We start from the raw sequence: 278,107 nt of genomic DNA, 5'->3' as shown, positions 1-278,107 counted from the left end.
GTTTGTTTTGTCCTGTCGTGTGTCCTGTGATAGAAATCAAATGTAACTGCTATCTTCCAACAATACTCACCTTCTCAGCTTGTGCTTCTAAGGCATTTCTACCGATTTCAGTTCATGCATAGTAAGACACCGTTCATGTGCGCAACCTTTAGCTGTTTCTTTTTCCTGCACCTCTGCCATCAATGGCAATCGATTTCTGGTCATACAATGCAGAACAGGAGGAGGCAGGAAAAGAAGTGGAATGGTGACTAAAAATACCGTAACAGGGTATGAGTAGTGCAGTGTTTAGTGTTAAATTAATTCAAGTGTGGGGGGGCTTTATGTGTGTTGTCACGTTGATGCACATTAGTTAGGAAACAGCGACCTCTAGTGTTGGTGGGAAAAAAATCATTCAAAAGTGACGTAATTTTCCAGCTTTTTATTTTTTTTTATTTTACTTAGATAAACCAGCAACATATGTACACAATTGTCCATTTGAAGAAATAACAAAAATAAAAAAGTGCATACATGATAATAAAAAGAGAAATAAATTAACACAGAAGACTTGAGTGATGTTTAAAATGACGTTTTTTTTCATTGATTCATATGAAAGTATAAACAAAAAAACAGCCTTACAAAACCTGCCGGGATTTTCTTAGGTTTGAAAAAAATTCCGACACTCTTGGTGAGGGGAAGGGGAATTATGGCAGATTGCAAGGCTGTCCGTAATAAACTAGCAGGACAAAATAAAAATGCTAAAAACTGGATTGTACAATCTATTAATAAAGTGAGTAAAACTTACAGACGTGCTGTGCTTTCATTCAGCATTTTAGTGTCCTTAATTAAAGTCAGTTTATTATTTAAAAAAAAAAAACAATAATAAAAACAAGGAAAATGTATTCCAGTTGACGGAAACAAAATGACATTCAATTACTTCTACAGCTCCTTATTTTCTCCCAAATAAGGCTTCTCAGAACATTCAGTATATTTGATACTTTTCCAAGGCTTTCGATATATAATATATACTATATAAGCACTGCAAGTTTAAAAAGAAAAAAAGAGCGTTATCAATTTCTTTATTTATTACCAGCAGGTCTTTTGTCATTCAGTGTGTGAAATACGGTCATACGTCCATCATTTCCACACGGTTGAATGTCATACTATAGTACAAAACTAGAAATGTATTACTGTCGTTATTGCATTTCGCTGCATAAACTACTAATGAACTATTGATTGCGTCACATGAATACACAATGCTCGTTAGGGGGTGGTCAACATTTTTAGAAACAAAACATCAGAGCCGCAGTGTTGCTGGTGTACAACTGTCATTTTTTTTGTTTTTTAATTTTAAGTATCGGAGCACCCGGAGAGCACAAAGTAAACAATGTGATGATATAGAATGACGATAATGTGCGTGACGTGTGCAAATGAAGCTGTGTGATATTCTGAGACATGCTCGAGCACGAGAGACTTGCATAGTTGATGACGAGCATGCTTGAGCGTTTACTGTACATGCGTCCCTTCCGTACATCGCTACGAATCGCAACTATTATTACTAGCGATGCAATTTGTTACGATGCTACTTGAAGACGACCGAAAGGCAAATTTATTGCAGTTTTGAAAGAGCCATACGTTGACGAGGACGGAGGAAGAGTCACGTAAAATAGTTGATGTGAATTTGCGATATGATACGGACACACGTCACAGTCTAAAAGTAGCAAATATGTGATGAGAACACTTTGGATACATTTTCAGGCAGATGAAGATTTCAAAAGTACATAAAGATCGAGGTACGACAGGTTAGGAAATCTGCTGCAGACGAGGCGCTACCGCGTTCTGCTTTTACTTCGATCAGTCCGATTGGAGCGGCGTCCCGTTATCAGCACCAGGTGTGGAGGGCCGTCGAGCCGCGCGACACGGAAGTACCCTTTTATTCTAGTCGCAAGTCGAAGGCATGAAAGTACACAATGCTGGGAAGACGCGCAAAAAGCTTACGATGTATACGTTTCTAGTGTTATCGCTACGTGAGTTACTGGAGGAGAGGAAACTAGTCATCTACTCAAAGTGCAGAACAATACAACATGACTACTCCGTGATGCATACAGTAGTAGACTAGTTTGCGTTATGAGTGTTGAAAAGGCGCTTAAGATCATTTTCCATTTGGAAAGACATAAAAACACGACTACTTTTTATACAGACGCATTTGTTTTTTTGTTTTTTTTAAGGGTGTCGTTCCAAAACTCATCTTCTTTTAAGGAAAAAAAAAATCTTATAAAAGACAGTTCCATCATAAAATTTCAACAAAAATAGCTGTTAGGTATTTGAAATTTAATTTTACGTTGGATTTTCATGTTTTTTTTTTTTTTTCAAAGCACTTTTCTTCCAGATTTTCGCACGAAGGTTCATTTTGATTGGTTACTCAATTCATGAGGGAAAAAAAAGCGGCTCGGGATGAAACGCTTTTTTTTGTGAATGTTTGAGATGTGGTGGAGGAGAGAGACATTCATTAAGTCTGGGTTTACACCGCATGCTTCAAGAGCGGCCTAGCGAACCGTTTGCCCAAAACGTGAGCCGCGTTGAGCACGGTACATTTGGGGCAAACGGTGCTGCCAGGATAACAATATCAAATGAAGCAGAAGATCCTCAATTGACTTAATCTTAGTTCCTTGCAGCCAAGATGGGCGCGAAGCAATCTATGTGTTGGGACTTGAGCACATGACCTGCAGTGTAAATCCAGACTTGAGGATGATTTGAATTCCTCTAAAGGGTCAAATGTTTTTTTTGGTGTGTGAATGTGTTAAGTTTGAATATTTATCGCTATGAGTAGAAGGTAGGCACAAAGAATGTACAGTAGCTGCATTTAGGGAGAGGATTACGTACGTTAGCTGCGTCACTTAGGCCGCTGCGTAGCCCGCACGGGCGACTGCGTGCCCAACGACAGCTTCCGGGAAGACGTCTTCCTTTCGAGGGGCTTCTTGCCATGAGCGGGAGACTTGAGACTCACATCGGCGGCGGAAGACTTGGACTTGCCGACGTGCAGCAGGGAGCGACCGAGTGAGCCCGCGGGCTTGATGGGCTCCGATTTTGGAACGTCTGCGGGCGGCGGGAAAGCCGCAGTGTCCGCCGCTTTGGCTTGTTCCACGCCAGCCTCCTTGGCGCGTCCGTTCTGCTTGCACGTCCTCTCCGAGGCCTTTTTGAAGAGCAGCGTGCTCTTGCCCAAGTCGGCCGACCGGCGGCTTTCCCGTTGTCGCAGGGCGCTTTTGAAGAAGGACAAGCCTTTCTCCTCTGACTTAGTGGCGCGCTGCGGGTCTCTGCTGGAGACGCTAGGCGAGCGCAGGCTGGTGACGGAGGAGCTGCTGCTGGAGCTGCGCACGGACCGCCGCTCTAGCCGGCTGCCGTCCGTCGTCTTGGGGACGGAAGAGCGCGTCGTGACGCTTCCTCGCTGAGCGCTGGCCACGGAATCCCGACTGTAGCTCCTCTCCACCTGACGCTTACGAGCGTTCTCTGGGTTTTTCGCATGGAGGCCGAGGTTCTTCTTGGCGGTCGGAGAGGGCGACGCTGACGATTGAGGCGTGGAGCGCATGCACGGCCGATGTTGCGGCGTGGAGCCCGTGGGCGCGAGCGACTCCTTGGTTTTGGAAGGTGTCCCGCTGGGAGTGGACGTGCTTTTCTTGTCACTCTTCTCTTTAGCGGCGCTCGTCTTTTTGCCTTTCACAGGTGTGCTAGCGGGCGTCTCGGAAGGCGACGGCTTGTGGGTGGAGCACAGGCGCTTCTTGGAGGTTTTTGCTGGCTCCGCTTTGGTGGTTTTGGAGGCGCCGGCGCTTTCTGCCTTGGACGCAAAACCGCCAACGCTGCTTTTCCGCTTCTGATCTTTCGAGGGAGCATTTTGAATGTTTTGGTCTACGGCTGTAATCTGGTTGTTGTTTTCCGTCGTCTTCTCCACGGGCGTGGGAGCGCGGCAGTACATCATGTCCAGGAATCTTTTGTTGTTGTCCTGCTCGTCGTAGTTGCTCTCCACCGACGACAGCGGCGTCCTGCTGCCGAAGTAGCGCTCATGCCGGCTGTAGCTGCCGAAGCAGGAAGTGGACACGCGGTCGTCGCAGGACTCGCCGATTCTCTCAAGGGGCGGCGAGCAACGCGAGTCCAGGGAGAAGCGCGAGGGCGAGTTGGAGCGCATTTGGAGCTTGGCCGAGAGTGACCACGAGGGTTTGACGCCGCTGTCGCTGAACGCTAACGGGCTGGCTACGGACGACCTGGAGGTCACGCTCTGCCGCTGGATGCTCCTCACGAAGGGTCGAACGGAGAAACCACCTACAAAGCAAAAAATACTTTTTAAGGGCTCGCTTACAAATAGTTGGGCCTGCCCGCCCATTTCCATTAAATGTAAACAACTAAGAAAATCTTTACAACAATAGGAGGTTAATTTACGTAGCACTTAGGATTTCCCCACCTATGACATGATTAGAAAGGCTGGTTGAAGATCCCGAGCCACTTTCAAGCGCTGGTGTGTCTCATATGAAAGGACTTGACCTTTTGGCCAAGTTTCGAGTCCCGCAATGGACAAATGTGAATTGTTGGTAAATGCTAGACAGCTTTTGAGGTGCCCTTGAGCAAGGCACTCCCCCCCCCCAGCCCTTTATTCAACAGCACTCATTGCACAACCGCCTCACTCAGATGTTGCTCCTAGCATGTCTGCGTGTGTGTGTTTGTTCTTTGTGTGCAACAGAGACAATGTCAGAAAGACAAGAAATGAGATACTTCGATAGCGATTTTAAATATATGAGAAAATAATAGCTACATACAGCACAGCCCTGAATGGACGGCGTCAGCATGTTCCAGCTCATATATCTGCGTCAAAAACTAGAACGGCAGTAAGCGTGTTGCCAAACACGGGTAATAGTAAATGACATAAGGTTGTGTGTGCGCTGGCCACACGTTCCCGGGAAGGACATATGCTGAGGCAGCAGTCTGCAGCGCGAGCCCCTCATTATGTGAGCCGCAAACAGCAAGCCCTGCTCACATCTGTTTCAGTTTGACACGGCAGCAGAGTTTTGCCAGAGCGGAGAACCACATCGCGTTGCCCTTCATTGCAGTCCATCATGACACAGGATATTGCTTTGTTTTTGTCTTTAGACCAAAAGAAAATGATAAAAATGCAATCCAAAGGTAATGAGAAAGACTTAATACGGTTGAGATGACTGTTTCTTTTGATTCTTACAGCAATGTTGGTATTGGAAGAGACCACGTTCATGAAATATGACGCGTTATAAAAAAAAAGTGTATCTTGACACGAGTTGAAGTCCAAAACTAGTGTTTTGGACGCTCGCTTTAGAATCGATCCCGTGTCTGAAGAACATGTCTTTGACATTCTTTTGTGAAAATACCCCAAGGATCAAGAAATACAGAAACTCAACAAAGGGAAACCGAGCTTGACCTCACCGTCGTCTTCACTACGCTCTCCAGTGAACTCCACCGACTCCGCCAGCGAAGCCAGTGAGGTGCGTCTCGATGAGGCGCCGGACGCTAGACTAGCTGGTCTGCTTCCGGGTAGCCTGTTGATCCAGTGGTCGCACAAAGAAGAACTGGTAGAGCCTGTCAGACGGATCATCAAGAGTCACTTTGTCAAAGTCAAAGCTCAGTGCATCCAGGGAAGGATTCACCGCGCATTATTGAACAGATTAATTCTAAAATGGATGAATCAAGTGCTGTGAATACTTTGCGAACGCTCTCCCCAACAAATAATCTGCCACAGACTGACCTGCAACGGAGCTGTTGGCCGACCAAGAGGGAATGGCGGTCCTGCGTTGGTAGAAGAGTATGTAAGCCGTCTGCTGACACACGTCGTCGTCGGCCACCGGTGCGACCTCGCTGTCATCAAAGCAGTACCACTGACCGTCAACGGAGTTCTTGCAGTAGGCTGCGAGCGCACCCAAGAAATGTTTTTTAAAAAAAAAGAAAGACATGATGTCGACCATCCGGTTGTCGGACTCCCAGGCTGCGATGTCAGCGTTACCCGTGTAGTGGCCTCCGTGCATGCTCCCGTGATGGTTACACACGGCGTAGAGGTCATACAGGAAGTCGTCGGGGTTCCTCCCCAGGCCGTAAGGTCGTCGCCACGGTGACCAATGCGAGGGGAGGCTCCAGCTGCTCTGGCTTCTCTTCACCACGTGAGGCGCCATGTCCATGCCCATGAGAGGGAATCTCACCATGTTCTGCATCTTCACCCTGCGCTCGCCCTCCTACGAGCAAACGAAGCGAGAGAGGTGAGGATGCGCTGCAAAATCGATGAGGACAAAAGCGCACTGGTGTGATCTAGTAAAGTGTGAAGCTCCTGAGATCAGGAGAATTCTGTAAATAAGCGTACAGTCCAAAGTTCACCTGTCTGAACCTCTTGAGGTGCAATATGAGCACATCAGGCAGCGTCCACAGGCTGAGCTTGATGCGGCCCTGTTGCAGCTCTTTGCAATGAGGGCAGCGCCAGGCGTCGTCCGGGGCCAGCTGAAACACACAAGAACTCGAGCGTCAGCCATCAAGGACGAGCTGGTTTAAAAAAAAAAATTGCTGGCCTTTTCTCTCTTTCTAACCCCGCTGCATTCCTTTCGAGCAGCGGCGAGTGAAGCCACAATGTTTATGTCGGTCGTCGCTTCTCGTGTCTACGTTCGTCCTAACGTGCTATTAGGAGTCAAATTGTTATTATTGTCACAATGAGCAGCGAGATAAACATGGAGAAAATCTCCCCGTTGGCGTGCTCCGATCTAAAGAGCCATAGGAACTGTATTCCATTGGATAACTTTATAACACAACACAAAGTATTTCTCATTATGAAGTATTTCCAAGTAAATTATTCTCAGGATTACTCCGACTTGTTCAAATTCAAGGCATACAAGCAGATAAGACTGTGGTGGTAAAGCTTCCAACTAAAGAAATGTCACAAACTAACGTCAAATTCCAGCTAAATGTATGCCTCCAAAGGGGCACCCGCCGCTGTGGCGAACAAACGTTCCGTTTATTTGTCGTCGGTGTTGCGCAGAATTGTCAAAGGTACGAAAAGCCGTCACTTCGTCGTTAATAATGTTCTCACATGAAAACTTGGGCTGTCTTCCTGCTAACTTTCGATTGCCACAAAGTTCTGGTCAATGCTTGAGTGATCGCATTTGGCCTCATCCAAGTGCCAACGAATGATTTATTGCGCCTATCCTGAGGCTTTACCTGCTCCTCTTTAGTGTAGAGCTGGAAACACTGAGCCAGCGTGCAGGCCTGCGGCTGGTGGTGCTGTTCTCGGTGCAGGTACACGCTCTCGGCGTCAGGGATGTACTCCTCCTCCGTGTGTCCGAACAGACTGCGGTTAAAAAAAAATAAATAATCAATTTGCTCGTGGTCTTCTGTGTTTAATTAAGTTTAAATATGACAAAAGCTGGCCGAGGCCAATTCATCTTTGCTTGATTCCAAGGCCGCTTTCCGCCAAAGATAAATGTCCTTTCGTTATGCCAGTCTGTTAACATATTCAAATGTCTCAGAGTAGCGGACATATTTGACCTCTTGGCCGCAATTTTTTAGTGTGCACTTATCAAAGTAGCTCCGGGAAAATGTTCTCTTATTGTGTTAGTTGTAACTTTCATCATGTGGATGACAAAACAAGACTCCACTTACTAGTCTTTGGTCTCTTTGTCCCACTCCACCACAATCTTGACGTGGGGCGGCCCACCCTGTCCACAGGATTTGTACGCTCTGAAACCCCCACCAACAAAACAACACCACTAATTAATGGATGGTTAAATGATTTAAGTGTGTGCAAAGCCGTGCGTTTGACGAAGCAACAGAGGCATGTGTTCAAAGTTCACGGAATTTATCATGACATCTCCCCTCAGGACAAATATTCAACGATGCTTTTGACTGCTGCATATTTGCGCTTGAGTTGTGTTTTAGCTTGCTTTAGTGCAGGAAGAAAAAAAAAAACTGGTTAAACTGGGATTTCAACAGGCACGCTCGGGCATGCCACTGAACCGTGATGCGAGACGAGAACTTTTTTTTTTTTGCGGGAGTGATTGATGATATGAGTGTTTTCCTTGACGTGAAATTGGAGACGGCAAATTGTAGAACTCACCTGTCCACTGTGGGGTGACAAAGCGGTCGCTCGTCTTGAGGGAGGAGGTATGTGATCCCGACCACACCGACCACACGGAGACTGAAAGGCCCCACCTGTGTGTGGAGATTGTTTCACAAAGCTCCGCAATGCATCCAATCCACAAAAAAAAAAAAAATAATTCATTTCCTACTTGAATGAAGACCCCAGGTCGCAAAAGATGTCGCATTTTCTCCAGAATCTCCTTCTGCAAGGTGTCCCAGGTGGCTGTCCGCTCCATGTACAGTACAAAAGGCAAACCAAATCTGAAGCAACAAAAATCAACATCATCAGCCGTTAGTGATGCCGTAACTCTTCATCCTAAGATATCGTAGTTCTCGGTCAAGCGTTATTTGGATACTTTTAAACCCAAAATCGAGTAAAAAAAACAAAACAAACAAAAAACGACACTTCTTTTGTCAAGGTTGCGTCACAGCACAGATGCTCGGTTTACCTTTTTGCTTGGTGGCCGGTGCAGGCTCTGTTGCACACCAGGAGGATCATTTTCTCCGGAGCCAACTTCTTATTTGGGGACGCTAAAGGAGTCAAGGCCCCCTGCATGAAAGACGGCGTGCGACCGTTTTCCACGCCGTACTTCAGGTTATTGTGATTCAGGTTGGCCAGAAGACTTCCTGTAGAAAGTCAATTGTAGGTTTTTTTTTCTGCCGCCGTGACGCATATCGGAAGAAAAAGTCAAAATGGTTTCACTTGAAACATGCAATATGAATGAACCCAAGTGTTGATCTGTGTGAGATAAGAAAAGAAAAAAAAAAGGAGTTGCCTCTTTTTGTGCGTAGGTTCTCCAATTTAAATGTCTCCGGCGTCTCGAAGGCAAAGATGGAGTCGCTTTCTTGGATGATGTCCAGGTCGTCGTCGTCGTCGCAAAAGGAACGATGAAAGCCGTCGTAGTACATCTCGGTCAGAATGAACTACAACAAGCGAGCAAGTAAGTGTGCGCGCGAGTCCAAGCCGGCCGGTCACATTTGGCGGTCGGGAAGCAGAAGTCACACCTGGTCCATTGGCATCTTGGTCTCACGCGACACGGCATCTCGGAGGCGGTACACGGTACTGTTGAGGGGCACGGCCACTCCGATCCGCAGACAGTGAGAGTACTTCCCCTGGTAGACCACTGTGACGTAGAGCGGCCTGGAAAACAAAACGGGTTCATTTATTTTAAGGGGGTTCTGTTCCGACGACATAAGCCCTAATTTGTACGAAAGTCTGAACACACCATCGTCACGCTTCACAAACCTCGCGCAATAGTAAAGTTAGAATTACAGTAAGCCACTCGTTGCCAACACTATTCACTATTTAGCATTTTCAGAAAGTGAACCATATGCAGCAGTGGTATTTAAAATATCAAATATGGTCCACAGAAAGATTGATGCCATTTTGGCCACTTTGGTTTTCCTGTATCGGAGCAAAACGTCGTGGGATATTTTGCTTGCCAAGCGACTATTGTCACTATTTTTCCCAAGATGTATTGTGGGGTCCACAACTTTCCCACCTGCATTTGTATACTTACCGCGTGTGTGGCAGTGGGATGGGCAAGGAGATGCACAGGAAGGGGTCAAATGTATTACTCTGTTTTTGGCAATGGGGGCAGGTGAGGGAAGACCTTAAAAAAAACAAAAACAAAAAAAAACAAGTCAACTCACATTGTAGACGCATGACGAGGAACGTGACCGACATTTTACCTGTACTGAGCCTGGAAGAGCTCCTGCACAAAGGAGCCAGCGGAAAGAGGCGGGGAGGGTCCTTCCGTGGTTTGGTCATCTTCGTCGATGGGTGGCTGAACAAGCACAAGCGTGTTTTCGATGAGGGCAAAACCGAAAGTCATAAATACCGCAGGCGTGGCAGGCAAACATTCTCGTATGTCCCATTCAAGTTTCTTTTGGGCTGTTGTACTGACATGAATGGACACGGTATATTACCGTGTCATAACCTCACCCTCAATGTTGGCCTGCCGATGGGATTGACGGTGTTGAGGTCCTCGTGCACTCGGTCCAGCAGCCAAAGCAGGAACTCTTGGGCATCGTGCTGAGCATTCCCTTTAAACTGCGTGGCGTTCTTGGACACTGCGTTCTGCAACAGACGTTTGGGGTGCGTTTAGTCTTGTTTGGATTCACACTGCTCAGTGTACCCAAAAATATGAGGAACAATACAAAAAAAAATACAGATGACTGGCAAAAAAAAATCTAATTTCATATCAGATGGAAGAAAGTAAGGATCAGATTATTTTAGCATCTGATATGTATTCACTCAATTTACATTATTTATTACATTGATTGACAAGTTTATAAATGTTGATCATTTAAAATAAATCAGCCAATTGGCTAATTTCAACCTTACCTTAAAGTCTCGACTGTGCTGGGGTGTGTACTCAAAAGTCCATAAAGCCCGAACAAGTCCAGACAATTGCTCCGTCACTTCCCCCTTGGTCGTGGGACTTTTCTTCTGCAGATGGACGCCATTTGTCTTTGGTTTGTCCTCCTGGTTCGCTTCGTCTTCCCTGTAGTGCTCCAGGACCAGATACTCGGCAAACAGCTCGGTGTTGCTGAGGCACTGCAGAATAGCATTCATGAAGCAGGTATTGCCGTGGTTCTTCAGGCCGGCCACGCCAGGTATCCTGTCGCCGGAGAGGTACAGCCCGAGGTCCCCGTCGTCCAAGGGTGCGTCTTTAAGTCCGGAGTGAAAGGCGGAGAAGCCTCCGTCATCCTTGTCGTCGTCGGTTTGCACTTCGGATCCAAAGTGGGACAAGGCTGTGAGTGTCCTCAGGACTCTGCTCATAAAACTGCCCACGGAGCGCACCGAGCCTCGCCTGAACAGCTTCTTGCCGAAGCTCGTCTTCTTGTCCTTGGTGGCGGCTTTACACGACATGATTGTCCCCTCACCTTCGCCCCCTAGCCCGAGTCAAGGGAGAACTTCAGCGGCGCTCCATCGCTCGATCAACCCCTAGCGGAATTAACTAACCCATCACCAGGCATAATAACATTGTTACTACGGTTTCTCGCTACACTTTTGAAATAACATACCGAGAACTATGAGACCCTTCTGGGGATTTTTAAAACAACGGGCACGCTCACTCGGTCCGTCTTGGGTGGCGACTGTGTTCTCCGTCCGGAGTCGGCTCACTTTGCGCTCGAATGCCGCATAGCGACGCACCAACTCCGGCTTGCCTTTCGGTCACAGAGCGCTGGTGTTAGCCGAGGTGGCTAACGCTAGCTACATAAACAGGAGCCGAAAAAAGGGCGCCGGTCGTGTTCAGCCGAGACGTCCAGGTCCAAAAAGGAACGATAGTCCGCCATGGCGAGCGCGGGGTGACATTCCATGTAGAGAGCGTGTCAAATGTGCAATTATTTGAACATTGTTGGCATATTTGGAAGGCACGTTCGTAGATGGGTGCCAAATAGCAGAATGCCTTCTGATTCTTCTTCTCGTTGTTTGTTTTGTGAGACGAGTGGTAAGGAATTAGACGGCAAAGTATCGCCCCTTATTGCTCGGGGGGAAAAATACCAGCGACAGAAAATTCAATTTTGTAGTTCGCTTTTATGCCTGTGGGTGGCGCAACAACCACACACGTTAAAAACTATATATCGGCCACCTTTTTGAGAAGTATTGGCCTTAGGTACGAGAGCAATTATCTAATTGCAAGCCAATCACTGAGCTAATAGTATATACTAAAATACCTTCACAATTACTATTTATACATTAAACAAAACAAAACAATTGTTTCTCAGCTCCAACCTTCTGGGAGTCAATAGTGAATGTATTACGTCCATATGGCTCTGAATAAAGATAGAAAGAAAAAAATAAATAAATAAATATGCCAACTTTTGTGCATTTCATTACTGACATTACAATGCTTCTTCTACAAGTCTTACCCCAAAAGTAGAGATTTTCCAATCAACTTCATATTTATTGTTTTAAGTCGATGTCCGTAGGTGTGACTGTGAGTGTGAATGGTTGCTTGTTTGTATGAGCTATGCGATTGGTTCGCATAAAGTCAGCTAAAATAGGCTCCAACTCACCCTATTGATGATAGGCTGTATAAGAATGGATGCGTAGTGTTGGATCGTTACACCATTGCGAAAATGGTACCGAGTCATTATATGGTGACATAATGGTGCAGCATCCATCAGGTTGCTATCAATCAAACCGTAACGGATTAATAAATTAATTAGTGGTGAGCAATTAAAGAGCGTGCACATGAGAACAGGTCATATAAATAACCTCTTCACTTGCTATTCAAGCAGGCAGAAGGAGCCAGCTGGGGAACTTCTCTCATGACGTGTCCATGGAAACAAGGCAGGGGTGGGGGGGAGTCCAGGGGGGGTTGTGGTTTTTATTTTGCCTGGGATAATGTCAAAATGGGACAACATTAAAATGGAAAGTCAATCGTTTTGTTTTCCAGCTAAATGAGTCCTCGGGTGGTTCTACCCCGAAGGGGCTGCTTGTCAGTCCGAGCTCAGGCTGGCTTTGCCATGGCTTGGAAGTGCCGTATGGTCGAGGAGGTCCTTAAACACAACATGCAACCAATGATGGTTTTTGGTTTCATTAAATGAGGTGACTGGGGGTGAATTCATTTGAAATTGTCAACAGGCCCCATTATCCCCTTGACTGTGCACTGAACACTCTTATATTGTTTTGTCCGTCACATGCAGGTGTCCAGTACATTAATGCTGTTGATAGTTATTTTCAGGAATTTCATTATTTTAGATTTTAAAGTACATGTAGTGCCAGACAATTCGTTGTGTCATCATGGCAACTTTCAGTTTTTCTGGTTGACCCCCGCACATATTTCACGAGGAAAGGAAGGATTGACCAATCAGATTGCGCTAATCTGATGCCCAATCCTGCCCAAATTTGCATGGCATCCGGGGTTGCTATGATGTATTAGCAAGCATGTTCTCGTGTCAATAAAATAGCTCCGCGCGTCACGCTTTTTTTTTTAAACTGCAATGAAAGAGCATGTGAGGAATGATATTTTGTGCAAGAAGAGAGACATCTCTTGCCTACTGGCATATAATTACATCGCTGTATCTATTTAAAGCTTTTCCGCACAAGCTTGTGTGTTTTTATACGCAGCAAGGTGATAAATGTGCCTTGTATGTTCCGTTATGCGTGTGCACGCCATCTGCTTTGCTGGATTGGCATATGCTGTGCAGTCACATTGACACAAGATTTGCTACAAAAAAAGGCAAAGTTAACATGACAAAGTTCTATCATAATTACTTCAAGATGGCTTCACAGAGTACAAATGTCAAGTTCTTCAAGGCCGAGCAGAGACCTGACTTCTTTTTTAGTCCTAATTAGACTCCTGGCAAAAAAAAAAGAGTATTTTTATGCCTAAAGTGGTTGGAAGAGTTAAGGGACAGAAGAAAGTTAAAGCACATGAAAGCCACTGTGACTGATGTCCAAGACCTGCACTTGCTGTCTTCTGTGAGGAGAAAAATCCTCTCAGAGCATCCCTCAGCAACAGCCGAGAGATGTGTTCAAGTGCAAGATGTTGGTGGCGTAATTTAGGGTTTTAATCGAGTGATTGTTTTTTTTTGTTGTTGTTGTTTTGTTTCTTTGCCCATCACATTTGCACGCAACACAGAAATCACATCTTGTGATAATTTGAGAAAGAAAATCAAATTGAAACAAACAAACAAACAAACAAAAAAATCAGTGTGTATAAAGCCAAAAACAGAATGGCAACGTTTGAATATGTGGTTTAAAACATATACACAAACATGTTAAAAACTGTTTATTTGACTATAGTTTTTCAACAGTAGTTTTTATAAATCTTATTTTACGGATCGATTAGAATTGTGATATTTCCCACACTCTTTGAGTGACCTAAACACACCACGTCGCTTCCTTTGCCCATATTTGGTCGCTCATCTGGGGAAAACGTGAGCTTGCCAAAGCGTCTCGAAGGTCTAAAAATGATCTTTTCTCTGTTGCCTGTCACAAGAAAAACAGCCAAATCTTCACTGGCAAGTTGAACACACGCCAGAACCGAGTCGTGGTTCCGCGGAGAGCAACTCTGAGCCGCGGCGACAAAACATTTGAGAGAGGACAACTGCCCGGAGGAGACACACAGGTAAGTCGAGCTGGACGTCTCGTTTCGTCTTTAATTAAGAGCACTATCAAATGCTTTCCTTAGCATTTATGCCAAAACATTTGTTAAAATATGTTTTTTCTCTTCTTCTGACTAACATGACTATCACTTACGAGCTTTTTCAATTGACACCTGTTGAGCTATTTCAAATTAACATCCATGAATTAAAAGGGGGATAAAGTTCAGATTATGGCAACATATGAATGCATATGTTTGACAAGAGAAAGAAAGTTCAAACCTTACTACTGGGAATATATACATATTTTTTACACGTTAATATTTATTTCAATTTAGACAGTCTGAGATGATAGTGGAAAAGCTGCCATGATTTATTTTTTGCTGTTTTATCAAAACAGGAGTACAATCTTTATCTGCATGTATGGCCTTCATGTATTCAGATTTGAGCAATATAAAGCCGTATTCCACAGTCATTATATTTTTAGAATTTAGATACAGGTGCATATTATATGATCCAAGTTGCCATGGGAGACGTGATATTATTTAGTCAAGGGAGGTCTGAGCAGCTTTTTTTTCCTGACACAAAACCTGCAACAGTGTGGCCAATAATTACAGAATACAGGTTGAAATCATGTGATGTCAGATGCGTTGATAGGCTCAAAGCGAGCCTCAGAGTGAGTGGAAGCAACGGTTCAGAGCAACGTATGTGCAAACGTCTGAAATCTCCATACCTAAAAATATCCTCCTATGTGTAACTTTGTCCTCTTTCTTCAGAAGCCGGCTGACTCCGCTTTAGACTCATCTCCACGCAGCATTTAGTTGTGAATTAATCACCGTCGACCTTTTTATCATATTGTGCATCAGTGTCATTTATACTGGCGGATAGTGTTTTTTTCTCGCTGGCACTCAAAGCGGCAACATAACATTGCTCATACGCCTTTAATTACAGCATGCGTGATTGCCTTTGTCTCCTTTTCTTGGAATGCAAAACGCTGAGTTATTTCTAAAGTGTTTGGAGTGAGCGAGTGTGTGAGGTGAACTAAGGCCTTGTTGCACAAGCGAGAGGATGTCTGCCTGCTCGGCGAAGATGCAGCCATGGCATGTAAAAGCTCTCAATTCCACTGGATTTTCCGCGCCGGATCAATGGCCAGGGCAAATCGGCTTTTAGGTGCTTTGACAACAGCCACCAGGTGCTTTTGGGAATAGAGTGACTGACTGACTTTCTCTTTTTTCTCCTGCTCAAATCTTAAAGGGGAAGTCAAGTCCAAAATTCTCTTAAAATGTTCAATGAGTAATTATGCGTGTGGTCTCGGAAATTTTGACAAATCATTACGATTTGCTGATTTCTACAGGGACAAGCTTTTTATGTGTGTGCGAGTCTTATTTACTTGTCACAAGTTCTCCACTTTGCATGAAAGGGGAATTCGGCAGAGGCCCTTTTTTTTTTTTTTTTTTTACAGATGTAGAAACCTCAAGCTCTGTCTTGCTGTTAGCGAATCTCGACAAAGGTTGGCCCCGTGAGTGTCCCTAAGCATCCAAGTTAGGGTTGTCGTTGGTGATGATTTTTTTCTGCTGAATTCGGATGAAATATGGACTACTGACTGGACAATTTTAGTGTACGATTTGTGAATGGGAATCTCCAGAGACCGGATGTTGACCCACTGGAGTGGTCGCCTGTCAATCGCAGGAAAACTGCGAATGAGTCAGTGACTGAGTCTTTATCCAATTTGAACCACTGCACTATTGATGGCTCCTTCAAAAGTGTTTAGCATCTACTTGAAACTACCCAGGCATAAAAAAGTATCCTCCGTGGGTCTCTCTTCTTGTATCGCTTTCATCTTCCAAAGCGTCAAGAGGGCAGCCACATGTCCAGCTGGGTGTACGTTGAGTTGCGTTACGGCGAGCCCATTAGGACATCAAAGCTCCTCTGCCGGCCTTTTGTTAAATTCCATTTACCTGTATTTACTCGCTCCCTTCCCTCTGCCGTTACCATAGAGACACTCAGCAAGGCGCCTTTGGCTGCCGGGCTCGTTGGACACTGGTGAGCGAGCGTTTCCCTGGCATGCCGTCGCCACCGATTTCGGGAGAAAGGCATTTACTTGGCCTTGACTGCGTTTCTCCGGCAGCTGCTTGAACGCCCCCCTCACCCCCTCGCCCCCACGTAACACCCCACCCCTCTCCACTCTTCCCGATCGTGACCAGTGAGACCCGTTTTGTCACCACAGAGTGAAATGCTGTTGGCGAGAGGTCCACGGCTGTAATTGAAATGAGTTCACCTGGGAGGCAGCTGCTTGCCGCTGTTGCCTGTCAACACGGGCCACGCTGCAAATGACGTGCCGCTTCCCGCAGGAGTGTGCGACCCCACCCTCGGCGCAGCCGAGAAAACATTTTCACTTGCAACGATTCGCTTCGGGAGGTCTCTGGGAAATGCCGTCAAGGGAGCTGCCGATCACGACGTAGGCGCAGCGGAGCATTAAGACATCTCATCATTTTTCACTCGGAGTGGCAGCAAATGGACTTGCACTTGGATGCCGCATTACTCACAAACTCAAATGTTTAAATTGTTGCTGTGAGCAAAATGTTTTCATACTACCAACCTGTAAACGACACTAATTAAAAATAATTTCCCCGTACAATGCCGTAACATTTCTGAAGAGTTTAAATTCTATCACTTTTCACCAGAACCGTAGGAATTCTTCACCACTTTTCCTCAGCGGGATTCATTTGAAATGACCCATTGATGATATGTGGCAGAGGAGACAAGACACTTGAGGCTAATGGAGTGGATGCTCCGCGAGGGTGCCGGATGTCAGCGTCACGGATCGATAAGGCCGCGGCCGTCGAGGCAACTCGCACTTCCTCACGTCTGACTTGGTCCAAGACGGGGAGTTAATTCGACTGGAGCGCAAACAATCTGTGTGTATTGTGGGGCACTTCATCATCGCAAAATATAACAATTAAATGAATAAATAAATTCCGGAATCCTCCGTAAGTTTGAGCCTAGCAAGTTGCAATTCCTTAAATTGATGACTGGATTCTGACTCCTCATGTGAATCGAGGCCGCCGACTCTGGTCATGACGAATGTCAATTGCGTTTGTCTCTGTCGCCTTTTGAGTTGGAGAATGACTTCCATTTAATCCGAATCGGATGAAAGCGATCTGGTTAATGATATTAATTCAAAACGCCGTCCACTCAGACTCCCATTCCGCTAATTGTCCTTGATTATTCTTTGGCTAATAGCAGCCGCCATTGTTCTGCTTGAAGCGCCCCCGCCCGAGGCCCCTCCGCCTCAGCAAGCTGTCAACTTTTTAAAAGCGTGTTCGACCGAGTCGGGCCGACTGTGTGGAACGACGTCTCCATCAATCACTGGCGCTCTCTTGTGCATCTTGTCAGCCGTCTTTTGTGAGCCGGCTCTTCCTCACCTCTCTCGATTTGCAACCTCACACAAAGGGCTTCGCGAGATGTGCGGGTGTAGCAAAAACGCACTTGAGCCGGATTTACACCGCAGGGCCTAACGCCCAATTCCCATTCCAAATTTTTTTTTCTGAATGTCTATTTAAATGTGACATTTATTCAATATTGCGATTGTGATTTATCGTAATTGTTGATTTTATTTTTATTTGCAAAGTCTTCATCTGCTGTACTTTTTTAACAAACGCTAGCCCTAAATGAATCTGTATGACAATGAACACAATGTAACCAAGCGTAAATCAGTAAAAAATGAGATTACCACAATAACTGCACTACTTAAGCACCAAAGCTCTTCTGGGCAATATTAAAAATAATTTAGTCCAAAATTTTTGAAAGGTGTTTTTTTTTTTTTTTTCAACATTGCAACCATTGCAATTTGAAAATTACATTCTACTCTGAATATACATTGCCATTTGATTCATTGTTCCCCCCTCGTTTGAGTGTAACCACATCACTCCACTGGCTGCCATCAGAATAATTTTTGTTTTTCTTATTTGATAATCAAGTCATCTGAAGTTGCATCTTATTTACATCCTCCAATCTTTCCAGTAAGTGTAACTCGACATGGTGTATTGACGGCCATGCTTTTCCAATTTTAGCATTTCCGCTGCAGCACACACATTGACAGAAAACCGATTTTTATTGGAGGACGCGTGTTACAGAACGCGTCGCCCCCCCCGCCCCCCTCTCCTCCCCTTTGTGCTGCCATGACTCACTTCTCAATTGTACAACTTGAAAGCAATATTAAAAAAAAAAAAAATGTAACCACAAATGTGGCACTTGCAAACTTGTGATGTAAATCCAGCTTTGGAAAGACTGAAATAAATTCCTGTGATATTTACAGTAGATTATTATTAATGGATTTATGACAAATGAATTGAATGAATGAACGAAGCAAATGTGAGCATTCGTTACAGTAAATGTGAACATTTATCAGCTCCGTTGCCGAAAGTGGGATGTACGCTGCCGGTATTTATAGACCCCCAACCTTCTGTTGAGATCAAAATGATCAAATGGTAATAAAATGAGGATCTGCTTGGATCATTCCATAAAGTAGCCCCGGGATTATACATTATCATTTATGGTAAACGGAAAAGGTTTTGACTTGGGCCAATGAGAGCTGATTTATGAAATATCATTTGTTGATATTGCAAGGAAACGCTGCCCCGCGCTCGCCGTCTTGCGCCGCTCGGCTTCATTAAATCCATCTGACTTTATTTGAATCTTCTCTGCAGAGAGCTGTCATGTTATGAAGGTTACGTAACTCTGTTAGTCTTGAAAGACAACCTGAAAGTGGAAATGAAAATGAAGGATGTGACGAGTGACTGGCATCAACCTCTGCCTTTTGTAAGTTACGTGTATGTTATCTCCGGGATCAAGAAAAGAGGAAAAAAAAAAGGAGGCGTATTTTCACACATGGCGGCAGTACTTCATCCCCAAGGCGTCGAATTTACACGAGCCAATTTATGGCACAGGCTCGCTCACAGGCGCATTTTCAGCCCCAAATGAGTTTCTTGGTTGTTTCCTTTCCCACTTGATAGGTGGGCAGCTCACTCCAGAGACTCGACTGTTTGTATACAAGCAATTAAAAAGTCACTTTGCTCTGAAATGTCTCATTTTAAATTCACACTCACTTTACAAGAAAGTCGACTGTGACAGAAAGTTAACTGTTAAGTTTGTGTCCTGTCCCACGTGACTGCGAGTTTGACGGTCCTGTACTTTGGAGTAGTTGCTGTGCCTCCAAAATCTTTTTGTTGTCACTCGTGTGGATTTAAATTGAGCAAAAGTCAAGAATGTTTCAGCGACCTGTCGCGCCTCAAGTGTTCTCGTGGGATTGTGTTGAAACTTGTCCCTCCTCCGAGTGTCCCCGAGAAATTTATTTCAGCGATAACCTAAATGAGCATGAATATCAATCAAGCGCTCGGCCAACGCCTCCGACGGACGTTCACGGTCTGACGTGGGATCTTGCAAAGAGGGAAGCGGTTCAACCGCAGTTGCAGGTTGCCATGGCAATCACAACTGACTAATGAGACACATTGGCCATTTTTTTCACGCCTTGCTGGCCTATATGTTTGCCACTTAAGCTGTTGAAGTGGTCCCACAAATTTGTCGTTTTCCAAGGTGGTATCGAGAGGCGGAACGGACCGTCACTGCCCGTGGCCCTTTTGTTTTGAAAGCACGACGGCGCTTATAATGTGCGTCAATCTTGTGTGTTGAGAGTCGCCAGGTTCTCAAAGCTCAAGAATGAATCATTGCAAAGTTAGGGAAGCTAAATAAAAAAATAAAAATAAAAAAAGACCAACCCGCTGAATCTCATGACCTATTCCTTTTCTTTTGGGGCCCGACAGCAAAGAGCCATGACGACGCTGCTGGACCTGAAGAGTAGCGTCTTGCGGCAGGTGCAAAGGAGCCAGTCGTTGAGGAGCCGCAGGGAGTCGCCACCCGCCGCCGGCAGCCCCCTCAGCCACTGCCCGGAGCCCTTAACCCGAAGGTGAGTCAAGAGCGGATGCGCACAAACGCCACTATTTGGGTTGGTTGTTTTCATTCATTTAGTCTGCTTGCAAAATGAAAAAGTTCAAACCTTTCACTCACAGGCACTAAAAAAAAAAAAAATTTTTCCATCTGTGATACTTTGTGCTACTGACAATTTTGTACATATGTGTGTTGGACACAATACAACACAACACAACAATCTTCCTCCGATTTGTTTCCAAACACTTTCTCACATCTTATTCCTTAAGCGCAACTGGTGTTCATTCTGAATCTTCGGACTGGCCGTGCGTTCATCACGCAAAACATCACAATGCAGCGCCGAGCTCCAGCGGCCTCACAAATGCCTTCCTGTACTGTATATCACTTAACGTCATGCGGTTCGGAGGTGGGGCGAGCCCACTGCTGTTTCGAAATATCCTTTGTGTCGATGTGTTGCGCATCAATTTGTGGCTTTCCATTTGGGTGTTGTGTTGCGTCCAGTAACCGTAAACACGATCTGAAATTTGTTAGCGATGACTCACTGTTATCGTTGCCTCCCTTGAATTTGTCACGACACTGATTTGAAGTCTCGGGTTTGATGCAGAAACAAGTCGTACTGAGACAGTAAAATACAAATCGGATGTCTACATTATGAAATACAAATATTGTGTTCTCTGCATCGATGAACGCCTCAACCCTAATTAATGTTGCACCTTAAATAAATGCCGCTTCTCTCCGATGGGTTGCTGTGTCCGGTCGTAGACAAAAGTCCAACATTAGAATTAATATTATAATATTCTCATGAGATTAAAGAAATAGTTTGCTACATTAACGGTTAGTCTGTGCCGTGCCTGTTGCGTTTTGTAAATTCCACACAACATGTCGCAGTTCGTTTGTCTTGCCTTTTTGATTCAATGTAAGTTGGCCATGTGCTTGTCTCGTAGCAACAAAGCAAGCGACACTGGTGAAATCCCCCCCCCTCCCCGAACCGCCCCCCCACATGTCCCCACCACCAGCTCAGTCTTGTTTTGAAGCCTCATCTGCAGCAAAAAAAAAAAAACACAACAACTAATAGTATGAACCTGGGGTTACCATAGCAACCAAAACCCAGGCTTTGCTGTCTCGACGTGAACTTCCTTCGTAATGACGCCCGAGTTTATTTTTAACACGGAGGACGACCTCTGGTGCCGCACCGAACCTGTTTATCTCCTCGTGTATCACGCTGATTAAATATTTTAATAAATGCAAAATCCAATCGTCTCCGTTAGGAATCTTTTTTTGTTGTTGTTGTCGTCGTCTCGTTCCTTTAAATAGTCGTCTGAACTGTCACTACGGTCCATGTCATTCCTCATTTCCCATGCGGGCTCCCTGATGTTTAAGCCCCCCCCCTCCCCTTCCCCCGATGAGCCCCCCCCACCACGCTCGTATGCTGAGAGCTCATCATTAGAGGCAGGCTGTTGATCTCTGTTCGACATTCACGCCACTGAAGACGCACCTGCGCCGTGGCTTTAATTGACAATGGTCCATCATTTCTTTTTGGGAAATTTCGTTTTGTGCGTGTGTGTGTGTGTGTGTGCGTGCGCACTAATTGCATTGGGAGGCGACAATCACTTTCAGACGTGAACTTTGCACTTTGCATTTCTGCTTCGCCGGGATCTCATTAGCGGGTTTGTCGTCTCTGTGTCACTGCTTTTTAAATCAGTGCCCGCACAGAAGACCACCACACTGGGAGCGCGGACCTCCATAGAGGGGAGGAAGCCCCCCCCACCACGCCCCCGACTAAAGCAGTTTAAGATTCAATGCCAAGTTAGTCCTCATTATTTTAGGGGTCATGTCCCGTGTGCACGTCTGACGCTGCCGTGTGTCCACTCCATGGTGGCATTTTGGCTCGCGCCACCATGGGAAAAAAAATAAAAAATAGCGATTCTATCTTGTCGGTGAGCACTGGCTCCTTCTTGCCTAATCAAGAGTGTCGAAATCAGTGGGGGTTGGGTGTTAGTTCTTGTCACGCACATCCTCCAGCGGCGATAAGAGCTGCTGAGCTAATACGACGCAAGTGACAAGCGTGTGACATTCAGATTTCTTAAGCAAAAAAAAAACAAAACAAGCATGGTGTTTGATCGTAAGGCATCACGTGGTCTTTGGGGCCGTCACCGAAAGTGATGCGTGCACGAGTAATTGCTGTGTACGTGCTGCCACATGATGTTGAAGTTTGAAAAGGAGCGGCCGCTTGTCACCTCCACTTTTTCAGTGAGCCGTCTTCATGTTTGGATCTACGCGTCAGGGGCGAGGGTTTTGTAATTGAAGCATTGGAATGAATTCAGGAAAATAGATTTGAGTGAAAACAACATGAGAACCTGTTTCCGAGCAACATCAAGCCGCTTTTCTCATTCTGGTGACGTGGGCAAGACGGATTGTCAAGTGTGTTGTGTTTATTTCATTGTGTTAGATCAGACATCATTTAAAAAAAAAAAAAAAAAAGTACTTTTCCAAAAGCTGAGAACAAAAGATCCGACAATGTTTAGCCAAATCCCTGCGGCAATAAGACTGACAGAAGACTGAAGAGATTTGTGCTCACTACAATGCCCACGACAATTAAGAACGGATGTGGAGGGAATTGAGGGTCTCAAAGCGCAAGGATGCGGATGGAGTGGAGCTTATTTGTATTGCTTGCGCGAAAACAAAACCCTCAAAAAGTGGAATACCGCTCTAGCAATCCTTTTGTAAGACTCAATTGAACTGCACTGGCACAAAACCAGAATCCATTTCTGGCAGTATTTAGATTTCCATGCATCTTAACAGTCAAATATTTCAGCAGGTTTTAGCCCAACAAGTTTTTTTAAGCCAAGCAGTTGGAGCTCAACCATCTCTCCCAGCATGGCTGCCATTAGCCGTCATCAATACCTCAGGGGTTTACCATCTGCTCCCTCGCCGCGGCGAGAATCGGCGGGTGGCGACGTGGATGGGCTGCCACACGCCCGCTGCGATGCGATGACGCCCGTAAAAGAGTGCGTGACGGGGGCCTCGCCGCCGCGTCACGTGACGAAGGAATGGTGAAACGGGTGGGTGGCGAGGGAATTTGGCTAGCGGCTGATCCCCACCGTTCCGCCGCTGCTCACATCAGAGGTGATTTCCATCCAGGTCGGCGGGTGCTGAAAAGCCGCGCGGCTTTGCGAGTGGGATTCCCAAGGTCCGGGGAGCTTCCTACTCAATCCATTTCCCGCACCCCATCAGCACTCTAAACGTCGCCATGACAACCGTGAGGCTGGAGGGACAACGGGAATTCTCGCAAACTGGGAAAAAAAAAAAAAGATTTGCATTTCCGCACACAGCTGTGCTCATTTGTTTGAAATAGATCCCAGAGAACAGCCATGGCGGAGCAAATCAACGGAGTCCATGATAATCGCAGATGACATTTCGTACACTAGATATTTATGAGACCAATACTTTAAACTGTATTGCAATAAATGTAAATAGTTTAACTCGTTTACTGCCATTGATGGCTTAAGACGTCAAAGATCTTTTTTTTTTTTTTTTACTCGGCTGATAGTGAATGTTAAGCAAATTTAGGACTTGATCCAAGTTGCCCAAATCTCTTTTGAAAGTCTTACAAGGCAGTGTTTGTGAACCGAGGCGCTCGGAACCAGTCCTCCGATCATTGCGGGACTTGCTGGCATGCCTGTAAAAATATAATCTTCGTCTTCAGCAGAGATCAAGGCAAAACCAATTAGGCGAGATTGTTGTTTTGCTGTTAGCACTTCACAGGCATACAAAGACTTTGAAGTGCTCAAACCCAAAACAGCACGAGAATTGAACAACGAGCAGCAGACATTGACTGATGCCTGAGTCAAATCAGATGGTTTGACGACATGGCCAATGAAAAAAAACAAACAATTCAGTGGACTAAAATGGACACACGCGCTGAGGAGCATGTCAGGAAGTAAAGTTGAATCCACGCGGATGTCCCGAGTGCACAACTCTAATGTTCAGCCCAATATGCTCAGCCAAAACAATTAACCCAAACTTGAGTAAAAAAAAATCAAGCATCTTGTTTTTTTCCCGTTTTCTTGGCAGGATCTCCGAGGAGAGCATGGAGTTCTTTGAGCGTATGAATAGCATTCTGCAGAAAGAGGAGAACATGCTGCAAGCCGCCCAGGCTGAGGTAACCTCCCACCCGACTCGCAACTTTCCATCTGCTGGCTGGCCCACAACACACAAGCGAGCAAGTTGCGAGTGGGCCGCGCCGCCGTGACGTCCGCGAACAGCGTTTTGTTTTGGAAGTCCATCAATGACGAGCTGGTTCAGTTTCGCCTCCAGTCTTAACAGCGCATTGATGACTTATTCGCATCTTGACAAAGAGTTTGTCATCACCCAAACGTGCTGTCATTGTTGTTGCAGTTCATCCCCAAAAAAATGAAATGGTGACTTTTCATGTCATAGAAAGCCAAATTTGAGACTTGTTTGACTGTTCCCATCGCAGTGCCAAAGAGGCGCCTGCACCGTGCCGCCGCCACAAGAACATGTGGACCAGGCTTTCATCCAGGACAGAATCAGCAGGACGGAGGTTTGTTTGCTCCGCCGTTTCATTACTTGGAAATGCGATGACGGGAAGAATAAAAATGCTACGTACGAATGTGAGTGTCGCCATGGAGAGTTTTCTTTCCTTGCAGCTGGACTCGCTCTATGAGGAGGTCGTGTACACCGTCGTCAACCGAGTGGGGGTGCCTTCATCCGAGCATGTGACGAGCGACGAGGACATTTTTGCCTACCTCCTCAAGGTATCGCAATGAATCACGATGCTTTCGGATTCCTTCGTAATGAAGCCATCGGCACGGTGGTGGACTGGTGAGCACGATGGCCTCACAGCGCAGAGGTCGTGGGTTCGAATCCGGCTCCGTTCTCCCCGTGCCTGCGTGGCTTTTCTCCGGGTATTCCGGTTTCCTCCCACATTCCCAAAAACTTGCACGGCAGCTTGATTGGACACTCGAAATTGCCCCTCGTTGTGAGTGTGAGCGCGGTTGGTTATTCGTCTTTGTGTGATTGGCTGGCGACCAGTTCCGGGTGTACCCGCTTTACTGTTCGAAGACAGCTGGGATAACGGCTGGTTAGATAAACGTAGAAATGTTGGTAGCGACACACTAATAATTCACTCGAAGCATTCATATCAAACTTCTTGTTACGGAAATTTCACCTTAAAGTGTAAAATGTGAAATGAAAGCGGGAAAAACGCCCCGTCGGCTCTGCAGGCGGGTGACGGCAAAAACCCGCCCCCTCTGTTGTGATATGACATCGATTCTCAAGTCACGCCAGCTCGCGCGCGCTTCTTTTGTGCACGTCCGTGAGCGGCTTTCGTCTGTTCCCAGGAGCTCATAAAAAAACATTCTTTTTCTTTATTTTCATCTTGGAAAAAGGTGTTTGATATCTGCGAAGAGGAGCATGACATCATCCTCCAGAAAGTGCAAGAATCCAAGGTGAGTCGGCGCTGGCGTTGATGCGGAATTCCACAAATGTTTGTCCAAAAGAAAAATAATAATAACATACACACACACAAAAAAAAACAACCTTCCTCATGGTTTCAATTATTGCGGCTCTTGTGCGTTTCATCCACAGAGAGCCACTTTTTCCTTGAGAGCTTCTGTCTTGAAAGCCAAGAATCTGCTGGCAAAGGACGCCAATGGTAAGATACTTCAAATACGAAATCACCTCTCTCTGGCCGGAGCTAATATATTCTCCATTATGCCCCTGAAAAGCTTTCGAAGCGCACTTAGCGCAATACTCAAGTTGTTTACCTCTCATTTGCTAATAGCATGTCATTTTCATCAATTGCCTGCTTTTGATTGATTGTGAGCTTTTTATGGGCCGTGGAAATTCTGCTTGTCTGAGTGAGATAAGTTGCGATAAATATTTATCAAATGGGAACAATAAACAAATAGGTTCACAAAGACAAATTTCAGCAGTTTGACGTTATATTCAGTGCGCTGACGTGGGCACTGAAAAGAAAACTCTCGGACCTCCTTGGTAATCTTTCATGTCCAGGCTACAGCGACCCTTACTGCATGTTGGGCATCCTGGAGGGCCAGAGTCCCCGGGAGCCCGAGGAGAAGAAGGAGCGGAAGTTCAGCTTCAGAAAGAGGAAGGACAAGTTGGAGAAACGCTCCAGCACCAAAGAGGCGCTGCCGGCCAGGTGCATCCAAGTGACCGAGGTCAAGCCGGAGACCCTCAATCCGGTCTGGGACGAGCACTTTGTCTTGTGAGTTGGACACTTTTTCTCATGATGATGATTGTGATTTATGATGATTTATCAGTCAAATATTCAAGAGGAGCACACGGTGAGCATTTGTCGTCTGTTTTTGTTTTCACAGTGAAGTGGATGACGTCCACAGTGACTTGCTCCATTTGGACATTTGGTAAGATTAGGGGGCTTACAGGAAGTTAATTCTTTTTAGCTTCATTTTTTTTCCCCTCAAAGTGATCACCGGATGTGCATTGTGAAAATGTGGTGTGATTATTGTTTTTTTTTTTTTAATTGTATTTAATTCAGAGTATAATATGACGGCACTCTCTTTTTCTTCGACAGGGATCACGATGACGACGTCTCGGTCGCTGAGGCCTGCAAAAAACTCAATGAAGTCAGTGGACTTCGAGGAATGGGAAGGTATTTTTAGTAACAATATAGATGGTTTGATTTGGTTGATTTTTTACTTTGAAATAGTACGGCTGGAAAAAAAATGAACGCTGTTCAAATTAACGCTACTGTTACTACAAAAAGGCTACCATGTGGAGAAGCTCACCTGACAATCCTACCGCTCTGTTAGGTATTTTAAGCAAATTGCAAAATCGCTGCGTGCCAACGGGTCGTCGTCATCCGGCTCCGAGGAGAACGCGGACGACTTCTTGGGATGCATCAACATCTCTTTAAACGTGGGAGACGCTCAGATGTTTGATGAAATAAAACGTATTTCCTTCAGACTTTTTTTTTCACTCAGCTGGTCTTTGACAGGAGATTCCCGTGGGCGGCTTCGACACTTGGTTCAAACTGGAGCCTCGCTCGAGTGCCTCCAAAGTGCAGGGAGAATGTCACCTGATACTGCAGCTGTTCACGAGCCAGGTGTGTGACGCGAGCGTCCGCATGTTGGGCCTCCTTTTCTGACAAAGGTGTTCACGCTCTCATTTTGGATTCAGAGAGACACGACGCTGTCGAAGAGAGAATCCAACGTGTCCGTCCACAAAAAACTGCTGAGTCAGATTGTCGAGCATGAGCACGCTCACGTCAAGCGTGAGCCGTACAACTGGAACGGGCAGGTTAGCCCCCCGGCGTGGACGGTGCTCACCCACCATGCCGTGCAGACGGACCTCACCCGTCTCCAACAGGCCATCGTGTGAGCTTCGATTGTTCCGGGGTGAAAATAAAATGGCGGCGACCGTGCTAAAAGCTTGCTTTTCCCGCCTCAGACGCTGGCAGTGCTACAGCGGCCACCATCGAACGCAGCGTGTGTGCTACTCCCTGCTGCTGCGCCTCCTGAGGGCCATCGATGCCGAGTGGGACCCTCCCTGTGTGAGAGGAGACCTGGTAGGCTCTCCAACTGGGGGCCCCTTTGAGGGGAGGTCGGCGGGGGGTCAGGGTCTTCATTTGGAAACGTCCGCTTCATTAGGTTTTTGGTGGAGCCCAAAAATGTCTCCCGGCATAACTCGGGGACGCTTCCTGTGTCCAGGAGAGGCAGCTGTCAGACAGCTTCCGGCTGTACACGGAGCACTGCCTGTGCCTGATGAGGAACATGCGGCAGGTTTTCCCCTGCACCAGCGCCGCCGCCATTACGCGCTACGAGCTCATGCTGAGGTAACGTCGCCGTCGCCGCTGCCGCGCCGCCATCGCAACACATCACATCGCATGGCATGACGTGCCGTGGCGGGAGATGTCTGACATTTTCTCACCGAGACGCCGCCACCCTCCGGCCGGCTTGGCTCGCCTCTGAAACGTGACCCTTATCAAATGAGCCGTCCAACAACCACCAACATTTCCTCAGAATGTTACGTTCAAAATGGCCACCAGCTTCACCCAAATCCAATCTTCATAAAAGTCTGCTGCTTCAAAGCAATTACCGTCTTTTCTGGACGATAAGATGCTACTTAAGTCTAATACTATGTAATAAATGTCGGTCTTCCTCCTCTTCCAGGGGGATCGGCTACATGCAGAATATGCGGGCGTTTAAGACCGTTTGCCCCCTGCGTAACGAGCTGCACTTGGACATCACATCCGCCGTGAAGGTAACCAATCGTGCCTCCGGAGTCCTTCTAATGAGTTTGAGTTTGATTTTAACGACCCGCTACGTTCAATCACTTCACCTTCTCCACAGAAAGGCAACGCCGAGTGGTACGAGAGCCTAATCGCGCAGCACAAGCCGGAGGATGGGGTATGTGCATGCGAAAGGCAAACTTCTCAGCATTATTTTATTATTTCCATTATATCCATTAGGACCTCGAAAATTTCTTTGTGTTTTGGCTGCAGTCGCTGGAGGAGCACCTGAAAAAACTCATTGTGGTGGTGGACGCTGTCTGCGCAGACATGCAGAGAGCTCAGAATATCTACAACAAACTCTTCTACAGGTGCGTCCGAAGGTGGAACTTTTTGCTGATGTTGACTCACATTAATATTCACTTTTTTTTTTTGTCCCTGCAGTGCGGTCAAAGTGGATTTCTTCAGCGTGTCCTACAGGCAGCTGGAGAAGCTGGTAGGTCTCCACAACTGCGGCTCTTTTCAAGGAGACATATGAAGTTAAAATTCTAAACAGGTTGCGCAAAACAATACACAATACAAACTATTTCAAAGTTCCTTTGTATATTTTTTTACAGGTGGCCGATGACGCCAACGTGGCCATGGAGAGGCTTTGCGGCACCCTGGAGCAGGAAAGTTCCAGACTGACGCAGTCGATGGGCGAGACCGTCTTTGAGCTTTTCGTGTCCCTGAAGAGCCTCAAAGGCTTCCGGGAGTTTCTTCCTCTCAAGTCCGTCACAGTCGCAACTCGCATACTTCTTCCCTTGGCCCGTGTCCCAATGCTTTTGTCCGATCGTGAGATGACTCATGCTTTTGTTCGCTTGTCGTGTTCTCTCCGTCATCCTCCTCTGCAGGGATGCAAAGATGTTGGCCTTGGCGGGATTTCACAACTGGTTCAAGTCGTCCATTCACAAGTTCCTGCAGGTTGTTCACGACAGGTCATGTGACAGGATTTGCAAAGCGGTGGAGACGGACAAGGTAAGACGCCCTGGCCCTAATTTGGCGCTTGGGCCTCAAGTGTGGTAACCATGGCGATGCGGCGCCACATCATCTGCTCCATTGGGGTCACATTTAGTGATTGCTTCTCTCTGACCAAGAAATGGACATTTTTTTTTTTTTTTTTCGTTTTCCCTGCTCGTCCAGGAAACAAATTTTCGACTGATTCTTCTGCAAACATGCGGTATTGCCTCACCTCAAAGCAACATCCCAGTTGTTTTTCACAGATATGATATTTGCAGTGATTGAGGTCAAAGGTAAAAAGGAGCACATGATCGGCATAAGTTTATTGAAGTTGTCATATATTTATGTGAAAAGTACAACAATTTCAAGTTGGACTAGATATTGGAAATAATTGGAACTTTCTTTTTTAAATATGTCAATAATTGGGAATTTATTTGATATATTACAACTGTGACAATAAAAATAAATAAAATGTGATATTTAATGGAAAGTTATTTCATATGTTAATAAACAATATTGGAATTTATTCAATATATTTTAAAGCAGAATAATTATACCTATAATTGAAATTAGTGAATGCATGGAAATTACTTTTTTTTAAACTGATGCATATTTAAAAAAATAATTAGGTTAATTACAGCCTTTATTATTATTAGAAATGAATTTACAATACAAATCCCGTTCACCAGATTATGTACGTGGACAGGTCATAGCTAGCTGTAGCATGAATTTAGTAAAAATTTTGTCCGTCTCGTAAAAAAATTAAGAATAGCTTCAGCATTTTCTCTTTTGTAATGTTGACAAAAAGTCATCATCACACTTTTTGAAATGAACAACTTCCTGTAATGCGTCTTTTTGATGATGACACTTCATGTGGATTTCAGATGGAAGCGGTGCAGCAGGCCAAGCACAGCTCTTCGGCGCCGGAAGTGACGTCCTGCTTCCGACAAGTCCGAGACATCTGGCTGCAGCTGGCCTGGCCGGACTCCGCGGGCGCCTTTATCTTTGTCACTCGCTTGACCGACGTAAGTTCCGCGTGCTCCATAACGTGCAGCTTAGCTTTTAGATCTTTTTTAAAAATAGAATTTTTATATAAAATATTTATGTCTCTCAATGAATATGTTACATTTATTTATTTATTTTTTTAATTTCCAATACATTTTCCCCATTCATATTCATGTAAAAAAAAATATTTCAACGATGTTCTTGTCTTAGAACTTTTGCAGTGAGGCTGTGTACTACTCGGAGATGCTGACACGAAAGATTGAGAGGAGCCAGCTGGGCCGGGACCACAAGAGCTTCATAGTTCAGGTAACGCCCGTAGCGAGGCGCATTGACGTGTGCGTTAAATGGCAGCGAGGGCCCCTTGTGCGCCATCCCAGCAGGACGACGAGAGAAAAAAAAAAAAAGCAAGTTTTTGCCTGTCGGTCATTCACAGCGGCACCCTGCCCTCTTTGTAGCCCTGCTTTCAACCTTCTCTGCACCTCGGCCCTATCTCTCTCTCTCTCTCTCTCTCTCTCTGGTTCTCCTTCTCCGCTCCTCCTCCTTGCTTCCCGCTTAGCTGTGCGTGGCCCTCAACGACGTCGAACACGTCCGCGTCTTCCTGGGTCACCTGCCCAGCGACCTGGACTGGTCGGGCGTGGAGCGCGCCATGGAGGAGTCATGCGGCGCCGAGGGCAAGGAGCAGGTGTTCAAGGCCCTCAACGGGCAGCTCTTCAACATGGACCTGGACTTGCAGAGGGAAGCCAAGCGGCTTATCACGCTGCTTACGGACAAGGTACAACTTCAAGCCTTTTGGGAAATGATATTTAGTCAAACGGATTATTGTTTTTTTTCTGCAAATATTCTTTGAATTTGCTGCATGCGGCGCATTCCAGACAGCCTTGGGCTAATCTGAGATGGGCTGACGCAAAGTGTAAAAGTGGGCTGTGGTCTGACGAGCCCACATTTCAAATGTGTGACGGTTAAGTGGTGTATAAGTAAATATGCAAAGAAAACAATCAAGTTGAGCAGTTTGTACATTAAATATCATTTCTTTCTTGCCTTCCTTACGGATTTGTGTGTGTATTATTTAGTATTCACACATTTGGTTGTCGATGCGCAGATGGTGCCTGAGCTTCGACGATATATCCAGCACATCAGCTTGTCTCCGGACTCCATCAACAACGACGACGTAAGGCCTCACGTCACTTTTCTTGCAATGTAAGCACGTGTAACTCGTGTGCGTTGACGTGGTGGCGACCAGGCCGTGGCCCCGCTCATGAAGTACCTGCAGGACACCGTGGTCATCCTCACGGACACGTTGGTGAAGGACAACCTTACCCGGTAATGACTGCCTCTTGCCTCCTCCTTTCTCAAAATATTTTTGTCACAACGGGGACAATGTGTGATTTGCATAACCATTATGATTTATAATTATACCTTCTGCCTAATTGCTTTTCCCCGGTGCGTGTGTGTGGGTGTGTGTGCTGCCAATGATTTGCAAAGGTAGCACTGAATCCTAAAACCGCACGATGAGAATGCAAAATCGGATTTAAAAGAGACATTTTATGCATGTTCTTCATCATTCAATTCAATCTTACTGACATTCTCCTGTCAAATTACACAAAGGGAAAATAATTACAGCAAACTTTCTCCGTTTTGGGTGCGCCTTTGTGTCTTAATGCTAATGTAGACTAGGGCATTCTTTATCTTGATGACTGGGGGCGGAGCTTGAAACCCTTTTTTGGACATTCGTAGCGTTTTGTGCCGTTATTGGATCTCTTCATGTTTTGGACTTTTTAGGGTTCTGCAGAGCTTGTGGGAGCTGCTCGTGCGCATGATCCTGGACTCCGTCACCGAGAACCGAGGCGTTCAGGTGGAGTTCTACAACCGCTTCCAGTACACTGTCGAGGTGACCGCTGCCTCTTGTCGCACACATCGGGAGTTTTCCCGCCAGATGTCTGACGCCTTTTGTGTCCCTCAATTTCTCCTTGTTTTTATGCGTTCGTAGACCTTATTGCAATTCCTCCAAGGAAACGGTCTGTTACTTGAAGATATGAAGAGTGGAGACTACAAGGTCATCCAAGTTTTTTGTTATTGTGGCAAATGTAAACAACAACAAAAAATAAACATTTCCATTGACTGGTAGTCAAGTTAAAATAAACCGAACAAAAATATCATTGTGACAGGATTTTTTTAGCCTCTTTGTCAGTTTTGCCGGTGATTGTAAATAAACAATAATAACGTTTTTCTCCTCCCTCGCCAACATGGCCGCCTCAAGGCACTGGAGGAGGAGCTGAAGATGAACAAGTGTTCCTCTTTCGAGCTGATCGAACAGTACTACCTGGAAAAGATCTCCCTGCAGGTGCGTTCCGCCTCGCCAGACGTTTGTTCTCGTTGCACGCCACTGTGGTTTTGATGTCGTCGTTGGCAAATGGGGAAAAAAAGAAAAAAAAATTGTCGATCCAGATCTTTACGGTGCTTTTCCAAGTAAGCGGTGTATGTTTATAAATAAAACTAAATCTCATACTCAAACTATAAAAAGTCAATGACAATTTTTGCGACTGCGATGCTCTGATGCGGCGCTGAGGCAATGCGTATGTGTGCGTTCCAGAAAACTCTCAAACACACACGCTTCGGTCGGATCAGCGTCAAGTGCTACTATGACGCTCCCGAGCAGAGGCTGACCGTGGAGATCCTGCACGCCGCCGACATCATGGCACTGGATGCCAACGGTAAAAAAAAAAACAGCGTTGTTTTAAGATGGCTACGCACACGGCAACATTCTGTTCAGGTTCAAGAAGATTTTCCGTACGATTATCTTGAGGTTTGCGGTGTGTTCGGAGTCTTTTTTTTTTCCAAACAAGAAGTGCTTTGTGTGGTTTGAATTGTCATTCCTCCCGATCCGGATGTCAGGTCTGAGCGACCCGTTTGTCATCGTGGAGCTGTGCCCCCACCACCTCTTCCCGCTGGCCAAGAGCCAGCGCACGCAGGTGAAGCTGAAGACGCTGCACCCCGTGTTCGACGAGCTCTTCTACTTGTGAGTGCTTGTTTCCGCCGGTGTCATTTAAAGGTCACGCCAGGGCGGCTTATGTGCTTTCCGACTGTTATTGCTTTGCTCTTCGCAAAGGTCGCCCCCGTCCTACGCTTCCACACCGCCTTTTATTAGCAACGTTCCGGCACTCGTTGGATTATGTCGGATTTAACGCAAAAAAAATCAATAATTGAGGAGGAGTTATTTTGAAAGTAATTAAAAACAGAAATCTGCATTGAAGTCATTTTGTCCTGTTATCAGGGACTGCATCAAAAAACATTTGTGATGATAATTCACTTTTGCTGTCTCGTAACAAGTTCCATATGTGAAAAAGTGCCGTTGAATCCATCGCTGAATAAATAATCGCCATCCTTGCGGCACAGCCACGTGAGTCCCGAGCAGTACCGGCACCGATTCGCCTGCTTGACCTTCACCGTGATGGACTACGACTGGCTGTCCACCAACGACTTTGCCGGCGATGCCGTGGCGCCGCTCAGCGACTTCTGCTGGCCGGGGAGGCCCAACGCCACGGCGGCCGGCAAGAGCGTGCAGCCCTTCATCCTCCACCTGTCGCGCAGCAAACCCAGCGGTACTCGTTCCTGCAGTTTCAGTTTGAACACAGAAAGAAGGGGGCACGGCACGATTGTTAACACGGACGGATTATCAGTTTGACATTTGCAAATTTGTCCAATTGTGGATATTTTTTTTTTTTCATCCAATCGTGATTTTCCTTCAAATGTTTTCCTCACTTGTTCAATGTTCCACTTTATAAATTTGCTGTCAAAGGTCGTGATGGGATCATGGATTCATTTTTTTTGCTTCCCGTCCTGCAGAGAAGCCGATCATGCGGATGCTGGACGCTCGGGCGGGCGACAGGGAGGCTCAGGAGTTTGTCCGCAGGCTGAAGGAAATTGAGAAGTCCATGGAGGAGGAGTAAAAAAAACAAAAACGCCCTGGGTCAACGCGTTTCAGTGTCCTCTGACCACGTGTCGCCACCTGTGCTCTTGTACCGGTACCATGTTTACAATTTTTGGGTTGTTGTTGTTGTTGTTAATTTTTATTTATTTATTTTTTCTACAATATTCCAAGTTCTTCGTTCTCCGTTTCGTATCTATACCAAAATGACAAATTACCAGGGAGTCACTGTGCAACCCGATGCTGTCTCAGTTCAACTCCATTTTAGGAAAAATTCCATGTGACTATTTTTTTGTAACGTTCTCTTTGTGGTATATTTGATATGATAGAATTCCAAACTATTTTGTGGAAGTAGCACTCAGTCCAAGTCTGAATCTTTACCTCACGTGTGTTTTTGGTGGGCGTTGGATGGTTTATGGGAGGATGCTCAGGGTACAAAACTTGCGGAAACTCAATTGAATTTTTCAACTTTGAGTCGTATTTGTAGCTCTTCTATTAATTCAAATGGATTGGATTCATTCGTGTACGAAATTGAAAAAGACTTTAATGGATGTCAACAGTCAACTAGTGAAGAGCCTGTTAGGAGAAATTAATGAGAAAAAAAAACAATTTACTCCGTACATTTTTGGCAAATTCTTCATTTTTTTTTTTAATGGATGACTGTTCTGCATTGTATTCTTTATTGGTTAATATTCAATAATTCACACCACATTTGTAAGAAAATGTTGTATTTTTAAGGCTAGCGTATCAGACATAGATGCACTTTCTGCGTTTTGATGTTCAGTATTTAAAAAAAAAAACTAAAAGTGAATTTGTTTACAAAATCATAAAATGTATCTTGTAAATGGCAACTGGACTCGTTATGAGAATTTAGTAGGATTTTGTACCAAAGGTAAGAAATAATTACAAAATAATTTTGTTCATGGGCAAATTTTTTGAATGAAATTATTTGTCAATCTAATCCAAAATTCTTTGAAATCTTTGAAATGTGTCCTCCTTTTGCCATTTTGTGCAATTTTGAAATTGCCGTGACTTGTTGCATATTTTATCGTTCAGTATTTTTCATCATTTCAAGACTTTTATTGCATACTTTTAATGTATTTGATAATGAATATACTATTTACAAAAATACATCAAATAGTTAAAAACAAAAAAAGATTGTACTGCATCAACACATGTTGAGTTTGTATCATTTTAATTTATTTCAAGTTTTACTTGAATGTTTTCACGGGGGTGTCTATGACCAGACAGAATCTCTGTCTTGACTAGTTTTGTGATTATCTTTTTTTTTTTTTTATTTAAGATGGACTTGCTCATTTCATCGTGTCAAACACGGCAAAAAAAAAAGAAAAATAGTGAGTCAAAGTGAATTTTTAATCGGCTGTGTGGAAATAATGATGAGTCACTGCTTCGTGTTGCGCAAGCTGAAAAGAATCAAATTTCACCCTGAATGGCAACATGGGCACAAAAGCCTCATTTAGGAGGAGAAAGCAAGCTAAGTGCAGATAATAAGCGAATGTAATAAGCAAATATTCAGCAAACGTAAAAAAAAAAATATATATTAAATACAGTCATGACTATTTTTCCTTTCTAAAGCTTTCGGAATGCATAGAAAAAGCAAAACGTGTCCAAATCTAGCTTGTGTTGATTCTAAAAGTTGAAGCACCGCATGTCCATCTGGTGACAATTTGTCCCATTTCCTACTAAATTCTCACAATCGCAACTAAAACCTTGCGTAAAAACAATCTGATACCTAAAGGAAAAAAATCCAATAAACTTTTTTTTTTTTTTAATGTTGTGCATGTTCTTGTGAGCATTTTGTGTGCAAAAGTGAGTGGAATCCGATCGATCAGAATCCAAGCTTTGTTTTTTTCCCGAAATCTATCCTGCATTTCTTTGCAATGACGTTGAAGTCAATTGAGGAGCTTCTTTTTTCAGCCACAATTGTGCCAAGAAACTTTTAGGAAGTGAATTCAGGAGCTTCATTTACACACAAAAATGTGAATTTTAGTGCCATCTTGTGGCAACTCTGCACCAAGCGCACAAAAGGAAAAAAAAAAAGATAATTTTACTGCGAGATGGGGCTTACCTTTTGTACAATCTCCTACTAAAAATCATTTCATCATTTTCTATCGGTGAAGGTGCAAAACGCCCCCGGGCACCTTCACCGCAAAACAAATCATGGCCTCGAAAACACACATCAGGTTTCATGCGAATAAATACCAAAAACATTTCTAAAAAGCATTTACAAGATCACCTCACTTACAAGATTAAGGATGTGCAATGAGGAGGACGAGAAGGGAGAGGAAAAGTGTAGCAGGTAAACAAAAACAAAAATTGCACCGACAGCATTTTTGATGGTGTTGTAAACTCTTACAGTAGCTTCTCGTGTAATCTTGCGTCGTTTTTGGGGTTTTTAATTTCTGTGATTGGGGAGGGGGGGGGGGGGGGGTATTTCTGAGGACACCATTTCTAATGGTACAACAAATAACGTGAAGTGGCATTCAGGTGGCTTCGAAGGCGTCTTGTGGGTAAAGCACCTTGTTATCGTTGCAGTGAATTCTTTGTCCTTGAATGTGTAAAAGACGGTGTTGCTGTTTATTAGATAATACAAACATTTGAGATCTGTCAATGGACTGCAAATAAAATGGTGTTTACATTTCAAAGAGTGGTGATGATGTTTTATCTTTCCACAAATTGAAACAGTTCCCATATGTATATATATACACGCGCACACACACACACACACACACATTTATTTTTTAATGAGTTTGAATTTAATTAATTCCGAACACAGTCATTTTTCCATGTGCAAGGGGATGTGTAGACTTTTGCAACCACATTAGCTCACTTTTTTTAAATTTGAACTTAACCTATGTAAAATGTTTCATTTTGCAGCACGCACTGTGACAGCAAATCTGCTGCCTCCATATAGTGACCTTTAATAACGCCCACCGCACCCCTCTTCTTCTCCCCTGCATGGCATCAAATTCTTGCTGTAATGCCACAGCAGCCCCGCAGGAGAGACACACGCACACACACTAAAAGCAAACATGACAACGTGCAAGTCGAGGACCCTGAGAGCCTCAAGACACTTTGGCGTGTCTGCAGGAACCGCCGCCGTCTTCTGGATGCCGCTTGGTGAATTCTTCAAGCAGCTTTTTGTAGGTGCAGTCGCGACTGGCAGGTGTTGCACTATGAGGATCTTGTCATCTCCTCACGAAATGCAGACCAATGGTGTCCTAAGTCCCACCTAGGGGCCATTTGAGGTCCCCGTTGCACATTTATCATCGTGCCACATGTTCAAATAATTCATTCTTTGAAACAGCATCTACATCAATTGCGGTCAACACATTTTTTTTACGGGAATGTGCAGAGGAAAATCTTGGCCAACTCTGGTGTGGTAATTAAGCTGCGGATAAAAAAGAGCACGTTGATTATGGCCAGCAGAGGGCAGCATTGGGTCTCTTTTGGTCACCACTGCAATAATACGACCATTACAAACATCTGTGATTAATCAAAGTGTTTGACACTCTTAATCTCCGACAAAGTGTGTCACTAAAGAGAGAAAGGATAATGCAGTGTATTTAAATATGCGATGCACGTACACACACACACACACACACACACACGCACACGCACACACACTACTAAATACTACTACTACTCCTAAATAGCTGTCTTGTCCTGTGTTGTTTTTGTTGCTAACATGTTCTCTCCGCCCACAGACCATCCTGGTGGAGTAGTGGGCGGAGTCACAGAAGGGAAGCAATTCCAATCACCTGGTGTTAATCGGCAGTCTGTAATATTTTGGTTCAGCAACGAACAAACCAAACGGCCAAAGTATTGCTTTGCATGTGCTCCTGCTGCTTGCCAAATTCTGCGCTTTCTGAAGTTGTCTCAATTTGTCTTCCCGCCAGTCGTAATTTAAGGTTGGTTGAATTAAGTTCTACTTTATTTTTGGTACAAAACTAGCTAGCATACCAAGAGTACTTAATGTGTTATTTTCTTTTAAGTGCTCTTGGACACTTTCTGTTTCGTTTTTGTAAATAGCCTTTTGCATCCCTTAGTTCTCGTCCACAATTCTGTGTTAGTGCAAACTTGTTTTACTCTTGCGACAACGTTTTGCGGTGTTGTAGTTCAAATCAATGGTTTGAATAAAGCCTGTGTCACAGCTCTCAAACACTCGCATCTGCGTGCTGATCCCGTCCATAACAATCGCATTCAGTTAGTTTGCAACGTTTGTCAAATGTGACATTGTTACATTGGTAAATAAATTTTCATCAAAATCACATTTTCATTGCCTTAAAAAGAAATATTCTGTGAGCCTTTAAAGATTAGTCAGAATGATCTAAATTGGCTGATTCTCATTTTATCTCTATCTCTAACTGCAGGCAAGGGCAACAGTTGCATGTATTGCACTCCCTTTTTTTTTTTTTTTCCCCATTGGGCATTTCTGCTTTTATCCAGCAGGTGTCGTCGTAAACTCACTTTAATCCCACAACAATGCGACGTGCCAACTTTAATCACTCCAAAACCGGAAACTTATTTTCGATCGACAGTAGTTGACATTTTTATTTCAAATTGTTTTTTTTCTTTTAAATACAGTAATTAAATATTGACTACCCCGATGTCTTATTTGTTTATTATTCACTTAATTTGGACAAGTCTTTATTTTTTATATGAAGACCTGAAGTAAAAAAAATAAATACCCTGCCTCCCACATATCATCTGTTAATCACTTTGCAGTGCAGGTGTGCCTAATATTTTGACCCAGTACAGTAAACACCTGTAATGAGGCCCCCCGGGGGCCCCCCGAGGGGTGCCCCGACACAGCAGCTCCTTTGTGTCTTGTGCGTGTCCGAGGGAGCGGACAAAATTGGACAGTGTGCATCAGAGGAATGTGAACTGGAATGGCGTTCACTTGCTCCCTCCGCCAGCCTCCCTCTCAGCGCGAGTTTGTATCAGGGCCGCCGTCCCTGAAGCGTCCCGACGACTCCCTACTATCAATCCAGTCATGGGTACACACAGTACACGTTGTGCGGCCTCACAAGAGAGCTCGGAGGCTTGTTTAGCTGTTGCACTGAATGTCCTTAGAATGAAAACAACCTCGTGTTTGTTTTGTGTGATTAGATAGAACCACTATCATGTTCTGGGACAAACAATCAGTTGTGTTGAAAATAGACACATGGCTCGTTGACTTCTTTTGACCTTTAGGACTGGTCATCGTAACAATGAAAAATGACGTCGTTATGGCATGTAATTGAAGAGTTTTCAATACGGGGAAACAAATATATGACACCAAAGAGAAGAATATGATCTTTTTTTTTCTTAATAATATTACGCTAGCAGAGAAGGCCTTGAAGGCCTTGACCGCCCACCACTGAGTAGAGTGAAAGGACGTCGAGCCGCTGATGATTCTGCTCAACAGGTAAGTTTATCAACTCTTTGACTTTTAATTGACTTGACATCTAAAAAAATAAATCACCCAACTGATAACATGTTGCATTGTAGTAACTTTCAACTACAAAAGTCATGCTAGCAATGTAGCATGTGCGCTAATGCTAGCATAGCAATGTTGGAGCTGCATTATTTTTATTTTTTTTTCCCTCTCCAAGCTGAGTATGCTAGTTCACCTCCAAACTGCAAATGAATGTCGCTTGTGAAACGCCCCACTGGTTTTGGGAAGGCTGTTTGTATTTCTGCAAACATGGAAATTCAAGCAGAAATTCAAACAATCCTTTGGCTCGGAGTTTGTGCCAGATGAATGCACTTTTCGTACGATCCCGGAACATTCTAAAACTAATTGGCTAAAGCATACAGTGTGTTTCCTCAAGCAAGGAGAAGTTGAGCTGAATTAAAGGGGGGGGGGGGCTTAAAACCTGAAAATGGCTTTTCATGAAAGATCAAAAAGGCATGAATGTGCGCTGTCATCACGCCGCGCCGGGATAAGATCACTGAGGCGGGGGAAATGGCCTCCTTGTTGTTTAATGTTCAATAGAGCGCTCGAGGTTCGGCTTAGGCTATCTTAACACTATTATATTATGTGAAATGTCATAGATGGGCTAACTGAAATTATAAACATTCAAAAAAGTTGCCTAAGGGGGGGGTGTATTGTAGTTTTAAGTTGCAATATTGCCGTTCACTGCTAGATGGCATACATAACTTGGTTGAGCTTGCACTGAGACTTATACTTCTGTAGATAATTTTTTAATTTTTTTCAGATTTGGAATGACATTGCTGGACAAATACACTACCTCAATAATATTAAAATATTGCGGGAGTTGTTGTTTTTTGTTCAGCAGTTTTGTGCCATACTTGAATGTTTATTTATTTATTTATTTATTTATTTATTTATTTATTTATTGTTTTATGCCCCCCCCCAAAAAAAAAAAAATTCAGCACAGCATGTGTCCATTTTAAAAATGTATTATTTTCCATCGTTTCATTCGACCTAGCAGCCTTCACAGTCCCGGAGGCTTCCGCTGTGACATTTTGACCGGGCCATGTTGTTTATTTTGCGTCACGGTTGCCCTTTTCCAAGGTAATGACTTGCCGGGCCAAAAATCCTTCAAAGTGGCGCTGGTGCCGAAACAAAAAGACCGCCATCATTGTCAGCTCCTCTCTTTGTTGCTAATTGATGGATCCCCTTGCTCGATTGCGAGCCGAGTAATCCACCAAAGTCATTTTGCTGTCTCAGACGACGGCGGGTCGAGTGGTCACTCGATGGAGGAGCTACCGAGCGGTCGCGGTCGGTGCCTTCTTTGAAGTGGAACAAAGACACCTGTAGCCACGGACGCCGGGGTGGCGGGGGGGTGGCAGGATTCCTTGTAAGGTCAGTGCATGTTTCACACGTGTGGCCAACATATTTCGGATCTGTCGTCTTGGCAACGGATGAAATTAGTTTCATGGAGTCCTGTCCTACTCGGTGTGTCTCCTTCAACAAAAATCTTATTTCGTTGTTCAAAACTAATTGGAAGTTCACTTTTCATTATTTATATACAGTGAAAGTATTTAACATTTCCTTATATTTCATATCTCGTACAATATCGAGGCTAGGGTTAAGGTTTGGGCCCTCATTTGTCTCCAAACACTTCAAAATGTCATCTTTGCATAATAGAGCATTTTTCAATTGACCTTTTTTTTTGCTCACCGGACTGTCTAAGTCTGACTTTCCGAGCCAAACTTGGACTTGGACCCTTTCCAGACACTTCACACGGAGGGTCTGGTGCCCCCCCCACCTTTGAGGCGGTGCATTAACGACTCGACGTTTAAGTGGTGCATTGTACAGAACATAATGTGCTTTCTCTTTTCATGCGCGCTTAATGAATGTGAGAGAACATGTTTGCACAAAGTCCCAGCTGAAGTGGGAGGTGCGCACATACTGTATGCAGTTGGCGGGGGGGGGGCTTCCTTTTGACTTTTCAGATTTAGGAATGAGTTCTAGGAATCCCCCACAGTGGGAATAAGAGGCCCTGAAAGTAGATTCGATGGTGAAGACGGCATGTGGGCAAGAGCGGATATTGTTGATTACTGCGCCGAGGATTCAAAATTCTTGGTAATAAAGTTTTATTAAATCTTTCTGGTGGTGATATACATTTGGTCTCCAAATGAAGTTTCGTAAAATTGTAAATTGGGATTATTTTCTTGAAAAATTGTGTAATCTTCTCATAACATTTCCGCTACCTTCTTGAAATATTACAACTTTATTTTGTAATAAATGTATTATTTTTTTGTAATATTAGCACTTTATTCTCAAAATATCAAAATAATTGTAAAAAAGTCTTGGATTACATTTTCCTCATAATATACATTTTTTTCCAAGTAATTTTCTCTAGAAATGATTCCTTCATTTTGGTAATTTGACTATTTTCAATCTAGCAGTAGATTAGAAAAAAATAAAGCCTTTTTTTTTATTGCAGTTCTTGTAATATTGCAACTTTTCCTTGTCATTTTCTCTTTTTTCTTGTCGCTAAAACTCGTTTGCTAAATGATGAGGTCGTCCTTGTTCGGCCCTTCTGCTTCTAATCGGCACGATCTCTCGTTTGGCGAACGCCATCTGCCGAGTGAAACTCAATCCGGATGCCCGCTTGCTTTTTGGCAGCGCCGAGCGAACCGGCGGTCCCGCCTCCGCCCAACGGGGGCTCCGGTGCAACGGAGACGACTCGCCGAGATGATCGCATGGGTGAAACCTGACAAATATTGAATGACGCACGTTGAGATTCCGCACAGACTGAGTCATTTGGATTGCGATTCACTGGGATTTTGCTTTGGGACTCACTGCACCTTAAAGGGGAAGTCAAACCGCCCAAATATTCACAATATGATCTATGCGACTCGCCCGTTTTCTGACGCTGAGCTATGATTGGCTTGGTGGATTGATTGAATGTCGCCTCACTTCATTCCTCGACCGCCGCCCAGTACACCAACGCACGTGTAAGGCAAGACGTCGCGGCTGCTGCATTTCTACCATAACTTATTTATCATGGCGTACCGCCCAAAACGAAATGTTACCGGTTTTGATGTTTGTTTGTTTTTTCTTCTCTTACTGTCGCGTTCCTAAAGAGATGTCAGGGGGCTTGTGCATAGTTTTCTTTGGGAGGATTCAAATTCTTCAAAAAAGAAAGTAAATTCCAAAACTTGTTGCTAATTAACACTTTCAGTCAAAGCACTTTCTGTCCCATTTAATTGCGCCGCATATTTGCTTTGAGCACGTTTACAGATGGCGTTCACGGCCCGAGGGGAGCTCGCCTTGCGTCGATCTAATGATAGCTTTTCTTTCTGCGTGCCCCAGTGGAGATAATCATCTTGCTTTTATTACAGAGCCTCACACTGCCAAATCGTTTGACATCAAAATGTGAGATTACGCAAAAGTAAACACACTTGTGCTCCCCCAAGTCGCACGGGTGGCCTGTTGTATTTATTTTGTCGTCATATACGTCAGATGGGAAATATTGCAGCCATAGGCTCACATCACATCATCGCTGGGTGTGATTTTTTTTTTTTAAAAAATTTTCTGGCAACGAGGGGCTAATAAACATCATTGCTCTTGAACGAAGGCCAACGATACGGTAAGAAAACAAAAGCTCGTGTGTATGAGAACGCCTCTGAAGGAGTTCATACGCCCTCCCTGGACTTTAACGCTTATCTGATCCCTCAAGGCCGAGCGAAGCCCGTTTTCATTTATTCAGTCTTTCTTGGACAAAACATGCAAAATCCCGCTTTTGCAACTCGGCATTGGTCATGGGAGATGATTTTGGAGCAATTTAAGATAAAGTGAATAAAAACGACAACCTGCGTTGACGTCGCGGTACCTTGACTTCAAAGTTTTCTTTGCGTCGTGACCAAGCTCGTAAATCAATTTTCTCCATTGAAATAAATTGAAATCGGTGCGGTTTTAATAAAACTATTCTGGGGATGAACATCAGAACAAAAAGAATGTCAAGAAATAAACTGTTTTTAAAGTATATTTACTGTCGCCTCCGTTTCTTCGCTTTCTGCTTTTTTTATAAAGGGCAAATTTCAAACAAAACGGCTGACTTCCTCACGTGGGTCCTTTTGATTTTTTTTTTTTCCATGCGGGTTTCATTTTTATTTATTTATTTATTTTTTTTACAACATTACAGGTGTCACTAAAGAGTGAAAAAAAAAATAATTAAAATCCAAATGGCTGACTTCCTGTTCAATTTCAGACCTATTTAGGACTCCTAAAATGTATTTATTTTCACCAGGATCCACGTACTTTCATAAATATGCAACATTTCTGGTGTTGACGTTCGTATTTCCAGAGAGCAAGGCCGAAAGATGTTTGTGGTGCGGAAGTCTGGAGCCTGCACAGCTGATAAGAGCGCACAAGAACAATAGAAAGCAGGAGGATTTTGTTCTGGACGGAGGGTTAAAAAAAAAAAAAGGGGGCCCAGAAAGGGGGCGACTGAAAGGCTCCCACAGTGGAGCGGTGGCGGGAGGCGCACCTCCCCGCTTGCGTGCTGACTCGACCACTCTGAAAAGTGCACAACACTTCTTTTGTTTGTGCATCATCCCAACCTGCGTTGAAAAATGCGACGTTGAGCATGCGGTGTCCGAAATTGAACCGAAACCCTGAATGGAGGTCACGTTGGTAGGAAGCAGGTGGTGGAGGACAGGAGAGCGTGCAAGGGGGGGGGGGCAGGTAGGCTGAGAGGTTTCTAGCGAGCGGAGACCAGATGGGAATGATAAAATGTGTGACTTACTGCCAATGGAGACAAACATCAAACTGCAAATGTTTCCAGTGTTGACTGGAATGAGCGTTTTTTTTTTTTTTTTGTTACTTTTAATTACTTTTTAAAAGCAAGTTGATCCCATTTTATTTTTTCTTCCATTTTAGTTGTTCATTGGTTTCAGGATTAGTTTTAGTTTTTTTTTTAATGTTTAGAATATTTGATTTGTGCATAATAAAATAAATAAATTAATTAAAAACAAAACATGCAGAGACGTCCTTCTGTAGCGACGGCGGTAAAGCAATTCTGAAATATTTTTTAAAACCCCAAAAAGATCTTTTTTTTTTTTTTCAATTTTAGTTTAGTTTGTTAGTTTTAGGTGGCTAAATGTGAACTAAATAAGTGCCTATTTTATTTGTTTATTTTTAACATTCAAATTGTATGCTTTATTTCATTTCATTTTGTTTCCCTCTCAAACCTTCATCATCACTCCCCCTGTTCAATCTGTCCTCGGCCAATCAGCTGCCTGCGTTCACTTGTGCACTCCCCACGAAACGTAATCATGTTAATGCATTTACGGTACTTGCAGTCCCTCACAAATTCCTGAAAACGCGATCGGAGCGTCAACGGACCAGCGTGTTACCTTGCACGATATGTGAAACGTGTGCTTGAAACGTTGTGCGCTTTGCCATCTGGATTTGCCTCGCTGGTGAGCTTTGGGTACACCGCAAGGGTGTGGAAAGATAAATCTCGGAGAAAGTGCGGTTCTTAGCCAGATCTGGTGGCACGTCGACAACATGGACCGCGGCCACAAAAAAAAAAAAAAAGGGGCCAATTTTGATCAGCGTACATGTGGGCCGCATATGGAGTGCCGCAAAATCCTATTTTGGTCACGTACGAGATTTATTATCCGAAGAGATTATTAACGTTAATAATATGAGTCATTTGTTTCATATGACCAAATCTCCAGAAACATCTAGTCTTGTTTTTGTGCCGTCTTTACCGTAAAAGGTTCTGAAACACATCAAGTATGGTTAAGTGTTCATCATCACGGCACAAGTTGCGTAGATTTGAAACGTTTCACGCTGCAGTTACCCCCTTGCTCGTTGGTCACCATAAAAGCTTTTTGCGGCGTATTAAGTCGATTGGCTTTATCAGATGTTCTTTTATCTTTATGCAACGGGATCCGAAGCGTTCTGGCAAAAAAGCAGAAGCACACAATCGACTGCTTGGCGAGTGGCTTGCGTTTTTATTCGCTAATAATTGCTGGGGCTTTTTACATTGTTTAAAAAAAAAAAACATTCCAGTAAACATTAAACGTTTTTGGCTTTTTGTTATTTGAGGGGGAGTGTGGGACTTTCTAGCGACATTTCGCATTTTTGACTCAAGAATGGAAGGATGGATGGAGTTTTTCTACACGCACACACGTTTGTGTGTTTTTTTTTCCAAATGTATTTTTGAGAGTAATGTTGTAAAACGAGTTTGTAATGATAGTGAAGTGTTTTGGGATCATAGTTTGCGATATTTTTATATATTTATATAAAATATATATATTTATATATATATTTTTATTGCCCATAAAGATTGTTGTATTAATCGAGTCTTTGTGTGGCTAAATGTTAATCACAATTGTTGTAACCTGATTTTTGACATCCTGGCAGTGGCAGCTCGTGCATTTCATACGTAGGCCTTCAGTGAAGTCTGAGTGTCGGATGACGTCGCTTCTCTTGAAAGGTCTAACTTGAAAATGGCCTCGCAAGTGTATCTGCAATTAAATTCCCTCCTTCGGTCATGATGTAAATGAAGCAAGAATATATTTGAGATTTTCAAGCGGTTGCCAGTTACGACTTTTGGGTGTGTTGATTCCGCAGAGCGCCGCCCCCTCACGAGTGAGTATCCAATCACAAAACGCGTTCATCACCTTCAACGTAAGGCCGGCGAGAAGGCGTTACTGTCATCAACTCGCGATCTGATTGGCTATCGCAACTGTCCATCAAATCTGCAAGTCCATTGACTTTGACAGAACAGACGCCCGCACGATTGTATCTGAAGGGGTCTCGGAAGGAATAGTGTGTGCTACTGGTGTTGGGAAATCTGCCTGGCAACACGAGCTAGCTGAATTCTGATTGGATCAAAACTCTAACCTAAAAATCCATCCATTCAAAAAATGGGGCTGGCGTCTCTTTTTTTTTTTTTTTTTTTTTTTGTTACTTGAAGATGCGGAAGTTGTTCAGCATACTGTATCTAATCTGACAGAGTGCAAGCAAAAAGACTTTTAACGAGATAAAGCTCCGAGTTGGGGTCGGGAAGTGAGTTTCTGTGGAAAGTAACTTTGTGACGTTGATTAAAGACGACGGACGTCATGCAAAAGTAATGAGCTTGTTCGCTACTCCGGCCGTCCTTGAGCGAGCACGTGAGGTTACTTTTAAAAAAAATAATCATATCATCTAATGGAGGAGCTGGAAAACATCACATGACTCAAAGTGTTTGTTGGCCGCTCTCTCCTTTCCGGATCACCTCTGTTTCCAGACTAAACACGTTTTTTTTCGCATTTATATGGAGGCTGCAATAGAAATGCAGGCCAACCTGTACGTACACAAACACACAAACGCTGCTGTGGACTCGCTTGAGCACAGTGCACTGACAGCCAAGCACTTTTTTTTTTTTTTTTTTTTTTTTTTAGGAGGGCGGCCTCAACCGCAACATCAAACAGACTGCAAAGAAAAGAGAGACACACTGTCCAATGTGTGCGCTGCGGGTGTGGGGCTATGAGGCATTTGGAAAGGTTGCACTTTTCTACCAACTCTCAACTTTACTGCCAGGACACAAACTAAGTCAAAAAAAAAAACGAAACTGGACTGTGACATTGTTTTCACCTTTCAATCTAATGAGCGCCATTCAATGGATTGTCTGTGGAGAACACTAAATGGTACACTTCCTTAGATTAGCATCAGATGTCCGCAAGTTGTCTCAAACATGCTTAAAAGCTGAAATGTCAACGGTTCCACATCTTCTGCCACAAAAGTGACAAATGTTCCCAACGTGACGCATGATGGATGAAGCCGCTTTCCAAAGCTCGTGAATCGCGTGATGGCGCTGAGCTCGTGCCAGGCTATTTGATGAATAAAACCTTGGACATTTCCAAGCAGTACTTTAGGGCTTGTTTGGCAGGAAAAGACAATCGGTCACACGCTGAGAACGTTTGACCATGTACAACAAAAAAAAACTTTCAATGTGATAATCCACTGTTGTTAAAATCTCTCTCTAAATATTCTGCAGTCCATTTTCAATGCAATAAAAGACAAAGAAAAGAAAAAAAAAAATAAAGCAAAATGAGCCAAATCTGGAATGGAGTATATTTCTGGAGAAGAAAAAGAGCAAGTAGAAAAACTGACAGGAAAAAAAAAACAAGACGAGACAAGTCCGGCACGGTTGTAGCAGCATGAACAGTATTTATACCCTCTCACCAACTGTAACATTTGGCCCACCTGCGTTATCTCATTGGAGCCATCAAATTCACTCTTGGTAAAGAATGAAAGGATACGAAAAAATGAAAGAATGAAAAAACAAGACCAGACACGTCTGACGGCATAAGTGGCATGCATTTATTCACTCACTCGACTTTGTGAGATGCCTCAAAATCATTGCCACGAGATGCCAAATACAAAATAAAACTCAGTCAAAAAACAAAAAAACATCGAACAGATTTGTTCTGTTATATGTTCCTCATTTCAGGCCCATTCAGGAGTGGAGTCGTGCTCCAAGGCCAGCATGGAGCGGCAGAAGAAAACCGTCCCGCTTCCTGCTGTCTGCAGCCGGCGAGCTTTGTGAACTGTGAGGTCAGTTGGGTGGGGGGGTCCGAGCCAAAGACGGCGCGGGGGGGGGGCAGAGAGGCCGGAGCATTATGAAAGACCCAAGAACACAGCTGTGTATGGACAGCCTCCTGCCGTTCCAGTCCATCCACCAAAACGGCCTGCTAATCCCGCTTAGATCTGCTCGCCGGCACCCGGACGCCATCCATGCGTCGGTCGGGGGGGAACCACACGGCGGAATTATCTTGATTCTTGCCCATTGCAGAATAAGTCTTTGGTAAAGGTAGTAGACACAGAAATGCAGAAGACCACAACGGCAAGCACGCACTGTTGTCGGGCCGTGCAGATCTGGCGGGTCTGGTGAGGACATTTTAAGTCGGAATAATAAAAAAAAAATAATTAAATGAAAAAATTAAAAAATTCATTAAATAAATAAATCAATTTTATTTTTTAAAAAATCCATAAATAAATAAATAAATCAAAAAAATTGAAAAATAATTTAAAAAATAAATTTAAAAAATGGAAAAATACTTTTTCAAAAATTAAAAGAAAATTTAAAAAAACACGTCATAAAATATAGCCTACTTTCTATATCCTAAAAACATTTTCTTGAAGTCATCATTTTAAAGGGGCTATTTTTTGAAAATGTTCTTAATATTGTTTCTATTCTGTCATCATCATCAAGTGTTGGCCTTTAACACATCCCGCAGTCAAGCGGGCCGGGCGCACCCTGGCTTCTTTGAGTAAGACTGTACAACCTGTTGTCGAATCAGACACAAGCTAATTTGTGGCATGAAGGAGAAGCGCAATTGTAGCATCCGTAAGCAGCACCAACCGTTTTCGGTGGTCAAGCTAACTCAATAACAACTGCTTCTTTTAGCCGCAATCTGACACGCCCCCGGGCCAGGCAGTGGACGTCGGTGTCTGGTCCCTAAACGCACCATAATCTCCATCACAGACTTAATGAGCTTACTGCGCATTGCCCCGGCCTCTGAGCTTAAAGGCATGTGCGGTGTGCTGCGTTACTCTGCTTCTTCGTCTTACCCCCTTTCTTATTAAAAGTCACAAGTCGCAAGAATGTGCGTCCGCTGATCTTGTTGGCAACATTCCGTGACTTTCTACTGGAATCGTCTCGGAAGTGCTAATCTGTCAAGTGCATTGTGGTCACAAACACGTCAGTCGAGACACTCGACTCGACTGACGTGTTTGTGACCATCTGGTGCCAAAGTGATTACGCTAACACCTGACGTGCATCCATTTCAATTTGTAAACAAGCGGCGTGTGGTCATTTGGCCGTAAAAGTTTGGTAGTCAATGCCGACGAACGCCGGCCGAGAATTGTTTGGAACTGAAGACTGGAAAAAAAAATCTTTGGGTGGGTGGTCGAGGTGGTTATGTGTTTGAGTCTCTTGTTAGGGGAGAGCAGGTAAAATGTTTACTCTATTGGGTTTAAGTCTGGAGACAATATTTTCCCAAGTGATGCAGCCAAAATCTTTTGAGTATGGCTTCATTATACTGTAAGATGACGGTAAAGCTACATCCATCCATTTTCCATCCCGCTTATCCTCATCACTTTTCCAATAATGATAACGCCGAGTATTCTCCTCCTATCATCGTGAACGAAAGCAAGGTATGTTGATGATGTCATCTCGTCTACTCTTAACAAACTGATGACACAGCGTCACCGAGATAAGCCCTGTAAGTGTCTTGCTCATCACATGAGTGCGGACTGTATGTTTAATCACCGTTCAATGAGTTAACCACCTGGCCGACTTGCGGCGAGTGTCACGCGAGCTTGCGATGAAATCCACGCCGACGCATAATACAGCTCCATTAATCCTCCAGATAAGAAGATTGACGAATGAAAGCTTTAGCATCCTCCTGCCGTCAAAGAAATAGGTTGCGAATGATGACAAGTTTGCTGTTACGAGCGAGGGATCATGAAGATAATCTAGCAGATCTTCACCATCCGCTCGGCACAATGTCGCAGTCCTATTATTTGCTAACGGCAAAAACAACTTATAGGGCCACTGTGCTAATCTCCTTAGTGAGGAGAGCTTCCTTTTTCACAAGCACACTAACTTTAAAAAATATTTTCAACATCTTTCACAATTATGGGCACCAAAAGTGCTGACTTAGTGTGGTCACGCTTACGCAATAGTGCAGAAGAGTGGCGATGTCACCCGTCGTCGCTGTTGTTCAAAAAATTACAAATTATTTTTTTTAAATCTTGTTGATGTAACCACAATGATAGCACGATCATGGATTTTTCTGCAACCGCTGTTTAGTGGGAATGAGACTTTTTATGAGTTGAGCAGATGCCAGCGCTGTGCTCCTTAAGTGTTGCGCCGGCGCCGGCGGCTTATCTCAACGTACAGTAATTAATTTTACTTTATATAACCTGTTTATTTCTTTATAGTCTCTCTCTATTGATCCAGCAGATTTGTGATTGGGTGATTTGTCTCCTTTGAGTAGCTGTTGCAAAAAGATCAGCCTCTTTTAAAGTGAGGTGCGACCCATGTAAATTCTTTTATTACAATGATTTGATTTTTTTTATTAAAAATGTTTGTTGATGTGGCCTTCAACTGTAAAACTGAATTATATAACTTTGCTAATCTAGCAAATTTAAGTTTTGAATTTGAAAAATAAAAGTGTCAAAAATGTTTACACACTGTCCCTTTAAAAATCATTTAATACATTCAATTAAAACAAATTTTGAAATATGAGAAATGAACCCCCTCCATTATTTACTCTTCTCAAACATAAAACAAACCTAAACTAAAAAATTAAGAAAGAAATCCGACAAATACTTAAATCCGCGAATATACGGGGGTCCAATGTATGCGTGTGTCTGCAGTTCCTCCTCAGAACGCTCCGCCCTCTTGGAAGCAACCACCCAATCAGAATCTAGGACGTCCTCCCGTGGCTCGCGAGCGGACATGAGGGGAGGGGGGGGAGAAGGAGGGGCGAGGCGGGGCGGCCTGTGGGGGAGGGTCACGTGTGTACACATTGTAGCTCTCGTAGCGTCTCCAGAGGACCGCCCCTATTTTTTTTATTTTTTTATTTTTTTTTAATAGTCCAAACCTCGTCCCAAAAGTTGATAGTTGAGGGGCCGCGAATGGAGTACAACGCTGCTTGTTGTTGGCTTCTCTGAAGGAATTAAGGAACACAACTTTGGTGTTTTTCGGGACGTGTCTCCTCCAAATGAAGCGATTGAGAAATGCCTGTGGAAATGCGACATCTTGACCCGATGCCTCCGTAGTTTGCGCCGACCGAGAGCCAAGTCTCAAACGACTCTGGTGAGCAACCCCCCCTCCTCCTCTCTTCCCTTTTCCACTTTGTGATATGTTTTGCCTCCAAAGTTCCCACACTTAAAAAAGGCAAATTTATTCCATTTGGGAATGTTTTAAACGCGATAAGCAGTAATTTGGGAACGTTGGAGAAAATGCTGACTAAACCGTGACAGCTAGCAACGATTTGAGCTGAGGCGTCAAGTGCGATGGAGGTCACAACGATGTTCTGTTTTTGTGCCGTGTTTTGTAAAAACGTGCAAAACAGCAATTTTAAAACAACATTTACATGATTTTGAACGACGTGGGTGTTTCTAATGTGAGTAAGTTCGAAGAATTTCATTGTGTGTTGTGAAGCCAGTTTAAAAGAACTGGTCACCGTTTTATTGCATTTGAACTGTCAAATGTAATCCAATAACAGTTTTACACACTAGAAAAAAAAATAACGACAACGCCTTTTAAGCATACATATCTAGTCACAAAATCCAACATGTTATTCAATTCTGATGCTGATGCTCAGTTTTGATTGACACACCAAAACGCTCATCCTACTTCAACTGTTTCTAATTCTTGCACTTATTTAGTTTCAGTCAAATTTTCTTCCATGTCTGTTGCACTAAATGTTGTAGTTTCACGTCTATTACATTCAATTTAAGCATACCATATGTTGTTGGCCAGGACATAAGTCCAGTAAGGTCTTGAGCTGCCAAACCTTGATGTAAAGACAGAAAATATTAGAAATTGCTCTCACTACTCTTTTTACACGAATAATGAAAACACGAAGATGTGTTTGCAATGGCAGAATAGAATGCAGGTGTACCTAATTTTGTGGCCGGTGAATGTATTTTAAGTTCTTCTTCTTCACCCGTGGGGGTGTGAAACAAACTTTACAGATACGCGGCGTTAGACCTTAATCCAATCTCAATTTTTATGATTAACATTTCAGTGTTAACAGTCCGTCAGAAGGTGAACAAGAGTGGTTTCATCTCCCTGCTACTTTGCATCGTCCTCAGGATGTCTCGTTTAGTAATGACGTCGGATTTCTTGACCTGCGTAACATGTGCCCCCGTGCTCAACAACAACGAATATTGACTCCTGTTTTTCTTGAAATTGTCTGTTCTCGTCACCAACCTCTCCTCTTCAAAGCAGATTGTGAAAGACATGACTGGAACTGGGTGACAAGATATCTTTCACTTCTAAATTATTCCCGAATGAGCCTGCGCTACGGTATCCCATAAGTGATTTAAAACAAACTCGCGCACTCACACACAAAATGCCAAGGACAACTATCCATCCATCCATTATCTGTACCGCTTCTCCTCGCTAGGGTCGCGGGGGTCGCGGGGGGGGGCGCTGCAACCTGTCCCAGCTGTCTTCGGGCAGTAGGCGGGGTACACCCTGAACTGGTTGCCAACCAATCGCAGCCTTGGTCAACTACAACAGCAAAAAAGGTGGAGGCCGCAAAATAGTATCAAATGGCCCACGGGCCTCGAGTTTGAGACCGCTGCTGCAACTCAATTCAAATAATTGTCATACATGAACAAACCGCAGCAGTGGAAATGTCGCAAAAGGAAACAGATGAGCGCCATTGAAAGTGAAAGCTGCAGTTTGACCAAATACTTGGGCCGTAATCATCCCGCTCAGAACATTAAACGCCGCCAGAGATTTAAGGCCCCTCGCCACCTGCCTGTCCGGCCTGGCCACGCTTGTCGTCGTCAACTTCATCCACGTGACCAAAGGCGACATGGGGCGTGCGGGGGCCGTGGCTTAAGTGCTCTTAAGCCTGCTTTGTGCTGACCGCTGAACTTTGACTCCAGTTGACGGCCGGAGACGAGTCACTTGAAAGCTGTCAGGGAAACGTGACTGCCGCTTGGTGCCGTGATGGCGTGATTAAAAATTGGGATCATTATCATGTAGCTAAAATCGATATTTGCTTATTCGGAGCTAAACCACAAGTGCAAGACGTTCTGGGTGGCATTAAAGGACCACAGGAAGGCCTTGGATTTCAAGGTTCCCGATTATCGTAAATCCACCTGCAGTCGGTGAGAGACATCACATTGGATATAGTTTCACTCCTCCCACCTTTTTAAAATCCTGTGAGTGGTTGAGGACAGTCACGGCTGCTTAAGAAATTGTAATTACTTTATGGACCAACCCGTAAGAAAAGAAGAATAAAAAAACAGTACGGTGGTAATTGAGCTAGTTTTTAGCGTGCTGTTCATAATCTCAAAACCGCAAATGTCCGGTGTGACGTGCAGCACAGAAATGGTGAACGGGAGGGATGTTATCGGCCAAATGATAGCAGTTGTACTTCCTGACAAGTGACTCATTTTAATCAGCAACACACGATGCAGTATTAGCCTCCAATCATATGCCTCATTATTTCGCTACCAAGAATTATTAGCGGCTTAGCGAGTGGGACGGAGCAGCTTTGGGAACGTTTGAAAAACACAACTTGGGGATTTTTCAGAAGTAGTTTTTGCCGTTCTTTTGCTGTAAATTATGCACCGCGATGAGCGCTGCGTGTCGCCGAGTCTCCCTCGACTCCCGCCACCGCCGTCCAGCCGCAACGTTTGTGAATGTTTTTTGTTTGTTTTGGCTTTTTTTTTTGTGCCTGTGCTTCCAATTTGGGTCGTCGCCCTGCCCCGGTGCACGCATGCAATCATGTGACATAATCCAGTCATTTCTCCGAAGGCGCTACAAATTCCAATAAGCACGTACTGCGGGGCGTGTCACACACGGAGCACATGGGGGTCACTCTGACGACATCATGTTTGGTGGGGGCCCTCGCCATCTGGGAAATATTTCATTCCGCCGCTCCTGACGCAAAGTTGTACAAAAAGTTCCGACCGGGCTGGACTGGCGTTTCGTGCGAGGAGAACCAAAGCAAGATGTTGTTATTGCCAAGACTCGAGAACCGCGTAAGCTTTTCGTGTCAGTCACTACGCAAAGCTTTCGGCACTCGGAGGTCCGAAGCGCAAATGCGCCAATGAAGGAGCAGAAAGGACTTTCGGCGTTTTGAAAGACGCTTCATTCGTTGTTGACTGAAAACATTTAAGATTGTGGAACAGTTTTTGATGACAAATGAAAGCCCTCGCGATTCCGATAATTTCGACGAAGCGATGGCGACGTACGGCATCCAGAAACGAGTGATTTAAGCACAACTGCGGTTTCCAACTTTTCGCTTTGTCTCGTGGTGACACTTTCTGCAAACATTTCCGTGCCAACCACTTGTTCCTCTTTTTGTGTGTGGCAAAAGCGCAAGCTTCCCTAATTGGCCGTCTTTCCGTGTCGCAGTCACGCAGCTTGCGGTGTTGAACACATGCATAAGGATCGCAAATATAGAAGTCGTTTAACATTTATCATTGCAGGCCCGACTGATTAGGGAGGAGGGACAAAAAAACGCTCACGCCGCAGGTAGCGGTCCGACAATCGGCCATTTGCTGACTGTGATCGAAAGAGATGAGTGTCGCGTGCTTGAAAGAAAGTCAAAAATGGTCGCATTCTGTCTTTTTGGTGCGAGTTTTTTTCACGTGTTCGTCTGTGCCTCACTATAAAAACAACACACGCAACAATAAAAGCTGACGAGTTTTATGACAAAACGCCATAGACGGACGTATGAAAATGAGCATGGATGCTGCAGTAATTATAAACCTTAAAAGACTTCGGTGCATGTTAAAGAAGCAAATCAAGAGTTTTAAACGTCCTTTTTAATTTTTGCTAATTCTATTGACCAATTCCCCTTTTTGATTTCGTGTTAAAGGATCCCACTTCCCAATATTTAATACCGTCAATGAACTCAACGGCAATGCCGATGTTGTCCTTATCCACTCGACGACACTTTGCACAACGCAAGTTTGTCCTCGGGGAGCAAACTATTAGCAGGCCTAATTTCTCCGCGAGCGTTCCGCAAGGGAAGTGCTTGTAAATGATTCACCCGGCGGTGTTTGCATGCGGGCCGAGCGGCGCTGCTGCGGGTGAAAACAGACTTTTGTCGGGAGTAACTGGAGACGCTCTTCCTGCTGACCCCGTTTCCAGTCCGACCGCTTTGACTCCCAGTCTCCGCCACCGCCTCATTAGAGCAAGTTGGCGTAGTAAAGAGACGGAGTGACGTCTCCGCCTCAGTCGTGGCTCTTACGCAAGTCCAGGAAGAAGAATGCTTCCCCTTTTTACTGGAAACGAGCGGCTTTCCCGCAGATTAGCGTATGTTTTTGCTTCCGAGTTTATTTACTCATCATCACGGAACGGCGTCTTTGTAAGGAGGCCAAATGAAGCCCAGTGAAAATAAACAAAGCAAACGCTGGCTTGATCCCCGACGCTCCCGGTCCTTTTCCTTGACCTCATCTTGAACTCCCAGATGCTCGGAGTGGCTTCTTCGGCGCAGCCTGCTTCGCATTTCACTCTTTATAAATCTCGTCGTCGCCGTGTGTCAGGAAGAAGATTCAAAAGCTCTTCACGCTCAGTTGCCAAAGATTGCTCGCATATATCAGCCTGTGTTGTCAATGCGGGATTCCTCGCAGTCTTGACTCGCATGTCCGCTTCCAAGACGACTTTCAAAGGACGGGCTTCGGCTGGTGAGTGACTTGGGTGTCAGCAAATTTGCGTATAGAGTTGGCGAGCTGCTAACTTTTGCTTTTGTCCCGCTGCGGTAAATGCACGATGGGAACAATTGCCAGCGGGACTTAGCCGCCATTGTCTCGGGTCGAGCCGTGGGAAAAGCAGCGGGCCTGCGCGTGACCATGTGACAGACGGCGAGGTGGGAAAGAAGCTCGCAGAGGCGTCAAACAATTGAGTTTTGTGTGGCGCCACCGCAACAAGGCCTTCCTGGTTTGTTGCGGCTCGCCTGAGATGTTCATATTCACTCAGTCAGACGAGTGGCGTCAAGTGTGTTACGCCGCGTTTATCGGTAGTTGGTGCCGGCGTGTTTGGCCGCTAGCTCGTTTACTGGATGTCGACACGAAGCGGAAGCTGTCCTTGGAGTAACTGGAATATTTACCAAACGTCTTTTTGGTGATGTACCGTTTGGTGACAATATTTGTATGATACTTTGAGGCTACAATCAGAAAAACCAAGTTTGGCTGTAAATGAGCGACCTTTCTTGTGCTTAGGCAACACAACGTCACCACAAAACATCTTTCTCAAGTTGAATGTGATTGTGATTGCAGTCCAGCATCTCCGGGGTCCCGCCATGTGGATCTGCATGGTTTACAACGAGACGGAAACCAGCGTGGACTTCCGCCTGTGCCAGGACTTTGGCCTGATCCTGTCGGTGCTGTCGCTGGTCTACCTGCTGGTGTGCTTCCCGCTGGGCCTGTGCTACAACATGCTGCTGGTGGCCGTCAACCTCTCCAACAAGGTATCCATGACCATGCCCGACGTCTACTTCGTCAACATGGCCATCGCGGGCCTGGTGCTAAACGCGGTGGCGCCCGCGGAGCTGCTCAGCTCCACCTTCACCCGCTGGCACGCGTGGGAGTACACCAACGAGGTGTACATCACGCTGCTCATCCTCTTCAACATCTCCTCGCTGGTCATCATGTACTCCACCACGCTGCTCAGTCTGGACTACTACATCGAGCGTGCGCTGCCGCGCACCTACATGTCCAGCGTGTACAACACCAAGCACGTTTGCGGCTTCATCTGGGGCGGCGCCGTGCTCACCAGCTTCTCCTCGCTGCTCTTCTACGTCTGCAACCACATCTCCACCAAGATGGTGGAGTGCTCCAAGATGCAGAACAAGGAGGCGGCCGACGCCATCATGATGTTCATCGGCTACGTGGTGCCGGCCGTGGCGGTGCTCTACGCCTTTGCGCTCATCCTGCGCATCCGCAAGGAGTCCACGCCGCTGGACCAGGACTCGGCCCGCTTGGACCCGTCCGTCCACCGGCTGCTGCTGGCCTCCGTGTGCGTGCAGTTTGCGCTGTGGACTCCGTATTACGTGACACTCCTGGTGCACACGGTGGCCGGCGCGCCCGGCTACGTGGGCGGCTCGCGCTACCTGCCCACCTACTACTTCCTGCGCTGCGTGTCCAAGCTGCTGGCGTTCTCCAGCAGCTTCGCCATGCCGCTCATGTACCGGCAGATGAACAAGAACTTCTCCAACAAGCTGCGGCGGCTGCTGACCAGGCTGCACTGCCGCGACCGCTCGTGTCCGCACGAACGCTCCACAGTGCAGCGCGTGGTCACGTGACGCTCCCCCCCCCCCCCCGGCCGCCACGTTGTCCCTCCCCAGCACTTATTTCACGTCCCTCCAGAGCCAGTATCTTGCCGCCGCTTTGGACTGCGTTAAAGCGCGACATAGCAAACTGTGGAATTTCCTGTCCCCTTCCGGAGCGCGAGCCGACGGATCCAAGAAACCACTAAGTGCTGCCATTTTGTGTGTGTGTGTGTGTGTGTGTGTGAGACCAAGGGAAGCTCTCCACTAAGTCACTTTGGCTGCATCCTCAGCTCTTCGCTCCTCCCCATCGCAGTGGTCTGCCATCCTGGCGATGTGATGAACGTGCGAATGTCAGCGTGCAGTCACGAAGCTCTTCCCCGAGGTGCCGCTTGGAGTTCAACAAATGAAATGAAGTCATTGCGCAAGGAGAACATTGGCTCGCTACGTATCACAAAAGACAAGCTGCTCGCCCTTTCAATGAACTCCAACGTCAAGGTCTCATCTCGGATGCCATTTTCTTACTCGGCTGCCAGAATTCCAATTGTTGTGGTGGCAGAACACGGCTATTAACTTTTGGCATCCGAAATAAACGTTGGCATTGGAGAAAAAAAAAAGATGTACAGCATGCGTAGGCCGCTGTACTCTCTTCATAAAGGGTGGAAACGCATCAACACCCTTCTCAATTTCATCTGTATGTCATATTTATAGTCAGCTCGTTGTTTCGTGGATCTTTTTCGACAATGCCAAGAATTGTTGAAATGCCCCCTAATGGCAGTTTTTTGAATTGCGACATTGCAACCTAGAATTTGGTTTGGTTTTAAGGATGCCTTCACCTCCGCACAGCGAACCCGACTTCCTCGTTGTTGTTCGGGATCCACACCTGACCGCTTTACCTCATTAGCCAGCGACTCATCAAATCCAGACCACAAATTTGTTCAGCTCGCAATTTGCTACCAAGGCTGCTAATTTACAAAAGTATACACTTGCTGAAGTTTATTTTCTTTTCTTTTTTTCCCAAGATGAGCACTTTTTTTTTTTTTTGTTTCGTTTCATATCGCATGTCCAGAAATGCAGCGGAACCTGTTTCAAGTAACATTTGACTTAACAACTCACTCTGATTTCGGATTCAGCCGGAATACATTTTAAAAAATGCAAAGACTAAGCGTGACACTTTGAGGTTGGAGAAGACGACTGAAAAAAATGATCTCATTGGAAGCATTTTATATCAGCCGTTGAATATTTATTTATTTATTCCCCCCCTTTTTAAAATGAGAAAAAAATATGACTATTTTCAGTAAATGGTTAAAAGATCAAATCTGAGGAAAAAATACAATTGATATCACAACCTAGAAGTACGTAAAAGTGGAAAACGTAGGCACCGGTCGAGTCGAGCACTCTGCATCATACACATGAATAAGTTAAAGCGCAAAAACTGCACGCAACGGGAACGAGCTAAGGCGTGTTTACGTCCCTAATTTGGAACGTTCAACAAACCTCACAACGTTTTGCGCCCACTGCAGACAATTTCATGTATTGTCTCAACGACATGTCCGTGTTTTTGTGTGCAGAAATGTGCTCTGTGATTTGCAAACATCCAAGACGGCCGTCGCAAATGAATTGAAAAGATCTGATATCGTTTTAGAATTTTTTCCCCTAAAATTAAGAAATGTAGCTTTTGACATGCTTTTCCTTCCTTGCCTTTCTCTGTCATTTTCACCAAAAAAATAGCGTGCTTTTCGGAAGGTTCCACCCTAAGTCAAGAAAGGTTCAAACTTGTTTGAAATTTGATTTGTTTTTAATCCGTCTACCCGCATGGCATCCCGTTTAGAAACTCTCATCGCCTATAAAACACAAATATGTCCCATCCGTTAATCATTAGCTGCTCAAAGTCCATGACGGCTATTCTTAGAGTACACTAAACTGTACATTTTGACTGTGGGATATTTTTTTTAAACATGACCATGAAAAAAAAAAATCCTGCCATATGATCTGACATGATTACGTCATATTGATTGATGAGGTCAACGCCCCTTTCGAATCTTGACCAACTGCTGTCAGTCTGGATGATTTTTTTTTTCTTTGGTTTTCTTTTTCCTCACCGTGTCGCCGCAGCGCCACCTGCTGGACAAATGCTTACTATCATTTGGAATTCTGGCTGCAAGGCTATCGTTTTATTCATCGCAAATAGACTCCAAGTTCTCAGTTATATCATGATGCAATGTTCTTACTCTCAACAGCAAAACCTCATCAGGTCCAAACGAGTCCAGTTATGCCCCCACCCCCCCACCCCCCTGCGTATGAAATGAGTGAATATGATGCAAAAATGAATGTGTATATATTGTGAGCGAGAGATATACTGTACTGTTTGGTGCTCTTTCAACACGTACAGTATTTTATTTTTTTTTGCCAGAGATTTATCTAGATTCTCTAAGTAATCTACTGTCATGTGAGTCAAAGACTGAATAAACCCTAAACTAACTTTGAGCGCCTTTCCTTGTGTAATTTATTCATTCAAAAGTCCTCTCTTGAGAAAGTCAAATTTTGAACAATAACCTTTTTCCCTGTTGAAGAACATCAGGTCATTATTGAAAATATTCAACGTAATGACACGGTATTATATTGAAGCCAGCTTCAGGTCAAGCTTCGTGTCTAACTGGACTGAGCTGTTGCCTAGCAACCGGACAGCCAGCCAAACCGAGCTAATCCTTTTATATTTGGGCCGAGAACCCGTCGATATTCTGGATGACGGATTGTTTTTTATCACAAACCCGAGTGCGTGTGGCAGTTTTGAGGATTTCTCTGCACTGATGTAATCATGTTAATCTATAATGTGACATATTGATCGTTTGTCTTCATTTCCTGTTGCGTTCCAACGAAGTGGCATAAAAGGCACGTTTCCTCTTCAATTTAACCGAGTTTTGAAATCACAAAAAGGTCTTAACAAGCATCAGTCGGGGAAAAGGTGACAATGACATTGCACACGTTGGACTTGTTTTTCTTGATGCTTTTCCCCTCATTAGGACGCTTGTTGCAGAGTTAAAAGTGAGCAGAGGCTCAGAAACATTCACAGAGGTCAGGACCACCTCGTTAGAACATTTGGACCCTGGTTTTAAGTGTTTGGTTTGGCCGGCAAAGTGACTTGACCAAGCTCTTTTAAGTCTTTGAGTCGTCTTGGATAATTTTACCGAAGGCCAAGATTCACAGACTTCTGTTGACGTAAGAAATATTTTTGAGTCTTCAGCAAAAAAAAAAACAAGCGGATGTGCTTTCATTAACATTGAGACGATTAATTCAAATGAAGCTTATTTAGTTTGGTTTTTTTTGTTAACGTCAAACATGATGTGGTCTTTATCGAGCCCAATATAACTTTATTTATACAACAAATGTTTTCGTAAAGGTCAGGCTATTTAAAGTTCAGAAAAACTAGTTTTTCGGAAACATAAAAGATAAAGATTGTCAAGTTATTCATTGGGGAGTCACATTAAATATTTTTCAAGAAAAACTGGCCTATACAATGAATTGTGAGGTTTATTCTTTGCTCATTTCTTTTTTCAAAATTCCACCATCTCATTTGGTTTTGTGCTCCCCTCTCGTGGTCACAAATGGAATTACAACCACAATAAATGCGATTCATAACAGTTTGTCCTACACAAACCCACTTTACCTGTTTTCAAAAGCACTTAAGACAATTAGTCCTTAAAGAAACTCATGCGTGTTTTCATGAACAAAGACTGCAAATGATTGTGACAAGCTCGTTTTTAGCCTTTCGTCCCTTTGCATCACTCATCGCTGAGAGAAGAAAACGCCACCTTCCACACCCTTGTCAATGTTCCTTTGTTGATTTTCCTTGTTGCTAAGGCCACAAGAAACCCAGTTAAGAGATCGACTTTTTTGTGTGTGGTTTGCGGCTCTCAGAGATGTTGAGATGTCATCATTTGCTTCCAGATGCATAAATAGAGGCAGATGAGGCTGGTTGGCCCCTCCCTCGCGGAGACCTCCCACCCTCATCACCACACAACCCTGAATCCCTCAACTCGCCTTCAACTGTCACGTCGAAGCTTATTGCAGTCAGTTTAAACTCATTGGATCATTTATTAGGTGCAGTATAACTGTGGCTAAAGTGATGATATTCAGAGTAGGTTTTACGGGATTAGGATTTTGGAACCAATCACTGATCAGCTTGTTTAGAAATAATAATAAAATAAAATAAAAAAACAATGACGGATCACCGATCCGATCAGAAGATGGACCATTCTTTCAAAATAATTTATTAACTGTAGAATCGACTTCCACTACTCCTCTACCAAAATTCACATATGATTAACAAATAATGAATGCAGTAAAAGGCACAAAGAAACAGTAAAACCAAAATCAAGTCAGGTGTCAAAGAATAAAATTGAGTTTTAAATCGAGTTCACACCACACCACAAAATGAGAAAAGTGCATTAAAAAAGTGTATTAAAAATAAGAAATCATATAAATGTTCAAAGTGTTGTGTATGCAATTTTATGAGAAAATTGTTCTATGCCAACAAAATGTGGTAAAAGTAACACGCTTTGAATGCCTTTTGGGATGTAATGTAAATATTAAAGTGTAGATATGATTTATTTGATTTAATTTTTAACGTTTAGCCACCAACCACAGTCTTAAATACTGTTTATACTAGAGCGCCCTCTCGTGGCTTTCAAGTAGAAGTGCAGTCTGCAGACAACGTGCCTTGACTATTGCATGAACAACCTTCCTTCCTTCCTTTTTTTTCCTTCCTGGCCTGAGGCACGAAAGCAGTCAATCGTCAGGCCCCCAAACCCAGTCAAGGCACCAAATTAGATATCGGCTCATCGCGTTTTCACGTGTGCCTGAAGGCTAACTAGATCACAGAAAGTCTTTAGTGTGATTGCGCCATATCCACCGTCATTGATTAAGGGCCCCCACTGGACTGAAACATGACGTCATTGGAAATCAGACCTGATTTTGGATTTACTGTATATGTGAATGTCTGCCAATGGCTGCCATTCGCTTTTGCGTTGTCACAATTTTGGCCATCTTCATTGGCTTTGTTTACGTCAGCAGGAAGCGCTCTGACGCTAATCACGCAGATGAGGATGACGTCATTGACGTGTCTGGTTACGGTGATGCCAAGTATCCTGAGTGTTTCCGAAAGCCAAATTTCACTTTTGTTTAATTTCCCAACTTCAAACGTTATCCAAATTTGCTCTTTGAATTCACGCAACTTTTTAAAAAAATATTCTTTAAAGTGTCAGTAGGTGTATGGTCAGTTGCATAAATGTATTTAATTTAATTTATTCTAATGGAATTATTCGGATTCAGTCTGCATTCATGTTTCCAGGGGCAAATGTACTGCTCCGTGTCCACCTCATTGAAGTCGACAGGCGTCCAATTATTCGCATGTTATTAAAATCCTTATCTACTGTAAATGTCAGACTCAGTAAATAGTCACAACTGGCTATGACGCAATACGAGTAAATGCATAAAAATAACATCTTTAAAAATGCATCTGAGCTAGATGTTGCCATTTAAAATCAGTCAACTTATTTCACTTTTAAGGGAAAAGAAAAAAATAAAAGGAGGAGGAAGAGTGGTCACGTCAAAAGTCCAAGTGACATCTTCTCCGGCCCGCCCCCTCCCCTCTCCGAAAAGGGGGTGGCGAGGAGGGGGGGGGGGGCACACACAGCAGGTGGCGCGACAGAGGATCACGGACATGCGATTTGATAATCTCCACTTGTCTGACTTGAGCTCAGGATAAGGAGAACCAAATTTGGGGACAAGTAAGTGGACATTTTGGATCCATAATTGAGATTTTTGGGGGGTTGTTTGGAAGGCCCTTGGCACCCAGGGGGTATTTAATTTTGCAATCTATTGAATTCAATGCAAAAGAAAAAACTTTTACCAATTTGTTAGTTTTCATTTCAGATCACTTTTCCCTCCAAATTTGTTGTTCCTGTTTTATTTTTATTTTGTTGATTATTCTATTAGAGCAGATCTCATAATATGCTGATTTTAATGAACTCATCTTAAACTTTTATTTTATTTTTGGGTGATATAACCAAAACGACGTCTTAATATTTGGGGGGTGCATTTGTAAAGTTTCTTTGAGTATCGGGTCATTTTCATGATCTATTTTACTTAATAATGTGTCAATCAAAGTTATGTAATACTTTTCAATTGTGTTGTAACTGTTTTTTTTCCAGACAAACAGGAGTTAGGATTAAAATGTATCATATATAAAATGTATAAAATTTGTATTTGTCAAATTTATGTTTTTTTTTTGCACAAATGTTTACACATAATAATGCGCTTAAGTGTCCTTTTAATAAGGACGCGTTATTTCACTTAGCTCTTAAAACTAAATGTACCCCCCCCCCCAAAAAAAAAAAATGTGTGCGTGCATGGCGCTGCGCTTAACAAGTCAATACTCTTAATAAGAGTGCATTAATTTTGCAGAGCGTTTCCTCTGGTGCAGGGAAAAGCCTGCGAGCTGGGAATGTTTGTTAAAGGTCATGTTGGCCAAACAGATATCAGGAATTCTTCCTCTGGGGAGCATCTGACAAGCAAAGGCAGTTGACGTTAAAGTGCATAATTAAAAAAAAACAGTCATGTAATTATATACGTGGCGCGATGGTGGACTTAATCATCGTGGGATAAACGCCCAAAACGTTTTCAGCTCGCCATATGGACGACGCGACGGCCACAATTGGCCAAAAGGATTTTGAAGGAGGAATTTCAATGCATCTGCTTAAGCCTGCGGCTTGAATTTTAATGATGGCACTTATTTGTCGCCAATGCCGTCAGGACGCAAAAAAACAACAAGGATAGATTTTTTAGAACAACGACTTAAGACTTGGTGAACCTTTGAGTCAAGAACGGAAATGAACTTAATATTTTTTTTTTCCACTTGCGAACAAATTGCCATTTGTGTCGAGTTGGTTCTAATCTTCTCTTCCCTCCTTAGCTCAGGTGTCACATAGGCGTCGTCTCCGGCCGAGGTCCGCTGAATATAGATGGAGCGGCGGGAGGAAAACGGCGGCCAGTGACGCATCAAATCAATCTCAGGTGCGCTCAGCCCAAAGGTGGCATGGAGGTCGTCCTGCGTCGCGTCAGGAGTCGGTCCCCCGCGACGTTGGCTTTCCGACGTCGGCGCCGATGAGCGGGCCCGCCCAGCCGACGGGCTCCGACCATGTAGCGGCGTCAGGTGATCCCAAACGCTCCCACGGCAGCCACCATGGAAGTGCAGACCACCTCGCCGGCGTGGATTTACGTTAACGTCACGCTCAACGCTTCCGAAGAGTTCAACTCCACGGAGAGCTCGGAGAAGTCTTACACCATCGCCCTCTTCCTGTCCTGCCTCTACACCATCCTCCTCTTCCCCATCGGCTTCATCGGCAACATCCTGATCCTGGTGGTCAACCTGAACCACCGCGAGAAAATGTCCATCCCCGACCTGTACTTTGTCAACCTGGCGGTGGCCGACCTGATCCTGGTGGCCGACTCGCTCATCGAGGTGTTCAACCTGAACGACAAGTACTACGACTACGCCGTGCTGTGCACCTTCATGTCGCTCTTCCTGCAGGTCAACATGTACAGCAGCATCTTCTTCCTCACGTGGATGAGCTTCGACCGCTACGTGGCGCTGGCCGGCTCGGTGGGCTGCAGCCCGCTGAGGACCATGCGCCACGCCAAGCTCAGCTGCGGCCTCATCTGGATGGCGTCCATCCTGGCCACGCTTCTGCCGTTCACCATTGTGCAGACGCAGCATCGCGGCGAGCTCCACTTCTGCTTCGCCAACGTCTTTGAGATCCAGTGGCTGGAGGTGACCATCGGCTTCCTGGTGCCCTTCTCCGTCATCGGCCTGTGCTACTCCCTGATCGTGCGGCTCCTCATGCGGGCGCAGAAACACCGCGGTCTGTGGCCGAGGCGGCAGAAGGCGCTGCGCATGATTGTGGTGGTGGTGACGGTCTTCTTCATCTGCTGGCTGCCGGAGAACGTCTTCATCAGCATTCAGCTGCTGCAGGGCACCACCGACCCGGCTCGCAGGACCACCGCCACGCTGTGGCACGACTACCCGCTGGCGGGCCACATCGTCAACCTGGCCGCCTTCTCCAACAGCTGCCTCAACCCCATCATCTACAGCTTTCTGGGGGAGACCTTCCGGGACAAATTGAAGCTCTTTGTCAAGCAGAAGGCCAGCTGGTCGGCCGTCGGCTTCCATTTGGGACCTTCGGTCAGGACTGAGGTGTCGGAAGTTTAAGGACTTTTGCCTCATACCTTCGCTAACCTGCAAACTGTATGAACAAAAAGCCCCAAAGTCAGACTCTGTAACATATTATTACAAACGACAGTAATCCCCCCCGATCTCCATCGTCGGGGATACGTTCCAGAACACCCACTGCATAATCAGCCCCCGAGATGTTCAACAGCCGTTACGTTCGGTAGGCATAAAAAGCAGGATTTGACTTTAGTTATTTTCGGCAAAAATACTTCTTGTTTCCATTCTTCTTTGCAATTTGGTGCGATACTAAATAGTGTGCCACCATCGAGTGGTCAACAGTGGAATTACACCCAAAATAAACGGAAGTCACATCAAAATCGGGTTACAAAAACTCTACGGAAGAGCAAAAGGAGAACCCGGAATCCACGTTGGAGGATTACTGTAGTGTTATTCTTGTATAATCATTCTAGCGTTCAGAGAAAGACTCAAACTTTCCTTGACATGATTTGCTTGCTTGTTCAGACGGTTCGCGCATCTCCTTCACAGCTCAAATCTTCGCTCTGGCCTTCTCGATTGGCGTTTGCATGTTCTCCTTTTGCTTGTGTTGATGTTCTCCTGGTCCTGCCGCTTCCTCGCACATTCCCAAAACAAATCGAAAGACTATCTCGTCCGTCGCTGTGAAATGAAACGCTCAGGCCAGGTTTCCCCCGCTTCTCACGTCCAAAGTCAACGAAGATAAGATCCACCTCAACTGCGACCCAAAACGGATTAGAAAATGGATGAATGGATTTATGAATTTCCTCAAGCCTCTTTTAACACTTCGTCAACAGGACGTCAGGCGAGGAATTTCCGACCGACAGACATAGAAGAGCTGTAACAAAGGTGGAACGAGAACTCAGAGACCTCCTCCAAGGCCAAAACTGTTCATGTTTTTGGGCTTAGGCCCCTTGGGGGGCGCCACGGGGATTCATGCTTTTTTTTTTTCTTGCATGATCTGCTTTGCTTAAGCGCCTTTAACACAGAACGAGGTGCCGATATTCACCCAGCGATTCTCCGCCTCGAAAAGCCGTAATAAAACTGCTTGTTTTTTGGCTTTGCCCCATGGGTGTCGCCAGAATCAGGCTGTTCCTTGCATCCTTCGCTTTGCCTGAGCCGCTTTTGCGCCGCCTGTAAAACAGAATAGGGAAAAGGCGACATCGAGCAAGCCGTCTACCTCCTACAGAGGTAATAATCGGAGCCGTAAGAGAGACAGACGGACGACGCCTGTGTGACAGCCTTCACTTACTTCTCCCGTTTGGAGTGTTGCAAGCAATGTCAGTCAAGTATTCAAAATGTCGCATCAGATGCCACCAAAGCCAACTCCAAAAATGTCGGACTGACTGTTCCGGCTCTGACGTGGCAATTTCGCAGGAGTTTTTGCTATATGACGGATGCTCTCCATGACGCAACTGTAACATTTATCCGAGTTTGGGGTTTTTCCATCGTCTCCTGTGGCTTTCTGTGGCGTGTTCCCATCGTGACACAAAGAAATATTTTGGATCCTCACCAAATTTTTCCCTTGCCTAAACGCCGCAAAAAAAAAAAAATTGAATAAATCTCGTTTCTTTCGCCTAATCATTTTTTCCGCTTTTGATGTTGACCCACATGTTAGCTTAGCTTCTTTTCACGGTTCAAAGGGGAATCTGTCACATAAACAACACAATTTTATGTTTCATGTACCTTTCAAGTGCTTGTAATCCAACTGTCAGCATCACATACACAGTACAGCAATGTGGGGGGGGGGGGGCTACTATGACCCACGGGACACAAAAAAACACATTCGATATTTAATCGAGCCAGTTGCGTTATCGGGAGTCCTCTTCAAAAAAATAAAATATAAGTATAGAATTAGTTAATTTATTGTGGATAATATAAATTAATATGGGTTAAAAAATAGAACATCCACATTAATGATTGATTAATTATTTAGCCAAATAATTTGATTTTCAAAATAATTTACATTATTGAATTGTTGAAATTATTCATTTCCTTTTTTATTTTTTTTTTAACCTCATCATAAATTACTTGGCCCATCTGCCCATGCTAAAAAACAAATTTGACCCTTGAACACTCAAGTTTGCCGAACCTGATGAACTTCAAGACCATTCTGACTCAAAGTGAAATAACGCACATTTTAATTGTAATTTGAATTAACTGCAGTCGAAATGACAAAATATTACGTGACAAAGCGGCCTCATTGTGACTTTTGGTGACAACTTCAACTCTTTTTGTTTTATTTGGGGAAATAAAGACAACTTTTGCACTTTTTCCACATTTTGAAGCATTGTGATGTGTTAAAAAAAAATGACGCGGGACATTCCGACGGTATTAAATGAGAGCATTACCGGCTTGCGGACAGTTCACATGTTTGTATGACAAGCATCCTGAGATGAATGTTTGTGTACAAACCACAAAACTGTTGTTGCAGCTGTAAGCGGACCAGAAGCCCTGGGAAAGTAACGCACAGGGATACTGTTTTTACTCGTTTTCATTAAGAGGGTTGCAAAAAAAAAAAAAAAACATTGATTCTGCTCCTCTACGTAATGTTTTCGTCTTTGCCTAACAGAGCAGAAAAGACATTTTGCAAACACAAAGATGCATTGACAAACTGGGATTATTGGGGAAGGTTAAAAGTTGAGTCAGCATTGAGTCGGGATATTTTCTTTTACTCGCCCGGAGATTTGGTGATTAAAAAGTAGAATTTCGACCAGTAAAAAGCCGGTCCAAGTTGTGGCGCGATACAATTTTGGTAGATTTGATCCAGGCAGAGGCAGACTGCGCTCCGTGGACGTCTGTGGTGAATATTATGGTTAGCAACATTTTTAAACAGGTAGTCATAGCATCAAAGCACTCAACAAAGTTTGCACTGAAAAAAAAACAACAGAGCACAACATTTGTTTGTATTGTCATTTGAAAACGTGAGCGTAATGTGGCTACATGACATAAATGCTTGGCACTATTGCGCAATAATTGGCATGCAAAAAGAAAAGGGAATTTGCAAAAAGCAAAACTTATTCCACATAAGTAACAGAACAACAGAATTCAACATTTTGTGATGTGTGTGTTTGCTGTGGCGGGGGCGGGGCATGCCAAAGCAATTACAGGAGCCGAGTGGTGGTCTGATGCATAATTCCAAGGCGCACCTCAGCGACTGAATAATGGATTCAAAGCATAATTGCATTTGTAAATTTAAATCTCTTATGAGGGCAGGGAAAAGGAAACAAATAGAATTACAGGAAGGGAAAGGAAAAATAAGTCAAGGAAACCGTGTAGTGATGTCAAAGGGAGAAGATGATGATTGAATACATCTTTATGTCTTTTGGTTTTATGATTAACAAGTCCTATTTTTAGGAGAAGAAATTTGTGATCTTATAAGAGTCAAGTTGTAATTTTAGTTTATATGACAAAAGTTTCACCAGGGGGCAATCCATATTTTGCAGAAATTAAATGAAAATATGGGGGGGTCACTGAGTTAATGAGACTAACACGATACAACGTCAAAGCCACAATTTTGAATATTAAGCAGTTGATGTAACTTTGGGATGGTGGGGGGGGTTAGTTGTGCTTGAATAGGGAAGTTATAATTTTCAAAGAATAAAGTCAGCTTTCTAAAATAAAAAGTTGCAAGTACAAATTCGTAAAATAAAACATGTAGCTATAGACTATAAAAAAAATCAAGTACAACACTAAAGTCACAATCACAGGAATAAAGTAAAAATATTTCCCTCCAAATATGATAATAAAATGCAATATGAAGAGAATAAAGTTGGACTATTACAAGAAAAAGCCATATCAGTAAATTAATGTCATAGATTTATCAAATTTATTTCAGAAAAATCCTTAAATGGGGTAGGGGATATTCCATAAAACATAAAAGAATTACTTTGAAAAACAAAAATTTAAAACAATGACCAAAAAACAACCAAACAAAGCCCCCCCTCTCCGCATTTCTTTGAAGTGGATGTATATCTTCTGATCACCACTGGGTGGCGCGCTTCGTCAGGGATATGCATACGCCGTGGTGGAGCAACAGATCCACGCGCATGCGCACATGATTGTTTTGACTGAAAATGCCGTCGGTTTCGAAAACGGCGGCCAATGCGTCTCCTCAAACCGAGAAACCGACCCACTATACGTGAGTACAGCATCGCCGCCGCGTTTCGCCGCCGCGTGCTGCGCGACGTGTTCGTCGCACTCGCTTTGTTCCAACTCTTTGCGTGTGTGCGTCGTTTTACGAATGCTGCTTTGTGACTGGCCCCCAAAAAACTGCGACTCGACAGCTCTTTAATGTTTCCCTGACATGGCGGCCCTTGGCGGGATAGTTTAAGAAAAGAAATAAAAGAAAACACAGTCGACGTGCTCTTTGACGCCGTCAACTTTACAAGCTAATCGTAGTTGAGCCAAAAGCTGCTAGGTCGCTACCCCCCCGTCTGCTTGTCAACAGCTCGGCCTTTATGTTTGTGTTCCCCTCGCTGGCTCGCTTCTCGCTACGTGCTTTAATTGACGTACGCTCACGGAATTCCCGCTTGGGTTGCGTCGGAACACGCGCGCATTCTGCTACGTGAATAGCGGGCTGACGCCTGTGACCCAAAATACAACAAGCGCTCGTCTTTCCCGACATAAATCGAGCCCAGGCTCGCGTTTTACAAAAGAAAAATGTCAAATCAATATGAGTGATGACCAAAGATGCCTTGCCGTTAATTTCTCCTTGATGTCCCTCATACATTAAAACTTTGATGGCTTTGAACTTTTTGAAGCCGTTTTCAAGGCAGATTTTCTCATTTAGAATTTTGTGTAATGCAAAACTGCCTACCAAAAGAATGAAACTTCATGTTTCTATAGAAAAAAAGTTGTTTCAAACTTTTTCTGTTCTTTATTAATCCACAGTAGAATATGGATTCACCCCAAAAGCCAGATGTCGACTACAAAGCGGGAAAAAAAGCTTTCTTGACAATAACAAAGTCAAGCGATACAATAATTTGATTGTGTTCACCATTCATTACATGAGCGCCGCCTGCTTGTCTTCCAATCAAGCTATACATTTTTCGACTACCAACCACAATTTATACTCTGTTCATCCCAAAGTAGTTCACTCTCTTTGAGCGTGAGGTGCCTAAAACTGACCTCCAACGTGTTGGCAATTCTCTCCCTCATAGACAATATGACAAGCTGAGATTCACACTCTTTTATCGCTTACTCTGATCTTCCATCCAAAATGTTGCAACGCTGCCATTTCCTGGCATCTGTTTGTCATTACAGTTACCCAAGAACTTGAATTTCACAAATAAGATGGACACAAATTTTCAGTGGCTACTCTTGAAAAATTTGACAAATATATTCGTCAGTGGCAGTAAACGAGTTGGATTCCAATTGTAAATTTAAATGTCCAGTGCAGCGAGTGAGTTAATAAAAGAAAGCCGAATCCCTCCCGTTGACTTGGCATACTTTCGCTCTCATCAGTCCGCAGGGAGACTTCAGGTTCCTCTGCAGTCCAGTTGAGAACGTGCTTGATTTGATATGCAGAAATCCACAATTTACATATAATTATCATCAGCAAATCAGTTAATTTATTTGTGGCAGACAAAATCGTAATCAAGATTACAATTCCATTTATTCGACTGTCCTCAGTAATCAGACATAAAACTAAATGTTCTGCAGATATTTCATATTTTGTGCAAAATCTGTGATTGATAGTGTGCTGTATACTTTTTTTCTTTCTTCTTTTTCTACCCTTTCAGCTACTTGAAGGAGTTCAGGACCGAGCAGTGCCCGCTGTTCTTGCAGCACAAGTGCACACAGCACAGACCGTTTACGTGCTTCCACTGGCACTTTCTCAACCAGAGGCGGAGGAGACCCATCCGCCGGAGGGACGGCACCTTCAACTACAGCCCCGACGTCTACTGCACCAAATACGACGAGACCACAGGCATCTGCCCCGATGGAGACGAGTAGGTCCACAGTTGGGATGCTCGTTTGCGTGCTGGCGTTACTTTGAAGAAGCATATATAATGTTTTATAATTATCCTGCTGAAAGAAAGTCATTATGAAATGAAATTAATAATTGTAGCAGGCAAAAAAAAATCTATCGTACAGTTTTTCAACCAAAGCTACTGTTTTATATAAAATAACGTTAAAAGTTAAAGACAGTTTGAAAATAATGTGGTAATAGTTTGTTCGTCAAATTTATTCATGAAAGATATTTTTTGTGGGGTTGTAAGTAAAAATGTCTTGCTCACGCCTTTGTCACTGTTCATTCATTCATTCATTCGTGCAGCCATCCTTTCAGTTATTTGTTCACCACTACAACAGATTCAGTGCAGGAGTGTTTCGAAAAAAACAAAAAACAAGCTTTGACCATCACTATGCCGCCCCTGACAATGGCAGCTATTTTTATAACTTACCTGTTGCCATAGCAACTGTTGCTACTCAGGATAGATGGGGAAGTCGGTGCATGCAAGAAGTTAAAAATGCACTATATTTGTTAGTGAGCTCACAGTGGACGTCTTTTATGTCTTTTTTTTCCCATTTTGTGTATTTAAAAAAAAAAAAAAACATGTTTTGTCCCCACCTCCCTCAGTTGTCCTTATTTACACCGGACCACGGGCGACACGGAGCGCAAGTACCACCTCCGCTATTACAAGACGGGCACGTGCATCCACGAGACGGACGCCCGGGGGCACTGCGTGAAGAACGGCCTCCACTGCGCGTTTGCCCACGGCCCGCATGATCTCAGACCGCCCGTCTATGATAGCAGGTGAAAATTATATTGAAATTGTTTTTAGTTTTCAAAATAATTTTTTCAACTGTTTAACTTTTTTATGTCGTACTTTTTATTTTAGAATGGATTTTTTATACTTAATCTTTTTGACTATAGAAAAAATTGCTTTGATTTAAACAAAAAGAATTTCTTAATTTATTGTTTTCCACTTTTTAGACAATTTGTTAGATGTTTTTTCTTTAAATTATAATTTTTAATTATTTTAGTCAATTTCTTTGAGTCATTTTTCTTCATTATTACAACTTGATGTAGTTCACTGCTTGGTTCATTATTTTGAAGTAGACAGGTTTCCCATGGGGTCCTGAATGAGGTGCAATCATGCAAAAAAAAAAATACTGAAATGTGCCAACAGAGAGATCCAAGCACAAGAGGCGCTCCAGAATGGACAGCTGGGCTCCGGCGAAGGTATCCCCGACCTGCAGCCCGGCGTTTTAGCCAGCCAAGCCATGATTGAGAAGACCCTGATGGAGGACCCCAGGTGGCAAGGTGAAAGACGCTACTTCATTTCAAGCAGTTAACTTTGAAATCACATTTAATGAGAACGTAACATGATGCTTTCTTTTTTTTCTTTTGCAGACACCAACTTTGTTTTAGCAAACTACAAAACGGAGCAGTGCACGAAGCCGCCCAGATTGTGCAGACAAGGCTACGCTTGTCCGCACTACCACAACAGTCGAGACCGCAGACGCAATCCACGCAAATACAAGTACCGGTGAGCAATGATTAAGAGACAAAAAAAAAAAAGTACTAAACCTAAACCATGAGGCTTTAGTTGTCGACAAATCCTAACGACTGTGGTTTCGTCATCTTCCCCAAATCTATTTCAAAAGGTCTCAGAGAGTGCGTGATGCAATAAAATGGGCGGCGATGAATGTGAACACCATCTCCTGTATGACGAATACTATTGATTTGTGGGGGGGGATAGACAAATTAGAGTCATCAATAAATCTTTTTGGAATGTGAGAGGAAGCTAGAGAGAAGTTTTCTTTGCAGTAAGATATAGTTGGTGATGATGACATTTCACTGTGTGGTTAATCTGAATTACATTTTTGAGTTTAACTACTGAAATAAATTCAGCTTTGCCTGATATCATTCGAATGCAAACTAGATGTGAAAGGCAATTGTTTTTCTTTGCAATATTACGCAACAGGTCGACTCCGTGCCCAAGCGTGAAACACGGCGACGAATGGGGCGAGCCTTCCAAGTGTGAAAGTGCCGACACTTGCCAGTATTGTCACTCACGCACGGAGCAGCAGTTTCATCCCGAGGTGGATACCAAGTTGATCTTTTATCAACGCGACACACAAGTCTGACGTTAGCATCTGACTTTGCTTCTCTCTCTCCCAACTCATAGATTTACAAATCCACCAAGTGCAACGACATGCGGCAAACCGGCTACTGTCCCCGGGGGCCCTTTTGTGCTTTTGCACACGTCGAAAGTGAGTCATTCAAAACGCTTTTGCAGACAAGTCATACAAGGAGACACATTTTCATCAACTATGATAAAAGTTAGAACAAACAGTTACTGACATGGCACTCAGTTGAGGTCAAAATGTGAACAAAACAAAACAAAATGTTGTTTTTGTCCTTGGGAGCTGTGAGGGAATTCCAGTTTCAGGGAGAATGAGGCGTGAAAATGAAAAATGAAATGAGTGCCCTTTTTTGGGGGCGGGGGCTGAAATTAGCTGGCGACAATCGAGAGAGTTGCCACGCCTTCAGTCGGCTGAGCTCGGGGGCCTGTCTCATTCCGCCGTGTCTCCCCTCAGGAATCCCGTCCGCCGAGGACACGATGAGCTCGTTGCTAACGGCCATACATTCCAGCTCGCATTCGCAGCCGGGCCAGTATTCCGAGTGCCCGGTCGGCGAGTGGACGACGGCCGGCAGTTCCAGCACCAGCAACGGACAAGTGGCGAGTGTATGTACTTTCTATTTGCCAGATCTACATCGGCCGTTGACGTGGAAGTTTAAGTTTTAAGTAAGCTTTATATGTGATGCAATCCATTTACACCAAGGGTGATTATTTTTGTGTAGGTCTGCCTTCAATGAAGTGGGTGTGGAGAATCTATAAAAAATGTCCCGAGAGTGGCGTTCTCATCTTGATCTGATGAAATTTTCAAACTGGTCAATTTAAATTTTCTGCTTTAAAGCTCATTATTCAAGTCTGTGCAATCTTAACAGACGGCAGTGCTCACTTTCGGCGTGAGTGCGGAACTCCAAATGATGGCAGGCAAAGCAATTACATGCACTTGTGTCGGCGTGAACAACAAAATGAAATGCACGGGAGATGAAAACGCGGTCTGTGTGTCCCCCCTCGGCCCCATCCAGACGCAAAACAGCGTCTTCTGCGCCGTCAACCCCCTGGCGTCGAGCTTCACCTCCAGCATCACGTCCAGCTTGGCCTCCAGCATCGGCTCGGACAGCTCCTCCCCGACCACCTTGTCCACCATGAACGCAAAAGCCACGCCCTTCTATCCCGGGAGCAACACGGTGGAGTCGGTCATAGGTATGAGGATGCGCAACATTTATTTATTTATTTAGTATGTTTTAACTCCTTTTAAACATATTTTCCCCCTCACTCAGGATCTGCTCTAGACCTCAACTTCAGTGACATCAACGTTGCGTCGCTTGATAAGGAGTTGGAAGAACAAGACAATAATGTTGGACTTGAAAGTAAGGACGAGGCAATGAAAAAAGTATGAAGCCGCAGACATGACTTGGCTTGGGTAAAACAAATAAATTGGCAAGAATATAAAAATAATACGCACTCAAAAAGCAAAGTAGATGGATGATAAGTTGATGACCGCAAGCTTCATCAGCAGAGGCACAACCTGAAGGACGTCACATTTTGCAGTCACAAATATGCGTGCCGGATCCTTCCTAGACTTCTAACTTGTTCATCGTATTGATGAGACACCCATGAATGTTTATTTAATTTAAAAAAAAAACATTTTTTACCCCCATGTCATGTCTACGACTTACATCAAAATGAGTCGACTCACTCCAAAATGACCACTTAATCGCATCGCACGGCCTCAGGTCAAAGAATACTCGGCGGCTCGGCCCCGGTCAACATCCCCGGCTCGCTGGCGCGCTCGTCCTCCTTCAACTCCTCGTCGTCGCTGTCCACCTCGCCGCTGAGCTCGCTGTCGCAGTCGCAGTCGCTGCTGTCGGGCGTGATGTCGCATCACAACCACACCGCCAGCATGCTGGCCAGGCAGGAGCACGGCCTGCTGGGAACGCCCTCGTCGTCTTCGCAGAACTCTTTAGGTCAGTAGAAATAAAGCAAGTAGGTGTCCGCTTCCAAATGGGATGATGGCGCGTCACCTTCAAGGGGCAGATTGAAGGGAATTTGTGGGGCTCTTGCAACCCAATCAAGCTTGATTTTTCTTCCCTTGGTGAAAAACAAACAAACTTAATTTTCAACTTGGGTTGTTCTTTGTGAGATATTAAAATTGACGAACCGAAACATCGAACGTGTGTTAAAGGGGACGAATTGCTTGTTCACAGCACTTTAGGTTGTGGAAAGGAAATTTGATGAAAGTTGATTATTATTGTAAAGAATGAAAATAAAATGAAGAGATGGTGCTGGAATTTCCCTTGGACTTCATATTTACTCCATAGAATTATCCTGATTCCCATGGATATCAACTGAAGGCTTTCCATATTTTTAACCATTGGGATTATCGAAATCGTGATTGAAAAAACACGCTTGAATGATGTTTGTTGCCCTTTTGGACCCGCTCCAGGCTTGAACGGCGCCAGCAGCATTTGGGACTTTGTGAGCGGCAGCTTCTCGCCGAGTCCGTCTCCGGTCTTCAGCAGCCTGACGACGACGGCGGGCGGCGGCGACGTTTCACGTCTCTTTCGGGAACTGGATGAGGCCAAGAGGAAGATCAAACAGTGGGAGGAGGCCTGGCATCAGGTCAAACAGGTACGCTTGAGAAACCCCATGAAGTACCGCTCGTCATCCAGTGGAAGAATTATCAGTCCGCACTGGTTCTCCAACTGCAGCGTTTTTTGGAGAAATGGAATTTGACCGTTACAATAGCCAGCATCAACATGCTATCAATGTGTGCGTAGGCGTGCGACACATGCCAGAAAGACGCCCACGACGCCAAGGAACAAGCCAAAGCGGCCGAGGCGGAGCGGCAGCTGGCTGAGCAGAAACGGGACGAGGCGGAGCGCAAGCTGAAGGAACTCCGGGGGGACTTTGACGCTCTGTGCCGGGCGCCCGGCATGCCGCTCCTGCGCAGCTACGGCGAGCTGGACCAGCTGCCGCTGTCCAAGTTGCACTCGCTCAAGAACCAGCTGCGCAACGACCTCGACATTATAGACGGGGTAAGAAAAAAAAAAAAAACAACTCCCACTGAAGTGCGGTGGTAACGCACGCATGTCACATGTGTCTCCTTTCCCCCAACAGGTGATATATCTGCTTCAGTCAAAGAAATGTGTAGTTTGCCAAAAGCACGACCGATGCATTGTGCTGCAGCCGTGCCAACATTACGTTCTATGCGAGAGCTGCGCGCCCAGCAAAACCGAATGTCCCTACTGTCGAACAAAAATACTCAAGTGGTGATGCAAGCTCACACGCGAGAGGTACCACCTAGGAAAACTACTATCAAATTTTGGATAGTTCATTCAACAATGACGCGTATAAAAAGTGTTGAATCATGTACCGGAGATTCGGATGTTTAGATTTTGCTCATTTTACGCGGCCAACGTCAGTTAACAAAAATGCACAATTTCACTGACGCGGGAGACCCCATGACGAGATCATCACCATATTTTATTGAGCGTTACTCTGAAAAAAGAAAAAAAAAGAGAAAAAGGACCGCTGCAGCACGAGGAGGCCAAATGAGTGGAAGGAGCAACTTTTCGACATCCCCGTTTCCTTTTTCGTGAAAGAGGAACTTGTCAAACATTCACTTGTATTTTGGGAGAACGTACAAAATTCAACACTATGCAGAGTGAATCATTGACGTGGAACAAAAACAGAACACGTATTTGTATCATCGAGTGTTTTCAGGTATTAGCGCTGAATGTTCCTTTTTGAGTATAAAAAAAAAAAAAGATTTTAGTTGATATGAATGCAGCCAGTCAAGCAATTATTCTGACCAATTTCCGGAAGATTTCTTAATTAAAGCACTTTGTTGACATGGGACTATTAAAAGGGGATGTAGACATTTTGTTAAAGTTGCTTTATAGGTTTTTTTTTTTTTTTTAAACTAGTCCTACTTTTTCTAAATAGACCTATAAACATAAATATATATAAGATAATGCTTTTTTTGTGTGTACTGTGAAACATAAATGGAACATTTCATGTTTCCTGTTGTTAAATCATCGCATGAGTCTACATATTCAGATTTAATAGGAAAATTCAAAGTGTTTAATAGTTTCTACTTTCGTAGTTAGGTTTATGAATAAACGAGGGAAGAAAATCAATCAAATAAGTGCACATTTATGATGCATTTTAGGCATAACCAGCAGCTGTAACATGTGGAAAGCGCACACACACCCACACACACACGCTACACATTGTTCAATCACTTAGTTTCTTTTTTTTTGTAAAGATTTATAAGAAGGAGGAGCATGTATTGTCTTTTTTTTTTGAGTAGGAAACTAGCCTCTAGAACATATCGGCCTCCAGCTCTAAAGTGCCTTAAACTCAAATTGTAGAAGCAGAAAAGCTCGTTTTTGGTGAAATGTGTAAAAAAAAAAAAATGATGAAAACATATATTATATTTGACCTAGTTTCATTCTTATTGTTTTTTTTTAATTGTAACATTACCAGTGCCTGCGTCCTTGTTGTTGGCCGCGGTGCTCTTCCTGTGCAGCTTTGCTCTTTAAGAGATTATCTTTTTTTTTTTTTTTTTCTTCTTTCCTTTCCTGGCTGTATGCAAACAAAGGGCATGTGCATTTGTTCAGAAAAAAAAAAGCTCTTAGGACAATTTCCGTGATGAACGTAATGTAGTCCGTCGTCTAAAATGACCTTCTACTGTGTTAATGAATCGCTCTCGCTTTAAAAAGCCGTAGGAAGTGTGTCTCCAGGTACAAATGATTAAGCTACTTCTTAGTTGACATTCCCCGACGTGACAGTAAAGCAGCGCCGCGGTCAAAATATTGCAAAAGACGTTTGCAGAGTGAAAGAAGCGGCTGTGGCCGAAAGGATTCAATACGGAACAGCAGAAGCGGGGTACACACAAACTCATTTCAACATGTGAAGCCAATTTTTTAATTCATTATTTAGTTATTTTTTTAAACAACGATCATCCCCTGACCACTTGTGATCTGTCGGTCCGTGTGTACCCAGTTGAAGTCGAAGGCCAGCAATCTTGTCGATCACAAATCCCGACAATTGGGACGAGCCACTGCTTTGCAGCCTTCAGGAAAAACTGGGAAGTCGGACATTTTGCAGTTCGAAGGATCTCTCCTTCGCCGCGATGTCGTACTCGTTATTTATCGGGTCGCCGATACACCACGTTTGGTGATATTATTTTCATACGCCGTATCGTGACCCGATTTTGTTTATTTTTCAACAGTACGCTTTGACTTGAAGACCCAAATTAGGCATTGGTATCTTTCCGACTTCCCAGCAGCCTCGAACGCAAAGCTGAATCTTTACCTTCTTTTTTTGTCGAGCCAAATGAAAATGAAAAATAATCATCATAATTTTCTGTAATTGTTTCCAACTGCCGCACTGCATTTTAGTGGACTCCTTTGATGTCGTTAAAAAAAGCTTACTAAAGACTACTCTTAGAAGTATTCACGTGGTTTGTTCACAACTACTTTTTGCTTTTAAATAATTGAAATGACATTTGTAATATTTGCGATTTTTGTAACCGCCCCTGCAATGATGTCGCACACCTGTACTGCTGTAAATTCTCAAAAGTTTTACGTGTTTTTATTCGTTTTTTTTCTTTTTCTTTTTTTTTTTTTACCTTTTAAGTTTGACAGGGTCTTTTAGTCTTCATTATTATGCCTGTAAAATAAAATAAATAACGACGTCTCATGCAAAATTTAGAGAAGAGAACCAAAGTGATGTTTCCGGTTGCTGTCCACATATTCCAAAAGATTTTCCCTTTTTCTAAAACGGAACTCCGCGTGTCGCTGGAGAAAGGCCTGGCGAGACACGGAATTTTCTTTTTTTTTTTTTTTTTGAGGGCCTTTATTATTTCACTGAGCGGCTAAATAACAGGACTTTGCTTCTAACGCACTTGAGCCCGTGTTTGTTGCAGTGTTACCAAAGACCTGTACTGCGTACTCTCCGTTTTAAGTTTTTCTTTTAGTATCAGACGGCTATGGAAAATAATCACCTACTACCTTAAAGAATCCATTTCTGAGTTGACATCAAAATACGGACAAATCCCGGAAAATTGTGTTTTTACGGACGACTAAAGGGTTCCGTTAAGGATGGTGAAGGAATCAAATGTGGCCCCGAAGTGGTCATGCCGGCTTCACGTTTCTGAAGTTTTCTTTCCTCTAAATAGTTTATTAAGTGGACGGTTTATTCGTTTATGTTCTGTTGATGATTCTGTACGGTGCTTTTGATTCAGCGTCCGGAAAGCGAGTTCATCTGTGGCAGATACAGACTTAATTCATCCCAACAAAACCATGCAAAAAGTCCCATTTTTAAGCACAGCAGTTTATTATGACCGGATTTGTTATCCCGAGAGAGAAAATGGTCAAACTTCCCCGAATTAGGATCCAAAAATCGAGTGCCTTACAGGAGCCAAGTGGATGACGATCAGAACTTTTCTTTTTATTTGGGCCAATTATGCAAAAAGTTTGAAAAGTGGCGGATTGTAGACCCTTTTTAAAAGTGGCAGCTCGTAGAGCTTTTTATTGCTTCAATATGAAAACCAACCAGCAGGGGCGCTGTTGATCCGCTCTCCATTAAAGAAGAAAATGACAACTATGGATATGTGTTTTGGGACCGGCTGGCGAACCCTGCTAAGCCCTTACAAAGAAGCGTGCCGAAACAGGTCCTACAACATGAATCTGTTAAAAGCATAAAAACCGAGACTTCTCTTTAACCAGGCTAAGTGTGGGAAGGGTCTATTTTTCCGTCACAGTCTGTATTTTGCCATCCCATTCAAGACAAGAACTTAAAAAGACCGCAATATTCAGTCATTAAGGACACAATTTAAATTCATCCGGCGCCAAATGTTCGAATCAAAACGCACCCAACACGAAGAGTCTTGTAAATGAACTGTACACGGCATACTTTTGAATCTGTTTTACATTCTAGTTGTTGTGTTTGTCGTCCTTTGAAAGATATGAACACGCGAGCCTGAAGATTTATGCAATCTTGTACACATGTAATGACATTGAGTGTGATGTTGGAATTGAAAAAGACTTTACTCGTGTGATTGTTGTAGAAAGTAAAAGAATCTGAATGTGGAACCGGATGTTCCATGTACTGTAGACATGTTGTTGTTATTATTATTATTATTATTATTATTATTATCAACATTTTGAAGCCCTGAAATATTGAATGTATTGTTCTAAATTAGATATTCAATGAAGAGGTCACTGGAAATGATTACTACGGAGCTCAGTCCATTCATTTTGATGTAGCATCAAGTTGTAAACTGCTATTCAATAAAAACAAATGTATTAGCATTAAACTAATGGTATTTTTTCCTGGTTAATGCAGTGCTTGAATGAAAACTGGATTCATTGGGATTATTCCTGTCAGTGGGTTTGAATATTAGAATTTTTTTTTTTCGTGATATGTAGGAAGTCAAGCTGATAATCACAAGAATTTTACTGTCGGTATCTCGGTTCTGTGTTGTGAACACAAACATACCGTATAGGTGCAAGTTTTAGAGTGCTACCAGATTTTCTTTTTATGTTCTTATTTTTTATTTCTACATTAAAGATTGTGTACTGCATATTTTCTATAGTGTATACCTAGTTTGTTAACACTTGTTAAATTGTTACACTACAGTGTTGTAATGGTTTACAGAGTTCACAAGATTATTTTTTATCATCTTGACAAATAAACAAATTTTTCATCTGCTACGTGTGTTTATCTTTATTTCAATTTAATTGAAGTCCTAAATATAGGCCTTCCAAGGGAAATGTAATTATGCAACACACTTTTTAAAATGTGCCTATTGTTGCTCTGCCACAATGATATGATCGTATATATTTAAAAAAAAAAAAAAACAAGTATACCACGTTGCATTTCCGGATTACACAATATAAAGAAATGTTTTAAACTCTTTTCAGTTTGTCACAAATCAGCATTTTGGCGTCCCACCAGATGGCAACCAGTCGTCAATCATGCTTATCGTTGATGTACTTCACTAACCAGTCTTTCACGATGCATTTAAAGACCATCAGAGAAACAATTAGCTTAATCTCATTTTCGAAAATTGGCTTTAATATACATATTTTTGTGTGTATTGTACATTTGTTTTATGTCTTACCTTATCGATGCACTCTGCACAGAAAACTCCAAAGGCGTATTTTAAAGTAACGAGTTCGTTTACAGCGTGACCGACGTCACCTGAATCTTGAAAGGAACAACTCACCGTAAACGCCGCAGTCAGTGTGATTGGAAAAGTCCAGTCGATGTCGAAGAATTGTTTGGTTGAATTTTTTTCCCCTCCAAATTTCTACAATAGTTCGAACTTGAAGCAGACGAACGCGGCCCAGGTAGTCCTCACAAACACAATTTATCTCACTACATTACCCCAGCGAGTTCTGTTTTTTAACTGCCACTTTAATTAGCTTGCCTTGCTATCACCATTGCTTGGGACCGAAAACCAAAGTTGGCGGTGGTCTTAAGACAAAAAAGGGTGAAAGTACAGTTTTTGATGCATTTATTGCACACGCCAGCTCTTACAGCAGAAACAATTTCAAGGTAAACACATTTTCACTCATATCTACATGCCTATGGCATTATTTGTCATCAAACAGCCTTTTTTTTTTTGTCCTCAGGATTGTCATCAAGATGACTAAACAAATGGACTTTTTGTGTTTTGTTTTTCTTTTCAAAGGGATTTGGTTTACTTTTTCGAAGGACGCTTGCTACTTCAATGTACGGCTGCTCTGCACGTTTGGAAGAGTTCAGCGTCAATATCTCGCAGGTCCTGACCTGCTAGACGTGCGGGGCTAGCACACGTTATGTTGTTGTAAATGGTGATGGTGCTGTCGGGCTCTTCGCCCTCGGCGTGCGTCTCGACTCGCCGAGGCACCACGTTCGGATTCCTCAAGATGTAGGTCCTCAGTGAAGTGGCGCCGCAGTCGCATTTCCAGCGGTTTCCAGACAACAGAAGCTTCTCCATGTTCTCTGAAAAATCCGAGATCAGGCTCGTCAAGGCGTTTGCTCTCAGGTCGAGGTAGCGCAGCCTCGGGAGGACATGCTTGGTGCTGTTGTGCGGAAACTGGTGGCATTCGTTGTTGGACAGCAGCAAGTACTCCAGATTCTTAAGACCGGAAAATGTGTAGCTGGTGAGAACGTCTAACTTGTTGAAACTCAAGTCCAATCCCAGCAACCCCGCCAGGTTTGCAAAGCTCTGGCGTTCCACAATGGAAATGTTGTTGTGCTGCAGGAAAAGTCTTCGTAGACTTGAAAGCCCTGTGAATGCTTGACTTGTGATTTTGGTCAGGCAGCCTTTGTCCAGATGAAGGCTGTGCAGCTTTGACAGACCTTTGAAAATCTGATTGGGGAGACTTTGGAAGCAGCTTCCCGACAGGTTGATGACGGCCACGTGGGAGAGTCCCGCAAAGCTACCCGCTTGTGCTTCCTGAACTTGGTTGTGCTCGAGCTCGAGAACCTCCAGATGTCCAAGGCCTTCGAAAATCCTTTCGCCCAGGGCGCGGATTCTGTTGTAGCTGAGACGCAGTTCCTCCAAGAACTGCAGATCACGAAACGTCCTGGGCCTAATTCCGGTGATGGTGTTGTTGGAAAGACGCAGCACAAGAAGATTGTGCAAGCCCAAGAAGGTGTCATCATGGAGGGTGGTCAGCTTGTTGTTTGTGAGGTCCAGCCATCTGAGAGCTCTCATGCCCACAAAGGCTCTCGGCGCCACTGTCACAATCTGATTCCGTGCCAGGTAGAGTTTCCGCAGTTTAACAAGTTTCACAAACACATTCGCCTTGATGACTTTGAGGAAATTTCCTGTTAGATCCAATTCTTTAAGCTCACCCAGATTTTGGAAGAGCTGCGGCTGCAGGTAGGCGAGTCGGTTTCCCGCGAGGACCAATTCTCTCAGACCCTGCAGGTCTTGGAAAATGTTCTCGGGCAAGACCGCTATGGAGTTCCAGCCCAAGTTGAGAAGCCACATGTGCAAGAGTCCGGAAAAGAGTCTCTCCTCGATGCGAGCGAGCTGATTGTTGTGCAGACTGATGGAAGCGAGGTTCGGCGTGCTCTGGAAGACGGTAGCTGGCAACGTGCGCAGGCGGTTGCGCTCGAGGTGAATGTGAGCCAGCGACCGAAGCCCTCGGAAAGCCTGAGCGTCCACGGTCGCTAGCTGGCCGCTCTGCAAATTCAAGAAGTCCAGATTGCTGATATCCTTGAACGAAGCCGCCGGCAACGCGGTGAAAAGGTTGCCATCCAGCCAGAGAGAGTGCGTTGCACGCGGCATGTCCTTCGGGACTTGAGTAAAGTTGCGTGCGCTGCAGTACATGTTGAGTTCCAGACTGTAGTCATCGTAGAGACAGGCGCATCCCTTGGAGCACGGAACGGGTTCTTCTGTTGTCGGGCTGGGGTCCGGCAACACCGCAGATGTCCCCAGTACCCACAAGGAGAACAACGCAAAGGTTTGCATCCCAGCTGTGGACAGAGCGTCTGGTTAACGACACCATGTGGAATCGTTCCTGAAAGGAGTCACAGAAATGGCTTACCTCAAACCTGGAACGTCTCGCTTGCAGGAGCTCGAGCCGCAGTTGGACTCAACCTTATGCAATCGTTTGTATGCTGACTGATTTCAAAGGCAAGCCCCGACCATTTTTTTTTTTTTTTTTTTTTTCAAACGGATGTGTCCAGTTAACCCAATTCCTTCCATCTGGTCTTAGTGACTAACCCCTTCAAAACCACAATCTCCCCTAAAAAAAAAAAAAAGAAGATTCCACCCAATCGGCGGCTTTTGGTGTTTACTAAAGTGCTGTCACTGAGTGCGTTTACTGTTCATTGTTAAGTAGACAAGACATCAGATCATCCCTGTCGCACGACAGTAACTCAAACAACATTGTATCCATTGTCCAGTCACAAAAAAAAAACAACTCTCTGACGTTAATTCATAATGGAGAGCATATTCTTTCTCTTTTTTTTTTTTTCTTTCCACAAGAGACAAGCTGACAGTGGAGGTCCAGAGGTCCATTTCCTAATCTGTGATCCTAATGGCTAACTTTTTGTTTGCTCTTTTCCTCTGTATCTGGGCTTGTTTTAGACAGCCATGAACCGGTGATGCTCTTGAGGACAAGACAACCAAATTTAGATAACGTGCGCGCTTGCGTTTGAGGCACATTAACTCCATTGATTGATTGACACTGCGGGGAATGTCGTCTATGTGAGTTGTGGATGAAACAACGTGCTCAACTTTGTCCAACTCCCTACTCAGTTCTTGATTTTTCCATTCTAGCCTGAAAACAAGCTCGCTATGCCTGCACTCTCTTTTTGTTTGTTTTGCATTTATGAGTTTAGGCTGTTATCCAAGTACATCTTGCTAAGAGCTAAATCACCTTTGAAACCATGCAACATTTCCCCATAGCGTGTAAATACTCTAAACAAACAAGTATTGACGACAAATGCCATGCGCTGATCTTAGTTGTTACCTTTTATCCTTGAAATTTCAAATGATCTAATCCAGTGTTTCCACATATTGAAACTCGGCGTGAAATCTCATCGGGAAAGAAATATTCTCTTATATGAATGGCAACGTGTGGTTCACTGTTTAGTTGCACAATGCGCCATCTAGTGGAAGAACATTTAATTGCACTGCCAGTGAACTGCATGTTTTATTTTTTTTTGTGAACTGTTATTCACCAGCATCACCACTAGGGAGCGCAACTGTACTATTTGTGACTTCATGCACCGATCATGCTCCATTCCTAAGACTATCCCTCATCTCTTTTGTTAGATCTCCGCAAGTGTTCTTCAATCATCATATGACATGCTCGCATTTGGCCGAGAGTTCGGAAATGACCCACTTGTGACAAGTTGCAAGTTGGTCACAAATAAGCAGGTGAGGTAAAAAAAAAAAAAAAAAAAAAGTATGTCATTGGAAGGTGATGAGAATATTATGATGAGTGTTAACAGTCAGTTGCCCAGGGCTCCTGTTCCAAATTGAGGGTAGTGGAGTGAATAAATATAGACGGAAGTGTAGGTCAATAAGAAGGGAGCAAGGGAAGGGGAAAAAAACTCCGCCTTTGGGATGATTGAAATATTTTAGGTCTATTTTTCTGGACAGGGGTTGAAGTACTGCATATAAACAAGGTCTCGGTAGAATTAAACCGACGAGACATCACACACTGGTTGAAAAAGCACTTTTTGGGGGGGCTGGTGGTGTGATGGGGGGACTTTGATTACCATGATTCAGTGGTAGAGCGGGAAAAAAAAAATAAAAAAGCAACCCAATTTTGAGGTTGTTATGTCCAGAGCAACTTCATTTTTGTGGGTTGTTTTAGACAATAACGACCTAATTTTAATGCATTATTTTTCCTGTCGTTTTGTTTTATAAAAACAACAACAAAAATCCAAAAATGTTGGTTAACTTAACTAACTTGACCCAAATTGGGTTATTTATTTATTTATTTGGCAGTAAATCTAGCAAAATAGCTCCCAAAACAAAACGCTCGTATCGACATTACATATAACCCTATCGCAAATATTTTCCGGTTCATGTTTTGTTGTCTGCCTCGTTCATCTCATTACAAAAGTGTGAGCCGATATAAGAACAGCATTCATCTAAGAATATTTTGCGATATTTTCATCTTGCCATCCTGGCACAATGTCAGTCTGTGTGTAAACATAGAAGCGCAAACACTGCCAGTGTCACAGTTCCTTCCATCATCTCAGACAACTCGACTTTTTCTCAGTCTGCCCTTGAACTCGCACTTGGAATTACCCGCGGGCGGCTAAGGTTTCGTTGCGTCTCAGCCTCCACTAACAATTCCCCACAAACATTGACTGGAGACCTTGAGCAACAAATAATGCGCCGGATGCTTGTGTGTATTTTTATATTAATCAAACAATCGAGTACCAGTCAATAAATATTTTTTTTAACGGGAAGTAAAAGTTCAGTTTTCTCTTCTTTTGACAAATGATTTGAGACAGAGCAATTATATTTTGTTTTGCGGAAAACAAATGTTTGGCTGTCTTGTACATAAAATAACAAAAGGCAGTCTGCTATTAATAAAAATATTTTAATAGCAAAACAAATAAAATCATGACTTTTTTGTACATTGAAATACAAAGTCACGCTATACAACTATATGGATGGTGAATTAAAAATATCCCCCACCCCCTTTTTTTTAACAATCCATAATGCCAAATAATTTGAACAGTAATTCCATTTCATAACATGACATGGTGCATATTTGGTCCTTGTTACTGTGAATGAGTGAACTAGCAACCTGTTAAATTATTGAATGAATGAAAACATTTGATTTTAAACGATTTCAAATCGATCATCCAAACGGATGTTTTGCTCGTCTACTAACTTCAAAAGCTCGTTCATTCCTATGTCCAGTCCATATCTTCAAAAGTGAAGTAACGACATCTAAAATCTATAATCGTCCAAAATCAGTATTATGGCGTTTTCCTTACTATCGGCCAACGTGTTATATCATTTTTTTGACTCCAAAACATAGAAATGGAGTTGCGTGAAATAATGGACATTCCTGATATGAAGACAACCAAAAACCAGAAAAGTTTGAATGTGTAGTTCTCCATAATAACAGCAATGTCAACCTCTTTTTGTCCAAGCTAAAAATGTAACGTGTGTACTCACAACATTCAGTGATTGAAATGGTAAAATGTGAACAATGCAAACACTTAGAATTTGATCATTTCACTGGTCGTGCACACAATTGCGTGTCCTTTAGATACGGCTGATCTGTGACTGGGATGCACTAAACATTACAGTCGGTGTCATTTCTGCCCTTTTTTGTTTTTGTTCTTGGAATTTACACGAAACAAAATTTCAGCGGTGCCTTGAGAGTTAGCTTTTGCTTTGACTTTCCGGCAAAAATGGGAGATACGATACGTATTTATTATGATAAATACAGAAGAGCGAGTAAATAATAGTGCGTCGTGTTTGAGTGTATAGGATTTAATGAGCATAATTGTTGTTGGATAACGTTCGTTTGAATTGAAGCTTTTGTCGCGAATGCGAGCGCACGTTGAACAGTCCACAGCCACATTTGGCAGAAGCACTTTCTGTACCTGTTTTTGCCCTCATACGGTCACCTCCGTCTTGCTGTTGGTGACCAAGTAGGGCTGCGGGGGCAGGAAGCGAGCGTTCTGAAGTTCCCTCTCGCCGACGCAGAGTTTGGTCGGGCCGAAGCACTGCCTCAGGCCCAGCACGTCGTTGCTCTCCCAAGGTCTCGGCGTGGCCGGGTTGGAGAAAGAGCCAAAGGACAGCGACTGCGAGCTGTGGCTTCTCGGGTTCTTCAGCTTGCGTGCGTTCTGCACGCTTGACATCTGTCTGGGCGGGCTGTAAGGGTTGCGGGGCTCCGGCTCCGTGTCCACGTGCTCCATTGGAAGGCTGCCCCTCGCCGTTATTCCGCTCAGCGCTTGGCGGCGGTTGGTGTAGAAGCTGTCGTTTGCTTTTTCTGCTGACATATGGACAACGGCGACACTTATGAACCGAGGAGTTCTCAAACTTTCGGCTCCGTCTAATTTTAAATCATTTACTGCCATTGACGGCTAAAGACGTCAAAGATCGTTTTTTTTTTTTTTAACTCTGCTGAGAGTGAACGAGTTAATTGAACTGCCTCACGTGATCGTTTGCATTAAACGGTATCTTTCATTATTCCCGGAGTGCGGAGACGTCAACGATAACGACCAAGAAACCGACACACACCAGAAAGTGGGCTGCCTCCAGTCTTTATGATGTCATTGAAGACTCGTGTGAGTACGCAAATCATTATTAACAGCGGAAGGACTGTTTCAAAATCCAGAATTGTGTTGGGTCATGTCTGAGCTTCCACTGTACCTCCTTTCCAGCAACAAAGTCCAAACACTTTCCACTTGTCAAGCTTGTTACTGTACTGCGCGGCTGTGTTGCGTTTTGAGTTCTCTTGATTGCTTCCTGTCCTCAAGCTCATTAACTAAGATCGGCTCTATTTTTTCATCGTGCCTAATTATCTGTTGGCTTGATGCGCACTTCCGTGGTGTCGGAGGAGCTTCAGCTGCGTAGTCCAAAACCGTCCCCCTGAGAGATTGCTCAAAAAGGCAAGCTGTTGTGCTTCAGGATGTCTATCAATATTGACGTACAGTTTCTTTTTTAGCGCCAGCTGGGGAAGTGCTTCTATTTTTGGTGCGCTTTAAGGTTTTTGTCGAGACAATTGCGTCTTCTATCAAATGATGACTTACGCTGGATCAGTTCCAAAATGATTATTTGAAACGATCAACAAATATATCCTATAAATACCTTTTGCTTCCTGTCCCTACGGACCTTGACGGCCTCTTGATTAAATGTGAGGGAAGGAAGACTTCTAGATATTTGGAGCAACTTTGAAAACTTAAAACTCTCGTTAAAAAAAAAACAAATTTATTGACAAAAACAACAACTTTTTTTTGTTGTGCGAACTCCTTAAAAAAAAAAGACATCATATTTTTACTTTCAAGTTTTCTTTGCGTTCTTACCGATAGCCTTGAGCGTGGCGTATTTGTTGAGGTCCTTGACCGACGTTTGCGGCTCGTAAGGGCTGCTGATCGGCTCTAGCGGCGCGTATGGCTCGGTGAGCAGAGGCGATGCAAGCGTCGCGTTGTTCATCTGGGGGCTGTCTGAAAAAGTGGAAATCGGGTCGGGCAAAAATATAACTAACTGAGCTTCTTGTTTTGTAGCGTTTGGTGTACTCGAGTTAACCGTCGTGTCCTCATGTCAAATAATCTGTCGTAGTACCAAGACGAACCTGTACAGTCGTGCGTCTTTCTTTGGGAAGCTGCTGGAGATTTGTGGCTGCTCTCCAAATCCTACACAAGACATCTGCTTAATTAATGGCTGTGCAGTACATAGCCTGAGCCGCCCCCCCCCCCGCGCTGTGGCCCGGCATAACAGATGTTGGGAAAGTCGCCATTAGATTGGAGCGGCAAAGTAAGGCCTGCTTGATAATTCCGCACGTCTCTTTCCGTATTTTAGATATGAAGGAGAAAATGTAGTGGAAAGTTGTGTCCAAATGATATGGTTTGCCATTATTTCAAGCGTTTCGGGCTATCGGGTTTAAGTTTTCTGGAAAGCTTCACAAGTGTATGGAGGCTTTTTCTTTGGCTTTTTCGTGAGCGTTGCCACCACAAGAGTCGCAGTGTTTGAAATAGGATAGTATGACGATAACGATAGAATTGGAATAATACTTCTTTTTCAGTCTTTTGGTTGCCACATTTTGCCATTGCAGTCATTTCACAGGTCTTAAAAAACGCCTTTTCCTTAACATTCATTCAATGTTTTGTTTTTTATGTGACTATAAAAAAACAAAACAGTCAATTACTTTTCACACTAAGCACTACAATCAGAGGTGTGATGATTAATCGTGATTTAATCAAGCATTTGTTATAATTGACTCATAAGCCTAATCAATCAAGTGTCTCACGTCTTCATGTAAGATTCTGTTTGAGATTTACCGACTTGAGTCGGTCGTTCCTTGCTCTCGGATTTCTGTGGAAAAACAGATCATTAATCCAGAATGAGGTTAATGAGCCTCTTATTCCCCACTGGTCAGCAAGAGACTTTATTACTGTGCTAATTAATGCCGAAGAAGTCTCAAATCGCCGGCACTGTCTCGCCTTATGATGCAGAGGATGCCTTTGACGATTGCTTTTTACTTCAACATGTCGAAACAGCAAAACAATGAGGATTCAGACTACACCTTCCTCAACAAAATGCATATTCCATGATTACATCGAATTGTTTGAATGGTCGCTTACCGTTTTTCCTACGACTGACCAATCACCAGTACGACTAGAATGAATGAATGAATGAATGGATGAAGGAATGGCTCTTTATTGTCATCGCACACAAAACTTAAAACCGGCACAACCAGTCCAAGAAACATGAAAAACAATGACCAACAGAGGGCGACAGAACGGCAAGGCCCTTCGATTCGCAGCGCCTTGAGTGATTACAGTAGATGTGAAAAGGAAAAATAAGTGGGGCACAGCATGAATCTGGGGGAAAAAAAAATCATCACATGTATACACAAAAGTCATTTCGAACAAAAGTCAAGACTTGCACATGGTGGGAGGTGGGGCGGTCGTGAGAAAAACAGGCCTGCAGGCCTTTCAAGACAAAGGAGACCCAGTACATCTATGCTACCGATGATCCGACGCGCATTTTGTCACCTCGATGACCGTTACTCCGGCCCGGGATAAGAGAGGCGCTGGCGATCAAAGTGGCGACCTTCGGCCAATCCCAGGCTGGGCCGTCGTGAGCCGACACAACATTGCTTCGTCAGGCAAATCGCTCCACTTGTTGACCTGCTTCACTTTCATACAATTAAAGCGTAAGTGGGCCAAAGTCATTTTCTGGTTTCTGCTGCCATGCACATGACTTGACTTCTTCTATAAACATTTTTTTTTTTAAGTGTGAGCAACAGCCCACATGATGCTTACTGGTCTTGGAGTGTGCGGTGCACGCCACACATAACGATCTCTTTTGATCACATTTCACACGTACGGTTGTCGGCCATGAGCGTTTTCCAAATCAGTGAGGGAAAACTCTTCAACACCTTCCCGCATCACAAGGGCTTTCATTGACATCCGATACATATTTTCTTTTCCCTCAATTCTGAACGGCACGTCTAGTTGTTTGTCTTCTTTGAATGCGTTGACAGAGTGCTGTCAGAGTTGCAGCTTTCACGTCAAAAAGTAGGCCGCTGCTGCATTGTAAGGTTGATCGACACCTCCAAGGGACGTGGAGTATTTTATTCTCAGGTGAGATAGAGTTACACGGTGCAACTATTTTTGGGCAACTTCATCTAAGCTAACGCTAACAGATATGGAAGCTAAGCTACTATCCGGGCATTGCGTCTGTCATATTCCCGACGAAACTCTCCTCATCTCTGAATGTCTGTACGTCCGAGTCATATTGGCGCACTATTTCATTTTGCGCTTGCCCAAATGTTCCATGGTGAAAAGCCATTTGAACACTTTAGGAAACAATCGTTGCTTCGCACAACTTTAGTAGCAACCGAACCTGACAGATCCACGAGACAAAAATATCGACTTGCTCCGAAAAAACTCCCCAAGACTGTCGCCATGGGAACAAATGCTGTTGTCGGTATAATTAAGCTGCTTTGCTCACCTTCAACCGAATGTTAACCGCGGTAAACATAGATTGAAAATCAGAACCATTGTTTAGCCCCACGTCTGATCAAAGTCAACAATCCTGAGCAATTCTTACGTTCTAATCTGCTCGGAAAAGTATCCATCCTAAAAACTAAATGTTTTCAATATAAATTCTTGTGTGCGGGGTCAATGATTCTGATATGATGGTGATGTCATGGAACTGATGACGCGACGACTGGCTGTTACAACTTCTTTTTCTTTGTCCGTGCCCTGTGGCGTCATGATGCCCCTCACAGGTCAGTCTTGGTACTACAACATCCATGGTTTGCGGGAATATGCTTGTCATTGTTGCTGGAGATATCGTTTTCTCCGGGATGCTACAACCACATACATCTTACCACATTTTTTTTAGTCGTCCTACAGTATTTCATACTATGTCCAAATTATTTTTGAAGTCCGTTTGAGAAGAAGATTAATACGCGCGTTGCTCCTGACACTTACGTAGACTGTTGATTGCGACTCTTGTCTGCATGTTCTCATAGTGCAGGCCCAGGCTCATCTCGTCTGTATGTTCTGAGGCAGGATGACGGGTCACATGTGCCAAAGCTCTGCAAAGACAAAATAAATATGCAAACACATTCGAAAGGATGCAAACGGGAAAATCAAGGCTGTAGTTATTGATTTTTGTTGATTATAATCTGCTTTTTTCTTGGAAAAGACTTTGCTTGGTTTGGTTTGGTTGGCTTAGATGACTCCTCACTTGGGGCAATAGCGCCACCTGTTGCTTTGGTATACACTTCACAGTGCAGGAAGGCATTTTCAATGTGGAGAGAGGTTTTATACTGGGGGAAATTGTGATCATGTGCATATAAAATCCTACTGTTGCATGTTCTCTCGATCGGGCCGCCGCGTCTTCTCCAGGCCGAGCTTGGTGAAAATGCCAATCAGTGCCACGATGGCCACCAGACCGCAGATGACATAGACGATCATGTTGGTCTTGTCCTTGGCCGAGTCCTGCGCCACGTCCACTTTGGACGGCGGTCGGCCGGTCATCATCCACGGCGGCGTGTCGTAATTCTTACAGGTGGTCTGGTCCAGCCGGGAGCGGCGGAAGGCGCAGCAGAACCTGAAGCCGCACGTGCCGCAACAGTACAGGTAGTTGCCCGTCTGACACACGAACGGCGGGTCCCATTGGCCCATCACGTCGTAGTAGCCGCGGCATGTGTCCTCCGTGTGCGGGCTCTCCGTCACGCTGCTCGTCGTGTACTCCGCGGACTCATTGTATCCGCTCACCAGCACCAAGTCGTCCGCCACGCGCTCCCTTTGGCATTCCGCGTGGTGTAGCGTCACTTTGGCCAGGACGTACGCGAGCAGCAGCTCAGCACCGCGCATCTTCGCTCACTTGTTTTTTCTGCGCGTGGATGCGCTCACATCCTCTGCGCGGAGCGCCGTGCGTAAAAGTGGTTTGAGTGCAACTTGCCATGCGCCAATCCAAGGCACCGAGTGTGCAGCGGTATTCCTGTATGCAATGCAATCTGTTAGTTCCAGCTCGCGAGTGACTAAGCAGGATGCAGACGAAGCGGTGGTGAGCTCTTACTTTGGCCTTGCTGGAGGTCGTCAGCCTCCTGCAGGCTTCTTCTCTCCAGCACTGAGTGGCAGACAAGTTGGGTGTGGGAAGATGCAGAGGAGAGAGGTGGAGTCTGTGTGTGTGGGGTGGGGGTGTGTGTGTGTGTGTGTGGGGGGGGGGGGGGGGGTTAGAGAGAGAGAGAGAGAGAGATATTTTTACCAAAAGGCAACCCACACCGTTATCTTAATTAAAGCAAAATTGTTGATACTTCTTTCATATTGGAGCCCGTTTGGTTGTTCAATTTTCTGGATCTTCCTCACAAATAAGATTTTTAGATTAATTCAAAGTTTTTTTTTGTTTGCAGTGGAACGTTAGCGTCGTGCCTGCCCCACAGTTTAGACATGGGTGTGTCCGAAGAGATGTGAGAATTGCCGCACGTTGAAAGTGTGCAAGAAAGGCGATAACGAAATGAATCCTTGAATGCACCATTTGTTGTTTTGATAAAACTATAAAAATATTTAATAGTAGCTGATAAATTGCAAAATGTCACCTTCACTCCTTGTGGTTGCATTTAGTAAAACAATCACGGGATATGTTAGTAACATCTGTCATGTGCTTTCCAATTTATTTATTTTTTTTGGGTGGGGTGCAGCTCAAACAGATTAGCAGATTAATTGCCATTCATTTCCATGGCGGAATATGATTTCATGATGATTGCATCTCGGGGCAGATTTGTATCTCTTGTCAAATACTACTCTCCAAATCTTTGTAGAACTCTCATCTTCTATTGCGTTGCCGAGGATGACGATTCAGGATTGGGAGCGTGTGCATTTTGTCAGTTACACGACTTGATCAAGTCCTATCATGAAACTGACACTTTTGATCAACGGTGACCGTGTGATCTTTAAGAAAAAACGATTCTGACACTTATGTATCTGCTAAAAAAGAAACAACTATTCAGCCGTTTATTTTTAGTTTTTTTTTTCCTGATCGGAGAGAGGATGCTTGCCATCTGCCGCTTGAGAAATCTCTTTTTTGTTTCTGCGTTATTTGAAGTTGAATCATCTTAGCGGTGGGAGGCTACTTTTATTTACAATTGGCCACCGGGGGACTTTTGGCTTGTTTCATCTCGTACGTCTCCTATTAATAGTTTTACTCCCTGAAGGAGGACAACTTTTTGAGTTGCTTTCAAGTGCGAACAGCACGGCTTCAGTTAGGAAGACCGCTCCCGACTGCGAAACGGCCACCTGGTCAATAAAAAAAAATATATAAAAAAAACCTGTGCCACTTATACGTCAAGTCATGCTCAGTATTATTTTTTTTCATTTGATTTGTTATAAAAGTATCGCCTCAATTTTTTTTTTACAAAGTATTTTCTGTAATTATGACTGCTACTGCATTAGCCTTGCGAGTCACTTAGTGAGAAACGACAGCGCGCTCCAACTAACATCCTAATTTGGCTTACATCATCCTGCGCAGTGCTTTTTTTTTTTTTTGTTCTTGTACAATTTCCTTCTCAAATGCCGTGAGAGCATGACAGCTGCGTGAAATGTGCCTGCTGCGACGTCCGTTGCCTTGGGATCAGGTGGGCCGACCGGGGTGCTGTAATTCTTCTGTGACACTGAGAGCGAGAGTGAGCGTAATTAAATGTGTGGAGATTTTCATGCAATGACTTTCCATTGAATGAATCCCACTCGGGCCTCATCTTTGACTCTGCGCAAAAAAAGCGTTACCGCACGTGAACATGGAGCACAGTTCACAACGGTGGAGTAAATTAAGGCTGTATAGACAAGGTAAGGTGCATAATATGAACGTTCAACCTCTGCGCGACACCCCCGGTGTGACACTCTCCGAAAGACTTTGGACATGCGGAATATTCATAACTTTCTGTGATCCACGCTGGAGTCTGCTTCCGTTCAAAGCCGGTCTAATCTAATTCTGCTCATTTGGATCGCTAAATTTATCTCTTCTTTGAAAACGGACACTTTTAATATCGGCGAAGAGAAAAGTTTGACAGGAAGCAGGACTTGAAAAGACTTCATTTACAGAATAGGGTCACAATAGGCACTATTATACACATCCGCTCCCAAAATTACCGCCTGATTCCTTCATGTGTCGAGCACTTACATTCTCACAAACCCCGGAAACATCCATCAACACATTTAGCTATAATGCGAGTCCTAATTAGGGTAGCGGTTTTACGTATTATTTTTAGCACGATGTAAATCAGTCACACAGAGACGATCAACAGGAAATCATTGGACATGGAACATGCGGTGTAAATGGAGTCCGTGAAGATGACTTTTATGTCGTAAGTAAAAGCCACTTCCCATGTACATACCTACATTTCATAAATATTTCATTGAAATTTTTTTTTTTTTTTCTTATTTCTTATTGGGGAGCGATGGTGCAGCGCCCTCTATTGGCCAGCTGCCTCCCTGCTGACTTGGGGTGGAAGGCAATGAGGCACATTCACCAAACAGCCGATCATTGTACAACTTCGAGTCATGAAATGTCTTTGGAACAAACTGGACACAGGAAGGTCAAACCCAGAATTTGAACCACCGACCTCCAAAGTGGGAGGTGAACGTGCTCACCAGTGAGCCGCCGTGCTGCCCCCAAACACTTAGTTGCATTTTGTACAAACTGAATTGATAGCAAATAGTGATGCATTTTTGTGATGCACATTATCGTGTCGACAGCAGGTGTGCTGAGGAAAATTGACTTAATTGGTCCAGAAATGATTATTTAAGATCTTTGTGTGTCTTTCTTCAATTTCAATCTCATCGTTATTTCCATATGTATGCTTTTTTTTTGTTGTTGTCGCAATCGTGTTTAGTGGTGTGCCTTGAGATTTTTCCAGGGTTGAATAAGTGCGTTAGCTCATTAAAAGTTAGGAAACACTGTTCTTTAATATTGAAATTTGTGCAAATGTGGAAACATACGGCACCGATTTGGAGGATCCCATTGAAAGCAAATCCAGTTTTTGAGCAAAATATTCAAAGTGTAATTTCCTGTCTGGAGAGGTCGGTTACGCCGTCGTCACGCCGACACTTCCCTTTTTAAATGTCACTGTCCATTGCGTTGCATCGTGATCCATTATCCTACTTTCAAAGGGTATCTGGGGCGCTTGATGGACAGCTGTTGAGTTACTCAAGCTACTTACTTACATAAAATGTGACGACTTGTTTGTATTTGTTGTTTGTCACAAAAGGACACAATATCTCTCTTTTCTCTCTCACAATTTTAAATAGTTCCCAAGTTTATTAATAATACATACGCAACATAGAGCGCCAGTTAGCTATTCTCTAATGGTCATCTCCTTGAAAACTGCAGCTCTTCTTACCTTTTCGTAACTGGCATGTGGGATTGCTTAAAATGTCAATTAGCCCCAGTGGACACAAGTTCAGGAGGGTTTTCTCAAAGTTGTATTTTCAGAAATGGGCAGATAAAAGATTTACTTGATTGTTAATTTCACTCGCAACTTTTTGTATACAAGCTGTTCCAAATGAAATATCCGCGACATGTGCCCTTTAAAAAGTGAGTACAGATAGATGAGAAGTGAACGTGAAACATGGCGACACTACGCGCGCTGACATTTTTCCCTTTTGTCTTCCTCTTCAGATGGCACGCAATCAAAGAGGCAGTAGAGTGCAGGGGAAACGTCGCCATGGTAACAGAAGAATCAGCCGCGATGACCGCGGGAACCGAGGCGGGCCTGATCCTCCGTGATCTGTTCTCACAGCTGAGCATCATTACGATGAGGTGGACGACTCGCAGAAGGTACGGACCGGTGTGGTTTCAAAGGTCACTGGTGGATTTGCTGGGCGGACGTTTCATTTATCTTTCCTGTCACTAAATTGTCTAACCAGGAGGAAATTTGAACGCATTTCTGTTGTTGATGGGAGATCTTTCAACAAAGTAGGCGCAATGCCGAAATTAAGAATTAGAAAAGACAATTTCCTCTTTTAATTTTTTCCTCTTGAATCTCAAAAATGTGCTACTTTTTATCTTGAAATATACAACTTTTATTCTGAAAAATAAATGTGGACTTTTTACTTAAAAAACAAACATATTTATTCTCGTAGGATTACAATTTTAATCTAAAAAAAATTCAAATATGACTTGAAAATAAAAAAACATTATTCTTATATTACTACAACTGTAATGTAAAAAAACATGTAAAAATATATCTAAAACATTCTCCACAAAACATTTTTATTAATGTTTACTTTTTTGTGAAAATAATTTTTTGCCTTGCAAATAAGATACATTTACAAAAAAAAAAATACTGGCTATGACTTTTTTCTCAACAATTATTGTAGAACACAAGAAAAAAAACCCTGCAAAATGTAGCAAATCAAAGCTAAAGCATCCCAAACAATGCCGATGAAGCGATCGAAATGTGACTTGACCTTGAACGCAGAGGTCTCAAGACTGTGCGATGTAATGTGAAACGCGCCGCTTCGATTAGGCCTATTTTCAGACCACACTTTTTTTTTTCGACTGGAGCAAAGCTGATCTGTCTGACAAGCACAGGAGCGCAATTTTGGCAGCTCCACACACACACACACACGTAGGATGGCTAAATGAGAGCTGGAGGGGGGTAGTCGCAGGTGTTTCCATCATCACCTCCGAATGGAATCGGAAAACATGCAGATGCACAAGCCGCCCAATGAGCACATTTGGAATGAATTAATGAGATTTTCAATCGGGCGCTTGTGCCAAGCACACACACACGCACGCGCACACAAACACACACTGCAAATGAGAAATGAGAACCACATATTGCATTTTACGAGAGAGGGTAAAAAAATCTCACAGGGTGCGTAAAAATTTTAATTTATGTATATGTGTGTGTGTGTGTGTATATATATTATTATTATTTTTTTATTCACAGTACATCTTTTAGATTGTATCAAAAGTGATCATTGGCTTTCTAAGCATTATTTGCTTTCTAAAGTCCGACTTTTGCATAGATTAGATGAGTGCTGATGCTTCCTAATAATTCAATTTCGTATCAACTTTAATGTCCAAGCCTTTTCACGAGTACCGCATATATGAATTTAAATGGAGGCAAACCTTTTTATGGCCTTTTCTAATAACGTGGTTGGAGAATGTAAGAACATCTTGATAGTTTCACGTTTGACAATTGCTGGGTAAAATCAAATTATCTGGCTCTGATGGCTTCATAAAATCTTTTTTATATTTGGGACAGAGAAAAAGTCAACTAAAAAGGCGTCGACTCAGATAGACTTTAACGACACGCACAAGAGAGGAAATAGATGGGCTCGGGTTCTCAAAGTCGTCTTTAGTGTGAAGTGAATGCTGAAGAGCGGTTTTACAAATTCAACCGACTTCTTCCACTTGTCACATCGTGGGAACTTTGTTTTTACTTTCCCAAAAGGAATCTTCAAAGAGTCCACATTTCCAATAGAAAGCGTCCCAAATGAATTTGAACTTTGGCATTTCATACCCATGGAAGTATATAAACCAATTCAAGCCTGCCATACTTCCGCCGCTATCTTGCTGTTTGTTAGCATGCCAACTGTTCCAATGTTAGCTTTTGATCAGTTGAAATCAAAACTAGAATAGAATAGAATAGAAATCCCTTTATTGTCATTGTACTCAAGTGTGCAACGAGATTAGAGGGCTCCCCTCTCCAGTGCAATACAACAATAATACAGACAAATATATAAATTAGATAAATAAATAACACAGTGCAATGCAGGGCCAAATGTAAAATCCTACCCAATCGACCTTTTCGCGGTTTCTTATTTAAGTATTTGCAACAAACTCAGCTGTTAGAATTTTTCCACATCTCTGCAAGAAGATTTCAGTGGCTGAAGATGCTCAGTAGAGGGCAGCAGAGTCCCGTTCTGACTTTGTTATATGAGTGTTGTGAAAAGCAAACTTGGAACCGCTCTTTACTCCGAGAGCCTTTTTATCACTTAATCCTCCACGGTGATGGATGTGTTGTTGGATTTTGGCTTCGTCACATCTCTTATTAGCGCCTCACGCAGCTCCCAAAATAAATGTTCAGGGTTGGAACTAAAGATCCTTTTTTTTTTTTTTTTTGGTTTACATATTCTAAACCACATTAGAAGGGCTTCTGTATGTGTCATATTGATGATGTTTGGGGTTATTTTGCGACGTGGTGATATATTAGCGCCTGGAAACATCACATTGAGGCTTTTTCAAACAAAAATGTTCCCATTACATCCAAAATAGTTTTCAAAGCAACAGTGTTTGCTTTCAAATCTCCAATGTTTCCAATGAAATAATCGGTTCAAGGGTCAAACACTTTTCTTTTTTATTCTTAAATGAAAGCTGTGTTTTAAGTTGTTGTTTTTTGGCGACGAGAACATTCGCCTGGTATGCAAACCTGCTGTAACACCTCAAATTTCCCCATTGTGGGACTAATAAAGGACATCTTTATCTTTATCTTTATCTTTACGTCGCTCAGTTCGCATTTTGAGGCTCATATATTTTCATAATTAAAGAGATATATCTGGATCCGAGGGCTCCCGCACATTTCCCCAACTCGTATGACATAACATACTTGAGTCATCTGAGTGCATCTTGACCAAGCAGAAGAAGAATCATGTTGGGGTTTTTTGTTTTTTTTCTTCTGTGTGTGGACAGGGAGGGAATTCTCCCCCAAGGAAAGCTTGTGGCCTTTGCACGTCGTGATGCAAATGCCATGTGGGTGTGGGATCTGGACTGGGCTCGCTTCGGGCCTGAGTAAATAGCGCAGCCATTCCTGGCATGGCTGCGTATGGCGCAGGAAGGAAATGTCTGTAATCGGGGGAACTTTGACGCTTTCCCATCGCGGGCTCAGGGAGTGGGTTGGCAGCAGAGAGATGACAGCGTATTAAAAGTGGCCAAGTATCGTCCTGAAACATGTTCTATTTCCACTATTCTATTGTCATGGTTAGTTCCCATGTGGGGGTTCGAAACATCTCCCCCCGAGAGCCTAAAGCTGCATTATAGCCTGCCTTTTTTAAAGAGCCAAATTATTTGCCCCAGCATACGCAAATGTGGATTTCTTACGACTAACATGGTCGCCTTGGTCTCCCCCAAAAATGTGCGAATATGCGGCGGGCAGACTGCCAAAAAATATAATCAATGAGAAAGCGTTTTAGCTGAAGAAGAAAAATCACTCCACACAGAATAAGCGGCGTGGAAAATCTTTCAGCGACGTATGACAATGGAGCCATTGCTCAAATTTTTCTTCCGTCCGATTGTTGTTTCGTGTGTACCGAGATTCACATCCTCCCGTTGCGATTATTTGCAATGACTTTCGAATGCATCATTTTGTCGTCAGCTGTTCGTTTGGCTGAGGTGAGACGTGCTCATTTGCCGTTATTACGATGACGGCTCGCCGGATTGACGTTGCTGAGTTAATGCAGTTTTCCATCTCGTAGCGATACCATCTTTTTCCTCTGCCTGAATAGAAATATGGGTTGAAATAACATTTAGCCCCTAATTATACGCTCCAACAGCTTTTTTTACACCATAATTATCTCGCCTTTAAGATTTGTGAGCTTGAAAAATGGATATTTCAAATGGACACTTTGTGTGCTGGCCTGGAAACACTCCTTTATTTATTTTTTCAAACCTCCGCGACTGCAAAACACACACGGTACTTCGAATGAAACATCAGAACCGGCCCTGGCCTTATGTAAACCTTCCTCTTGAGTCAGCACAATTCTATCTTTTACGTCAAGTCCAAAACTGCTCGCTCGTCTATAAAGCTCACTTGGCATTTTATTACGTCCATCTTCTCCTCTCGCTGATTTTCAAGCCGGCGACAAAAACGATGCCAGCTTGCACATGAGGTTATTTATTTGATTGCAAGCCCGTGTTGTGAGTCAGGGCCACTCGAGGGTTAATTAGGGCTGTGGGAAAGATACAGCCTGTTGAAATCCGGGAATGTTGGACAAGTGTGAAGGAGTCACCCGCGCCATCATCGGTTAATTTGCCGACTGATTGCATGGCGGACACGCGCAAAAGCTCGTTTTCTTTTTGTTGTAGCCATGTATCAGCAATTTATTTAATTTTTTTTGCAATGTAGTTTCATTTTGCTAACGGGCAAGAATTTGTGGTTTTCCAGACTGACGTTACTGCAGGCTCACGTAGCAACAGGAGTTCATAAATGTTTGCAAAGTTTGGGATCATTTCACAATGAAAAAAACAACTTGAGCAAGCACATTTATATACTCGCTGCATGTGCACAAGCCATGTGCTTCTTTTGAAGCTGCGCACATTCGAGGTCACAGATAATACAGTGTAGCATATGAGGAGGTCAGAAATAACACCTGCGCCTCACGTGCATATTTTGTGTGGCTATTATGCAGAATAAATGTTGACGTGAGTCGATGAGATGATCGGTACATATTCGAATTCTGAAAATATCCGATAGCCCCAGGCCTGTTACGGAATGGAAAGGGTTAGTAAGAGTGTGCGGGGGGGGGGGGTGATTAAGTCTTAAAATAATTGCCGCTGCTTTGTGGCTATTTAGTCATAGTGTGTGAGTGTTAAAAGGCTCAAGTTCCTCGCTTTTGCCATGATGTCATTTGTTTTTTTTTTATGCCGCAGTAACATTCCACGATGTTGCAAAATGATCGGTTCATGCTAACCCGACTTGACGTCACTTAATAGTGACCTAAAGGACAAAAGATCCAGTGTGTGTTGTCTTGCATCTTGCATTGACCAAAATTGTCAAACTGAAGACATCATTCTTTTTCTTTTCATTCTCTTCTCCACAAAGCCTCCAATGTTGGTTAATGACGACAATTTCATGTTCTTCAAACTTTGTTGACAGATGCGTACTTTGCCGTCCATCTGACGTGGAAACCCCGAAGGCGGCCCTGGCTCCGGTTTTCCCAACAGTAGTTTGAACTTGAGGATCAGGTTGTGCTCGAGCTTCTGTCTGTCAAAGCGGCTCCGCTTTGGCACTTGCGCATCTGGGAAATGAATTTTGGAAGATGACTTCAGCACGCTCAACTTGCCTGTAAGCCACACAAAAAAAAAAGAAAAGAAAACGTCTTGTTTGTTGCCGAGCATGGATTTTTGTTGCGCATCCTGCTAAAGACGCTTCATGAGGAACACTTTGTTTTGCTACTTCAAGTGGCTCTTTGTGTTTAAACTACAGAACGGGGTTAATAGAGTTTGGGAACTTTAATCATAGTAAGTTTTTATTTTGTTTTGAGTTTTATTTTTTTAAATGAAATGTTTTAAAGTTTTAATTCGTTTCAGGGCCGCTTTGATTTTTCGTTGATTTATTTGTTTTAGTTTTTTTCAAAACCATTTTAGTTTTAGTATTAGTCATAATTGACTATTTTTTTTCAGATGATTTCACTGAAAAAATATTATTTGGTACCCTTCACAACGAAACGGAGCCGCACTCGTTTGTACGAAGTGGCTCTTTATAGTGTGAAGTTATGTTATCTCATCTAAACTTGTTGGTAGTAGTGAGATGAACCGCACGCAGCTGCGTGGAACGCCGCTTCAAAGCACGCTGTAGGGCCCATGGGGATTTTCTTTTGGCTTTCCCACCATTTGCACGGGTTTACATGAGATGCAATGGGAGTTGAGTGCGAAGACTCGGCGGCTATAAAAAAAAAAAAAAAAATATGTTGCAGATTCTTTCAAGCCTAAATCTCCCCTCGCGTCCGTTAATAGTCTTTTGGTCGCCTTGTTTGGATATATTTCATCTTTTGTAATGACGAATTCAGTCGGACCTCCAAGGGTGCACACGATCCATTGGAACATTCGGGTCGAACTGAGATACGTCGTCATTCCAAACACTTTCCCCCCTTTGGAAAAATAATGCAAATAGAAAGCCAACAAACAGTCAAAGTTAACTTTGATCAGAAATGATGTATTATTGCCTTAAAATGGAATGTTAGTTTCCACTCGGGCACATTTGGTTCCGTATCTTCAACCCAAATTCCATGCAGGTGCTTTTTGATGCTTCCCATGCCATGGCTCGGACCCAAACATTTTACTACCTGCAGCGATGCATGACATGTTGCATGTTACATGTTTTATGACCCGTCAGTCAGGAAGGCACAAGCCAATCTTAATCTAATATCTCATTTAGCAAATTCAACAACCGCCCAAGACGGATGCTCGCGCTCTTCGAATGTGAATCTTCGGAACCTTCTCAAGGATCCACCTTTGGAATGAACACAGTCAAAATCCAGAAGGAATTTGCCTGTCTGGCTTTTATTTTGAACGTGAGCTTAAGAGTGCCGCGTGGACGGCCTCTTTGATTACGGTGCACCTGTAGACGATTACCGTGTGCCAATCACGAAACGGCGGCTCAAGCTTTTAAATGTTGGCTTTAAGGGCCGGCTGGCCAATGGTGTTTTGGAGCGACGACTTTTAAAGTTCTACTTTAATTTTGTTCTATACTCCTGCGAACCGGCAAGAATTGCTGGCATATTCACGGCGGGCAAGAAAAGATATTGTCGAGTGCGGATAACACGGCAGCTTTGTATGAAATAAGATGCACTTAATACGAATTTGTGAAGTAATTAACGCCCCAACCAATTTCACAGTAGCCTTTCAAACCGTAAGTATTCCATAAAAATCGTACAACATTAAAGATGAATGCTTTAAAGATCGTGAGTCCGAGTCGAGATGCATGACCTTCAAATTCTTCCTTGACACCGATTACGTCTTTCCTGTTAGCCATCTTGTGGCATCCCAGCGCGTAATGCACAAAATAATTGAGTTTTTCACAAAATGAAAACGGGAAAAAAAAAACTGTGCAATAAGCATGCGGATGTTCATATTTCAAGAATATTCATCTTCGCAGCGGTTGTGCTACGTGAGCGTTTGCGCCGCAACTTCCCTTTAGCTGATGTCATGTTTGGCCTTCTCGTAGACGGCTGCTTGTAAATATCTTTGTTTGTTGTGAAACCGCAACGCATCAGCACTGTTGCGCGTCACTGAGTGTTTTCGCTGCCGCAAACGTTGTGCCTTAGTGAAAACAGCTGGCCTGCCGTCATGCGCGTGAATTCAAGAAGCCAAAGCGTGTTGTCATCATCAAACGTTTGACAATGACTTGTTGCAATCGCAGATTAAAAATTCTGTCACGTCACCGTCATCGCAGTGCTTTGTTCCCTCGTTTATTCTTTGGGTCTTAATTCAAGCCAGAGGCGACGATCAAATAATGACTGAGGAAGAAAGTTGGCTTGGCAAAAGCATGACAGAGGTTTGGTTTTTTTTTTGAGGAGGGGGGGGGGGCTCTACAGGTATTCAAAGACAGTCATCGAGTTTTTTGTTCCCCGTGCTGAATAGTAGGACATGTTTTTCCACATTCCTGTTGCCCCCCCCCGCGGCGCTGGGGGTTGTTAACCATTATTTCATGTAAATCGGGAGCGCTCATGCTTCCCCTAATCTCGTTGACTTGCGGGGCCGTGCACGTTTCCTGAAAGCCGACGTCATTTGTCCTGAAGTCGTCGGTCGGCGCTGGCCCGGCATGTGTTGTCCCGTTTTCACACATCACAGGAACAAGCAGCGCACTGCGACTCACCAGGCGAGAATTCTAAATTGAAACCGCTATTTTGATCAAAAATTCTCCTTGACCTCCTCCGTCGAGAATTCTCCGAAAGTTCACATTTTGTTAAGCACGCTTTCCTCTCAGTTCTTTGTGGAGTTTATTTTTCATCTTTATCCCAAACGAAAAAGTGTGTATTTCACAAATTCTCCTATTTCCTGAAATCCTTCCTGCGGTTCGTTATCTAACAAGTGAATCATATCAGCATTTCCTTCTCAGCTGACACTGTCGGTTCTGCACATTCTATGTCACCGTGAAAACGTTTGAGCCTCTTGCCCGAAGTCAGCGAAGGTCTAAAGACGACAAGTGCGATACAAAAAAGTTGGTCGTACCGTTCAGACGGAACAGCGACGACAAAAATGCCATTTTTGTAGCAGCCGGTGAGAAAGTGGCCTTGCAGCCTTCCTGGTTCCTCTCAGATTGTCGGAACTCACGCTAATTAGTTTTTTTTTTTCAATCTTACTTCCTGTTTAGCACCATCATTACCATACCCCCCTCACACTGACCCGTTTGAGTTAACTTCCCTGTGCTGAGTGCTGACAGCAGTTCAATAGCACGAGCCAATAATAAAACATGCGACATAAATTAGCGAGAACATGTTCGAAGATAAGCTTGCGTGTCCCCGAGGGCTTCGTGTCTTTGTTATTTAGGACTCCGTCTAGAGAAAACAAAAGACTTCTCATGGAAAGGACAGCCGTGAACACTTGAATTCATTTTGTGTCCAAGTTTGCAAATGGATTGACTTTGACCGCACAGTTGGTCTGCGTCATTATTACAACAAAAATATATTCCTTAATGAATTGTATATGTAGAAAAATAGGTTTATAAAACTAACTTTAAAGCTTTTAGTGTGTTCATTTTTAGTTTTAGTGTTAGTTTTTTTTACATTACACTCAAAGTCTTCATATATAAAAAAACTAAAAAAGAGAATTTTCTTTGCTCTATAAAAATGATTAAAACTAACTCAATTAAAAAAAACTAAGCATCATGAAAAAATCCCAAAGTATTATTACCCCTTTATTGTTTCATGTTCCTTGAAACTTTTTTCATTTTGCATTTTTATCTAAGTGTCAAGTTCAAGCCCACTCGTGTTTATGTCCTAAAGTTCTGCAAAGCCGCCTTGAGAGGGTTAACACGAGCCACGCTGATCCCGCCCACTGATCTTAACACGCACACACACTGTGAACACACACTTCCACAGCCGAGCCACAGACGAGGGGGGGTCGCCGCGAGCCCCCAGCCGTCCTGGACTCAGCGCTGAGTCTCGACTCTCCCGGACCGCCGGCGCGGTCGCTCCATGGGACTCCAGAGGTGGCCCCCCAGCACAGAACCCTCCATGATGGCCTGCCTCCACGTGGAGACCCCCTCCATCTGCACGGGCAAATTCAAATCAGGTACGTCCTGCTACTTACTTGTTCATATTTGGGCTGACGCGCGGCCGACATCACCGCTGTGGTGGGATGCAAGACAAATGCGATTCTTTATTTGTACGTCCTGTACGCATTCGTCGAAGGTGAGTTTCAGGAACATTTCAGCAGTCCGTGTTCATAAAAGAAAGAAAATAACTTTATTAACCGAACGACTTGGCAACTGGCACACAAGTGTAAAAAGAAGTTAACCCCTTCCCACATAAAATCCATATTGATGATAAAAACCGATGTCTCGTATCGCGGCGTATTCTGCTCCAAAGTCACAAAATCATGTGCGCTAATCTCACCACATCGGCGCCGCATTTCAGTTTCCATTCCAGTTCCTTGATGATACATTTGATGCAAATTTCCATCCATTTTCTGTAATGTTTGTCGTCATTGAGGTCGTGGCTGAGACGGAGCCGAGATAAGAAGCAGAGTACACCCTGGACTGGTCGCCAGCCCATTGCAGGTCCAATGTAGACAAACAATTCGCACTTTTGACATATTCAGTCAAAATGTTTTTGTTTTTGAGACTGGATTCAAACCTGGCCCACACCTGCCAAATCCAAACAGGATTTGAGCAAATCTGTTTTTCTTACGACTAACGTGACGTTCTGCGTGCATGCGCCCTCTAGTGGAACGTGAAAGAATCTCTGGAACATTTCAGTTGTATTTCACTTGACTAGAGAACGCTTTTTATTTTAAACACACGATTGTCTTTTAAGCTTTTAGACATTTTACGTGGATGACATTTTAGGTGAACCATCTGCTTCAGTGCGAGTGTCCGATTGGATTTTTTTCCCGGATTTATGTGTTAATGTTTAAATTGTGCGGAATGTTTTTGTGGCTTACTAGAACAAGAACCTCTGTCTCCTTTTTGACAAAGCGTTAAGCATGCTTCTTTCTTGGATTTTTATTTTGGTCACGCCGGTGACACTTGGCGAGCAAACAATTTTTTTTTTTCGCGGTTGTGCTTTTGAAGGTGGTACTTGGTGTCAATGTTTGAGAATTAGCGCTCCAGACTGCGAGGCCCATGTTCAAACCTGCTGCCGAAATGAAATGGAATTCCGCGTTTCAGGTGCCAAAAAAAACGCCGCTTGACGTCACATCGACCGTTTAAGTGAAGAAAAATGCGTCTGGAATGGCGGCTCGTCTCCATACGGTGCATCTTTGCTCCAATCGGAGTGCATCCAAAGCCATCTTTGGATATTCCCAACCAATAAAGTCAACATAAATCTGCGTCATCCGCCTTTCGAAAGCGCATTGCTCTTTGTCTTGGCAACGACGCGCAAACTTTTTGTTCTGTTCCTCGAAGAATCCAATCAAATGGGAATCAAAACGTGAGCTTTGCCGTGGGACGATTGGAGATGACGTCGCATGCGCAACTTCTGCTTCTGCTTGACATGACGGCGAGGTTAGCCAAAGTTCAGCGCAAACTGTCAGGAGCACCCCAGGGCGCGGATTGTGGCCTCTTACATTCAATGTTTATCGATCGGCACGCATCGGTTTTATCGCTCGACGCATTCTTTCCAGGTCACATCTACTATAAACACTTTCCGAATCTCGCCGTCTGCTCGCTTAATGAGAACGCGGCAACACCTCCGAGTGTCCTTTGACAGCGGCAGCCCTCGTTTGCGCCATTCCCGACTCGATCGGTGGCGTCATTCCGCTGAAAACGGTTCCCAGGCCTCTCGTTCTCACAGCCGCCCCGTTTATTTTTGCTCGCTTGAGTCACGGAGGGCCTGTCGGACGCTTTTCCCGGGAGAGCTGTGCAGGTCTGCCTTGTGTGGATGTGAACGGCAGAGGATTTGTTTCCTGTGTGCCGCTCCGTACTTGTAGTCGAGCGAATGTTACGCCGTTGCCGAGGTGAACATCCGAGCGTCTGCAACGTCGCCGATCGACTTTCAAAACACTCAAAAGTTGCGGCCTTCAATAGACGCAATTAAAAAAATTGACTTCAGTCCATTTTTGTTTTCAATCCGAAAATTCCGATTTTTTTTTTTTTGCCTTTTTCAAGGCACGCCTGTCAGCACATATTGATTGACGAAGCTGTTTTTTAAGTAAGACTGCCGATATTTTGTTTCTGTTTTTCATGGAGGATGTAAGCTATGCGTCTGTCTAATCATTTGACTGTTTCTCCTTTCTAAAAAGCGCTCCAATTAGTTTTGGTTTTTTTTCTTGCTAGGCTTTGCTAGCTTGCGGGCTTACTTTTGACTTCCCGTCTCACATGACCGAGATGAGCGGTTTGACGTCTAAAACAGATGTAAAGTTAAAGTGTGGGCTCACGCAGGACGCCGTTCAAGTTCGGACCAGCGCTCGTTCTGACAATCGGCCGCTGGGCTGCCGTGTTGAGACGCACCTCTCAATAAATCCAACGATTTTTCCTGGAGCAACGGTGACTTTTTATTGCACCAGATGTGATTTCAAAGAACGTATCAGGACACGCCTTTTAATCGAGAGTCGTGCTTGACCTCCTCGGTCCGCCTCCAAGATGATTTTTCATCTGAGGGACAATTGCGGGCTCTCAAATGCGTGGGAAGTTTGGCAAAGTCCGAAAAATGTCAATGATAACAAATTTGGGATGAAGTGAAAAGCGGACATGTCGCCATCTTGTAGAAAGTCTGGCAACTCTTCTTCCATTTTTGCTTGGCCAGGTGTCCCGATACTTTTGTCCGCTGAATCCCGTCCAAAGCGCCGCATGAAGAACTTATGATGCAGACGTGAGTCACGCTGCTCTCGCCGGCGTCCCGTCTGACGGCAGATTTACTCATTAACAAGCTTTCGCCTCGTTCGAATTCTGTTGACTTTGGCCGGCGGGACTTGTTCAGCGCCATCGCCGCTCACGTCCCACGTGCGGTTCCCCCCCCCCCCCCCCCACTTCCTTTATGGCTGAGCACAGGAAGTGAAGTCTACTTCTTTAACCTTCCGTGTTTATTACAAAACATGACAGCGGGCAAAAAAAAATTCTCTTGAGCTGTTTCGCCTTGATGTCTTTTCAATTGAAATTGTTCAACTGGCTTGCGTGTGTGTGTGTGTGTGTGTGTGTGTGCGTGTGTGCACTCCCGCAGCTCTTCAGCTTCTCCTGCAGCACCGACGAAGCCGAGAGCAACTTGTGGAGCAAGGCATCATGCCCCGTGAGTACGCGCCTCACGCTGACTTTGCCACGCTAGGCTAACATTAAGCGACCTTTTTGGTTTTACCACCATTCTAGTCGCTGAGCAAATTTATTTGTTGCTGTCTCTGCGGAGAAGTACAATTCCCCCCCCCACCCCACTGAGCGAGCGAGCGAGCGAGCTCCTCCCTGGCTCCACATCGCTTCATGAGTCACAGGCTGGGCCTTTGCTGGAGGTCACTCACCCCGCTGGACTCAAACAAAACCTCCCCCAGGCCCGTCTCAGCAAGCGCCTAACCCGGCCGGGCTTTGTCGACTTTTTTGCTTTCCTCCTGCCTCACGTGTCCAATAAATCAAACGCCGTCGGGCAGAGCCGAGGTGATTCTGTCATCCGTGAACTCCGACCCAGGCCGCGTGAGAGTCATCTGGCTTGTCACTTTACTTTTCCGATCCTGCAAAAGGGCAAAATTGAGTCAATGAGAAATTGTGCGATTTTATTTATTTTATTGGCATTTTAAAACGGTTATCGTGCAAAGCACCGTGCTCACAGACACGTTTTCGGAAATAAACAATAATCAATGATTGTTTATTTTCACACTTGATGACTCCCGAGGCCCAGCTATTTATAATCCATTTTTAAATATTCCATTTTTTTTTCAGCTCTTAAATCTCCTGCTGCCTTCCACGAGCAGATTTGCAATCTGGACCGAACAAGGGTAAAAAAAAAAAAAAGACCGATTACGTATAAATGCTCTTAATCAGTCCATTTGTCATTCATCTCACCTGCCTGCTATTTTTATTTTTATTTTTTTTTTAATTCTCTTATCAGACGGGGAACTTACTGAAGCACCAGCTTTGCCGCAGACCCGCTCGCTCGGAGCTGGTCCGCATGCACATCCTACAAGGTGCTTAAGCGTCTGTTCTCTCAGTTGGTGTAAAAGAGGCTAACTGACGGCGACTTCCTCACGCAGAAAGCGAGGCCGACGCTCAGCTCAAACTGAAGCGGGCCCGGCTGGCCGACGAGCTCAACCAGAAGATCGCCCGCCGGCCCGGACCCGTGGAGCCGGTGGACAAGAACATCCCGGCCGTGGACGGGGAGCTCCTCGACGACCATGACGGTAGATGCTCGTTTTCATTTCGGGGTGGAAGGTGATCTCAACAAGGCGCAAATCCCAAACCTTTCTCAGCATTTTGTAGAACGCAGTAAGTGTCGTAGTCGAGCTCCAAACAGGAAGTCGCTGTCGAAACAAAAATGATGACTTTTCTCAGCTTGCCGGATAAAAATACATTTTTCACGCATTATTTCATCGGACGGCAACAGCGACGGTGCTTCAACTCTTCTGACCCCAAGTTGCAGAAATACAAAAATAGATGCGCAATACACATTCCTTTTCATTTCTTATCTTTATTGTTATTTTTTTTCTTTTGTTTTTGTTGTACTTCAACCTCAGCGGAGTTTGCAATCTGAGGAAAGCAACCAAAGCAAATTCACATTATTGAAGAAGCAAGCCCGAGAAAAAGCCGTAAGACACAAATATGGGGGGAAAAAGCCCTTTTCAATATAAAACAAGAAGTCGTCCCAGGAAAAAAAAAAAAAATCTGCCGTGTTGTATAATAGAAGGCGACACAGTCTTGAATGTTTCGATTGCAATTTGAATATGTTTGTCGTCCAGGCGAGAAAGTCGATGTGTACACTTTCAGCGAGGACAACAATGACGCTTTGTCACCGCGCACTCGTTGCCAAACGTCTCCAAGCACCGACTCGGTCTCGCCGGCTTCCGTCGAGGCCGCGTCTCTTTCCTGTTCGAGCTCCTCCGCGCAGGTGAGGCCGAATGCCCGAAAAATGGATCCATTGGGAGCGCTTTGAGTGTCTCGAAACTCACCGGAAAAAACCTTGTTGCTCTTCTTCACTCAGCAGCCGTCACCGTCGAACTCGTCATCCGATTTCTCCTCCACCGGCGAGCGACTCGCAGCTTCATCTCAGCCAATCGCTGCTGTGCGTGCAAAGGTGAGCCTCACGTTCTCACATTTAAAGAAAGAAATGATGACATTTTCATCCGGGCAGCGTTTGCGTTCGAGCGGCTGGCAGGTCTGGCTCACGGTTTTTGGGTTTTGGGTTCAAATCCGTTGTTGAGAGGACTTACTTTTACTTCCTTATCATGCTGCCACAATAGAGTAGGAGTACAAATAAATTGGTAACAAAATGTTAACCCGGTAAGCCCACTTGGACTTCATAATCCCAGTTGAACCTGTGACCTTTTAGTCATCCAGCGGGTCCTGTTTTTCAACACTCGTCTGCCGTTTACTTCCTGCAGGTGTTAAAACAATGAGGGTCACGTTTCCACGTCCTTTTTCGTCATCCAGACATTTTCATCAACTGGCATTCCACCAAATGTCTGCTTTCACATTTGCTGTCCTGTGTGCCCGTGCGCGCGCGCGCGCGTGTGCCTTTCAGATTCCACAACAGAGCTCGCCAAAGCCGCCGGGCGAGAAAAGCCGCGGCAAAAAGAGCCGAGAGGCCAAGCCGAGGATACGCAAGCTCAAGTATCATCAGTACATTCCGCCGGACCAGCACAAACACGAGCTCAAGCCGTCGCCGGCGGCACGCGTGGATGCCGCTTACGTGCGCATCCTGCAACAGCAGCAGCACTTTCTGCAGCTTCAGATTCTCGGTCAGCAGCATTTTGGCCAACAGCAGACGGCACGCAAGTACGCGCATCATCTTCGACTTCATTTATTCGATCATTTGCGCACAATTGTTATTTAATTAATTAAAACTAGGGTTAGGCTTTCCGACTAACTCACTCCTATTCTTTTTCGTTGTTGCAATTTGCACTTTGGCCACCAGGTGGCGCTCAAGTATCTTTTGTGTCAAAATCTGCCATGCGTCTCAAACCGTACTTTTCTTCTACCGCCCTCGTCATTCTTCCCGGCGTTGAAATTGAAGAATGACGCTGACTCCGACTCTCTTTCCCTTTCCATTTCCTTCCGGCAGTTCAACGGGCAATTTCCAAACCAGCTGTTCTGCCAACATTTCGAACGAAAACTGCAAGCCAGATCAGTTGCCGGCCAATGTGGACGAGATGAAGGTGATGTTTTATTTTTGATGAAAATTACGAAACACTTTAGGCTGATTGCTGAGCAGGATTCATTGGGCATAATTATTTGAGCCCCTCCTACTTTGCCCCAAATGCAAAATTGACAGCGACGTGTCCTGTTGTGTTTGCGCTTGCAGGTGTCTGAGCTGAAAGTGGAGCTCAAACTGCGCTCGCTTCCCGTCTCGGGAACCAAGATGGATCTGCTCGAGCGGCTCAAGTCGTATCACGAAACTCTCGTCGGCACGGAGACGAAAGCTCTCGAAAACAGCCCACCGCGATCCCCCAAAGTGTCCGGCGGGGCGGACGGTCCCGCGGCGCCCCCTGCGGGCGAGACCGGCTTCCACGAAAAGGACCGCCGCCTCCACGAGAAGGAGCGTCAGATCGAGGAGCTGAAGAGGAGGCTGGAGCGCGAGCAGAGGCTGGTGGAGGAGCTCAAGCAGCAGCTGGAGGTGGAGAAGAGGAGTCAGCAGCCGGGCGAGCCCTCGCCACCCGGCCCCGCTCCTCCGTCGCCCCTCGAGGAGAAACGCGTGGAGATCAAACAGGAGGACACGGAGACGAGCCTCTCAACGCCTCCTGCCGCAAAAGTAGACCACGCTGCACCTGTGAGCAAGGTGAGAGGAGGAAATTCATTTGCGAAAATCAGCCTCATGTTTTTTTTTCCATTTTCGTGTGCAGACGTGGACGGGCCGGAGAACAGCACACAATGTACTCGACCCATTTCCGTCCGGCGCCACAAAAGCGCCCACGAGGGAGGTAGGACAACATGCTTCCGTCATTTCTGATACTTGACGTCATGAAGCATGTCGATCGTCGTTTGCCTCCGCTAGGCTTCCCACGGTGGACATTCGCCAGCCTTCATGCCGCCGCTTAAATGTAAAATCCTCCGAGAACCTCCTCGCTATGAAGACGCCGTGAAACACACGCGCATGCTTCCTGCTATCCAGGTGACAAACTTTTGGAGCACATTTAGGTTACGTGGAATCAATTTGAATACTTTAAGACACGATCCTCGGAATGTTGATCAATCAAAACAATTTCCCGCAATGAAAACGTCGCAAATGTTTCCTCGCAGGGTTTGTGTGCAGCGAGCCAGCAGATGGATGACCTGTTTGACATTCTCATCGAAAGCGGCGGTAAGAATGAATCCTTCGCGATAAGCTCGAGAACGTTCCAAAAATGTTCACGTTAGGCAAAATGCAAACCGAGCGACGCAATTGAACCAAATGATCAAATGTGAAACCGTTTCAGTTGTTTGCATAATGCTTTTTGATATTTTGTACCGCACACCAACAATAAACCACCCCCAAAATCACCATCAATTTAAGAAGCCTAAAATAAAATCACAAATTCACGTTTATTGATTAAAATGACCAACATGAGCCATCATAAGTCTGCGCTCACGCTTTTGATACGTCAGAAAAGCTAACGGCTTCTGCTTAAATCATTTTCTTCAAGCTCTCTCCAAAAGAGCCACGAGTGATGCGATAAATGACGCGATGAGCTGTCGAAACGGTGAAATAAACAAAAAGGGGAAAAAAAAAAAAAAAAAAAGCGATAAAGGGGCACACCAACATATCAATTTGTGAAAAAGACGCACACCAGCATCCCAAATGAGGACACGGATGTCGTTTCACATCAACACGATGTCTCTTCCCACTTTGGGCACAGAGATGTCTCCCTTCCTCAAACCCGACCCGCCTGACGCCAACAAGCGTGTCCCCGTCACGCCCAGCGTCACCCTCCTGCCCGTCAACACGGTCCTGTCGCGCCCGCCGCCCCGCGTCCATGTGGCGCACATGCCTGCCGAGGAGCTTCCTCTACCGCTGTTCGCTATGGAGATGGAGATGGAGCTGGACGACGGCTTGGACGCCGAGTCCAATCTCCACGGCATGGACTGGCTGGACCTGAGCGTGTCGGCGGCCGAGGGCGTCTTCTCCGCAGACTTCCTGGACACTTACCAGCTGCTTTAGGGGATCGCGGAGACTGGAATAATCACTGAAAGGCAAACAAGTGGACGTCTTTGGAAATGTTGTCAAATTTGTCCTTCTGGACCTTGTTGCAAAAAGGACATGTGCATTCAAGAGTTTAAAGGTCAAATTAAGTCCGCCTTTAAATCGTCAATAATGGCGACATATTGGTTTGTTGAGTAGCTTCTTATGTGGACCACAAAAAGAATCAATAATGACCGCAGGGGGGGCAAAAGTTGAACTGCAACGCCGTCTGCTGGTCATTTACGGAGTTGACCAGTTTGGACAGACACCAGTTGATGGAAAGTATTTACTATACTAGTACAAGTCAACATATTGTCATGCATAATTTCTGTATGCTGTTTGTGTTGCTCGTTTTTTGTTCACTTTTATATTAATGCCGCTGTCGTTCGTCACTTCCCACCTTGAACTTGACATAAAAATACACTTGGCTCATTTTGTATTTTTTTTGTTGGACAATAAACAATGAATTGTGAAATTACATGACTGCTGGGTGAGTCCATACATTTTTCCAGACTTTTTTTAAATTTGAATTTTTTATTTTGTGTCGAGGCTAAGGCATCTTGCTTTATTTAGCGGCTCCGATGATGGAGGACTTTCATGAGCTCCCTTGATTGAGCGCTCGATGCATGCATTTAGTTGTTTTGCTTGATGATTCAAAGCGTCACTCAACATATCGGAGTATTTTCACGAGACATTCGGTTGGCACCAATCCAATATTCTGGAATTGATTTGCCTTGAATTGATGAATGATACAATTAATTAATTGACAATATTAATTAAACATTTCATTGTAGTATTTATTTATTTAATTTTGGCACTTACAGTCCTCCATATGAAACCTTTATCAGAGTTCGGAATTAATTGACAAGTATTTAGTCGGCAATGTGGCGCCCTCTGGTGGACACTTGCCAACATAACAACGCCGAAGGTATTAATAAAAGTACCGTGCTTTAACAAGAGTCGCACCGAATTAATACCAGTGTCAGTGAGGTTCTTATTTATTAATAGTTCTTCCAAAAAATGCACAAGTAATAGAAGAAACACGGTTTAAAAATTGTACAGAACCCTTCATAAGAAATGAGTTTTAATTAAGAGCTGTGCAGTTACATAAAACAGGTGTGAGCTTAAAAACTCAATGCGTATAAAAATGATCGATGCTTAAATTAAACACCTTTATAAAACGTGACTTGCTCCAAAGTGAATATGAAAGTTTAAGTGGGCCTTCAAAAATCTTGAAAACGTTGACATCAGCAGCTTTTGGATTTTCCGTGTGATAGCTACCAGTTGCAAGGGACATATATTATTTCCATATAACTTACACAGTTCATTCTCATCATTCACTTTCTGTTTCTCTTCCTTCATTTGTGACCCCAGCAGACAGCTCAGCTTGGTGCTTTCTCCCGCTGAACACGTACAATTAGTTCAATCCTTCCTTTCGGCCATCAACCCTCGTGTATGAAAACATAAACACTGTAGTACCTTATCAAACTTAGAAATTTGTTGGCTGGTGTGAATAAAATAAAAAATAGTCATCCACCGAGGTCCTGAGGTAAAATCAGATTTAGGAAGGAAAAACTATCAAAAATAGAATACATAACATTTGGTGTATAAATACGGATAAAACGATTGCGGTGGTGAGAAAGTGGACGCAACCGATCAAGGACACTTCGTCAAACGCGAGAGGGTGGCTCTTAGCAATTGTTATTCCACATGGATGACATCATGTTCTTCCAAACACTCATGTTAGTTGGTGGAGTTCAGTTGCTCAGAATACACAACAACAAACAAAAACACGGCAGTGAGAGACGGGCGGGTGAACGCGGAGGCGTCGGTGGGTCATGTGACCGACCGTCTTGTGCTTTAAATCACGGGCAGGGGGGGGAGGAGCCCAGCAGAGGAGATTTTGGAGAAACCTAAAAGATGGAAGAAAAAAGCATTCCATTCTGAAGGAAATATGCTTTCATGACAGGAGTCAAACTATTAATTTAATTTTGACTGCCTGTGGACGTGGCATTTGTTTGGGTGGATGAATATATCTTTGGGAATTCACTTACGGGCGAAGGGGGCTTTGCAAAGTTGAGGTGAGCATAGAGAAGCACGGCGATGTCGTTCTGGCTGGCCTCCAGAGCGATGGAGAGCGCGGTGCTGCCATCCTGAAGCAGAAGACACCATTTTAAACGGGGAACAGTATGAGAAATGGAATTTGTAATGGTTTGGTGACAAATCGCTGGCTCTCTGGAGTGGGAAGTTAAACAACCAAGTATTTTTTTGTTCTCTGACGCTTCAATTTAAATTTGGAACCCCTCTGTTGCACAGAAATTTAAACTGGCCCAACTTTGGGCAAACATTGTTAAAGTGTCTAATTTGTTTAAAAATAAATCAATCAATAAAGCACTACGCCATATGTTGGTGAGGTAAAAAGAAGGACAAAAAACACACAAAACAAAGAAAAAAAGAATTCTAATATTTCAATTGTAATATTTTTTTAATATAATAAATCACATCATTTTGTTTATTTTTGTTTCTTTTGTAATATTTTGCATTTTAGGGCTTAATGAATGCATCAAACGTGACGAGATTTGATATAACAAAAACACTCAAAGGACCAGATTAAAAAAATAAATAAGAATTGAACCATAATTTTTTAATTTTGACCCAAAAAATTGCCAACCTTAAAAATCAAAGGGTTGGGCAATATATGAAGATAACGCACTCACATTATCAGTGAGGGTGGCGTCACAGCCGGGCACCGACAGTAGCTGTCGCACAATGTCCACGTGACCGTGCTCGCAGGCGCACATGAGCGCCGTGGAGCCGTCTTCGTCGCGGATGTTGACCTGGGCCCCGCACGACAGGAGAGCTCGCACCATGTCCCCCCGGCCGTGGCTGACCGCCAGCATCAGCGCCGTCTGACCAGCCTGGGAGACGCACGTTGAAAAACGTTAGTTTCTTTGAATCCTTCAAAGAAAGAGGACACGGTTCTGAAACTTTTGTTTTCCGAAAAAGTTGAAAATCCCGGTAAGGCAACCGTATCATCTTGCAGTAACAGTAAGCGGGCAATAGAGGGCGCACCTGGCTGGCCTTGGCGTTGACGTCGCCAGTGCGCAGCAGCTGCAAGACAGCTTGAAGGTCACCGTCTGAGTGGAAGGCAGCCAGAGCGGTCAGCATGATGGCAGTGTAGCCCGCCTTGTTCTGCTTGTTGGCGTTACATAGACCTGGCGAGGAAAAAAAAAAAAAAGTGTCGACATTAGTACAAATAATTAAAAAAAAAAAAAAGTTTCATCACAAGATAAGTTTTAGCGCGTTAGCACATCTGCCTAACTTTCAAGAACACACTGCAACTTACTAAAAAATAGAAATATTAATATTAATTGAAATAATAGAAAATGATTTGGTAACTCAAAACTGCCAATAGTCATGCGGATGTTTGTTTGTCATACAAGATTTGCCACGCGACTAATGAGGTCAAACGCAAAGCAAAGTGCTCTGATGGATACATTTAAACTACTTGTTGCTAAGCAGAATTAGCAGTTGGAAAAAAAAGTGTCCAACATCAGTCTGACTATGCGGTTTCCTTGGCAACCGGAGCAGAAGGCCCCACAGGCAGTGTGGACATCATTTATGCCGTCTGTAAAAAATGTCATGAAATGCTCTTTTTTTTCGTGGCTCTCAAATGGACACGACTCACCGGTGTCGAGCAGCAGTTTCACCACCGGGAAGTTGGAGTGCGAGACGGTGTAGTGCAGCGCCGTGTTGCCGTTGCCGTCCGCCATGTTGATGACGAACTGCAGCAACTGAGGCGAGATGGCGGCGAAAGCGTCCATGTAGGCTCGGACCGCCTCCACGTCCGCCGCTTTGTGACAGGACACGCGCAGCCACTCCTGCAGCACGCCGGTGTACGCCTCCCTCTGCGAGGAGACGCAGACGACGCGTTCAGATGACGGAAAATGGAATTTTCAATGCTTGGATATAGTCGGGTGTCAAAGTGCGTGGACAGCCATCAAGGGTGAAATGAAAGAGCTCACTGATTCGCTAGCTACCAGCCAACCTGACGGCTCATTAAATCGGCTGAACACGCCCCCCCCCCCCCCCCCCGATGCCCCAACGAACGACGTCGGATTGGTGCAAAGAAGCCTTTGGACACAACGCTGCTTTGGGAAAAGTTGATGATCGTACCGCTCCTTGCTGGCTGAAGGCGTTGGGCTCTCCGAGGGCCTTCTGAAGGTCATGAAGAGCCGACATCAGGCTGTCGCTTAGCTCCAACCTGAGATGGCGACAAAGTCGGCTGCTGACGAGTTGTCATGGTGACGTTTGGCCGGTCCACAAATCACTTGTGGGCTTACCTGACTTGTTTTGTGGGGACGCTGACAGACGCCTGCTGCCTGGCAACCTCGGAACTTTGAGCGGCACATTGAGGGGCTGCTGAGGAGGGAACGGGCGACGTGGATTCAGCGCCGGTGGCTGATGTCGGGCCGACAGGCTCCTGGCAGGCGGAACCGTTTTCTGGACACGAGGGAGGCGGGCCGGCGCCAGGCGTTGATGTCTGGCGGGAACATTCTGGAGCCGCAGCCTCGGTCGCCGGTGACGGTTGCGAATTGTCCTCGGTTGAAGGCGGGGAGCGGGAGCGCTCGGCCGCCGAATGGATGGTCGTCTGCCGAGGTAGGTCGCCCTCTAGAGGCCGGGAGAATTGCAGGTGGTCGCTGGTGGTCTCGGGCAGTTTTTCCCTAGCTTCGTGATACTCGCTGGAGTCGCTTTCTTCGTCCGAGCTGCTGCTGTCATCGGACGACGTCGACTCGTAACTGCGGGAAAACAACAACTCGCTCAATCACGACAATAGTTAAAAGATACGCTGGATATTTTGAGAAAGATACAAATATATTCATCAAATATCTGGGTATTTTTGTCCATCAGTGGCTGATAATTGGGTATTTTTTTCATTCATATTTTTTTGGAACACAAGAGAAATATTTTTGTTTTTAAAAATGTCACCTACCCTCCATTAACACCGATAAATTGTAGGTTTTTCTTGGTGGATGGCGAGCCAGGTTCCCCCTCTGCTTTCCGCTTCATGATGGACCTCAGAGACGATTGAGGAGACGAGTCTGCAAAAAGTTCCAATTTTAAGCAGGGCGGAACGGAGGTGGAAACGATGCGTCTCGGACAACAGCTCACCTGCGGCGTGGCCGTCTTGAAGCGTCTCCGCGCCGACTTCCTCCTCTTTCACGTACGCGGCGGCAATCTGATCGACGACGATGGCGGAATTGGAGACGGGCACGGATGTGGACAACTCGCTCTTGAGGATGTCGCGCACTTGCTTGGAGCTGACGGCAAGAGGCAAACCCACCGCCGCTTCTACAGAAAGTGAAAATGATATAAAAGTTGGGAAACGTTCAAATGTTTTGATTGTTTTACTAAAGTTGAGCTGGAAATGTGCATTTTCGTCTCATCCTGAAAGTTCAGCCGATAATCAATATCGCGTACCCGCCGAGTCGTCCGAGTGTCCTCTGCGGTGGCCCTCGGAAAGCGCCGAGGGCGACTCGCAGCTGACGGCTCGCAGCAGAGTGCCCACCTCCACCACGGTGGGCTGCTCCAGCGTGTACACTTGGATGCCGACAGTTCTCTGTTGCTTGTGCGGCGACTGCTGCACGAAGCTGACCACCGTCTGCAAGTTGCCGTCTTGCATCTCCTGCCAGCCCATCGTGGTCGCCATCAGCGGGCGCTCGGCCCGCGGGCCCTCGTCCTTGTGGGCGCACGTCGCTCGCTGCTGAGCGGCGTGAAGCTCCTCCATCATTCTTTTCAGCTGAGCCGCCAGATGAACCACTTGGTTCTTCAGAGCCTCGGCTTCGGGGAGCAGCCCCAGATCCTCCTCGCGAACGCCCACCCCCACCTGCCGACCGCTCGTGTCGCCTTCCGGCCCCACGCCGACGGTGCGCAGCTCCCGTTTCGCATCCGGTCGGGCCCCGGCCACGATGACGGTGTCCTCGATCTCGCATCCCGAGTCTTGTTTGGAGCCTTCCGGTGTGGTGGGAGACATCGGCCCTGACGCCTTGTTGGCGCCCTTCGCTCCCGCGCTCGCCTCCTCTTCCGGGATGTCGATGTACAGCTCCCCTCGGCTCCGCCCTCGGTTGAAGCCCATGGTGTGGCCCAGAAACTTTTGGCTCTTCAGTTGGACGCTGAGCTGTCGCTTCTCTTCCTGCAGCACGGAGATCTTCACCTGGAGCACGGGTATGGTCTTCACCTGCTCCTCCAGGTCTCGGATCTTCCGGAGGGCGGCCGCCATCTGCTCGCGGACGTGCTGCAGGTGAGCCGGCGTGGGCGTCACCGGGGTGGACAGTCCAGAGTTCACAGGAGTGAAAGTTCCGCCGCCGCCGCCGTGAGCCCGGTTGAAGCTGTGCGCGCTGCTGATGGAGGTGTTGGAGCCCACCACGCTGCTGTGCATGCTCCCCAGGTTGGAGAACCTCCTTCCTTCTTTCTCCTCCTCCAGCTTCCGCCGCGCATCCAGCAAGGTCTTCTCCACGCGGGCGGTGCTGAAGTTGGGCCGGTGTGCGGTGTGGTAGCCCGGCGCGCAGTAGGAGAAGGACGAGTGGCGACTGTCCGCGCTGGCGTTGGAGCAGAGCGACTCGGTGGAGGTCCACCAGGAGCCGGTGTAACCGTAGCCGCCGCGGGGCAGCGAGCCGTAGCGCGGCCGCCGTTGAATGGGCACCCGCTTGATGGTGTTGCCCTTCTCGATGTCGTTGACATATTTGAGGAAGTCCAGGTCCAGACGGTAGCCATACGGGGTCTCCACCGAGTAGGGCGCCTCCTGCTCCTTGCCGTGCAGGGAGGGAGGAGCTGGCGAGCTGAGCTTCCCTGCAGCGGAAGAAAATCAACTTGAAACAAACGGAAATCTGCGTCTAATCTTGGGCTCAGACTTTAGAAAATGGGATCAAATTTGCGTACGCTGGTTGGAGAACGAGACGGAATGTGATTTGAAGGTCCTCCCTTCGAACAACGTCACTCAAATGACTATTTATTTTGTCGTTGCGCAACAGTTAGCAAGAGAGCTTTAGAAGAAGGATTACGATACCTGGGAAGCCGGGGTCCATGTGCAGCACTTGAGCCATTTTTGGCAGGAGGCTGCTCTCAGATTGTCACCCACTCACTCTCACCTGGGGGGGCAAAAACATTTCAATTTACGTCAACCTTTACCACCAATTGATTCATTCAATTCTGCAGTTCCTGAAAAAAAAGTTAAAAGTGACATCATTTCAATTGCATCGCTGTTGTGTCCACGGCGACACTGGATTACCTCATTTATTTCTCAATAAAATCAAATCACATTTGAACTTTGACAAATACTTGAAAATACTTCTTGATCAACATGTTCAAATCAAAAGCTCCGAGAGAAAATCAAAAAGTGAATGTGACGTGTGGCGCTGCGCACGTACATGCGAGTCCTCACTTTCACTTTTTCAGCACATTGTTATTACGCGCCGGTTTGCTTAAGCCCCCCCCCCCTCCTCCCATCGCCCCCCCCCCTTCTGGCTAATTCTATCCGTCCATTTTTTGAGCGCGGCGGGTCACAGTTGCCTGGGCGTGTTTGTTTCTCTTCTTAGTCTGCGCCGAAGACGAGTTACGGGGGGGAAAAGTTTCCTGGCAGCCAATTCCAGGACAGAGCTTTGAGACTTTGCAGCCTTATTAGGAATCGTCTGCACACGCGAACTTCTGCCTCGCAAAAAGTTTACGCACACACGCACGCACGCAACTTTTCCTCCCTTTTTTTTTTCCACCCCTCCCCGTTTCTTTTCAGCTGCTTTCTCCAGCGTTTGGCCAAACGTCAGCTGATGATCAGCAGTTCTCAGCAGGCCTCCCTGCGCTCGGCGCTTTAATTGCGCAGGACCGTCATGCATTTCCCCTCAAACACACGACTGCTTGTTCCTTCCCTCCCGTGAAAGCCACAAGCTCGTCCCGTTTGCCCACTTGGAAAAAAATTAACTTCCTCGGTCATCGAGGGGCTAATATTTAACCTGAATGCGACACATGAAATGTCGTGATGGGAATGCGTCTCAAAAAGTAAACACATGACAGCTTCTGCTGTCAGAGAGTAAATGTACGACATTACGAGCAACATTTTCATGATTCGCCCATTAGAATCTGACTAACAGTGATTTTGAGTTCACAAATTCTGCTGCACGTTGAGATCACTGAGACTGAGAGGGAAAGGTTGCCCTTCCGTTTTGTGAATGGGTTTCAAATAAATCCAAAGAAAAGTTGGTTTAAGCTCATTTTACAATTTGTGAGGGCTGTCAATCAATTCAAGTGATGTCATACTTTCGCTTCTTTCTACATAATTAGGACGGAACGTGAGAGCGTGTCCGCCGTGTGTCAGCTCACGTCACTTGAAGACGACTTTTCTAGTTTAAGGACGTTTTTTTTTTTTTTTTTTTTGAGACTGCACGGCTCGCTGGTGAAAAGTAGGCCGCTTGGAAACGCTGACGAAATGCACTCGGTATGTTTGAAGTCGCACAGTCCGTTGAATGTGCGGCTTATCTGTGCCCTTCGTCACCCGCCGCACAAACCAGCGCCGCCATTTTGACATTGAGGCGCAACGTGACGCGTGCCGCACTTGAAGCCGGAGACACTTTGAATTGGAAATGTTGGCCAAGTGTGTTGGCGCACACTTTCAGAGGGGAATTTGTCTTTCCAGCAAGTCGTTTGGATGACTTTTCACAAGCGGGATTTATGGAGACGGGAAAATGATGATGGGAAATACATGAAGACAAAATAGTGATGTGGAAGAATCACAATCAAGAATGAAAGCGAGGCGCTTGTGGCTCCGTTTATCTCCAGGGTGGAATTAAAGTGTCACATTGATGTTTGGTGTTGTCCCAGAGCAGGACAGCGTGTGCGTGTGGAGGGGCGGAGCCGACGGGGGACAGTTGATGAGATATAATTAGAGCGTGCAGCTACGCAACCAAACATCCTCAACCCGGCCGACTGCTGGCTGAGGCTCCATTCAACTTGGAGACACAAAAACTTTTCATCTTTTTCCCACATCAGCGCCTGAAAAAAAAAAAAAAAAAGCCCTCCTCCGCATGTGTCTGACAGGCAGCAACACCCCCCCGTGTGCACGTTGCACACTGAGAGTTCCATTGAGATGACAAGTTAACAGAGACGGCCTGTTCTCATTGATTTTGTAAGACAAAAAAATGTAGTCATTTATGATGAAATAAAAACCTTGTCCGCATGTTTGCTTTTTCAACTCAGAATTTTACTGAACCTGTCTTCCAAAAAGTGTCAAAAGAATACTGCTATAAAGTATGGTGCAAATTATAGCGTGGATGTATAGACATTTTTTAGGAATAAAACAGTGGGCATGGCTTTTTCTTATTCACTGTACAATGCTCACTACCACCACCTATGGAGCAGGAGGGGAACATTTTAACTGCAACATACAAACAAGGCGCTTGCTTAAATGGACGACACACATGGCAATAATTGGGCAGAAATTGAAATCCCATTCTTATTTAAAAAAAAAAAAAAAACTGCAAAGGACAGCTTGTCGAGTATTTTTAAATAATCCCGTCGAGCCGTTTTTCTGTGACGTGAAGTGTGAGAAGAGTGCTTTTTCCTCATCGATCTCTGAAAAAAGTCGGACGAACAATTAGACACGACAACTCCGCTCACAAATCCTTAACGTGCGTACAACACGCCAAATTTGAACGGAAATGTCATCGCGACACGAAAAGGAACGACGGCCAGAACTGAAGCCGGAAGAAAAGAAGAGTGCTGCACAACATTGGAGGCTGGTGACGAGACTACGAGCGTAGTTGCGACGAGGAAAAAATTCACTTTTCATAGAATTTTCTTTCACCGGAAAGTAAGTCTCCAAATTCATTTCTTGATTCCGCGTTAATAATTCTTGTCAGTCGTATGGAATCATTTGGGTGATCGTGAAACACCGGACAATTTGGAGTCTTATTTCAAGCGGTTATCAAATGACATAAAAATGCAGGCAGAACTCGAGCAGCTCCTGCAGATGAATTCAAACTCGATGATGTGCTTCATCGACGCAGGACGTGTAATCCACCGCTCGTCTTCAGCGCCCGTAGCGCCGTTGGTCACGTGACTTTCTCCGAGTAATCTCACGGAGGACAAAAAGTGCAGCTCAGCTCCTCCTCTTGGTGCTGAGATTCCTTCCCGTGTAAAGGAGGTTAACTCCGCCTCCGTCTGCCTTTAAGATTCAAAGCCTGGCGTGGTGAAAATGCAGGTCAGCGTGCACTCAATGCACATGTGCGGAATGTCCTGCTCGATTTTCACACGTTTGACCTCCCACGGCCGCAAATCGATGATTGACGGTATTCATTTCAAAAGCTCGGGACCACCACGAAGAGTCAGTTCAGATTCCCGCGGTTGCGACGCCTCCGAGTGTATCAAAGCCAGCGCTCGCTTCCACGCAAACTGAGTCACCTCGCTGCTGTTGCCATTACAAAGGATTAAATCACAGAATTGCAAAGTCAGAAAGAGAAACTTCGAGGAAGGGGTTTTTTTTCCACTAAGATTCCCAAAGCTGAGGATGGTTTTTGAATTAACAAGAGAAGAGCATAGTTTCCATTTCTTACCAGCAACGGCGGGGCTCGCTCGTCGCCGTCCTCCTTCCGCTGCCGTCCTCGTTTCGTTTTTTTTTTTTTAGGCCAGCACCTGGGAGGAAACAAGCAAGAAGGCTTAGACTGTGTCCAACAATCATCACCCGTCAAAAAAAAAAAAAAGCTAAATTCAGGAAGGAAGCTGGTCGGTAGGATTGTGGCAAGTGCTCATCAGAGTCGTCGTTCGCAGCGCCATTAAAGTTGTTGACTCAGAGATAAAAACAGACTTAAGTCAGGGTGGAAGAGGCCGGCCCCCGCAACCCCCTAAAACGCCGCTTGCAATGCCAGCAAAAACATTCCAGTCGTTCTGCGAGACACCGCCGATGTGAACAATAAAGCCCCAGCGAGACACCCGTCACAGTTTGACCCGCTTGCGGCGCGGTCGGTCGGTTGAAGCCGAGCGAGCGTCTCATCGGGCCGGGAGCCTCCCTGTCGTGTGATTGCGAAATGTTTTCTCGGAACAGCTGCAGGTCACCTTCAGACGGCAAGCGGAGACCATGAGCCGCAAAGCGCGAGCCGGGTTGCCACCAAGCCCTGCAAATTCAGTTTGTCACCGCTTCGGACGATAAATCCGACCACCGCGGGGTGTGACGGCAAAAGTGTGACATCGTAACCGCGCGACAGTGCCAGGCGATTTTTCCTGGTTTGCTGCAATATTTGTAAGATTTAGATGCAGGAAGTCGAACTGCCAATTTTCTCAATTGCCAAGCCAAGTATTAAAAAAAAAAGATGGATCTTGGACATCTTTAGCCAGTAAATGAGTTAATTGACTCGTAACTGCAGAGTAAATGTTTATTATTTGAAGAATTTCATTCCCGCCACTCGATGCTAATGTTCTACTAGCCTGTCAATGGGATTTTACATTGACTGTTAGCGTTAGCACTGGCGACATTTCCAAAACAAAGATGTCTCGTATTTAAATAAGAATTATTTTTATTGAGAAAACTACAACTGGGGTGTCATTAATTATGGAACCAGGGATGCATAAACTTCCCAATGCGACACAATCTTGATGCCGTTTTTTGTCATAGTTTTGGCTGAGCGCCAACTTCAGTGGAAAAACAAAGAAGATGGTGGATCGCATCAAACTGGAGCCGAACGCACAGTTTGTTGTTATCAAGTCTTTCCATTCCTTTGCTGTGTAGGGAGTGCTGCGGATGAGTAGCGTGACGCCGTCCGCTGATTGTCAAACTTTCACTCGGGCTTGCTCGCAGTGACGTTTTTCCAAGCCAGATTTGAGTGACCTTTTCGAAGGATCAAAACAAGCTTTGTTGTGGTGGTCGTTGCTGCCGCTGAGCTCATTGTGTCACGTCAGAGGCGCGGCGCTAAGAGGGCGGAGTGGCTCGAGTCGCAAACAAAAAGTTTTGCCGGACTGCAAATCACAAAGAGCCATTCATGCGGGGCCCCCGGTTCCACAGCTGGTTCTAATATGAAGAGGGAGGGGCATCTCCGAGGAAGACGGGGCAGCATGTGCGCGAGTGTTTGGCAATCGAGGCCCCCCCCCCCCAAAACAAACAAATAGCGGCTCAAGTGTTGTTTGGGACCTGCAAGCTGACACTCAAGTGGTTTTGATGTCTTGATTTCCAGGGAACGGACCACGAAACACTCCGACAGCGTCCAAAGCCGACAGCTAGGCAGGTAAAGACACGGATGACGCGAGAGCTGGGCTTTAGCTTCTTGGAATTTGTCAGGAGCAACATTTGCGATGACATTTCCCAGCTAATTGGCGCTAATGCGTTGAGGTCCAATGGAGGAGAGGTTTACAGGAAAGGGAGAAACCCCCAAGGGCCCGGTAACAAGCGGGTCACTTCCTCCCAACACAGGAAAACAGAAAATAAACCAGACGGGATGACGTGAAAGAAAAGTGAATTTTTTTTTTTTCTTAACGGAAACTTTTGCCCACCAGTGTGAATCACGGCAAATTCAGCACACAGTCAAGTCCCAGAAGGGCTCACACGCACACACGAAGAAGATCACAAGAACAACTCACAAAAAGTCAATATGTAATTTAAAATGTCTCGGCCCCGGGGATCACTATGATTTCTGCATTCCAGGTCTAAAAATACTCGGACAAAAGAGCGCGCTCATGAGGAGCAGAGGCAGCACTTTATCTCTGGCGACAGAAGCTCATTTATGGTCAAGACGTTTCTTTCCTCGGGGGCCACGAATCTTAATCGAGACGCACGGAGCAGTTACACAAGAGCAGGGCCGAGTGGATTCGCCGAGACGTCCGCGTGCGTCTCTCGGCCGCATGTGCAAAACAGACGTATAGAAGACGTCAGCAAAATGTATACAGTATAACAAGCAGATTGTTAACAGAAGGAGACCTTCGACTTCTGGGATCTGGTGAGCCCGTGACGCGGATGGCAACACGGTGAAGTCGTAACGGGCCAATGGGACGTCGCCACCGGGAAAAAAATTTTTTTTTAAAATCCCTGCTCCTTGCATTAAAGAGCAGAGCGGGTCGGAGGAGCGAGCATGAGGATGGCGACGTGCTGAGCGGTCTGGCGCTGGCCTTAAAAGGGAGGGGCTGGGTGGCTCGCATTACTCCTGGAGCAGAGTAAACGCCCGGCGGACCGGCGGCCCGGCTTTTGGGTCATCCCAACAGGAAACTGAGCAAGGGAGAGGCACGGGAAAGAAACAAGCCAAAAAAGAAGAAAAAGCAGGTTGGGGGGAGGCGAGGAGGGAGTTGGGAGAAAATGCCTTAATGGAGGGGGAGGATTAAGAGTGATGGCGAGCAGAGGGCGCGATGGCGGGGGTCGTCAGGGGAGGAAGATGAAGACCAGACGGAAGGAAGATGCTTGTTCAAAGCGGAGATGGGGTGGAAAGTTCTGGTCCAGTCTAGATTGGACGCCACAGCACCGGAAGTCATTTTAGTCCTCAGATCTTGTCGCTTCCTTTTCCGATTTAATAAGCCTGAAACGATAGCGGCGAAACTGAAAATCACAGTCCGTCTGGTCGCACAGTAAGAGTGTGGAGAGATGAAAAGTTGACTTGCAGTGTCTCAAATTTCAGGGGCCGAAATTTGGCGAACGAAAATTAGGATCGCGTTCTGGGAGGGAAATTTAAGATGTGGAAGGGTTATGGCGTATTTGTTTAAAGTCCTGCCTTAAAAAAAAACAAACACTTTTCAAAATCAGATCTCGACGGGATAGGACAGTTGGATCGGCAACAGCAGGAAACTCAGCGCAGCAAGTTTGAGGCGAGGCAGATGCCTGAGCACCGGCCGTCTCTGTTCGCAGCCGCGTTTGTGTTGCTCGAGTGGGAGCGGCACTTGGAAAGCATCGCGCTCGGTGTCGGCGTCTTTTTTGGAACATATGAAACCTTTTGACTCAGTTGCTCTAATCATGATTTAAAGGCAGACATTTCTTAGCGAATACATCTGTTCCATCATCAATCAGATGAGATCATGCGTTTGCTGTGAAATACGGGTTAATACTGGGGAACTTGTACGGTATAAAAAAAAAAAAAAAAGAAAACAACCATCCATCCGATTGTAGCGCTTCTAGATAAACGAGACTACACACTAATGGACAATTTAGAGTCTTCAAAGAACTTAAAATGTTTTTTTGGAAGCCTGAATGCTGAATGATGTTTTGTAAGTTGTGGAAATTGAAGCTAAAAAGGACAAAGTCCCCTTTAACTTTGACGGCGTGGTTGGTACTAATTTTGAAGACGATTACTAATCATCAATCTGCCTAAAAAGTCTCAGAAAAAGGCTGATTCGAATTCAGAGTTGTACAACTTTGAAAATGTTTTGCTTTCGGGTTTTTATTCTATTCTGACCTCACAAATGAAGTGTTTCAGTCATCAGTGAAGGTCCATTAAGACAGTCGTCTACTTTTCTCCACCATGCGCTCTCTGAAGACACTTTGATTGCATGTAAAACAACGAAAAAAAAAAAGCGTCCTTTCATCACAAAACTTTCCACATTTGAGCAACACTGTGTCTTGTTGCACAAGAACAGATGCTTCATTCTCCAGCCGTGCGCTCGGCAGCTAATCAGTAGACAGTCGACAACGTCATGCAGGTTCCGGGGTGTCATTTCATTAGTCCGGTCGGCATGTGGCCCGGTGTACAAATGGGGTTTAGAACCCCCGCATTCCATCGCAGCCCCCAACGTTAGATGCGTCGCATTCCAGCGACGAGATTCTGCCGGATCCTCGGGAGTCCAAAACAATGTGGAAACAAGTTTTGTTTGGTTGCGATTCCGCGAAGGGTCAAGTTACCGCCGTTACAAAATGGTTCCATTGGGTGGTTTCGAAGCATTTGGTTGGGTTCACTCACTTCACCGAGTGTGACACAAGCAGAGGGAGCCGCAGAGCACTTGGCGGGACGGAGCCCATGCGAAGGGCAGACCGCTGGCACTGAATACGACCCGCCGTACATAAAGTGCCATATTGACGACTGATACATGCTGCGTACCAGCCGGGCCTTTGACCACACCCCCGCATCCTGCCACGGTCCGCACAACATGTGACAGCAGTTCACTGGAGAAAGCAGACAACAACTGAGCTTATTATGAAAGAGCCTGCCACAAAAATGGATGCAGAAATAATGAGCAGCTTCAACTTGTTTTGGAGTTTTAAAATGTTTGTATGTCGTCAGTCTGCGTTTATGTGCGACCTTACACTTAGAGAAATGATTCCAAAGGTATCTTGAGAAACGGGGTGAGATACGAAGGATTCAATTCGGTTCGATTGAGTGTTGTTTGTTTTTGTTTCGTCATAAAGCAACGATGAACGCTTAAAAAAATATATACTTTTGCACTAAACTTTAATGCAAAAATATTTTGATTAATCAAGTAATCAGTCGGTTTAATCAACTCGACAGGGACTGCCCAAAATCTGCTAAATGACATTGTATCCAGAATTCGCATTCCGGGTCCATCGCCCTCCATCCACCTTTTGAGGACCCTCACCAGACCTTCGGGCGACCGCCGGACAGCTCCAACCCGACCAGACAAGCACATTTTGAGGGTGAGAGCAAAAAAAAAAAATCTGGAACAACATCTGGAAGTAATGAGGACCAGAAAAGAAAGCGCAGACCCACCCCCTCCCTTGAGCAGCTGCATGGACATTCACATTGAAGAAGAAAAAAAAAAAAAGTAATGGCACTGTAAAAAATTGACTGGCCTTAGGCAAGGATGGTGGGCGGGCAGGGAGGGGGGGGGGCGTCATGTGTTATGCTGTAATGCTGACGCTTTTTTTCAACCCAAAAAGTTGTGATTAGCACCTATTGCACACAAACACATTCACATTTGGGACCCCCACCCCCCCAGGAGCCTTTTAGAACAATGCAATATGTGATGGTGTGAACGCACAAGAGGGACGGACAAAATTAAACGGGATCAAAACATAGAAACAAATGTTTCAAAGACGACCATTTTGACAGATTTTTTTTTTTTTGTAATATTATGGATGGAAGGCAAATCTCGCTAGCTTGAGCGCACGAGCCTCATTCATCGCATGGCAAAAGGACGTCAAATAAAACACCTTTAAACAGTCAAATAAAATCCTAGATGACATTTAAAAGCTTAATATTGACGATGCTTTTTAGAAAAATAGCAAATTGGACAGACTGCTCGGGGAGGGGGGGGGGTCAAAGTAAGCTAGCAGCTCGCGCGCGGCACGTGCCTGACCAACCAAATGAAAAATAAAAACCCGTTTTTTTCCACCTCATTCGTTTTTCAAATAACAAATTAATTGGCACGTAAAAGTTGTTCTTACCTGTCCCGCGTTTGGGTAAATCCTTCCAGCCGCCTCGGCCCCGGGAGCGCTCACTGACAGACAGACAAAAACACCGCAGCCAGGATGCTCAGCGCGCCTCCTCCCGCTCGTCTTAAAGGGCCAGCAGCGCCCATTTTGCATCCTGTCCACTCCAAAAGGCAAAGACAATTTCTTTTTTTGACTCAATACTGGGTTTCAGATCAAAAGATGAACATCGGACAAAAGTTTACAATCCCACATTGTATTTCCAATTTGTGCTTAACCTCGCAGGACTTCTCATTTGAGCAAAAAGGAATTGGACTGATGGGTGTTTCTAGTTGAGCAGGTGTTGCCTGTAAGGTCGATTCCTTAAACATTAGAGCTTGTTTTTAACTTTATGTCTCACTTGAAAAAGCCAAAATGTGCTGTTAAGCAAACATGAAAAACAGAGAGCCATCTATGGGAGAAAGGCAAACCAAAGAGAAGTGGGAAAATCGATCAGCGCTAATGCACAAATATTAAGCATAGCCCATAGAACAATTTGGAATGTCCTGAAAAATAAATACCACAGGTGTACTGAGCAACCGATATCAAACTGGTCGGCCAAGGGTATCAACAGTAGTTGACAGAGACATTCTCAGAGCTGTGAAGAAATACAAAGATAAATTACAACACCAAAGGACTTCATCGGGGGGGAAAAGTGGAAGGTCTCAGACTGACCAAGACAATCACCGGACCTTAACCCAATAGAGCATGCATTTTCCAGACTGATTTGGAGAAACCCTCAGTAACAAACAAGAATGAAACACTGCAGAAAAGGCTCGCAAGATGACATCACCAGACCCCAATCGACCTCCAGAGTCAGAGGAGAAGAATCAAATCATCTTTTCATTCTAAGAAGGAGACACACTTCTATTTGAACAAAAACAACAGGAGGGGGGCCTTCCTTCAAAGGCCGATTGAGGTGGCAGAGACCTCCGGATTGAAAGGGCAAACCCTTTATGATGATCTTCCTGATCCACAAAGGATTGGGCTTTCAATGAAAGGCTCAGTCAGCACGTTACTCTGCGAGCAACCGTGACTCCTTGACTTTCTTCAAGAATGTCATTAAGGAAATATGAGAATTGTGCGGCATTCAGATAGGACAACATTTTAATTTGCCATTTAAAATAAAATAATCCGGTTGCAACAGCGCCGTGACGTTTTGACTTCAATCTAGCAGGATTATGGCCCTGAAAACACAAAACAATCGGATCAATTGGGTAAATTGCAGTTCAGCCTTATCTTCATCACATAAAAACAACACTCGTTTGCTTCACAGTCAGTGGGGAAGTTGCTATATTATTCATTCCAAATGCCTTTGTCCCTTTTCCCCAATGAAGAAAATTACGTTTTATGGAGAAAAGCGATGAGCTTGGTTCCCTCCTACCTGGGATTGTTTATTTTACAAGAGTATTTTCATGACTCACTGTGCACTGATGTCTGTGTAAAACTTTCATTTTGGCTACCCAATAAAGAACGATACGGAGAATATAAAACTATAAATGAACCCAAATGCGCACACAAGTGCAAAAAGAAAAGCAAAGATAAACTCACTTTGGAACAATCAACCAAAATAAATCCTTAAATTGTAGGAAAAAGTAATTTAATAGAAGGCAGTAGTAGAAAAAGAGCATGTAAATAAATTAAACTTATTGAAGAGATAAAAAAAACAAACAAGAAAAGCACTAATATTGCTACAACAGTGTTAGTTTACAACAGTGCAGGATGATTTGGGACAGTAGTAAGTTAACAGCGTCACCCTTCAGGAGTTCATTGAGAGGAGCTCACATGCTGTGACATCACAGAGCGCATCTTGACTGAATGCAGGGAGCTGGTCAAAGTCACAGTCACAGTTTGGACAGATTTGGCGAGGCAGCGTAGTACATTCCAAAGCAGGGCGTCCGACTTTTGACATCATTAATCCCTACGGGAGTTGGAGCGGAGACCTGACGCCTCAAACTAACGCACCTCCGATTTACAGTGCAAATTCAAGGACGGCGGAATGTCAGTTATTTGGTGTGTTGACAGCATGGGAAAGTTTTGATTGGAAAGTCTTTGGCCACCAGCGGCGCTTCGCCAAAAAGTCTCAACAAGGCCGTCAAATAAAGAGAAGAGAGTGGGCGGGGGAAGAAGAGTAAGCCAAACAGCTTAAAGTCCAAACACTTGTCGAGATCCAACAATAAAATCGGTTCTGTTCAGATTTTGTCCAAAGCATTCTGTTAGACATCTTTTTTTTGTCCCTGTGCAGGCGCATGTAGATGCGTGAGAACACAGTCGCTGAGGGCCTCTTTAAAAAAAAGAAAAATGTTTGCAGTGCAGATAACCTTCCTGTATAAACAGCTGAGGTGTGAGACTGGAGGCAAGGAGAGCGGGGGCGAGGAGTGATGATGTGTGTGTGTGTGGGTGGGACGATAATGATGATTCGGGGGGATAAAAACACGACAGGGTGCGAGTGGGCGTGTAGTAAAACATGGGCGCGGCGTGTGCCTGTCGTGCAGGGCAGGTGGCGAAGCCGTCCGGTTGGCCTCAGCCCTCGACTCTTCGCAGGCTCGAGCGACTGTAGGAGTTTCTGAAAGGGAGAGAGCGACAAGCAGTGTTTTTTTTTTTCTGCAATATGACCTACAATTTACAGAAAGGCTTCTGCTGGCATTCCGTTGTATCTGCACCATGCAACAACACCAAAGAGAATGTGAAGTTTCCATCAAATAAATGAAGATAGGTACTGAAAAAAATGAATACGTGAATTCCCAAAGAGGGGACAGCAAGCCACATTGAATTCAGCCTCAGTGTAAACAAGACCCCAAACGTGGCTGCAATTACTCACCTCATCGCACCCGCCACCTACAGAGCCGACACGGCATGGCGGCTGTAAAGCTGAAGCTCAACTAATAAGTCCCGGACGGTAAACATTGCGCAGTGAGTGTGTAAACTCAAAAGGTGACTTCATATCACCATTACGATGCTTGGGGGAGGTTTTGGTTAGTCATGAAGAGCAGTTTGTGTGTCAACAATAACGTTTATGAACTGGTTTAATTACACTTGGTGCGCTTTTCCTTCTGGCGTCGCAGTTGATGTCATCAAACACACCGCCTGCAGAGCAGACATGGCATCTGTGAAGCTCAAGCTCAAACAAGTCACCGAGCTTCTCAAAACGTAAACATCAACTTCGGCAACAGCGTGCAGCGAGCACGTGGGAGTCTGCTCAACGTAAGTGAGGATCACCGTTACATGCTTCGGTAGGCGCTGCTGTTGTCCTGTTTATGAACTGACACAATTCAATTTTACCCTCTTTTCTTCCTGATCACAAAATGGAGGTGTCTTTATTTGAGAGTGTTTTTTTCATGATTGTAAATGCCTACCCCTATAACGGTTCTTTTGGTGGGGAAATAGCGCCGTTATTGTAAAGAACTTTTGCAAGAGAGGACCGATGCAGGCCATGAAAGAGGCCCTGCGAATAATAATGTTGTAGTTCGCTGCCAGAAGGGTGTCAACTTTCAAAGAGCGACGAGGATGAAGTGCGTTTATATCACGTCACCGGTCAGTAACTTGTTGGAGATATGAACATTTTGTGCTTGATAACGAAACATAAACTTGCAGTTTAGTCTTGTGGCGGTCTGACAGACACTGCTCAGTGTCGCCTTTTTTTCCATTCCATTTTAAACAAGCTGATAAAAGCGGAAGAAAAAACAAAAATGGCAGTACTTCCCATAAGCTAGAACAACTCCTCTGGACTCTTTGGAACATTTTTACATCATGTGAATTTTAATTTCCTGCCGTTTATACATTCGGGCTCTCCTTCTCAAGTGTCGGTTTGATGGCGTTGGAAAAGCAGCATGAGGTTATTGCGTGTGTGTGTGTGTGCGGAGGCGTGACAGTGCACGTGTGTTTAATGTCTCATGTTACCGCTGTGTTTGTGTAGCCGGAGCCGGCAGCGTCCTGTACAGTTGCGGGATCTTGCGGTTGATGAGAGGACCCAGCGCTTCTTTGAGTTTATTGTAGTTCCTCTCCAGCTCTCTGTGGTACTCCCGCTGATCGGGCCCAATCAGAGCCTTGTTCTTCCTCAGGGCATCCTCGCACCTGCATGCACAGGAGAATAGGCACGGGTTTGTGATTTACAAGGCGCAGAACACAGGATACGGAGCACGTCGTCACCTCTTGGCAAAGTCTTTGAAGCATAGACGCAATTTGTTGTGATGGCGAAAAAGCTTGGGGTCGTCGGGAATGTCCGTGAGAAAGACCTGCGCCACCTCCAGGGGGCCCTGTGAAAAAGGAGGAGGGAGAAGGTTACATAGATGCGAAGGAATGCAAAAGAGAAAAGGGGGATTTACATTCCAGAGAGATGCAGGCCATGTGACAATTTTAATTCACACAATAGGCAGTGACGGCTTACCTGGTTGACGGTGGTGCCCACGGAGCCCTGCAGCACCATTTGGAGCATCTTGGAGTCGGCCGGGTCCTGGTTCGTGGCGAAGGCGAGCTCCTGCGTCTTCTTCTGCATGTCCTCAATTGCAACCTCGATGGGCACTAGGATGATCTTGAAAAACAAAATATTGGAGGATGTAAAAAAAAAAGGCAGCGGTAGGCATGCAGTCACGCAAGTACGAGCCAAAACGGGAGCACAAAAACGACTTTTGTTTCACAAACAAAATTAGCAATGAAAGGCTCACTGGCCCATTCAATGTGAAGAAGGTCCAAGACCCCCTAACCGTAGAATCTAGAGTACGGCAGCGCGTGTCCACGAACCGGGACCTACCTCCTCCTTGTGAGTGACGTTGACGCGCGTCTTGATGTACGGGAACGCGTGCGACGCCGTCAGGATGCTTTTGCGCTTGTATTGCTCGTGCAGGTCTCCGTGAGCGCGGCCGTCCAGCGTGAAGGGCGTGCAGTACATGAAGGTGCGCAGGTTGTAGTTCTTGTCAAAGTAGGTGATTCTTTCCTTCAGCTCGTACGTGTCGAAGAAAGGCTCGACGTAGGTGATCTGGAGGTAGGCCTGGTGGCGCGTGTTTGACAGCACAAGTTAAACCCGTTTAGCGGAAAACATTCTCCATTTGACAGCTGAATGGCCGTAAAATAGTTCAGTTGAATTCATTTGAAGTTCTTTAAATTTGACCATCTATGCAATTTGAGTGTGAATGTTTGTCTACATGTGGCCTGCTATTTATTGGCTGGCTTCCAGTCCAGGGTGCACACCGCCTCTAGTTCAAGCAAGGGGGGGGTCTCGAGCTCACACGTGACAAGCACACTAAGGACAAGCAATATAGAAAATGCAAAGTTTGAGAAACTCAAACTCTTTGACCCAGCAAACGTTTAGACAATTTCTCAATGCACAGCGTGAGCATGGCCAAACATTTCACTGACTAAACTTTTTTTTTTTTTTACACTATTATCTGCAGCAGCGTTTTAAACTATGGCAGTGATATTTTCTATACCCTTTAGAGGAATTTTAGTACACCCCGACTTACATGAAGGTTGCATCTCAATATATTAGAATATTTAAGAAAAGTTTATTTCAGTTATTCAATTAAAATAAGGGAGCCTCATACAGATTCGATAAAAACAGGAAAAATATTTTTAGAAGGGCAATTCCTGCCTAATTTCTCTCTAAAATAAAATCTCTTTAATTGTTTCTTATGTAATGTCTGTGTAAACTTTTAGTCATCTAGGTCATGAAAATCCACAAAGGTTGGATTGAGGCAACTGGACTTAAGTCCAGTCAAGTCAGCCTTTGTGGATTTCTTATGTAAGATTCACTTTTTTGGGAGATGGCGAATATAACATATTAGTCATTCCAATGGGATAAAAAATACAATGGAATAATTTCAGTGCTCAGACAACCCACACATGATGCAGGCTCACACATGGGTGGGGTGCTTCTTTTTTTTTCAATTTAGGTCCATTTCAGTTTTTTTCCTCCATACTAAGTGTATGAAAAAAAGAATACAATGTTCAAACTAATGTGTAGTTTTATAATTTTACAGAAAGATAAAGAATCAAAGGTCCTTTTTTGTTTTTAAAAAGGTGTCCTCTCGGACGAGTCCATGTTACCTTGTTGGCATCCAGTTTGTTTTTGTCCACTGGGTTGGAGTCTTTGATAATTTCGACCACCTCATCCCCGTAACACTCCGAGTAGAATTCCTGCGTGCAAAGGAAATTAATCGTGAGCATCTACACATCGTTTCGTTTGGTTTCATATATGATTGATAGACGTGCCTCGAGTCTATGCGAGATTTCAGCCAGCTTGGTAATCGACGGCTCTTTGTAGACAAATTCCTGCTCATCCAAGTCCCCAAATCGAGAGCCATAGAAACCCACCCGGAAGTAGGTGCCGAACATTCTCTGAACACTGGCAGGTTAGGAGGGCAATGAATCATGAGTACATTATGTAACTATCATATGAAAAAAAAAAAAACAACCATTAAAGCATCTTATGACACTTACCCGTCAATCACGCAGTCGTCAGAGCAACATCAAGCAATGACAAATACAGAAAATAATGTGAATAGAAAATTCATTACTTATATATTTTTTTAAATTGTTAGATATATTCTGTACACAACTAAGTTTTAAATAAAGCCATTACCTCCCATCCTGAACTCTGCAAGAGAAAGAGAAAAATAATGAGAACACATGCAGGAGAAAAAAAAAAGAGGACTTTTTTCAAGTGATGCAACAATTTACTTGGTTGTAGACTTTGTTGAAGGCATCCTGCAGCTTCCCGTGGACCGTAGCCAGCTTTTTGAAGTCTCGGTTGGCTTCATGGATGGGCAGAAGAATCTTGTACACCTCATTTATGGCCTCGTACATGGCGGCCTGCCGTTAAAGCATAAAAGGAGGTTCACGGTTGCACACATGCCACCCTTTGGCCGTACGAAAGCAACCATGTGTTGCGTTAACAAACAGCCTGGCCGGGCAGCCTGTCCTTTGAGAATGCTGCTCGCACCATGTTAAAAGAGGCAGCTGCTTGCTCCAGGAGGCCCACCAGGCCGGATTCACTGAAGTATTTTCCAGCACAAATACCCTCCTCCTCTGGTGATAGGACATCATCTGATACGGCCGACTCCTCCAGCACGTTTGAGGAAATATTCTGTGTGGGAGGAGGAGGGGGAGGGACATGAAATCAGAATGAGCTTTGCTTCGTTGTGGCACAATTATCTCACTTTGTAAGCACTGACTTGAAAGGTGACGCAGCCAATCGGCAGGTAGCGGCAATCCTCCAACATGTTGAGGTATTCCGCCACCAACGCAGCGCTGTGGACGAGACAGTGGGCCGCCTCGGCGTGGTTCCCTCTCTCAGAGTGTTTGCCCGCCATGTTCTGAAGCCACGTGAGGCGCAAGTCTGGGGAGTTTTGGTAGCCCTTTGCAATCCTGGAGTGATCGAGAGCACAATTAGCACATTGAAAAAAAAAAGTTTGTGTAGGATGTCAAGTAGATCACATTACCTGTACATGAGGTCAATGAGCATTTCAGGATCCTGCTGATGCTCCTTCATCTTCACGGTGTCGGTGAGAATCATGTGCAGGTTGAACACCAGATCCTGAACCTGCAAAAACGAGCACCATCAATGCGATGCGTTCTTTATCGGGGGGGTGTCACCAAGCAGCACTTTGTATACATACCTGTTCAGGAAAGGGGGTGTCACGCAACTCCACATCCTCCTCGGCGTAAGTCAGGATGGTCTTGAGAGACCGGCGTAGATGTTCCTCATTAAAGGTCTGAGAAGTTCCCACCAACGAGGATAACGACATTGTCACCTGCATCTTCACTCGGGCAAAATTCTGCCGCAGAAATAGAAAAGAAACATTTTCGCAAAAATTATCTCTGCAAAAACGGTTGCTTTATCAGCTTCGAGGTGTCAACATGTATCCTTACATTTCCTATCTCAAAATTTTGCCTCATGAGTAGGTAAAGCGAGGCAGAGGCGTGACTTCTGACGGAGGCGATGCTACTGCTGCAGTGGCGCAGCAGACGAAGGCACAGGTCGGCACAAAGCTCAGTGTCCTCTTCAAACAGCATCTCTGGAAACTGAACACAACCCAAAACCCCTTTTGCTTAGATTTATTATCTGTTCGCCTGCAGCCAGAGACTAATTAATTGCTTTAATTAACGACATAGATTTCATGCTGAACATACTTTGAAGACAAGAGCTCTCTGTGTAGTGAAGCAGTGCTGCAGGAAGAGGGCGCTCTGGTTGCCTGCCATGCTGTGGAGTAGAACTCTGAGCACGCCGCCTAACACGCTTTCCTTCAGCTCTGATGCCACCACGGTCTAGAAAAAAGAAATAAAAGACATTAACACAATCATATCACGTGAAATGAAATCTAATAACTGAAGGCCAATTTACCTTGACAACTATCTCTAGTGTATCCAGTACCACCAGAGATGCCTCGGTGGAAAGGTTTCCATCCACGACTGACTCCTGCTCCACCTCAGCCTTCGTCCTGGTTTGAGTTATAGTTACAAATGATTAGTCCTTGGAAAATGTTTACAATTTGCTTGGTATAAAAACAGTAACCTGCTTCTAACCTAAGCACAAAAAACAAGGGACGATAGGTTCCCTCAGAAAATGTACAAACGTACGAATGCCGAACCACAAATGTAATTTGTCATTAAAGGATGAAAAGAGGAACAAACATACTTGTCGACTCTGTCTGTGTTTTGTCTCCAGTGAGTGACGTTCTTTCTCCACCTCACGTTCTCCTGACTGCCATAGGGACTCCTCTCTAGATATGTAAACACGTTTCCCTGAACACACTTCATAAACACTCCTGACCCATACGCATAACTCCGCTCGATCGTTTACCTCGGCAACGGCGCACCATCTCCTGACGAGCGCCAATGGTCCCGAGAATGGCCTCCTCCAGACGGGCCTTCATGTCCTGAGACTTCTTAAACGTCAGGCTGTTGATCCTCTCCAGCGCCTTCTTGCCCTGCACGCACACGTCATCGGAGAAATGAAGACATATGCGTGTCGTGACGTGGTTGCATTGAGATCTGCTTTTTTATAACCTTGTATTCAAAACACGAGATGCAGAGATGCAGCAGATCGAGCAGGCGGTTGATTTGCTGCACAGACAGATCTGACACCCAGCGCTCCAGGAGAGAGGCGTCGGCGTTCTTCAGCACCCACAGGAAGCACACCAGCAGAGTTCGGCTGCACTCGGCGGACAGAGAGCTGCCCTGGCGACCGGCCTGATGTGAAAATCGGGAGTAGAGACGATAACAAAGAAGCACGAGAAAGGAAAAGAAGTGCAATTGTGGTTTTACAAGCGATGTCTGTGGTATGGCCTCACCACTGTGGGAATTGCGAACGGGTTAACCTTGGCATGCGGCAACGGGGAGCCGGCAATTGCCATGGCAACAGACTGACTGATCGTGCTGCTACCGTCTAGGTCAGCGATGTCGGCGTGGGCATGGCGGACGCGAGACGGCGCGGAGTCTGCAAAGAAATAAGAGATGCTCTCTCAGGTGCCGTTGAGCCGACAATAAAGCTCGTGAATCTTGAGGAGGTGGACGTTTTGAACGCATCTGCAAAAAGGAGATTGCTGACCTGAAAAGTCATGAAGCTGATACAGGGCCTCCGTGACGATGGAGAGGAGGGGCAAGTACAGCTGAGCGACATGGGCTCGGACTTGAGGGTCGTTGTAGCGTGGATCGCAATCGTGGCTGCACAGCAGGGAGTGAACGGCGCTGATTGCTTTTTTATGAAGGAAAAAAACTCTGCAGGGGTAAAAACAACATACGTAAGACTCAAACTGAACATAAACAATAATTGCTCTTGTAGAGGCCGAAAATCACAGGCTACCCTTCTCCTTCCGGATCAAGTATGAGCGCCAGCTCGGTGAGGAGCAGGCCAGATAGGAAGTGCTGTTGCCGAAATGGGACAGAGAGCTCAAACATAGTTGCCACGCCTTGGTCTTGGGCCACGCTGGAAAATGCTGAACTCTACACATGCAAAACCAAAGCAAGGCGGAGAGGGGAGCAAACGTGACAGATTATCATTTAAGTCGGTGGTTTGCACTCCCGCCTCAGTTTTGAGGAGGTTTTTTTTTTTTTTTTAATTCAAATACCTGTGATGTGGTGGAGGACGTAGAAGGGGAAGGTGACGCTGGAGGGCTGAGAGTGGAGCAGGGCAGGTTGAGGACGACGTAGTGCTCGTGACTGCAAACGATCCGTATGAAGTCCATCCGCAGAGCGTTCAGAGAGCTCGGGTTCGGCGTCATGTGGAACTTGTTGCCAATCTGAGAATCAAGGTTGTTTCAAAAGCGGAATGCCGAAAGGCACGGGCGGGAACATCTGGAGTGCAACGAGGGGAGGGGGTCACCTGTTTGTAGTAGGAGCGGATGAGGTTGAACACGAAGCCTCTGTCCATGAGAGACAACAGATCGTTGAGGAAGAAGGCCAGAATGCTATTTAACCTCTCCACAAGCTCCACATCCTTAAAAAGAGGGCCGACAGATTAAAAAACAAAAGATTAAAAAAAAAAAAAAATAATTCTGTCGTCAATTCATTTGTCTCGATTCCCTCCGCGCCATCTACCTTGTGGTATCTGCTGGCAATGTCAGCACTGATGGCACAAACAAGCGCAGCAATGTCGTCCACAAAGCGGTCCGGGAAGCGCTGACGTCGGGGAATTTCCAATTTGGAGGTGAGGAACAAATGTTGGGCTATGCTTTTGACCTGCAAACAACAAAAGCTAAGCGATATTGTCACCTTCCCTCTGTGGGAGGAAAACGATCCCAAATGTTTGCCAACCATGAGCTGAAAGAAGAACCAGGCCTGCTGCAGCGCCGCCTCCCTCACATTACTCGTGCTGACCACCCACTGCAAAGCCAGCTCTTCGTGGAGCAGCTAGACGCGCACCGAGACACAGCGAGTATTAGATTATAAAAAGTTGATGAGCTGCCATTCATGCCAACCAAATCAATTTTCAATTCATTAGAATAGGCGTGTAAAGAATGATAATGACGATTGTAAATCACACAAAGAGTTGATGAAACACAAAGACTTGATGAATTAGTTTGCTCGACGTGTCTTTTACCTTTTTCATAATCTGCCTCGTGGGGACCGAAAATGAGGCCACGCTGTCCAAAAAGGCAGACATGCGATTGTTGCTGTGGTCGTTTGCCTAACTTGGCGTGATGGTGAGGTGAGCACGCACGCACATATATATGTATACACACAGACACACACACACATACAGATGAGGACAACGTGGGTGTGACAAATGGAACTACACGTGTCATGCAAGAACTCAATAAGCGGTTCGGTTAGCGACACAAATGTTGAGAAAGGCAGGTGGGGTGCGGCATGCGGAGTTAGAAGCAACCTGTGGAGCACAGAGATAGGAAAGGACTGCTGAGAGATAATCCACCAGATTAAGGGCTGCACGAAAAATCTAAATAAGATCACTCGTTTGTTTTGTCAAACTGTATGGGCGAGAGAGAGAAAGCACGTCTAAATCCTCTTTATCGCTCTGCCAACAATTGGCTAAAGGGCAGGTCATGAGGGAGCATTAATGCTGGATGTGCACACGCCATACATCATAGTTGACGTGGTTCTACAAGATGATCTTAAATCCCAGAGTCGTGCAGCTCTAAACCCCGATGGAAGCGAGCGGGAAGGTTGAGAGGGCTTCTGCACCTGCTTGAGCTCACAGCTTGAGTTGGGGTTCCGACGTAGCACAGATCTGGAGCCCCCGGGGGCACAAGCAGAGTTTACCCAGGAGTGGGAGCGATCAATGCCCTGACAAGAATACACACGCGCAGACACACGAAGACAGTGTGGCAGGAGGCAAGGACACAGCGAATAATCGTTTGCTCATCGCCATAAAAGCAAAAATTGGGGAGACGAACGTAGCAACCCAAAGTAAGGAAGGCGGGGAAACAAAGACTGAAGCGCCACAAAAGCACAAAGTGTAAATGACAATAAATTACATAATTCAACATAATTGCCAAGTGGCTCTGCTAGAAAGAATTGAGGCAAAACAGAAGCGTAATTGCAGCATAACAGACGAATAATTCCACAAAACAGGGACTGAGAACCTGACGCAAACATAAAATGGATCTGTTTCCCTTTCAATATATAAACAAATACGGTGTGACAACGAAGAAATGAGTCATAGACAAACAAAACAAACTAGAAGACATAAAATAAAAGTGACAATTAGTCAATACGTGGAAAAATACGTCTTCAAATGAGTCTCAAGATGGACTGACCAAAGAAAAGTGAGGTACCTTGCTGCTGATGATCCGTTGCACTTCTTCATCAGGAGAAACCGGAGTGGTGGCCAAGTCGGGGTCCGAGTTGCTGATACTTTTAGAGCGAGACAAGTTAAGGCTGCTCGGACGGCCCGTCGCTCTGGAGAAGGTGGCGTACTGCAACGGCATCTCATACGAGAGCGTGCCAGCGGCTGGCAGAAGTGGCGGGAAAAGACGCGTCACTGGACTGTTGCCAACGAGCAGCAAATTGTGTCCGATGACATGACGCCATTTTTTTGTTTCTTTTTCTTCCTTTGGATTTAACAGCTTACTTGGCGGCGATATTGCAGGCTCAGAAGTCGGCAGTCGGAAGCAGTAATGAATGTAGGACGCCAGCAGGTTGTTGCGCCCGTGCTGGTCCTGGTTGCCCTCCAGATTTTTGTGGATCTGGTTCACCAAAAGAGCCATGGCTTCAAAGGCAGCGCGGCCAAGATTTACTGCGAACGAGCCAAGAACAATATTGAACGTGGCAGAGTGATAAATTGCAAGCATGACTCACGAGGCAGCACGAGTCCTCTAAATCGGTCGAACCAGAGTTCAACGTTAACATCAGCTCACCAATTTGACCTGCGATGACCGGAGGGTAGACGATGAGTTGAATGAGTTTGTTGAGCAGCTGGTGCAGGAACCTGATGCAGGTGTCCAGCAACGCCCCCTTCAGTGCAGCCATGCTGGCCTTCAGCTCGCCCTCCATGTTGGCCTCCGTGATGATAACGTCTTTGAGGCGGAAAGGGAAGGAGTATTCCTCCAGCACGTACACTAACGTAAAGAACTTGTCCAGGTGGGGGTCCTGAGGGGTACATTACTCTTTTTAGAAGACACACATTTACATATTTGGATTTGTAAAGCTTTATGTGTTGAAACATAAAAAAACACTCTTACGGCACTCTAAAAAAAAAAAACTGGCAAATGCACAGAGGGAACTTTGGTTTCTTTTGCGTGTGAATTTTGTGGCAGAAGCAGCATCCCCGACGAGCGTCTCATCGTTGAGGTTTCGGCAACTTAAAAGGGTTCAAATTTTGGCTTGAGTCAGCGTTTGGTTTTCTTGTTCTCACCGCACTTGCGCGAGTTATTTTTAGAAATGGATGGCGGGCTGGATCATATCCTCAAATAGGCTGTAGTCTCCACTCGGTTGAGCAACAGCACTCAACAACATTTTGCATGACAATACACAATAGGAACCTGTCATATTAGGGACCACATCATTAAGTTTAGCGCTTGATCTTCAATTTACAAAAGCTATTACGGAGAATGGCAAATAGCTTGATGATTTCCAGATGCCTCACATGTACTTTATGTGGCAAGTTTAATTTCTACGCCAACCTGTCATTTCATATTTCACGTAGGAGGCGACAAGCGGAGGAACAAAACATCATGAGCATTAGGATTCTCAACGCAAATGCTCCTTTTGATCCATTTTGAATAAACAAAGGGAAATTGTGACACCCACGCTCATTTACTGACAATAAGCAGGCGTCATAACTTCATACCAGAGAAGAAAGAGGAGTCACGCTTAACTCTGCTGCCAACTTCCCACCAAAGTGCTGACTTGAAACCTCACGCATGTTTCATGCTCACAGGCCGAGGAAAAAAAACAAACGCAACACTCAAATAGGCAATATTGGCAGCACACTGGCATGCATGTTGTACCTGCGTGTGCACTGAGGACGTTGCTGCCACCTCCACGTTGAACACGCCTTTGTGATTATCCACCCACTTCATGCCTGGCAGCTGAACCTGCCGGGGTGACGCGTGACCCATTTAACTCAAGTCAACCTGCATAGACGGCGCTTCTGCAGCGATAGTCGTCCTTCTAATCAAAGCCACTCACGTCGGGGGTGAGCACCGAGTAGCTAGGCGGGGGCTTCTCCACAGAGACGGGCAAGCTGAAGGAGCCCGTGCGCAGTCGGCCGTGCTGCATGAGCGGGATCCACTGCGGGTGGAACGAGAAGGAGAGCCGTGTCTTACTGACGGCCAAGCTACAGAGGGAGCTATCAAACAGCACGCTGAGTGTGGGTTGCGCTTTCTCACAGTGTAGCCCACGGGAGTCTCCAGAGGAGTGTTCTGTTTGCTTTGGCAGCTGATGTGGTAGAAGGTAAAGAGGAGATGGTGGTTGTCTGTGAGGTTGGCAGGAATTTTCAGCTTAATCTCCTCGTAGAACTCAGGAGACCTGAGGGAGGAGGGGCAAGAGTTAAATACTCAGCTTAGCAGGGGAACTCCGAAGGGAATTGAGCAGGCGGAAAGAGGGAAGAAGCTCAAGAAACGGGAAGGAAGGGAATTGTACTTGTTGTGGTAGATGATGGGGGTGAATGCCTCTTTCGTGAACTCTGCACAACTGGACTTCCCAAAAATGACCTACAAGAACACAACAACAGTCGGATACGTTCAAAGATCAATCGATGGCACACATTAGGCGACGTCATCGGCCAAACAGCTTAATACTGCGTGTCCCAGTTTTACTTCCTGTTGAACAAGTTGAAATGCGTTTCATTTTGTGGGACTCGTTCACCGGCAATGCAACACATTGAGGTCGCGTTTCTAGTGACAATACTTTCCGGACGATAAGGTGCATGTGTATATAAGCAGCAACTCTTTTTTGCTAATTAAAACAGAAGAGACTCAAGAGAAAAAAAAAAGTGAGATTTATTTAACGTATTTTCTGAACTAGAAAGCGCCTCCACAGGTGAAAGAAAAATTCACAGAAAAGCTGCACCGTTGTATTGGCCGCATGGTTCAAAGTCAAGGAAAAAGAGTAGCGGCTTATAGTCCGGAAAATACGATAGTTTCTTACCCAGGTATGGAAGGGACATAGCTCCTCTTACATATAGGGGCTTCAAACTAAAGTGGATGCGTCAAGTTAACTAATCCATCTTCACAGAGCTCACAAAATGTCACTAAACTTTCCTTCATCCCGCCCTCATTTCCCCCCCCACTTTGAAGACGTCTATATAATATTTCACCGCCCTGCGGCTGTTCTTTGCCATGGGAATTACGCTTTCTCACGTGGCAGAGGAAGGCGGTGACTCACCGGCAAAGCTTGGCTGGGGTCCTCTGCCGCCATGAACTGAACTTTCACGGTGATGTTCCTCACAGAGCCCTGGCGGCTGCTGAAGTTGAGACTCTGCGGGTAAACGTAGAGCAGGTTCCTGACGGGCAGAGATAAGGCAGATGGCAAAGACTGAATTGATTTAAAATTTTGAACAAAGAAAAGTTTGAAAACGCAGAACAACATTCAGCAGAACACAGTGCACAAGCGTGACCTAGAATTGACTACGCTTGGAGAACGTGACCTACGCTGGGCCACTTCAAACATTAAAAAGGTCACTTCAGGCCACCCACCCACCAACGTGTTTACGCATCCACCACTTGCACATTAAAATAATATTAGATATGTAAAACCTCCTCTTGTGAGTCCACAAATAAATAAATAAACATGAAAATATGTCACATTTGTAGTATGTCATAGGTCGCTTTTTAAGGAAGGTCACTAAGACCAAGGTCAAGAACTGGGATCGAACCACAACTGAGCTAATGTTTTACCAATTCTTGCATGTACACATCAAATAAAAGGAGCGTCAGCGGCGTTCGTGCTTCACCTTGCAGTCAGTATCCCAGTAAATCTACTAATGCTCAATGGTTTATAGTACTGGTTGTCTGACTTTGAAATCAGAACATTGTCTCTTAGCGACTGGATTGTAGTTGGGAGAAAAGCCGCCGCCTTTTGAGTGACAAGGCGAAAGAGAAGATAAAGAATCTGCAGGCGTCTGCTATCAACCGGGATGATCTGGAGCCTATGCTTGCTTTATTTGGCCGGGGGGCTCGGAGCCGTTCGCGCGGGCCCCCTCAAGCCGCCGGGCAAGACAGCGGACAGAGTCGCCCACGGGGAGGACGTCAAGGTGCTCGCGTTTGGCATCATTCAGCTGCGTGAATCCCTCAACAATGTGTACGAACGCACCGAGGGCAAGGTGGCGAACATCCTGCTGACGTTGAAGGAGCACGAGGGCGCTCTCGGGCGGCTCACGGAGCAGACGGCGCAGGCTGGCGAGGTGGAGAAACAGATTAAGGGGGTGATACAGCTGCTGCAGGTAAGGAGTAACAAGATTGGGCGCAAGCTATTACAGTAAAAGATCGCTATCACGTTGGACAAGGCGCAGCAGCATGTTGCTCCAGATAAAACATATCATGGACCAATCTGACAACCGAGCAGACGCAACAAAGTCGCTTCACCGCCTCTTGAACTTGTGTTTTGGCAACTGAGCTTTTTAATCTCAAATGGAACAAAATAGCTCAGCAGTCACTTCATTAAATGATCCCAAAGCAGTTTAATGAGATCGAAAACAATACGTAGATGTTAATGGTCAGTCTGTGGTGTAGAGCTGCAGCTCATCATACAGAGAGAACATTCTAATAATTCATATAAAAGACTTGCGATTGGCTGACAAATTGTGATAATCAAGTCAAGGTTAGCTGGGAGAGGCTCCAGCTCACCGCCAACTGGATTGACATGATTCAACGACATGAAAGGGGCGAGATATTAGGAACAATTATTTTGAATTCCAATTCCAATGATCACTTTGTGGGTCGGCTTCACGGACCATTTGTGGCGATTGAAGATAATACGTGCAGATGTTCTTTTGGCAGGAGCAGACAGACGAGCAAGAGACTCAGACTAAGATAACTGAAGGTCGGTTGGCCGACATCGAGCGGGAAGAAGCGGCGCTTTGGACGAAAGTGAAGAGCATAGAGGCCTACCTAAACAGCACCGTCCCCACCAGCATCAAAGAGCTGCAGGTAAGCTCAGCTTTTCCCTTCACACTTGCCAGACAGCGTTTTTCTTTTTTTTTTTTGTAAGCGGGGCGGGTCCCACCGCAAGGCTTATCTTTACTGGCTTCACTGATTTTAGGAGCGAGCTGCCTTTAACGCCAGTATCTTGAAAGGTCTGCAGCATTTGACCCAGTTTCAAAAGCAGAAGATTGACAAGCACGCCGAGAAGCTCTCCGAACTGCAAATGATGGCGAGTCACAACGCAAGCGCGGGCTGAATAGAATTTGTCATTAGTCTTCAGTTGGGCTCATTTTGTTTTTGTTTCTCGTTTTCCAGAGCGAAGCGTTCTGAAATTTCAAAGGATGATCGACATCATCAGCACTGAACACCCACAGCACTCCCTTTCACCAGTGCAACAATGATCAATGTTGTATGTTTGTCATTTGTCGAGCAGCACAACCGTATCATTTTGCTTGCTGTACTGTGACAGTTTAATTAAAACTTTATATTTAAACTATTTGTTACAAAAAGATGATTTCAAAAAAACATGTCAAACCGACCATCTTCTTCTCTCTCACACACACACAAAACCCAACTAACTAATTCAACAAAGTGATTGAGTGGAATGTGGTGTGGCTTCTTTGCTCACCTGTACGAGGTATGCGGAGTATATACGTAGCGAGCCGGAAATTCCAGCACTTCTTTGGTGGGGCGAACCCGCAGGTCCGGGTAGGGCTTGACGTGGAGCAGCTCAGGTGACAGGCAGTAATGAGGCGAGTCCGGCGCCGGGGAGATGTCGATTTTCAACTGAGCTGTGTGCAAAAAAAAAAAAAAAGAGAGCCAAAGAGAAATGAGACCTCGTTCACTGAATAAATTAGGACAATAATTGCATGAAAGCGACTTTAAAGTTCACCTGTGACAGGCCTGAGTCGCCGCAGGACAGAGGACGGCCTCCGCATGTCTGCCAGAAACTTGTATAAATCTTCATCACTCAGCCTGTCCCCTTCCTTTATTAAGAACCACAATTCGGACTCAGAACGGAGCAAGGACAAGAAAGACGTTTTATTGACAAATACTGTATTTACTCATTCCTATTATTAACATGATGACACGTTTCTATTTTTTTGTTTACCGTAACGTCTCAAAAACGGAGATCCACAAGTGGCTCAATATTGAGGCCCTCAGTTTCCGACAGAGTTCGGTTCTGAATATGGATATTAGTCGGAGAGATCAGTAATCTATTACTATATTACTAACAGGACCAAAATATATTTCAGCAACTAAAAAAAATGCATGTGAGGGTTTTGTGATGCCCTCGCAAGTGGGCAAGGAGAGCTATGTAATTTCCATGGCGGTGTGCTTATGACATATCAAAAATAATTATACTCATGTGACCACCCCTTTCCAACCACAATCGCTTTACTTACGGTAATCCAGAAAGTAATAAATATTTGTACGCGAAAAAACATTCAAATGAAAAACAGCAAGCACAGCAGCAACTGAGCAATGCTTTGTGATGTGAACAAATGCTTAAGCCGCTGCACAAACCAGTTCATTGCATGCACCTCAAAATATAGTATGTGCATGAAAAACAACACGTCACAAACAGAAAATATTATGAAGTGTGCTTTCTTGTTACGGCACATTAATTATGCTGCATGACATTCATAACTTGAATGTCTGAACTGAACTCTGGCCCTCCCAGTGAAAAAAAACTAAACAAAACAAGTCCGGCATGACTGTTACATCACAGTACGTGTCATCCAATCAAATGAATGAACCTGTTTGAAGAAGTTGGTGACGGTCAGCGTCGCTGGACGGAAAGTGGCAAAGTTACAAACGTCGTCGCCGACGCTCATCCGCTCAAATCCCCTCTTCTTCCTCTCGTTCCACGTGCCGTGACCTTTGCGCTCTGGCAGGAGGGAGGGACGCTTGATGATGCAAGAAAGTGCATGTTGGATATTTGAGCCCATCACGCAATGGCTGGTGCAGTACCAGAGTCGGAGTCGGGGTCCAAGCGGTCCAGACTTCCCACACTACTGACGATGTTGAGAAGGTGAATGGCCGTCCACGCAAAAGGCATGCGGAAGCAGCCGAGACGATTGCAAGACTGCTCTGCCTGCAGACGCAATTTCTCCAGCTTCTCCTTGTGCTGTATGCAGAAAGAAGAAGTCATTACATCATGATACGTTGGTTGAAAGAGAGCCAAAAATTAGCCTCGAGTATTTGCGAAGGCCAGTCGGTTGGTAAATATTGCACGCAGACAGACAGAATTGAGCAATTGGACAGAAAAAGCATCCCACGTGCATAGCGGCTGCAGGTCATGACCTTGGTGGCGCATACGTTACCTTAGAGGAGTCGGATTCTTTCATGACCATGTAGGGTTCGCAGCACTCTCCGATGTCTCCTTGCTGAAGAACCTTCTCAAGCTGCAACAGAAAAAGAATTCGTATTCAGCACTCAAAGTCGATGTCAATGGAGACGCATCAAACGGCGCATGAAAGGGCAGATGAGCTCATTCGTGAGCCAACGAGAGAACTGGCACCATTAGTTCCCATGACGATATTTCTTTCTCCCCTTTACCTTAATGACCAAGAAGATATCAGCGGACGGGTATGTGATGGAAAAAATGGCCGAGCGCGCCAGAGTGGAAATGGCGATGTGAGGCGTGTGGGGCTTCAGCAGGCTTTTCATCTGATCAGAGTTCAGGTCAAAGTAGAAATTTTCGGAAATCTGTCAGGGGAAGAAGGGATCGAGAGATACGGGAATGGTTGAGGAGGGGGGACGGGAATGAAAATGCACATTGAGGAGCTGTAATTGAGTTCTGTCTTAAACCACAAGGTCACTTAAGACATTTGAAGGCAGGGCCTAATTCAATAAGGCGAGCATGAGCTCAGTGTTTTACCAAATTAATGCAATTCAACTGACAAAATAGGATTAAAACCTTTTTCTTTTCCTTGACATCATACAGGGCGAGCGATCCAAATATTGGTTCAATTTCAATCTCAAATCTGAAAACGTAAATATGACGGTTAGCCTCTTTAATAAACGACAACGGGGGAGCTGCTGGACTGCAAATGTCACTCACTTGAGAGAAAGACACTTGACCATGATCCTCTGGCCACAATGTTCATTGGGCACTTCAGGGACAGAGCATCGCTCCACGGCTTCGTCCTGGGAAAAAAAAAAAAAAAAAAACACGCCCGCACATTTACGCACACAAAAAGGCATCTTAGCAACGTGTCAAGGCAACACGCACGGAAAGAAAAGGAGAGAGTGGTTGAAATGAACAAAAAAGAACACAGTGGAAAGCAAATACGAGATGGGGTGAGGATGTTTAAAATTGGAATATGAGCAACAGATACAAAAACATGGAATAAATTAGAATAGCGTGGAGAAGTTCACTTATTTCAGTAGTTTAGTTTAAGTCAGCCGATCCAAATGACTCTTCAATGACTTTTCAGAAGGCCAAAAGTCTTAAGGCGTAGTTATGCATAGGCAAAAGAAAAACTTTTTTGTTCTGTGGTTTCAGCGCATTTAGCGCCGAGGGCAGCTTTATTTTTACCGATTGTAAATTCTCATTTCACATACATGGCAATTTTTATTGAATTTTCTTCAATTCAAATTTGGCCAGTTTGTTAACAACACTCTTGGATGACATGGAACAATCTGCCGCTACTGCAACTATCTCGGGCATTCAAAATCAAAAAGGTTCTTGCTCTTGCAAACGCCATCATCCGAATTTGAAGAGCACTGGCAGCAAATTGTTGCCGTTTAATTGTATCCAGTCTGCCATGCTTAAACATTTTGTGTTGGCAAAATTACTTTGAAAAACGTGTTCCTCAAGATCACTGGATCCAAAAGTCAGCAATGACACAAACCTCGTCAGGGGGCGGGTAGAGACCCAACAAGTCACTATGGCGCCCCTGCAGGCGGGCATCGGTATTGTGGCAGTCCATGTCCTCGGGCCCCGTGCGCTCCAGCACGGACGGCAGGAGCACGTCAGAGGCCGAGTTCTTCAGGTCAAAGATACTGGACGCCCAGCTTCCCCGCGGCGTCTCGTCCATGGAAGTGGACCGCCGCTTTGCGTCGTCCTGACGTGAGAGGTGACATCATGTGTTATCCTTTCTGCTCAAGAACTCGCTGCAGATTGTTGTTGAAAGATGAGCTGAACAATGTGCTTGGGCTCCGTTTTCATTTGCTTTGTTCATCCAGACTTACGTCAACGCATGTGACCAGGACTTAGTATTAGTATCGGATGTCACATCATTAGGTACACTTGCACCATCCAATGAGGTGCCCTCAAATATCCCCCCTTCTGTCAATTCTTCAAGATACGAAAAACATGGGTGAATAATATGCCTGATTCAAAACGGAGAATGCTCAACCTCATTAGATTGTGCAAGTGTGCCTAATGAAGTGGCAGGTGTGAGTCTGAAGCGCCGTTGCTTCTGTGTGCTAACGGGCAGCCATCCGCTACCTGGTCGTCTTGGCGCTCGGCGGTGGCGCTGTCATCCAGTTCAAAGTTCTGTTTGAGCAGGCCTCGCTGCCTCTCCCGCTGTCGCTCGGAGCTGTGCGGGCTGTGTGTGGTGCTATAGTGCTGATATCTAACAGGGGGGAGGTTAGCAGAAGCAAAGATTACACTGGTGACAACTGAACAGGAGGTGAATAAGCACTGCGGGCAATGAAAACACAGGATTCAACTGGTTCCCGTGCGTCTGGCACTTACTTTCTCTGAATGACAAGCCAGTCATCTGTGTAGACAGCCAAGGCATCTCTCACTCTGGGATCCAGAGCACTGAGTTCAGAAAAACACATGAATAATTAAGCAAGACTATGCCTTTAATATTTATGCTCACTTCAATGTCACAGACAAAAATGCTTTGTTCCAATATCGACGTCGCATTTGTCCCCCCGCCAACGACAATAAAATAACCTCCGTCAATACGTGCAAAGTGGTCCAGCGTGAAGGATTTTGTGCTTACTCTTCCTCCTCAGGCTGCGGAGGCTCCAGCGTGGAACACTCTTTGTCCATGTGGTGGAGCTCCAAGTCATCCTGGGGGAAATCCATGAGCTGCCTGAGGGGGCCCGGCTCCACCCCGGGAGCGTGACTGCTCACATATTCCTCAAAATCCACCGGCTCCACCACCTCAGTCAGGGGGAGCTGCAGCGCAGAGGAGATAAGAGGACAGCAAAACGTCCATGAACACAGTTAATGTTAACAGGTGATCTTATTTTTGTTTGCAGACTGTGATGAAGCCGCCACGTCTATTCCGCAAACTATGTCTGATGTGCGCACCCACTAACGTTGAGTTCATTTAAAAAATTTGTCACCCTTCCGTCAGGGCATTTACGATATTTCTGTAAACGCAGCATCTTATGTAAGTTCCCTCACTCAACGTTATCCCGACATGCATCTGCGCATTTGGAAAGCTTATCAAATAACAAGGCTCGTGCAGGCATATCCTCTCGAAGAAAAAAAATGAAAGAAAAAAAACGAACTTGACAAAAGGGCGCAACATATTTTTAGTCTTTCTCTTTGAAGCAGGTTCACAAAGCTTCATCTGCTGACTCACCAATTGCCGCTTTCAAGGCGGAGGTAAACCAAGTTAAATACGGGCTGACTCACGGGATGGTACACGGTCCCTCGCTTTTTGGACATTAGGGGCGAGCCGTACTCTCTGGACACTTGCTTCCGAACCTCTGCGGCGACGGTCCTGTGAAAGGAGAAACAGAACTGATGAAACTTGACATAACACAACCGCAGCTGAAACAAAGTGCTGAACATAAATAAAAACTAAATGTTGAAAGCCAAACAATAAAATTTCATTTTAAGCTGAGAATAGACCGCAACGACGATTGTCTAATGTGCACTAGGAGGTTATTCCATGATTGTAATTTCCAAAATGTTTAGTTGAGTGGTGAGTTACGCTCTGTGCTATTGCAGCGGTGTGATGATGCAACTTTTGTCATCCTGCTTCGCCACTCATGTTGGACTGCTGTTGTCTATCGCTAACCTACACAAATACAGCAATTATGTCGTAATTACGCTACGTATCTGTTTGAGACACTCAAATAAAAAAAGATGAAGTATGGCGGTATCTGAGCGTGTCTTGTGCCATGGCATCGCGTCTATGCGAGCGGACGCCACCATTTTAAGCAATATAATATTTTCCCTTGCCTCACACATGATCACGGCATTATTTTATGTTCCATGGCCCCAAAAGTTGGGACGACTTGTCTGAAAATTCTAATCCAAGGGACCCTTCCAATTCTTTCTCCTGAAAGCTTTGATGATGTGTTTCCTGTGCGTTCTGCTGTCAGCTTTGACGAGATGATGCTCAGCCAACAGCTGTTCTCAATGGACAGGAACTCACAAACAAAACAAAAAAAAGGAGGCGAGCTAGTTTACGGGCGCGGAGCCAGAGCTTTGACGGAGTAACGGCAAATGAGAGGCTTTAAAAGTGGGGGAGAAAAAACAACCCCACCACAATCCTTTCAATGAGACGGCAAGCAGCTGCTACTAGAAAGTCATCAAATAGCAGTTTGTGTCACGGGGACAGCTGCAATGGCAACGCAATGCAATTCATAAGTTAAGCAATCTTTTCCCACCATTTAAATTTCTTGAGTTTTTATTATTTGGCATGACAAATCCATGATTCCATTCACATTTTTTCAGTATGGTGCTCTTTCATATCAAAGGTGAGCTAAAGCCTACCTCAGCCGACTTTGGGCAAGAACAAGGATAAACCCTGGACTTGTCACAAGCCAATTAAAGAGGACAAACAAGCATTCACACTCACTTGTGCATCTATTGGCTATTTAGAGTCTTCACTGAACCCAACGTGTATGTTTTGGGGACGTGGGAGGAAGCCCACGAGTACATGCAAGCGCCACACATGCAATTCCCACACTTCCCAACTGTGGGGCAAATGTGATAACCATCTACTGTGTTCTTGTGGCCGATTGTCATACTGTACACAGACAAGAATCACACCAAGTAGTGCAATACCAGCCTTAAAAGATGTGCAAAAAAAACCCAAAACTTCTGCAGTTCGGTCTCCATGGTCAAACAGGATATGGGAAAAGCTATCAAGCGCAGGGGCAATGGCCAGCACATAACTTCCCACCCTTTCCTGCATCCGGCAAGACACAATAGTCCAGTCGAGGAGAGACGAAGTTCTGGGAAACAATACACTGACTGGAACATCACTTTGTGCTGCTATGCAGAGTGCTCGACAAAATGCATTCAAGTGATGAGGGCCAATAATGATAAACACACCTCAGCAATGAGTGGCGAGATCAATACTGACTCTTCCTGTTTGGTTGTGTGGAAAGGCTGTAAGTTGAAGCTGGGGCCCTGAGACAAACCCTTCAATTAAGAATGAGGATAAGTTGATTTGCAGGTAAAGCCCTCAATCACAGGTTGGCAAACGGAAAGCTGGCGCAGTAAATAGCTTAACACACGCACACGCACACACACATTCACTACTATGGTGTTTTTGTTGACACCTAGATCGCTCCATGTCATGCCTAGCTATGCATACGAGTGGAAAACAGACCGCTGTCACAATTAGCTACTAGCAAATGACGTCACACTAGCGGTTTAGCTTTAGTTGTACAGTTAGGATGACACTCGCACGAGACACCACTCATCACAATTTAACGGTCTATTCGATCTTTTTAAATTAACGCTCCAAACACTGCCCCATTCAAGTAATGAATGAGCTGAGCTACACCTTACACAAGCGCATTTCCACGGAGGCACCACAGCTGAACAATAACTTCTCACCGGTTGATTTTGTGAGCAAACGCCCGCCTTTCGCTCGCTGTGGACGTCATGGCGTGTCCCCATGTAACAGTAACTCGTCGAGGACGAGCGTGGGGTGAGGGGGACTCTCGTACTTTCACTCGCGTCCCGTCCGATGTTGTGGGTTTTTTTTTTTTTTTGTGGCGAAGAGAGCGAAAGGGAAAGAGAACCAGAGAGAGAGCGCTTCCTCCGAGTCCACGCTGGGAACCTGGCCGGGATCCCTTGTTCCTCCTAGTGGCCGGGAGGCGAGCCAAGGTCAAGGCTGATGTGACGAATACGTACACTTCCGGTGCTGCTTGAAAATAAAATACGTCTTATCCTTTAATTTGGCGTATGAGGAAATTGCTTTATCGTAATGTTCCCTGAACCGACTTGGCTGTACAATTTCAAAATTGTCGCCAAATGCAAAATTAATATTCATTCAATTGACGTATGACTATGTCAAATCCGTGGACTTTAGCTGTCATTTTTATTTGTATTTCCGGTCTACTCGCAGGTTATAAAGAGGCCTCTCGGGCGCCGTAGTACCTGCATACCCCAAGGAACTCACCTGACCGGTTTGAAGCACCTGGAATTGCCTGTAAAATTCAAATAAATACTGACACAAACACGCGCGCACACACACACACACAACACACGCGCGCGCGCGCGCGCACACACGCGGACACACGTGCGCGTGCAGGCAAAAACACAATATTCATATAACATACTTATTATATAGGGTAATTTCAAAGCTCCAACACGTGCTTTAAAAGTAAATGTTAAAAAATGGCTGAAAAATCAACAAGTCCAACAATATAAAACCATAAAAGCTTAAAAGACAACTGTACAGTAGTTCTTTGTTGTCACGTCACGCTGTGTGGCTGAACAATAGCGACACCTATCGAGGACGTCGAGGCTGGCAGCATCATCTCATGGTGCTCTAGCGAGACAACTCCTGCAGGTGGCGCTTTAGACCACAAGCAGGGAGGGAAAAAAAACAACCGTTTGTCATATTTGACCTCTACAGGACATACAGTGCAATTAAGTATTCTTTATTAGATTTTTTATTACCAGACAATCACTTGGCACATGTAGACAAACAACCATTCTCACCGATGGACAATTCAGAGTCTAAACGTATGTATTTTCATGCAAATAATGAATGACACAGACTAATGGGTGAGCTGTCAGGGCATTGTAATGGTCCCTCATCCCCAGATGAACTCATTCCATACCCCCCCCCCCCCCCCCCCACACACACACACACCTACCAACAGCTGCCTATTAAGAATGAATGCAGGCACGCTGCAGCCCTCCTTCCTCCCTCCTCAGCCCATATTCAGCACCCTGGAGAGCGTCTGCAGGTACCCGAGCTGTCCCCTGTGAGGCGGATGCATGAATGGCGTAGTAGAAGACGACAGCGGAGAGAAAAGCTTCCAAAAACGGGCATTTTCTTAAGCCTTTTTCTCCTTGTCTTGCTTTTCTTGACAGACTCAACCAACGCGCTGCGAGCACATCAGAGGCAGGAAGCTGTCAGGACAGGGCGGTGACGTCTAACGCATGACACGCTGCTAATGTCATCGAATTACAGTACAGTGGTAGGGACGGAACCGGCCCGCGAATAGTGAAAATACACCCATTATAATTGGATTGAATTAAAAAAATATCTTATCTATCCACACACAAAAAAACATTATCAAACTATTTTGAGTTTTTGGTTTCTCACTGAAAAATGAAAACGTTTTATCTTGAAACAATGATAATCTGTTCATATAATATATATAAAAATATATAACTTTTTTAAACTAAATACATTTCTGTAGGACTTTTACAATACATATTTACTGCAGTTGTAGCAAAGTGCTTCACATTAAACCAAAAAGAAAAAAATACAGCATACAGGAGGTAATTTAAACTTGTGGTAAGCTGCTAGTAGAGGACATTGGATTCATAAATGTAAATGGGTACTTTTTTTAAGGAGGAGGACAACATGAGATAGATTTTCTCTCTTTTTTATTTTTTTTTTTTTACACAAGATTGGTATGGGCTGGCCACAGGAAAACACAAGCGTGACAATTTCGCCGTCTCTGTGCATATCCAGTAAAAGGGTCAAAGTTAAGTCGTGCGGCGCGTCGACTGTTACTCTCAGCTATTCTGCGATGTAATTGCTTTCCTCAGCCTTAACGTTGTTGCTCGAGCATCCGAATGCGACTTGCAGTGTTTGTGTGACATTGCAGCGTCCTTGCCTGCCTGAGTAGAGTTGCACGCCCCACCTCCTCCTCTGAGCCAGCCTCCGCCGTTTTTCCCTTTTCCTCCTGCACCTTCCTTGCCTCGCCGTCTTTCAATTCCTCAACCGGCACCATTGTTCCAGTGCCCAGCCCCCACGACGGCAAACCCCCGCCCACACACACACACACACACACACACACACACCCACCCCTCCTCCTCCCACCACAGCCGCCGCCACTGCTGTGCAAGCGAAGAACAAAAGAGAGAGTGTCAGACACCACCCACTAGATCTCTTTCACTCAACGGCCCCCACCTCACTTCCAGATGGGGTTCACGTCTTTTTCTTTTCCTTTTTTTTTAAACAAGGTTTCTCTCAACCCCAAGAGTCCTCCAAAATGGACCCCTCCGCCCCGAGAGCCCACAACTCAGCTGCCCGTCATCCACCTGCTCTGCCGCCACGCGTCCATGGCCAGCGTACGCCCCCCCCCCAACCCTGGCCCCCACCATCCCACTCCACTAGGGACTACTATTAAAATCATTAAACACTTTTTTTGTACTGAGTGACTGCTTTCAGGATTTTAAGAGGGCTCCCAAATTAGATAATAGATAAAAATGAGTTAAAAAGCTTTATTTAAAATTTTTAAAAAAAAGTTATCAAGAAGTCTAGTCCAAAATTTTCTTTACAGTAATATTTTCAATGCAGATCCACTCGTCTAAAGACGGTATTCTAATTAATTTGTGGAACAGGAATTAAACAGGAAACGTTAGCTGTTTTTATCCATTTTGCCACTTGCTGACAACTGAAAATGACGTCACAGCTTGAGAAGGTCACATGATCAAACCCAGAAATCAAGTTAGCTGTGATTGGTCGTCACCTGAGCCCTTAGGGCGCTTAAGTAAAAGAAGTTTTTAATTTGTAAAATATTAAAACTTCTTTCAGTAAAATCTGACTGCATCTTGAAATGGAATATTTTTTATTCTTGTTTTATCCAGGACAAAATCTGACTTTGTCGTTAAAAGGGGCTGTTCTCGTATTATGACTTAAAAAAAATATATAATTCTATTGTCATAAGTATGACCTTGCAAATAAGTGACTCAATTCTTTTTCACAAGATTAAAAAAAACTACAAATAATTCTCAACTAGTGTCTTTTATTATAATGAGTTTTAATGGGAAAATAATAAAAAAATCTGACAGATTTTGGTCATATTTTTAAAAACAAAAATGCAGTTTGTTTATAAGAATAGTCTTGGACCCTCCTCCCCAAAAAAGTACTCAGTAAATGTGCCTTGATTCTCATCATGAATTTCTACTTTACTTTTTTTCGAGTAAAATACAGATATTTTTCTCATACTATCGAAAAATCAGAGTTTGATTGTTGATTTAAAAAAAAAAAAAATGTATTCGAGTACATTAAAATTGACCAGCGACACATGTTGTGCTCCTGACAATCAGTTTGACGCCGATTGATCTAATCAATAATGCTAATATTAATCTGCCTCCCTCGCTTGCGGCAGCGCAGCACTCCAAGGGCCAAAAGGCAGATGCAAATTTTTTTTTTTTTTTTGTCAGCATCTTCAGGAGTTGTTTGCGGCATCAGCCTCAAACCTCGTCTCAACCTTTGCCCTCCGGGCACGGCCATTGAGGTGATCCGGCAAGAGAATACATCTGCTCATTCACAGCTGTTCGCGCTCCAAATATCTATCCGACAGCGAAGCGGTCGGAGTGGAGCCGGAGGGCTCAAAGGACGCGTGTCATGACGCTAATTTTCTTGGTCACTAATATTCAACACACAAGCTAGCAACAACAACAACAAAAAAGTCTCTATTCTCCTAATAATGCAATAAACATCTTGGTCAGTAATCCACGGCTGAATCACTCACAGGGGGTTGGCCAACATGAGGAGTTTGTTCTAAAAATAGCTGACCAGTAACATTGTGATTTCCTAGGAATCGTGTAGACGTTAACATGTGTGAATGTAAAAACTTGCAGAGATTTATAGAAATAGAGTTGGCGTGTGGCTATTCATGTGTTTGCTACCAAGGTAAATTGTTAATACCTAAGAAATGATTAACCTGCGTGCCTTCACATAGACGAATAAAAACACATGAAGCTTTTCTCCCGCCCGCAAATGTAAGCAGCCACACTTTGGACTGCGCCTACATGACACGCAAAAGCATCACTCACTTAGCAACATTTACGGAAACGTCCCCCTCAGTGCGCACTGAGTTAGCATGAGCATGCTAAAAGTTGAAATCCAAGCAGATGTACGCAAAGAATGTATTTACAGCTTGGTTACAGTATTCATTCTGGACATTTTGCAGGCCACCTTGGCTGCAGGAAATGACTAAGGCCCCCCCCCCTTCTTCTCAATCACTTTAGCTGCCCTCCCCCACCCCACTAGCACCACCACACCAGCATCTTCTGGTCCCTAAGGGCGCGAGCACCCAAATCAATTGAAAGAAAGAAGAGTGCACGGCGGTCCTCCCCCTACATCTGTCAGGGAGGGAACGCAGGAGGGGCCACGCTCGTGGGGGAACAATATCACTCCATCTGTCACGGAGCGTTTCATCTCAGACGGAATGAAATATAGCTGGCAAGTACATCCACCTCTATATCATCTGCACGTATTAGCTTACTGCAACTCCCAGAAGCAGGACAGTATAGCGAGCGGCGTCTTGGATCATATTACCGAACACCCACCAGCGAGAACTCGCCAACCGCCTTTGAGATCACACTTTAAGATAAACAGCGTGGATATGATTTCTCCCCCACAAGATGTAATAATGCCACACCAGAAAAAAATTGGATATTAAGACATACATGTGTGCATATATATGAGGGGTGTAAAATGTATGGTATATATATAAATATATATAAAATGTCATTTCATTTAATTCAAGGGCCAAACCCCCCCTTTCGAAAAATGGATGAGATCATGTAACGTCATTTGCATGTAAAAGCATAATTTCACTGTGGAGAAAAAAAAAATGCAAAAATGCAATTGGCTAATCAGCAGAATGTTTCAAATGCGGTGCCCTTGATTTTGCAGCGCTTTACGATGTACGGTCTCATGTTGACATCATCAAATGACGTCGCCGAGCCCCGACACGGTGTCTGGCGTTTGATTGCTAAACAAACAAGCCAAGCTAAGAAGAGCACAAAATGGCCTGTTTACGGGGAGCAGGAAAGATGCGTCCGTATTCCCGAGGGCCATCATGTGAGCAGCAGGTAGAGCTGCAATCTCAGTCATTCATATTTAATTCCACAAGAGTTTCCGGGCTAGACTAATGCGCTATTGATTTCAATTCTCCTATTACTGAAAAGAGGAGGAGGGGCAGAGTGGTTGTGGGCACATGGGGGCACAAGGGGGGCGTGGCGGGGGAAGGCTATGCTGGACTGCAGTGAGTGAGAGAGAAGGAAGATTGAGAGCAATAACTCAACTGAAAGAAAATCACAATATGACTTAATGTAGAGTCGTAATATTATCAATCCAACAAAGGTGCAAACATCAAATGATTAAAAAGAATTATATAATCATGAGAGCTCATTCGTGTGCTTTAATCAACGGCTAATTAAACACAAATGGTGAAGCAACACATGTAGATAGATAATACTCACAGGCATGTATTCTTTGTGTTCCATGAAAAGGATGACGCCAACGAGCATCGCTGACTTAAAATGTGGCTAATGTTTAAACCTGGTCCTGGTGAGCTAAACTATGAAGCTAACGACGCTAGTTGCTGACCTGCATTTGTGGCTTTCACAGAAATGACAAATGAAGATGGACGTCACGTCATGGTCGTGTCTCTTATCTATGAGTCGTAAACCTTTCATGTTGCCGTTGTCTTTTCTCCCCGATTTGATCAAAAACATAATCCTGGAGTCCAAATGTAATTATCTGTGGCACTGCCTGCGGGCTGCGCGCTTAATGAGGCGGCTTCAGCACTTGTCTCGTTGCATGCTGGTGCAGTTGCCAGGTTTGTGGCACGTGAGACAAAAAAAAAAAAAATGTTCTTTGCAAAAATAAAAATTCCGATTTTCAAATGGGACTCACCGTGCAGGTCGCAAAGTCCTAAAATTGGCGACTCAAGTCGGACTCAAGCCAGGTCATGTGACTCACGAGTAAAGAGAAAAATAATCAATTCTTAAACGAATAAAGTCATATCATGAAATTCAAATCCTAAAACAAATGGAAAGAATACATGAGGAGGTGCGCAGCGACTAAACGGCTCGTCTCGTCTCGTCGACTAAACGCGCAACCAAATTGACAGTACATGACAACCTTTCGGGTATTTCTGCATTATTGACGCGATCAGAAAGTATTTGCCGAGCTAAAAACAGGCACGGCTAAACGGGAGCTGCCTTTTTGCGTCTTGTCACTTCAGGAATGGCGGAAGGAGAAGGCAAAAACAAAGAGAATGTCTAAGAGCTGTGTGTATTTAAGGGCTCTCCCGAGATACCCAATCAGACAGCGGCCACTGAAAGATTCATAAACGCCAGCTTTATATTTGAAAACGCTTTGGAGTAAAACAGGGTGTCTGCGGAAGCGGGGGTCAGTCCTAGTTCACGCCAGCTCAGAGCCATTCACGTGCACGCTGGAGCCGCATCATCCCACAATTATCTACGTCATCGGGACTTTCCTTTCATCCACTAGCGGCATGATTGAAGCAATCTTGCATCCTGCTCTGCGCGTAAACCGACTGTACACGCGCAGAATTAGAAGAATTAGGAGGCGCAGGGTGGGGGGGTTGCAAACAATAAATCCATAAATAAAAAGATGACAGGAGCGTCTACTTCAGAGACTTCCTCCCACCAGCTTGTCGACTCTAATAATAGCCCAGAGACAACGGCAGAAAAAAGGAAGATTTGGGAGGGGAAAAGTGCAAGGTGAGCCCACGAGGGAGCCCGCACGTTAAAGAACATTTGGCAAATGCACGCAGAAAGATGCCGTCGTCAATGTGGCGTCCCGCATTTATGCTTGGGCCTTTAATGGGCCGCCGCACTGCTGATTCTGCTGCCCACACACGCACAAACAATGCAAATGTACAGACACAAATTCGGAATACAGGAAGGCATCATGGCCAAACGTGTCGTTTCTCAACGTGTGCTACACAAAAAGCAGCACAGTTCAGTTGTATTTAACTTTGCAGTTGGATACATTTGCATTTATGCTTTAAGAAATGTTTTGAAGCTAATTTAAGTACGTTGGATTTAATTTGATGGTTTAAGTGCAGTTGATGCAATCAGAATCTTGAAAATATGCAACATACGAATCTACAAAAATTGTTTCAATATTTTCTGGCAATTTTATGATTTTCTTTTCTTTTTCTTTAGTTAAGAATAAAAATACAACAAAATGTCTTTTTCTTTAGTTAAGAATAAAAATACAACAAAATCCAAGTCTAAAAACACCCAAATCTAAAAATAAATAAATAAATAAATTACTTTTTTTGAAATAATTTTTGTTGGATTTTAATTTTCTAATGTAAGGACTATTAAAAAAAATCTGTGATTTATTCTAATAATTTTACTCTTGAAAATAGTAATTCAAAAATCCAAATCTAAATCTAAAAAAAACATGTTAGATGTTATTGAGATTTTGTTACGATAATCTAAAAAAACCAACAAATTAGAAGGACAAGCAATTCATGAAAATAAGATTTTTTTTAATCGCAAAATATCCCTCTCTCTCAATGACTACAGCATTATTTTGGATCATGACTTTAATTTTGAAAAAAACAAAACTATCTAAAAAAAAATACATGACTTCATTCTTGTAATATAATGAAATGATAAAAAAAGTTTTCATTGACCGAACAAAACTACAATGTCGATAATATTCCGACTTTACTCTCGAAAATATCCAATTTCATCCCCGCTATGTTCCGTGTCGATAACAGAATGAATATTTATCCCGATGACGAACGTGCATGGGAATATTTACTCCCGGTTAAACTGCATTTATCCCTGAGCATTTCTCGCTAATCCAACAGAAACGCAAAAGCTCCTAATCGCGTGTGGCAAAAGGAGGCGTCAAACAATAAGACAATAAGCGGCCAGAATAACAATAACGCTTTTACGCGCCCCCCCTCCAAAAAAAACCTGCTTGAACCTGCAATTCAAGAGCATCCAATGGGTGCTTGAAATGCTCTCTTTAGTCATGTGAAGGATTCAGCTGGCGTGCTGCTAACCGGCCCTCTAATGAGGGGCCACAATTAGGCCCATTTATTGGCATGAAGCGTGAACTGTAAGTGGGCTCGCAGTCACTGCACCGACTTGGCCGCCTTTTGTGCGATAAGGGCCGCTTTTATACCGCCAACAAAGACGGGGGAAAAAAAACACAAGCACCTAATGACAGACGCCTGTCTTCTCTCCTCTGACGCGCACGCGCACGTGCACACGCACACACATGCGCACTCGCTCTCTTGCTGACAAAGTGACTCAAAGGCTCCAACGCATGCAGGCTGAGTTGAGTCACTGCTCAACAGGACTGTGGGGGCGGGGTTAAGACAGACTGACAGCGGGGCTCCATCTCCATCCTCTTATTAACGAGTGCTTTCCTCATGCAATATTCATCGCCGCTAATATCGCCCCAGCTCCGAAGCCGAGCTCGCTACTTATGTAAGGCAATTATGTAAACCACCGGGCCAGGGCCCGTGTTGGGAAGCAACCGGGAAGGACGGCGACGGGAAGCCGGGAACGAGCGACCGGGCGGGCGTGGGATGGAATAACGGACACGCGGAGTGGGAGGAAACCGGCGTCTTTGCGTTTCCTGCGCCATACGTCGACAAACGCGCGTCTGCACACCAAGATCCATACCGGGCGAGGGGCCAGGGATGTAAACAAGCTTGCTGCTTTTGCGCCGTCGTCGCTCACAGCCAGACATCTGAGGACTCGTCAAGGTCACGTCGGGAGAGCTGAGGAGCGAGCAACAACACAAGGCAAACTGGGAGAATGGCGCTGAATCATGTCTGTGGAAAAGTCTCAACCAAAAATATTTACAAAAAGTTGCTCTCGTCGCCCTTTATGAAGTTTCATGGAAATCAGCATTTAAAATGTGCCAGGCAATCCGCACCAAAATCATTAAAAACTCCCGAAGACTATTTAGTGGCTGAGAAATAAAGCAAGACAAAAAAAAGTCCAATTCCTCGCAGTTGACAAAAAAATACATAAAATAAAATGAAGATTTTTTTATCAACGTTAAAAAATTGGGGCAAATATACATTTCGACGGACGTATTATGGGGAAGTGTGTTTGTTCTCTGCTCGGAAATGGAAAAATAAATAAAATAAAATTTTAAAAAAGGGACAGCGGAGGCATTCTTGTATGGTGAGGAGAGGGCAGTCCAAAAAGAACTTCAGGTTAGAAATTTGCTAATCATCAAACATGAGTTGAAGGGCGACACACATATTCCTTTTTCCTTTTTTCTTCTACCATTTTGACTGTATTTGTGCGCCATGTCCAGTCTCTTGGCACTCGCTTCCTACTGGTCAACGCCCAACAACCAATCGAAGGATGACGTGGGACATGTCACACTAAGCGTCAGGACGCACAAAATTTCAAACACGCCAGATTTTGCGGTGGTGGTCGAGAAGCAGCCAAAATACCAAACGACCAATCGTTGAGTCTGTCACACTAACGGGCAGCGATGCGTCAAGACGACGCCAAATCTACGTCACTCAGCCCAAAATCCAGCTACATTTGTGCTCATCTGACGTCGGGATGAAGTTCACTTTTTCAAGTGAACTACGGAAAAAAATCTTTTGGCACGTTGTTTAAACCTGAAGTGTTTGAACCCATTTACATTTCCAATAAGTACAAGTTCCAAGAATCGGCAGCAAACTGTACAGTTACCCACCGCCTGCGTATGACTGTACTTCATTATGAATCCGATCAAATTCTCTATTAAAAATCCTGCACCAAAATGGAACGTACCACTCAGAAGTTATCAGTGCTAATTAACATACCACAAAACAGCGCTAAAAGGTAACCTTGGCAGAAGTTCTGAAAAACAAACAAACAAACAAACAGTGATTTACGCACTGGTAGCCGCCCGCCCCCCCAGGTCGGAGCCCTTTGGGGGTCTGCGCAGAAATAGGTCATTTGTCACACATGATGTCTCGGGGCAGAGGCCTGCATTATAGATGAGCCCAAACAGCACGTCTCGGCGAGCACTCGGCCGGGACGGCGTTGAGAGCTGGGCCGACCTGCCGCCACAACTCCCGCCGGAAGGACCACGTCGGGACGCCGTTAAAGTAAACACCAAAATCACTGCCAGAGCCATCTCAAGACGACATTTTGGACGTTGAACACATTGTGAAGGGGACGTGATGGGGGTTCCAATTTGGTATTCCCACGTCTGCACCTGACCACCCCCCCCCCTTCCCCCGATGGCTCGCCATCTGCCTGCCGCATCGCAACTTTACCATGCTTTTGTTTTCAGCTGGCGTTCACACATGGACACATTTTGCGCAGCCTTGCCATGCGTTTTCCTTTTAGCCGAAAAAGTGTCTTTGCTGAGCCTGAGGAGTGAGGTTGAAATGGAGGATGCGGGGGGGGGGGACAAGTGCTGCACCCATCTGTTCCGCCAGTGCAGGTGGAGTCCTATTCACTCCGTTCTATGTATCTGTATATATTCGTGTGTGTGTGTGAAGAGGTAGGGGGTGGGGGCCAGGAAGAAAGGAAGGGCATTGAGAAGCAGGGAGTGGAGTGATGGAAGGGCAGGGAGGGAAGCGAGTGAGCGAGGAGTGGGGGGGGGGGGGTGTTTGGAGTGTGGCGGCGGTGGGCGGGTGGAGGGTGGGGGCTTTCGGTGATCTCTCTCTCCTGAAGGGGATAATGGGCGAGGAGCGCATCGCAATGGCCGCCGTGTAGTACCCTCCCTGCACAATTAGCCAATCAGCGCTCGGCTCGGGCGGCCAGAAGCGCACATAAAAGAAGAACATTGCAGCAGAGGCGCAGAAGGAGACTGCGAGGCGAGCAGGGAATCGAACACACGCGGAAAAAAACATAACAAAAAAAAAACACACACACACTCCGAAGCAGAAGGGCCCCCCTCCTCCTCCTCCTCCTCCTCCTCATCTTCCTCCTCCCATCTTTGGACACACCCTGCCGAGGATCACTGCTTCTCCGCTCTACTATTTTTTTTTTATATCACACTCCAGCATCGGAGAGAACGCTCCTCTCTTCCTCCTCCATCGTCCTGCAGAGAACCCCCTTTTTCTCCTCCTCCTTTTCATCCTATAGAGGACCCCCCCATACGACCTCCGCAGGCTGAGACCCTCCGCCAGGTCCCAGTTTGTATTTTTTTTCTCTTTTTTTTTTTTCCTTTTGATTTTTTGCAACTCCAGCGAGGGGGGCCGTGCGAGCAGAGCACCGAAAGAGCGCCGCCGAAAAGAAGGACCTAGATTTCCTTGTGGTTGCACGTCAAGAATGGTTACTGTACGTATGTCTTCTGTCTCTACGTCGGCTGCGGGGGGATGCTGGGACTGCATGTTGTGTCTCTTTGTGTGAATGTGTGTGCTGCGCTGGCATCGCGCGTGCACATGTGATGCGGCCATCGCGCAGTCGCAATTTAAAAGGTGAAATGGCAAAACTTGACTTGTCGGTCGAAATGGATCAGCTGCAATTTTTGCATGTTTTAGGATATCATGAGAAGGGTTCCGTAGTCGTACCTATTCTTCCATTTTTGATTTGACTCTCTCCGCGTCGAGTCCATTAATAGCAAGATGGAATTCCACGCAAGGAATGAAATGCGTTGATTTGGGAGGAGAGGCGAGGAGAAGGGCGGGTAGTTGGTTTTGTTGGCCTGGCGCAAGCATCACAAGGATGCCGGAGACAAAACGCGATGCCTCGGAGGCTGCTCCATCCATGCAAAGAAAGAAAAAAAAGGTTGAGTCACTCCATGTTGGGGGAGGAGAGACGTTACACATCCTTTGCCTTTGCTTTTTGTCAAAAGGAATCATTGCAAAATTACGACAGAAGCGTGCGAGTGAGCAAAGAGAGTTAAGCCGTCTCCATTTTCCTTCCCTCAAATACAACACATGGCGGCCATGCCCGGTTGTAAAAAAAAAAAATTAAAAAAATGGAGAGATGCAGGGAGGAATTGGCTCGGCTCCGTGGCCTGTGGTCCGTGTTTTTTTTTTTGGGCGTGTCTCATGATGGACACCCAGGCCTTTAAGCCCAGCTTGGCCTGTTGGTACGCAATTCATTGAATTGAAGGACACAAGTGCCAGGACAATTATTTTTTTTTTTAAATTATACAAATTCAGGTACAAGATAACTAAATTGGAGCCTTTTCGAACAATCATCCCCATTTCTTTTATCTCATTACCTGTCACACATGGACAGACTTATTCTACAGAGTGTGTGCCCCCACCCCCCTTTTACCCGACTCTACCCCACTGCCCCTCCCTCACCCCCCCCAAATGCACACACACGGGCCGCAGCCCTCCTCCAACGCCGCTACCGCAGTGCCAAAGCGACTAAAAAAGCGTTGAGTCAGACAACCTTCCCGAGGCTCTTACACAATTCAAGGACAAGGACGAGCCGAGGCCACCGTGCCACCGTAACAGTCTCGATGGCTATTTGGTTTCAAATACATTCAGAAAATTTTGCTTGATGAGTGAAAAGCCATGTTCATTACAATTGAATTTCTTCTTTTTTTTTTTTTTCTTTCCAAGTGAGGAGGCATGCACAAGATGCGTAATTATGTTATATAAGCGCTGAGTTGCTGCTGATTAGATTATTGTACAATGATCAGGCAAACATAACGAGGAGGCTAAAGGTTAACATTTTGCTGCTTGTACATCTCACACTGCTGACACTTTTTAACAAAAAATGAGAAAAAAAAAAAAACGGCATTAAACGAATCCCCAAATAAATATCGGCTTGATTTTTCTTGGACTTGACTGTAAGAGTCATTGTCCCGCAGACCCCCGCCTAGCCGCCACGCACATGCACAAAGCGCCACTGTTGCCATTAATATTCATAGTGCCGCCGCGGCCTGTGCAAGAGGGAGAAGAGGAGGAACGGGTGGCTCTTTTGTTTGGGCCTGTCAATACGTTTATTCAGCAAAAAGACTCGCGCGGCGAATGCCTGCAGAGCTCGCAGGGAGGGATGAGGCACATGGAGGCCTGACAGGGAGGACGCAGAGGGAAAAAAATGGTACTTTTTACATATTTAATAAAAGGACAGAGCAGGAGATGAAGATGTCAAATGGCCACTCCCTTTTTTTTTTTTTTTTCAGCACGCTGGACAGCGCTCCGGCTGGTCCGTATTTCAGTGAGCTGCCGTTTGATGAAAGCAACACTTTGACTGCTAGCTTTTGTTTTGATTTTTGTTTAAAAAAAAAAAAAAAAATCAGCTTTTTCTTTTTAGAGTAAAAAGCGTGATGGCCGCTGACATGAGCTGTGACTCCTGTCGCCTTTTTTTTTTTTTTTTTTAACAGCTGCCACAATAATCCCCTAAAAGTGCGGAGAGTGTGCCTAATGCCCTTTGTTCGGGATAATCCCGTAATCTGTGTTATTTAGACGGCTCATTTACACTTCGGCCGAGCATGCGTTTGAGTTGACAAAAGAGGCAAATGTGATAGAATAAGGTGGACAAGTTGATTGATATGAACAGCCCATTTTCAAGGTCAGACTTTGCCTTTAAAGTCATTGGAAGGAATATTATTTTATTTATTTCATGTTGGCATCTGTGATACGCATAATAATACATTTTATGACATTAAAAGTACAAATGAAATGTAGTTTTATGTTCAATTGTTATTTCTAGTCAAATAATTTGGCCAGGTGGCTATTTTTGTGAAAATGCAACCTGAAAATATCAAGAAAATGCAATACTTTTTTTTTTTGGGGGTGTCAGTTTTGATTTAGTTTAAAAAAAGAAAAAAAGTTGACTATTCCTGATGGCCACTCCACGCTTTTCCTTGGCTTGACATCTCAGTTTCATTTAGTTTCGAGTGATTCTCACAGTGAGCATAACGTGTGATGACTTCCAGTGTACATCGCATCGCCTGCAGTGCTGCGCTGCATTTGGAGCAGAAGTGAATTGGCAGGCCTGTTTACATGCGACTCAAAAGGAAAGGAGCCAAGCGCAGACCAAAAACAAGTCTGCTTTTAGGCGTAGTCATGCAGCGCCTCACTTTTTTTCGGTTGTTGTTATTATTATTATTATTATTATATTTTGGGGGGGGTGATCTCCGAGTGTGAGCTTGGCAGCGAGCGAGGCAGGAGGAGGAGGAGGACTCTTGTGTTTGCGTGCGAGTCTGGCTGGGTGTGCAAGAGGAGGCTGGCCTCGTGTTTGCGTGCGAGTCTGGGAGCATGTGTAGGCGATGCTGATGCAGTAGATTAAATATTAAGGGAGATCTCACAGAACCCCAAAATAGAAGAAGGGGGGTGGTGGTGGGGGGTTGAAGCGCAGCGGTGGTGTAGGCCACACAGCACTAGCATAACAAATTGAATTCATTAAAAATCTTAAAAGAGGGTTTGTAAGTGATCCTTTTAAGGCTTTTTTTTTTTTTTTTTTTACGAGTTAGCAAATGGGATATGTTTTGATGGATGGCAGAAAAAGCAGCGCCAAATCAAAACGGAGCTTCCCAGTACCAAAGGGAACATTTATATTCTTATTTGAGCTTTTTCGTACAATTATAAAACGGACACGAGGGTGTTGCTGCAAAGCAAACTCACCATCATTCCTGATTCTTCACAGATAAAATAATCCCCCAAAAGGCTTATTAAAGGAGCAAAGCATCCTCGAGATGGAAATGTTAATCTGCAGTGCTGGCTGCGACGGCTAATCTCGGAGGCCAGCTCCTCGCACGGTTGCGAATTCTATAATTTCACTCTTTTCACTGCCCGAATATGTTCCGTCCCCACCCCACTTGGAATGCTTTTGTCATATTTGGGACACACGCCGTTGCTCAGATTCCTGTTAGTAGGCCGCGTCGCATCACATAAAGACACAAAAGGACTCGAATCGCAGCAAGTACCAGCCCAATTCTCATGGACGTGTTTCAGAAGTAATCGAAGCACAAGAACGACAACGAGTGGGCATCAGCATCTCGACGTGACAGATTGCCGCACAGTGTTTTTATTTTTAGGACAACCAAACGGTCACCACGTCGCGATTTCTCTGTCATCTTTGATTTGTCTTGCATGTCTGTGCAAAAAGTGCAACGTTAGCGTCCGCAAAGGAGAAAAAGATTTTAGCGGGCTTGTGTTCGCCGTGATAGAAGCGAACGCAAGCTTGGAGTAAGGAAAAAAAAGGCACGCAAGGCAGGCGTTAGACACAATGCAGTCTTTGAGGGGCGGTTGCCCGGGCAACCTGAGGGGAGGTGAGGCTGCGAGGAAGGCTGCAGGTTGCAATGATGAGGGAAAGAGGCAGGTGAGATGAAGCTATTCATAGATGCTGGAGGAGATGTGAGAACATCGCACACGCTTGAACGTACGTGCTCAGGAAACTCGCATTGGCACCATCATCGTCTTCGGTTCGGATTCTGTAAACATTGACTCCAATGGTAGTCTTTTCGTTTTAAAAATTCGACTCAAGTACTGCTGGAAAATGTGCATAAAATGCAATGTTCATGCGGGAAGTCATCTGAAATAGCATCAAATTGAGTTCATCTAAAATATACGGTGAGATTATGATGGCGAGAATTTGGATTGATGTTTTCAGGTTGCAATTTGAGGTCACACCGCGCCAAGAGACTTGGAGGATTGTCTCCCGCTTTTTATATTTATATACACAACAAGCGCGCGCCACAGGAAACGTGGCAACGTGGTGTTGGCAGCAGGCTTTTTTGCGCTGGGAAATAACGAGACAAAGACAGGAGCGTGAGCGAGCAAAGGAGGGGAGGGGGAGAGAAAAAAAAACACAAAAAGTGGAGCAGGAAGTTTGGTTTCTGACCACACAGCTGGTACGTGAGAATCCCCCGTGGAACAAATTAAGCAACACAATGCGGCGCGGGGCAACGCACAAACAAACAAACGAGACCAGCTCAAGAAGGCTCACTCCACCTGCACGCTGCAAAATATTGCTCTTCTTTAGTCGGGGATGTCGGTCGTGAGCCGCGCGAGGTGTCGCTACCCTCGTGCGCTATCGCCACCGTGCATCCTTGTGTTGTGATGTAATGGTGTTTGACCCCAGAAGAGAGCGGGGGGGGCGGAGAAAGGGGAAAAGGGACCGTGACATCTGCAGGACCACAGGCAGGAGAGAAGAAGGGGGAGGGGGGGGGGGTGGTATATTAAAGCAGCCTGAGCATCCATCTCCATTTTAGCAATGCTGATTCCTGACCTTTCCCTGAGACAAGGACAAAGATGGAAACCACTCTTTGCGCGCGTGTGTGTGTGTGTGCGCGCTTATCTGTATGGTTACCATCAGCATTTTGTGCGCCAACCAAAATGTCAGCCAATCTGACGCCGCAGTCTCCCTCGGCAGATAATCAGCACCATGGAAACCCAGGTGTCCAACGGTCCGAGCGGAACCAGTCTGCCCAACGGCCCAGTCATCAGCACCAACGGCGCCACGGACGACAGCAAAACCAACCTGATTGTCAACTACCTGCCCCAGAACATGACGCAGGAAGAGTTCAAGAGTTTGTTCGGTAGCATCGGGGAGATCGAGTCCTGCAAGCTGGTCCGGGACAAGATAACAGGTCGGCCTTCTTTCGTCACGCATCCGATTATTTCGGACGCTTGCGATCATCGCTAAAAGCGCTTTTTCCTCAGGTCAGAGTTTGGGCTACGGCTTTGTCAACTACGTGGATCCGAACGACGCAGACAAGGCCATCAACACGCTCAATGGGCTCAAACTACAGACAAAAACAATCAAGGTGAGAGCATTTCCACTAAGGAGCATGGGTTAAGAAAAAGAAATCCACGGCAGACAAAAAAAAAAAAGAGAGGAAGTGCCGATTTTCATCAAGGGTCTTGAGGGAGGTGACGACAGACATGGCAGCAGGGAGGGGTGGGGGAGGGAGGAGGCAGAAGGCAGCGGCGAGGAGAACAAAGACAAGTGGGAGAAAGGGGTGAAAAGGGACGCAGCCAGCGCAGGTCAGAAAGCACGGCGAGCTTTTTGTGATGGAAATGTAATTAGGAAGCCTCGCTGCGGCGGCACACGAGGGGTCAGGCCAGGTTACCCCCATCTGCCTCCAATCGCGGCTAATTAGAGCTTTTTTTTTTTTGTCCCCAAATTAGATGAGGGGAAAAAGGCAGCATGTTATTAATCGCCGCCATCCCATAGTCCGCCCCCTTCTGCTTGAGTTCAAAGATTATTGGGGCAAAGTGCACCACTATAAGAAATCAAATCTCCTGCTGAGCAGAGCAGGTGATTGTCCAACAGCTGCCGAAGAATGAGGTATTAATTCGGACCGCAGCTGCAAGAGAAAATTCCACGTGGGACAACCGATGAAATTGGGTTGGTTCGGTGTCGGACGGCGATGCTTCAATACTCAAGATATGAGTTTGGTTTTAAAGTTTGGGTCCCTTGATGATACGATGACAGTTTCTGTGCTTAGATTACATGAGGCATGAATAGCCATGGGGGGGGGGGGCAAGAAATATGGGGGCAGCAGTCGAGGGGTAGGGGGTAGAGCTGACAGGATTAGAGGCCATATGGGCCTCTGGCACCATCTGTACTGCGGGAGAGGCAGGGAAGGGAGAGGGTTAATTATAGGGCGGCCGCTGCTCCCCTAATGTAGCGGCCCATCGCCCCCCCCTCCCCCCACTCGGCTCGTCCAGAGCACCCTAATCACGGCGAAGCACAACCCCCCTGCTTACACAGTGCGCACAATAGACACTTGGCGTTCGGTGAACACCTAAATTCATTGCCAAAGATATCAATCGAGCTGTTGGAGTTGGAAAACGATACAGAACGCTCACCGGCGTTTTAGCTAATCATAAAAGTTGAGTTTGCGAGCGTAACGCGCTTGAGTTTTGAGTTTAAAGGCTTGTTGAGGATCCTGCGGGTCTTGTGATACGTTTACGGTGTTTGCTCTATGCCAGTGAGGGCCGTCCCCCCCCCCCTCCCTCGGAGGAGCGAGACAAAGGAAGAGAGGCGGAAGGGCAGCTCAGCCTATCTCGGACAACACGCACTCTGTCTCCAACGCACGACAAGCACAACGACGTGCTGAGCTGGGCTATCTCTCGCCCGTGCTTGCACACAAGAACAGATTGTTTTTTTTTTTGTTGTTTTTACAATCAGACGTCTCTCGCTGAAACGAAAGCAAACCAACAGAAGGGATGGAAAGTGTTTGGGGTAGAAGGACAGATGCACCAGAGATAGAATTTCGTAACAAAACACTGCGGGTTTATTGCCGTGCTGGTTCGGATTATTAAATCAATTGACTTCTAAGCTTGTTGTGGACGAGATCTTTCAAGTTGGCTGTGATGGTCACAGTGCGTCACTTTGAGTCAGAAATCTATAGTTCCTGATTGGTTGAGCTTTGTGTGATTTTTAGGTATCATATGCACGGCCGAGCTCTGCTTCTATCCGTGACGCAAACCTTTACGTCAGCGGACTCCCCAAGACCATGAGCCAGAAGGACATGGAACAGCTCTTCTCTCAATACGGTCGTATCATCACGTCTCGCATTCTCGTGGACCAAGTCACAGGTATAGCCTTATTTCACATTAGCATCATCTGCACGCACATTTTCCGAGGGTTCTTCCACAGGCATGCGTCCTGGATGCCAAGGTAGTGACATTGGCGTGTCTTCTTATTCGGAGCAGGCATATCACGAGGAGTGGGCTTCATCCGGTTTGACAAACGCAACGAAGCCGAGGAGGCCATCAAGGGTCTGAATGGACAGAAGCCTCTGGGCGCGGCCGAGCCCATCACGGTCAAGTTTGCCAACAACCCCAGCCAGAAGACGGGACAGGCCTTGCTGACTCAGCTGTACCAGACCGCCGCCCGACGCTACACGGGGCCCCTGCACCACCAGACGCAGCGTTTCAGGTACTGAAAATTGGACATCATCACATCGCCCGCGGGACCATGACTAACCAATAGAGAAAGATGTTTTCAGGCCATCGTTTGTCTGCGTCTGCTTAACGAGGAAGTGAACTGAATGAATACATGACACCATTGTCCCTGAAACAACTGGCGGGCCTACGAACAGGTTTAATGAACCCGTTTGCGGCTCTAGGAGGAGCCCAAGATGTAGTCTGATTCTGATTTGGGTCCTTTCATTATGAGTTTGACAAAGTGAAAGTGGGAGAGCAAACTCAAGCCATTATTTGGTAACTGAGTTTTAGACAATGATCAGCCATCAACTAACATTTATTTTATTCCGACTTTGGCCGTGTCCAGATAAATATCAAGTAGCACATCGCAATAGTATTTGTAGTCCAGACCATGTTCTAAAAAAACCAGACACACAATTCACAATTTTCCTTCAATGAAGGGAATTGTGTGGTCGTAAAATTCAAGTGTGCATATCCTAAAAGCAATATCTTTTTCTCTGACTTTCTTTTAAACTGCAGCGTGATCCCTTCTCTCGGAAAGGGACCAGATCCAAATATCAGCTCAAAACCAATGTAAGAGACCAGATTTCTACCCTAAAAACACAACTTTCATAATCACTGCCATACATGCTGACCCTTCAAACTTTGCTAACACGTCACTGGGATTGTAATTCACTGGATTAAACTGCCTCCACTGCAGAATATTCTTCATATTTAAGATGACTTTTAAAGGGAGTCTATGAGGCGGTCTAAGATTGGATCGCTGTTTTTAACAGTACGATTTTTTTGTTCCGATTAATTGATACAAGGTATGCTTGAAATGTCAGTAATGGCAATTGAACAAAATTGTCCGAGGCCAATGAATGTGCTAGGACGGTTTGGCACGACACGGCAATGAAGGATGCCCTCTGGAGGCCAGCCGGCATCTCGACGGAAACGTCGGCCCTGCCTTGGAGAGCTCCCAACTAACTTGTCCATCCCTTTACTCTCCCTCTTGCGTTGCAGACTCGACAATTTACTAAACGCCAGCTACGGAGTCAAGAGGTAAATGCCAAAAGGTGCACTTTCAAAAGCATCCATGCTAAAATTAAATGGCAAACAAAGTGCCCGGAATACCATCTGCTGATTTGGAAATTAGACAAGAGCTTTTAACGGCAAACACGTGGCCCCATCGCAGCAGGGTATTCTGGCATGGCTTTGTTTAAACCTTATTTTGTTTTCTTTTGGTTTTATTTTCTCGATGGAAATGAGTTCCGTCTTTATTTACCAACTAACATTGTCCTTTGAGTTGCTTTAATGTCCCCTTTTTTTCACCAGCATGGACATACCAGATTCCGTTTTTGCGTCTGTTTGCTCCAGTTTTTGTATGATTTGACTCTTAATTTGCTTTTCATCCCTCTCTAGGTTTCTGTGTTTCGTTCAACACTGTGGTTTCAGTTGAACATTGTGATTCATGTACGTTCGATTCTTGCAGAAGGTTTTGAATAAGCACAATGAGTGGCTGTCTGTTTCTTGAGGGATTTTGTGACAAAAAGCAGGTAGTTTGGAGACACATCCGGATAAGATGGCGATGGGGGGTCCTGCGACTCCTTACCCATCGACTAACTTTAAGACAAATGGCCATCAGAGATAGCGTAGAGCAGTGAATGTTTTGTGGAACTTCAGAATGACACCCATGGTAGTTCTCCCACTCTCTTCCCCAGATTCTCGCCCATCACCATCGACAGCATGACCAGCCTCGCCGGCGTCAACCTGACCGGTCCGACCGGAGCCGGCTGGTGCATCTTTGTGTACAACCTGTCCCCCGAGGCGGACGAGAGCGTCCTGTGGCAGCTCTTCGGGCCGTTCGGCGCCGTCACCAACGTCAAGGTCATCCGTGACTTTACCACCAACAAATGTAAGGGCTTCGGTTTTGTCACCATGACCAACTACGACGAGGCGGCCATGGCCATCGCCAGCCTTAACGGCTACCGCCTGGGCGACCGCGTGCTGCAGGTTTCCTTCAAGACCAGCAAGCAGCACAAGGCCTGAGAGAGAGGCCATTGGCGCCAGCACCTTTGACCTGCACGGGGGCGACCTGAGACCCCCGTGCCTTCACTTTATATATGGGCCTGGACTGAGTCTCTCTCTGACGCTTTCGCACACAAATCCACAATATATAGTCGCAAAACACACAGACACGTGCAAACACAGATACCGACACACATGACCAAAACTATTCATAGGCAAGCATCCACAAGTCAGAGTTGCAAACCAACACACTCGTGGAGTTTTTCTGTTCTCTTTCCACAACATGCTAGACCTTTCCTGTCTTTGCCTGGATTGAATTCGAAGGGGTACGTTGCTGGTTTGTTGGGTGAGGAGTTAAGAGCTATCTATTTAGGAGACAGTCTAATGAATGTGACAACGAATGTGTACTGTGTGCTTTGATTGAATTCAGGCAAATGATGGCAAGTGATGAACAAAAGAAAAAAAAAGAAGAGCGATCAAATTTTTTAGCGAATATGTGCAATTTACCCCAAACGTTTACCCCTATAATCGCTGCCAGTGTCGTGCTGGAGATGATGTAGTCACTTGTTTTGTTGTTTTTGTTTTTTTTGGTTTAGTTTTTTACACTCGGGCATTTTGAATCAGTGACTTTTTTAAGATCAAAGAAAATGAAATTAAGACACAGTGTTCTCTTATATACGTCTATCAAAAATATAACTATATATTCAATATACAGGTATAAGGTGGTAATAATAGCCGTATATGTAAGCATTTTCTAAGAACCTTGACAACTGTTTCCTGACCTGCTTTAGGCAGCGCCGAGCGTAAAGGCGGATTCTCTACCCCATGTGAGCTTGCTCGCTCTGACCCAATGCCGTTTAAGTTAGCTTGTGAATCTGGGAACTGGAATTAAAAACTCGTCTGAAGGCCACAATCAACCCTCCCCCATCTCACAGAGTCACTCCAAACGACAAGATAGTACACCTAAGACAAAATGATTCCAAATCTATCCTCAGGGTGGAATAAACAAAAACCGATTGTCTGTAAACTCGACGCTGAGTGAAGAGGGGGTACATTAGGGATTGATTGTCAGCGCGGCAGAAAATGACGTTAAGCTTTTTTGCTTTAACTGCATCTGTGCATAATGTGCCATGAGATGCTTCAGGCGACCAAAACATTTTAAAAAAACAAACCTAAACCACACACCTGACACGATGGTTCTTGCAGGCGCGCTACCACACACGAGACAGCCCACGTGGTCATGGCTGAGAAATAATACATTTATATCAGCTTGGCAGATCTGCAGCGAGATAACATCCATCCATCCATCCATCATTTATCTACCGCTAATTCGGGGTTGGGTCGCGGAGGCAGCAGGGGAAACCCAGACTTCCCTCTTGCCAGCCTCGTCTTCCAAGTCCTCCGGAGGGATCCCAAGGCGTGCCCAGGCCAGCCGGGAGACATAATCTCTCCGCCGTGTCCTGGGTCGTCCCCGGGGTTTCCTGACGGTGGGACATGCCCCGAACACCTCACCTGGGAGGCATCCGAACCAGATGCCCGAGCCACCTCATCCGGCTCCTCTCAAAACGGAGGAGCAGTCACTCGATTCCGAGGCCCTCCCAGATGACCGAGCTTCTCACCTTAACTCATTTCGGCGGCTTGTATCCGGGATCTTGTTTTTTTGGTCACAATACATAGTTTGTGACCATAGGTGAGGGTCGGAACGTACATTGACCGGTAAATCAAGAGCTTTGCCTTTTGCTGACGGAGAGAAACAGAGTCTGCATCAAAACAGACACTGCAACGATCCGCCTGTCGATCTCACGCTCCATCTTACCCTCGCTCGTCAACAAGACTTTAAACTTCTCCATTCGGGGCAGGATCTCATCCCTGACCTGGAGAGGGCACTCCGCCCTTTTCCAACTGAGGACCAGAGTCTCAAATTTGGAGGTGTCGATTTTCATCGCAATCGCTTCACACTCGACTGCAAACCGAGAGCGATAACGCACTTGCAAAACCCCGGTATTATTCCTCAGTCTCATCCCCAGACAGAATCCTCCAAAATCACGTTTAGTCTTCTCAGTTCAAACAGCAACTGAGAAGCACAGCTTCAAATTAAACCAAACCTTGACTGCGAGAGTCGTTAGCAAGACTGTCTCTCAACGTTTGAAATTCCTCATCCCTGAAGCTTTGACCAATGCTTCTCCGTTTGATTCCTTTCCAACAAGTCGGTAGCTTCCTAAATAAAACGCTCAAATCCCGCCCCTCACAAGACAACTGAGCAACATCAAGACAACAAAAAAAGTGGCATACTTGCACTTCTGTCGACAACAGAGGACGCTATTTCATTGATTTGCGAAATATCTCCAAGTCAGTGGCGTGGAATTTGTTACTGGCGCCCGAGATGGAACTTTTAAACCTTGTCCATCTTATCTGAAGCGTCTGTCAAAGAGCAGACGTGAGCTCTACCATGGGGAGGGGCTAACGTCTTTCGATATCTGCACACGATCGTAGATGAAATAGGCTCCACTATATTCAAGACATGTTTGCTTTTTGCTTTTCTAAATGACGCTGTGTTAGCCAAAGAGGACGATCTCTTTGAAAGGATTACATTAAAGATAAATCTATTTTTATACATACAAAGGAACAAGAACTTGTGCTGAATTTTTACAGATTGTTAAGCTTGGGAAAAAAAAATTGGGACATTGCATGGCTTTATTTTACACCCTCTGACGTTTGCAGCGTGAGAGGGAAGGGAAACAAGCATGCGGTGTACGGGTGGGGATCGAGGTAAGGGGCAAAGGAACACCGTCGCGCACGCCAACTTAAAGCGCTCGACCATGGCGAACTTTTTGGAGACTAACTTGACAGTTAAGAAGAAAAACAGAAGCGAATTTGACGGAAAGAAATAGGTCAAGCTGAACCGTTTGGGCGATGACGCATCGATACTTTTGAGTGCTCAGACACTCTTGTGCTGAACTTGTGGACATTGTTGCTTCATGTTGGTTCTTTGACTTGTAAATCCCAGATGGAAAGGAAAAAAAAACAGAAGGCGCACTCGCTACTTGCAACGCAAACAAAAAAAAGGATATGCGCAGATTTGAAATGACAATGCGGCCTTGTGGGGACCACTGAGCACGATTCCTGAGAGTTGATTTTCTTTGCCAAAGAGTTTGCTTTGCAAGTCAATGAATCTTTAGTAGAACACCCCCTATCACCCCCCCCCCCCCCGCCCCGCCCCGATTAATTGCTGTACAAATTTGTTATTTATGGTGTCTTTAAGGACCCTCTCCACAATTTGAGTTCTTTCTTTTGAACATCTCCGCCGCGCATATCATTTGTGGTTCCTAAAACCCACCGAGCTCCAAAGCGCTGATACATCACAGCAGCGAACAAATCCCATTTGCACACATTTCACGCAGACACCGACTGCTCAAAAGGCATATCAGAAAAGAGCCATGAATCATATCACCTCTCCATAAAGGCAGCCATTGGATACAGGAGACCTCCCCCGACATTTCGATCAATGCTTTATGGCGCAAACAATTTGATCCATAAAATCACTGCACCCTCGCATCTGTCGATCTCACTGCTGTTGTTTAACTCGTTCACTGCCATTGACGGATATAGACGACAAAAAAGGTCATTCATTTGGCAGTGAAGGACTGCGGCTATTTTCGGTCGGGCATGAGCGCCCGAATACCGAGTAGGTTGGCTTTTTGGGAGGCGGCGATTGGAGCCGTCTCGCGCATCGCAGTCCACCCACAAAACCCGGAATGAACTTCCGATCGCAGTCAACTCAAAGACCACCTTCCACTCGTAATGTACCGAAGAGAGCAGAGCAACAGGAAACAGTACCACACACACACACCGCTCGAGCGACAACAATAATCATGTTTCAAAAAAAGACAAAAAAAGACAAAAAAACTTTCCTATGGAACAGTAAGTGCAATGTGCTTTGTTTTTATATTGACTGAGAACAAATGATATATATTTTTTAAAAAAGAAATTAAACGTCACACTGAAAAGGTTTGCGGAATAGCGAAAGGAACAAACAAGTACAACGAGATCAGACGAGCGACGGCGCTCGGACGAGCCGGCTCGTTAGGAGAAATCAAACGAGAGCTCTGATCTGTAAATTTCCATAACGACCTCCTCGCCCCCCCCCCTCGTAATTTGTGCTCTGACCATGCAAACTCAAAACGCTCCGACCGAACAGAGCAATCTTCAGTGACCTTGAAAGGAATACTATCAGTTTTTTAGCCCATGTCGACTGAATCTCATTTTCTTTTTTTCCTCTTGTAATTTATTGATTTCAATTGCATATCAGGACTCACTTGTTTACTGAGTGTATTTGTGTTGTTGATGTTGCCATAGAGAACACACCAGATTATGTTTGGGTACGGTTTGTTCTTTTTTTTTTTTTCCCTCCATTATCTGATTAGTTGCAGTTTTTTAAAGTGTTTGCCGATTTTAGACTTAGTTAGATTCTTTTTGTTCAATCAAACTGTGTTCGATTGTGTTTGTAAAAGTCTGTGGTAGCTTTTGTTGCAACATAAAAATAATTTAAACAGAAAAAATTCAAAATAGCGCCAACAAACTTGTATTATTTGGGCGACTTTAAGCTTGTAGTTTTAACTTATTGTTAACTTAAAAACTATTTATTATGATTATTATTATTGCCTCGTATAAAGTATGTTTTGTGTATATTTATGGTTTATTTTGTTATATTTGCAAGGTTCAAAGATTTTTAAGTTTTTTGCCAAAATTGTGGTTACACCATTTCGTTTTTTTTCGGGGAAAGGAAAAAAAAAAATCAGGGGGACAACTAGAAAAACAGCTTTAGAAGTTCGATTTGGAAAACGTTCTCCATAGTCAAAGAATGCACTGCTATATTTAACGAATTGAACTGTATAAACATACATGCTGTGTGCTAGATGTTATGCCTTTACTGCCTGTGTTCTGTTTGTCTTGTTCAATGAAAAATCTTTTAATTATTTAACCTAATCACAGTCTTGTTTTTTTTTTTTGTTTTGTTTTGTTTTTTTTCAACCGCTCAGTAAACCCCGAGACACGGGACAACCCCCCCCCGCCCCACCCACCAGCCCTCTCATTTCACTCGGGGCATCCATCCGGAAGGAGGAGGCGGGGTTGTCCCTCACAAGATGCTTTCCTGTTCACGCTCGTCTAAAAAGGGACGTTAGCGAGTGTTCTTAAAGAGCACCTCGATTATTTCGTGCAAGGAGAATGTTTGTTTTGAGCCAAAAATGAGCAAGGAATTTTGGTCAAGAGCTTACCGTTGATCAATTGCAAGCAGCACGAAGGTCTTGTTGTTCGAAGGGGCGAGCGGTTCTTCTGTTTCTCAACCAACTGTATTTTGTGTCTATTTATTTAGAAGAGGGGACGCAGTATATTATTAGTGATGTTTTTCTTACATTTTTCCTGGAACGGTAGAACAAAAATAATAATAAAAAAAAAAAGGTGAAAACGATCAAAGTAGTGGAACACAAACACTGACACATACTTCCAGACATGACCAAATGAGCAATGAGAAACAAACAAAAAAAATATACAAGTAAAACCTTTCAGTTTAGTCTAGAATATTTACTACTGGGATTTCAGCTGAAGACGCTTGAAGACTTTTTCATGGAGTTGTTTAATTATTTGTACTTTACATGCCAGAAAAAAAATAAAAGTTACAAATATGAGTGGGCCCCATTTTGTCATTTTCTCAATTACAAGATTTGAGGTTTTCACCGGCATTGACAAACGTTCATTTCCAGACAACTGAACCTCGACGCTATATTACATTTCACATCATTGACCAACGTTCAAAGTTTGAGCATAAACGCACGTAAAAGCACTCATTTATTTATTCAACACAGTGAAATAGGAGTGCGGTGGCTCCTCACAACTTCCTGTTGCCGCGGCGACATGGTCCCTGGTGAACACTGCAAGAGAAGCACAAACACGTTCACTTTGGCTTCGCTCCTTGTTGTCGGATTCAAACCGCTTCGTTGGGCGCCAAATCCCCGTAGGCTTGAATTTTTCCGAGGACTAAGCGCGCACCGGCAAGCGGCCCGATGTGGATGCTCGTCTAAGGTCAGCATAGACATCACAATATCGTATTCGATCGCAATAATAAGGACAACAACAGCGCCAGCAGAAGCAAGGCAAAAACACAATCCAGTCCGATATTCAATGACGGCGAACAGGCACTTATTTTATCAATGAATGAGACGGACCGGTTTCTCGTGAGGATTTGGTCCAAAACATCACGTGATGAGTGAAAAGGTGAAAATGGAAAATGAGTTTTCAAATGAGCAAACGGCATACTCATCCGTGAAGTAGGTAAGTGTGGCATGCAGTGGCGCTAATCGCATTATGAACAAGTAGAACAACTTCAACTATCAATTGCGCTTGACTTTTGTACATTTCCCGACTAAATTCTTGCGAGAATACGACATGCTACAACAACAATATAATCAGCATGCATGCATGCATGCAGTAATTTCATAAAATTAGTAGAAAGTAGAAGCTGCCAAAAGCTTCTCTCCGACACCGCGTTGCTAAACTGTCACATTTCATTTTTTTTGTCCCACAATTAACATAATGAACTTTTAGGAAGATGCCATTACCTTGCCTCTGCTGTGGTCCTGCTCGTTCTTCACACAGCAAAAGAGAAAGCCATAACGGCACAGGACGCGATTCCTCGCCATCAAATGCCGAGACGCGCTACACTGTCACGCGACCATGTCGACTGCAGCGGCGTTTAATTATAATTCAGCGAGCTTCGTGCTTAAGAAGTTTAAAGAACTGGTTTTTAGTAAGATGACAAAACGTGCAAAGCCAAGCACCGCTGCACGTGCATATTGTACAGGATGAAAATGATTTAAAAATGAATAAAAAATATGACTCACAAGTGGAATATGTTTAAAGTTCGGTATGCTCATGCAGCATGAGGTCCAGCGTCTTGGGGTCCTGGCAGAGGGCGGGAGTGGTAAACTCCATTAAGTACTCGCAGCGACTGGGTTCCGTCGCAGACATTACGACAGTCTCCTTCCCGCACTTTAGCTTGACCTGCAAGACAAAACCAAAAATGTGATTCAATTCTTTTGTTTTCTTTTCCTCTCCCCGCCCCATTTGTGAAGGTGTCCAAAGACGGACCGTGGTGGATCTGTTGGGACCTTGCCAGCATCCCATTCCATTCTCATACTTCATCACGGCGTAGACGTTCCCCTCGGGGCCGTCCCAATGACCCCATGTCCTTGAAACAAAAACATTTATAAGTTGCCAGCACACGAACCAAGCGTTCAACGCAGGCTGTTTTGCGTTACCCTAAGCTGGTCTCGGAGCCACCGTGCTTGGGTTTTTGAGATACGCGACTGAATGGGCAGAGCCTGTAGATGTACCTGAGAAAACAAAGTTATTAACACCAGACACTCAAAAGCAAACAGACACACAAAAAAAATGACATAAGCACATACTCGCTAGTAGTCAGGTCGTAGCACTGGCTGTAGAGGTAGGCAAACTCAGCACTGGGCCCAAAGTCAGAGGAGGTTTCTTTTTCAAGGTTCCTGCAGAAAAGCATGCGTGAGGCTGAATCGCGGTTCATTTACACCAAGTAATCCAAGAGATACAGTTCAGATTCAAAGCCAGCTTAATGGCACCGAAATACAAAAACACCCCAAGCCCGCAAAAAAAAAAAAAAAAAGTTGCAGATGGCCAATAATGTAGAAGCCTCATTAATTAAAACACCAAGTATAGTTTAATGTTTCTATTATTTTTTCTATTCCATTTTGTGTTGTTCACTGGTGTTGGCGCTTAGAATTAGTTACATGCAGCAAGGCATCAGCATGAGGGGTGTTTCATGGTTAACATCAACATAAACAAAGCCATATTCAAATTATGTCAATGGTCAATTGTAAACACAAACAGAACAAAAAAAAAAGAAAATCAGCAAGCGGCATTGAGTTGGAATGGAGCACCTGCAGTGTAAAACCAGCCGGCCATGTCACAAAAGAAAAATTGGCATGACTGGAAACGCCGGCGCATTCAGAGTACAGTACTTACTTCAACTGATCATCCAGTTCCCGGAGAGCTCGTTCGGCCTCATCAAACTGCTCTCTCGTCTTCTGGGCAGCTGGCAAAGCAAACAAGCTAGATTCGATTACGAGGCCTTTATGGGGAATTTAATGCACACAACATTAGGCATGCCCACGCCATCTAATGCGATCAAATAGTTTGTTGTGACGCACAACAGCACTGCATCATACAAAGAGGCATTTCCATGCTGGGTGACTCAAACGGTCTTCAAATCATCATGCCACATTTTAAGCAATACTTCAACATTCCTGACAGCACACAAGTCACACTTACCATCAATGAGTTTCTGCGTTTCTTCATCGTAGGGCGGCATCATCCCCTCATCCTCGTCATCCTTCTTTTCTTGCACCACGGGAGGTCTCTGTGTGTTAAACGTGGACACACATTCAGTCAGAGGAATCAACTTTCCTCACATAGCGCAGCAAAAGCTCCAAAAGTGTACATTGTAATCTGCTTCGTCCAGATCGTCATCTTCCTCCTCTTCATCCTCCTCCTCCTCCTCCTGATCATCATCATCGTCTTCCTCAGGGATTTCGCCCTCAGCGTAATGCTCGGAGTCATTGTCGGTGAGCGGCTCCCTCGTCTCCCCGTGCGGCGTCTCCTCGTGCGGCGTCTCCACCGGCGCTCGGGCCTGCGGCCGAGTCAGGTCCAGGTTACCGGACCCGAGTCTCGTACGGACAAAGTGCGCCATTGAGGGGTTGCTGGTGTCCTACCTCGGAGATGTATTTGTCTTTTATGTCCTTCCAGACAGCCTCGAATGCTGCCGTGTCCGCTTTGTCCACGCCTCCCAAAATGGCCTGTGCAAAATTGAAAGACAAACATGACGTTAACTGTCAGTGTGTAGTTGCTGCCACTAGGGGGCGTACATTCTGCCATCCAGTTTCTTCTTTGCATTAACAAGCAGTTTGGGTGCTTTGCTCAAATTTCCCCATTGTGGGACTAACAAAAGACATCTTTGTGGCTTCATGCTGCCACTCACAGGTCAGTCTTGGTATGACAAAAGGAAAAGTTTGGTCTGTAGATTGTTGTGCTAGAACATTTACAGTACGCCATACCCCCCCCCAAAAAAAAATTAAAAACTTACCTGAGCCTCCGTTTCAGTGAAAGAACCATCGGAATCTGTGTCAAGTTCACTGTGGGTCTGAAGCTCAGTCAAGGAGACACTGAAACAAACATGAATTTTAAAAAAAACAAAGTCATATATAATATAGGTGCGGGGCAGCAGTAGAGCTAAAATATTTTATGCGTGATTATGATTTGTGTGTCGATACTCACAAACCATCGCCGTCGTCATCCAGCTCAAGAAACACCTCAGCCATTCGAGCCTTGTCCTTCTCTGCGCGTACTGCCGCCTTCTCATCTGCACAAGCAATCATTGCGTTCAATATGAATAAATAATGACAATTAATGCCAAGCTGCCAACTAGACACAGATCTGCTTACCTTCCCAAGCCTTGAGATGGCGCCCTTTAGCTTCTTTCTCGGGCTCCTCCGCCGCTTCTTTCACCGTTCTCAGGGCCTCCACCTTCTCCTCCAGTTCTTTCTTACTGGCCTCGAGTTCTAATGCTTTGGCCTGCCAGGGTCAAATATGTGAATTTATTCAAATATGATCATGTATAAACTAATTGAGAACGGTGTTAGCTATGAGCTTTGTCACAGCAAACTCAAAATTCAGAGTGATGAATACTAAATGTATTTTCTTTCCTCCCAAATTTGACCTTTTAAATCTACATCCACACCTTCTTTTCCTCCAGACCCCTCTTGGCCTCCTGAATGAGTTGCTGTTTGAGAATAAAGCCTTCCTTTGCAATCTCAGCCAGTTTTTGTAGACTCTCCTTCTCCTTGCGCCCCAACTCCCTTCCGAAGAGAAAAGAGCATTTTAAATTGCGGAAACAGCTATGGTCTGATAAAATACATTTCCGGCCACAAAATAGCAACTTTTACTCCGTTTTACTCCGAGACTTATGTCTTTTTCTTCTTAATGATGCATTCGTGCAAATTAGTATACTCAAAAAAAATGTGTTAATAATTTCTGCTGAAGTCTTCAAATTGATATTTCCGCTCGAAAAACAATCGTGCAGAAAGTCGGTGGAGATATCGTGAAGCATGCGGTGTTTTAAAAAGGTGGGTAAGGAATCAAATATGAGTTTAGGTGTACCCCGATGTGACCAATGTACTGTAGTCACACTTACTTGCAAGTGTTTGGGCAGCTGGCACCGCTGTTGTACTCATCTGTTGCATCACAGCAGTCTGTAAAGGACACATTCGCATTGAATATAAATCCTCAAAACAAGTTGTTCAAGTAAAAAATACCCCCCACTCCAAAAATAAAAAAAGAAAAGTGATCTTACCACATACACCATCATTGACACGGGACGATGGCAGGAAGACTGGTCGATGGCCCGCGTTAGTGCAGTGGAAGCTGCCATTGGGGCAAGCCGGAGTGCCTGCAAGTGAACAAATGGATCTGATGGATGACTCAAATCCAATTTGAAAGGGCAGGAGGCTGGCGGATGTACAAACCTGGCTCATCCGAACCATCCTGACAGTCACAGTAGTCATCATTTACCCTGTCAAACGGAATCGTGCGAGAGCCATCCAAGCAAGTGAACGGTTTGCCCTCCACGTAGAAGTGCTTTTCTGTTGGAAAATGCAATATTGTGCTTTATTGTTATCAGCGAAGACAGACTGAAAGATTCACAATGTGCGTTAACATTGATCGACGCTGTGTTAAATACAGAGTGCCCAAACATAGCCTTTTTCAATCAAGGGCCATCACTTCATCGATTTTTTTTTTTGCTTTGTTGTTTTGTTTTTAATATTATGGTTCTAACCTGATCCCAATAATAATAATTGTCAGGAAAAAATGCAAGGAATAATTAAGCGGGCACTTTTGGTTCTTAACTTACAAAGCTATGAATTAAAGGTAGAATTTTACATTACATTACCCTTTATTATGTATTTAACTTAATAACAAATAAATTTTACAAGTATAAAAACATTTCAAATAATTTCAATCATGAAAGTTAATTTCAAACACTCGCTTCTTACTTGATAGCGGGACACCGCGGGGGCGCTGCACTTCCACGGCTGAGACAGCCGCACTCAGCAACAGCAGAGGGATGAGGCACTGACCAGCTACTGCCATATTCCTGCTTCTGCTTCTGCTTTCTGTCGAACACAGTGAGCAGGTAAACGTACAATTGCAACACAACGGGAGAATTCATGAAAAAACGGACGCTCGATACAGGATGACGTCACGCAATAAGCAGGGAAAAAAAAAATAATCACATCGCATCTATGGAGCCAAGTGTGCAAAGATTAAATAATATAGATATAAATACCGATATTTAATCCAAACGAACGACAAAACACATACGGCTTCGATCGTAAATGTTATAGCGTAAAAATAAAATGAAAAGACAAACGTACAAATGACGTCGTTTCTTTGCTCCACAAGAGAAAGGCAAGCTAATGGCTACACTTAGCATGACCTCGCGCCGCAGTTCCGGAATAATGCATTGCGCATTCGTACGGCACCGCTCTGCTATTTTCTGAGCATATGATTGGTTGTTGTTAGGGTTTTTTTTTCCAAAGGGCTTATTGTTATTTGTCAAACTTGGGACAATCTCCTGAACGTTTCATTGAATTGTCTTTAAGGCACATACCGATTGGCTAAGAGGGATGTCACTCAAGTCGCTGCAGCCATCTCGTGTCAGCAAATGCTTTATCTGGGGTATGAAATCCAAAAGATCAAATTTGAAATTATCTTCTAAAAAATATGACTACTGTCTTTATTCTTATTTTAATGTCTTTAGATCTTAATATTCACACTATAAAATGTGCTATGTTAATACATAATGCAGTTTTATATAGAGTGTCTTATTTGTACTACATTAGTTGTGTATTTTGTCATAGAAAGACCAAACAAACTTATATTCAAAAGTACCATGTAATATAAAAATCGACCTTTATTGTATTTCTAACACACTTTACAGTACATAACAGTGAAATAAAAAAAAATATATACTGATATACTATCATAATATATATATATATATATATATATATACATATATATATATACATATATATATATATATACATATATATATATACATATATATATATATATATATAGGTATTTGCTTATTAAATGTGTTTATTCACAAAATGACACCTCGGCTCTTTTAAGAGGAAAAAACTTTCATAAAAATAATATAATAAAAAATAATGGGACACATTTTACACGTTACAGCGAGATCATTTACAAATACTACAATCATTTCATGTTGTTTTACCCTCTTGTATAATTTCTCCCGCTTTTTGTGAAAACACACGCACGCACACGTGAATTAAAGCTAACAAAAAAACTCTTTAGAGCGAGTCAGTCTGCATCACTCCAACCTGACAGGCAGGCTACTGGCTAAAGTTACTAAGAAACAAGAGGAGGTGATAGTGCTAGAAATGGTCAAGAAAGATAAGGACACACTTATTATCCTTGAACGTGTCACATCCTGCGTGACGACAATATAGCCGCTCAAGTTTTGACTTCACAAGTCAAATTAATTAATTCTCACATGGCCGGTCCAAAAGCGAATGGCTCCTTTTGACTCTGCATTGCTCAATGAGGGTTTGTGATTTGGCCCAGTAGAATATCAGCATTAACGGTAACCCCCCCAAAGCACAGACCACACACACACACACACACACACACACCCCCACACACCCACACGCACACCCACACACACGACTTGAAACTCTTGCCTCTGAGCCTGGTGAAATAAAGTGCTGGTACACGTATATTTGAACAAAGAGGTGACAGTACAGGCAAACTAGAACATACTGAAGAGGTGAAGGTTGTGGCCTGCAGTGTGTTTGTATCGTTCAATCATTTACAATGCAATATACATTATATACAAGGGTGATTATGCTTACACCGATACCCACACGTGATTCTTTGTTTTTCTTTTTTTTTTTTTATCCCCACCCACCAGCCACCAGAATGATATAAAAATAAACTGTACACAAACTGTTCAAAGAAAACACACTTCCCGTGGTTTTCTTTTTCATCATTTTTAAAAAGAATGGCAGCAATCATTCCACTGAATAATCTTATCGATAAGAAACAATTTGCTACAGTATCGTGTTTGTATGGCAATTAAATCGTAACTTTTTTCTTATAGCTATATGACATCACAAGAAGAAGCCACCAAAAAAGAAAAAAAATAGCTTTGACTGTATGTGAACAGGCCAGTGCATATGGGAATGTTGTGTTGATGCTATTCCATATTCCCGTGCTTACACACACACACACGCGCGCACACGAGGAAGAGCTCAGTTTCTGACCTGCAGAACCTGCTCTCTTCATCACCTTTTACCATTTTTTTACCCTGTCAAAACAACGCTAATAAAAAAAGAGGGCAACAATACATTGAACAACATTTTAGGCTTTCTTGTCCCCTCACGCTGACGAGCAAATACAAGTCAGTCGTTCAAAAGCAGGGTACACACTGGCCGATTTTTGACATCGCACTTTGTTTGTACTACTTTTTTGTGTGTGGTGCGCAGTTAAATTATTAAAAAAAAAAAAAATGTAAGTTTTGTTACTAGTCGGGAAAAACATTCAGGGGGGGGAATTAAAAATACAGGAAAAAAACAAAATCAGTGAATATGCAAATTGGTGGTCGACTGTACTCAAGATGGCCAACACAACACACCACACACAAAATTGATGTCTCCTCCGACAAACGAGTCTCTCTCTGTTTTAGTACCAAGACTGTCCAGTGCTTCTCCCGATCTGGCCTCTGCACACGATTCAGGTGGCATATTGACTAGTGAACGTTCCGACCCACTTTAAAATCAAAGAGTAGTTGGCGGGTGGCACTTTGGCCGCTGTGCACAATTATGGATTTGCCATCATTAATATTGAAAAGGTTGCAGATTTCCCATCGTCTGCCTCTGTAATTTTCCAAGATCAGGGAGGAAAATTTCCTCTTCATCATCATCATCATCCTTTGGAGGCATCCAATAATGTCACTTTTGCGTACTTGAAAAAGTGGAATCACGCCCGATTATCGTTACGTGTGTACCCCGCTTAAATGCAACATGATTATTCCGTCGACGTGGTAGGTGCAATATTGTGATTCTTAACCTCAACAAAAACATTCTTTAAGTTGGTCAGCACAGCATACGTTAAACAACTGACCAATGCATTGAAACAAGCATACAGACGTCATACAAATATAGTAGCAGATCTGCTAGATTTTGCGACGTATAGCGGCAAGTAGGAATCCTGCCTCGGACATTAAGGCAAAAAAAAAAAAAAAGGACAATAGACCTTTTTAACTCATTGACTGCCATTGACGGCTAAAGACGTCAAAGATCCATTTATTTTTTTTTTTCACTTGGCTGGTAGTGAATGAGTTAATGACCACCTCTGTCCAGAGTTATCTTCTCTCCCTAATGAAGAAGGTAAGCGGACATTTATTTGAAGCCACAGAGCACAAGTGGTTCGACATGAAAAAAATATATATAAATAAAAAACTAAAAAAGAATCTACAAGAGATTTCCAGACCAACATTCCTGAATTCCTTTTCCCATAATCTGCACGCATCAACTTTGGTGATCGTTGTATGAGGACATCAACACAATGCGCAAAATTTGATCCACGGACGGCGTAACGATCCCACCCGCCCCGACTTCCTCCCACTGTTAAATAGAAAGTAAAGGCAAAACGTTGGCGCCGACGCATGGCATGGCTTCTTGTAGGAACGAAATGAGAGTTGGTCAGTGGTGGCGGCGGTATTAGTGGTGGTGATTGCTCTGTTATACCAGCAGAAGAGCAACAAAAGGAAGACTTGACGGCTTCAAACATGTCACCACAGACAAAACCACAAAAGCATGGACAGTAGCTTCCACCTGAGACAATCAAAAGTGACAACAACAACGACAAAAAAAAACACACACACGCACACACACGCAACTCCTGTCCCACAATGCATTGCTTCACCGCAGCTCTCCATTCGAGAGGCTGGTGAGTCAGAAAGGCACAGAGCCATCTTCTAGCTAAGCGCTCTCCTCGTAAAGGGGTACGGGACCCGGACGGCCCCCCCAACGTCCATATTCCCCCACAGACGTCCAACTTCCTTATTTTTCTTTTCCGACAGAAATGGAAAAAAAAAAAGAAAGTCGCTCGCTTTGCTGAGGAGAACAGTTCCTGTTGGGATTTGACTGAACATGAATTGCTAAAACCGACTAAACACTCCATTAAGAGATGGCTTTTTCCAAAAAAAAAAACGAGAAAGCAATCATCCTTTGCGATCGTTTGTCTAAATGCACACATACAAACATACAGTCGAGTGTGTTTGCAGGAAAACGGCAGCCCAGGTGGTGACGGAGGCTCGATTATTCTGCATATATGGAACGCGTCGCCGCGTTGCAAATGACGTTGCGTGTTTATTTGTGCGCATTCCAGTGGCGGGTGCTACGCCATCTTTGTCCACTGCTCACGACTTCACATCTACAGTTGCTGTGTGATGAACGCCTCTTGATTCCCTTTTTTGAAAAATAGATTTAAAGGTCCGCATTGTCACCCCCGTCTCATTATTAACGTTGTTCTCGGTTTGGCCTCGTGAAAGGATGAAAACGGATCACATGTGCAGGTGAGGACGGCTCCGTGAAGCAAGAGCAACACTCATGTGTCGTCGGCTTGTGAAGAAGAATCCTCCTCTTCCTCTACAGGACTGGTGTCAGAAAGTCTCTCCCTCTTCGACTCGGCTTCCAGTTCATCTTTCTGCTCCTCGCCCTGCTCCTCCTCCTCCTCCATCGCCACCTCCTCATCGTCCTCCTCCTCCTCGATGATGTCCTCGTTCTCCTCCTCCTCTTCTGCCAGGACGTCCTCCTCGTCGTCCTCCTTGACTCCCCCGTCGCCGTCTCGGTCCACGTGGTTGGGGCACGCCCCGGAGTCGCCCTGGTCGCACGCCGCCTGAGAACCGTCGTCGAGGGTGAGCTCAAACTGGAACTTGTCGGCGCAGGCGTTGAGCTCCTTGTCCTGGCACACGGGAGGAGGCGACGGGCTCTGCGGGATGGTACTCTGGTACCAGTCCCTGTTGTCCTCCAGAGTGTCCAGGATGTCCTGGGCGTCGGGGTGCACCAGGTCCCCCCACGTCTCCCACAGAGGATGGACGATGTAGTCGATGAAGCCGACCTGCGCGCACGGCGGAAACACGAGGCTTAGAGCGGTGAAAATGGCAGACGACAGCGGCGCTAATTCTTTGAAACGCGGACCAATCGAGCGAAGCCGTTTGCTCATTTTATGATCAATTGGTGAACATTCATTAAAGGCACACTATAAAGACAATTTGAAGATTTCACAGAATTTATTTCGAGGCCATATCGCCCCGCCCTACAAGGAAGTACATTCTGCTGTAGATTCACAACTTTATATGGGGTCACTTTGCCATCAGAGGTTGGTTCGGGCTACCCTGAAATCAAAATAGCTCCCTAACTATGAATGAACAAACGGATGTCAAAAACATTCATTTATAAACAACTCAGGAATGACTTTTTATCGTAAAAACTCGATAGCGCCACTAGTGCCTCGGCATGGAACTGCGGATGGCGACTTTTTAGCTGCCATTGTGAATTAATAAAGCTTCTCCGCAACAAATTATCATTAAGAACGTAGGAGGATGACGACTCACTCTCGGTACGCCGTGTTCTACATTTAGCAAGCCAGCCCAACATGGTCGGCATCTGCCAGCTGTCCAGTGGTGCTGAGACGCATTCCCGCGCACGTACGGTCGCTCTGGATGCACGACGAGATGCCTTACCTGACTCTTTTCCACCGAGGCGGTGTGCTTGTCGCACATGGGGCTGATCTCCATCCCTCGCTCCCTCTCCTTGTCGCCCTGCCGGAAGAACTCCTGCATGATTCTCTCCGTCCATTGTCGGTAGACGGCCAGAGGCTTGGTGGGATTGCTCAAGTCGGCGCAGTGCACCATGTTCCTCAACACCTGCGCGGAAAAACAGCGCTCAATTATGACGATTGGATTTCTCCATTAATTGGTGGTTGAGGCAAAGTCCTCGTGGCGCATTTCCTCTTTTTTCCTCCCTTTCGGGGCAACCTGGAGCCTTCCTTTTGATTCATGTTGCCGTGACCCACCCTGGAAAACGAGGCCTACTCGGGTTCGCGGAATCCTATCTAATTGTGTAAAGCGCGCACACGTAACACTCCGTTGCTGACCGACTTTTCGCAATGGTCAAAAATCTACCCCAGCGTGAAGACGGCGATGTCTGATAAAAAGCCTCGTTCTTCGCGTTTGAGAAGTGACCTCGTTATCTTCCCGCGACGCCGCGAGTCAAACGAAGTCAAACGCGTGTGCGGATGGCTGCCTGCCGCCTCCAGGTTGCGATGTCACCGTCCCTCGAGCTCGCCGCCGATCACAACGAGCGCTCGGGCTTTCATTAAAGTGTCGCCCCCGGAATATGTTGACAAAGCGGATCAAACGGACCAAATTGAAATCAAATTGAGAAAGTGAAAAGGATGAGGACCTCACAGCAGTCTGCAATCTCTCGTGGTTTAAAAACATTCGAAAAGGCTCCTTTTCAATTTCAGCCATTTTGACTTCACTAATATCGAAATGGCGAGAAGTCGTTGTTTATTATAACATCCGCAGTCACGGGTTCATTACGATGACTTTTCTTCGCGACAAAAATGAAATATTTCCCCGTTATGATGTATTGTCCGGAACACAGATTGGCGTCCATCAAAATCTTTCGCTTGATGTGGGCGTGGCCAGCGGTGTGACAGGAGAGCATAGCAGGTAGTCCCGCCCCCGGCGTCCGGCCTTCCGTTCTCACCTGTATCCGATCAGTGTAGTGGTCCAGCAGCAGAACACCCGAGCTCGTCACTTTCTTGGTCTCCACCATCGTCTTGAGGTCCGCCAGCAGGCTCATGTGTTTGGACATGTCGGTCGCCAAAACCTGCGCAGACACATTGACGACCATTATTATTAGCCAGGCGATCATCTATTGGGGGCGGGGCGTCCTAAAAGTCACCATATCAATGACAAGTTTCCTCAGGCTCTGTCTCTGCCTCTTGCTGAGGTTCTGGAAGATGTCACAGTTGTCCTCGTGGAGCAGTTTGAAGCCCACCGCCAGGTGATGGTTTTCCAGAACCGACTCGTCGTTGTACATCAGAGCAAGCTCGGAGTCTGCGGGGCGTGACACATCATTTTGCCGCAAGAATGCTTTGATGGTGCAAAGCATTTTAAATTATTCTCTGAACTTGAATTTCAACATACATGCAACCATGACTAAAATATTTCGAGCCACTGAAAGAAAGACGGGAGAAAGTGATTCAGCATAAATGATGTTGAGCCAATTGTTGTTTTTCAGATAAATCCTCTTTTATATTTTTCTTTCTTTCCAGTGGAGGGTGTCACTCCTTTTAAAAAAGCAAATCATGATATCGTGTTTCATTTTATAGTGACAGAAGGAAGGTCAGTTGTTTGAGAATTGTAGTTTACACAAAGCTTGGCGACCGCTTCTATTATTTAATCTTGCCCTTGTCAAATAAATTTAAAACTAAAACTAACTCTTAAACTAGTAAAAGTGCAACTAAAAGAAAACACGTGCACTAAAAACGAATTAAGTCTGAATTTTCATTTGGGAAGTTGACCCGTTCATCTTGTCATGCACGTGCGTCTTGACTCACTGGTATTTATGAGGAACTGGTTGGACACTCCCGGATGGTCCACATCGTGGATGGCGGCCGCAAATAACGCAGCCAAAATCTCTAGATCCGTGAACACGGCCTGCCGAGGAACAGAGATGCAACACATCGGCATCCTCTCCGGATTGCGGACTTCGCAACCGGTGATCCGTTTCGTGATATTTACGTCGAGAGCAGGCGTAGACAGCAGCACGTGCGTGGACTGAGTGACATCGGCGGCGTGGAGGCTGTTGTGGTAGGCCACGTTGGCATGGTAATGGTCCTCCAGCGTCATCACGTAGGTGACAAACGTATCCACGGGGATGCGAAAGGTCTTCAGTAGATCTCGTTCCTGCCGCCGGGAAACAAACATAACGGCTCCATAATGGGGGGAAAAAAATGCCAACCACCCCCACGTGGGCTGTTTGAAACTGATAGAAACGAAAATTCATTTCGGAATGACGACATCACATCTCTGCAAACAGTACAAAAACACAGAGTCTTCAATCCTGTTCCTCGAGGGCCGGTGTCCTGTCTATTTTCCATCCGTCCTGATTCAAACGATTCGGATCGTTTCTCAGCTTGTGCAGCCCTCGATGATTATTTGAACATTTCAATAAGGCGGCAGGGAGAGATGGAAAACGGACAGGACAGCAGCTCGGGGGGAACGGGATTGAAAACGCCGGAATTTTACGACGCTAACATATATAATTATACGATCAACTCGTCAAAATTTGACATCATTTATGCTTCCATCGTCATGCCCGGCAAAATATTTGCTTAAAAAACACTTCTGGATCATGAATACAAAATAATGAAATGAAGAAGACCAGCAGTCTGCAAGTCACCAATGCTATGAAAAAAATACGGCGGCGGCGAATTTGGAACTTGGGCCAAAGCAGCACAGCTAAAAATGAATTCAAGTTCATGTAACAAAAGTTGGAATTGAGCTCGTAAATGTCGGTCATTGTTGATGCGAGCCTGGAAGCTTCTGACAGCCCACCGCTGCTTTTAACGCACAAAAGTGAACGCTGAGCGTTTTTTTTTTTTTTTTTTGCTCACCTGGAAGATGGCAAACATTATGCAGCTCAGGGGTCTGTTGTTGGAGAACTCGGCCACACGAAAGATATTAAGGCCCCACTTGTTCAAGTCATTCAGCTCCTGAGGACACGAAGATCAAACACAATTCTATTTTCCGCACGGACCGGAAATGAAAAAGTGAAAACTTTTGGGAAGGGAGCTGCGGAAATATGACAACGCGGCCGCCCGACATGAGCGAGCGTTTGTTGCTTTCCTTGCACTCACTCTGGCTAACGCGTCCTCGTGTTCAGTCTTGACGCCGAAGCGAGGCAAGGTGGAGTTTGAAAGGCTGGAACTGTGCGTGAGTTTCTTCACGCCGCTGATGTGACACATGGGCTTGTCTCGCTCCCTCGAGGTCGGCGACGGGATCTCCACCTCGTTCTGCTTATCTGCCGCAGCCGTTTCCGGGACGTTATTGGAGCGTTTTATTTTGCCGACGGCCGAGACGGCGAGAGGTCGGTCTTACCGAGAAAGGTAGTGGAGATGTATTCGGACACCTGGTTCCCTGAGCGACTCATCTCGGACAAATGGGACAACTCCCTGTTGAGCATTCTCTTGAACTGAAGAGAGAACAAAGACAAACGTCGTTCATTTGATTTGATGAGAAACTAAACGAGACATAAAGCCAGAAAGTCTTCCATTAAACGCAAACATCAAATTGCAATTAAAATTCTTTGACTGATTTGTGAGATTTTATTCTCAGGGTTCGCAACGTTCCATCGCAGGTGTCTGGTTATCATGCCAACGCGCAGCTTTGAAAAGGAATGTTTTGACTCACATCAACATAATTTGCATCCCATGTCATTTAGAAGTCACATGCCGGCTGGACAATTCATCGAAATTTTATTGTAATCGTGCGATGACTTTCATTTATTATTGTTTTCATTTGCGAACAATTTATTTCCAAAAATATTATGTTTGAAAAAAAGAGAATAATTGTTTTTATTCATCGAGATCTCAATCGCAATCAAAATATTCATGATTATTATCCAACCGGGCTGCAGAAGGGTCGTTTTGATTTTATTATTAAGAAATTCACCAACATTGTCAATCTTGGTAAAGTCGTTTTGAAACAGGATTTCGTGTCCTGGGTCTGGATTGAGGATCGATATATATTTATTTCGATATATTTCAGCCTTCTTTTGAGTCCTTCAATGATCATTCTGATCATCTCTATGTCCTTTTTCACAAAAGGGGAGACAAGCAATTATGATTCATGACACTTTTTTTTTTTCACACAACAAAGCAATGCATTAGGATGCGCATGTTCTGCATTCATCTGGTTTCCTTTTTTTTTTTTTCGTGGTTGTTGTTGCATCTTTCCCTAAAGACGTTTGCATACCTTAAATCAAGCTTCTTTTTTTATTTATTCTCATAAAGTGAAATCCGCATGTCTGAATGTCGAAGGCACAATGCGATGTCCTACTGACCGATCCCTCACACAAAAGCATCTCTTAGGCAACCCGAGCGAGCGGTTGCCGTGGCAACTCCTTCCTCACAGCCAGTCACTTGAGCTTGATGTGAGAGCGGCGGCGGCTTGCTTGGGTGACAATTCAAAACCGGAGTAGGCAGGTGGCTCTGACCTTTAGCAAGGTCAACCGAAAACACCCTCCTTCCTTCCTGTCCTCTCCTTCGTGTCGTAAAACGCCATGACGGCCTAAAAAGCAGCCCGCCCCATCCCCCCGCTCCCCCTCCGCTGCCATTTTATTTACCATCAGTCACGGGCGCACAAATAGGTGCTCTGACAGGCTGTCGGGCGGGATCAGGGAGGCCACGCGTGGTGGTACTTAAGGCCCGCAAAGAGCCTCCCCTGTCGCTCTCCCTGGCGCCGATGCTGAGTCATCGCCGCCAAGCGACACGAGCACGGCGCCAGGACAAACAACACTTCCTCTGACACCGACTAATGAAGCGAGCGCCGCACACGTGCCCAAACGCGACATACGTACGAGCCACGGCCATTGTGTCTCGCCTCTCATGAGACGACGGCACAAAATGGTTCGCCGGCGTGCGCGTGTGACTGGAAACGGCAGCGGATCAATCAACAGGCCAGTTTTAGTTTCGCGTAGTTCAACGTTGTATTTTCTTCGGATTTGGGGCAGGGCGAAAACGCGAATGAGCCCGAACAGTTGAGAGTCCATTGAAATAATACAACAGTGCCTAAAAAAAAAAAAAAAAAAAAAGATGAATGAAATCAGCATCAAGTTACTTCAATTATTCAAAAAATTAAATGCTGATTTGACATTTCTTGAGAGTTCACAGCGAGCCTCACTACCTCCTCACCAACACCACATTTTTTTTTTATTTGAATTAAACTTACTCATAATCAGTAACAAAATGTCAATGACATAAAGTAATAGCTCAAAACTTGCAAGGAATTAATGCATCAAGCAAACTTTTCTTGTTCAAATACGTCTAGGCCGAAGCACGCCATTTGGTCGCCACAATCGAGCTCTCCAAACACAGAAATCGCTTGCTTAGCTGACACAATTTCATTTCTTTGAGATATTTAACGTTCGATTTGAATTTTCGCTCTCATCACTCTTGCCATTTCTGAAACGTGTCAAAGTGATGTTTGTGTAAAGAAAGCGTCTCGCCGCTCACATGCGACTCGGAACGCAGAATGCTAACGACAGCAGTTGCTCACGCATGACCATCCAAACAATCTAAGATGGCCACTGCCGGGCCTGGTTTGCCCTCGGCGAGGCCTACCTGGTCCCACCAGCCGATGAGCCAGGGCCTGGAGCAGGTCTCGCAGAACAGGTCCACCAAGGGGGTCCTGCGCTGCGCCGTTGTCCCGCCCCCCTCCAGGACCCCTCCGGCCGCCTCACCGAGGTCCAGCTCTGCCCCGGCCCTCCCCTGCAGCAGGCTGTAGCTGGAGGAGCGGGACAGCCGGTAGCCCCCCGGGACCGGTGAGGGACAGGGGGACGGTGTGGGGTCAATGGCCTCCACCACACCCATGCTGAGGGTGACGGGGGGCTTGGGCCGGTGGCACAGGCAGGAGGTGCGGTAGTGGAGCGGGGTGGGAGCACTGCAGGTGCCCCATTGACATGAGGGCGTCGTCAGGGTGCGTGGGGAGAGACCAGGGCACTCCAGAGTGAAGGCTGCCCCGAGAGGGGGTGAAGGAACGGGGGCGGGGGGTGGGGGGCGAGGGGAGGGTGCCGACGATCCTGGCCTACATGCAGCACCCCAAAGCGGCCCACCCACTCAGCCCAGAGATGGCTCCAGTCCAGCCTCGCTTGCTTACGAACGACGCGGGGCCCAGGAGCCCCCCCTGGATCCGGAAGCTGCGGAGACTACATCTCATCCCATTTGGTGATCCGGCCGACCCGAATGAAAAGCCGCCGCAGGGTCCAGGGAAGATGCGAGCGGAGAGATTGGAAGATGGAGGTAAACGGAGAGGGACCGTCTGAAGGGCACCGAGACGAGCCCGGAGAGGAAGATGAGGCCGAGGCGACAGAGACGGACCGACGAGGGATGTTTGGCTGACAAAAATAAAAAAAAAATAGGACAGTTAGACGACGGAAGCGGGCTAGATGAGCAGGTGTTGGCAGCAGCGTCGCAGGATGACCCAGGTATCCGAAAAAGGAGGCAAAGGGAGCAGCGAGAACATGAGGAGGACGGCGAGATGACCGAATAAAAGAAATCCAGGACAGTTCCTTCTCGCCGCGGTCTGGAAAAACAGACTCGTCTCCCTGCGTCGAGCGCCCCTCCCCCACCGGACGGCTCCAAGAGGGCCAGCCCAGTCCTCGTAGCAGTGGATCAGCCCCGTCCGTCTCCAGCCGAGCCCGCGCGACGAGGCGCTCCGTGTCACTCGGAGCCCGCCGGATGCCAGAGAGCGATCTCCGCCTCCTTGGGCAGCCGCGCCTCCTCCTCTTCCGATGCCGTCGCCTGTGGCGCCTCTAGACGGCTATCGCAAGCTAATCAGGTGCTGTGACTGCACGCGCATGCACGTGCGTGCCTGCGCCCGCTGGCTTCTGCTGGCGGCCTCAGTGCGCCTGCGCGGCGAGACGGCGTGTACGTCTGTCGAGAATACGCGCGTGTGTGTGTGTGTGTGAGAGTGAGAGACTGAGTGCAAATACACAAGTCAAGTGTGTCCATGTTGGACCTCGGTAGGTTGGTTGCAGCACAAAGGCTCCGTTTAACACACACACACACACACGTGCACACACGCACGCACACTCCACCCCGATTGTTTACATCCAGAGCTCCGCATGTTAAAAAGATGAACAACAGAAGGGATGATGTTCACCGGGAGAAACGGCGCCTGTCGCTTTAAGACGGAACACTACTACAAGAGCGTTCCCTGTCATTGGCTCCCGCCCGGACCACATGGCTTGCGGTCAGAATGGCGAGCCAATGACGAGAAGGCAGAGGCAGAGCCTGCTGCTGTTCGATAGCAACCAAGGTTACAGCGGCGACATCAGCATCAGGACCACTACACCCCCACCGCCACACGCGCACATGTCCTCAGCACCCACAGTCAATCACGAGTCCCCGCTCGCTGCCCTGTGTGTGCGCGTTCTTGTCCACACACTGTCATGGGGACGTAGTGAAGCACAACACGCACAAAAGTGCTGCGACTCCCAGCCACGATGATGCAAAGTGACGGGCAGAACAATTAAATGGCGGAAGGTGCGTAACACATCATATTTAGATGTAAAATATGTGCCTTGGCTCAACAAAGATTGGGAAACATTTTGGGCTGCCAAACAACTCAAAAGGTAAAGTAACCCATTCATTAATATCACTCTTACAAACTACTTATTATTATTTTTCTCTAAGTACCGGTACGTAGATTTTATTTTGTGAATATTAATTCAGCAACCTTGGGCTTTTTACAGCGTACTTCAAATCAGATTTTTAATTTTGGCGATGGATATTGAGGATGGACGACCAATCAGTCAAAAGGTGTGAGCGCCGAGGTGTCAATTATTTGCTTTGTGTTGGTCAGCGCAAGTGTACTTGAAGTTTGTGCCGTGTCAAGTTTGCGTGGAGTGTGCAGACGAGCACCTTGTTGGACGCCATCTCGCTGACTGAGCGGTGGGTCTGAATGGTCTCCAGCTGGTCCAGACACCAGTCCAACTCTTCCAGTGTCTCCCGAGCCATCTGCTGGTATGTCTCCTCTGGGAGAGGGTCAGAGAAACATAGGCACGCAGCCATTTAAACAAATAAGGATTTAAAAAAATAACAATAATAATTTGATTATTGCAGAAAGCTGATGGCCTCCATGCGGCCACAATTCACGCCAAAGTCGAGCTAACCAAATCATAACTGCGTGTAAATGAAGATACTTTTCAGAAGGCCAAGCAACTCTTAATTTCTGCATTAAAAAACTGAAAGTGAATTTACAATTTTTTTTCAAGGTGAAAACTACAAATTTACAAAGACAAGATTTTCAGTGTGCAAACTATTGGGACACTTCATTAGGTACACCTTCTCAATGTAACGACACCCGAGTTTTCCAAAATGTGCCCAATATTTTTTCCCACTTTTGCTAACTGGAAAACCATCTAATCAAATAAAAATATACATTTGAAAAATGTGAATTAAAATACGGTGTAATGTTATGATAATTTCATCCAATTCAAGTGATGGGATGTATAATGTTTTATTCAAATGTATTTTTTTGACATTGTTATCGTGACTTTATTTCATACTACTTTTGAATTCTTTTTGACGAAACAATCTTACCAGAGAGGGTTGCTTGGGGAACGGTGGGTTGACTTGTGACGGGCGACCTCCTGTGGACAAAAGCAATCATTACATCAGAATCAGAACCGCACGCTGCTGCCCTCTGTCGACCGTCACCATGAGTGCAAAATAAATGCTTTCGACACTCTCGTGGATTTGCAATATTTCCACGTCTGTAATTCATTCCAACTTTATGTAGTCAAACAACAGTCAATTGCTGAATGGCGATTAAAGCTTTAATGTGCTCTCCTCCTCTGCCCCAAAACACATCAAAAAATGATTGTTATGCTTGAAATATTCCAAAAAGTCAAAGTGTGACCTGTGCTTCAAATCGCCTTCCTAATTAAGCTGCGAGGCGGGAGGCATTTTCAGGACACTGCTGCATAATTATAGAATGCTGATCATTCTGCTGCATTGCTTTATATATCATATTGATGCGGCGGCGGCTGAAGGCCGGCCAAAAAAAGAATCGTCTTGCGTCGACTGCATCACAAAAAAAGAGAGCATCCTTTTTCGCGTTATTGACCATGTCATTACATTCGATGCCAAGGAGAAGCATCAAATAAAACTGGATACATATACTGATGAGTTGGATTATTGGGGGTGGGGATCGAAATGATGCAACACGATACTGACTTGTTGGTGGGTGTGGTGACATTGGCGAGGATGGTGAAGTTGCTTCTTACAGATCGTAGGCTGGCCAACACCTGAGGACGAGGATGCGTGCGAGAAGAGAGGTCAGACCACCGCAACTCTGCAACTTATTGAAAATTGCCATGCTATTGAACAAATCGGAAATCGCCAACCTACCTGAGCAAAAGGGGTGACAATCATGTCTTCGGCATGCCTGTGTGTGAAAAAAATGGTTTGTGGCTTTGCATGAAGATCAGAGCACTTAGTAAGCATCCAATCAGATTGCTCGGATGTCAAAGCCAGTCTTATTAAAACTCCTTCAATGCCATTGACGGATTTAGACGTCAAAGATGCATTTGAACTTGAGTGAACGTTCCGCATCAATTCATCCGGGCGTGGCGTCTGCTGGATTCGAGGCCACGTTGTCGTCATTTCATATGACGAATGTTATAAAGTTGGAGCGCGGCGACTCATGTGATGGATTCTGCGCTTACCCCTCACTGTTGATGGAGGAGTTTCGTGACATGGTTTTGGGGGACGTGTCATAGTCGGAGTCGGAGCGATACAGGAAGGACTCCCTGCGCTGGCTCTGGGGGAACGAAGGGTGCAGCACCAAGCCAGGACTCGCCTGCGAATCCATCGGACTGCGTCCCGGCGACGGGCCATTCTCCGAATCGAAGCTGGCGGAAGAGAACGGAAACGTGAATATGTGAGCCCGTTTTTGTAGTGACACCAAGATGCGACACGGTAAAGCGTGGCAGTCCGTCAGCGCGTGTGAAGAAAAAAGATGTGACAGGCGCCGCTTGCAGCTGTTGGATGGCACGCCGCCACAACGCTGCTGAAAATGACGCTTTACTGACACATTATTTTCCCCGAGCAAAATTAGACGCATAAATCCAGCTCCACCGTAGCAACGACACGCCGTTCCAACGATTTCTGCTCCTTAAGACACTTGGCTGGGTACATCTTCACAATAAACAGCAGCTGCATGCTTTTACAAAGATAATTAAATAAATCAATAATATATATATTTATATATATATATATATAACTGTATATCAAAGAACAATAAGACTCAACATTTGGAAAAGTCTGGAGAAGGTCAATGAAAGTTCACCTCTCCGGCTCATAATGCATCCTGACAATTTTATCTCCAACTTTTTATGAATAGATGAAAATCCACTGGAAGTTTGAAAGACTTTTTTTTCCCATTTGTTCATCCAGTCAAGACATTCTCCAGATGCCGAATTGTACCTGCCGTAACACTGAGACGAACGTCGGCGCTCCTGAATGCTTCGGTTCAGTTTCAGCCGTCGGAACAAGGCGGAGCCTGCGGGCCCCCGAGACGGCTCGCCCGGCGACACCGGCGAGGTGAGCGAGCCGACCGCAGGAGGCCCCTCGGAACCGTCCCATAACGTCAGCTGTCGCGTCAGCTTCTTCTGATTCTGACTCATCGCCGCTCCGACGATCCGCTTCAAAATGTCCGTCCCGTCCTGCACGAGCTGGCCTCCAATTCAACACCGGCGGCTCAAATAACAAGACCCCGATCCTCCCTCCGGTCGCGCTCGCCGGCATGCCAGTCGAGTCAAAGTGCATCAACATGCATATCCCGCGCTCGGATCCTCGGGCCTCGGGCGCTTCAAATCCTTCCCCTCCCCTCCTCACTTTGTTCTCGAGATTTATGCAGGTCTCCTTAATCCGTCCGTGCGTCGAGGTCGTTTCAGGTCTGACGGTTAAAAGGAGCCAAGGCAACCCCCCTCTTGAAATCGACTCCTAATATTTCACCACCTCAACTCCACTCCCCCGACCACAACGCAGCCCCTCCTGCTTCTTTTTTTTTTTCCTAATTAATCAACTTCACGCCCTTCAAATGAATATCTCTCTGACTCCGTTTGTCTGCAAGTCACCTCCTTTCCCTCCGGGCCCCGCGAGCGTGTGCTCTCAATGTCCTTATCTCACGGCTCACAGTCGCTCTGCAGCAACAGGAAAGCTGATCAGTAACAGACCACAGGCAACACAACAACGCTCGGCGCTTGTGTGTGTGTGTGAGCAATGAGGATTTGCAAGATAGAGCACCACCCAGAAAGAAAGTTTTGGAAGGCGACGGTCGACTGGCGACCCCCCCTGCGCCAGTGTTTACACGTTCCACTAAAGGCCGTGCACGAGGATTTGCGGCCAAAACATTTGGAGTGTTTTGACAGCAACATCCTTGCTCGGAAGCGACATTTTCATGCGAAGAGACGCAACGTCGACTTCATCGTCATCTCCACCAGCAACAATTAGACCATGAAATAGCTTTTTCTAAAAAGGTGCAGGCGGGTCAAGCACAACTCATCCGGCGATGACATCTGAGATAGGAATATTCGACAGCCTGGGGTGTTTTTTTTTGTGTTTTTTTCACACTTCCATGAACGGATGTTAAAACGCAGCGTTATGTTGTCGTGTTTTGTGAGCTGAGCTGTTATTTGTTGCGTCAATAACAGCGGCCCGCATCGATTGCGTTCACGCCGCACCCGAACGACATTTGCACACGGCGCGAGCACGTTGGGTTGCTTCATTGGAGGGAACCGAACAAAACGTTTGGAGAGGAAGCGAAATGGGAAACATTTTGCGACACATTTCTTAAATGGTTGAGGGAAAAAAAAAATTGGGGACTCTCATCTTATCGTGAGGGGTTTACTCAAAATGATCAATGCACCGGGAAGTAATAAAACAGAGAAAATAATTCTGAAGGGCACCAAGATTGAAAGATAATTTGCAGATGAAGAAAGCGTAGCAGTAAAAGAAGAACGTTAGCATTTGTGATCGTCAATATTGGACAGATTTTTATAAAATCTCTCTCGATACAGGATAATCGCTCAGAATTGGAGCTTTGATCGCAAGCGATAAAAAAAGGCCAAAAATGATGATCACTATTATCGGTATGTGCGTCTGTTTCTGCCCAACTCTGAGTTGACAAAACATATTCGGATTTACTATCGTAAATATTGAACAGGTTTAACACTTACGATTGTCAGCTGAAATGATTTTACAGCCAAATTGGAGAGGAGGAAAAAAAAAGCACTTCCAAACCCCCAAAGCACAGGATAATCGTTCAGAATCTTCTTTGTGAGATTGATAATCGGGCCTCAAATTCTGAATAATGATCTGTCCGCGCGTGCCCCTCTAAATCAGCTGTCCACGGCTCAGGCCAACTACGAGTTCACCAGATCACACCGAGGATTCCCAATCAAAATTCTTGAGCATGTTTAACATTTACGATTGTCGGGCCGATTTTCGAAGCAGATCAGGAAAGAAAAATCGACTCGTAAGCCACTCCACTGGATAATCGCTGAGGATCAATTGGTGCTTTGATGACTGAGAAATAATCGGTATGTGCGTACCCCTCTTTAGGCAAAGCTCGCTTATGAAAACTCTCACGTTTAAAAAAAAAAAAAAAAAAAAAAAAAAGATAACTGCGAGGGGAAAAACGTCAGGAATCATCACGTTCATGACAGCTGCTATTGTGATTTGCAGAGAGCTGACAATTATTCCATCGTGTGTCAAATAGCGAGCCCGGGCTGCATAATAGCTGATGAAAGCTGGCTAAGTGAGTCATACCCGTGGAGCAAAGACCCAAAAAAAAAACACCCCCATGATGCGCTCTTTTCATGTTTTCACTCACGCTGCAGCAGACACGAACGCTCGCACCGGACGCAAGGTGGCGATAAGCCGGCGGCCGTGGGCGCGCGAGGAGCATTTCAAGTGGCGACACGACGATCAGAGGCCTTCAGCGGGGCGCTGATTTGTGCCAGTTGAGCTGCTCCTTCTTTTCCAGGAGATAGCAAAAGTGTCGGCGCTGGGATGCACAGACGCACATTAACGCTCACTGCTGGACGTCGCCTGAGGTGACGGATGCTCATAAAAAAAAATATAGAAAATAAAATAAAAAAGTCATATATTGGTGGCGGCGGGATGCGATCGCTGTCTTGGAACTTGTAAAAGTCGCATTCACACTGCAGGACTTCAACCGAGGAAATGTGCCACCTGAACTAGACTTGAGCAGGAGTGGCAAACTTTTTTTTTTTTCTTTTTTATAATTTACACCCATTATAAATCCATTGGAAAGATTTTACCCCAAAATACTTGAAAAGAAATGCGTCTATACCGACAAATAAACATTATCCCAAAAAAAAAAAGATGCTATTTGGTGGCACGAGTAATCGGCAGACAGGACTGTTTTTTTTTTTTTTTTTGTTTTTTTTTTTATTGAACCACAAAAACATGGCGTGATTGTCAAGGAAGAAAGAGAGGAAGTGGGCGAGAATTAAGGAGAGCGTGTTGACATTTTGAGAGGCTGCCTCGACCTATTTACTTTTTGAGGTATAACGTAAAATCACAAATACAGTTAAAGATTTTAAACAATTTTTTCATAATGTGTGTTTTGCATGCTACCTTCTGACTGGCTGGCGACAAAACCAAAAAGCACGAATGTATTTCTTGTGTGTAAATCAGAATGCGCTTTTGCACATTCACGTCTCAACGTTCGTGTGGTTATTATATTAGCGTCCTCATTCACCGAGTCCTTGTGCGCTAAATAAGCCGGGAAAATGTTGCGCTACTTTTTCTTTTTTTTTTCAATTTCTCTCTCTTTGCACACATTCATGCCGCAAAAAGGAGGAGGGGGGATTAGGTGTCATTAATAAAGCAGCCTTCAAAGGGCTGCGCAGCACGGAACGATTAGTTTGATTAAAACTCAACGAAAGAATTGGGGAGGGCTCTGTGTGTGTGAGGGGGGGGGTGCAGACATCCCTGTGCTGACCCCTGCCCAGTTTCCGCCCCCCCCCCATACAGTTTTTCCTGCCATTGATTATTCATTAGGATTCATGATGAAGAAGCGAGTCCCCTGCCACATCAGCGTTTTCCCAAAAGTCTCGCGCGGTGTCGTCCCCCGCCTCCCCCGCCTCCCCCGCTACCCGCAGCCATTAATCAAACCTCTCAGTGAAGGAGCGCCAACACAAGCCTGACTTTCACTGAAAATGGACAAAAGCAAGTCGTTCTCGTCTGGACTTGCTGAAGACATCCGAATGTCTCTGAAAAGTTATCCTCAGCGATTATCCTGCGGTGATTTTTTTCAACCATGATCTGGTCAAAAATAAATAAATTACAACTGACAATTGTGAAAGTTCAACTTGTTCAAGATTTCCAGTTCCAATTTTTTATGTGTGCAAGTTGGCACAACGTGATTGTGACATGAGAGAGACCGAGAGGCGATCAGGAGGGGAACTGAAGATAGCCGGACAAAAAGAGAGCAACGACTATCAAACGTGTTTGATAAGTTTTGCGCCACAAATGACAAGAAGAAGTGGTTTGGAACTGCAATGCTGATCTTGTTTAGCGCTTTGGAAAATGAATGGCAACCTTTTACAGGAACACATCGCCACCTACTGACCTGGCATGCATATTACAGCTGTCATTTTTACAAGCCAGTGTTAACAAGTTGTGTTTTGACCATGCTGGCATCCGTTCGCAAAAACTTTTTCTACCAGTTAAATTGGTCCTTCTCATATAAATTTCAAACTTCAACTTAAACTACTTTTAAAAAAAACAACAACAAAAAACATGCATATTGGAGTCACCCCCCCACTCCATTCTCTTCAGATCACCAAGTTAATGATTAACCTGCCGTCTATGTCACCATCGCCCCCCCCAGTTATTTCCCGCCCCCGCTTCGTCTTCTGCCAAGCAAGCACAGATGCTTATTTTCAGGCGCAAGCAGCAATCCCCCTCACGTCCCTTCCCCCCTCCTCCCCGTGAGCCGTGCCTCACCCAAGCATTTAGCACCTGGCTGATTGCTCCAAGTGTGGGGGAGTGCAGTGAAGTGGGAGTCAAGAGATTGCAAAATGCAACCGGGAGGGAAGGGCGGCGCGGCTATTGCTTTGACCATCCTGTATCATCACGCCGGCTGAACCGCAACGCGAGGCGCTTTTATTCCGCAGAAACTCCCCAGGCCGGGGCACGCTTTCGGGGCAACGTGCCCGTAACTGACACATCTTCGACGGCACGTCCGCGTCCGCTTGCCTCAGCTTGCCCCTTCTGCGCTTCTCAGGCAATCATAAGAGGACAAAGAATGACAGAGGCACCCCCCCCCCCCGGTTGCATTTTAACGTTGGCATTTACAGTGCAATGCACAAAAAGCAGAAACTTTGAGGGGGGGGGGGACAAGGCCAAGGCATCTGGCCACTGGCGCTCCGAGTGAGCCGTAATGAAGACAAAGGCTTCAACGCGGCCAAAGATGGGACAGACGGGGCTCGGCGGTGCATCAGCACTTGGCAAGCGGCTTTTGGGAAGCGCGCCAGGTTGACATTAATGCAGCGTCGCTCGGTAGACATGTCGAGACAAACCGTTTCGTTTGTTTAATGTCAGCAAAAGAATTAGCGCGCTCCTCCCAGAAGCGAGAACAATCAACAGAAACCTCCGACCGGACCCGCCTTGGGTTCATTTCCTGGCAGTATCGGAGAATATTATTTTCTTCCGTTCCAGCGTGCTTTGCATTTGGAAGCTCTAGAAATGTCGTCTACGTCGATCTTCAGAGCAGGAAGGAAGATTTAGTACCACCAAGGAGGAGATAGACCTTCAAGGAAACATACAATGAGTTTAATTCATTCCGTGACAAAAACACTTTGTCCATCTGGAAAAACTCTTAAGTTGAGTCGCTCGCATCTCAAGACAACGCTATTTACAGACTAGCATGTGAATAAAATGAAATCAAATCAATTTTACGTCAAATTTCCCCTTGAAGCCGTTTGGGAAGACATGCATTGAAGAGTCGAACGCAGAAGAACCCAGCCCTAAACCCCCACCCGCTCAGATCGTATATCCGTAAAATCTCGCCCTGCCGCTCACCGAGCCAAAGATTACGTCAGATTATCTTTCCCGGCTGGATGGCGACTCGTGCGCGGAGGGTTGGTCACCAAATTTACAGAACGGCTCGATTCCGAGGGAAATGGATTTATTTGATGTGTTAAACCAGAGGGGATTATCGGAGGCGGAAGACGGCTGGCGGACGGCCACCACCTCGCCGCCTTTTAATCTATTAAAGCTCGAGAAACTCCGCCTGGATTGAGCGGTCCACATGAGACACAATTGGCTTTTATTGGAGGGAATCGCCCCCGAAGGCCTCACGGGCAAGCCGCTCGTTAAAAAGATTTTCAACCTTTTGTTACAGGTTGCGAGATTCTAACGATCTTCTTACGGCCGAAAGGAATATTTCCAAATTCAAAGTCTTGGCACTGCCTCAAACGTTATCTTCTACCGTTGGATTTGATTCAATGCAGCAGTTATATCCAAAAATCTTTTCTTTTTTTTTTTTTTTACAATTACAAAGATAAGCAGGCCAAGGCCAAACAATCCTTAAGATATCAGACTGCCTCGGACTGATTTAATGAAAATAAAATAAATAAATAAAAATGACGATGTGCCATTGGATTCCTTTATGAACAAACTCCCACGCATCACAAGACAATTTGCCGGGTCTGGTGGGTCGGCGGCCCTCTCGGCACGAATTTGAGCAGACTGGAAACGCAGAAGGTAGCAAGTGTTGAAATTCTCTGAATTCTTTGAAGATATTTGCCGTACTTTTCTCGCCATTTCCAGTACAAAAGGAATAAAAAAAGGTAAAGGTATTATTTCAAGCAGCCTGTCCTTTCAACCCGAATAAGCTTCCATCCATAAACCCCGCCCCCCTCGCTTCTCACCCTCCGATTACGATTCTTTCTAAAGAGGAGAATCGCAAAATGTACCTTTAGGTGAGCTGAGCCGAGATTCAAACCCAGAACCCCTCGGCCGCGATGCCGACGTGCTAATCAAGAGCTCATTGCTGCATAGTTCAAAGAAAATCGGGAGTCATGTTTTTTTGATGCAGATTGACACCAAAATGATTGCTGTGACTTTATGAAATGGTTCTGTCCGTCTTTGTCGCCGCTGAAGTATGACCGACGTCTCAGTGGAACGCCGCTCCCGACTGCCATGTTGAAACACTGCCGGCGACAGCCATCCACTTCCCGACGACACGGCCGCCTTTCATCGGGAATGACGGAAAAGGTCACTCGTGGCCCGCCTGCCTCTTTCGTTAAATGTCTCGTATTTGTCGGCCACCGAATACCGGCGAATAGCGCTCGACTGCCGCCGCCAACTTAAGCGCGCCTGAATTGTGACGCGAGCGTTTAGCGCTTGAATCCGCGGCTCGGTCCGAGTCCAACCGCCCCCGAGCGGCGGCAGTTGCCAAGGTGGCCTTTGGACGAGGCCCGGTTGCCGGGTCGTGATGACAGATGGCTTCAAGACACGCTGATGAATGCATGATGGAAAATGAACACCAGGTGGATGTGACGCCAGAGGAAAAAGACCAAACGTGGACACTTGCATGTTTGCTGCATTCGTAGAAATTGGAAAGCAAAGACAGTCTTACTTTGTTTTATGCGAGATCACGTACACAATCCAGTTTATGCAAACGTTACTTTTTAGAGTTGCTATTTTCATGAGTCTTAATGCCGATCATTCCGTGGTGGGCGGTCAAGACCTTCAAGTCCTTCTCTGCGGGCCGAATAGCATCAAGAAATCTTGATACTATTCTTCACATTGATGTCATGTCGTATCCTAGGGTTGAATTTTTAGGTGAGAGTTTTTATCCAATCAGAATTCAGCGAGCTCGTGTTGCCGGGCAGATTTCACAACACCACAAGCACGTATATTTCGTCCGAAGCCTTCAGATACAGTCGTGCGGGCGTCAGTTCTGTGTCTCAAGGGGGCTTTTACCGTTGATGGACAGTCGCGATAGCCAATCAGATCGCGAGTTGATGACAGTAACGCCTTCTCGCCGGCCTTAGGTTGAAGGTGATGAACGCGTTTTGTGATTGGATACTCACTCGTGAGGGGGCGGCGCTCTGCGGAATCAACACACCCGAAAGTCGTCACTGGCAACCGCTTGAAAATCTCAAATATATTCTTGCTTTTTTAAACCACAATGGCCGAAGGAGGGAATTTAATTGCAGATAAACTTGTGAGGCCGTTTTCTAGATGAACCTTTCAAGAGAAGCGAGGTCATCCAACACTCACTCAGTACTTTGTAAGTGTCTTTCTGTTCATTATTTCTCCAGCCGTGATGTCATCAATGATGGCGATGTGAGCGGGATTTATTCAAGTACGACTTCACTGAAGGCTGACGTGTGAAACGCACGGCCCGCCACGGCGACCATAAAATGCGCAGTAATAATCGGCCATCGTTTAAACTGAATCGGGTTGCGCTCAAATGGAGAATCGGCCACTTTTTCAATGAGTAGCATTTGTCAAATCGATTTTCCGAGATTCAGCGAAGCGACGACGCCGTTTTGTGACACAAAAACAGTGTCGTTGCTTCCAAAAGGTCAAACGAGTCGACTTGGCTTTTCAGCAGCGCAGCTGTCGACTCGCTCTTTAAAATGTCACGGGCTGTTCCCGAGAAGCGGATTGATCAAGGTCCCGCTACCTGAGTGCATCTTGAGAATATCCACTTCCCTCACTGCAGCTCGGCGGGGGCCAACGTGCGCCACGGCGCCTGCTGCTGCTGTCTCACCTTGAACTGAATCGCGTTTTAATTAAAATGTGCCACAATAAAACACTCACGTATGTCAATTCCCAAAGGCCTGCCGGGAGTCGTGATTCCACGCACCCCCGCTGTGTTTACACCCGCCATTTGGAATTGCGAAGGTTTGTTTAATGAGCATCCTCCTTCAGTATGTTTTCCTCCTCGGCGTCTCCAAAACAGATGGATCGTCTGACACGCCTTTGTAGTTTCCCGCCGCTTGCCGACAAATGACTAGCCGAGCGACGCTAACACTCGTGACTGCGGCGTCCGTTCGCTTTTGATGTTTCATGGACTTTGTCCGTGTGGGGACGCGCAAGGGAGAATGTAAAGGCGGGCTTCCCGCCGGATTTAATGAGCCGGATTTTGAGCGGCGCTGACTCGGCCTTCATGGAAAGCGGAAGAGAGCACTTTTTTAGCAAGCCAATTACGGTCAGCGGTGTGTTGACGCGTGAAGCAAATGACTTGACGGAAGGCGGACTGCTGACTTCTACAACCGCCAGCGCGGCCTCGCTCTCTCAGCCGACAAGCCCACACAAGTACGCGTGTATTTTTAGGAGATGGTGACTCCCTCTCTGCAGGCTTTTCTTTTCATGCACACCGAGAAAAGAAAACACGAAGACACAATGAGAGAGAGGAGAGACGAGTGTGACTCATCCACCGCTAGCACCGTGTCACTCTGGCTGCGTTCCTCCTCATCTATTTCGAGGTTCCCGCAATGAAATAAAGCTAGCTGGCTCGCTCGAGTTCCAGCTAATGTCAATTTTAGCCTACACGGCTACTAGAAAGGCAGCGGCTAACTAGCTAACATTTGTAAGTTTGATTATTCATCACAAGTCTGGCTAACTCCCGCACTAGATTCACGTATTGATGTGTAGAAGTATCAATCTATCATTCCCAATGTCAAAAATCTCGCCATTGGGCTATTTTGCTAGCTAGCTAGCCAATGAGCGAACAACTCCAGATTTTGGAGCTTAGTACAACATCAAAAAAATGGAAACTCGCGATACATCTAGCTACCTAACTTGCACGTCAGATTCTGATTTATTTTAGGTTCGATGATTTACTGCACTGTAAATAGCAAGGTAGCAGCTAGCTAGCGAAACATTGTAGACTTCATCGCTCATTGTAAAAAGTCCAACTATCTATCTACAGTACCCACCTATTTATCAACACTTATTTTAGACATTTTTGGATCGTTTTTAATTTATAAATTATTACATAATATAATTTATAGATAATAAATTACATTAGTATTTTTTTTGTTTTGTACAGCACGCTCTAAATAACAATCAAGGAATAAATCAAAACTACCTCGCACGCTTAGAGAGCAGTTAATTTTCTCACTATAGGATCCAACTATAGTATCTATCTATTTATCAGTACATAGCAAATGTAGCTATTTGGCTATTTTAGCTAATCTAGCCATCTTTATCATATCAAAAGAATGCGTTCATCTTGTTAGCCACCTAGCAGCTAACTAGTGAAGATTTGGGAGTTGAAACTATAAAAGGCCATAGTTTATCACGCACACAATAATGATGTGCGGTGCATTTTAGCATTAATCAAAAGGTAACAAACGCATCCATCCATCTCTGCAGTCTTCAATCTCCGTATCCTCTTTCCTAATACGAATTCATGCCACATTGAATCCAATCAACAAGCAAAACGCCTTCTACTAAGCAGCGTTTGCATCCAATTCGTCATCTGAAGCACAACGATGCCGGGCCGACCATTACTCTGCAACAACGGATAATTACGTGCGGTGATGTAACGCGGCGAGCAAATAAGCCTTGCCCAGCATGCGGCCGAGTGAAGAAGTGTTCAAGGTTGATTTGACAGTGAAAATGGTCCACTTAAAGCGTCACGCCCGCAACTGTCCTCTCATTTGCTCGCTGCGTAGGCGAACGAAACCAAAGGCAGGGAAACACAGCCAAGGATTGCCTCCTCGCGTGTTTGTTTGGTTGTGAGGTTCATCGTCAAAACCATCGACAGCATGCAAACTTGTTATATTTAGATCATTTTTTTGCTTCAATTTTTAACAGGAGCATATATAGAGATGACTTGTTCCTTATTTTCTGCTTGTCTTTTTGACTATACTGCAAACATTTACATTATCCGATTCTCACCCTAAAATTCTCCACTGTGTTCACAATGCAGTCGCGTAAATATATAAATAAATAAGTTTAAAAAAAAAGGCAACTGCGAAACATCAATTAGCCGCTAGCGTTTGACTTGGTGACCTCACAATACACTTCAGTATTACCTGTTAGCAACATATTATCTTTTAGCTAACTTTCTTGTGAGTATTATTAAGACACCATTTGGCCCAAATTTACGCAGGCTCCTCCGTGTTTACGATGTTGTCGCTAACTATCGCACATCACTTTTCGCAATGACTGCGAAAAGTTTCCTTTTTTCCACCTCACAATTTTAACACGACATCAGTGGCTCAAAATGTGTTAGCTATGTGCTAACACATGATGTTGAAGGTCATTAACGGCTCAAATTAAATGAATCTGGATGAACATTGTTTGAGTTGTTTGATCTATAGATTATGAATTTGAAGTACATAAAGAAAGTAAAATGATGTAAAAAGGGACGCTACGTGCTGCTCATCGGCAGGGGTGTCAAGGGACTTTACACGATATCAAGTCGATTGCGACATTAAACTGATAAACTCTCGATGAAAGCACAATTTAAATGATCTTGTTTTGATGTTATGCCTAGCATGAATTAATAGCGCCGCGTAATTACTATCTGTGTTGCAAATCCTTCCTGGCCTCCCCGGAGATGAAATGTAGCAATTAGCATAACTGTACTCCACTATTGGAGTACAATTCCCATAAGATTTAAAAGCGAGGAGAATCCCATTAGTCGGAGTCGACTAACATCACAGATAATCTGGCCATTATGCGCCGTGAGCGAGGTAAAGGCGGGACGGTCGGCGTGGAATGTCCTCCAAAAAAAAAAAAAATGTCCTTGCAGCGGGCCAGTGAATGAAGCCGCGTTTGTCCGATGACTCAGTCGGTCTGTCGTGTTCACTCTTGTGTCACTCACTGCCCGGCTGCCCTTAACAGCTTCCATTTCTTTTCTCAGTTTCTTTCAAAGCACCGGAATCACCCCCCCCCCCTCCTTTAAAAAATGTTCCATAATTCAAATGTGCCTCTTCTCTTTCCACTTTGGCCGTCTGCTGTGTGGGACGCCTGGAAATGTCGACAGCGCCAAATGAAGCAGGACGATGTTTAAATCAATTTGGGAAAGGTGTAGTTTTTTTAGCGAGAGACCGATATGCTTTTTTTTTTCAGGGTCGATACCGACACCGATTAGAAGTCATGGAGGCCGATGACTGATATCTGAAGCCGAAAAAAATCATGAAAAATAAAAACTCCAAAACTTAGTTCAAATGCCTTTCACCACAAGTTTATAAAACAACTTGTGATTTTTAGAGCTTAGAAAATAGAATATCGGCCCCGATAATCTGCCTGTCTGATAATCGGTCTATTACAATTTTTTTTTATTATTATTTTTTTCAGCTTTTGAGTGCTACGAGCTGGAGATCATCGTCATGGTGACATTCGCAAGCTGAGCCCTTCGGGGCTGTGATGTCATTTTCAGTGGACAGCAAGTGGCAACACAACAAACATATAGCAATTAGTGAGGGCTTTCTCGTTTGCACGCACGCACACACACACACACACACGCGCACGAGCCGCCTCATGCGCTGCGTGTTTTCCGATTGCACAACGGCAGCAACAGATGGTCACATGCAAGGCAGTTGTGGAACGTCAGAGCGAGCTGCAGTAGTTTGAGCGGCGTAATGGCCACAAACATTTCACCAGAAGGCCCAACGCGTCTCGGTGCCGTGCCATCGGCTACAGGCACACCGTGAAGACATTACGCACTCGCTGAGCTCCTCTATAAAAAAAAAAAAAAACTTGCACAGGCCAAACGTTGCTGTCCTGCGCTCGGCTTGGCATGCAAAAGCGGCCCTCTTATATCAGCCTCAGGCTACGTCCGTGTAAACAACTTCGACCCCCCCCTCCTCCAAAAATCTCCACGCTTTTATTCAAACTTTCCGCTTGAAAACACGTGCACAGTGCATGGCAAAGCAACAGGTGGCGCCGCAGCCGCAAAGCCATCTGAAGCCGGGGGTGGGGGGAGGCGGGGGCGGGGGGGGGAAGCCTTTTCCAGATCAGGTGCAATCATAACAACGGTGGATGAAAAGATGAGGAATCAGTTGCAGACTGATGGCGAAGTCGCTGCCTAAGCCTCGTTCTTAAATGGCGCCATGTGCTTTTATTGCAAGATGTCTGAGACATACAGAGGATTGAAAGTTCATTTTCTTGGGCCCGCACTCTCAAACGCAGCTCAATTCCACAGGGTTGACATTTTGATTATGATGCATTCAACAAAAACGTTGATAGGTCAGCATCACTTCAGAAACAAGTCGTAGCTCTTGCTCGCTACCTTGCTTGGACTCGCGTCGGCACACGTGCTCATATAATACAAAATAAAAGCATTCGTCTGCTGGAGCGTATTATACTGCCTCCTGGTGGCCAAGGAGCAGCACAATCAACACGATTGCAGCATTAAATCATGATGCACAAACTGTTTACATCGCAAGTCAACAAACTTTAAATGGTGACTGCTCAACCTAGAAACAAATTATTCGTTTCCGTTCTTCCTTTCGGAAAATCCCCCCCCCCCAAAATCGAAAGCAGCGGGAAGGAAAAAAAAAAAAGCGTGTTTGGTGTGGACGTAAGGCAACCAGAGGCTGGAAAGTGATGCGAAGCTCAATGAAACAGTGCGAAGCGAGGCTGGTTGTGTTAATCTCATTACACCGACAACCCGAGGCTCCTCTGGCCCTATTTATAGCAGCCTGACAGAAAGAGAAAGGCCGGCCCTCGTATGTGCGCTGCCGTCGCTGTTGCTTATGCAACTGACGACGACAATCACACAGGGGGCCCTCGCGTCAAACGGAGGAAGAAATCAAATCAAATAAGACCAGGTGTAAAAACAAGCGCTTCCAGGAGGAAAATCGCAATCAAGAGTGTGGATGCAAATATAAAAAATGTAAGATGTTTCGCAATGTGTCTTTTGAGTGGTCACCTTGCCAGAAAGAGAAAAAAAAAAAGAAGCCGCGCATGTTGGGAGAGAGGACTCAATTTTGATCCTCTGGCAACAACAAAAGCCCTCATTTCCCACAAGTCATCACACAATCAGCCTCGGGACACACACTCATGCACGTTGCACTCTGGGAGCACACACACTCACGCAGAGTGAGAGGGAACTCAGACTGGGGGAGTTAATTACCTCCACCAAGGAGGTTCTGTTTTCACCAGCGTGGGTTTGTTTATGTGCCATTTCCTCTATTCTGTTTTGTTTTTTTGTTATTTTGGGTCCCATTATTGTGTTTATTAGTGACAATGTTTATAGAATGAGGTCATAATATGATTTCTTTTTTCAAAATCACTCCAACACCCCCCTTGAGGAGTTCAAGGAGAACACCAAAGTACACAAAGTGGAGTCATGCAGGCTGACTGAGTTCATGAAAACAAGCTGGTGCGATTTTTTTTTTGTTTTTTGCAGACTATATGTGTGGCCCGGTAACTAATGGTCCGTGAACCGGTACTGGACCGCAGACCGATGGTTGGAGACCACTGTTTTAAATGAGTGGAAAATTACAAATTCGTGAAATGATTTTTCTAAATGTAAAACAGTATACATAACAATATTTGAATTTATAATTCATTTTACACAAAAAAAACAGCATTACTATTTTTATTATTTACCATTCACATTCGTACATTAAAATATTTCATTTAAGTCAAAATAAATAACATTTGTCGTTTTATTTTATTTTTAATTTATTTTAAAAATAAATACGAGTTAAATTTTTTTAAAATATTTATATTTTAAAAATATAAAAAAAAGATCCAAAGCTGTGATGTCAAACCAATTAAGAGAGCGAATTTATCAGCAATTAATTGAATTCAATCCGATTCGTTCGATGAATTTGACCAGATTAGCTGGCAATTTCTAGTTGAAAAAAAAAAACTGTTACTTGCTACTTGTGTGGCAAAAGCGTTATGGTTTCTATCCAACAGTTGACAAACGTTTCAGCGTTGACAGAACAGTTCGGTTCGGTTTTAATATGTTGAGCTAAGCGGATATGAAGGAGAAAAAGAAGAAGAGGCCGAGGGGCTCCACCGACCCCCCTCGGGCGGCGCATTTGGCCCGTCTGCCCTCTGACCCAGTCAATGCGGCGCACTGATGTGTGAACGCGAGTGTGTGACCTACAAGGAGACAGGTTGCGCTCACACGTGGACGCGAGCGCTCGCTTGCCTCCTTGACACTCGCCTCAAGCGCCTTTCGCGCATCGTGGAAAATTCTTCGGCTTTTATTCCATTGCGCACACGCGCGAGGCGACGACGTTTCTATGTGTCCATTTGGTTTTCCATTATTTTCTATTTTTCTAAAGTTTTCTTCAAGCTTTTTAAATCCCAGCATCAGATTTGCGATTAAAAGCCGCTCTCGTCAGGTGTACCTAATGAAGTGTCCCATTGGCAAAGCTTCTACTTTGCACGTTTTTTTCGAGCGGCTTCGCACCACTAAAATATAACTACCGTTTGCCTAGCCGTCTGACTTCCAAACTCCACATTTCTCTGCTTTGACAGCAGCCGAATCAACCGAGCAGGAGGTGCATGTTTTTGGTAGCGAAGGTTGACGTATATTTCATGCTCCAATGGCTCCCAGATGCTCCGCCGCAGGAAGCCCGACCTCCCCTGAAATGAAGCTGCGAGCCGCCGTGACGTGACGTCCCCCCCCTCCTCCCCCCTCCTCAGCCTCATCATTTCCTCCTACACGTTTCCACTTGCGCTCATCTCCTGCAACGTCGGCGATATGTTCCGTCTTGACGCCGCGTGGAATAAAAAGCTTTGGGACGGTGAAAATGGAAGAAACGTAACGGCATAGAACAGCTTGCACTCGCTGATGTTGGGCCTGCTGTCTTATCAGCTGTGCTCCGGTGTTTGGTTTGTACTTCCTCCGCACCAAACTTCTCCAAGCGCGCCTTTTATGGGCAAGCATCTCCGTAACTTGACACACATGGGGAACGACATCATCGGAGGTCTCGGGTCTCCGGGGGAACCATTCGATTATGAGTTGATTCAATATGGTGCGGCGGTGGCTTTTGTCAAGTTGAATGGTTTGTAACGCAACAGGTGTGTGATGGATCTACGGGGACTGCCCAGCATAGCGTGAATCCACGACCTTCTGTGTTGGAAGCTTGCACTTTAGAGCGACATCTGGAAATATTTGCACGTGTATGGGAATGTTGAGCCAGCTCCAGCAAACGTCCGGAATCACAAAGCCGTCCCAAAAATATCTCACTCAGAAAGCTCGAGCGCAAGAAGGTTCCACCAAATAATTCTATCGGCGGACGGCGCCATTTCCGAAAGAACAGACACAAAGTGAGGCGCTAAATCCCAATCGGTGAAGGTGCAAAAATGTGAAATGAATACCTGTCCGATCGCATCAATCAAAACGGAGCATCGTTATCGCCGCCGAGCCAGAAGACGCCGCGAAGTGAATCCGACGAGCTCGCATTGCGAAACGTTGGCAGCGTTGCTTCACACGCCAACAATGGGGAACCGTTTTCAAATGAAAATATAAATGCAATTACGCAAAAGTAATAAGAGTCGCAGTCAGGGAATGAACAAATGTCTGGACAAAGACGAGCGTGATTGGATGGGGCTGAACACACACACAAACACGCACACACACACAAACACGCACACGCACACACACAGAGAAGTCTGCCACTATCGGCGCCATCTGTGCTCATTCTTTGAAGACTCCAGCAAGCTCATTTTGCGCCGCGACATCCACGCTGGTGCGTGAACAGCCAAACGTGTCTGAGGCAATTCCCAAAATGGAATATATGACAAGTCAGATTCCCGTTTTACTTTTATTGAACATTAAGGAATTCGACAGTTTGACAATTCAATGCTAATACTTCAATTAAAAACAACATGATAATCTTAAGAGGCCCACTTGGTTACATTTGTGTTCCAATTTTGTGGTATTTTTTTTGAGATGACCATTTATCACGCAATTATTTTTCCCGAGGTCGTCTTCCCGTATATTTTCTAACAATAAGCTCTCCGTCCTTTCATCCGGCATCTGGCGAGAGTGACTTGAAGCAGCCCGACTCTCTCGTGACATCGCTCACATTAGTGTGACAGGACGCAAGCTCGACAGGTGTACGCCGTTTGTTCTTTCCGCGCCGCTGATTCTGTGTGTGTGTGTGTGTGTATTTTTGAGTGTGTGTGCTCCACTGCACGTTTGTCATCCTCAGTCAGACGGACAGCAACGCAGAGCGCGTTCCGTCGGGGACGTTGGCCCTCGGTGGGACACATTTGACACGTGGGCTACGTTTGCCCGACAACATCCATCCATCTTCGACTGCTTTTCATGAGCTAAGTCGCGAGAGGAGCTGGAAAAAGAAACGGCAGCATTCACACTGCACATGTAAACACAATTTGGAGTCTTTCGCTAACCTAGCATGCCGGCGTTTGAAATACACGGGAGGGATTTGAACAAGTGTGAGGCAGACGTGCTAGTCATAACGTCACCCGAAAAAAAGGATCTAATAAAACGTTGAAACAACCATACAAAAACATCTGGCTGTGCTGCAAAATGCATGCCAGGCCACTAGGGGGCGATGTCACTTTGCCAGTGACTATTTGTCCAAATGATTAAAGTCTAAAAATTTGAAATATAGCTGTTGTATTCCCCTATCAATTACGATTGAAGTGCTGTCACCATGAAGGAAAATAAAATCCAGTTTAGGGGTATTTTCTATGGGGCGGGGCTTCCTCTCAAATGGGCTCATTTCAGCTAGACAGGTTTGTCAAGTGTCCCGTAACGCGTTTTATAATTTGTTATCCCCGAGAGCTTCTAAAAACGGAGAAACAACGCCTGATAGGTCTCGTTTCATCCAAGCCAGTGGCTGATGACGGATCTCCGAAGTAATTAATGTTGTGGTGTCGCGAACGAGGACAAAGCTCGAGCGGTAGAATCCCAGCAGGCAAGCGGACGAGACGTACAATGCGGCGGCGGCGGCGGCGCCAAAGCAGAAAGGAGACGCAATCAATGCGAGTCGCTCACGCCGCGCTCCGAATGATCACAAAGAGCCAAGCAATCACAGCCACTCCGTTTTTTTCTTAAGCATAAAAGGAGCCGGTCGAGTCGCGTTCTTGGAGAGTTGTGTCGCACAATGGACAGTTCTCGTGGCGCGACGGATTTTGAACACGGCAACGCGTGTAGTACAGTTTGGAGGTGTTATTACGCTGAAGCAAACACCACAGGAAAGCGTGACGGAGGAACAGGTTGCTTTCGGCGGGGAATTTCGGTGCCGGGAGCGCATTAAAGTTAAAAAAAAACAGAAATCAGCGCCTTTGAAATATCTCATGAAATTAAAGGGTGGGGAGCCATTTCACAGCTAAATCGATAAAAATCTATGATGACATTAAAGACGCTCTAAAATGGGGAAGTTTTGGTCTCTGGAGTAGCAATCAAGTTTGAAATGAAACAACAAAGTCAATCATTTGTGGGCCAAAATTCGTCATTTGCTTCATTTGATGCGGTTCTGGACAAGGTGGAGTGAACGCTTTCTGCTGTGGAGAGATTCTCCCGCCTTTGTGATTTGAAAATTGCTTTCTACTCCATTGCAATGTTGATTTGAACTTGATGAAGTATTCTGCCATACTTCCCACCACTGGAAACGTCAGAATTCCGAGTTTTCTCGAACACACCGCGAGCAGACTGAGTGAACCAAATTCAGGAGTGGCTACAAAGAGCGTCACGAAGGCCACCGGCTGAGCTCCAAATGCTCACGCGTGCGGGCTCAATGAGCCCAGAGCAAACACAAAAGACGGACCTTGGACGCCAGCCGCACGCCTCCCTGGTCGGCAAACAATTCGCTCGCGCCTGCCGTCTCTGCCATGTGCCAGAGCGCCGAATTCCCGGCCCTCCGGAAGCTAATTAGCGCAAAGCGGGAATTCGCACGGCGCACTCGGCGGCGTCAACAGATGGTCGCGCGCTCGCAAATGACTTGTATTTCCTGAACACTCTCTCAGTGAGACTCGTGCTCCTCGGCGTCGTTTAAAGTCGAAATCAACAAGGAAATGCCACGCGCGTGCTAATTAACTTTAGCTCATTATGAGCTAAATGATGATGGCAGCTGGCCCGTGAGGCAGGCAAAGAGCAACAGGACTGTTGAGACTTGCTGCGCTTTCATGACGAGTAAACGTCGCAAATAGAGCTTCGGTGTTCTGATTAAAGGGCACACGTTCCGGAAAAGTGACTTTATAATTGTTTGTGTACAAATATTTCTGATGACATCGGTGCCTCGATCACTCGTCTTTCCACATTCAATGAACAGAAATGTCATGAAACCATTCCAGTCTCTCGAGTGTTTTGGTTATGGAATGAATTCAACTTGTATGTCAAGGAAGGCACCGGTGTTTTTCACCATTTTTAACTCAATCATAAAACAGAAATGCTATTAAGGCATCCGTGAAGAGTTTTAAATTGTCCAACAAGTGCACAATAAATCTCCTTTAAGCAAGAAAAATTGTGATTCACTTTTTCGCCGTTACAAGCGGGCAAGCTTACGACACCGCTCTACTGGGACGCGTTGACGAATGAGCCCACAAAGCTCTTCCAAACCGACACTTTTTTTTTTTTTTTTAAGGAGTGGGGGGGCTGCTCAATGAGATGTATTCCACAAGTGCAGAAAAAGGGGGTAACCATGGCAACAGAATGGCGGGGAAAGACTTGAGTTCGCCGTCAGTCATTGACGCTTGCCTTTGGAAGTTCCCGCGGCGCGGCGGCGGCGGCCACGGGACACGGTGACTGATGCGCTTCTATTAGCATATTCTGGCGAGAGTGTCGAACAAAAGACGCCGGAGGAGGAGGGCTGCCATTTTGTCAAACATTTGGACTCGGCTGGCCCACAAATGGTAAAACTAACAAACAAACAAACAAAAAAAATAAAATAAATATATATATATATATATATATATATATATATAACCCAATCCCACTGGCTTATCGGTCTGGTTTTACACTTCAAACTTGTCCCAAACGACCCCATCAGCACCTCTCAAGCTGATTGATCCTCTCGAGCTCTCGACGGACTACGACCGAGTGATTGAACGGACTTCATTTCGAGCAACAATGAGGTCGTCGGGCGGGTCGATCGGCAGCCGACCAATTTAAGAGCAATTACCTTCCTCTCACCAAGCGCTCACTTCATCAAGTTTGCTCTTGAGGTAATACGAGAACAATCCTTACATGCCAGCATTAGCGCGTGAGTGTTGGTGAAGCTCGTGTGTGTGTGGAGGGAAGATATAGCAGAGGTTCTCAACTGTTTTTGGGAATTGAATAAAATTTCACTTCCAGTTCCAAGCACCGTATGATGCAACTCAACTAACTTGACAAGCAGAAATTTATAGTCTTCAAAAAAAATGGCTTCATGTAGTTTGTCATAAATAATATCAAACAAAGAGAATTACACTTTGTGAATTCAAAAGAATTGAATATCTTCACCTTTCAGTCTGCTAGCTTAATGCTAATGCTAACTAGCTAACATCCAAATCGGCACTGCTTTCAACATGTTTTTTAACGTAAAAGTAAATCTGAGCTGTTTCTACCAACACATAAAACAGATTAAAATGCTGAAATCCTAAAAAAAAAAAATGAAATCTGGTCACGACACTGGAACTGTATTTCTTCCCTTTTCCGCTTTTATTCATTTCCTTCTATTTTTGTCTGCCGCCACATCTCCGACATGACACCATCGTCCCCGTAGGCCGAGTGCCATTGAAGCAGAAGTGCCGGCAGACTTGCACGGAGCCGCTTCTCCATCCAGCTCGCCTCGAGCGACGCGGGCCGAGCTGCCGATAAAGAGATGAAGAGATGAGGCATGTGGCTCCCAGCGCTCGGTGGACATGAGCGGAGACGATCATTGGAAGATGTGCAAAAAAAAAAAAAGAATGAATCGCGCAGCAACACGACGGAAATCCCTCTGGCCTCCCACCGATACGAACATTAAAAAAAAAAAAAAGATAAAGCACGGCGCACGGCGGTCCAAACGGGCTGAGGGGTCAGACACTAACCTGTGTGCGGCCCACTCGTGAACACACACACACGCACACACACGCTGACTCTCAGCACTCCAACGTTGATGTGCCGGCTTGTATTCCTGCAGCACAAACACCCGCGCAGACGCACACAAACGGAGTCCGTTTAGTGCGCTCGTAGGAATCAAATGAAGTCCATCTCGCTCACCGTGAGCCGCCCACAGAAGGCGACGGGAGATTGGACTACCCCGGAGCGTGTCCCGAGGACCCCCCAACGCAATTCTGCCTCTTCGCTCAATCTGTTTCCCGCTGGGGAGGCCTGGCCCGAGGAGCGTGCCGGCATTGCGGGGGAATAAGAAAAGAAAAAAAAAAAGAGCGCGAGAGGATAACAGAGACGGAAGATGGGCCCTAATGGCCCTTTAGATAGACTTGAAGAGATTTGTAATCGGGCTAATAATCACGCTGGTTCCGAGGAGGGAGCAAGCTGGCAGGATGGAAACGAAGGCAGGGGCTATTTTTACAGCAAGTTTCTATTTTCTCAAGGCTATTTTTAGGATGATAACCTTCTGTCAGGAGGGAGCTGACAGAAATGTCCGAAACCTCACCGGGGTTCATGTGCGCATTCAGGCTCTTGTCCGCTTTTTTTTTTTTTTAATTCAAACAGCAGAGCAACCTATGCATAATACAAGGGCACATATTCTTTATCCTTTGTGAAGGAGAACTAATATTACAGCTGAGGAGCAAGCATGGCTTCCTTCTCTCCTTGTCTAACCGCATGCATGTGTTATACTGCCCCCAGGTGGTCACGGTGGGCACACCAGAAGCGGTAAAATGTCTTTTGCGTAAAAGCTGAAAGAGATTCATGACAAAATCAAAGAAGCAAAAGCTTTAAGGGGAGCGTCACATTGATGGCAGGCCAAAAGGTGAAATGACGTCAGCTTTGCAAGTCAACCGTGCAAAGCAAGTTTTCATCCACCGGGCCAAAAAGAAGCAGCTGCAGCTATCAAGAGGATAAATGGAGCCGTCGTGCTGCGAGCGCCAAGTCATCGTATCAAAAAGCGCATTGTTCCATGACTCACACTTGATGAAATGCACTTAATCTCATCGACTTGATTAACACGCGTTGCGTAATTCCATCGCTGTGTTTTGTGAGCCGCCACGCCATTTTGGAGGAGGTCGAAGGGCTTGCTGCGCCGTGATTGGCCCCGTCGCTTCCCGAGCGAGAGCAGCCGCCGTGTGACACGCTGACGAAAGAAAAGCGGCATTGGCGCGACAGTCCGGCGGAAGCTCTGCTGCCGCTAAACTTTGTCGCGTGCGTTTAACCGCGCCCGAGGTTGCGTTCCGGTCGGCTGCGAACGCAACCGAAAACTGTTCGAGCGACGCCGCCTCGCAGGATCCTTGGAAAATTCAGTCCCTCGACTTGCCACTCAAAGTAGGGAGTTGTGATGACAAACTGTCCTACCATAGTGCTTATTAAAAGTCTACACACCCCTGTTCATATGCTTGGATTTCGTTATTTTAGACAAAGACCAAGATAAACCATTTAAAAACTTTTAGCACAAAAAAAAAGCGTCCTATCAAGTTACATCGCAACTAAAGAGGACCGGCGATGCGGAAAAGTGCCATGACAACCGAAGAACACAAAATTGAACTTATTCAACACATTTCCTTGCTGGCTCGGACAATATGGCCGGACTAACCGGAATGAAAACACACGCGAGGGCAATGCGATCATGCGAACGCCACACAGGAAGTCAAAATTTGAACCCTGAATTGCAAAACTGAGAGGCAGATATCCCGAATACAGCTTAAGAAACCCCAAAAAAATGGGTGATTACCCCGCCCCAAAGTCCAGAGCTTGGGGGGGGGGGGGGGGGGGTCAAAGGGGTTGCCGCCCCAGGTATCCACTTTCAATGATAATTTACAGGCAAAGTTCAAAAAGAAAAAAAGAAAGAAAGAAAACCAGAGTTTTTGCACACCACAACTTCCTTGACACCAATTGCTGTACTACTTTCCTATTTAGACAAGACTTAGCTGACATCTATTGGTAAATGAGAACGTTTCACGAATACCTCAAAAGATCAAAGTGAAATTTTTCAACAAAAAGCTCAGGCGGGGTGTGATGAATTTGTCAACAGAGCACTAGCGCTTTGTTTTCAGTGCCGTCAACTTGATTTGTTGCACAGCTTTTCTTTCGAGTGGGCGGATCTCACCTGACAATCCAAAGACACTATTACGCATCACCCCCCCAAAAAAACGTAAAAATAAATAAATAAATCCTAAACCCACGCGTCCCGCCGCCTCTTCGCACAACAAAAAAAAAAAAACGCCTCACGTCGGTTAACCATGCAGGCTCGCTGCGTTATTTACATAAATAAAAGGAAAAAAAGAAAGAAAAAAGCCCACCCACCCCCTCTTCTGCCGTCTCTCTCTCTCCTCTTTCTGCTTCTCGTTAGGCAGTTTTACGCAAACGTCCGCTGAGCCATCATTGGGATATTTTTCCTCTTACCGTCTGGTGGCCAAACAGTTCCCGCCGGACGTGTGCGTGGTGCCGTGGAAGGACGAGGGCCAGGACATGCGCGACTTCTTGAGGCCGGGCCGGTCGCTGGTGTCCACGGCGTCCGAGCGCTCCATGTGCCGCTGGTGGTGGTGTCGGTCGGTGTCGGAGTAGCCGCGGTGCTTGATCTTGATGGGGGTGCGCGGCTGCCTCCAAAGGTGCTGCGGGGGCTTCAGGGTTGCCTGTCCTTCGCGGGGCACCGGCAGCGAGAGGGACAGGCTCTTTTTGGAGCACGGCGTGGGCGCTTCCATCATGGTGCAATCAATAAAGGAACGAGATCGGAGATCTTTTTTTTTTGTCACGTATAAGATTTGATCTGTGAACTTCACGCGTAGCTAATATGACTCTTTTCTATGTCTCATGTCGCCGTCCACACATGACAACATGGGAACATGGGGAGGAATAAGAAATGGATCACAGTGCTCAAGCGGCGTCCGAGAGTCCAAATCATCCAAGAATCAGCGTCAATCGGATTAATCTCATGGCGGTCAGTTTGAATTCAATCCGTCATCTCTCGCTCGGTCCAACATTCAGGTGAGGAGGCGCCGCTTCTCCTCAACTTTGCCGCCTCCTCTTGTTTCATGGCGCGCCAGCGGGCTCGTTGTTTGTTGCAGGAGAGGAGAACGTATTGCTTGTTTTCCCCGGCCACTTATTGCACAAGCTCGTTATTGCTCTGGCAAAGAAATTCCAACAAATTGCCGGCGAGCTACGACGCGGAGCCGCTGGAAGCGCCCCGACGGCGCGGGGAAGCCTGACGAGGTTGCTCCATGGACAAACGTGGAGATGAACGCGCTGTCGTCCGCATTCTGCTTCGTCCTGAGCATCCGGACGCCGCTTTTCTTCACAGCCACCCCGAGAAAAAGGAGGTTCTTCTTCACTGTGGTTCCATCACTCCCTCGTCCTCATCCTCACTGCTGGAGTTCTCTGACTGGATTGCCTTCTCTCTCTCACTCACTCCCTCTCCCTCTCTCTCTTTCGCTCGCTGTCTGTCTGCTGCACTTCGTGGTGGTTGGTTGCTTGCCTGTTCTCCTCCATGATTTGTCAGCTCAACCTTTTATGTGCTCATCCATTGTGGTTGTTTTACCCCACACCCTGCCCCCTCCCCCTCCTCCTCCTCCTCCTCCTCCTCCTCCTCCGCCTCCTCCTCGCGAGTGGTGCGCAGACACCATGACATCCAAAGTATACGTCGCACAAAATCACTTCTGGCATGTTTTTCCACTTTTTGGTTCGCTTAAAAAAATAATTGAAGAAACTCAAAGTCAGGGCGAAGGACAGACATTCGGATGTCTTTTTTTCCTGGCAGTGCAGCTAAATTGACCAGATGTGACTTTTGGCCTCAATCGTTTTGGCAAAGAAGAAAATTACTAACTTAAAAAAGCTGGTTCAAAGTAACCCAAATTGGGTGAGACAGCTAACCCAACGCTGGTCCGAAAGTGAGACAGCCAATTCTGGGTTATTTCGACAGTGTTTCTACATTGAATATTTTACTCTTAAATTATACTTTGTTTACTGGGACCAAATATTGCCATTTTAGTGTAAAATGTAATCAAATTTAATCTGTGACAAGTTGGCGCTACCAAAAAATGGGTCAATAGGTTCTCAGTTAAAAATCATTTTATTCCCAAAATGTTCAAGGAAGGAGCCCTCTCAGGGGTCACCACAGCGAGTCACTCGCATGATTTGTTTGGCACCGTTTTTACACCGGATACCCTTTTCGGCGCAACCCACCCATTTTTCCCAACTGGATGTTAACTGTGGGCTCAAAAATAACTCAACTATGGTTAAAAAAAAAAAAAGGACCAACATGCGACTTGGGTCAATTTGACCAAACTCTCTGAGCTATTTTGTACAAAAATGCCCCACCACCCCTCCAAAAAAGGGTTGTTTTGACAAAACAGCGATGAGGTGAAAATTGCACACTATTGATTTGTGCTTTGTGTGGTGGAAACAGAAAACAGCCTTGGTGAAAAACCTTCTGCAAGTTGCAGGCACACGATTGTCCGAAGCGTCACGAATTATTGAAGATTGACGTGCCCAATCTGAACCTTGACTCATTTATTAATAGACCGATTAATGACGGTGGCACCAGTTTGGGGGGGCGTCACCAACTCTGGTCCTCGAGGGCCCCTTGTCCTGCATGTTTTAGATGTCTCCCCCCTCCATCAAACCCAATTCAAATGATCAGCAAGCACTGCAGAAAAACCATCCCGCTCATTGGAATCAGATGTATTGGAGGAAGGAAACATCTAATAGATGCACGATAGGGGCTCCTGAGGGCCGGGCCAGCCTCGGATTTTTTTTTTGTCTTTATTACAAAAAAGTATCACATTAAAATATCAAATTTGACTGAAACAGTATTGACATGACGAAACAGAATGCAAGGATTGTTTTTGCAACATTATTTTTGCTTCGATTCAATGGACATTGAGCTGCTCCCTCTGGTATGCAGATCTTGGCCACTAGGGAGCAGTATAACATACACACACAAAATAATTGACAGAACAATATTTTTTTTTATAATGAAGTACAACTTGTTTCTTGTTCCTCCTTCCATGACAGGTGAGAATAAATGTGTTTTTTCCTGCAAACGCTACGCAGAGCAACAACGGAGCGTCGTAGCGTGTAATGCCCATTACGTCCCGTGTGCCTCCAAACTGTAATTAATGTCCTCAGCTAACAAACGACACTCTGAGGGATCGTCCCCCTCTCATTCTTCTCATGTGCCCCAACCGCCAGCTAAAATTAAATCACTATTTGTATTTATTTTGTGCAGAAGCCAGCAGAAGCATCGATGCAACGCCATTTGGATGTCAGTGGAAAGAAAAACGGCATCATTAGGGGAGGGGAACAAAAATCATTTGCGTATCGTACGAGAGAATCTACAGATACGAAATGACACTTATGAAAATCTTCTTTTTTTTTAAATCATTAACACAATTTAATGGAGTAAAAAAATGAACACATGATTTTTCTTTAATCATCCATCCATTAAACTGCATCCCTACATTGATTGTTCATTTTAATTATTTATTTCTAATTGTAATGAAGTATTTATTTATTCATTACATGTCATGTGCATATTTGTGATGAATGCATTTCATTAGATTTTTATTTATGTTGATTTATTTATCGAAATCAAGCAACATGCATCAGATAAAGTTATTAAAATGTTATTTCATTCACAATTTAATACATGAATTTACATTTTAATTATCTATTCCATGCCACACAAATTAAATTCAATACTTATCATGCATGTTATGTTGAAAAAGAAAAAAACTGTTGAAGAAACATACAACTGAGTGTTCCCAATTAATACCGAGCTACTTTGAAGTTAAGGAAACCTCCCCAAAAGTTCTGTTGGAACCGTCTTTGCGGTATAACACTCGACTTCATTTCCGCCAGCACTGAAGGAAAACAGTCGCTCTTGCTTTGCGGCCGTCAAAATGTCTCGGCGATGCGTCATGTGCGCACGTGGGCCAGCAATAATTGAATTCCGTATTTGTGGAGCCGCACTGTCCGCTACCTTAAGAATAATATCGGTGGACATTCGACTCCGTCGTGTGAGTCATGGCTTGGCCGGAGGGAGGTGAAGAGGCGAGATCTGTTGTGTGTGTTTTTTTTTGTTTTTTTTTTGCTTGGGTTAAGTGGACCTGCAAGTTGAGTTGCCCTCCAGTCAACCTTCCCGGCGTGGCGATGAATAATGCATTCATATGTCAGATTGGTTTTCGGGTGAAAGGGTGTGACGGTGAATACGGCTTCAACTGGACAATTTGTGCACGTTGGCCTTCGAGGCGCTCGAGTTGCTTCGGCGACGGAATTTTGGGAATGGATGCCATGAGGGCCACACCAGACCATATTAAATATTCATGTTGCCCTGCCTTGCGCGTGTGCGTGCGTGTGTGTTCCACCTGAAGCCAGCGACACGACAAATGGGCCAAATTTCAGCATTTTTCCCTCCATTGTGGTCAAAATCAGCAAAAGGCCCCAAAACATATTTTTACACTTCATCCATCCATTATCTGAGCCCATCCCAACTGTGTTCGGGCAGGAGGCGAGTTACACCCAGAACTGGTTGCCAGCAGTGCAACGACAACTAAGAATGCTCCAAACAAAAAATGAGCTATGCTCCCAAAAATACACCTTTCCTTCAAATAGTCAGCAGGTGTGACTGTTTTAGAGCGCCTCGTTGTTCGTAGCGACGGAACACGCACCCTACAGAGAAAGTATGAATTGCCTAACGTGAAATATTATGAAAGTTTGTCTGCCTTGGAATTTTGAGTTCAGCAAACTTTTTTTTTTAACAGAGCAGTATCACAATACTACCAGCAGATAACTTATTTTAACTCAGTTTAAAATGTTTTCTAATATTAGAGAAATATAAGATTTTGCACATATTTAATGTGTTCTACGTAAACTTAAAGGGTTACCATCTTCCCCTGGACACCTTTTGAAAAAAAATAATAATAATTGAAGGTTTCAAGGTGGCGAAAGAAATTTCCTGCGGAGGTTTCCACTGCATTTTCTTCCGGCGCTCAGCCCTGAAATGGAGAGGAGGCCCGCTCGGGGGAATAGGACGTTCCTCGGCCTCGACAAAGTTGCGCTGATGGCGTCGTCGGGAACAAAAAGCAGTAACCCGAGAAGGGAGGCCCGAGTCTGAGTGACCGCACGGTCGTTTCCCCTTCCAGCCGCTGCAAACCATTAGCGGACACAGGACACCAGGAAACTCCATTTCACGCGCACACAAAAGCAAATTGGCAAAAATCTATGACAGCATTCGGGCTGGAAGCATTTGGACCAGGACGGCAACAGAGTTGAAAGAAAACAGGAGGATTCACGCGCATCTGACGTTGACCATTTACAATTTGACACTCTCATTTTTTCGGCTCTCAGAAGCATTTGAGCAAAGTGACGTCAGATTGAAAGCGGGCGGTCCGCCCCGCACACGAGTTCCTCCACGTGAATGTGGAGAAAGACAAAAAGTCGAGAAGCAAAACAAGTCTTCGTCCCAAAAATAGCAATCTCGCACACACGGCGAATGTTTTGACAATATCTCGTCATTAGATGCCGATCAGGTGCCAGACGAGCGGCAGCCAAGGAGAGGAAAGAGCGCGAGTGGAGACGATTCGTTTTGAGCAGGCGGTTACGTTTCGAGGCAAGAGTGCAAATGACGAAGAGGGGAATCTTTGGAGGATCTTCTGGAGCTTCAAACTCTCGGAAAAAGACAAGCTCGACCAGGGCACGTTCGGGGAAAGTACTGGAAAGCTATGTCAAAAGATCTAGTCTACTAGTAAACTACTAACTCAGAGTCATGCACTCATTTGCAAGCTGACAGCCAATCAGTGATCCATCGTCCGATACGGACGATGTCATTTTGCATTCGGCGATTGGTGGTCCGTTCAAAAGCAAAATGACTCAAACGGTTCACAATTCTAAATGTCGGTTTTTAATTCGGTTTGTTCCCTCATGTATTATGAATGTGTGTAAGGCACGGCAAACAAGGTAAGCTAACATTCGAGACAGATTGCATTCAAGAGGAGACTGAGGGGAGCAAAATAAAAAAAATAAACAAATAAAAAAAAATGGAGCACGACAGCAAAGTGGAGACGCTGGCATGTAATTGTGCCGCGTCCAAATCGACGGCACGCCAAAACGGACACGCTAACGTTACCTCGTGCGTTCGTCATTTTAAATAAGCAGGAAAACGGAGCACAGCATCCAAGCGGAGACTGCGGAGCAGAAGGAAGCCAGCGGCCTGTGAGGCAGACATGCTAACCCGAAAATGGATCTGCTACGTTTACTGTACTTGCTGTGGTTACACAGTACGATTATATAATGAATACAGAGTAGTAATTCAATTCAATCACTCTGCCAAAGGGGAAAAAAAGTCTTTGGGAGAGTCACAATTTAGTTTATTTTGCCCTATTTTATCTTTTGTTTGTGAATTGATACAACATCGCGCAAGCATAATATTTGTGCCCTCCTGGCATTTAATAAAATGTAACATCATTAAAACTTGATCCAAATGGAGTCCAACGACGCGAAAGAGCGCACGGTAGCTACCTTCCACGCTGTGCAGCTTAATGGAGTGTTTGTCACCGAGGGGGAGTGAGCTGCTTCCTTCTGACTAATGCGGCTATAAACAGCAGCCGCCGCGCGCTCCACATACGCCACCTGCTTACATTTTTAGCATTTTGCTTATGATTGCGGCACATCGCGTCGCAAGAAATCATTCCCATTTGGAGCGTGGAAGAGAGGAGGAAGGAACAAATAAAAATGTTGCAATTTTTACTATTTTGTACAGCTGGTTCTCAAACTGTGACTCCCGGATCCCCACTGGTGCACCACATCTAGCTTGCAGGTCCACAAAATTATTTTGAATAAATTGTGGTGTGGTGATCTGCAGCACCACGGCGCCGTCGTTCCGACACACCACGGACACTCAGGTGGATTTTAGAATAGTCTCTTTAATTTAATTGTGCAAAACAACGTGGCAAGAGCGAGAGTGAAGTCGCAACCAGCTCATGATAGTCACTCACTCTGCAATCCTCGTAGCGCTTACTGACTGATAACATAAACAAATTAAATCTGACTCTATAAAATTAAATAAAGTCCTTATTATAAGTGTGATCGTATAGTGTCTTAACTAGAATGTAGAATTACAAACAACCTTCATGGGAATACAATTCTACAACTACTTACAGTAATAAAAGGACAAAGAAAACAGTCACTCTCACTCACAGAGTGTCCCTGAATGCATCACACGTAGCGGAAAGTGACTCCCACATATCGCAAATGGCGGCAGCGCTTAACTGCGGGCTCGCGCGAATACAGTCAAAAAAATGAAAAACACGACATGAAAAACAAGATTCAATAAAACAGAAAAGAGAATCACATTACCTGCAAAACAACGTGGCAAGAGCGAGAGTGAAGTCGCAACCAGATCGTGATAGTCACTCTGCAAAACACACGAGTGTTTACAAATCAATTCAACAGAAGTCGACAAACATTAATTTTACAACATTACAGGAAACGATGTGTGCTCATAACAATCAACTGAAGTACTCGAGCGCACCACAGCAGCAGAAAAGATCCATACGTTGGACTATCAAAGAGATGAGACTCACCAATCCTCGTAGCTCGAACTGACGCCACGCGGGATGCAGGTGCCACGCTGTGTGCCGCTACGTCACTTCCGCCATCATTTAACGATGCATATATTTTACTCATTATATATATATATATATATATATATATATATATATATATATATATATATTCTTTTTTTTTTGCACATTGTACAGATTGAGACAGGCACAACAATAAAACGAACGTTTTTTTTCAAGTTTATCTCTTTACTTGTGAGGAGAAAGAACGGAGGTGTGCACAGTTACAGCGCCAACTCCTGTTACACCTCCAACTACTGAATCAAGGGCCGGGGAGAACTAGCAGGAACATGCAAATATCTCAGACCTAAAAAGAAAAACAGACATCAATGGCCATCATGACTGATTATAACGGCAGATGTGCCTTTTAGTGCTCTTGCACCAAAGTCTCAGTCCTTTTGTTTCAGAGGTGTGTCTCGGGCGCACCTCCTTTAATGTTGCAGCTGTTGATCCAGTCCTTGGGGCATATATAATACAGCCGTTCAGATGACTTTTACAAATGACTCAGTAAATGCAAAAATGTATCTGTATGTGGTGGGAAAATCATGTTTTTTTTTTAAATTTCTGTTCCGGTCAGTCCCACCATTACATCCCACATCCCGGTTCCAATTGAAGCCAAACGACATTTATTTGATTTTTTCCATTTTAACGCTGCTAGTCATCAAGTATTGAGGGCAATTACTCTTCCCTCATCCACAACAAGCTGCTAAATATTCATGGAAATCTCCCCCCCCTTCCTCCCGACGCTGTTTCACGCCACGAATGGGCCCATTAGAGGCGCCTGTGGGCCTCCCGCCTGATAACAGGGGGACTAAGCGTGGCACACGAACAAGGGCAAGGGCACCTTAAGCTCAGGCAGCAGATGTTTGGCTTCAATGAGAACTTATTTACTGCGCAGATGCTTCACTTCCACTTCATTACGTCACTGTTTAAGATGCTCTCTTTCCATAGCACTCTTGCTGTTAAAGCGGCTCGACTTTTTACACACAATCACAGAAGTGTCTTATGCACTTTACACACACACACTTGACAGTTCTGTGGTGTCATTTCGGACTGCAGAACGTAACAAAAAAACGCCAATCAAGTCAAAACGACCCCTTGCACTGTCAATTGTTTTGCACAAGAGGTCCCCCTAGGGGTGGAAGGTGAAGGTTGCAGCATGTCAAGAAGTACAAAGCTAAGAGGGTCAAGGCTAATCGAAGTCTTGAAAAACATTTGGAACACAAAACACTTTTGAACCAGCTGTAGGAGCAATAGCACGGTGAGGTGACCTAGCTGGTAGGCCAACTGGTTACGGACATGTGTCCTGTGGTTGCCATGGCAACAACAGGCCAGGTCCCCTCATCAGGAACATTCCGAACGCGAGTGTTTTTTCCTTTTTTCAAGGGCACATTTGGATGCATTTACTTTAAAAGTTGCAATTTTTCTGTTGTCAATACCGCCACGGAAAAAAAAAAACAACAAAAGACAGCAGAGTGGGTTTAAATAACATTTACTTTCTCTCTCTCTCTCACACTCACAAACACAAATGACAAAGTCGACCATGGAACAGACAGCAGTTACAATCAAGTCAATTAGCTTGGATTGACCATCAAGAGTTTCGGACCGTGTCTCATAACAAACCGCAAAATCATTCATAAGCACAGGACCAGAAGATATTCTGGTGGTGGAACACAAAACATTTCGGGAAAACAAAGAGAGAAAGGGCTCAAAACTATTTACACAGCAAATAAAAAGACAGAGGCGGTAACGGCGTCAAGGCTCAGGATAATCAGTCGTCTTCTTGCAAGGAGGTAATGGGTTCATCATAAACAAGCTAGCGGTAAAACATGTTTACATGATTTAAAAAAAAGAAAAAACAACATTTCAACAAGTGCACAGAGGTGTTTAAATATTTGGGAATTCATATTTGTAATGATTTTCAATTAACACTTATTTACCTGAAAAATGTCATGTTGAGCCAAGATAAAAATGGATGTATGATCTGAAAGGATCTTGGATTAAATTGATTTGTTATTGTCTATTTTTCAGGGGTTTTTTTTGCACTTTGTCCGGAAAATTTTGAAAAATCTAAATAAAATATTAAAAGAGGAAAAAAACAAAAACATCGTGAATTGCTCATACTTGAATGTGTAAAAACAAACAAAAAAAAACAAACACGCAGTGTAACCAGTGCGCTTCGAATGCACTCAACTAGTGGTAAGTGGGTGACAAGAAAACTCCGGTGCCAATCAAAGGAGAAGAAAATGACATCGAGTAAGCGTAGGAAGACTTTTTTTTCAGTTCGATAAAGTAGGACACCATAAAACAGGTGGGGGGGTATTGAAAGGAAAAGACATAAGTTGGGTGGTCGGCAGTCACTATGAAGTCCTCCCTTTGTCTGAATAGTGTGGAAGACATCAGTTCCAGACTTCAGTGACATCAAAATACCGGCCAAACTACACGCCACGCACACACACGCACGCACGCACGCACACACCCTCCCACGCACGCACACACACAAAAAAAAAAAGAAAAATGTGACATGATTAGCTTAAAGTCCCTGCTGGTAAACATGATAAACTATCACCAACAAGAAATGTAAAAGGCTATTTAAAAACAAAAAAATAAAAAATAAAACAAAAAATGTTAACACACTAAAATTATATACACAAACACAAAAACGGAGGAATTCCAATCGGAGATAATTGGAAGGCCTTCCAGTCCCTGCAGGAGATCCCGCCGCAACCATTTTTTTTCCCTTTTAGAAGATGCGCTTGCGCTTCAGATAGGAGTCCGCGTAATGGCCGCCCAGGCCTTGGGAGTGCTGGCCCACGTAGCCGCCCTCGGGGCTGGGCTCCGGTGACGGGATGAGGCGGGAGAACACGCGCTTGTGGCTCCCGGTGGGGGTCTAAAGTGGGGTGGGGAACGGAGGCGTTGAAGGGAGACAGTTGCCGGCAGAAAAAAAATAATAATAATTTGGGGGTGCTCAATGCTGGCATTAAACCAGTCGGGGATGCCGTTACAGCATTTTTACCTTCTCTGGATTTGGTTTAAGTGGCAAAGGAGGAAAAATACCTCCCCCAAATGTGACCATTTTGTTCGAACGTTTGGAGTGCTCGGAACAAGGAAAATTTTGGTGCACCCGGGATTAAAATGTTAAAATATATATATATTTTTTTTTTTTTTTTTTTTTTAAGGTGTCGCAGAGACAGACTTTTATGTTCTTTAATTCTGATTATTATTAGCGTGAAAAAAAAGTGAGTTACCTTCATTGTGTTGACAAGTCCCGGAGGATAGCCGGAGGCGTGGCCCACAGGAGGCATCCCCACAGCCTGACGACAAACAAAGCGACTTTTGACTGTGTGCACTTTAGTACACAAACATCTGCAATGAGGATTCAAAATGGCCTTTTTCTTGGCTGCTATGGAAGCAGCAAAACACACACACACACACACACACACACACTGACAAGTAAAAATCAATAGTCCTGCATTAAAGCGAAGGCTTTAAAATAAATAAATAAATCGAAAGTGACATGAGCTCCGGACTCACCCTGTTGAGCTGGCTGGGAGGCAGGCAGCCATTAGCGGAGGCGTCCGAGCTGAAATACGAGGACGGGGGCGGGGGCGGGGGCGGCCCGGGCGGGAAAGTGAAGTGGCGCTGGCTCAAGTCTGACGGATGAGAGAGCTGCAGAAAGCAGAAACGCAAAGTCGAGGGGGGAGGTGGGGCGGCGTTGTCACGCTTGTGACAAGGTGCCATCCATTTCATCTCATTCGGATAATTAAAAAGTGCGCCGCTACCTGCCGGCCCAAACCCGTCAAGTCACCCATGTGGTGATTCTCCTGCTCCTCGTACAAGTGCTGCAGCTGATCCTGACCACAAACATCACATTGGACCACTCAGATAATGATTGCAGAAAAGAGCTCACATGGAGGACGTCAAAGGCTCCAGATAAGAACATGACAGTTGGATTTACTTTAATACACGGAGAAAGACAAAAGAAAAACGGGTCATCCTTTTTTTTTTGATTGAACAACAAGAACCTGACAACTGTGATATGACTTTTTGAAAGAATGCAAATTTCTTGGGCAAAGATTCTTTTGAGCCAACTGTGACCAAGTAAGCAGGCTACTTCCTGGTTCAAAGATGCCCCTCCCAAAAAATAAATCAGCTTTATCTAGAAACAGTCACTTCTAACAAACACCTCGATGACTTTTACAGGAAGGAAGTTGCTTACATGCCAACGTTTGAGACTGAAACGGCACTTACTCGGTGAAGAGGAGGATATTCCGCGTTGTACGAGTCCTGGTAGCGCAAGTTGTAGCTGGGGTGCATGTTGAGGTGCTGGTTGGACACATTGCTTAGCGTGGGTCGCTTTCGGTACGGGTGAGGTCTGCAGTTGACTCCTGTGACGGATTGGGGGGTGTAGCCATGAGACATTGCAGTCGGAAAGGAGCACTTGGACAGACGGCGGGAGATGCGCACCTGAGGGAAACGAATTGTTGACGGGGAGGAAGGAACTCTGAAGAGGACTCGCATCTTTGGCCGGGTCTCCTTGGAGGGAGACCTGGGGGGGTGGGGCGAGAAACTCAATTATTATTAAGAGGACTAACATTTCTGAATGCTACTTAATTATGTCGTCTTTTCGCTTTTATTGTCAAACTCAAAATTGCAGATTGTGTCCATCATCTGCATGACCAGCGACAATCGGCGGGGCTCACTGTACGTGAAAGGGTTCCATTTCAGATAAAAGAACTGGACTCTGAACAGAAGTCAAAACCAATACATTGGATGTAGACTAAAACATCGACACGAGTTATTTTCCGTTTTTAACTTTCAAATTCACATCGGGTGGTCTGGCGTCTGCATGGAGGGAATTACAGAAGATTAAACATCCAAATGAGGCGCGACGGTTCGTGCGCTGGGCTGCGGTGGGGCCTCACCGCTTGCGCCGGGAGGCCGTCTGGCCCCATCATGCCGCCCAGCAACGGCACAGACAGACCCTGCAGAGTGGGAGAGGGCGTCTGCGGGAAGCTGGGCGACTCCTGATCCCTCGCCATGGCTCGGCTCAAAGGCGCCGACGTCAGCGCGTCCAGACCCGAGAGGACGCCACCTGTATGTGATATCACGCAAAAAAAAGTCCTTTTCGAAATCAGTCCACCGGGTGACATTGGGGCAGTGTCGGACCTTGTGGCAGATCTCCGAGCAGATGGATTCCCTGCTGGACGGGCAGTGGGGCCAGAGGATTCTCCGCCAGGAGTCCTGCCTGCTGGGCGGCGGAGAGAAAACGTTGAAGCTGAGTGGCAAGGTCACAAGTGGTCCAGATGTGGTCAAGAGCTCAACTTGCACACCAAACCAACACACGGAACCGTCGCATTTAGTTGCCGCTGCCATTTTGTGGCCCGTTATAGAGTCAACGTGCAAACGCAAGAATCACTAAAACCGAACCCAAAATAATTTGCGTTTCCCTCCCCCTCAATTCTTTTGCCTCGAAGTGTTGACTGTACGTCGTGTGAACCCATTTGGGCCGTGACGTTCGATGGCGGAGAATTTCGCCGTTTGATGGTTGTACGTTCGCAACGGCGTTGTTTTTGTTGAGAAATGTGTCATCTTAAACGAAATGGCGCCACGGCAGCTGTTTTGGTTCAGCGGTTAGTGACTGCTCGCTTGAACGCTTCCGACCGGAGGAGCTGCGACATGAGGAGCTTTGTCACCCCGGAGCAGAGCGCCTCCCGCAGATGTCGTCGCGTGATCTGAGAACGATGAGTAAATTGGGTCTGGAGAACAGAACCACTTTTTTTTTCCTGCATGTGTGCTACTCATCAGTAGACGAATTTTCGACCATTTCGAAACCGCAGTTACTTTTGCAACAAAGGTGAGTGACGTCATGCACGCTTTACGACCCCGACGCCCTCTCACTGACCAACGCAAAATTCAGTGTGGCGCGCCAAACTAAAACCAACATTATCTTTAATAAAGGAGATTTGTTTGCGGCAGCTCTTGTTTTGATCTCATTAGATTGGAGCAGGCCGACGTACGAAAGCAGCCGGTGAGCGAGTGTCCTAGTTTGTTCCATGAAGGCGTTTTCGGGTGTGAACAGGAAGAAAGCACTTCACACGGTCGGGCACAAACGCCATTAGCACTCACACAGGGCACTAGAGGGCCTTCGTGACCGCACAGCACTTGAGCCCAAAGAAGAGGATTTCCCAGAAAGGCTTGCTGATGGCAAAGTGGGAAGCAGAGGAGGGCATGAGTGTGTCGGAAGGATGAATCAAAAAACCTCGCCGTGCTTCAGGGTAGATTTGGGTGGGGCAGAAAAGAAAAAAAGGCGGCTGGCACCTGTTGCGCTTTCGCCTGATTTTGTAGAAGCAACTGGAGCAGCATGGCAGGAAGGGCCGGGTTGGCGAGCAGCGGCAAGGAGGGCGCCGCCCCGAGGAGACCTGCACGAGAGGACGTCAGGCACGGCGGCGCAAACTGACACAAAGTTGGGAGGAAGCGCTCGTCACCTTGTTTGTGGCCCTGCGACAGCGGGTTGAGCAGCATCTGGAGGGCGGCCGGGTTGTTAAGGCCCGACAGGATCTGCATGGCGGTGGGGTCCGGGAGGAGACCCTTGCCCCGGTTCACAGACTGGGAGGGTTGGATCATTCGACAGTGAGCACACAACAAAAAACTAAACCTTTGTCGGGATAATAAAAATGTTTCACAATGGATTATTTCCCATAGAAGAATTGATTAGGAATTGGAGTCAACCGATTGCAGCCAACTTTAGAGGTGTCCCTCTCTTAAAAGAGGGAGTCCGGTGAGCTGACCATGGTCTGGGCTGCGATCAAAGCGGCGAGCATGCTGCGGCCAGGTGGACCAGGGGCACAGAAGGACACCCTGATGTGCGTCCCGCCGAGCAAACGGCCATCTGACAGCTGCTGAGCCTCCTCGGCCATCTCGGCCGTGGCAAACTCCAGCACCGCAAAACGCCGGAAACTTCCATCTTGTCCCTGAGCCAACTGCGGGGAAAAAAAGAAAAAAAAAAACACAGATCATATAAAAACAAAGTCTGCAAGCAACCACTCAACCTTGAACATGTGCTTGTTTAAAAAAAGTGAGTAAGCCTTTGTTCAGCTTTGTGACACGCACAATGAAGCACTGCCTACCTTAACACAAGAGATCAGTGTATGAATACGCGAGTACCTCGGTAGTTACAATTGCAAAACCAAAAACAAACCAGACAAAAAACTATAATGACCCTCTTCCCACCATTTTTGTTGCAATTGTTTAAAAAAACAAAAAAGTTACCAACAAATGAGCGGCTATACGTGTGCGCTAAAGAGACACGCTCTCTCATTCCAGAAACGTCTGCTGAATGACACCGCCTGGGGGGAGTCAGGCGGTCGTCACCATGGAGACCAGCAATGCTCCGGGTGGCCACATGCAATGTGGGCTAAAGGTGAATGGCAGTCAGAGATGACCAATGGAAAAGCCGCCATCCTCTTCCATCAGGACAAACGCACTTTTTTGTCTGCATTAGCAAGTGCATGCCAAAGCAGCAGGGGGCGCTATTACCCCAAATAGCTAAAGCATGTGCCGCAGATGAACAATTCCATGTGATGGAGCACATTTCTGGAAGGTTTAACTTCCACGGTCAACTAAAAACGTTGGACGGTGACAGAATCGACAACTTTCCTCTTTCCATCCGTGTTAACTAGAAAAAGAAACTTAAGTGCTGACCTGTAGTTTTGATTTAACTCGCATTTATCAACCCATGGATACGTTTAAGAACATGAAAGCCAGATTGCATCTGAAGGCTTGAAAGAAAAATACTTCTGGAGAAGTAGCAGCCCGGGTGATAAACTACACCACATCTGTCATCTGTCACACCTACACAATCACACGCATCAAAATCCAGAAAAATTAATCACTGTGGCGTGGGAGAGGGTTCCAAATGTTCTAAATATGGCATCAACGTAGCGAGTCTGACCTGACAAAAGACTGGTGGGTGGGCATCAGCCAGTGCATTGCGAAGATCTTGGGCGGTCAGAACACTCGGAGGCAGGCGGTCCACACACAGACACCTTGAGTGCAGCAGCGGGTACGTGAGCGAGCCCACCTCGGTCCAGTGCACGTAGAGCATTCGCGAGCCCAGCTGCTTCCCGAGTAGCTCCGACTTGGCCCGGGCCGCCGAGTCTTTCTTCATGTACTCCACAAAGCCGTAACCTTTGGAGTGGCCGCTGGAGGCGCGGTAAACCAGGAAGCAGCGCTCCAGGTTGCCGAAGGGGCGCACCAGCTCCTCGAACTGCTGCTGGGTGAATGAGCGCGGCAGGTTGGCGATGCACAGCAGGGCGTCGGTGGGCTGCAGCTGCACCGAGATATCCCGATCGCGGAGCGTGTGCTGATGGAACTCCTTGATGGCACTCTGCGCCTGTTCGCCGTTGAGCAGCGTCACAAAGGCTGCAGGGCGAAGGGGGTCCACAAAAATTGCCTGGTGAGCAAAGCTAATATTGAACTAAAAAAAAAAAAAATCTATTTCCAATTTGGTATTTTTCATCTGCTACTCGAGAAACCCTTTCTCAGAGTGTGTCTCAAGGTTCGGCTCAAATATCCACTAATAGTAATAATAATAATAATAATACTAATAACAACAGAATTTTCTTAAGAGGATTTTCACAACGTGTAAAGTGCTCATGCCATGTTTATTTTATTTATTTATTTTTTTAATTGAAAAATTCCAAAGATGGCAGTCACTTGTCACATTGTTATTATGAGAACTCGTTCATTAACCTTTTAGGCTTTAATAGACTAAACTCAAGGCCTGGGGGCTGGATCTAGCACACCTCATCATTTTATGCTACCTGCACACAAGTCAGGCAAGTGTACCACTCCATCAGCAGCGACCATTTGACTTTGTTCATTTTAAACCACATACATTACCAACCTGTGCCCTTGTATTTGTCGACAAAGCAGTACTTCAGGTCATAATTTCCCAGCAGCTCATAAACCTCCTGAAATAGAAAGAGCAACAACACATTTTAGTTTTATTCTTTACTTTCTGATCATACTCAGGGGGGTGAAAGTGGGGTTCTTTGGGGGGCAAGAGGGGGGTCTACAGAGGCTAACGAGAGACTCTTTGTTGGGATGAGAAAATTGTTCCACGCTGCGTTTGTCCATCACCAAACAAACGGCGATGCTGTCGAGCACTTTCTGAAGCGTTTTGTCCGCACGCCTTCCACCTTTTGTTAGAACGCAACTCGCATCTCGAAACCCCACCAACTACTGACACCCCCCCTTTTTTGTCTAAACAATGGTATCGCCCGTAGGCCCCAGCGCTCCCCACGAGTCAGGCACGTTCCAAAACAGGTAGAGGAGGGGGGAGGTAATGTGGCATCAGGGGTTTAATTAAACCATTTGATGTGCTTAAATTTGACTTTGTGCCAACGTAAAAGGAATAAAAACAAGGTTTGACAAATAATTGTTACTGGCCTAGTTGTCTAATTAATTTTAATTAATTTAAATTCCCGGCGTGGACGTTGGCGAGGCCTGACTGACGGCTCAGGCCACACTTGACAGTTAACTGACCAGCTGGAGGTTCATTAAATTAAACACGAATAAATTCCAATTAAAATTTGCTAACTAATTAATTTGTTTGTAACGGAAAGTGAGGTAATTTTAAGGTGGGTGGTCCAATATGAGCAAAGTGGGAGCTGATTAAAGTTAATGAACTACTGTTGTATTTAATAGCCAGAAGGCTAATGAGAGTAGCATGGCGGTGCTAGTTTAACACTGACCTGTGTCACTTCTTAGGCTAAAACTTGAATCCCTACCTGATTGCTGACGTCAGACGGCAGATTTTTGATGATGATCTTCCTGCGGTTGTAAAACTCTCGCCGAGTTCTCTCCAAGCGGCTCTGAATTTCTTGCGGGCTCAGCGGTGTCAAGTCTTCATCGGCCCTCCGCTGACTCTCTCGTCCCACCGTCGCGACCTCTTCGCCGGCTTCGAAGTCCAGATGCCGGCGATCTCCGGGCCGCCACGTTTCGCGGACGGCGGGTGCGGCGAGGTCGTACTTTTCGTGGAGCGGACGGGAGACGAAGCCGAGCGCTGTGTCTGTGCTTTCTTCGCTGGCGTTTGAGCTCACAGACACGACGGCCGCCATCACTCGACTCGGTGGGAGTTTTGGTTGCTCTGGAAAAGCCAGTCCCGTTTGAGCAGTTTAAACAATACACACATGGGCCCAACGCCGTCTGTGATTGGACGAGGGGTATGTGACGTCAGTGGGTGGGGTTACGGTTGTTTGTGCCCTGCCCAAACCGGAAGTGATGGTCAAGGGCACAGATCCGATTTTTTAATACCATTTTAATTCTGACCAATATTTTTATTCATTTATCCTATTTATATAACTTTACTTTTAAATTACATATTTAAATTATATTTGTGAGTCTTTTTACTGGGTTGAATAGAGTTTGAAGGTAGCTTTGAATGTCAATAAAAAAAAAAAATTTCAATATAACTCTTGTGTATACCTAGATGTACTAAAGGGACTTTTAATTAAAGATCGTAACATTTTGCTTTCAGAGTTGATTTCCAGCTTGTTGAAAAAGCAGAGCAGCAGCCTTATTATGCAAAAAATGAGCATGTCCCCGTCTGTACTCCACCACACAGGGACTTAGACAAAGAAGAAAAAGCGCCTCAAAGCCACTTTCGTAGAATTCCAAAGTGGCCGATAAGACGCTGACGCCATCAGGGACCCTTCTGGAAACATTTATTGTAGAAGCAGGGTCCAAATTGTTCTGCAGATGTACTGCTTGTGCCAACCGCCATGAATGTGCATTTTGTTACGTAATGGTGAAAAAAGGGACAGCCCAAAAGGGAATGTGGAAAATTATTTATTAAGGCAATAAACAAATGGATGCTTTGTTAAAAATAATCTAAAAATTCTGTAAAATGTACAAAAATTCAACAAACAAATGTTGATCTTTTCATCATGATGCTCCTTTCTCATCATAATGACGCCATACCACAATTTAGGGAGTAAGCTGACAATTGTAAATGCAATTCTAAGTGGTATCCAAGCAAGTAGATTGAAGGCCAGATTGAAAAAAGTCAACACTTGGCTGTGAGCGAATATCTTCCAGCTGCTCATAGAGGGAACGGAACGACGGCCTTTCGGCAGGATCTTGATCCCAACACTGCGTGGTTATGATCCTCAGCTGTTCTCAGAGAAAAATTGTGTATTTAGACACCCATGAAAGCGTTAAAATAGATATCCTGATATTCTTTACCTGAGGCGGGCAGTCTGTGGGACAAGGCAAACGCTGCCACCGCTCCAACAAGCCGATGAGCACATTCACGTTCATCTCTCTCGGGGATAACCCCGCCATCTTGCCAAATTTCTACAAAACAGACGACATGGAGCGATTGAAACCGAGTCACGCGCAAATGTGCGTTTTACGCAGTCTCCAGGAGGCGAGCGGTGGCGTACCACTGGGGGGCTTTGGCTCGGGTCGCAGCGGGTCAGGATCTCGTACAACGTCACGCCAAAGGACCATACATCGGATCGAAAAGAAAATTTGTTGAGTTTTAGGCACTCGAGGGCATACCTGTAAAGAACGCGGCACGAAGCATCAAATAACCGCCACAATGATGGCCATCCCTCTGAAGAGACGCCATGTCTTGATTGTGTATGTGTGTTAATTACAAACGCACCAGAACACTGGACTGTCACCATCTTCGGACACGCGGTAGTAGGTGTCATTCTCAGGGATATATTTGGACAGGCCAAAGTCTGCGATCTTCACCAGGCTGTCGTTTTTCACTAAGATGTTACGTGCAGCGAGGTCCCGATGGATGTATCGCTTTGAGTGCAAATATTCCATCCCCTAGGAAAACCCAAGAGATCAGATATGATGACTTCTCTTAGTTCAGACGGTCTATCATCAAGGAAACTCTTAAAGAGGAGAGCTATCAACGTCAATTGACATCAACTACATTTTATTTTGTGTGGAAATGGGCAGAGAAAAGTGCGAAGTTATAAAAAAAAAAAACTAACGAAGGCCAGCAGATGGCAACATTGGTCTCTTTTGGATGAGATCGCCCCGTCTCAAAATGTTACCCTGTCCCAACTTAAGTAAAACGAACAGCTCACCTCACAGATCTGCTGAGCAAACAGAAGGCACTGAGACGTACTCTGCTCTTGTTTTTGAAGGTATTTTTCCAGGCTGCCCAACGGAAGGAACTCCATTATGAGCTGTATCACCTGTCCTCCTATTAAGGAAGTTAGAAACCGCATGGGACGTGTAAGTCCAAGTTTTGGAGCTAGACCAACAATTTTTCATCATCATCTTTGTACAATTGTGTGACAGTCAGATGTGTCAAAACTGAGTTTTTGATTTCTTTTGTGAGGGGGAAATTGTTTCCATAGCCAGTTTATGCGGGACTTCGACTCACCGATTTCAGTGCAGCTTCCTTTGTACTTGACAATGTTGGTGTGATCGAGCGACTTGAGGGTCTCGATCTCCTTCAGCCAATATTTGGGCAAGGAGCCGTTCTCTTGCTTCAAAGCCTTGACGGCCACGAGCTCTCCTGATCCGTCGTTGGCGGGGTCGTACATGTACAGCGTCACCATTCCGAAGTTACCCTAAAGGCGGACGGACGTGAGCCACCAGCTCAGCTTGCACAAAAAAGCCATTCGGAGATGAACTCACCTTTCCTAAGATGATCCTCTTTTTCAGATGGCGCTTGAGAAAGACGGTGGACTCCGCCTGAGGAAGAGTTTCGCTCGGGGATATATCAGGATCTGCGCAAAAGAGAAAACGTTCAAAGCCGAGCCTCATTGCCATGTCAAGTTGAAGATGTTTGAGAGCGCACTTTTTTTCATGATGTCGATGAGGTCTCGGAGCAACGAGCGGAAGAGAGGCCTCTCCAAGGGCTCGTAGGAGAGACACTTGTTGATGAAGACGGCCAGCTCCTGCGAGGACGGCTGCAACAACTTGCCCTTTTGCTCATAGAAGCGCTCTTTCTGTGGACAGACGACCGATGGAGGTCATTTGACTCTTGGCGGCCACGATACGCTGCAGGGCGACGGCTCTGGCAACCCACCTCCAGCAAGGTGGCGCCGCTCATGGGCAGATGGCCGTCGTTGCAGATTTCCAGCAACGTGACGCCGAAGCTCCACTGGTCTGCGCCGTTGCCGATCGGCGCTTTGCTGTAAACGCATTCGGGAGCGATCCAGGGGATCCGCTCGAGTCGCTCTGTAGCAGGAGGCAAAATGACAAAAACACTCGCTTTGATTTACGTGCAACCAAGTATGAAAGTTTTATTCTACTTATGGTGATGTATTTTGGCAAAGCAGTGGATTCGGCCACAAGATGCTACAAGATGACGACAACTTCATTGACACCAAAGTTGGTTCACGCTCCAAGATGGTGGTACACTTTCAAATAATGTCAAATGAGAAAATTTTCAAATACATTTCACTCACTCGACGGTACTGACCTTCCTGGCAAAGAATATTGACGGCAATGCCCGGGTCACTCAGCTTGACAAAAGGAGACGCGTCTTGCCCCAGGCCTGGCCTCGCCACCAGGACGTTCCTGGCGCAAACGTTTCCGTGGGTGACACCTTTATTGGCCTACAAGAAAGCAGATCCCGTCCGAGTTAGCCTCCTGCCAGGCACGTTCAATTTTACAAGCGTCAGGAGGCACATGCGTGGCATCTCATGTGATTTCTCACAAGGTGTGAGCTGAGGAGCACGAGCGAGCGAGCTCTCGGCTCCTGCTTACGCGGTCAACACTCATTCGGATTACTTGGGCTGCATTTAGTTACAGAAGAAGAAAAACACAATGTGGCTAAAAAATAAATAAAAAAATGCCATGTCTTGGCTGCGAACATACAAAGCAAGCGGAACTTACAAGGTAATTCAGAGCATTGGCAAGTTGTTTGGTCACAATAAATTTCCACCGAGGCGTCAATTTGGCTTTTTCTTTGCGAAGGAAAACGTCTAAAGGCCCAAATTCCACAAACTCCTCCACCATGATGTCTGAAAGGGAAGGCACAAGAGCTTTTTACTTTTAATATTCATCTCAACTTCATTTATACAGACACAAACAACCACAAAGATTACTCATTTTTGCAAAAATAATCTAATAGCGCCCCCCCCCCCCCCCTCTTTTTTTTTTAAAAGAGTACGAGCTGAATGTGAGTGGACAATGTTGAAGCTTCACTTGGCACGAAAGTCAAATCACAAAGCGTCGAGAAAGAGCATTTTGTGTGTGTGTGTGTTGAAAAAGTAGCAAAGAGGGAAGTTGAAAACTCACTTTCAGATCCGTTGACAGACAAACCGTGGACAAACACCAGGTGATTGTGCGACACCTGACTCATGAGACTTGCCATCTCAAAGAAAGCCTGAATAAAGTAAGCCAAAGGAGTGAATGGAAATCCATAAACTTTCCCGGACCGCTGGCAGTGTGACGGGCGCTTACGGATGTGATATCTTCATGACTTTGCTCGAGAACCTTGAGCACCACTTGGATCTTCTTGTATTTCTCGCCGTTCAAATCGTCGTCCTGCTCATCGGCCGCAAGCTCGACTTGCAGATGCGCCGAGTAGATGTGAGTTCTCGTGCCAAAACCTAAATGCTGCCCCTGTCCGTGAAAGGCAACAGTCGGCGCCTCAGCCGCGTGGCACGGAACTCGCAAAGCTTCAAAAGGCGCGACGAGCGGGCTTCTCACCAGAATCAGGTCTTTGTACTTGATCTGGAAGCACAGCTCCAATTTGTTCGGGGATAGAGTCCGTGTGTTGGCACCGCCGTCCACACCGGGTCTGTTCACCAGGAGGTTGGAAAGCTCTGCGGCAGACAAAATATAAAGACGCAAAATTGAAACATGCAACAAAATGTATTTTGCCAGACAATAGAGAAAAATATTAGATCCTCATTGTACAACATAGCTTGTCACTAATTCCCTCTCATCTCTCACTTCCTTATTTTCTGGCAATAACACGTCTCTAAATTTCTTTTTCATCGTGCCTGGATGAAAAATGAGAATTCAGTTACAGTGTCAAAGCGCTACTTTTCGCTTCATGTCCAGGTCAGCCGAGTAAACAATGCACTTGTTTTGGTTCCGAATGTGAAGCCAAAATGATTTTGTTGCTGCCCAGTTGAGCGAAAAAAAAATAATCCTTCACTTTTTCTCTTAGCTATTTTTCTTTATGATTAAATATAATGCATGTAAACGCACACAAAAGCAAATTCTTAGCCACATTGACGAATTGTTTTTGACGTCTAAATCAGTGCTTCTCAATTATTTTCTGTTACGTGTTAAGTCAGCACTAGACTGCGGAGCCAGGTTAGAAGTTACACACGAATTAAGCTTCACTGAATTCATCACGAACCTCCTTGCCGAGGCCGACAACACTTTTTAATCGTGTAGCTGTCTGTGCCGGACTTGAGGATGTAGTCCCTCAGGGTGTTTGTGAGCTCCTTCACACCGGAGAATTTCTCCTGCCAGCCATCCAAGGAGAAGACGGAATCTTTGTACTGGATGCAAAACAGCTTGTGGCTCACCGCCGATCCGTTCTGCTGGCCATCGATAAGTCTTTTTTTAGAAAAACACCGTCACCTCGACTGAGCTTGCAATCACTCGGACTTAACAGGAGCGGCGACTCACCTGCGTCTTGTTTGGCACGGCCAGCACGAGTCGGTGGTAGTTGAGAATGCTCCAACGGACGAGGCAAGCTTCTTCATCTGCTTCCTCCTTTTTCAGCTTGTGTAGCACAAAGTCATCACTGGAAACACAGCACAGTAGTGACAGAGTACCACGGAGGAGGTGAAAAGAAAAACTCACTGGATTGGTCCGTGCAGTCCATTAGCTTCACTCAGCAGCACCCTGGGGGGCGCCACCTCATGACAAAGATAGTGGTGGGCGTCCGCAGTCAGCCGGTAGTACCCGTCGAGCAGGGAGATGAAGGAGCGGGCCTCCTGGCTGGAGCTCATCTCAACCTCCTACGTGCGCATTCACAAAGACAACGAGTGGCGCTTACCAGCACAGCTGCCACCTACGGACGCACTCACATTCCAAAGACGCAAAAAGGCCTCAAGCGCACAGCGACCTCGTGGATTCTAAAGGACTTATAGAAACACTTTTCAAAAAGGCATCGGTTCATTAAACACATTTTTCCATTAAGATAATTATTCTTAAACATTTATTTTTCCTTTTATTTTTTAATCCTACTTAAATTTGGTTTCAACGTAAAAAAAAACACAAAACTTTTTTTAAAAATCCCCTTCATTGATTAATCCACAGAAAATTAACTAAATTGACAGATTAAGTGATTATTAAAATAATCGTTATTTGCAGCTGTTATGACGATATAACTAAATTGAATTCAATTCTTAAACCTGACTATCACTCGTATGAACTCATAAAATATTACAAAACAATCGCAAAAGAATTGCAATATATATACATATATATATATACTACTAATAAAAAAAAGCAAGGCCTTCATTTTTCAGTATTATTTCGGTACACGAGTATTTCTGGTATGTTCAAACAAACTGAATATCAAGATGACCAATTCTGATGGTGATGAATCTTGAACGTTGAATACGAGCCGCGCGCTCACCAAGCAGCGGTTGTCCTGAGTGCTAATGCAAACATTAGCTTCACTGACGCCGATGTGAATGATTCCCGGGAAGTCACAGAAACGCGTCCACTCAACGGGAGCGGGCGTACTCGGCTGGCGGGAACGCCGCTTCGCTTTCCTTCCATAGTCGCCGCTCAGAATGCTGCTGGCCTGCGGGAGGAAACAAGACAAGCAAATGGTGAGTGAGGAAGGAGCAGGAAGTAGCAACATTTCCTGCAACAATATGACAAACCTTGTTCTCACAGCACGTCGCGGTTTCCCTCCACTGAAGCCCCGCGCTGGCAGATACCATCAGCTCATGTGCGGCGGCGGCCACGCCGTCCCCTCTCGAAGCATCCGGACTCGCGTCTTCGTCGTCCCCGCTCAGCCTCAGGTGGCGCACGGCGAAGGTCTCGGAGCCGAAACGCGGCGCCAAACACTCCAGAGCGTAGACGTACTTGCAGATGATCTCCTTAACGTCCGGCTGCTTGGCTTCAATGTTGTTCTGGTAAGTGCGCATGGAGCGCTCAAACATCCACCGGAGTCTCATCTTTGTAAGCACTTTGTCTTCCGATATGTGCTGGGCATAAGACTTCGGGATGCATTTTACAAAGCTGTAAGAGACACCACATAGTACACATATTGATGGGAACGTTTTTTTTTTTCAACGCATTCAAGTATTAAAATACAGTTTATGCTAACTCGGATTAACCTTATTTTCCACAACTCTTATTATTACTTACAATTAAACTCAGTTTTGATTGACACTAACACTGTCTATAAAATGTGCATTATCACCTTCATGATGGCAGGCCATCGGTGACAGTTGATTAGATGGTGCACGTGTCCCGAATGTATTACCTGGTCTTTTTTGCAACACGCTGCAAGGTGCTGCCCATCTGCAGCGCCAAGTGCACGAGGTGGAGCATGGCCATGCCCAAACTCTCATTTTTAAAGCGACTTAGCTCCTCCTCTGAGTTGAAGTTCTCCATCGGAATGAGTTCATTCACAAAGTCATATTTCGCCTGTCGGGAAGAGACGCCGCCGTCAGGGTACCGGCGAGGCAACGCGCCGCGAGAAGGCCGACACACACCTGAGCAAATAAATACTCCACTGATTTGATTTCCAGCACCGGTTGCCCGTCATCGTGGCCATGCGTCTCACTTTTGACAGTAAAACGAGTCACATCGGGCTCTTTGTCACTAAAGCCGTGCCAATTGCGGAAGTAGAATCTGCACACGATGAAAATAGGCATTCACAGTGACGCAATGGTGCCGTGTTGTGTGCGATGATTACATCATACCTCATTCGATAATGAAGAACAAGCGAGGACCCCTCCTCTGGGTGAAAGACGTGATTTGGACTGTACCAGCAACATGACTTGGGGTCATACAGCGCAAACAACACGTGGAAGAGAGGCGTTATCCCTGTTTAAGACACATAGTTGGGTTACACACCGCACACAACTACATTTGATGTCATTTTATTTCCTTCTGCGTTTGTCATTATTCTCACCGACAGCTTCTGCGGCTGAAATGCACAGCTCCTCCGCGGTGACTTGTTTGGCGGCCGTGTGCGACAAGTAACGCTCTTCGTTGGGGCTCCAAAAGAGGTACACATGGATGCCATCATCCTGAGGGGTTACCAAGGATTGCTCTGAGGACCTTCGCTTGGAAAGCTTGGACCACCTTCTGACAGGCATGACGTCCAAATCCTGATGCGTGCGCGCACACACACACAAACAAAGACGATTAAAAATCTGGACGTGCACGAGGACAAGTGATTAGCAAGTCCATATATACAAAAGTGCATTTTTTTAACTAGTTTGCACACAGCGACGTAAGAATACGTACTTAGTTCAAGACCAGTAACTTCGCAGGGACCTACGCACGTTTACCACCACCCCTTGCAACTGATTAAGTCATTGTTTTTCATACCATCAACAATCAGAGCATTGTGAAATAAAATGCACGCGATATTCCAAATCTTGCTCAAGACACTTATAATAGAAGCAGAAACAACTATTTGCCATTGTTTTGCTGATATTGTACTTTGTACTTTTAACTCACGCATTTTCGAGCTAACAGACAATGAAAACCGCGCAGCGCAATTAACTGCCCATCCAGACAAATACATAAATCCTGGTCTCTCGATATTGTGAGCCGGTTTCTTGGGGTAAAGTGCAAGAAAATAATCAAATCACACTGCATGAGCCTCAAAAGACGCCGGCCACCGAGCATTTGTCCTGTGAGACAGGTGGTCAGTCCATCTTAATCGTGCACCTTACATTTTGTGGATATTAACATAATATGGGTGCAATTTAACTATTACAAAAAGCAAATGATGAAAAGACATATATAAAAAAAAAACACGGAACACATAATACATTTCTGATTAGACATGTACAGTACCACAATTGGCGTCAGGACACATGCGAATTCAGCTAACACATCAACGACCCAAAGTAATATATAATTTGTTAATACTAATTAAAAAATGCAGTCATAAAAAAAGAGGCAAGCATGAGTGAGATCACACGTAAATGACAAATGAACTCGTCGGTCTCTTTGTTATATGTCGACGACTAAGTACAGTAGCAAAAGCTCGTCACTTGACGTCAACGTCGTTGTAGTGACTCCGTCATAACGGAAAGGACAGAACGACATCAAGCCGAAAAGCTTACCCTTCAACGGAGACCTTTTGCAGGGCTTTCTGCTGACACACCTTGTAAGTCGCTGATAAGACTTCCATCAAAATTCGTCAACATTGACCCCAGCAAGTCTTCGAAACACTTTACTTCCTCAAAACAATGCCGGAAGTGACGTAGCAAACCCTCCGCCACCCACGACGGATGACTGAAATTTATGAAAAAATATTAAAATTAAAGGACTATGTACTGATTTTTTTTTTAAATAAATATTTTTAAAAAATCATTTTGTTGCATTTTATAGAAAAATAGCGAACCAGTCATGTAGTTCGATTCGTCAAGCTCAACCATACACTTAACCATACTCGTCAGGCACCTGATAAAATAAATGTCAAAAGTATTTCTGAATAAACCCTTGACAATGTTTTATTTAAATATCAATTCTATTCAAGCACCCATTTACAGCAGAACACGGTCGAAGACTTTTTGTCCGATTTGTTCTTCCCTTAGTCAGCACAATTAGCTTGATGTAATAGCAAATGAGTCATGTGGCTCACTTTCCTCGCCTTCTTCCTCTAAATGACTAAATACGTTGAAAAAAACACTTATGTTGTGTTGAGATGCAACTAATAACGAAGATTAAAAAATAGCTGCCATAAACAGCGCAGAACATTTCCTGGAATAACCTTATCATGCTTTTTTGTGACCTATTCTTACAAACGGGTTTTAACATTATTTGAACTAACATAGAGTAACACGTCAACATGAAAACTCAATCGAAAGTGAAACCAAACACACCTGGCGTTTCCGGTCCTGTGCCATCCTTCCCTAGTAGTGACTCAATGCAAGGCACGTTGTAATTGAGGTCATCAGTCGATAGGAGGCGCTAACAACGACCGATATATTCACTTTCAAAAATTTTGTTTGTGGCTTGGAAAACATGTGTCAGTGTGCTTTTGCAAAAAGAGAATCAAGAATTTGGGGAAAGTTTACCAAGTTTATAGAAAATTGGTGGCAAAATACAACCAGACTAAACTGACTGCTGAACAACTAAAAAACAAACAAACATGTTTGAAGGGGAAATGAAGAGTAAACAATAATACTTAGGTGTACAGAGCATTTTTGTGTCCAAGTATTATGTCAAAAAAAAAAAAACTCAATAAACAAGCTGTGGTTATTTCCCAAGCAGGATTCATCAAGCATGGAGGAGTTGCGTGACAGCCAATCCATTACTGGTAAGCTCGATATGTGCGTCTAGCTAATTGTTTTTCTCACACGGCAAACTAGCCGCACACCTAATGGAGTTGCCGTGAGTTTGCAGCAGGATTAATTCATCAGAGTCGCACACAATCTCCCTGTTGGTCAGTCCTCTTTGGCTTCTTCCGACTCCTCTTCAGCGTCCTCGTTTGTCGCATCTTCATCTTTCTCGTCGCCGTTGTCCGGCTTGGAGTTGGGCACCCAAAGTCCGGAGTCGATGCAGCGCTTCATGTGCACCTTGGCCTCCTGAATCACCACCGCAAGTTTGAGTTTAGAATGTATTCAATTATTCATTTATTGACAAAATTGACACATTGCGCACCGTCGCCTGCTCCAATCAAGTACAACTAGAACGTCGCTTACCGTCGGATCCATCTTGCTAATAACGTCTTGTAACTTTTGGATGTCCTTCTCATCAAAGCATGTTTGCATCTCCTGCAGTTGTTAAAAAATTTTTAAAAAAATAAGTGAGGCACTTAAAAGTAAAACATTTCAAGAAATTGAAAGTGCTGACCTGTGGTAGACTCTCGTACACATCAACAGGGTCGAGTCCGCCTGGTCCTAAGCGCTTCTGTCGCTCCTCTTCCTCGTACTCCTTCATGGCCTTCTCGATGCGGATCTTGGCCCTGCCGCGCACGCGCTCCTTGAATGACTCCAGCTCGTCGTTGAACGCGTCCTGATATTGCTGATCTGATGTCTGCGGCGGAAACCGAGCGCCATGTTTTTTTTTTTTATTTTTGTTTTAAATTCTATTTTCAGGGGCAGCTTGCTGAACATCGGCCCACCTTGATCTTGGCAAAAAACTGACGAAAGCATCCTCGGGGGTCCACCTTGAGGCTTTTTGCCAACTCCAGAATGAACTGAATGACTATGGTCTGATGAGCCACTTGCTCCATCAATGCGTGTTTCTGTTGAAAGGAGCCAAAGCAGTTTTGGGCTTTAAAGGACATTCGAGTGTCGGTCGGCTAAGTAGCTATAGCAAAAGTTACAGTGGGTCTCAAGTGCAAAACTAAAATAAATAAATAAAAAAACACAAAAATGAAAACTCAGTCTGTATAAAATATCTTCATCAAATATATAAGATGAAAAAGTCCGAGAGCATTACCTCCTCCACTTCAAGGTCAATGCACATAATGACCAAGTAGTTGGCCATCTCCTCGCACACTAGATCAGGGTTGTCAGACAAGTACTTCTGGCTGTCAACCCAGCGCCGCAGCATGCCTGAAGCAAAGAGAGAATTGAACACTTTTCAGCCCAAAGCACGCAACTCGATGCCAAATCCTCACCAAAGTGTTTGATCTGCTTCTCATATTTTTCCACAAAGGTCTTATGCTTCTTCTCTTTGTCCTCTTCGGACTCATCCACCGCGTCGGTTTTGATGTTGACGACACTCTGCAAAAGCAGACCCAAATATACATCAGGAAACCACAAATGTTTGGTTTTGAGAACTTTATCAACCGTCGGTGGAAATTTCCAGTGAAAAGACACATCGCACTATTGCCTTATCTGACGAAGCACAGATGAGAACTAATTCAAGCACTCTTATGGGCATAGTACACAAAGTTGTCAGTTTGTACCCCCTCTTCCCCCGCCCCCAAAAATGCTTCATTAAAATTAAATAGCAATGTCAACCACATTGAAGCACGATGCAGCAGTGCCTAAATGACTTGTGTTAACATGTTCACCAATAAAATGATACATGTCTTATTAGGGACTTGTCAGGCCAGAATGTAATCTGACATGAATCAATTTGGATTAAATTCACACTTAAAAAAGGACAAAATGAAGCTGTTTAATAGTTAATGTGCATTTTCCTGCTGCGGTAATGCATACTTCTCAACTTAAATATTCTGCCTGTGGCTTGGCCCTGAGCCAGAGTGGTATGAAAATTATGTTATATGAAAATTAACCGTGCCCCTTGTATGTCATGTTAAATCAGTGACTCTCACAGTGTGGTACATCAGCTCCCTCTGGTGGTAAGCAAATGCATTCATGAGTGAAACGTTAAAAGTGTGCTACAATGGGTTTTTTTTTAATCCAGTACACTGCATTTGTATTTAACTTTTCAATGCAATGCATTTACATTTAATTTTTGGAACTGTTTAATTTCAAACTATTTAAATATATCTGATGTGCAAAGCATTTGAATTGAATCATCAAGTGCCGTTAATGCTCAAGCTGTGCGTAATGTCACAGTGGCTTCCAAACACTTGGGCCTTACTTCTCTACAATATCTTAATGTTTCTCATTATATTGTTACTTGGAGAGCCAAATATTTTCTTGGGGTGGTACTAAATATGAAAGGTTAGAGAACAACTGCAGTATATGTACTACCTTGTTGAAGCCTTCTTTGCTGAGCGTGTCTACGTTCCACGGCATCTTCTTCTCTTCGCGTGTGTGATCTTCAAGCTTCCTCTCCCAGTCGCGCTGCTCTTTCTTCAGCTTCTTCTCCTCCACCTGCGCTTTGCTCAAGTCGGCCTTGTTTTCATCAGTCGCTGACAGGTTCAGTTCCTGGATTTTCTTTTGTGTTTCTGACACCTTGCGGCGGCACTCGACAAGTCCTTTGTTTAGGTCTTGTGTTTTTTGCTGGAATTCTTCCATTCGTTCCACGCGGGCCTGGAAATGACAAATTCACAGTTGGCTTCAGACTGGAATTACACCGTGTTGTTAATGACACAACTCATTTTATAATAATTATTTTTTTATTTAAAGTGGAAGCTCACACCTTCAAATGGATATGCAAAATAAGGCAAATAATTTGACTGTGGCCAGTGTGATAACGCATATAAAAACTTGTACATGCAGTTTGTGTCAAACATGGTAATTCTGGTATCAAATCAGAATTTTGTCACGTGTTTTGACGCATTTATGACATGAGGGTGTTATGGTATAGCAACATCTATTACTAGTACAACATTGTTGTTCAAATAATATGAAGATGTCCAATACTACATGCTATACATCTCTGGTGGAGTCAACCAAGATTGAACAATGTTGGTTTTCATACTATTTGCACTCGTGTACCTAATGAAATGTCCAGAGTGAAGCATCATGGATTTCAAAATACTCCATGACATCAATCAAAGATAAATCCCTGATCGACCATGTTGTCGTATCCTGGCATCAATTGGTACCTGATGTCTCCACCTAAAGAGGCTTGGTGTGTCGATGTTTGGATGAGTTTCATCTTCGTCGTCCGACACCTCAATGTGGTCCCACACGCTGTAGTCTATTTTGGACATGATTGAAGAATTCCAAGGTAGGTAGCGTTAGCTTTTGGGGGGGGCTAATTGGATCCGCTGAAGCAGCGAAGGCCTAACGAATCTAAGTTGAACTGATAATCATAAAACGAGGGAAAGCTGCTGAACTGAAGTAAATTGGATTTAAAAGCGCCGTCGATTTTGCCACGAGCGAAAAGACAATTTAGAAAAACGAAGGAGCTAGCGTTAGCCTGCCGAGAAATTCTAGTAAGTACTGCTGTACATTTCCGGTGTGCGTCGTACGTCACATGACGCATGCGTGTTTCACACATCCCACTCAAGAGAGGAAGCAGCACCGAGATTTGTTTTACATTCTCCCATTGAGTTCTGAATATTGCATTTTGTGAAGAAATGTTATTTTAAAAACTGATTTGTTTAACAGATGTTACAGGCTCAGCCTGGGACAGCAAGGTGGCATGTGACGTGCATTGGGAGGCGGGAGGAAGGACCCGGATGTGTGCTTGCTTGTATGACAGATGAGAGAATGAATGATCACAAAATAAACCCCGTTGTGCTAAGCGAAGTGATCGTCGTCTATGTTTCCCACGCTGGTTCCTGTCAGTTCGCCCTCACCACGGTTAGGAGCTGAAAAGGCTGACGCATACCTGATCCGGAAGGTAACACAGAACAGTCATTGTATTTTTCATCGTATAAAATATAAACAAACTAAGATTTGAAATGATCGCACTAATAATTCATTTATCTCATTAAAAAATAGATCTTTGTTCCCGCTACACGTCGTGCGTCAACGTCACGGGGAACGTTTTGTTTCTCCTCCCCTTCTTAAAGGCACATCACGTCTAGTTTGTATAATGTAAACGAGTAACTGAAATTAACAAATGTATCAGTACGAATAATGTCACGTGGCAACCATTTCATATATTCATATATTTATTGAAGAATAAAGATGTTTCAAGGTGTTGTCCCACAAGCCACGATGGACGCTACGTGCTGGGTTTCCTCTTCGTGTGTTCGGGGTCTTTAAAACCAGAGCAGCAAAGGGAGTTGGCGCCATGAATCCGACAGCATCGCCGCATGTCATCGATCACATCCGCGCACATGCTCTCCACATACTTGTTAGCTGCCGGAATAGAATCAAGTTAGCATTGTGCACACGTCCTTTGGAAACAAGTCGCTTTTTCGGCCGCGATGTACCTTGTAAACACGTCTGGATGGCGCAAGCTTGCTTTTTGCAAGGATCGTTAGCGGGCATTGCTAAAAAAAACGTCTTCCGGTTTCACCTTGATTAATGTTGTGATCACGTGACATACAGCGAGCCAATGTAATTTGTCAAGTGTTACAGCGACACCTGTACACGCTTGGTGGTATGGCAGCCTTGCAGTTTAATCGTAATACATTTATTTCTTGGTGTTAATTTAGTTATATGACATTCAAGTCATTATATTCACTGCACACATTTTATTGCTATTGTACAAATTTGTTGGACAGGGTTATTGAAGGGTTACAAAACTCTGCAAAGGAAGCACATCTTCTTTGTTTCCATTTTATTTTTAAATAAAATAAGCACATGTGGTTTCCAAAAATGCTGACACATTTGTACATTTAGGGCTGGACTGGCCATCTGGTATAGAGGACAGATGCCATTTGTGCCGGTGACTTTTGGTGCCATTTAATTTGTTTTTTTTCCAGAAAGCGGCCCACAATTAATAGGGAGCAGCCTGTTAATCTTTGAACAATATAGACGGCAAAATTGAACCAATCAACATCAGTGGCGAAGCTACGTGGTTGCCACCGGCACTTTGGAGTCGTGTCATTCAAAAGGTTGTGGAAATGTGTGTATTTTATTTCATGATGGGATTTTGTGTGCGTGGGGGTGTGTTTGCGGGTGTGTGTGTGTGTGTGTGTGTGTGCGCGCTACTCCAGCCCTGTGTACATTCATCTGAAATGTTTACAATGAGTATCCTTTCTTATTTGCCTACAAAGTGTACATATCAGGACCCTGACAATGTTTTCGGGGTACAATCGGTGTACCCTTGACGGTCGTTCCCCAGTGAAAAGCCATTGGACCCTTAAAGGTACAAATTTAGCACCTTTTTCTGACAATGTACAAAATAATTTCAACTTTATAGATGCAGACTGTTGTGGTAATTTCATATATTATGTATGACACATGTAGGTTAGCAGTCATAGCTAAGGACACTTTGAGGAAATACGTTAACTGTTCTGTAAACCTCACTAGACAGCTATCTACGTTAAATTCATGACACATTTAGCATAAATACTGGATGTGTTGTAAAAATCCCTGGTGGTCGGTTCACACTTTCTGTCGACCTTTGCTCTTGGCTCTGACAGTGAACTGCTTGCTCTTCTTCCCGAGTGCGTTGGAGGCGGTGCAGGTGTAGGTTCCGGGGAGCAACGATGAAGAGGTGAGCAAGGCTTCTTGGTCATCTTCTCTTTTTGGCTCCGACTCAGGTTGCCAGCTGTAGACGGGTGCCGGATTCCCCGTGGCGGTGCAGTTTAGTGTTATTTCGTCACCTTCTGGCACATCCACGCTTTCTGCCTCTGGACTTTGGAACGTCGGAGGAACTGCATTAGGGGGAAATAACATGTCAATACTTCAAAGTGAATGTTTAGTTATTTGCCTATTTCTGAAAAGGTGTCTGTTGTGCACTTGAGCTCATTTACCGCTCTGGATATTTACTGCACATATTCGTTATGGTGAAGCGGCAATCCAAAAAGCCTGCATTGTCCGCTTTTTGATCAGAAACCAAAGTTTTTGGTCAAACCAGACCATGTTTTACCGGCGATTACTAAAAGCATAAAAATCTAGCAACTTTTTGGGGCTGAAATGATTTTTTGTGTGGTGATATTGCTTCACAATTAAAACACTTTGACACTGTCTTAAATAGTGGTAAAAAAAAAAAAAAATTTCAAGGATTTGAACTCACAGTGCACAGAAACTCTCAACAGCTCAGAGGTGACCGTCGGGGGCGGTTGCGGTCCCTCCGGTCCAAGTTCCAGCTCGGCCACGCAGCTGTACCGTGCACCATCGTCGGCCTCGGAGGGCGTGATGACAAGGATCGAGGAGACTTGCACCGGCGAAGGAGAAGTCATCTCGGTAAAGGAGCGGTTATACACCTCGCTGCGCCCCCTGTACCACCTCAAGTTCAAGTACTGAACGGGAGCAACGTTCTGGACCTCACACAGCAGCTGGTACTCCTTTCCTGCCACCATTGGCCCGGTATGATTCATCACCGTGATGGTGACGCCGTCAGGGATTTCTGTGAGAAAAAAACACGGAAAAAACTAATGAAAAAAAAAAAAGTCAAAATAAAATCAAAATAATAAAAACAAAATACAGATCGCGTGCATGTGACGCGATCTACATGCCGTCAAATGTTGATCTTACTGTAGAGGACGAGGTTGAGCTTCTCCTCACACTGGCGCGGCGCGGTGAAGAACACCCCGTAGCAGATGGGCTCCTCGATCCAGTCGATGAGGCTGTCCACCTTCCACTGGACGCTCGGGCCCTGCTGCGTGTGCGCGGCGCTGATAGCCGACTCCCAGCCCAGCACGCGCACCGGCCGGGCCGCCTCGCAACTCACCGACACCGGCTCCCCGAAGCCCACCACCACCCTGGCGGGTTTGAGGATGAGGGCGCAGCCGTCGCCGGAAACTGAAACAAAAATCCGTCAACTCAAATCCAAATCGCTCAAAGTTAACAAAAAGCACTCGATTGTAAAATAGAGACAAAAAAACATCATAAAATGAATTGTTGTGAAGCGCAGTTAAGCCAAAAGTAACTCCGGGAGAGGTATATCTGTGTCTTTAAAAGGGGCGGGGGAAATTGGATCCATGCTCCTTGCAAGTGTATTCATTTGTGAGTGAACTCAAAATTCCAAGGCAACAAACTGACAACATTTGAAGTTGTGCAATTCTTCAAAATATTTTAAGTTCTGTTCCCCAACTTAAAGATTTAAGTAAAAATAACTCATCTCATTATTTGGGAGCAAACAACTTGCTGGCTTTGTTGTGCTAACTAACATTGATTGACATTTCAACAGATTTTTTTTTTTTTTTTAGCGTCCCAAATTACAAGTTGTATGTGGCTTTTTTTTATATATACATTTTTTAGTCACTGGCTAAACTAACATCTGCCTAATGCTCCTTGAGAGTGCTCTCATTTTGCATTTGTGTGTTTCACAGTTTGTCCTATTCAATAAAAAAAAACTGCAAATGCACGTGTACAGTGAAAAAATATTCAAATAAAATCAAGGCACCACTTACAACATGAAAACTAAAATGAGCAGGTACCACCGTGGTTGCAACTGTATGTCACATAATCACCACTTGAGGGTGCTGTTTCCACGTTGAGGGATTTAAAGCAATCACGAGTTCCAGCAAAATGTGCCAAAAGGGTAAAAAAAAGAAAACAAGTACACAAAGTCAACTGGAATTTCCCAAAGTAAAAAAAAAAAAAAAGCATACAGGTGTGTCGACAATTTATGTAGCAAAACGAAACCTCATCGCCTCAACACAACGGCCCGTTTCGGGTTGCAAAGATGCAGAATGCACATTCATAACCTTACGTTACACATTTGAACGACATCAACGATCATTATTGTGCAGCGAAACCCCGAAGCCAAACAAATGGATAAAACGTCATCCTACCTGAGCAAAACATGCACAGCGTTACAATCCACTGCAGAGACGCCACATTGGCCATGTTCACTTGACGCTGAAGGGGTCCTGGAAAAGAAAAATCCCAAGTTACACAAGCTTGGCAAACTCTGCCGGGAACAATGCGTGTTGGACACAAGGGCCCCCTTCATCCCAGCCGACTTCAGCGTGTGTGTGCGTGTCTTTGTGTGTGTGCAGAGGGGGTACACAAGGGAAAGAGGAGGATTGAACAGGTGCACCAGATCTCCGCTGACTCTTGTCACACTTCAGACATGAAGTTAACGCACTTTCAAAATACTAGGTGGTCTAATATTGAATGAAAATGATTGTTTTCCCTTCCATGTGCGTTCTTGGCCTGCCAGGAGGCGGGAGCGCTGCTGTTGTTCCGCAGACTCACACTGTGATCAGAATGCTGCACGACTGCAGCGCCATTGGATGCTCTGGAGCGTATTTACAACATGACAGCAGCTGCAAAACACAACAAAATAAAGCAGTGAAATGAGGAATGTATCACCTTTGAGCTCTTCAAACAAAGGAACGTATCGAAGGTTGCAAGTGAGCAAAGCGGAGTCAGGGGAATTTTACATTCCCTTCTAATTAGTATGGCGGCCTCGCAACGTGCGGCTGAATGAGCGCAACGGCGGGCCAAGAGGGGGCCGAAGTAAGGTGAAGGCTGGCATGCAAACAGTTAAAATGAATCAGTATTCCGCTTGAGAATGTTTACATAATTAGGTCCAAGTGTAAAAGGTCACATGTCATTTTTCAACTGCTTTATGGAAAAGCGAGGTCAAAATGGGTCGGTGACATGGTTTAAGTTAGACATTTATGCAATTTGTCATTTGTATGAGTAAAAACTACTCAGGTTATTGAACTAGCATTAGCGGCAGCTAGTTTTGCAAAGAAGTTGATCCAAGTAAAATGTAATGTAAGCATTACTAACTGGAAAACAAGCGTAAAAAAAAAGTTGACCACTGAGAAATAAAAGTAAAATCCAGTAGAACGACTCGACTCACCTTCTGAAGACGTGACAGAGATTTCCAGAGCAATCACACCACCTAGAGGAATTTCTAGGTATTGCAGGGATTTAATACGATGAGCTCCTGAAAATTCAACTTTTGGTCCAATTTAGTTTTCAACATTCATTTCATCCAAACGTGAACAAATGCAAGAACATTTTTTTTGGACATCATAGGCACTAACCATGCCGTTTTAATGTTTACATTGTCAAGTACAACAACGTGGATGATTGTCTTGAGGAAACATTTGGAAGAAGCAAACTCACAGGTCAGTTTACAGAACAAAACCGAATCCAGCTTCACAGAAGTGGACGAGAACAGATTGAAAATTATGCACTTATTCAAACAGCTTCACAGATGATTAAATAAAAAGGCACAAAAATGCAATTACGGAGCACAACCCGCAACCACGGCGTATCTTAAAATGTGGACGTGTAGTCTGAAACACAGAATTTGCCGTGAAGTAGTGAAAAATGGACTTTGACCGGACTTGGTCTCGAAGGCAAATTCATCCAAAACGGGCATTTCTATGCAGGCTGCTCAGTCCACACACGTACAGTATATCAACACAAGCACACACACACACACACACATCCCATCTGTAAATAGCAAAAATTCAATCAAACAAAAAATGCAACATCAGCACATGCAGAGCCACACTTGCATCGTAAAATTGCAGTGAAAAAAACGGCTCAAACAGGTCCTGACGTGGTGTCTCCGGGAGTATAACCGCGCTTGTCGCAAGAAAAAGTTCCGTTGGCAATGACAAAAATAAGTCCCAGGATGCCGAGCACGACTGCCAAGGTCAAAAACACTCCGAGCACCGCCGCCAAGGTCGTTCGAGGCCCTGCGGGAAACGGGAGTTTGCGTTATCGTCTCGTCAAGAAATTAAAACTACCCCCGCCATCCCCTCCAAATTCGTGAAGATGCAGAAGAGCTTACTTGGAGCGTGGCTGACCATGAAGCGCTTGGTGACGGCTCCCTGAGAGTTGGCGGCGGTGCACTCGTAGGCGCCTGGATGTTTGAACGTGGAGTTGAAGACGGCTTGCGTTCTAGTCAGCGTTTGGGACGTGTAAGGAGTCTTCCAGCTGAATTGTGGCGCTGGGTTTCCTGAGGCGCTGCAATTTAAACTCATTTGGCTGCCGCTGAGAAGCGTCAGAGTCTCGCTCTTTGGTTGGCTGAGGGTCGGCTCATCTGTTGATACAAGATTACATTCAGAGAGAAAGTGGATATCCATTCCCAGCACACAGGACAGCCCTGATGGGCTCCTGTCACGTCATGTCCTGTCCTATCATTACAGGGTGTAGAACTGCTTAGCTCACTGTCCTGTCCAGTTTGTAATGTTTTGCATCCAATTTTCTTCTGTCCTGTCTTTACAGGGTGTAGCACAGCCTAGCTCATTGCTCCGACCCCTTCTTGTCGAGTCCAAAAGACTCCTGTCCTGTCAAGTCCTGTTCTATTTGCTACTTTTCTCATCCGATGTTCTCGTGTCCTGTCCTGTCCTTACAGGGTATAACACGGCCTAGCTCTTGTCCTATCCACATCTTACATTCCTGCGCACTTCTCTCCTGTCTTTCCCGTCCGGTCCTGAATCACTACTCCTGTCCTATCTACCTCTGTCCCGTAGAATCCTATTTTAGCTCCTGTCACTTTCTCACAGAAAGTAGCACTGCATGCCACACTTTTCGTGTCCTGTCCTTTACTAATTGCTATCCTTCCTCATTTGGTGTCGACTTACAGTATACAATCAGCTCCAACGGCTCCGAAGATGTCACTGGAAGGCGCCCCAATGGCCCAAAGTCGATCCTTGCCTCACAGTGGAACTGCGCTCCGTTATACTCTCTCTTGGCTAACAGTGCGACGCGGAACAATTTGGAAACTGGGTCGTCGATGCCAACATCGTCGAACCACACATTGTCCAATCTTTCATTGCCATTGAACAATTCCAAAGAGACATGACGTATTGGCGCAATCTGGTTGACTTCACACAGCATGACAAAGATTTGCCACTCCTCAAAGGGGCCACTGTGATTCTCCAACGATATGGACACATTGTCCGGCATTTCTGCAAGGAGAAGTGACAAAGTGAGGCACGCAGTTCAACGTTGACGTTTAACCAAGCCGCCCAAAAGGATACGTACTGTAAACGGTGACGGGTAATTCCTTCATGCACTGAGAACCATTGAGATTGACAAAGCAGGTGGGATGCACACGCCAACGTTGCAACGAATTAATTTGCAAGGTGAGTTTGGAGACGCCCTTCACCAGCCCGGTGCCTCCGAACGGGGACTCCCAGCCCATTCCCTTCGATTGATTGGATGAGGATTTACATACTGCTGAGAAGTTGCCACCGAAAGGTACCAACACATTGGCAGGGGTCAATTCCAGTGGACAGGAGCTGCTCACAGGCTTTGCTGGAAGGACACACACACACACACACACACAAAAATGCGATCAAGTGTGATTGGTAAATGCATTGTACAAATGAAAAATTTACTTTTTCTCTCCTCTTCAGCATATCTTCCCGGCAGTGGTATGAAATAAAACTTAAAAATACTTTGTTACTTTACTACTTAAGTAGATTTTTCTGGCATGTGTATTTTACTTTAGTACAGTCATGCTTTGAGATGATAAAACTCTTGAGATTGCGCAAGACTTAAAGGACGACTTCGCAAGCATATATTGCAGTCACACGCTTAAAGAAAGTAAAAGAGTAAATCGAGTCGAAATTGTTATTTCAGTGTACTGTGTATACTTTTTAGGATACTTTTGTTGCATGTTGTACCGTGACAATGTTCTAACGTTAAACACGACATGTGCGGTGGCTGAAAAAAAAAAGTTTGGAAAACAGATTTTTTCTAAAGTGGGTGTGTACTTTAAACTATACACGGCTGGTGACCGGTGCCGCAGTTTTAACGAATATAAAGTATTCAACGGATGACAAAATGTTGCTCTTAACACTCGTAAGCACACTAACAAAAACTGGCGCAGAAAAAAACTTTAGAAAACATACAAGCGTTTACGATGCGTCTCGGCCAACGCTAACTAGCGAATAAATAGATGACAGGGGGAAAGAAATCTTACCCGCATATGCTATTAAGCAGCCGAATAGGATGAATATCATCGTGAAGGCGATAAAATAGGCAGTTAAGACAAATTAACCAAAAAACAAAAGGTGCTTTCTCACTAGAAAACACCGAAACCGAAAGGAGACCCGTTGCGTTCAAGTGTTCCCGGCGTTGATTTGGAATGAAATGTGTGAGTAGTAATCGGCAACGGCGGCTCCAACCACGTCAATTCCCAGTGAGTCATTGTTAAAAATTGCGCACAGCAATGTTTCAACAGATTGAAAAATCCAGCCAAGGGCTTCAGTGTGTCAACATGTCGTGACAATGAAATACAGGAAACGAGCTCACCGATTGTGTCTCATTCTTCCCAAAGTTAGCGAAAGCAGCACGGTAACGATTTAAAGACAATGCGGATTGCCGCTATCCAAATAACGATAAATAAAAAACATGGATTAATAGCCAGACGCATTTAAATCATCTTTTGTACCCAGAGACATACGAAACTAATCTTTAATTTAACATTAAGATACATAATAGTTGTAATACTACACACATAACTAGTTTGTGACAATAACAAAGGGAAATAGCTCACCAATTGCATTGTGCCACATTCTTCCCGACGACATTGAAAGCAGCATGGTGACAGCCAATCCGGCAATCCAAAAAACATGGATTGCGACTGTGTATGATTTTTAATGTCCTCTTTGGACCTCAACATACAAAATTTATGAATCTTGATCATGACAAAGTAGTGTAAAACACGTTGTGATTTTAGTGACTTCTGAATCTGCACATAAGAAAGCAACTTGCTTAAAAAGGCACATATTTAATAATAATAATAAAAATCCTCTCAGTTATAAATATGTACAGCAAGATTCACAAATATGTGAACACTGCATTCACATTCACAATGCAATGTCTGTTCGCTCTTCAAAAACATTTTAACGATACATCACATTTTCAATATAGCGTTAAAGGGCAGTCGTTCGTAGAAAAGCATCTGAGCTTAAAATTCCCAAACTTGACCGGGCTCAAAGCAAAGAGAGGTTGCAGAAGCACGAGTGCACAGTGGCTAACGCAAAGCACCGTGAAAAAACAAAAGGCTCAGTGATTGACACGCGTCACGTCGTGTTTCACAAATCAAGCACAACCGATTAGTCGAGAAAAGTAGTGCAGTTGATCCGCTCCGACGGCAAAGGCATCTGGGCCACCGCACGCTTCCTTAAAGTCGCTCGCGTGTGTCACTTAGTGAAACAAAGCCACACAAACCGCACCACGCCAAAGTCAGGGGCAGGAAAGCAAACATCCATCTATTCAGTTTCATAATTATATTAAATTCCCTTTTTTGTGCTTATTAAACATTCAAAAGCCAGCTTATGTGCTCTCCTTTTCTCCCCCCTCCCTCGTTCCAGTGAACCAGAGTAGTAAATATTGACGCGTACAGCGCAAGCCGGAGTCTTGAAAAGGAGCTGATAAAGAGTCAAATCTGGAAGAAGCCGTCACTGTGAGTCAGCCACCAGACGGCTCGTCCTCGGGGTGGGGTGACGCGGTCCGGTCACGACAGCTTGGTCATCGGGAACTGCAAGTCCCAGCCGTTGTGGGCCACATTGGCGTTGGGGGCGCCGAGTTTGGGGTTCTTCAGGCTGTAGCGCCGCATCTTGGTGTTCTTGTAGTAGATGGAGTAGATGAAGAGGAAAATGGCCGAGATGACCACCACCGTGGCAGCCACGAAACCGGCGATGAGGGGCAGGTAGTCCTCTGCAGCGGCAACGACGGAACACGGCAAACATTCATTGTCACATTTCTTTTTTTTTTTTTATTAACGTTTAAGAAAGTTACAATTCTTAAACAGATAAATTGACATTGGGGAGTTTTTGTGCTACCTTTTGGGATCACTTCAACCTCGTGGAAGACCGAAGCCACGTGATTGACGGCCATGCAGACGTAGCGGCCCGCCTCCATGACGGTGATGTTGTCTCTCGACGTCCAAGAGGGCTTTTCGGCGCTGTTTGACCAGTAGATGGCGGGAGGCGGCTGACCGTCGGCTTCGCACACAAGCTCCTCGGGGTAACCTCGGAACAGCGGGACGACTCTCGGGAGCTTGGTGGTGTTGATGACTGGCTTGTCTGTTCGAGACAAGCGTAGGTGTAATGAAAAAAAAATATTTATGTACATGAATAAAATCCGACAATATATCTAAGTGTTGTGTTAATATTCAAACTGCGCATAATTTTTCATTGCTTTTGGATAAATTAATACTTTTTAGGAATAAAACACCTGAATTGTTTTTGAACACTTCGGCCCACTACCCTGCAGTATTTTTCATTTTGGTGGCACCTGGTGAGCAATGCAGTTTTTTTAGGTGACACTTGATGTAAAAAAATTAAACTACTTATTACATTTTATTACGTACTTATTAAGTTTTGTTATGTTCCACACAACAAAAATATCAAATCTAGTTTTTTTTTTAGAAATAAGTAACATTGCAGGACAAAACGGTAACGTAGATATGAAAAGATGAGCTCACAATAGACGCTGAAGGCCATAGCACGTGACATCACGGAGGGCGACAGCCGCGGTCCCAACGGTCCCAACGGTCCCAACTCCAAGAGAGCCTCGCAACTTAAAGCTGCTTCGTGATGTGTTCGGTTGAGGAAGAAGCTGGCGCTGGCCGACACGTTCACCGGCGTCCTGGTGGCGCCCGGTTCACACGACGCGTTCGAATCTTTCGGGCAGTCGACCAATCGCAGCGGCTCTGGAAGACATTTTGGGAATCTATACTTTATCTTCTTAAAAATAAATAAATAAATAAATAATAATATCAATGAGTTGTGTATCTGTTTGTATTATACTGCCCCCAAGTGGCCAAAATAAACACACCAGAAGGAGCAACACAAGTTCCATTGAACTGAAGCAAACTGTGTTAAAAAAAAAAAAATTCTTTAGACTTAATTTTATATAATTATTTTTACTGTATGTTAATGGAAAGCACAATATTACAGCATGATTTTTTTTTTTATTCAAAATTTAAAGGAGCGCACCATCCATGGCAAGGGACAGAAATAAGACTCCTCACCTCTGAGTGACGGCTCAATGGTTCGATTGCCGTGATACCAGCGCACAACGAGGCTTTGTGCGGGAGCCACGTTGGTGATGTCACAATGCAGCTGGCACAGCTTGCCCTCCAAAAAGTACGCCTTGTTGACCGCACGGACGGCGACGCTGTCTGGCATTTCTGGTGATTGAAAGAAAGCAAAGACAGAATGATCAAAATATGTTTTTATCTTTATCTCTCAAATGATCGTCTATAATTTTCTGTCTAATCTCCTTCGCCTGGTGCATGTTTAGTGTGGGACACACCATGTCACAAAACGACACGGTGACTACTTCATAACGTTTAACTCATTTACTGCCATTGACGGCTTAAGACGTCAAAGATCTTTTTCTTTTTTTTTTTCAGCTGGTAGTGACTGAGTACTCGAAGATTATTATCAATTCAAGAGTAATGTCAAAATACATACTGTAGAGGGTGAAGTTCAGAGGCTTCTGGCAAATGATTTGCCCGTGGAAGAAGGCAGTGCAGAGAGGAGTCGAGTCCCAGTCGGTGTGGGTGTCGGGAGTCCAAGTTGTCTCATTGAGGAAGACGCTCCCCTCATTCCAGGCGACGGCTCGGGCTTTTCTCGAGCTCGTGAACACGCACGTGGCATTCTCGCTTTCGCCCTTGTATTGGAGCACCAAGGTCTCGGGATGTATCTTAACGGGGCATTCGTGGTGCTCACCTGTTGAGTTGAGCGGAAATCAACGGAAAGCTCAGAAACAAACGTAACATGGAAGATGATGGAACGTGCACAGGTGCTGCAACTTTGCTTGGGGAATGAGATGGATGGCAACACATGCGGTGCTGCAGTGCTGACGTTTGGTAGCCGGTTAAACAAAAGCTGTTTTGTCAAGAAAGGTCCAACAGGAAAGGAAAGGAAGGCAAGCAGTCAGGAAGGAAGGAAGGAAAGACCCTCCCTTAGGAAAGTTTGCTCCTGTGGTCTTTGTGCTGGACTTGAATCCAACATTCACCAGCCACATTCCTCAATTCACAAACAAATGTAACACTTAGAAGCGATATTATGAGTTTTTGGTGTTGTTGTTTTGAACGAGAAGACAATTCCAACTCTTCATCGCCTGCAACAACGTCCCCATTTGTTCTCCCGATAAAAGAAGCGTTTAAATTGTAAACGTGCGTGGTCTTCCTCTCACACCAAACAAGCAAGATTATTCTTAGAAAACGGTCACATTTGTATCATTCCCAAATCACAAACCGTTTTTACTCACTCGACTGGGCTCCGTTAGACAGCGACACCTCGAAAGTCAGCAAGACTGAAATAAAACCAAACCACTTGAAATCATCCATTTGACTTTTGGTTGAGTTTATTTTGTTTTTTTCGCCCTCGGACTCGCAACGTCTCTCTCCCGGTTTAGCAAGCCATGGCGAATGCGGCTGGGCTGCGTCTTCTCTGCCGTGTGCGAGTGTCAGCTTCTCTCCGAAGCAGCTGAGCGAGCGAGCGAGCGAGCTAAATGCTAAATGCTAAATGCTACATGCTACATGCTAAAGCTACATGCTGGGCTTTTTTATGTTGCAGCTCCTCCCGCCGGAGAGGAAACTGCGGTCCTGCCTCCAGCCTCCCTCCCTGCTTCTTATTCCGAATGTCTGCAGGCTGCTGCGACGTGCACGCGCATGCGCGAGCAGTTACGAACATGCAACTTTTAGCTGTAAATGCAATTAACCGGGCGGCCTAACATTTATTCGGGCAAATGTCGACGCCATTGTGTGCACACTGACAAAATATAAACTCACCACAGTGGATTTCGTCGCTCCCATCACCGCAATCGTCTTCTCCGTCGCACGTCAATTGAGACAAGATGCAGGCGCCGCTTGCACATCGAAACCAGCCGTGCTCGCACTCTGTCACACACACAATAGAATATTTCAATGTCACACACACGCAGAAGAGTCAACAGTTGCATTTTGATGTAGATTCTAAACTTTGGCTTCAAAATAATGCATGCAGCAGCATCGTCGTGCGGTAGTGGTTCATGTCCACCACACAGTTTGGAGATCTGGGTTCAAATCGCGGTAGATCATCAAATTGCTTAAATCTCAATTCAAGACATATTTCTATGGTCTTGCCTTTGGTTAAACCGCACTTTTGCAACACGTATTTTACCCTGGCCGAATCGCTGACATTTGGATTTTGGCCTGTTTCACTGCCGCTTCTCCTCTCTCTACCCCCTCCTCTGCCGTTTGGCGTTGAGATGCTGGAAGTGAGGCTGTGGCTAGAAGGATTCTACATTGACTGACCTGGACAGGTCCACTTCAGGAGCCGACCTGTAGCCCTTTATTTCATTTAATGGACTCTCAAATGGGTTCTTTCAGATTTATTTTCCTTGCCTTACTGAGTGCATGTCACTGAACTGTGGTCCCGAGAAGCCCTTCGACACTCTTTTCCAATTCCAACCTAATTAAATAAACCTGACTCGACTTCTGGAGTGTGCACGAGCCTCACCTTTTAAACTCACGGTGACTTCTTTAAAGACAATCCCTCTTTCGTTACTGGCGTAGCACGAGTAGATGCCCGAGTGGCGTGACGCCACGTTTGGGATCAGCAGACGGGAAACGCCGTCTTCATTGATCTGAGTTACGTTCAGAGAAGTGGGCGCGTTCCAGGAGTACTCGGGTCGCGGGTTGGCTCTGGTGGCGCATTTTAGATAGACTTCGGAGCCCAGCTCCACTTCAACGTCCTCCAGCTCCTCTATCTGTGAGGGCGGATCTGACCCAAATAACTTGCGGTGAGTATTTATGTTTTCTCAAACAGGATTTAAATGCGGTGAGTGGCCGACATGCTGCTCAATGGCGACCGAAGCCAAGAATGGACTCACATACAACATTGAGCTCCACTGTAGCGCTGACCACGATTGAAGACGAGGCGGCAACGACGATATACTGGCCCGCGTCGTATCTCGTCAGCATGTCCGGCAACTCCACCTCCTCTCCGTCTTTGTACCAGGTGATCAGAGATGGATTAAACCCGCCTTCCACGGAGCAGGAGAGGTTGTGAGGAGCGTACTCCAATGCAGTGTAGTTACTTGGACACCTCAGGTTTATGTCATCATCTGTAAAAGGAAGAACAAAATGATTAATGCATCGCCACCCTCTGTTTCATGGCGAAAAAAAAAGAAGAAAAGCCAATTTGAGATTTATTTCTTCGGAACAAATCTGTTTAAAAAATCCTGCGTTTCAATTTGCACCGCACACAGTATACTCACATTCCACCGGAAGTTGGAACTCAGATGAGAAAACGCTGAGTTGCGTCCCCGCAGGTGGCAGGTCCAAAAGTGCCTCACATTTGAACTTGACAAACTGCTGCGGTTCCAAAGACGTCTTGAAATATTGATAGTCGTGGCCCAAAACCAAATTAGCGGGTCCCTTCACGGAAAAGCTAGTTGCTCTTTCCATGATGAGCGTATCGTCTTCGTACCAGCGCACGATGACGTGCTGAACCGGCGCGATGTTGTTGATGACGCATTTCAGTCCGATCGACTCGCCTTCTTTTACGACAGAACTGTTGGTTTGGATGGAGATATTTTGCGGAAATGCTGAGGGAGGAAGAAGAAAATAAACGCTATCGTTATGTTCCAGTGATTATGGCAAAAAAAATGATTATTATACTATCAATGCGTTGTTATGTTTGTGTATGACGGATGAGCACTCCTGGAACGCAATGCTAATTTTCTATGAACTCATTTAATCGATGCTATTTTTAGTACAGGAAACCGCTCAATCCCAGCATTTTCTGGATTTTGACTGATTTTGTGTTCTTATGCTATAAAAGCACCGAGCTATGACGCAAAAAGGAAAAAAAAGGCTAAGACGTATAAATACGTCTTTGGGAGGCGGGGCTATATTTTTGAAAAGGTATATGTATGTTTTATGGATTGAATGAGTTAACACATCATTGGGATTTTACATTAATTAGCATTCGCACTGACTCTAAATCTGAAGTGCGTATTGTTTTTGTTGTGTGTTTGATTCTACAGTACACGCAAACTGAACACGTTGGGCAAATTTGTCATTTGTCACACGCTTGTTGCAGAAGCAACACGATGCAAAGTAGGAATTGCGAATATACGCTGCGATGTTCAGCACATTATTCTAATAATGTTTTTTTAAATGACAAAAGATGAATTTCCCCGCCCTCGTGCATAACAACTCACTGTAAACGACCACGTTAGGCTGCTTGGAACACTGCGCTCGTCCGCTTTTGGGCACCGGGCTGAGGAAGCACGCGGGCGAGATGGACCACGTCTTGAGTGCGTCCACGCTCCACGTCAGATGGTGCACGGGTTTCAGGCCCCTGCCACCCAGCGGCGCCTCCCAGCCCATCCCTTTGTACAAGCGGTCGGATGTGCTGCAGTTGATGGACACAGGGTCTCCGTATCGCACCGCCACGCTGGGAGGGCTCAGCTCGATGGGGCAGCAGGCTCCTGCGGGGAGTGAGACGATGATCTTTTCAGTCCACGAGTTATTGTGGCGCCTTGAGATACAAGTTGAATTCATTCCGTGACCACACTTGTATCTCAAATCATCGTTGCCCATCGAAATGAATGGTAATGCCGTTAATCTGTTACAGATTTACCCACAAAAACATTTTTTTAAATAAGATAAATTGCACTCTATAATATTGTATTTTATGAGAAGAAAGTAACATAATTAAATAAATGGTCAAAATAATCAAATAAATCAGCCGTATAATTCTGTGCAGCAGGAGGTCGTCAATCCTGTTCCTCGAGGGTCGGCGTTGTTGTTGATTTTTGCATCTCTCCCGGCTGCAACACACCTGATTCAAAACGATCAGCATCGTAATCTAGCTTTTGCAGACCTTGCTGATGATCTGATCGTTTGAATCAAGTGTGTTGAAGCTGGGAGAGATGGAAAACAGGCAGGACGCATTTGTAGAGGATCAAGAATTTACGCCTGTGAGTAAAGTATTGTCATGTTATCTGTCAACGTGTGAACAACAAAGCGTATGAAGGAATAGAGCAAAAGATTTAGTTGGTTTCTGGCCGTGGAAGTCTGAACGTTTTGTCTTAAGTTATGTAAAGTGCTTTGTGACTGCTGCAGCTGTTGTGAAAGTGTTATATAAACAAAGTTGAGTGGAGTTGTTCCACCATTTGTGTTGAAATATCTGCTGCTTGAAGGGTTGCAAAAGGCCGACGAGCCGTGCGAACTGTTAGCATGGACGATAAACCGAACAGGAAGACGTGCTCGGAAAATGAGGTGAAAAATATTTCTGGATGATCACAGTATCGACTGCACGGCGCCATCTTCAGGCAGAGGAGCCGCTTCAGTTGGCACTGACCTGCTCCACTGACATACTGAGCAAATCTTTCCACCCTCGTGCGGTGCAAACTTTTAATTCCACCCTGGGAAGGAAATGCGAATATTATATTCTCTCTATTCTGGAATGCACCTCTCAACATCTTACACACTGATCACCGTACACCTTCAAATTGCACTGGAATTGTCACTTTTATTTGAGTTTTTTATTATTTATTATTTAATTTATATATATATATTTATCTTATTTTTTCAAGAATTTTAAATATTGTTTAAAATACATTATTAATTTAATTTGTGTTGTTTGAATTGTTGAAACTAATTGCCAATTTGCCTTGAGGTATGTGTGCATGTATTACGTATGAATCTATGTCTTCTTCGGAGTTCCACTTGCAGAGAGGAAATAACACACAATTTTTACAATTTGAGAATATTTGGGCCATTTGTCAAGAGTATGCTGGACTCCAAGGCAAAGACGTGTACCAACCTGTGGCGCAGAGGAGAAAGCCCACAAAGAGGCGCACGTGAGTTGTCCTTTGTCCCATTTTCTGATGGCAATCTGGTGTGATTCCTTTCCCCGGCTCAGCTCCACTTGTGGACCACTCACTCTCTTGCTGTGCACAAATGTCAAGTGCAAGAGAAGGCGCAGAAAGAGAAGAAGAGGAGGTGTGTTCACTTGATATGTGAGAGAGAGAAAGAGAGAGAGCGAGATATTCCAGGCCGTGTTCCAAGGCAAATCCGACACACCAGCTGCATTGGGGTGCAGATTGGGATTTCAAAATAAGTCACAAACACGCATTTGTTGAATGTCAAATCAAATTTTTGGAGACACGCTTTGAAGTCAAACGTATCCAGTCACACTTCTTAATCAATTCATTCAGCAATCCGGAGATTTTCCAGAAGGCTGAGACCACATTTGGGCTATCTGGTGTTTGTTTGGGACTCGTATTTATTTTCTGTTAAATCTCTTAATTATAAATATCTTAAAAACATTCCCTAGTAGAGCCACATTTCCACTTCAAGTGTTAAGGGTATTTTTAGTGCTTTGTAATTGTTCTTGGAACTCCTGCAGCTGCAAAATGGGTTGCCTCAAAGTCGCGTTGTATCGTTCCAACGATGGACTTGACATTAATAGTTAACTTTGCATAAAAGAAAATGCAATGCAACTTTTTAATCACGCCCTCCTGATTCATCATTGAAATTAATGGTAGTGTTTATTTGACTTCTTGACTTTAAAGCACGTCTTCGTCCCGCCACCCATCCTGTGTTAAGCACCCCAGCAACCACACAAATAGACAAACATCGCAAATCAAACATTTACGCTGCTCGCTCATGTTTGCCACAAAATAAATTGCCTGCACAGTCGATGACGGCGACACAAACGTGGCTGTTATCAGCATTTCCCACGGGATGCTCGTGATAACAAGAAATGAAAGTATAACATAAAGTTGCACTTTCCAAATCAAACCGAAACCCCCCCAAAAAAGTGAGCTTCCAGTAAAGCGATCGGGTTCTCATATCTTTGTGGACGCCGCCAATGTCAACTACGGACTTTCCGCTTGCCTCTTTACTTCCTGTCTGAAGCGAGTTCACCTCAAGAAATGGAAAAGTCACAGAAATTCGCAGGAAACTCAGGAAATGTTTATATTCAAGGGGAAACGGTGTCGATGAGTCACTTTTGGGAATCATGAGGCGATCCAGTACCAGCTGGATCACAAATTCCACACGATCACACCGAAAAGGAGCAATATTCTCTCTCAGAAGAAGACTTTTGACATTTTTTTCTTCAAACTCAAACCAAATGTGCAACAAGGGGAGGGCAAAAAGTTGCTTACTGTGTTCAAGCGTTCCGTTGAAATTCCGATCATGTTGCTGAAACGCTCCCACATCGCATCGCGTCGGGTGCCCTTTAACTGCAAAGGTCTTCACGCAAGCTTTTCGAAAACGTCCTCAGTGCCAATTCCGCTGTCCGCACCGGAGACTAAAAAGAGGCGGAATTTTCCGTCAGGTTAAATACGCCAGGAATAATTATTGTCTGTTTGAGACGACATTCATTAAAAATTAAAAAACAAATTAACATCAAAGTTTCCTAGCAACGGTTTCTTGTTGCTGGGCAGAATTTGAGGCAAATCTGTTTGAAAATATCAAGGCGAGAATAAAGATTGACCAGGAATCATAATCATTTT

At 45.1% G+C, this 278,107-nt stretch overlaps 21 protein-coding genes across 41 annotated transcripts; 7 read left to right on the top strand and 14 right to left on the bottom strand.

Annotated features, from left to right (window-relative positions):
- Window positions 1–1,866: 1,866 nt before the first annotated feature.
- Window positions 1,867–11,522, bottom strand: usp31 (ubiquitin specific peptidase 31). Its single transcript, XM_088316286.1, has 16 exons — window positions 10,454–11,522; window positions 10,052–10,186; window positions 9,799–9,893; window positions 9,627–9,719; window positions 9,112–9,247; window positions 8,883–9,030; window positions 8,556–8,733; window positions 8,256–8,367; window positions 8,084–8,178; window positions 7,630–7,707; window positions 7,189–7,318; window positions 6,358–6,477; window positions 5,993–6,218; window positions 5,738–5,896; window positions 5,419–5,571; window positions 1,867–4,290 (listed from the first exon to the last, which is right to left on the bottom strand). Exons 1-16 carry the CDS (start codon window positions 10,979–10,981, stop codon window positions 2,870–2,872), a joined length of 3,807 nt encoding a protein of 1,268 aa, XP_088172412.1. The 5' UTR covers window positions 10,982–11,522; the 3' UTR covers window positions 1,867–2,869.
- Window positions 11,523–14,063: 2,541 nt separating this feature from the next.
- Window positions 14,064–36,940, top strand: baiap3 (BAI1 associated protein 3). Its single transcript, XM_088316288.1, has 33 exons — window positions 14,064–14,192; window positions 19,989–20,131; window positions 24,187–24,274; window positions 24,593–24,676; window positions 24,783–24,890; window positions 25,524–25,583; window positions 25,723–25,789; window positions 26,149–26,362; window positions 26,475–26,519; window positions 26,690–26,767; window positions 26,928–27,033; window positions 27,113–27,220; window positions 27,295–27,491; window positions 27,565–27,682; window positions 27,825–27,949; window positions 28,287–28,377; window positions 28,467–28,523; window positions 28,619–28,716; window positions 28,790–28,841; window positions 28,963–29,114; window positions 29,239–29,362; window positions 30,229–30,369; window positions 30,560–30,655; window positions 30,906–31,121; window positions 31,449–31,517; window positions 31,590–31,669; window positions 32,129–32,237; window positions 32,337–32,402; window positions 32,607–32,690; window positions 32,940–33,060; window positions 33,242–33,365; window positions 33,743–33,948; window positions 34,193–36,940. The coding sequence occupies exons 2-33, from the start codon at window positions 19,998–20,000 to the stop codon at window positions 34,294–34,296; spliced, it is 3,522 nt and encodes a 1,173-aa protein (XP_088172414.1). The 5' UTR covers window positions 14,064–14,192; window positions 19,989–19,997; the 3' UTR covers window positions 34,297–36,940.
- Window positions 36,941–51,338: 14,398 nt separating this feature from the next.
- gpr146 (G protein-coupled receptor 146) lies at window positions 51,339–57,763 on the top strand. The gene is made up of 2 exons (XM_088317991.1): window positions 51,339–51,580; window positions 56,737–57,763. The coding sequence occupies exon 2, from the start codon at window positions 56,760–56,762 to the stop codon at window positions 57,759–57,761; it is 1,002 nt and encodes a 333-aa protein (XP_088174117.1). The 5' UTR covers window positions 51,339–51,580; window positions 56,737–56,759; the 3' UTR covers window positions 57,762–57,763.
- Window positions 57,764–63,376: 5,613 nt separating this feature from the next.
- On the top strand, window positions 63,377–67,354 carry gper1 (G protein-coupled estrogen receptor 1). Its single transcript, XM_088317045.1, has 2 exons — window positions 63,377–63,514; window positions 64,699–67,354. The coding sequence occupies exon 2, from the start codon at window positions 64,969–64,971 to the stop codon at window positions 65,992–65,994; it is 1,026 nt and encodes a 341-aa protein (XP_088173171.1). The 5' UTR covers window positions 63,377–63,514; window positions 64,699–64,968; the 3' UTR covers window positions 65,995–67,354.
- Window positions 67,355–69,996: 2,642 nt separating this feature from the next.
- On the top strand, window positions 69,997–77,682 carry unkl (unk like zinc finger). Its single transcript, XM_088317571.1, has 14 exons — window positions 69,997–70,129; window positions 71,733–71,942; window positions 72,572–72,748; window positions 73,125–73,258; window positions 73,349–73,484; window positions 73,923–74,040; window positions 74,127–74,211; window positions 74,539–74,687; window positions 75,098–75,275; window positions 75,353–75,442; window positions 75,809–76,039; window positions 76,519–76,703; window positions 76,853–77,110; window positions 77,193–77,682. Exons 1-14 carry the CDS (start codon window positions 70,065–70,067, stop codon window positions 77,346–77,348), a joined length of 2,172 nt encoding a protein of 723 aa, XP_088173697.1. The 5' UTR covers window positions 69,997–70,064; the 3' UTR covers window positions 77,349–77,682.
- A 4,903-nt stretch (window positions 77,683–82,585) lies between these two features.
- Window positions 82,586–85,013, bottom strand: igfals (insulin-like growth factor binding protein, acid labile subunit). Its single transcript, XM_088317948.1, has 2 exons — window positions 84,629–85,013; window positions 82,586–84,557 (listed from the first exon to the last, which is right to left on the bottom strand). Exon 2 carries the CDS (start codon window positions 84,550–84,552, stop codon window positions 82,816–82,818), a length of 1,737 nt encoding a protein of 578 aa, XP_088174074.1. The 5' UTR covers window positions 84,553–84,557; window positions 84,629–85,013; the 3' UTR covers window positions 82,586–82,815.
- A 2,119-nt stretch (window positions 85,014–87,132) lies between these two features.
- Window positions 87,133–93,890, bottom strand: shisa9b (shisa family member 9b). Of its 3 annotated transcripts, XM_088317119.1 has the most exons (5): window positions 93,829–93,890; window positions 93,112–93,750; window positions 92,733–92,839; window positions 89,595–89,735; window positions 87,133–88,561 (listed from the first exon to the last, which is right to left on the bottom strand). In XM_088317119.1, exons 2-5 carry the CDS (start codon window positions 93,621–93,623, stop codon window positions 88,182–88,184), a joined length of 1,140 nt encoding a protein of 379 aa, XP_088173245.1. In that variant the 5' UTR covers window positions 93,624–93,750; window positions 93,829–93,890; the 3' UTR covers window positions 87,133–88,181. The 3 variants fall into 3 exon arrangements, with proteins under 3 accessions (XP_088173245.1, XP_088173244.1, XP_088173247.1); XM_088317118.1 differs by having other exon boundaries at window positions 93,112–93,882; XM_088317121.1 differs by having other exon boundaries at window positions 87,133–88,558; window positions 93,112–93,882.
- Window positions 93,891–104,315: 10,425 nt separating this feature from the next.
- Window positions 104,316–115,463, top strand: mrtfbb (myocardin related transcription factor Bb). Of its 2 annotated transcripts, none has more exons than XM_088317219.1 (15): window positions 104,316–104,380; window positions 106,572–106,764; window positions 109,851–109,916; window positions 110,555–110,610; window positions 110,724–110,799; window positions 110,866–111,012; window positions 111,568–111,716; window positions 111,810–111,902; window positions 112,350–112,603; window positions 112,890–112,983; window positions 113,130–113,594; window positions 113,668–113,745; window positions 113,820–113,936; window positions 114,065–114,125; window positions 114,661–115,463. In XM_088317219.1, the coding sequence occupies exons 2-15, from the start codon at window positions 106,668–106,670 to the stop codon at window positions 114,960–114,962; spliced, it is 2,055 nt and encodes a 684-aa protein (XP_088173345.1). In that variant the 5' UTR covers window positions 104,316–104,380; window positions 106,572–106,667; the 3' UTR covers window positions 114,963–115,463. The 2 variants fall into 2 exon arrangements, with proteins under 2 accessions (XP_088173345.1, XP_088173344.1); XM_088317218.1 differs by having other exon boundaries at window positions 113,130–113,603.
- Window positions 115,464–115,965: 502 nt separating this feature from the next.
- On the bottom strand, window positions 115,966–131,441 carry kank2 (KN motif and ankyrin repeat domains 2). Its single transcript, XM_088317217.1, has 13 exons — window positions 131,338–131,441; window positions 125,585–125,663; window positions 122,050–122,131; window positions 120,465–121,832; window positions 120,156–120,335; window positions 119,977–120,085; window positions 119,327–119,782; window positions 119,160–119,247; window positions 118,672–118,891; window positions 118,056–118,198; window positions 117,701–117,901; window positions 117,038–117,136; window positions 115,966–116,896 (listed from the first exon to the last, which is right to left on the bottom strand). Exons 3-13 carry the CDS (start codon window positions 122,084–122,086, stop codon window positions 116,849–116,851), a joined length of 2,949 nt encoding a protein of 982 aa, XP_088173343.1. The 5' UTR covers window positions 122,087–122,131; window positions 125,585–125,663; window positions 131,338–131,441; the 3' UTR covers window positions 115,966–116,848.
- A 1,284-nt stretch (window positions 131,442–132,725) lies between these two features.
- On the bottom strand, window positions 132,726–156,423 carry dock6 (dedicator of cytokinesis 6). Of its 5 annotated transcripts, XM_088316216.1 has the most exons (51): window positions 156,172–156,423; window positions 154,009–154,096; window positions 153,365–153,543; window positions 153,109–153,177; window positions 152,860–152,986; window positions 152,261–152,473; window positions 151,468–151,553; window positions 151,324–151,390; window positions 150,963–151,112; window positions 150,728–150,808; window positions 150,375–150,531; window positions 150,161–150,291; window positions 149,293–149,386; window positions 149,029–149,191; window positions 146,644–146,761; window positions 145,900–145,970; window positions 145,647–145,785; window positions 145,447–145,548; window positions 145,266–145,352; window positions 144,174–144,405; window positions 143,888–144,052; window positions 143,592–143,767; window positions 142,999–143,100; window positions 142,397–142,483; window positions 142,111–142,206; window positions 141,895–142,035; window positions 141,680–141,793; window positions 141,426–141,596; window positions 141,161–141,300; window positions 140,906–141,075; window positions 140,649–140,794; window positions 140,365–140,547; window positions 140,159–140,285; window positions 139,994–140,078; window positions 139,700–139,796; window positions 139,489–139,623; window positions 139,228–139,380; window positions 138,975–139,133; window positions 138,798–138,898; window positions 138,531–138,723; window positions 138,299–138,442; window positions 138,037–138,168; window positions 137,939–137,953; window positions 137,569–137,694; window positions 137,404–137,493; window positions 136,112–136,348; window positions 135,749–135,892; window positions 135,511–135,617; window positions 135,262–135,435; window positions 134,396–134,448; window positions 132,726–133,927 (listed from the first exon to the last, which is right to left on the bottom strand). In XM_088316216.1, exons 1-50 carry the CDS (start codon window positions 156,219–156,221, stop codon window positions 134,436–134,438), a joined length of 6,327 nt encoding a protein of 2,108 aa, XP_088172342.1. In that variant the 5' UTR covers window positions 156,222–156,423; the 3' UTR covers window positions 132,726–133,927; window positions 134,396–134,435. The 5 variants fall into 5 exon arrangements, with proteins under 5 accessions (XP_088172342.1, XP_088172341.1, XP_088172340.1 ...); XM_088316215.1 differs by having other exon boundaries at window positions 132,726–134,448; XM_088316214.1 differs by lacking the exon at window positions 134,396–134,448.
- angptl8 (angiopoietin like 8) lies at window positions 147,249–148,879 on the top strand. 2 transcript variants are annotated; one of them, XM_088316219.1, is made up of 4 exons: window positions 147,380–147,700; window positions 148,257–148,406; window positions 148,519–148,629; window positions 148,716–148,879. In XM_088316219.1, the coding sequence occupies exons 1-4, from the start codon at window positions 147,395–147,397 to the stop codon at window positions 148,728–148,730; spliced, it is 582 nt and encodes a 193-aa protein (XP_088172345.1). In that variant the 5' UTR covers window positions 147,380–147,394; the 3' UTR covers window positions 148,731–148,879. The 2 variants fall into 2 exon arrangements, with proteins under 2 accessions (XP_088172346.1, XP_088172345.1); XM_088316220.1 differs by having other exon boundaries at window positions 147,249–147,700; window positions 148,519–148,879.
- Window positions 156,424–167,354: 10,931 nt separating the features above from the next.
- Window positions 167,355–183,064, top strand: elavl3 (ELAV like neuron-specific RNA binding protein 3). Of its 9 annotated transcripts, none has more exons than XM_088317398.1 (8): window positions 167,355–167,841; window positions 172,843–173,059; window positions 173,133–173,236; window positions 174,863–175,016; window positions 175,134–175,359; window positions 175,887–175,940; window positions 176,373–176,411; window positions 177,050–183,064. In XM_088317398.1, exons 1-8 carry the CDS (start codon window positions 167,833–167,835, stop codon window positions 177,396–177,398), a joined length of 1,152 nt encoding a protein of 383 aa, XP_088173524.1. In that variant the 5' UTR covers window positions 167,355–167,832; the 3' UTR covers window positions 177,399–183,064. The 9 variants fall into 9 exon arrangements, with proteins under 9 accessions (XP_088173524.1, XP_088173527.1, XP_088173525.1 ...); XM_088317399.1 differs by having other exon boundaries at window positions 167,356–167,841; window positions 175,131–175,359; window positions 177,071–183,064; XM_088317397.1 differs by having other exon boundaries at window positions 167,356–167,841; window positions 175,131–175,359.
- On the bottom strand, window positions 182,994–189,031 carry prkcsh (PRKCSH beta subunit of glucosidase II). The gene is made up of 18 exons (XM_088317396.1): window positions 188,894–189,031; window positions 188,513–188,632; window positions 187,985–188,101; window positions 187,813–187,908; window positions 187,654–187,711; window positions 187,201–187,318; window positions 186,905–187,034; window positions 186,738–186,822; window positions 186,547–186,625; window positions 186,176–186,259; window positions 185,905–186,093; window positions 185,736–185,823; window positions 185,430–185,499; window positions 184,844–184,933; window positions 184,694–184,768; window positions 184,524–184,623; window positions 184,277–184,436; window positions 182,994–183,307 (listed from the first exon to the last, which is right to left on the bottom strand). Exons 2-17 carry the CDS (start codon window positions 188,607–188,609, stop codon window positions 184,290–184,292), a joined length of 1,623 nt encoding a protein of 540 aa, XP_088173522.1. The 5' UTR covers window positions 188,610–188,632; window positions 188,894–189,031; the 3' UTR covers window positions 182,994–183,307; window positions 184,277–184,289.
- Window positions 189,032–192,428: 3,397 nt separating this feature from the next.
- On the bottom strand, window positions 192,429–228,748 carry pde4a (phosphodiesterase 4A, cAMP-specific). 2 transcript variants are annotated; one of them, XM_088317393.1, is made up of 15 exons: window positions 227,842–228,748; window positions 204,077–204,262; window positions 203,760–203,796; window positions 203,586–203,656; window positions 202,950–202,999; window positions 202,269–202,381; window positions 197,725–197,818; window positions 197,484–197,647; window positions 197,241–197,339; window positions 196,366–196,530; window positions 196,182–196,281; window positions 195,524–195,678; window positions 195,326–195,448; window positions 194,296–194,478; window positions 192,429–193,670 (listed from the first exon to the last, which is right to left on the bottom strand). In XM_088317393.1, the coding sequence occupies exons 1-15, from the start codon at window positions 228,141–228,143 to the stop codon at window positions 193,158–193,160; spliced, it is 2,355 nt and encodes a 784-aa protein (XP_088173519.1). In that variant the 5' UTR covers window positions 228,144–228,748; the 3' UTR covers window positions 192,429–193,157. The 2 variants fall into 2 exon arrangements, with proteins under 2 accessions (XP_088173519.1, XP_088173520.1); XM_088317394.1 differs by lacking the exon at window positions 227,842–228,748 and adding an exon at window positions 204,837–205,607.
- Window positions 228,749–236,531: 7,783 nt separating this feature from the next.
- raver1 (ribonucleoprotein, PTB-binding 1) lies at window positions 236,532–245,236 on the bottom strand. 3 transcript variants are annotated; one of them, XM_088317951.1, is made up of 15 exons: window positions 244,850–245,236; window positions 243,964–244,030; window positions 243,010–243,479; window positions 241,847–242,038; window positions 241,544–241,664; window positions 241,377–241,477; window positions 241,185–241,256; window positions 240,225–240,303; window positions 239,981–240,150; window positions 239,523–239,604; window positions 239,307–239,443; window positions 238,838–238,909; window positions 238,590–238,724; window positions 238,304–238,369; window positions 236,532–237,945 (listed from the first exon to the last, which is right to left on the bottom strand). In XM_088317951.1, the coding sequence occupies exons 1-15, from the start codon at window positions 245,177–245,179 to the stop codon at window positions 237,799–237,801; spliced, it is 2,241 nt and encodes a 746-aa protein (XP_088174077.1). In that variant the 5' UTR covers window positions 245,180–245,236; the 3' UTR covers window positions 236,532–237,798. The 3 variants fall into 3 exon arrangements, with proteins under 3 accessions (XP_088174077.1, XP_088174078.1, XP_088174079.1); XM_088317952.1 differs by lacking the exon at window positions 241,185–241,256 and having other exon boundaries at window positions 240,225–240,306; XM_088317953.1 differs by lacking the exon at window positions 241,185–241,256.
- Window positions 245,237–245,896: 660 nt separating this feature from the next.
- On the bottom strand, window positions 245,897–254,470 carry tyk2 (tyrosine kinase 2). 2 transcript variants are annotated; one of them, XM_088316358.1, is made up of 24 exons: window positions 254,330–254,470; window positions 253,162–253,360; window positions 252,950–253,073; window positions 252,740–252,878; window positions 252,508–252,671; window positions 251,900–252,260; window positions 251,647–251,817; window positions 250,866–251,023; window positions 250,689–250,806; window positions 250,414–250,600; window positions 249,753–249,868; window positions 249,504–249,665; window positions 249,339–249,426; window positions 248,934–249,061; window positions 248,518–248,653; window positions 248,122–248,273; window positions 247,891–248,041; window positions 247,728–247,819; window positions 247,471–247,660; window positions 247,169–247,287; window positions 246,730–246,902; window positions 246,506–246,623; window positions 246,306–246,416; window positions 245,897–246,233 (listed from the first exon to the last, which is right to left on the bottom strand). In XM_088316358.1, exons 2-24 carry the CDS (start codon window positions 253,346–253,348, stop codon window positions 246,081–246,083), a joined length of 3,498 nt encoding a protein of 1,165 aa, XP_088172484.1. In that variant the 5' UTR covers window positions 253,349–253,360; window positions 254,330–254,470; the 3' UTR covers window positions 245,897–246,080. The 2 variants fall into 2 exon arrangements, with proteins under 2 accessions (XP_088172484.1, XP_088172485.1); XM_088316359.1 differs by having other exon boundaries at window positions 250,414–250,597.
- Window positions 254,471–255,276: 806 nt separating this feature from the next.
- Window positions 255,277–259,100, bottom strand: LOC148322066 (hsp90 co-chaperone Cdc37-like). The gene is made up of 8 exons (XM_088316361.1): window positions 258,685–259,100; window positions 257,885–258,166; window positions 256,837–256,942; window positions 256,656–256,771; window positions 256,336–256,458; window positions 256,065–256,247; window positions 255,914–255,985; window positions 255,277–255,796 (listed from the first exon to the last, which is right to left on the bottom strand). The coding sequence occupies exons 1-8, from the start codon at window positions 258,790–258,792 to the stop codon at window positions 255,656–255,658; spliced, it is 1,131 nt and encodes a 376-aa protein (XP_088172487.1). The 5' UTR covers window positions 258,793–259,100; the 3' UTR covers window positions 255,277–255,655.
- A 583-nt stretch (window positions 259,101–259,683) lies between these two features.
- On the bottom strand, window positions 259,684–260,065 carry LOC148322065 (cx9C motif-containing protein 4-like). The gene is made up of 2 exons (XM_088317597.1): window positions 259,966–260,065; window positions 259,684–259,891 (listed from the first exon to the last, which is right to left on the bottom strand). The coding sequence occupies exons 1-2, from the start codon at window positions 260,021–260,023 to the stop codon at window positions 259,755–259,757; spliced, it is 195 nt and encodes a 64-aa protein (XP_088173723.1). The 5' UTR covers window positions 260,024–260,065; the 3' UTR covers window positions 259,684–259,754.
- A 235-nt stretch (window positions 260,066–260,300) lies between these two features.
- On the bottom strand, window positions 260,301–263,621 carry LOC148322064 (vascular cell adhesion protein 1-like). Its single transcript, XM_088316980.1, has 4 exons — window positions 263,443–263,621; window positions 262,181–262,447; window positions 261,720–262,052; window positions 260,301–261,357 (listed from the first exon to the last, which is right to left on the bottom strand). Exons 1-4 carry the CDS (start codon window positions 263,495–263,497, stop codon window positions 261,086–261,088), a joined length of 927 nt encoding a protein of 308 aa, XP_088173106.1. The 5' UTR covers window positions 263,498–263,621; the 3' UTR covers window positions 260,301–261,085.
- Window positions 263,622–264,638: 1,017 nt separating this feature from the next.
- Window positions 264,639–267,885, bottom strand: LOC148322063 (vascular cell adhesion protein 1-like). The gene is made up of 5 exons (XM_088316977.1): window positions 267,552–267,885; window positions 266,609–266,881; window positions 266,206–266,532; window positions 265,410–265,661; window positions 264,639–265,314 (listed from the first exon to the last, which is right to left on the bottom strand). Exons 1-5 carry the CDS (start codon window positions 267,589–267,591, stop codon window positions 265,160–265,162), a joined length of 1,047 nt encoding a protein of 348 aa, XP_088173103.1. The 5' UTR covers window positions 267,592–267,885; the 3' UTR covers window positions 264,639–265,159.
- Window positions 267,886–268,345: 460 nt separating this feature from the next.
- LOC148322062 (vascular cell adhesion protein 1-like) lies at window positions 268,346–277,904 on the bottom strand. The gene is made up of 12 exons (XM_088316976.1): window positions 277,757–277,904; window positions 276,409–276,535; window positions 274,799–275,068; window positions 273,851–274,180; window positions 273,464–273,697; window positions 273,091–273,354; window positions 272,382–272,489; window positions 271,057–271,314; window positions 270,612–270,770; window positions 270,063–270,290; window positions 269,419–269,661; window positions 268,346–269,293 (listed from the first exon to the last, which is right to left on the bottom strand). The coding sequence occupies exons 1-12, from the start codon at window positions 277,808–277,810 to the stop codon at window positions 269,091–269,093; spliced, it is 2,478 nt and encodes an 825-aa protein (XP_088173102.1). The 5' UTR covers window positions 277,811–277,904; the 3' UTR covers window positions 268,346–269,090.
- Window positions 277,905–278,107: the final 203 nt, after the last annotated feature.

The sequence above is a fragment of the Idiotropiscis lumnitzeri genome, chromosome 15 (genome assembly GCF_059441095.1).
Source record: "Idiotropiscis lumnitzeri isolate Australia: NSW breed Sydney's pygmy pipehorse chromosome 15, RoL_Ilum_1.0, whole genome shotgun sequence".
NCBI lineage: Eukaryota > Metazoa > Chordata > Actinopteri > Syngnathiformes > Syngnathidae > Idiotropiscis > Idiotropiscis lumnitzeri.
Note: the sequence above shows the minus strand (reverse complement) of the source record. Positions and strands in the feature narration are given on the sequence as shown.

Excerpts from the sequence above, each read along its gene's own strand:
- LOC148322063 (XM_088316977.1), bottom strand. The coding sequence starts at position 267,591 with ATGATATTCATCCTATTCGGCTGCTTAATAGCATATGCGG. Across the intron at positions 266,882-267,551 it reads CTGCTTAATAGCATATGCGG|CAAAGCCTGTGAGCAGCTCC; the intron begins GTAAGATTTCTT and ends GTGTCCTTCCAG. Across the intron at positions 265,662-266,205 it reads GTTGGAGCTGATTGTATACT|ATGAGCCGACCCTCAGCCAA; the intron begins GTAAGTCGACAC and ends TTGTATCAACAG.
- mrtfbb (XM_088317218.1), top strand. The coding sequence starts at position 106,668 with ATGGGACTCCAGAGGTGGCCCCCCAGCACAGAACCCTCCATGATGGCC. Across the intron at positions 111,717-111,809 it reads GTTCGAGCTCCTCCGCGCAG|CAGCCGTCACCGTCGAACTC; the intron begins GTGAGGCCGAAT and ends TTCTTCACTCAG. Across the intron at positions 112,604-112,889 it reads CAACAGCAGACGGCACGCAA|TTCAACGGGCAATTTCCAAA; the intron begins GTACGCGCATCA and ends TCCTTCCGGCAG.
- usp31 (XM_088316286.1), bottom strand. The coding sequence starts at position 10,981 with ATGTCGTGTAAAGCCGCCACCAAGGACAAGAAGACGAGCTTCGGCAAG. Across the intron at positions 9,894-10,051 it reads TCGGCAGGCCAACATTGAGG|CCACCCATCGACGAAGATGA; the intron begins GTGAGGTTATGA and ends GTGCTTGTTCAG. Across the intron at positions 8,368-8,555 it reads ACCGGCCACCAAGCAAAAAG|ATTTGGTTTGCCTTTTGTAC; the intron begins GTAAACCGAGCA and ends TTGTTGCTTCAG.
- angptl8 (XM_088316220.1), top strand. The coding sequence starts at position 147,395 with ATGATCTGGAGCCTATGCTTGCTTTATTTGGCCGGGGGGCTCGGAGCC. Across the intron at positions 147,701-148,256 it reads GGGTGATACAGCTGCTGCAG|GAGCAGACAGACGAGCAAGA; the intron begins GTAAGGAGTAAC and ends TTCTTTTGGCAG. Across the intron at positions 148,407-148,518 it reads CCAGCATCAAAGAGCTGCAG|GAGCGAGCTGCCTTTAACGC; the intron begins GTAAGCTCAGCT and ends CACTGATTTTAG.
- shisa9b (XM_088317119.1), bottom strand. The coding sequence starts at position 93,623 with ATGCGCGGTGCTGAGCTGCTGCTCGCGTACGTCCTGGCCAAAGTGACG. Across the intron at positions 89,736-92,732 it reads AGTCGCAATCAACAGTCTAC|ACAGCCCCCAGATGAACAAC; the intron begins GTAAGTGTCAGG and ends CCACTTTTTCAG. Across the intron at positions 88,562-89,594 it reads CGCCACGCTCAAGGCTATCG|CAGAAAAAGCAAACGACAGC; the intron begins GTAAGAACGCAA and ends TCCATATGTCAG.
- LOC148322064 (XM_088316980.1), bottom strand. The coding sequence starts at position 263,497 with ATGGCCAATGTGGCGTCTCTGCAGTGGATTGTAACGCTGTGCATGTTT. Across the intron at positions 262,448-263,442 it reads GCTGTGCATGTTTTGCTCAG|TTTCCGGCGACGGCTGCGCC; the intron begins GTAGGATGACGT and ends TTTTTGTTTCAG. Across the intron at positions 261,358-261,719 it reads GTTGAGAGTTTCTGTGCACT|TTCCTCCGACGTTCCAAAGT; the intron begins GTGAGTTCAAAT and ends CCCCTAATGCAG.
- gper1 (XM_088317045.1), top strand. The coding sequence starts at position 64,969 with ATGGAAGTGCAGACCACCTCGCCGGCGTGGATTTACGTTAACGTCACG.
- unkl (XM_088317571.1), top strand. The coding sequence starts at position 70,065 with ATGCCGTCGGTTTCGAAAACGGCGGCCAATGCGTCTCCTCAAACCGAG. Across the intron at positions 72,749-73,124 it reads CCGCCCGTCTATGATAGCAG|AGAGATCCAAGCACAAGAGG; the intron begins GTGAAAATTATA and ends ATGTGCCAACAG. Across the intron at positions 77,111-77,192 it reads ACCTCGACATTATAGACGGG|GTGATATATCTGCTTCAGTC; the intron begins GTAAGAAAAAAA and ends TTCCCCCAACAG.
- LOC148322066 (XM_088316361.1), bottom strand. The coding sequence starts at position 258,792 with ATGTCCAAAATAGACTACAGCGTGTGGGACCACATTGAGGTGTCGGAC. Across the intron at positions 256,772-256,836 it reads GAAGCAGATCAAACACTTTG|GCATGCTGCGGCGCTGGGTT; the intron begins GTGAGGATTTGG and ends TCTTTGCTTCAG. Across the intron at positions 255,797-255,913 it reads TTAGCAAGATGGATCCGACG|GAGGCCAAGGTGCACATGAA; the intron begins GTAAGCGACGTT and ends GTGGTGATTCAG.
- gpr146 (XM_088317991.1), top strand. The coding sequence starts at position 56,760 with ATGTGGATCTGCATGGTTTACAACGAGACGGAAACCAGCGTGGACTTC.
- elavl3 (XM_088317397.1), top strand. Across the intron at positions 173,060-173,132 it reads GGTCCGGGACAAGATAACAG|GTCAGAGTTTGGGCTACGGC; the intron begins GTCGGCCTTCTT and ends CTTTTTCCTCAG. Across the intron at positions 175,360-175,886 it reads CACCAGACGCAGCGTTTCAG|CGTGATCCCTTCTCTCGGAA; the intron begins GTACTGAAAATT and ends TTTAAACTGCAG.
- LOC148322065 (XM_088317597.1), bottom strand. The coding sequence starts at position 260,023 with ATGCCCGCTAACGATCCTTGCAAAAAGCAAGCTTGCGCCATCCAGACG. Across the intron at positions 259,892-259,965 it reads CATCCAGACGTGTTTACAAG|CTAACAAGTATGTGGAGAGC; the intron begins GTACATCGCGGC and ends CTATTCCGGCAG.
- kank2 (XM_088317217.1), bottom strand. The coding sequence starts at position 122,086 with ATGGCTCAAGTGCTGCACATGGACCCCGGCTTCCCAG. Across the intron at positions 121,833-122,049 it reads CATGGACCCCGGCTTCCCAG|GGAAGCTCAGCTCGCCAGCT; the intron begins GTATCGTAATCC and ends CTTCCGCTGCAG. Across the intron at positions 118,199-118,671 it reads GAAACTGCTGCTCGACACCG|GTCTATGTAACGCCAACAAG; the intron begins GTGAGTCGTGTC and ends TTTCCTCGCCAG.
- LOC148322062 (XM_088316976.1), bottom strand. The coding sequence starts at position 277,810 with ATGTGGGAGCGTTTCAGCAACATGATCGGAATTTCAACGGAACGCTTG. Across the intron at positions 276,536-277,756 it reads CAACGGAACGCTTGAACACA|CAAGAGAGTGAGTGGTCCAC; the intron begins GTAAGCAACTTT and ends ATTTGTGCACAG. Across the intron at positions 269,294-269,418 it reads GGTTGAAGTGATCCCAAAAG|AGGACTACCTGCCCCTCATC; the intron begins GTAGCACAAAAA and ends TTGCCGCTGCAG.
- tyk2 (XM_088316358.1), bottom strand. The coding sequence starts at position 253,348 with ATGCCTGTCAGAAGGTGGTCCAAGCTTTCCAAGCGAAGGTCCTCAGAG. Across the intron at positions 253,074-253,161 it reads TTCAGCCGCAGAAGCTGTCG|GGATAACGCCTCTCTTCCAC; the intron begins GTGAGAATAATG and ends TGTCTTAAACAG. Across the intron at positions 247,288-247,470 it reads AGGAAGCTGCACTGAAATCG|GAGGACAGGTGATACAGCTC; the intron begins GTGAGTCGAAGT and ends CTTCCTTAATAG.
- igfals (XM_088317948.1), bottom strand. The coding sequence starts at position 84,552 with ATGCAAACCTTTGCGTTGTTCTCCTTGTGGGTACTGGGGACATCTGCG.
- raver1 (XM_088317951.1), bottom strand. The coding sequence starts at position 245,179 with ATGGCGGCCGTCGTGTCTGTGAGCTCAAACGCCAGCGAAGAAAGCACA. Across the intron at positions 238,910-239,306 it reads AATATCCTCCTCTTCACCGA|GATCAGCTGCAGCACTTGTA; the intron begins GTAAGTGCCGTT and ends GTTTGTGGTCAG. Across the intron at positions 237,946-238,303 it reads GACTTGTCAACACAATGAAG|ACCCCCACCGGGAGCCACAA; the intron begins GTAACTCACTTT and ends ACCCCACTTTAG.
- pde4a (XM_088317393.1), bottom strand. The coding sequence starts at position 228,143 with ATGATGGAAGCGCCCACGCCGTGCTCCAAAAAGAGCCTGTCCCTCTCG. Across the intron at positions 203,657-203,759 it reads TTGTCACCCCTTTTGCTCAG|GTGTTGGCCAGCCTACGATC; the intron begins GTAGGTTGGCGA and ends CCTCGTCCTCAG. Across the intron at positions 197,648-197,724 it reads CATCTCCACTACCTTTCTCG|ATAAGCAGAACGAGGTGGAG; the intron begins GTAAGACCGACC and ends CGGCTGCGGCAG.
- prkcsh (XM_088317396.1), bottom strand. The coding sequence starts at position 188,609 with ATGGCAGTAGCTGGTCAGTGCCTCATCCCTCTGCTGTTGCTGAGTGCG. Across the intron at positions 185,824-185,904 it reads TGGACGAAGCAGATTACAAT|AGACCTCCCGTGGTGCAAGA; the intron begins GTACACTTTTGG and ends TTTAACACACAG. Across the intron at positions 184,437-184,523 it reads GTCCCAACAGATCCACCACG|GTCAAGCTAAAGTGCGGGAA; the intron begins GTCCGTCTTTGG and ends TTTGTCTTGCAG.
- baiap3 (XM_088316288.1), top strand. The coding sequence starts at position 19,998 with ATGACGACGCTGCTGGACCTGAAGAGTAGCGTCTTGCGGCAGGTGCAA. Across the intron at positions 31,122-31,448 it reads TCACGCTGCTTACGGACAAG|ATGGTGCCTGAGCTTCGACG; the intron begins GTACAACTTCAA and ends GTCGATGCGCAG. Across the intron at positions 31,518-31,589 it reads ACTCCATCAACAACGACGAC|GCCGTGGCCCCGCTCATGAA; the intron begins GTAAGGCCTCAC and ends GGTGGCGACCAG.
- dock6 (XM_088316214.1), bottom strand. The coding sequence starts at position 156,221 with ATGACGTCCACAGCGAGCGAAAGGCGGGCGTTTGCTCACAAAATCAAC. Across the intron at positions 150,809-150,962 it reads ATATCTTCTTGGTCATTAAG|CTTGAGAAGGTTCTTCAGCA; the intron begins GTAAAGGGGAGA and ends TTTCTGTTGCAG. Across the intron at positions 141,076-141,160 it reads CTTGATCCGGAAGGAGAAGG|AGTTTTTTTCCTTCATAAAA; the intron begins GTAGCCTGTGAT and ends TTACCCCTGCAG.